The 288,358-nt window shown below is 45.7% G+C and overlaps 1 protein-coding gene across 1 annotated transcript; it reads left to right on the plus strand.

Moving 5' to 3' along the window:
- The first annotated feature begins 84,371 nt into the window (after nucleotides 1–84,371).
- MRPL39 (mitochondrial ribosomal protein L39) lies at nucleotides 84,372–214,544 on the plus strand. The gene is made up of 10 exons (XM_077294011.1): nucleotides 84,372–84,536; nucleotides 85,155–85,361; nucleotides 103,104–103,243; nucleotides 108,972–109,071; nucleotides 125,448–125,515; nucleotides 133,326–133,438; nucleotides 177,538–177,603; nucleotides 178,475–178,628; nucleotides 187,297–187,344; nucleotides 214,408–214,544. The coding sequence occupies exons 1-10, from the start codon at nucleotides 84,497–84,499 to the stop codon at nucleotides 214,453–214,455; spliced, it is 984 nt and encodes a 327-aa protein (XP_077150126.1). The 5' UTR covers nucleotides 84,372–84,496; the 3' UTR covers nucleotides 214,456–214,544.
- Nucleotides 214,545–288,358: the final 73,814 nt, after the last annotated feature.

The raw sequence follows: 288,358 nt of genomic DNA on the forward strand, positions 1-288,358 counted from the left end.
ATTGTCTAAGAATATTGTACTTGTTTTTATTATGCATACCCCTCCTCACATGTAAAGCGCCATGGAATAAATGGCGCTATAAGAATAAATAATAATAATAATAATAATAATAATCTGCGTGGTTTGCTCCAGATCACACCGGTCACTGATTGTCTTCTTCACTCCTGCTGTTTGTTCCCGCCATGATCGTCCTAGTGAAGAAGATTGTCAGTATCTGTCAATCACTCACAGGCGGCAGATGGGGAGGCAGGCGCAGTGATGCTTCTCCCCGTCGGGAGCGCCCTGCGCTTCTCCTATAGCAGGTTATCACCGCTTAATCCATTTCTCACTACAAGAGCCATCTGAGAACCTCATGAAGGTCAGAGTCAATGATCGAAAGGTTGTATGCTCAGTTTTGGATAACAATACAAATTCCTACAGTCTCAAATTTGTTTGAGTGCCTAGTTCTTTGGATTTACAATATTCAAGGGCTGGACCCTGCTAGCATGTCATGCCGTCTGGAGAGCCGGGCCTTAGACTATGTGCACACGTCAGCATTTCTAGCAGAAATTTTCCTGACAAAAACTGGACATTTCTGCCAGAAATCCGCATGCGTGGTTTTTTTGTGTTTTTTCATGCGTTTTTGATGCGTTTTTGATGCGTTTTTTCCAAATGAATAGAATTCTGTGCTTTTTTTTCCAAATGCATAGAATTGCGGGAAAAACGCGGAAAATCTGCAAAATTAATGAACATGCTGTTTTATTTACCGCGATGCGGTTTTTTTTGCGGAAAAAAAACGCACCATGTGCACAAAACATGCAGAATGCATTCTAAATGATAGGATGCATAATGTATGCACATACCCTAAAGGTTTTGACGGACTTGTATTTGAAAGAGCTGCAGGGACGTATAAATAGTTTGGGGGTGAAGTCCTGCTGACAGATTACCTTTAAGGGCCTGTTCATATGCTGAGTTTTTGCAGTATCTCTTTCCACAAGTTTTTCTAAGGTAAAAAACTCCTGCATTTTACAGTACAAGAAAATTTAAAGATTTCTGAAACAGGGGATTGCTTCCTTCAGGATGCGCCTAAACAGGGCCGCCATCAGGGCATTACAGCCATGACTGGCGTATGGGGCCTGGTGGGCAGAGGGGGCCCGCATCGGGCCCCGTCTCATCTGCCCACTGGGCCCCTACCGGCAGCCACAGGCTGAACCGGGCCCTTAGCAGCGGCCGGCGCTGCATCGCTATTGCGTCAATAGTTAACAGCCGCCAGCCAATCTGAGGCTGGCAGCTGACGTCAGCCGCAGCGTGCATGTCACCGGCGTCTGACGTCATTGTCAGTCGCCGGCGAGTGCACGCTGCAGCTGCTTGGAGAGAGCAGGAGCGTGGGAGGTAAGTGGAACTTGTTTTTTTTTATAATTGAGAGCGGCGATCCGGGGGGGGGGCCAGGGCAGAGCGGGGCAGAGCGCTGGACACAGGGGGGCAGAGCGCTGGACACAGGGGGGCAGAGCGCTGGACACAGGGGGGCAGAGCGCTGGACACAGGGGGGCAGAGCGCTGGACACAGGGGGGCAGAGCGCTGGACACAGGGGGGCAGAGCGCTGGACACGGGAGCAGAAAGCTGGACACAGGGGGGCAGAAAGCTGGACACGGGGGCAGAAAGCTGGACACGGGGGGAAGAGCGCTGGACACAGGGGGCAGAAAGCTGGACACGGGGCAGAGCGCTGGACACAGGGGGGCAGAGCGCTGGACATGGGGCAGAAAGCTGGACACAGGGGGCAGAGCGCTGGACACAGGGGGCAGAGCGCTGGACACAGGGGGCAGAGCGCTGGACACAGGGGACAGAGCGCTGGACACAAGGGGCAGAGCGCTGGACACAGGGGGCAGAGCGCTGGACACAGGGGGGGCAGAGCGCTGGACACAGGGGGGGCAGAAAGCTGGACACAGGGGCAGAAAGCTGGACACAGGGGCAGAAAGCTGGACACAGGGGCAGAAAGCAGAAACGGGGCATGATTGGAGACACAGGGGGCAGGATGACAGACATGGCGGCATGACTGGAGACACTGGGGCATGACTGGAGACAGATGGGGCAGGACTGGAAACAGGTGGGGCAGAATTGAGACACAGGGGGCATGATTGCAGACATGGGGGCATGATTGGAGACGGGGCAGAATGGTGATACGGGCATGATTGGAGACACTGGAGGCAGGATTGGAGACAGATGGGGCAGGATCATGGGGCAGGATGGATACGATGGAGACAGATGGGGCAGGATGGAGAGATCATATGGGGCAGGATGGATACTCATTAGGGCAGGATGGGAGAACATATGGCTGACGCCAGGAATGAGACACACGGGGCCAGGATGGCGAATATTATTACAATAGGGGCTAATTAAGGGATATTATTACTGCAGTGATGTATTTATTTTATTTTTTGAGTATACTGTTTTAAATGGGGGGCGGTCCTGTTACTGTGCAGAGTGACACTATGTTGCCTTCTTCATGTGGTGTAATGTAGAAGTTGGGAAAATTAAGTAATGTGTTCTGCAAGTGGAACTCGAGATAACGGTGTTATTTCCTGCAGAGACGAGTCCTGGCTGGATGAAGTGATTGCGGTCTGTGCGGGATGAAAGATGAAGGACTTCACCTAGAGACGTCACTGTTGAGTCAGTGTTACCTATACACTGACACTATACACTGTATACTATATACAGAGCTCCTGTGGATAATATCACCAGTGATCACTGGATTACCTATAGACTATATACAGAGCTCCTGTGTATAATGTCACTGGTGATCTCTGTATTACCTCTACACAGACACTGCATACTAAGTACAGATCTCCTGTGTATAATGGCACTTATGGTGTTAGTATTGTGGGTTTTTTTTTATTATTGATCAGTATTGTAGTATTCAGTCACTATGTGTTGGTAATATGTGGTCTGGTCATGATGTTGTGGTATTTGTTCCTTGTATTTGATATTATTATTCGATCACTGTGGTGGTAATATGTCATCTGGTCATGGTGTGGCGGTATTTGTGCCTTGTAGATAGTATTATAGGTCACTGTGGTGATATGGTGTCTGGTCATGGTGCTGTGGTATTTGTTCCTTGTATGTGGTATTATAGGTCATTTTAAAAATTGAAAAATAAAAATATACCTGAATTGTACTGCATATTTTAACAAATATTTAATAGGTTACAGTAGAGTAGGGCCTGGCCAAAAGTGTCTACCTTGTCATTTTGGTGGCTTAAAAAATCTTTTGGCCAAAACAAAAGCTGCCGGCTACATGTGTGATCTGGTGATGGGAACTGTCAATGTGTGATAGGTGAGAAGTGGAGTTTTTCCAAGAGAGAGTGGTGGGACTGTGGACAGTTTGAGGGGTGGAGCGTGGAGGCGGTGCTGGGGTGGAGCCTGGGCGGAGTCTCAAGGGGGCCCCGGAAATTTTGCCAGTATGGGGCCCCGAAATTTCTAGTGGCAGCCCTGCGCCTAAAACGGCTATCCTTCACATTCCTGTCATCCCCTTCTAAATTCCCTGTTTTCTCCACCTATTAAGTCCACCCCGCCCACACTAATGACTCACTTTAACTATTTTAACCCTTCCTGCACATAATCCCCCTTTTCACTTAATTCCCCATTCCAAACCCTGTCACGTCGGCCTCCCTTTCATGGTGGGGCCCAGTACGGCCTCTCTTGATCGCTGATTAGTACTTGATTGCTCATTTTTTGGCAGTTTTTTTCTTTTGCACCACCTCTGTGCGTGGGTCCTACAGCTGCTGACCGCTAATCAGTGACGCATATCCCTGATCAGCATCCATGCTCGCTTGTGACTGGGACTTTTTTTTCCTGTCCTTTTTTCCCCCTTTTACACCACATCCGTGCTCACTTTTGATCAAGACTTTTTTTCCTGTCCATTTTTCTCCATTTTGCACTACATCCGTGTGTGCACCCTTCACTCCTTCCTTTCAGAGCTCGACAGTGCCTCCAAATAGTAGTTTCCCACCACATATGATGTATCATCGCACTTAGGAGAAATTGCACACCAAATTTTGGGATCCATTTTCTCCTGCTTTATTAGTGTAAATGAAAAACGTGAGACTAAAACAACATTTTTGTGTGGAAAAATCAAATTTTTTCATTTTTACAGTTCAACGTTGTAAAATTCTGTGAAGCACCTGTAGGTTCAAAGTGCCCACCACACATCAAGATAAATTTTTTTAGGGGTCTAATTTTCAAAATAGGGTCACTTGTGGGAATTTCCACTGTTTATGAACATCACGGGCTGTCCAAAAGAAACATGGTGTGCATTAACAATTCTAGTCAATTTTGCGTTCAAAAAGTCAAATGGTGCTCCTTCCCTTCCAAGCCCTGCTGTGCACCCAAAAAGTAGTTTTCCACCACTTATGGGGTATCAGCGTACTCAGGAGAAATTGCACAACAAATTGTATGGATCCATTTCTGCTCCTACCCTTTTGAAAATAAAAAAATAGGGCTAAAACAATATTTTTGTGGGAAAAAATGTGATATTTTTACTTTCACTGCTCAATATTTTAAAATTCTGTGAAGCACCTGGGGGTTTAAAGTGCTCACCACACATGTAGATAAAATCCTTGTGGGATTTAGTTTCCAAAATGGGATCAATTGAGGGGTGTTTCCACTGTTTGGGGACATCTGTGGCTCCACTAACAAGACATGGCATCAGCTAACTATTCCAATCAATTTTTCATTCAAAAAGTCAAATGATGCTCCTTCCATTCCGAGCCCTGCTGTGCGCCCAAACAGTAGTACTCCCCCACATATGGAGTATTGGTTTACTCAGGAGAAATTGCATAACAAATTGTATTGTGCATTTTCTCCTGTTACCCTTGTGAAAATGCAACATTTTTGGCTAAAGTAGCATTTTTGTGGGAAAGGTTACATTTTTATTTTGCCCTTCCACTTTCCTTGAGTTCCTGTGAAGCACCTGAAGGGTTAATAAACTTGTTGGATGTGGTTTTGAGCAGTTTTTAGCATGGTGCCACTTTTGGGTATTTTTTGTCATACAGACCCCACATAGTCACTTCAAATGTGATCTTGTTTTCTAAATTTTTTTGGAAAAATGACAAATTGCGGATAAACTTTTAACCCTTCTTACTTTGTAAAAAAACACAAGTATGTTTAAAAAATTGTACTGATGTAAATTAGACAGGTGGTAAATGTTATTTATTATCTATTTTTGTGTGACATGACTCTCTGATTAAGGGGATAAAAAAAATCTAAATGTGAAAATTGCAAAATTTTCTAATTTTTTTTGCAAAATTTCCAATATTTTCACAATTAAATGCAAAAACTATCCTCCTATATTTACCACTATCATGAAGTGCAATATGTCACACAAAAAAATCTCAGAATCACTTGGATCTGTTGAAGTGTTCCAGAGGTATTACATCATAAAGTCAGATAAGGAGGATTTGCGGATAATCTCCACCTTTGGTATCTCATATAATAGATCCAGGTCCAGACAGAAAGTACATGCGTTTTTCTTTATTCAATCGACGCATTTCGAAGTAGTACAGACTTCTTCATCAGGACAAAAAAGTATTTGAAACGCGTTGACTGAATAAAGAAAAACAGCATATACGTTCTGTCTGGAGTTGGATCTATCATGTGAGATACCAATGGTGGAGATAATCCGTAAATCCTCCTTATCTGCGTTTTCCGGTCTGATGACCGGTTGGACCTGCAGCAGCTAGATTTATGAGTGATGGAAATGTTATATATACACAACTAAATCAGGTTAGCATAGACTTATTTAATACCCTTATCTCCCTTGGACAAAACCCTATTGCGCTGACTTATTCCTCCTGGTTTTTCTTGTTACCTCATGAAGTGACACTGGTCAAAATTGAAAAAATTGACCAGGTCAGGAAGGTGAAAATAGGCTGGCTGGTGAAAGGGTTAAAAAAGACACAAATTAAAAAAACCAAGAATAGAACATAAAGCTGCAAATACAATATTGAATTGAGACAATAAAGTTTACTGGTTTTACGTTTATGTAGTCTACAACATTTAAGGCACCATTCCAGCGTGATTTTTTCAGCCCTGGAGTGGTACTTCTAATGTAAGGCCTCTGCTCTTATACTCACCCTCTAGCGTCTTCAGAATTTTTTCGGCGCTGCTCCGGTCCAGCGGCACCAACTTGTGACCAGGGCATTACTGTCTTTACTGGTGTAAGGGGCCCAATGAGCAGAGGGGGCCCCCTCTGTTTTGCTCACCAGGCTCCAGCGGCAGGATCGTGCTGCTTCAGTAATGGATCGCGCGTCCTCCGACGCACGATCAGTTAAAATCTGTTGCCATAAAGGAGATTTCTCCCGCACGGCAACAGTTAACAGCTGCCAGCCAATCACAGACCGGCAGCCAACAACAGCACGCACGTCGGCGACGTATGACGTCACTGTCATATGCCGGAACCACACTGCGTGCCTCATCTGAATCAGAGAGGAGGACAACGCTGAAGCTGGAGTTTGGCCAGGTAAGGAAAAACTTTTTTTGTTGTAAAGCCATGGTATGGGGCATATTATACTGGTATGGGGCTGCATTATACTATGTGGTGCATTATGCTGCTATGGGAGTACATTATACTATGGAGTTCATTATACTACTATGGGGATGCGTTATACTATGGGGATGCATTATAGTACTATAGGGTGCATTATACTGCTATGGGGGTGCATTATACTATGGGGTACATTATACTACTATGGGGGTGCATTATAGTACTATAGGGTGCATTATACTGCTATGGGAGTGCATTATACTATGGAGTTCATTATACTACTATATGGGTACATTAGACTATGGGGTGCATTATAGTACTATAGGGTGCATTATACTGTTATGGGGGTGCATTATACTATGGGGTGCATTTTACTACTATGGGGGTACATTATACTATGGGGTGCATTATAGTACTATAGGGTGCATTATACTGCTGTTAGGGTGCATTATACTATGGGGTGCATTATACTATGGGGGTGCATTATAGTACTATAGGGTGCATTATACTGCTATAGGGCTGCATTATACTATGGTGTGTATTATATTACTATGGGGGTGTATTATATTGCTATGGGGTGCATTATACTATGGGGTGCTTTATTCTATGGGGGGATTATAGTGATATGGGGTGCATTAGGCTACTATGGGAGTGCATTATACTGCTACGGGGCTGCATTACACTATGGGGTGCATAATAGTACTATAGGGTGTATTATACTGCTATGGGGGTGCATTATACTATAGGGTGCATTATACTGCTATGGGTTTGCATTATAGTGCTATAGGGTGCATTATACTGCTGTGAGGATGCATTATACTCTGGGGTGCATTATAGTACTATAGGATGTATTATACTGCTATGGGGTGCATTATATTACTGTGGGGCTGCATTATACTATAGGGTGCATTCCACTGCTATGGGGTTGCATTATAGTACTATAGGGTGCATTATACCACTATGGGGCTGCATTATACTACTATGTGGCTGCATTATACTACTGTGGGGGTGCATTATACTACTGTGGGAATGCATTATACCACTATGGGGGTGCATTATACCACTATGGGGTGCATTATACCACTATGGTGCTGCATTATACACCTATGGGGCTGTATTATACCACTATGGCAATGCATTATACTGTTATGGGGGTGCATTATACTGCTATGGAGGTGCACTATACTACTATGTGGGTGCATTATACTACTATGGGGGTGCATTATACTGCTATATATGACTATGGGGCACATTATACTATTATGGATGACTATGGGGGCAATATGAAGAGACATGGGGGAGTGTTGTGATCCTAGTGGTAGAGGATCTCAGAAGTTCCAGCTAATTCCGCAAACACAAAATCTAGCTCATAGGGAGGTGGTAACTTGGCTGACCGTATATCTGATCCTAGCACAACAACTAACAGTAGCCGGGGAACGTACCTACGTTGATTCTAGACGTCTCTGTCATGATCTCTGCGGGCAGAGATCATAGCAAGCCTATAGAGGGACAAGCTCTCGGAAGATGGAACTATACTGACCATGAACTAAGCCTGCCGCGCAACTAGAAATAGCCAGGTAGCATTTCCTATTTATTGCTAGATGCCCAGCTCTGGCCTAAGACCTAAATAGCTAGCAGAGGGAAATATAAGACCTGGCTCACCTCTAGAGAAATATTCCAAAGAAGACAGTAGCCCCCCACATATAATGACGGTGAGTTCAGATGAAACAACAAACGCAGCAGGAAAATAGTCTTAGCAAATTTGAGGTCCGCTTACTAGATAGCAGAAGACAGATAGTATACTTTCATGGTCAGCAGAAAAACACTAACAAAACACCATCCAGAGATTACCTTAAACTCTGGCATTAACTCATAACGCCAGAGTGGCAATCCCTGATCAACGAGAGCTTTCCAGACACAGTAACAAAACTTCAGCTGTGAACTGGAACAAATAGGCAAAATGAAACATGGACAAAAGTCCAACTTATCTAGTAGTTGTCAGAAGCAGGAACAAGCACTGAGAGGCATCAGATAACATTGTTGACCGGCAAGAAACCACCAGAGAAATGAGCTTAAATAGCGACACCCACTACTGATGGAACCAGGTGAAACAGGAAAGAGGATGACAAGTCCAATTCCACAAGCGGCCACCGGGGGAGCCCAGAATCCAAATTCACAACAGTACCCCCCCCCTCAAGGAGGGGGCACCGAACCCTCACCAGATCCACCAGGGCGACCAGGATGAGCCCTATGGAAGGCACGAACAAGATCAGAAGCATGAACATCAGATGCATTGACCCAAGAATTATCCTCCTGGCCGTAACCCTTCCAGTTGACCAGATACTGGAGTCTCCGTCTGGAAACACGAGAGTCCAAAATTTTCTCCACAACGTACTCCAACTCACCCTCAACCAACACCGGAGCAGGAGGCTCAACTGAAGGCACAACAGGTACCTCATACCTGCGCAATAACGACCGATGAAAAACGTTATGAATGGAAAAGGACGCAGGGAGGTCCAAACGGAAAGAAACAGGATTAAGAATCTCCAATATTCTATAAGGGCCGATGAACCGAGGTTTAAACTTAGGAGAAGAGACCCTCATAGGGACAAAACGAGAAGACAACCACACCAAATCTCCAACACAAAGCCGAGAACCAACACGACGATGACGGTTGGCAAAACGCTGAGTCTTCTCCTGGGACAACTTCAAATTGTCCATAACCTGCCCCCAGATGTGATGCAATCTCTCCACCACCGCATCCACTCCAGGACAATCCGAGGATTCCACCTGACCGGAGGAAAATCGAGGGTGAAACCCCGAATTACAGAAAAACGGGGACACCAAGGTGGAAGAGCTGGCCCGATTATTGAGGGCGAACTCTGCCAATGGCAAAAAAGCAACCCAATCATCCTGGTCAGCAGAGACAAAACACCTCAGATATGTCTCCAGGGTCTGATTAGTCCGCTCGGTCTGGCCATTAGTCTGAGGGTGAAAAGCAGATGAAAAAGACAAATCTATGCCCATCCTAGCACAGAATGCCCGCCAAAATCTAGACACAAATTGGGTACCTCTGTCAGAAACAATATTCTCAGGAATACCGTGCAATCGGACAACACTCTGAAAAAACAGAGGAACCAACTCAGAAGAAGAAGGCAACTTGGGCAGAGGAACCAAATGGACCATTTTAGAGAAACGGTCACAGACCACCCAGATGACAGACATCTTCTGGGAAACAGGCAGATCTGAAATAAAATCCATCGAGATGTGTGTCCAAGGCCTCTTAGGAATAGGCAAGGGCAACAGCAGTCCGCTAGCCCGAGAACTACAAGACTTGGCCCGAGCACAAATGTCACATGACTGCACAAAGACTCGCACATCTCGTGACAGGGAAGGCCACCAGAAGGATCTTGCCACCAAATCCCTGGTACCAAAAATTCCGGGATGACCTGCCAATGCAGAAGAATGTACCTCAGAGATGACTCTACTGGTCCAATCATCCGGAACAAACAGTCTATCAGGCGGACAACGATCCGGTCTATCCGCCTGAACCTCTTGCAAGGACCGCCGCAGATCAGGAGAAACGGCCGACAAAATTACTCCCTCCCTAAGGATACCTGTGGGTTCAGCATTACCAGGAGAGTCCGGGTCAAAACTCCTAGAAAGGGCATCTGCCTTAACATTCTTAGAACCCGGTAGGTATGACACCACAAAATTAAAGCGAGAAAAAAATAAAGACCAGCGCGCCTGTCTAGGATTCAGGCGCCTGGCAGTCTCAAGATAAATCAAATTTTTGTGGTCAGTCAATACCACCACCTGATGTCTGGCCCCCTCTAGCCAATGGCGCCACTCCTCAAACGCCCACTTCATGGCCAAAAGCTCCCTATTCCCAACATCATAATTCCGCTCTGCGGGCGAAAATTTGCGAGAAAAGAAAGCACAAGGCCTAATGACGGAGCAGTCGGAACCTTTCTGCGACAACACTGCCCCAGCTCCGATCTCCGAAGCGTCAACCTCAACCTGAAAAGGCAGATTCACATCAGGCTGACGTAACACAGGGGCAGAGGCAAAACGGTGCTTAAGCTCCTGAAAGGCCTCTACAGCATGAGGGGACCAATTAGCAACATCAGCGCCATGTCTGGTCAAATCAGTCAGTGGTTTAACGACATCCGAAAAACCAGCAATAAATCGGCGGTAAAAGTTGGCAAAGCCCAAAAATCTCTGAAGACCCTTAAGAGAGGAGGGCTGAGTCCAGTCACAAATAGCTTGCACCTTGACGGGATCCATCTCAATGGAAGAGGGAGAAAAAATATACCCCAAAAAGGAAATTTTCTGGACCCCAAAAACGCACTTAGACCCCTTCACACATAAAGAATTAGACCGCAGAACCTGAAAAACTCTCCTGACCTGCTGGACATGAAAGTCCCAGTCATCAGAAAAAATCAGAATATCATCCAGATATATTATCATAAATTTATCCAGAAAATCGCGGAAAATATCATGCATAAAAGACTGGAAAACTGAAGGGGCATTAGAAAGACCAAAAGGCATGACCAAATACTCAAAGTGGCCCTCGGGCGTATTAAATGCGGTCTTCCACTCATCCCCCTGCCTGATCCGCACCAAATTATACGCCCCACGAAGATCAATTTTGGAGAACCACTTAGCACCCTCTATACGAGCAAACAAATCAGTAAGCAATGGCAATGGGTATTGGTACTTAACAGTGATCTTATTCAGAAGCCGATAATCAATACATGGTCTCAAAGAGCCGTCCTTTTTTGAGACAAAGAAAAACCCAGCTCCCAAGGGAGAAGAAGATGGACGAATATGTCCCTTTTCCAAAGACTCCTTTATATATTCCCGCATAGCAGCATGTTCCGGCACAGACAGATTAAACAAACGACCCTTTGGATATTTGCAACCCGGTATCAAATCTATGGCACAATCGCACTCACGGTGCGGAGGTAACGACCCAAGCTTGGGTTCGTCAAAGACGTCTTGATAATCAGAGAGGAACTCAGGGACTTCAGAGGGAATGGACGACGAAATAGAAACCAAAGGTAAGTCCCCATGAATACCCTTACATCCCCAGCTCAACACAGACATTGCTCTCCAGTCCAAGACTGGATTGTGAGACTGCAACCATGGCAATCCCAGTACCAAATCGTCAAGTAAATTATACAGCACCAGGAAACGAATAATCTCCTGGTGATCCGGATTGATACGCATGGTTACTTGTGTCCAGTATTGTGGTTTATTATTAGCCAATGGGGTGGAGTCAATCCCCTTCAGAGGAATAAGAGTCTCCAAAGGCTCTAAATCAAAACCACAACGATTGGCAAAGGACCAATCCATAAGACTCATTCAGACCTGCAGGCACAGGGAACCCCACCATAACATCCTTAACGGCATCAGAGAGACCTTCTCTGAAAGTTGCCGCCAAGGCGCACTCATTCCACTGAGTAAGCACAGACCATTTACGGAATTTTTGGCAGTAAACCTCAGCTTCGTCTTGCCCCTGAGATAGTGCCATCAAAGTTTTTTCTGCCTGAAGTTCCAAATGAGGTTCCTCATAAAGCAAGCCCAAGGCCAGAAAAAACGCATCCACATCGCGCAACGCAGGATCCCCTGCTGGCAATGAGAAGGCCCAATCTTGAGGGTCACCCCTGAGCAAGGAAATCACAATCCTAACCTGCTGAGCAGGGTCTCCAGCTGAACGAGACTTCAGGGACAAATAAAGCTTACAATTATTTCGGAAATTCTGGAAGCTAGCTCTATTCCCTGTGAAGAACTCCGGCAAAGGAATTCTCGGCTCAGATACTGGAGCATGTACCACAAAATCTTGTAAATTTTGTACTTTCGTGATGAGATTATTCAAACCCGCAGTTACACTCTGAAGATCCATTATCGTCAGGTGCACACAGAGCAATACAGAGATTAGGAGGAGAGAGAGAAAAAAGACTGCAGCAAGGCAAACTGGAGGAAAAAAAAAAAAAAAAAAATTCCAGCAGACTTCTAATAACTCTCCTTTCTCAACCTGGGTCTTTAACACTTTATTGGCCGGTCAAACTATCATGATCTCTGCGGGCAGAGATCATAGCAAGCCTATAGAGGGACAAGCTCTCGGAAGATGGAACTATACTGACCATGAACTAAGCCTGCCGCGCAACTAGAAATAGCCAGGTAGCATTTCCTATTTATTGCTAGATGCCCAGCTCTGGCCTAAGACCTAAATAGCTAGCAGAGGGAAATATAAGACCTGGCTCACCTCTAGAGAAATATTCCAAAGAAGACAGTAGCCCCCCACATATAATGACGGTGAGTTCAGATGAAACAACAAACGCAGCAGGAAAATAGTCTTAGCAAATTTGAGGTCCGCTTACTAGATAGCAGAAGACAGATAGTATACTTTCATGGTCAGCAGAAAAACACTAACAAAACACCATCCAGAGATTACCTTAAACTCTGGCATTAACTCATAACGCCAGAGTGGCAATCCCTGATCAACGAGAGCTTTCCAGACACAGTAACAAAACTTCAGCTGTGAACTGGAACAAATAGGCAAAATGAAACATGGACAAAAGTCCAACTTATCTAGTAGTTGTCAGAAGCAGGAACAAGCACTGAGAGGCATCAGATAACATTGTTGACCGGCAAGAAACCACCAGAGAAATGAGCTTAAATAGCGACACCCACTACTGATGGAACCAGGTGAAACAGGAAAGAGGATGACAAGTCCAATTCCACAAGCGGCCACCGGGGGAGCCCAGAATCCAAATTCACAACACGTCTCGCACCAGCCGGAGAACTAACTAACCCTTTCAGAGAAAATAAGACCTCACTTGCCTCCAGAGAAGAAACCCCAAAGGTATGATACAAGCCCCCAACAAATAATAACGGTGAGGTAAGAAGAAAAGACAAACGTAAGTATGAACTAGATTTAGCAAAGTGAGGCCCACTAATTAATAGCAGAAAATAGAAAGAGGACATATACGGTCAGCAAAAACCCTACCAAACTGAATATCCAAGAACCCCCGCACCAACTAACGGTGTGGGGGGAGAATATCAGCCCCCTAGAGCTTCCAGCAAAAATCAAGAATCACATTGTAACAAGCTGGAACAAAATAGCAATAATGCGGATTAACAAAAATAAGGAAGCAGGACTTAGCTTATCTTGCAAAAAGCAGGAGACCAGGAGACAGGAGCCAAAAGACATAGACTGATTACATCGATTCCAGGCACTAGACTGAGTTTCCAGGAAGTCTAAATAGGAACACCCAAGGCCAAACGACCCAGGTGGGAACAAACCTGGAGAAAGGCAATCCAAGTGTCATACCGCTAGTGATCACAAGAGGGAGCCAAGAAATACAATTCATAACAGTACCCCCCCTTTAAGGAGGGGTCACCGAACCCTCACCATGACCACCAGGGCAATCAGGATGAGCCGCGTGAAAAGCACGAACCAAATCGGCCGCATGAACATCAGAGGCGACCACCCAGGAATTATCCTCCTGACCATAGCCCTTCCATTTGACCAGATACTGAAGCCTCCGTCTGGAGAGACGAGAATCCAAGATCTTCTCCACCACGTACTCCAACTCGCCCTCAACCAAGACCGGAGCAGGAGGGTCAACAGCAGGAACCACAGGCACAACGTACCGCCGCAACAAAGACCTATGGAACACATTGTGAATGGCAAACGACACCGGAGGATCCAAACGAAAAGAAACCGGATTAAGGATTTCCAAAATTTTATAAGGACCAATAAAGCGAGGCTTAAACTTAGGAGAGGAAACCTTAAGAGGGACATACCGAGAAGACAACCAAACCAAATCCCCAACACGAAGTCGGGGACCCACACCGCGGCGGCGGTTGGCAAAACGCTGAGCCTTCTCCTGTGACAATTTCAAGTTGTCCACCACATGACTCCAAATCCGCTGCAATCTATCCACAACGGAATCCACCCCAGGACAGTCAGAAGATTCAACATGACCCGAGGAAAAACAAGGATGAAAACCAGAGTTGCAGAAAAATGGCGAAACCAAAGTAGCGGAACTAGCCCGATTATTGAGGGCAAACTCAGCCAATGGCAAGAAGGTCACCCAATCATCCTGATCCGCAGAAACAAAACATCTCAAATAAGCCTCCAGCATCTGATTAGTTCGCTCCGTTTGGCCATTAGTCTGAGGATGAAAGGCAGATGAGAACGACAAATCAATGCCCATCTTAGCACAAAAAGATCGCCAGAACCTGGACACAAACTGGGATCCTCTGTCAGACACGATATTCTCAGGAATGCCATGCAAACGAACCACATTCTGAAAGAACAAAGGAACCAGATCGGAAGAGGAAGGCAACTTAGGCAAGGGCACCAAATGGACCATCTTGGAAAAGCGATCACACACCACCCAGATGACAGACATACCTTGAGACACCGGAAGATCTGAAATTAAATCCATGGAAATGTGTGTCCAGGGCCTCTTCGGGACTGGCAAGGGCAAAAGCAACCCGCTGGCACGAGAACAGCAAGGCTTAGCCCGAGCACAAATCCCACAGGACTGCACAAAAGAACGCACATCCCGCGACAAGGAAGGCCACCAAAAGGACCTAGCTACCAAATCTCTGGTACCAAAAATCCCAGGATGCCCTGCCAACACCAAGGAATGAACCTCAGAGATAGCTCTGCTGGTCCATTTGTCAGGAACAAACAGTCTATCAGGTGGGCAAGAGTCAGGTCTACCAGCCTGAAATCTCTGCAACACACGTCGCAAATCAGGAGAAATGGCCGACAAAATTACTCCCTCTTTAAGAATACCAGCTGGCTCTGAGACTCCCGGAGAGTCAGGCACAAAACTCCTAGAAAGAGCATCCGCCTTCACATTCTTCGAACCAGGCAGGTATGAGACCACAAAGTCAAAACGGGAGAAAAACAACGACCAACGAGCCTGTCTAGGATTCAGGCGCTTAGCAGACTCGAGATACATCAAATTTTTGTGATCAGTCAAGACCACCACACGATGCTTAGCTCCCTCGAGCCAATGACGCCACTCCTCAAATGCCCACTTCATGGCCAACAACTCCCGATTACCCACATCATAGTTCCGCTCCGCAGGCGAAAATTTCCTAGAAAAAAAAGCACAAGGTCTCATCACAGAACAACCAGAGCCTTTCTGCGACAAAACAGCCCCTGCACAGATCTCAGAAGCGTCCACTTCAACCTGAAAGGGAAGTGAAACATCAGGCTGGCACAAAACCGGCGCCGAAGTAAACCGGCGCTTCAGCTCCCGGAAAGCCTCTACGGCTACCGGAGCCCAATTAGCCACATCAGAACCTTTCTTGGTCATATCCGTCAAAGGTTTAACAACGCTAGAGAAATTAGCAATAAAACGACGGTAGAAATTAGCAAAACCCAAGAACTTCTGAAGACTCTTAACGGACGTGGGTTGAGTCCAATCATGAATAGCTCGGACCTTGACTGGGTCCATCTCCACTGTGGAAGGGGAGAAAATGAAACCCAGAAAGGAAACCTTCTGCACTCCAAAGAGACACTTTGAGCCCTTCACAAACAAAGCATTATCACGCAAAACCTGAAACACCATCCTGACTTGCTTTACATGAGAATCCCAATCATCAGAAAAAAACTGAATATCATCCAGATAAACAATCATAAATTTATCTAGATACTTCTGGAAGATGTCATGCATAAAAGACTGAAACACTGAAGGAGCATTAGAGAGCCCAAAAGGCATCACCAAGTACTCAAAATGACCTTCGGGCGTATTGAACGCAGTTTTCCATTCATCTCCCTGCTTAATGCGCACAAGGTTGTAAGCACCACGAAGATCTATCTTGGTGAACCACTTGGCACCCTTAGGGTACCGTCACACAGTACCATTTTAATCGCTACGACAGCACGATCCGTGACGTCGCAGCGATCGTATGATTATCGCTCCAGCGTCGTAGACTGCGGTCACACGTTGCAATCACGGCGCTGGAGCGATGCCGAAGTCCCCGGTAACCAGGGTAAACATCGGGTAACTAAGCGCAGGGCCACGCTTAGTAACCCGATGTTTACCCTGGTTACTAGCGTAAACGTAAAAAAAACAAACAGTACATACTTACATTCCGGTGTCTGTCCCCGGCGTTCTGCTTCTCTCCACTGTGTAAGCGCCATAGCCGGAAAGCACAGCGGTGACGTCAGACGTCACCGCTGTGCTCGCTTTCCGGCTGGCAGACGCTCACACAGTGGAGAGAAGCTGAGACGCCGGAGGACTGACACCGGAATGTAAGTATGTACTGTTTGGTTTTTTTACGTTTACGCTGGTAACCACGGTAAACATCGGGTTACTAAGCGCGGCCCTGCGCTTAGTTACCCGATGTTTACCCTGGTTACAAGCGAACACATCGCTGGATCGCTGTCACACACAACGATCCAGCGATGTCAGCGGGTGATCAAGCGACGAAAGAAAGTTCCATACGATCTGCTACGACGTACGATTCTCAGCAGGATCCCTGATCGCTGCTGCGTGTCAGACACAGCGATATCGTAACGATATCGCTAAAACGTCACGAATCGTACCGTCGTAGCGATCAAAATGGTACTGTGTGACGGTACCCTTAATCTGAGCAAACAAGTCTGACAACAGTGGCAAAGGATACTGAAATTTGACCGTGATTTTATTCAGAAGCCGATAGTCTATACAAGGTCTCAAAGACCCGTCTTTTTTGGCTACAAAAAAGAATCCCGCACCAAGAGGGGAAGAGGATGGACGAATATGTCCCTTCTCTAAAGACTCCTTTATATAAGAACGCATTGCAGCATGTTCAGGTACAGATAGATTAAATAAACGTCCCTTAGGAAATTTACTACCAGGAATCAAATCTATAGCGCAGTCACAGTCCCTATGAGGAGGAAGGGCACTGGACCTGGACTCACTAAATACATCCTGATAGTCCAACAAATACTCCGGAACTTCAGAAGGAGTAGAAGAAGCAATAGACACCGACGGGGAATCGCAATAAATTCCCTGACAACCCCAACTTGACACAGACATAGCCTTCCAATCCAAGACTGGATTATGGGTCTGTAACCATGGCAGACCTAAAACAACCAAATCATGCATTTTATGCAGAACAAGAAAACGAATCACCTCCCGATGTTCAGGAGTCATGCACATGGTCACTTGTGTCCAATACTGCGGCTTATTCTCCGCCAATGGCGTAGCGTCAATTCCTCTAAGAGGAATGGAATTTTTTAAAGGCTCCAGGACAAAACCACAGCGTTTGGCAAACGACAAGTCCATAAGACTCAGGGCAGCACCTGAATCCACAAGTGCCATAGCAGGGTAGGAAGACAATGAGCAAATTAGAGTTACAGACAAAATAAACTTAGGATTCAAATTACCAATGGAGACAGGACCAATCATCTTTGTTAGGCGCTTAGAGCATGCTGATATAACATGTGTAGAATCACCACAGTAAAAACACAACCCATTCTGACGTCTATGATTTCGTCGTTCAGCTCTAGTCTGAATTCTATCACATAACATTGAGTCAGGTGTCTGTTCAGACAGCACTGCCAGAGGATTAGCAGATTTGCGCTCCCGCAAACGCCGATCTATCTGAATGGCCAGAGCCATAGAATCACTCAGACTTGTAGGAATGGTAAAACCCACCATCACATTCTTAATGGCTTCAGAAAGGCCATTTCTGAAATTTGCGGCCAGAGCACACTCATTCCATTGAGTGAGCACGGACCATTTGCGAAATTTTTGGCAATACACTTCGGCTTCATCCTGGCCCTGAGAAATAGCCAGCAACGCTTTTTCTGCCTGAATTTCAAGATTGGGCTCCTCATAAAGTAATCCGAGCGCCAGAAAAAACGCATCAATATTCGCCAATGCCGGATCTCCTGGCGCCAATGCAAACGCCCAATCCTGAGGGTCGCCACGCAAGAAAGAGATAACAATTTTAACTTGCTGAGCTGAGTCTCCAGACGAACGCGGTCTCAAAGATAGAAACAATTTACAATTATTCCTAAAATTCCTAAATTTAAATCGATCACCAGAGAAAAGCTCAGGAATAGGTATCTTAGGCTCTGACATAGGACTACTAGTAACAAAATCCTGAATGCCCTGCACACATGCAGCAAGCTGATCCACACTAGTAATCAGAGTCTGAACATTCATGTCTGCAGCAGAGCTTCAAGCCACTCAGAGAAAAAGGGGAAGAAGAAAAAAAAAAACAAAAAAAACTCAGAACTTCTTTTCTTTTAATCCTGCTTCAGCAATGCATTAATGGCCTGGAATACTGTTGTGATCCTAGTGGTAGAGGATCTCTGAAGTTCCAGCTAAGTCCGCAAACACAAAATCTAGCTCATAGGGAGGTGGTAACTAGGCTGACCGAATATCTGATCCTAACACAACAACTAACAGTAGCCGGGGAACGTGCCTACGTTGATTCCAGACGTCTCGCACCAGCCGGAGAACTAACTAACCCTTTCAGAGAAAATAAGACCTCACTTGCCTCCAGAGAAGGGACCCCAAAAGGTATGATACAAGCCCCCAACAAATAATAACGGTGAGGTAAGAAGAAAAGACAAACGTAAGTATGAACTAGATTTAGCAAAGTGAGGCCCACTAATTAATAGCAGAAAATAGAAAGAGGACTTATACGGTCAGCAAAAACCCTACCAAAATATCAACGCTGAATATCCAAGAACCCCCGCACCGACTAACGGTGTGGGGGGAGAATATCAGCCCCCTAGAGCTTCCAGCAAAAATCAAGAATCACATTGTAACAAGCTGGAACAAAATAGCAATAATGCGGATTAACAAAAATAAGGAAGCAGGACTTAGCTTATCTTGCAAAAAGCAGGAGACCAGGAGACAGGAGCCAAAAGACACAGACTGATTACATCGATTCCAGGCACTAGACTGAGTTTCCAGGAAGTCTAAATAGGAACACCCAAGGCCAAACGACCCAGGTGGGAACAAACCTGGAGAAAGGCAATCCAAGTGTCATACCGCTAGTGATCACAAGAGGGAGCCAAGAAATACAATTCATAACAGGATAGGTATGGAAAGACATGAGGCAGAATGGTAGGACACATGGGGTCTAGAATGGGGATATCATTACTGTAGGAGCTAATTAAAGGATATTATTTTTGAGGATACTGTTTTCAGTGTGGGGGAACAGAGGTCCTGTTGCTCTGCAGGGCAACACAGTCACTTTTTTCTTCATCTGGTGTAGTGTATAGGTTGGGGAAAAATTGGGTAATGTGCTCTAGATAACTGTGTTATTTTCTGCAGAGATGAGCCCTCCCTGGAAGAATTGATGGCGGTGTGTGACTGATGAAGATGAAGGACTTCAACTAGAGATGTCACTGGTGAGTCAGTGTGTTACCTGTGCACTGACACTGTATATGAAGTACAGGTCTCCTGTGTATAATGGCACTTATGGTGATATTAATATTGAGGGTTTTTTTTAACGATCAGTAATGTACAGGGTGGGCCATTTATATGGAATAGTTGGTGATACCAACTTCCTGTTTGTGGCACATTAGTATATGGAAGGGGGAAAACTTGTCAAGATGGGTGATGACCATGGTGGCCATTTTGAAGTGGGTCATTTTGGATCCAACTTTGTTTTCAATGGGAAGAGGGTCATGTGATACATCAATCTTATTGAGAATTTCACAAGAAAAACAATGGTGTGCTTGGTTTTAATGTAACTTTATTCTTTCATTAGTTATTTGTTTATGACCACTTATAAAATGTGTTCAAAGTGCTGTCCATTGTGTTGGATTGTCAATGCAACCCTCTTCTTCCACCCTTGACACACTGATAGCAACACCGCAGAAGAAATGCTAGCACAGGCTTCCAGTATCCATTGTTTCAGATGCTGCACATCTCGTATCTTCACAGCATAGACAATTGCCTTATGATACGAGATGTGCAGCATCTGAAACAACGGACACTGGACGCCTGTGCTAGCATTTCTTCTGCTGTATGTTTTATTATTTGATCACTTTGTGGTGGTAATTTGTGGTCTGGTCATGGTGTGGCGGTATTTGCTCCTTGTTTGTAATATTATTGGTCATTTTAAAAATTGAAAAATAAATAAAAATATGCCTAAATTGCATTGGATATTTTAACAAATGTTTAATAAGTTACAGTAGAGTAGAGCCCAGCCATAACAGGCTATGTTGTAATGGAGGTGAATTAAAAAAACTTTTGGCCAAAACAAAAGCTGCTGGCTATGTATGTGGTGATGAGAACTGTAAGAAATTTCCGTCATGTGAATGACCCAAGTTGTGGTGGGGATTATATAATCAGAAGGTTTAATCGTTATTACAGTCACATGATGGTTTGCATTGTTTTCTCCATTCGGTTCTATGTCACATGCCTGTAGAAGCAAAGGAATGTGATTATTATCCACTTTAACAAATGGCACACCATCAAAGGACTTACTCCCTGATGGGTAGTTGTTTTAAAAAATAAAATTGTTTAATCTAATATATAATTGCCTAGAATACTACTTCCTGCAATTTGTGCCAACTTCCGTGGCTTTGTCCGGAGCTAATGTCCGGAGATAATGTTCGGAGCTAATGTCCGGAGCTAATATCCGGAGCTAATGTCCGGAGCTAATGTCCGGAGATTAATTGTCTAGAATACTACTTCCTGCAATTTGTGCCAACTTCCGTGGCTTTGTCCGGAGCTAATGTCCGGAGCTAATGTCCGGAGCTAATGTCCGGAGATAAGTGACGTCACCAGTGTCCTACACCCAGGCAGAGCACAGGGGCCCCAGGCAGCATATGGGGCCCCAGGCAGAGCACAGTGGCCCCAGGCAGAGCACAGGGGCCCCAGGCAGCATATGGGGCCCCAGGCAGAGCACAGTGGCCCCAGGCAGAGCACAGGGGCCCCAGGCAGCATATGGGGCCCCAGGCAGAGCACAGTGGTCCCAGGCAGAGCACAGGGGCCCCAGGCAGCCTATGGGGCCCCAGGCAGAGCACAGTGGCCCCAGGCAGAACATGGGGCCCCAGGCAGAGCACAGGGGCCCCAGGCAGAGCACAGGGGCCCCAGGCAGCATATGGGGCCCCAGGCAGAGCACAGGGGCCCCAGGCAGAACATGGGGCCCCAGGCAGAGCACAGGGGCCCCAGGCAGAGCACAGGGGCCCCAAGCAGCATATGGGGCCCCAGGCAGAGCACAGGGGCCCCAGGCAGCATATGGGGCCCCAGGCAGAGCACAGTGGCCCCAGGCAGAGCACAGGGGCCCCAGGCAGCCTATGGGGCCCCAGGCAGAGCACAGGGGCCCCAGGCAGCATATGGGGCCCCAGGCAGAGCACAGGGGCCCCAGGCAGCATATGGGGCCCCAGGCAGAGCACAGTGGCCCCAGGCAGAGCACAGGGGCCCCAGGCAGCATATGGGGCCCCAGGCAGAGCACAGTGGTCCCAGGCAGAGCACAGGGGCCCCAGGCAGCCTATGGGGCCCCAGGCAGAGCACAGTGGCCCCAGGCAGAACATGGGGCCCCAGGCAGAGCACAGGGGCCCCAGGCAGAGCACAGGGGCCCCAGGCAGCATATGGGGCCCCAGGCAGAGCACAGGGGCCCCAGGCAGCATATGGGGCCCCAGGCAGAGCACAGTGGCCCCAGGCAGAGCACAGGGGCCCCAGGCAGAACATGGGGACCCAGGCAGAGCACAGGGGCCCCAGGCAGAGCACAGGGGCCCCAGGCAGCATATGGGGCCCCAGGCAGAGCACAGGGGCCCCAGGCAGCATATGGGGCCCCAGGCAGAGCACAGTGGCCCCAGGCAGAGCACAGGGGCCCCAGGCAGCATATGGGGCCCCAGGCAGAGCACAGTGGTCCCAGGCAGAGCACAGGAGCCCCAGGCAGCATATGGGGCCCCAGGCAGAGCACAGGGGCCCCAGGCAGCATATGGGGCCCCAGGCAGAGCACAGTGGCCCCAGGCAGAGCACAGGGGCCCCAGGCAGCATATGGGGCCCCAGGCAGAGCACAGTGGTCCCAGGCAGAGCACAGGGGCCCCAGGCAGCCTATGGGGCCCCAGGCAGAGCACAGTGGCCCCAGGCAGAACATGGGGCCCCAGGCAGAGCACAGGAGCTCCAGGCAGAGCACAGGGGCCCCAGGCAGCATATGGGGCCCCAGGCAGAGCACAGGGGCCCCAGGCAGCATATGGGGCCCCAGGCAGAGCACAGTGGCCCCAGGCAGAGCACAGGGGCCCCAGGCAGAACATGGGGCCCCAGGCAGAGCACAGGGGCCCCAGGCAGAGCACAGGGGCCCCAGGCAGCATATGGGGCCCCAGGCAGAGCACAGGGGCCCCAGGCAGCATATGGGGCCCCAGGCAGAGCACAGTGGCCCCAGGCAGAGCACAGGGGCCCCAGGCAGCATATGGGGCCCCAGGCAGAGCACAGTGGTCCCAGGTAGAGCACAGGGGCCCCAGGCAGCCTATAGGGCCCCAGGCAGAGCACAGGGGCCCCAGGCAGCATATGGGGCCCCAGGCAGAGCACAGGGGCCCCAGGCAGCATATGGGGCCCCAGGCAGAGCACAGTGGCCCCAGGCAGAGCACAGGGGCCCCAGGCAGAACATGGGGCCCCAGGCAGAGCACAGGGGCCCCAGGCAGAGCACAGGGGCCCCAGGCAGCATATGGGGCCCCAGGCAGAGCACAGGGGCCCCAGGCAGCATATGGGGCCCCAGGCAGAGCACAGCGATATTTTGGACCACTGTGCGGTGTTTCAGACCCCCTGTGTGATGTCTGGGGCCCCGTTCTTAAGTATATTAAAGATTAAAGTAACATATATTAAAGTATATTATAGATCAAATTTGACACGTTTATGAGCACCATTGAGTGATATACTCAAGAATGACATAATTTTTCAACATTTTATGGTTTCAAACTGTAAACACTCAGAGTTTTTTTTACTTCAACCAGAAAACCTTAACGGTTCATAAAAAACTTGACTGTTCAGGATATGATAAAAGTCCTAGTATTCTGAATCTTTAACTTATAAAGATACCTTTACATGGGGTGATTATTGGTTCCAGAGAGGCTTTCGGCCGATAATCGTACACATGGCTGGTGACAGGACAATACAATATAAACGTTCAAAGGTAAACACTGATAACATTAAAATCTAATATATAATTGCCTAGAATACTACTTCCGGCAATTTGTGCCAACTTCCGTGGCTTTGTCCGGAGATAATGTCCGGAGATAAGTGACGTCACCAGCGTCCTACACCTGCTCAGGGTGGACAAAGATATATGCCTTCGTGGTGCGCGGCACTTTTCTGATTGGTTGCCGCCTGCCGCGAGCGACCAATCAGAAATGTGCCGTACTGTGACACACTCCGCCCGCCATTTTGGTGTGATTTTTGAATTTTTACCTCACAGCAAGTTTGTACTGCGTGGAGGCGGTCCCAGTGACGTCGCTCTTCAAGCTCCTGCCGAATTTCGTCAAAAAAATGATAATACCATTTACCAAAACTATATATATTTAGTTGTGAAGTGGTTCAGTGACATTTTCACACCAATTTTGAACTTTTGTTTGGTGTTTTCTCCATATACTGCCTATTATTCACTGACTGTTATACTGAGAGACTGCCGTTTATTAACCTCTTCTTTGCCACACTGGGTATATTGCTCTATTATTTGCCACATAAGGACATTGTCCATTATTGCCCAGCAATTTCTCTGCAATATAAACTGCCTATTTATTAATATCTGTATTCCTGCAAAGAACTATTGCCTATTATTAACTGGCTATTTTCCTACTACCTGACACTGCCTCTTATTAACCTGTTGTTTGCCACCACCACGCTTAAAGCTGTTTAGCTTAGCCAACATGAGCTCTAATAGTAAGGATACTAATGACACAGAGCCCAAAGCTGCTGATGGCGCACGTAAGATTAGGTCTGATATAAAGTATACTAATAATGCAGAGCAAAAAGACGCCGATGCCGCACGTAAGCGTAAACAGCGTGCTAACAAGAGTACAGAGGATAGATGCAAGCGCCTGGACACTGTTAAGTATACTAATGACACAGAGTCCAAAGCTGCTGATGGCGCACGTAAGATCAGGTCTGATATAAAGTATGGTAATGATGCAGAGCGAAAAGCCGCCGATGCCGCACGTAAGCGTAAACAGCGTGTTAACAAGAGTACAGAGGATAGATGCAAGTGCCTGGATACTGTTAAGTATAGTAACGACACAGAGCCCAAAGCTGCTGATGGCGCACGTAAGATCAGGTGTGATATAAAGTATGGTAATGATGCAGAGCGAAAAGCCGCCGATGCCGCACGTAAGCGCAAACAGCGTGTTAACAAGAGTACAGAGGATAGATGCAAGCGCCTGGATACTGTTAAGTATACTAATGACACAGAGTGTAAAGCTGCTGATGGCGCACGTAAGATCAGGTCTGATATAAAGTATGGTAATGATGCAGAGCGAAAAGCCGCCGATGCCACACGTAAGCGCAAACAGCGTGTTAACAAGAGTACAGAGGATAGATGCAAGCGCCTGGATACTGTTAAGTATACTAATGACACAGAGTCCAAAGCTGCTGATGGCGCACGTAAGATCAGGTCTGATATAAAGTATGGTAATGATGCAGAGCGAAAAGCCGCCGATGCTGCACGTAAGCGCAAACAGCGTGCTAACAAGAGTACAGAGGAGAGATGCAAGCGCCTGGACACTGTTTAGTATACTAATGACACAGAGCCCAAAGCTGCTGATGGCGCACGTAACATCAGGTCTGATAATAAGTATACCAATGACGCAGAGCGAAAAGCCGCCGATGCTGCACGTAAGCGTAAACAGCGTGCTAACAAGAGTACAGAGGATAGATGCAAGCGCCTGGACACTGTTAAGTATACTAATGACACAGAGCCCAAAGCTGCTGATGGCGCACGTAACATCAGGTCTGATAATAAGTATACCAATGACGCACAGCGAAAAGACACCGATGCTGCACGTAAGCGCAAACAGCATGCTAACAAGAGTACAGAGGATAGATGCAAGCGCCTGGACACTGTTAAGTATACTAATGACACAGAGCCCAAAGCTGCTGATGGCGCACGTAACATCAGGTGTGATATAAAGTATGGTAATGATGCAGAGCGAAAAGCCGCCGATGCCGCACGTAAGCACAAACAGCGTGCTAACGAGACTACAGAGGACAGACAGAAGCGCTTGGACACTGTTAATGCTGCTTGCAATAAACACATTACTAATGAGTCTTTTGAGGACAAAACTAATCGATTAAGTAATAAAGCTGCTGCTGCACGCTCTCAACGTTGCAAACATAATATTTCCACGTCCTCAGTCAAAGATTCTGCCCACAATACAGCTTCTTTGTCTCCATTCATAGAATGTGTGCAGCCTGAAGCTCCTTTAACCGTTGGTAAATCTGCACAAGCGCAAACACTGTCCTACTTACACTCCAAATGATAAACGCCGTCGCCTGTACACCGTTAAGTCTGCTTATAAGACATGCTTCACACCTGACTCTTCTAAGGCAACAAACAAACCATTACCAAATGCAGCTGGTGCACGCCGTGAACGGCGCAAAAAAACCGCTTGCACCTCCATATTAATAAACCCTGACCACGATACACCTTCCAACTCCTCAGTGATTGAATCTGTGGACAGTGAAGATCCTCTACCAGGTCCACGCTTTATATATGTTGGCTTAAAGAAACATTCCAATGCTCCGTTACCACAACCTGTACCTCAACATCCTACAGGTTTTACTAATGATGACAGTACCATAGTAGAACACTCCTGTGGTCCTATGAACTATTTATGTGAACATTGTCAAGCATTACATTTTAATGCTGAGATACCAGCAGATAAAAATTTTACTGTGTGTTGTCACAAGAGTAAAGTGCATATACCTATACCCCAATATCCCGAGGTCTTTAAACGATTGCTGACAGGGGAGAGTGAGTTCAGTAAGAATCTCATGGAAAATATTCGTAGTATTAACAGCTCAGCTTTCGCCTCCATGGGTGCCAATATATCCCCTCCACCTGGACATGGCCCTTACTGTTTCCGTATACATGGACAAATATATCATCGTACTGGAACCCTACATCCCAGTGATGATCAAGTTCCAGCTTATGCCCAACTGTATATTTTGGATACCGCTACCGCGAATGAACAACGTTTAAACTGTGAACAAAATCAAAAATGTCATCCCACTTTGATGAGTATAATTGCTCTTCAGTTAGACAATGTGAATCCCTTTGTTGCTGCCTACAAAATGTTACGAGATGTGGAACATGAAGAACATCTTAAAGCTGAAGCTAATGGCACTCTTATGCCAAATATCATCATGGCCCTTAAACAAGATCGGAATCAAGACCCTCGCCGATATAATAATCCAACTGTCAATGAAGTTGCTGTCGTATTTGAAAATGACAATGGAGAGCCACCATTTAATCGTGATATTTTAATACATTTACAACCGGACCCCAAAAATCCTTTGGCGCCAAGAACACAACAGGTCAGCATTCTACACAGTAATTTAGATGCTTTACTCTATCCTTTATTTTTCCCTTACGGAGACCAGGGCTGGCATGATGGCCTCAAGCAACAAGGGCAAAGTCCACGCAGAGTTACACAACTGCAATATTACTGCTATGTGCTGTCTGTCCGTAATCAGTTTAATCCACTCCTGAATGGTGGCAAACTCACTCAGCAGTACTTAGTGGATGCTTATGTGAAAATCGAGGCAAATCGCCTAAATTATATCCGTCAACACCAAAAGGATTTGAAAGTAGAGGATTATTGTGTACTCCAGGAACATCTCCAGAAAAAATCCATTGAGAAGGGCATCCCCATTGGAAAAACGGTCATTTTACCATCTTCGTTTGAAGGCAGTCCCAGGAATATGCAGCAGCGGTACCAGGATGCCATGGCTATTGTGACTAAATATGGTCGTCCTGATCTATTCATCACCATGACCTGTAATCCGAAATGGAATGAGATTACTGAGAATTTGGAACCTTGGCAGCGTGTGGAACATAGACCTGATTTGGTGGCACGTGTTTTCAAAATAAAACTGGAAGCACTCTTAAAAGACATTAACAACGGATTATTTGGGAAAGTTTGCGCTATGGTTCATGTAATTGAATTTCAAAAACATGGCCTTCCACACGCTCACATTTTGATTATTCTGGACAGCAACTCCAAATTAAGGACTGAGGAGGACATAGACAATACAGTGTGGGCTGAAATTCCCAATCCTACCCACTACCCTCAGCTCCATAAAATTGTTCTCCAACATATGATTCATGGTCCGTGTGGAGAACACAACCCAAATTCTCCCTGTATGGATCTGGGGAAGTGTACAAAAGGTTTCCCTAAAGATTTGCAACGAAGAACCATCATAGCTAAGGACGCCTATCCTACTTATCGCAGACACTTTGGCCCATCTTTTCAACACCATTCTAACATGATTGACAATTCGTGGGTGGTTCCATATAATCCGTTCCTGCTATTAAAATACAAGTGCCATATAAATGTCGAAGTTTGTGGTTCCATTCAGGCTGTGAAATATTTATTTAAATACGTCTACAAAGGACATGATAAAGCCAATCTTGAAATCTGCCAGACTAACATCCAACATGATGAAACACACCAATTCATGGATTCAAGATATGTCAGTGCACCAGAGGCAGCTTGGCGAATATTCTCATATCCAATGCATAAACAATCTCATAGCATCATTCGCCTTGCTGTACATCTACCGCATTCTCAGCCACTCTATTTTCATGAGGATGACTCTATTGGAAACATCAAACAAAAGCTCCATCAAAATTCTACACTTATGGCCTACTTCAAGCTTAATCAGAACGACCATCATGCTCATATTTATTTATACCGTGAAATTCCCGAAAACTATGTTTGGAAAGAAGGTTCTTGGGAAGTTAGAAAGCGAGCAGGTGGTTCTGTGATTGGACGAATGTATACTGTCAGTGTGAAAGACCAAGAACGCTACTATTTAAGATTGTTATTGTTACATGTCAAAGGTGCAACCAGTTTTGACAGCATAAAAACTGTACACGGAGTCACACATGAAACCTTCAAAGATGCGGCATTAGCTCTTGGCTTACTATTTGATGATAGGCTGTGGAGAAATACATTACTTGATGCCAGTATTCTCAACATGCCAGCACAGCTACGTGACATGTTTGCCTACATTTGTATTTTTGGTCCTCCAGCTAAACCTCGGGACTTATGGGATGAATTTAAGGAACACTTTGTAGAAGACTACTGCTATGCATACCACTCCGACACTCTGGAGTGTGTCAATTGTGAAGGCTAAGCTATGACAGATGTCCAACATGTTCTTAAAGCTCATGGCAAAACTTATACTGATTTTAATTTGCCACGTCCAGTCAAAAAACACCTCCTCCCACAGTATGATAAAGATTATGAGTTATCAGCAGCTGCTGAAATGAAAGCTACTCTAAATGAGGACCAACTTTTTGCTTTTGATGCTATCACTCAAGCTTTAGAAGACACTAATTCTACAGCAAAGTGTTTTTTCCTTGATGGTCCTGGTGGCAGCGGAAAAACGTACCTATATCATCTACTCCTACATCAGCTAAGAGGACAAGGAGACATTGTGTCACCTGCTGCCACTACTGGAATTGCCGCCAACTTGCTACAAGGTGGACGAACCATTCATTCTCTTTATGGGATTCCAATTCCTGTGAATGAAACATCTGTTTCCAGGATTAAGAATGATACAGATGCAGCAAAAGATTTGCACAGCACTAAACTTTTTATTATTGATGAGTGCACAATGCTATCCAAATATGCATTGCATGTCATTGATAGAGTTTTACGTGATGTCATGACAACAAATGTAGCTCACAAAGAAAAAACACCGTTTGGAGGTAAAGTGATTGTTTTTGGAGGCGACTTTAGACAATGTCTTCCTGTCATCCCTCATGGGACAAGAACTGATGTTGTAGAGAGCTGTATAAAATATTCACAACACTGGCAACATTTTACTCGCCTGCCACTTATTAATAACATGCGCTCCATTGATCCTCACTACAGCAGTTGGTTGCTTCAACTGGGAAATGGTGAACTATCTAATGAACATAACCTTGGAGATGATGTAATTGAAATTCCTCCAGACATGGTATGCACTGGCTCTTTAATAATTGAAATTTTTGGAGATAATCATTGTATTGATGTGAATGACACCGAAAGCATAAATACAGCTGCATCTCATGCAATTTTATGTCCAAAAAATGAGGACGTTGAGAAAGTCAATTCCCAAGTCATGGATTTATTGATAGGTGACTATACTGAATATATCAGTGATGATTCCATAGATCCTGATGAAGCTGATGACCTTGATCAATACCCACTTGAGTTTTTGAATTCACTAACACCAACTGGAATGCCTTCACATCGGCTGAAACTTAAAATTGGCACCATTGTCATGTTATTACGTAATCTGAACACGAACAAAGGTCTCTGCAATGGTACGCGGCTCATTGTCACTGCCTTACATGCCAATATCATACTGGCTAAAGTAATTAGTGGGTCAGCAGCAGGAAATGTGGTATTCATTCCACGAATTGATTTGTGTCCATCAGAGACTGGATTACCTTTTAAATTAAGATGGAGACAATTATATTAGCCCATCCGTGTACTATGAACGTTGATTTCTTAAATTTTACACTTCTGTAAAAATAAACACAAAAAATTTGGATACACAAAAAGGCTTTTATTTCTGTTGTACCTATTAGAATTATTTAAAATGAAGGCTTAGCTAAGCCCAAGAGATGATTAAAAACGTTTCATACCAACCCATCAGATGTAAAATTACTGTGAAAATACCTCATGGGCACACAAGTATGCGCCAGTATGGGTACTAAGAGCCCTTCCACATAATAATGAAATATTTTAAAATGTCATAGAACATACCAATATACATAGTTATTGATACATATTATTTATTATTTACATTATTGTTCTTAAGCAAAGAACCGTTGTTGTGGCATTTGCCACAACACCCAAAGTTGTCGTCTGATGTCTTTCATCCCTCTCCTCATAAGCATGTTCATGGATCCTGTGTAACTGTACCTTAAATAACAAGAATTGTCAAGAGCTGGTGAGTGCAGCCATTTTTTGTTCTTTCTTACTATTATTTATTAATTGTATTATTCTTACATTTGAATAAATAAAGTATATATGGATTCTAGACTCCCGATTCTTTAGAATCGGGCTGCCATCTAGTCTCATATAATAGATCCAAGTCCAGACAGAAAGTACATGCGGTTTTTCTTTATTTAATAGACACATTTTGAAGTACTACAGACTTCTTCATCAGGACAAAAAAGTATTTGAAACGCGTTGACTGAATAAAGAAAAACAGCATATACGTTCTGTCTGGAGTTGGATCTATCATATGAGATACCAATGGTGGAGATAATCCGTAAATCCTCCTTATCTGTGTTTTCCGGTCTGATGACCGGTTGGACCTGCAGCAGCTAGATTTATGAGTGATGGAAATGTTATATATACAACTAAATCAGGTTTGCATAGACTTATTTAATACCCTTATCTCCCTTGGATAAAACCCTATTGCGCTGTCTTATGCCTCCTAGTTTTTCCTGTACCTCATGAAGTGACACTGGTCAAAATTGAAAAAATTGACCTGGTCAGGAAGGTGAAAATAGGCTGGCTGGTGAAAGGGTTAAAAGAGACACAAATTAAAAAAAAACAAGAATAGAACATAAAGCTGCAAATACAATATTGAATTGAGACAATAAAGTTTACTGGTTTTACCGATTTTATGTTTATGTAGTCTACAACATTTAAGGCACCATTCCAGCGTGGTTTTTTCAGCCCTGGAGTGGTGCTTCTAATGTAAGGCCTCTGCTCTTATACTCACCCTCCAGCGTCTTCATAATTTTTTCGCCGCTGCTCCGGTCCAGCGGCGCCAACTTGTGACCAGGGAATTACTGTCTTTACTGGTGTATGGGGCCTAATGAGCAGAGGGGGCCCCCTCTGTTTTGCTCACCAGGCCCCAGCGGCAGGATCGTGCTGCTTCAGTAACTCCGACGCACGATCAGTTAAAATCTGTTGCCATAAAGGAGATTTCTCCCGCACGGCAACAGTTAACAGCTGCCAGCCAATCACAGACCGGCAGCCAACAACAGCACGCACGTCGGCGACGTATGACGTCACTGTCATATGCTGGAACCACACTGCGCGTCTCATCTGAATCAGAGAGGAGGACAACGCTGAAGCTGGAGTTTGGCCAGGTAAGGAAAAACTTTTTTTTTTTTGTTGTAAAGCCATGGTATGGGGCATATTATACTGGTATGGGGCTGCATTATACTATGTGGTGCATTATGCTGCTATGGGAGTGCATTATACTATGGAGTTCATTATACTAATATGGGGATGCATTATACTATGGGGGTGCATTATAGTACTATAGGGTGCATTATACTGCTATGGGGGTGCATTATACTATGGGGTACATTATACTATTATGGGGGTGCATTATAGTACTATAGGGTGCATTATACTGCTATGGGAGTGCATTATACTATGGAGTTCATCATACTACTATGGGGGTACATTATACTATGGGGGTGCATTATAGTACTATAGGGTGCATTATACTGCTATGGGGGTGCATTATACTATGGGCTGTATTATATTACTATGGGGGTGCATTATACTGCTATGGGGTGCATTATACTATGGGGGTGCATTATACTATGCGGTGCATTATAGTGATATGGGGTGCATTATGCTACTATGGGAGTGCATTATACTGCTACAGGGCTGCATTACACTATGGGGTGCATGATAGTACTATAGGGTGTATTATACTGCTATGGGGGTGCATTATACTACTGTGGGGTGCATTATAATATAGGGTGCATTATACTGCTATGGGTTTGCATTATAGTACTATAGGGTGAATTATACTGCTGCGAGGATGCATTATACTATGGGCTGTATTATATTACTATGGGGGTGCATTATACTGCTATGGGGTGCATTATACTATGGGGGTGCATTATACTATGGGGTGCATTATAGTGATATGGGGTGCATTATGCTACTATGGGAGTGCATTATACTGCTACAGGGCTGCATTACACTATGGGGTGCATGATAGTACTATAGGATGTATTATACTGCTATGGGGGTGCATTATACTACTGTGGAGCTGCATTATACTATAGGGTGCATTACACTGCTATGGGGTTGCATTATAGTACTATAGGGTGCATTATACCACTATGGGGCTGCATTATACTACTATGTGGCTGCATTATACTACTGTGGGGGTGCATTATTCTACTGTGGGAATGCATTATACCACTATGGGGGTGCATTATGCCACTATGGGGTGCATTATACTATGGGGCTGCATTATACACCTATGGGGCTGTATTATACCACTATGGCGATGCATTATACTGTTATGGGGGTGCATTATACTGCTATGGAGGTGCACTATACTACTATGTGGGTGCATTATAGTACTATGGGGGTGCATTATACTGCTATATATGACAATGGGGCACATTATACTATTATGGATGACTATGAGGGCAATATGAAGAGACATGGGGGAGGTATGGAAAGACATGAGGCAGAATGGTAGGACACATGGGGTCCAGAATGTGGGATATCATTACTGTAGGGGCTAATTAAAGGATATTATTTTTGAGGATACTGTTTTCAGTGTGGGGGAACAGAGGTCCTGTTGCTGTGCAGGGCCACACAGTCACGTTTTTTCTTCATCTGGTGTAGTGTATAGGTTGGGGAAAAATTGGGTAATGTGCTCTAGATAACTGTGTTATTTTCTGCAGAGATGAGCCCTGGCTGGAAGAAGTGATGGCGGTGTGTGACTGATGAAGATGAAGGACTTCAACTAGAGACGTCACCGGTAAGTCAGTGTGTTACCTGTGCACTGACACTGTATATGAAGTACAGGTTTGTGTATAATGGCACTTATGGTGATATTAATATTGAGGGTTTCTTTTTATTAACGATCAGTAATGTACAGGTTGGGCAATTTATATGGAATAGTTGGTGATATCAACTTCCTGTTTGTGGCACATTAGTATATGAAAGGGGGAAAACTTGTCAAGATGGGTGATGACCATGGCGGCCATTTTGAAGTGGGTCATTTTGGATCTAACTTTATTTTTTTCAATGGGAAGAGGGTCATGTGATACATCAATCTTATTGAGAATTTCACAAGAAAAACAGTGGTGTGCTTGGTTTTAACGTATCTTTATTCTTTCATGAGTTATTTGTTTATGACCACTTAAAAAAAATGTGTTCAAAGTGCTGCCCATTGTGTTGGATTGTCAATGCAACCCTCTTCTTCCACCCTTGACACACTGATATTAACACTGCAGAAGAAATGCTAGCACAGGCTTCCAGTATCCGTTGTTTCAGATGCTGCACATCTCGTATCTTCACAGCATAGACAATTGCCTTATGATACGAGATGTGCAGCATCTGAAACAACGGACACTGGACGCCTGTGCTAGCATTTCTTCTGCTGTATGTTTTATTATTTGATCACTATGTGGTGGTAATATGTGGTCAGGTCATGGTGTGGCGGTATTTGTTCCTTCTTTGTAATATTATTGGTCATTTTAAAAATTGAAAAATGAGTAAAAACGTGACTAAATTGCATTGGATATTTTAACAAATGTTTAATAAGTTACAGTAAAGTAGAGCCCAGCCATAACAGGCTATGTTGTAATGGAGGCGAATTAAAAAATCTTTTGGCCAAAACAAAAGCTGCTAGCTATGTATGTGGTGATGAGAACTGTAAATGCCTGATTGGTGAGGATGTGGTGCAGAAGTGGAGTTTTTCCAAGAGAGTGCGGTGGGACTGTAGATGGTTCTAGGGGTGGTGGCGGAGCTGGGGTGGAACCTGGGTGAACTCTCAAGGGGCCCCCGAAATTCCTAGTGACAGCCCTGCTTGTGACTGCAACTTCTGACTGCCAGGAGGTCAGAGGTAACGGTCACAAAGCTCTCAATTTAAGTCTATGAGATTTAGAACAAGGCTTTTACAGACTGACATTGAAAAGTGGCCTCCAGCTCTTTCCAGGAAACACTAGAGCGATCTGCCAGCCCAGGACACAAACTGCTGGAGACTGAAGGAATAGAAGGTGAAGATGATGGCAAACAAAAATTAGACTAGGGTCAGGGACCTTAGCTTAGAAGCACCACTCCGGTGGTAACAAAAAATCCCCCAAAACAGTGGAGTGGTGCTTGAAAGTAAAATGACAGAAACATGTATCTCTCCACAATGAGATAAATATGTTTAGAGATTTGAAGATACGGTACATTTTCACAAGACATTTCCGTCATGTGAATGACCCAAGTTGTGGTGGGGATTATATCGTCAGAAGGTTTAATCGTTATTACAGTCACATGATGGTTTGCATTGTTTTCTCCATTCGATTCTATGTCACATGCCTGTAGAAGCAAAAGAATGTGATTATTATCCACTTTAGCAATTGGCACACCATCAAAGGACTTGCTCTCTGATGGGTAGTTGTTTAAAAAAATAAAATTGTTTCATAACTTAATAATAAAATAACAAATAATTGCGCAAATCTATAATTCTAGTTCTGAATGGTGGTCCAGTCAATCAGCACTCAGGATCAGGAAGGAAATGTTGAGTGCACAAAAGTTCATGCACGTTGGTTGTACCTCTACCTATTCCCACATTTGAACGGGGTGTAACAGTGGTGGAAGCTCATGGATTGCATCCAGACCCCCAAGGGTTAAATGTGCTTTATGTACTTGTATGTGGTACAGTTAGAATATCCCCCATGGGGCTGCAGTTTTAGCTGGGATAGGGATAATTGTAGTGGCCAACCCATATGGAAGGGGGCAAATGTTAGAGGCAGGGGCACGAAGTGACAGTTCAGTTAATGCGAGGGCAGCAGTGCATATGCAGCAGGGATAGTGGGCTGCTAGGGAAGACGTGAGCTCAATATTCGGGACAGCAGATTGCTGTAAATACCTTCTGTGTGATTCTGTCTAATGGCCAATGGCATCCTCAAAATGGACGTTGGGGGCCGGGGGCACACTAAGCTTACGAATCTAGATGAAAGGAAGGACTCAGACTACATGTGGCGGAAGGTATCGCAATCCAGAAATGTTGCTAGAGGTGATGAAGATCACCAAGGTCTAGGAAAGCCAGAAAGGGGATAAGTCACCTATCCCAAGAATTAGTGCTAAAGTTGTATACGATGCCTGTGGGGAAAGATGACAACCCATTGGGCCTTATCCTTTAAACCTGCTTGTAAATGTTGTACAGACTGCCATTCTCTAAGTACAAGTTTTTTTTTTTATGAACCATGGTAATCTGTTCAGCAAAATGTTTAAAAAAACAATTTGGCAACCGTGTCGGGCGTAAAATCTAGGAGTGAGTGCATCTATACGCCTCCGGGACATTCTTTCTCCATAGGAGGGCGGGAGAAAGGGTAGCATTATTTTTAGGGACTGTCCAGTAGACATGAGCGAATATTGTCGGATCCCTTCTTATTCGGCACGCCATAGCGCTTACTGAACAGGTATCCAGTTTCCCGCTGCAGCTTCTTTGGTAAGTGCTATAGCTTGCCAAATATGGAGAGATCTGACAATGTCCACTCATCTCTACTGTCTAGGTATTTTTGAATGATTGGCAACCCTCTTCAGTGGTCACTTTTTAGCTTCACTCAGGCACCCAACTCATCTGGTTACATAGTTACATAGTTACATAGTTATTAAGGTTGAAGGAAGACTTTAAGTCCATCTAGTTCAACCCATAGCCTAACCTAACATGCCCTAACATGTTGATCCAGGGGAAGACAAAAAAAACCCATGTGGTAAGAGTAAGCTCCATTATGGGGAAAAATATTCCTTCCCGACCCCACATACGGCAATCAGACTAGTTCCCTGGATCAACGCCTTATCAAGGAATCTAATATACACTCACTGGCCACTTTATTAGGTACACCTGTCCAACTTCTTGTTAACACTTAATTTCTAATCAGCCAATCACATGGCGGCAACTCAGTGCATTTAGGCATGTAGACATGGTCAAGACAATCTCCTGCAGTTCAAACCGAGCATCAGTATGAGGAAGAAAGGTGATTTGAGTGCCTTTGAACGTGGCATGGTTGTTGGTGCCAGAAGGGCTGGTCTCAGTATTTCAGAAACTGCTGATCTACTGGGATTTTCACGCACAACCATCTCTAGGGTTTACAGAGAATGGCCCGAAAAAGAAAAAAAATCCAGTGAGCGGCAGTTCTGTGTGCGGAAATGCCTTGTTGATGCCAGAGGTCAGAGGAGAATGGGCAGACTGGTTCGAGCTGATAGAAAGGCAACAGTGACTCAAATACAACCAAGGTAGGCCTAAGAGCATCTCTGAATGCACAGTGCATCGAACTTTGAGGCAGATGGGCTACAGCAGCAGAAGACCACACCGGGTACCACTCCTTTCAGCTAAGAACAGGAAACTGAGGCTACAATTTGCACAAGCTCATCGAAATTGGACAGTAGAAGATTGGAAAAACGTTGCTTGGTCTGATGAGTCTCGATTTCTGCTGCGACATTCGGATGGTAGGGTCAGAATTTGGCGTAAACAACATGAAAGCATGGATCCATCCTGCCTTGTATGGAGCATCTTTGGGATGTGCAGCCGACAAATCTGCGGCAACTGTGTGATGCCATCATGTCAATATGGACCAAAATCTCTGAGGAATGCTTCCAGCACCTTGTTGAATCTATGCCACGAAGAATTGAGGCAGTTCTGAAGGCAAAAGGGGTCCAACCCGTTACTAGCATGGTGTACCTAATAAAGTGGCCGGTGAGTGTATATACCCTGTAATATTATACTTTTCCAGAAAGGTATCCTGTCCTCTCTTAAATTTAAGTAACAAATCACTCATTACAACATCATACGGCAGAGAGTTCCATAGTCTCACTGCTCTTACAGTAAAGAATCCGCGTCTGTTATTATGCTTAAACCTTTTTTCCTCCAGACGTAGAGGATGCCCCCTTGTCCCTGTCACCGGTCTATGATTAAAAAGATCAGCAGAAAGGTCTTTGTACTGTCCCCTCATATATTTATACATTAACATAAGATCACCCCTTAGTCTTCGTTTTTCCAAACTAAACAGCCCCAAGTGTAATAACCTATCTTGGTATTGCAGACCCCCCAGTCCTCTAATAACCTTGGTCGCTCTTCTCTGCACCCGCTCTAGTTCAGCTATGTCTTTCTTATACACCGGAGACCAGAACTGTGCACAGTATTCTAAGTGTGGTCGCACTAGTGACTTGTATAGAGGTAAAATTATGTTCTCCTCATGAGCATCTATGCCTCTTTTAATGCATCCCATTATTTTATTTGCCTTTGTAGCAGCTGCCTGACACTGGCCACTGAATATGAGTTTGTCATCCACCCATACACCCAGGTCTTTTTCATTGACGGTTTTGCCCAAGTTTTAGAATTAAGCACATAGTTATACATCTTATTACTTCTACCCAAGTGCATGACCTTACATTTATCCCCATTAAAGCTCATTTGCCATTTATCAGCCCAAGCTTCTAGTTTACATAAATCAGCCTGTAATATAAAATTGTCCTCCCCTGTATTGATTACCCTGCAGAGTTTAGTGTCATCTGCAAATATTGAAATTCTACTCTGAATGCCCCCTACAAGGTCATTAATAAATATGTTAAAAAGAAGAGGGCCCAATACTGACCCCTGTGGTACCCCACTACTAACCGTGACCCAGTCCGAGTGTGCTCCATTAATAACCACCCTTTGTTTCCTATCCCTGAGCCAACTCTCAACCCACTTGCACATATTTTCCCCTATCCCCATTATTCTCATTTTATGTATCAACCTTTTGTGTGGCACCGTATCAAAAGCTTTTGAAAAGTCCATATACACTACATCTACTGGGTTCCCTTGGTCCAGACCAGAACTTACCTCTTCATAGAAGCTGATCAAATTAGTCTGACATGATCGGTCCCTAGTAAACCCGTGCTGATACTGGGTCATGAGGTTATTCCTCTTCAGATACTCCAGTATAGCATCCCTTAGAATGCCCTCCAGGATTTTACCCACAGTAGAGGTTAAACTTACTGGCCTATAATTTCCGAGTTCAGTTTTTGTCCCCTTTTTGAATATTGGCACCACATTTGTTATACGCCAGTCCTGTGGTACAGACCCTGTTATTATGGACTCTTTAAAGATTAAAAATAATGGTCTATCAATGACTGTACTTAATTCCTGCAGTACTCGGGGGTGTATCCCATCCGGGCCCGGAGATTTGTCAATTTTTGTGATTTTTAGACGCCGCTGTACTTCCTGCTGGGTTAAGCAGGTAACATTAAATTGGAGATTATTATCACTAGTCATATTGGCTGCCATGGGATTTTCTTTTGTAAATACTGATGAAAAAAAGTCATTTAGCATATTGGCTTTTTCCTCATCCTCATCCACCATTTCACCCAGACTATTTTTAAGGGGGCCAACACTATCATTTTTTAGTTTCTTACTATTTATGTAGTTAAAGAATATTTGGGGGTTATTTTTGCTCTCTCTAGCAATGAGTCTATCTGTCTCAATATTTGCTGCCTTGATTTGCTTTTTACATAATTTAATTTTTTGTATTTATTTAATGCCTCCTCACTACCTACTTCCTTTAATTCTCTAAATGCTTTCTTTTTGTCACTTATTGCGCCCCTTACAGTTCTATTTAGCCATATTGGTTTCCTCCTATTTCTAGTATGTTTATTCCCATACGGTATATACTGTGCACAGGTCCTATCCAGGATGCTAATAAATGTCTCCCATTTTCTTTGTGTACTTTTATGTCTCAGGATATCGTCCCAGTTAATTGCACCAAGATCCTCTCTCATCCGTTGGAAATTTGCCCTCCTGAAGTTTAGTGTCCTTGTCACCCCTCTACTACACATCTTATTAAAGGAAGCCTCAACAAGTGTCTGCCCACCTCTCTTGGTCTCAGAGTCTGGCTATGTGCAGTAGCCACTGGGCTGTAACTAATATCTCTCTCATGCGGCTGGCTAGTACTAATCTCATTTTGGCTAGAGTAGTTATTTCAGGTAGCAAGCCCTTACACTCTCGCTCTGATTGCATGAATTTTGGCTGTTACAGCAGCCTGTATTCACCTTCCATCCCATGCTACTTTTTCCTTTTGGGGGAATACTCTTTCAGGGTGGTCTCTACCTCCTCTCCTTTATGGGTGATGGGTTTCATTGGCCCAGGACAATCACAGAGGCAATCTACCCTCTGTAACCTAGTGCAGCATATGTAACGGGTGAGGACACCCCAGCCGAGAGTCGCTTCCATGCCCCAGAAAACTACACAAAAAGGGGTATCCTGACTGAGTGTGTGTGTTAAGGTACCTTCACACGAAGCGACGCTGCAGCGATAGCGACAACGATGCCGATCGCTGCAGCGTCGCTGTTTGATCGCTGGGGAGCTGTCACACAGACCGCTCTCCAGCGACCAACGATGCCGAGGTCCCCGGGTAACCAGGGTAAACATTGGGTTGCTAAGCGCAGGGCCGCGCTTAGTAACCCGATGTTTACCCTGGTTACCAGCGTAAAAGTAAAAAAAACAAACAATACATGCTCACCTCCGCGTCCCCCAGCGTCTGCTTCCTGACACTGACTGAGCTCCGGCCCTAACAGCAGAGCGGTGACGTCACCGCTGTGCTTTCACTTTCACTTTCGGGCCGGCGCTCAGTAAGTGTCAGGAAGCAGACGCTGGGGGACGCGCAGGTGAGCATGTACTGTTTGTTTTTTTACTTTTACGCTGGTAACCAGGGTAAACATCGGGTTACTAAGCGCGGCCCTGCGCTTGGTAACCTGATGTTTACCCTGGTTACCAGTGTAAAACATCGCTGGTATCGTTGCTTTTGCTTTTAAACACAACGATACACGGCGATCGGACGACCAAATAAAGTTCTGGACTTTATTCAGCGACCAGCGACATCACAGCAGGATCCTGATCGCTGCTGCGTGTCAAACGAAACGATATCGCTAGCCAGGACGCTGCAACGTCACGGATCGCTAGCGATATCGTTACAAAGTCGTTTCGTGTGAAGGTACCTTTACCTCTGGTAGACATGACTGCAGACTGCATTCTGCCTCTTGACATGGCAAGTGTGAGGAGCTCTCTCTCCTGATATGTGTTCAGCCTCAGGAATCAATGTTTCCATTCAGTGACAGTGAGCAGAGGAAGATATGCGGGCTGGAGTTTATGTATAACATAAGGACAGACACGAGATTGGTAAAGGTAAAGGTAATCATTTCATTACTCATATCAGTGTCTCAGGGGCCTCAATTATGCCATTGTTCCCCCAGTCATTAGTCCCATTGTGTGGACGTGGTAGTAGACCCATCACAACAGGGGGTCTCACATGCAGTCCCAGGTGAACGGCCTCGACCACAGAAAATACCTTCATCAATGCACAGTTAGCTTTAGGGAGGTGTCCCAGAGGCCAGGCTCATTTCTAGATGGTTTGGGATATTTAGGACACTGATGAGGAAATAGAGGGGTTGTTTCTGGCTGTAGCTGGATACATATGCTATGGTCATGGTGTCCATCTTCTGGATTTGAGGAACTATCCTAAGGACTGTTGTTAAAACACAGACACACCAAAGTCACTACTCAATTAAAATATATAAAAAATATGTGCATAATAAAAATTTGATAGTCTCGGTGCTCTGTGAGAGACAGTGGATACCACCAACCAGAGAGAACAACCCAAACAACCAAAAATATGGACTACCAGAAAAGCACCGCGAAGGAGATAGATTATATATATATATATACAGGTCTGCTGTTATCATCTGATCTCCGATATAATCATATATGAATCTTTTAGTCCTGATACGTGCACTGATTTTTGTTTTTAACTAATTGCCGCTAATATTGAATAAAGGCATTTTATAATCTATCTCCTGTGCGATGCTTTTCTGGTAGTCCATATTTTGGGTTGTTTGGGTTGTTCTCTAAGGACTGTTGTTGTTGGCTGGAGATGGATATATGTGCTACGTTCATAGTTTCCGTCGTCTGGATTTGAGGAACTATCCTAAGGACTGTTGTTTCTGGCTGGAGCTGGACACGTGCTATGGTCATGGTAAACTATGGGCCCACCTAAAGTTAGGAGACAGTGGGTATTTCCTGGTACAGAAGCAGTGGAACTACCAGACCCAGGTTGGGATTTGATGGACCAGGGCATTATATTTTGGCCATACACCCGAAGTTGCTATAAGACCATGGATGTAAGAAATTAAGAAATAAAAATTAGAGGCATTGTTAAACAGCCTAGGTGATTATTACAACCCATTACCTCAAATCTTCACAGCAGACCAGGACCCCATGAAGTAGAGATGAATGAGAGAGACCAGAATACAAAATAAACTACTAAACAAACTGTTAAAAGATATGTACAATCAGTAGCAGCTCACTACACAAGGCCTCTGCATCACATGCTCTCTGCAACGGACACTGACTGAAACAAAAGCTAGGCCAACAAAATACCCTCTGCGTGCCACTCACAGTCTCTGCCCAGCCTCTCGCAGTCTCCTGGACAAAAGAAAGACTTTAGCACACGTACTGTAGAATGCAATGATGTAATTATCAGGCAATTAAATATAGACAAGTGCACTAAGGAGTCTCCAGATGATGTCATGGAGGCATACCAGGCTACTTGTAAAACTCAATGTGGAGCACAGCAAAGGCAGCGGGCATAGGGGAAGGTGGTGAAGCCTCGCTGAGCTGAGGCACATACATAACAGAAGAGCAGGCATAGATGGAAAACAAGTAGGTGAGAAAGTGCAGTGCCAACCGAGTCCATGTGAGGGCTGTAAATACAGATGTAACAGGTCATCATCTGCGGCCTGGCAGAAAACGCCACAATGGTTTATAGACAGAAAAAGTGCTAAATTATAGAAGCAAAATGCCCAACATAACAATTTACAAGAGTTCACTTTGATGGACTTACATACTCTACCCTCAGATGTTCAAGTTTAGTAATACTGCCTGGACCCGGCACATTCCAGTCCACGGGCTTTATGGTAAATGTCAGCAGAAATCTCAGCACGGTAAATCCCGCAGCCGTAGGCCATTTACTTTTTGGTTCTGAAGGTCCCTTAGAAGTGTGATAGTTTCCTATAACATATCAGGACAAGTTGTAAATCATAAGTGAACTCAGACCTAAGCAAGAAAAAATCAGCTTCATTTATCAGGAGAAATGTCCCCGTGCACTCCATCAGGCCCTGTTAGTGCAGCACAGATTGAGACGTGAGATATTTACATTTACGGCTGGATTTCTTCTGAGGGGCAGGAATGAGCAGCTCCAGAGAGAAGGTTCATAAAACATAACACTGATTATGGATTATTGCTGCACTAGCAGATGTTTCTTCTGTTCTACAGTATAGGCGCCGTCATAGTTGTCGTAGGAACTCAAATATGGGTAGACACAACACAACCTCAGAAGGATATAGGAACTTTGCAAATGCATTGGTTTTCTTGTCTGTATTGTGAGTTACGGCCTGTATTGTACTCCAGAGCTGTATGTGCAATTCTGCTGGTTGATATTATAATAGTTAACAAGTTTACTGAAAACAAAACACCAGAATAAAACTATCATCAGGCGGCACCCTGTCTAAGCTACTCACCCTCGCTCACTGGGTGTTTCTGAGTCGCCCACCAGGGCCGTGGGGTACTCGGTACCGGGTCTGGTGTTCACAGGGGGATGTCACGGTGGTGACCCGGTCCATGGCCCTGGGCGCCCATGTAAAAGGGAAATTGAATAAAGTTTATGTTCGTGACACCACCTGTGGTATTCGGTCAGTGGGGACCGACGCTGCTTTAAGGGGTCCTCTGGGGTGATGTTATGGCCGCTAGATGGTATAACTTCCCACAGGTGAAGTATGTCCCCAGGGCTCCCGGTGTGTAGATGAGGATGGTGAATGGTGCAGTAAAGAACGAGGACACAGGTTTGCAGTCTCTTTACCTGGCTTACTGAAGACTTCAGGCAGCCGCAGCCCAGGGCACCAGATCACAGGGCAGGCAGAGTCTGGCCGGCTGGGAGGCAAGTTTGGAGTCCTCTTATCCAGGTGGAGTTAAAAGCCTTCCTCTAGCGTGGTGGTGTTGTAGTCCCTTACTGCCTATGAGTGTGCCTATGCCTATGTATGAGTTCTTCTCTCTGTCCCCCGTATAGGATAGGACACAAACCCATATGACTGGTGACTCGAGCCTTTTTACAGGATCTCTATCATGCCCCGGGCTCTATGTGTCACCGTGTCTCCTGGGTATTGAGGCGGACAGGTAAATTGCAGTTCATCTGTCCTGCCGGTCTCTGCTGTAAGTCGTAGAGTGCCTTACAACCTCGGTGTTCCGGCTACCGGTTATCTGCGCCTCAGAGGGAGGCAGCCTGCTCGGAGCTGGTCTCCCCTGATATCACTCTCCTGTGCTTCGCTCTCCTACACGCACGCTGCAATCTGTTCTGCTTTCAGTATTATCTCTGTCCAGGAGCTGCAGCCCTTTCTCGTGGCTGCACGGCTCCTCATACGTTCTTCCTGCCTCAGACTGCTCCAGTCTGCTCTCCGGCACTATCTGACTGAAACTGCACTCACTTTCCCTCCAAACCACAATATATATAGGGGAGTCACCTGGGGATAGGATCAAAAGCTCCCCCTTGTGGCCTGGAGTGTGAACATGTTGCATGTTTGTGTTTACCTGGTGAAAGTTATCCTTCCTTGCCTCCAAGCGTAACATCACTCTCACCGTGAGGAAAGCAATGTCACTGTGATGACAAGGACCCTGGGGCGCCACATTTCCTCCACCCGGGAAAGTCAGTCACTGAGGCAATCTACTACCGCCATGCCACCTTATCATTTACAAGTCACAAAGTTCTTACAGGAAAATGGAGGGAAAGTTTGGCACAACCATTGGATGAAGCTCACAAAGCTCTTACCGGCTTCTCATGCTCTCTGCAACTGACTCAGAATGGAAGGAAGCTGTCACCAGGTTTTACCGCCCCTCTTGGCTTTTTACCTATTTTGTACATTATAACCTGTGTTTAAATATTGTTGTAATCCGATTTGTGTGTGATGGATCAGCCCTAAATAGTCTAGTGAAGTGAAGTGGGAAAAATATAGGCATAAATTAAATGTATGGGATCAAATAAGTAAAAATTGGTATGTGCATATGTACAATTACCTTCATAAATCACATAGTCACATACTTAGTGACATGGAGTCCGCCTGTGTGCAATCTAAGTGTCACATGTCGGTCAGTATATACAGTGGGGAAAAAAAGTATTTAGTCAGACACCAGTTCTGCAAGTTCTCTCACTTAAAGGGAATCTGTCACCCCGTTTTTGTGATGTGAGGTAAAAATTATTATCAATTTAGCGTCAGTTCTGCATTACTACAGTACTTTTGATAGCCCTTGACTAATGTGTGAATATTGCTGTAAACGAGGATTTCCACTCACATAAAGGCTCCATCACAACACTTTGCCTTAGTGGATTAATACTTAGTGGCCTTCTGCCCCTTTTAGAGGACCTGTCACCGGGTGAAAAGTGGCCAGTTATTACTCTTATTTCATTCCCTTCTGATTCCCTGTATATGAATATAATATATATATATATATATATATATATATATATATAGATAGATATATATATATATAGATAGATATATACTGTATATATACACTCACCGGCCACTTTATTAGGTACACCATGCTAGTAACGGGTTGGACCCCCTTTTGCCTTCAGAACTGCCTCAATTCTTCGTGGCATAGATTCAACAAGGTGCTGGAAGCATTCCTCAGAGATTTTGGTCCATATTGACATGATGGCATCACACAGTTGCCGCAGATTTGTCGGCTGCACATCCCAAAGATGCTCCATACAAGGCAGGATGGATCCATGCTTTCATGTTGTTTACGCCAAATTCTGACCCTACCATCCGAATGTCGCAGCAGAAATCGAGACTCATCAGACCAAGCAACGTTTTTCCAATCTTCTACTGTCCAATTTCGATGAGCTTGTACAAATTGTAGCCTCAGTTTCCTGTTCTTAGCTGAAAGGAGTGGTACCCGGTGTGGCCTTCTGCTGCTGTAGCCCATCTGCCTCAAAGTTCGACGCACTGTGTGTTCAGAGATGCTCTTAGGCCTACCTTGGTTGTAACGGGTGGCGATTTGAGTCACTGTTGCCTTTCTATCAGCTCGAACCAGTCTGCCCATTCTCCTCTGACCTCTGGCATCAACAAGGCATTTCCGCCCACAGAACTGCCGCTCACTGGATTTTTTTTCTTTTTCGGACCATTCTCTGTAAACCCTAGAGATGGTTGTGCGTGAAAATCCCAGTAGATCAGCAGTTTCTGAAATACTCAGACCAGCCCTTCTGGCACCAACAACCATGCCACGTTCAAAGGCACTCAAATCACCTTTCTTCCCCATACTGATGCTCGGTTTGAACTGCAGGAGATTGTCTTGACCATGTCTACATGCCTAAATGCACTGAGTTGCCGCCATGTGATTGGCTGATTAGAAATTAAGTGTTAACAAGAAGTTGGACAGGTGTACCTAATAAAGTGGCCAGTGAGTGTATAATGTCCACCAATATTCAATATAGATATTGATTTGGATGGTGCTTTGGGTCCACATAACGCTTCCATGACTCCTCTCAGTGCTGCGGTCACTATATAGATGACACCTCGTTATCAAATCTGATTTCTTTCCTACAGATCTTGAATAAGATGGATTTAGTTGGCAAAAGATCTGAACAAGATTTCTTGAATGTCATTTGAAATCTGGTGTAGAAGAATAAGAAAAGTGACATGATAGTCTAGTGTCGGGGGCAGGCTGAGACTAATGAACGCCCCCCCTTTGAAAATTACGAAGGGGGTCGCATGATAACACAGCCCCTTACCATGTCACTATTTTTGGTCAGTTTATACATCCATAGGATGTAAGTTCCATTAAGCTTTATGAGGCAATGGAGTTTTACACAAAGGGTTAATTATCTGGTAAGCTGCGCTCTGGCGTGAGCAGGTTCTTTCTGGTTTCAACTGGTTATTATTCCCGCACTTTTTATGAAATATGATTGGCTCATATGGAAAGTGCGGGAGGATTTTTCTCTATATAATCAGCTGTTCCATCAGCTGTCGCTCAGTCACCTGATGAAGACTGAAGACCCCACCCTCCCTCCCATATGTTTGAATTCTTAATTGTTCAATTGTCGTGGTGTTTGTTTGTGGGAAAATCGCCCGTTGATTTCGGGTGGATTGGTTATGGATTTGGAGTAATTTTAATTTATTTATTTATTCAAATGGTTTTAACATCGGTTATTGGATTAAATTATTATCTTAAAAGTAACCCAAAATAAACGCCACGGCCATTTTATTCCAACAATATACTCCGGTGTCATGTGTCTTTATTTAAGGGTTTAATGGGGCTTGTGTTACCATGACTTCCCCTCCCTGGAGAACGGCCGACAAAATTAGCAAAACTTTTTCTAGGAGTTTGAACAATTCGGGTAAAGTGCAAACATATTCTCTCCACCTGTAATGATGGAAGAGGGTCTTACAGGTGCAGAACAATGGGGGATTACAGAATTAGTACTTGTACTCACCCATAGGCCCCTCTGTCATATTGCTATAATATCATTTTCTGCCACAAACTCTCACTTTAGGGCTGTAGCTCCACCTGTTACTTGGCTTAGATTATGGGACTATTCCACCAAAATCTGGACATAAAGATTATACTGATCCCACGTCATTCATTAGTCACTGTGCTTATTAATCAGTAGCCAAACGTTCTCACAGCTGCAGTTTTGTCACAGTGTATAAGCATAAGAAATCCTTACAAACCCTAAAGGCGTTCGCATGTTTCTTTGGTGATAACTCTAACAAGCCCTTTAAAAATATGAAGCTGTTTCTTTTGTTTTCGGCATCCAAGGTTATGCTTTAAATGATTTTACATTTTCATAAATCAGATGTTTATAGATGCTGCGATACCAATTATATTTATTATTATTAAAAATGTATTTCTTTATAAGAAAACTGGGTTATTTAAACTTTTATCATTTTTTTTTATAGATTTTATTGTTTTGTTTTGGATTTTTTCGTATCTTCATTAGAGTGAATCACCTAGTACTAGTGCGTGACAGATGATACCACATTTGTTATTAACATCGTTACCGAGAACTTACAGGATTTATCAATGTTAAACCATTTGAAAACATTGCAAATCGTTAAATGAAAACATCTGAGCCGTCAGGAAGCTGAAAAAAGTCACAGGTAAGAAAAAAAATTCCTGGAGTCACTGACAAAAGCTTATGGAAAATGGACTCTCTAGAAAATGTCTTGTTGATCAACCAGATTACAATACAGCATTAGGAAGCACTGGGCAGTAGTGATGAACGAACTTTCTCTGATAAGATGTTCTCTGAGCATGCTCATGTGCCGACAGAGGGTCTTCGGTGTGCTTGGATAAGGGTGCTGTCTGAGCAGGCTCATGTGCCGACCGAGTGTCTTCGGAGTGCTCGGATAAGGGTGCTGTCTGAGCATTCTCATGTTCCGACCGAGGGTCTTCGGTGTGCTTGGATAAGGATGCTGTCTGAGCATGCTCATGTGCCGACCGAGGGTCTTCGGTGTGTTTGGATAAGGGTGCTGTCTGAGCATGCTCATGTGCCGACCGAGTGTCTTCGGAGTGCTCGGATAAGGGTGCTGTCTGAGCATGCTCATGTGCCGACTGAGGGTCTTCGGTGTGCTTGGATAAGGGTGCTGTCTGAGCATACTCATGTGCCGACTGAGAGTCTTCGGTGTGTTTGGATAAGGGTGCTGTCTGAGCATGCTCATGTGCCGACCGAGTGTCTTCCGAGTGCTCGGATAAGGGTGCTGTCTGAGCATGCTCATGTGCCGGCCGAGGGTTTTCGGTGTGTTTGGATAAGGGTGCTGTCTGAGCATGCTCATGTGCCAACCGAGGGTCTTCGGAGTGCTCGGATAAGGGTGCTGTCTGAGCATGCTCATGTGCCGACCGAGTGTCTTTGGAGTGCTCGGATAAGGGTGCTGTCAGACTTCCATGCTAGTAATTATCTCACTTAACCCACGATTACTTATAGGTCATTAGGAGCAGTTGAACCATTAGTGTCTCGTTCCTGGACTCTTTTGTCTTGTGGCCAATTTCCCACTGAATATTTATTCCAGTTGTCTGTGATGTCGTTTTTACCAGTTTGTTCTATCCTCAATGTAGGGACAATGTTTCCTCAGCGCATTTAGTCCCTGATTCCAGTTCTTGGGCATCAATTGTCTGACTCTTAGTCTCCAACCTACAGTAGACCTTTCTGAAGTCTTCTCCTTGCAAGGCCCAGAGAAAGAGCTGATCTCCTAGGATTTGACTGGTGGAACCCATCCCAGATGGTAGCGGTAATCTGCGGGGGAAGTGTCAGAAATATCCACATGAATTGCATTACATGGCTCCTATCGATGTCATGTGGAACCAAATGATCCATGTTGTGGAGTCCTTCAGAGTAAGGTCAGCTGTCTGCAGAGGCCAAGAAAAGCAAGCCCCCGTAGTATGGACAACGGTGGACTGCAGTGAATCTCACCCACATCACAAATAGTATTATGTGTACAGTTTGTATTGTAAAAATAAAAATAAAATAAAAGATGACTCTTGTATAATCCTTACATCACATGAATAGTTGGAACCAAATGATAGGAACAGTGTATCGTGGCTTTATTACAGACGGCCAATATGGAGCCACGTTTTCTTTAAACACTGCATAACACTTATGTACGGTCTCTGGTCTCTCCTCTTTTAGGGGCGCCTGAGATCATGTCAGCACCGCGCCGGCCCCTCAGACCCGCATTATATGTACTGGACTTGTCAATCACTGTCACCAACAGTCTGGACGCTCCAGGCCACTTCTCCATGTCCTCCATGATGTTACTTCATACACACATATACCACACACAAATATGCATACACACACACATTTCATAAACACTTAAATACACACTCTACGCACACATACATACATAAAACACAGGCACACACATGTACAAACATACAGACACACAGGGCACGCTCCAGGTTTTTGTGTGCCCCGGGTGAATAATAGGCCCCATACAGAATAGTGAGTCGATATATTTCTCCATACAGAATAATGGGTCCCATATAACACTCCATACAGTATAATGGGCCCCATATAATGCCCCATACAGAATAATGGACCCCATATAATGCTCCATACAGAATAATGGACCCCATATAATGCTCCATACAGAATAATGGACCCCATATAATGCCCCATACAGAATAATGGGTCCCATATAATGCACCATACAGAATAATGGACCCCATATAATGCTCCATACAGAATAATGGACACTATATAACACTCCATACAGTATAATGGGCCCCATATAATGCACCATATAGAATAACAGACCCCATATAATGCTCCATACAGATTAATGGGCCCCATATAATGTTCCATGCATAAAAAAATAGTCAAATACTTGCTACCTCTCCCTCTCCCCCCACTGTTGCGGTCTTCTCAGCATTTTCTGACTCCCTTCACTGCGTCAAAAGACACGGAAGAGGCTGGGACTGTGGGAGAGAGGAACAGGTAATTATGGAGGAAGCCCGATGCCAGCGCTCCCCTGAGCTGAAGGCCGCACATCCAGTTGGCGTTTGCACTGGTGTCAGTGGGCCCCTCATCTGCATGGCCCCTCGGGGTCGTGACCTCTGTGACTGCGATCGTTATGCCCCTGGACGGGCTCAGAGAACAGCACGCTCCCCTGCTGGTGCGCTATCAAAGATTGACAGTGGCTTTTGACAGGTTAACAGCCACAGGTGGAGCGGAGCCCGCGGCTCCCAGGGGCAGATGATGGCTGATTAGTACAGCCATCATCTACGGCACAAATGTCGGCCAGGCTTGTGTGCCATATGGAGCCGACATGTGACGCACACTCAGCGCCACATAACACACAGCTCGCAGGGACAGGATGACGCAGAACACATTTGTTCTACAAATTCCATATTATTTTTACCCAGTGATATATATAAATACCTGGACCCGTTCGGTATTGCGGTAACTGTGCCGCCATGGAGAATCAAATCCCGGATTATTATTATCGCAGCGTTTAGCTTCAACATTTCACCACCATTTCCCCCATTTTCCAATACATTGTATAGTAGAATAAGCGGAGGACGGTAATTCACACAAAAAAAACCCTGAATTGTAAAAGAAAAAAAAAACAAGATAACCAGACACCGCCAATGGGACTACAGAGTTCGTGTATTATGGAATCTCTATATATAGACCCTAGGGCTACTGAAATTTTAACAGTTTGATACTGTATCCTGTGTCATGATGGATCTTCGCATGGAGAGCTTTTATTTCAACCTGGATTTGAGCTTCAAGCTGTTTCTTGCCTGTGCTTTTGCTTGGGAGCAAGACAGAAATCGCCAAAGATGGAGAAGGAGACAACGTAGGCGTTTTTGGAGGCATCCCATTATCGAACTACGTGAGAGCCGTGGAGCCTACCACACGCTCTATGCCGAGCTTAAAGGGCCACTGTGACCCCCTCCAGCCGTTATAAACTAAAAGAGCCACCTTGTGCAGCAGTAATGCTGCAGTCTAACAAGGTGGCTCTTTTAGTTTTTGATTCAGTTATTCCCTCAATAAAGCGTTTTAAAATTTGTACAAAATAACCTGTCCTTAGACCTGGAGGCGGTCCGAAGCTTCCTCTGTGAATCTCCCAACGGCCGTCACTCATCTCTTCTGGGGATGTGGTCGCCGCCCCCTGCGCGCTGTTTCTTCTTAAATCCGGCACCTGCACTGTGCGTGCCTGCCTGGGACAGGCGCAGTCTTCATTGTCCATCATAGGTCAGATGCAGGGTGCCTGACTGCGCCTGTGTGGGCAGTGCGGCCACCCTGTTGCTGAATCTCCGCCCCGCACTGTGTTATTCATTATGCACAGTGCGGGGCTGGGGTTCCTGGGCATGCGCACTGCGCTGTTCAGACGCTCCCCCAGCTCAGACGCTCCCCCAGCTCCCCCGCCTTCCAGCGTTGTTATTTGCGGCTGCTTAATTCCAAACGCTGGCAAGGAAACCTGTATATTACGGCAACGCTGGAAGGCGGGGGACCGGGGGAGCGTCTGAACAGCGCAGTGCGCATGCCCAGGAACCCCAGCCCCGCCCTGTGCATAATGAATAACACAGTGCGGGGCGGGGATTCAGCAACAGGGTGGCCGCACTGCCCACACAGGCGCAGTCAGGCACACTGCATCTGACCTATGACGGACAATGAAGACTGCGCCTGTCCCAGGCAGGCACGCACAGCGCAGGCGCCGGATTTAAGAAGAAACAGCGCGCAGGGGGCGGCGACCACATCCCCAGAAGAGAAGAGTGACGGCCGTTGGGAGATTCACAGAGGAAGCTTCGGACCGCCTCCAGGTCTAAGGACAGGTTATTTTGTACAAATTTTAAAACGCTTTATTGAGGGAATAACTGAATCAAAAACTAAAAGAGCCACCTTGTTAGACTGCAGCATTACTGCTGCACAAGGTGGCTCTTTTAGTTTATAATGGCTGGAGGGGGTGACAGTGGCCCTTTAATGCCAACCCGGAGAAATTCCAGGAATACACAAGGATGTCGCAAGACTCGTTCCGGGATTTGCTTTCTCGTGTCCAAGGAGCCATATGGCGACAGGACACCCAGCTCCGTAGAGCGATTCCACTCGAGGAACGTCTGCTGGTTACATTAAGGTACGTTCAAAATCTAAACCAATGACAGTCCAAATTTAGTGTTTTCTGACATGTATTTTTTGGGTATTTTCCTTTCTTTCTTTAGCGTAACCACACCATAAAAAGAATAGATTGTAATGTTTTTTGTGTTTGTTTTTCTTCCAGATTTTTGGCCACCGGAGAGTTTATCATCCCTCCACTTCCAATACCGGCTTGGAATATCCACCCTGTCCGGAATAGTTGTGGACACCTTCCGGGCTTTGTGGAATGTACTCCGGGATGAGTTTATACCCCTACCCACCTTGGACATGTGGCTAGAAATTGCAGAGAAATTCGGGAGTGTGTGTGATTTCCCCAACTGTTTAGGAGCGGTGGATGGAAAGCACATTCGCATTATCAAACCAGCCAGAACAGGATCGGAGTACTTCAATTACAAAAAATATTTTTCTGTTGTGCTCATGGCAATTGCCGGTGCGAACTGTCGCTTCATCGCCGTGGACATTGGAGCTTTTGGCCGTGGCAACGATTCCCAGACTTTCAAGAACTGGGATATGTGTATGGCAACAATTTCAATTTTCCCCCGCCACAACCTCTCCCCAACACTCAAGGACCACCGATGCCATTTGTTATGGTTGGGGATGAGGCCTTTCAGATGTGTGAAAACCTACTGAAGCCCTATTCCAGCCGGGACTTGAACCACACTAGAAGGATCTTTAACTACAGACTGACCAGGGCCCGAAGAACTGTAGAGTGTACCTTTGGCATTCTGGTCGCTAAATGGCGCATTCTTGCATCAGCCATAAATCTAAAAGTGGAAACAGTCGACGAGGTGGTCAAAGCCTGTGTGGTTCTACACAATTATATAATGGCTAAGGAGCAACCCAACATTGAACTGGATGAACCAGTTGCACACCCACTGCCCGATTTCCAGCATCACCCGCTGCGGTCAACTGCAGCAGTTGGTCTCATGCGGGACCAATTTGCTGCCTTTTTTGATTCAGATATTGGACGTGTGTCATGGCAGGACAATGTTGTGTAAATGTCCTGTTGTAATTACATCTGTACCAGTAATTTTCTACAATGATAATAATATTTCTCATTAATAAACTTTACTTTTGGTTGTGTTGACCGTGTCTCCTATCTTTTTCCTCTCCAAACCAAGGCTGTCCTAAACTTGCAATATGTGATCTGTATTTAATATCAGTTTTTGTAATCCAAAACCAGGAGTGGGTGATAAAAGCAGAGGTGCTAGTTATTATGTTAATATCATAATTTACCTCTAATTGTTCCACTCCTTGTTTTGGCTTACAAATACTGATATAAAACACTGGCCACATACTGCTAGTGATGGCAGCCATGTTGCTTTATTGGTAAGATTGTTGACGTCATTGCGTCATGATTCTCTTCTCCTGTATCCATTGGACACAAACTGAAGAGACAATCACTGTCACACTATCTATAGTTGCAGCGCCCCCACTGTCGCAGGGCCGAGGGGTACCCGGTACCGGGCCTCTGAGTCTCTGTTCTGGGGTTGTCACGGTGGCTAGACCCGGTCCGTGACCCTGTTGAGGGGCGCCCAAATAATAGGTGAGGATGGTGGTGGTGGTGCGGTGCAGTAAATAACGAGGACACCAGGTTGCAGTCTCTTTACCTCTTTACTGAAGGCTTCAGGGTCCTCAATCCGGAATACGGTTAACTGGGCTACGTAAGCCTGGTCGGTCCGATGGCACCTCCAGAGTTCCCTTTGCAGGTGGAAATCTGTGCCTACCTGCTAGCGCTTGTGTGTTGTAGTCCTTCCCTGCTGAGCACCACGGGATAGTCCTCACAACTGTTGTGTCTGTTTCTCGTGTTCCCTCACAACTCGATTCTGATGTTCTTCCACGTCCCCCAGATCTTATGGTTAGGACGCACCCGTATGACGGGGAGGCTCGGAGCTATTCCGGGACTCTAGCGTCGCCCCACTCCTGTTGTTACCCCCCTGTGTCTTCCTAGGTCAATTGGGTGAGACAGCCCACCTCTAACTGACTGTCCTGCCGTAGGTTTGAAGTTTGGCCTGGAGCTCTATACTTCCTCGGCGTTCCGGCCACCGGTATTGCGCCTCAATAGGATGTTGCCTCGTCTTACAGCACGACTCCTACTGGTATTCTCCTTGTTGCGTTGATCTCGTTTCTCACTCAGCACAATAAACCTCGCTTCTTGTCCTTTCTTGGGGTACCGCTGCTATATCGTGCAGGCGCGGTCCCGTAACGTTCTCTCTGGTTGCTAGGCCTCTGTCAGGATCCCACCCCTGACAGGGACCCCTCTGAATCTTCCCCCTACAACACCCTCTGCCACAAGGTGTTGTCTGGTTCCAACCCAGTCAGCTTGCTCTCTAACTTCCTGCCTAACCCCCAGTTTTACCAGATTGTGAGGAGTGGCCTAATGAATAGAACCCTTAGCTCCCCCTGGAGGCCAGACTGTGAAATGTATTGGTGTCTGTGATACCTGGTCAGATGAACTCCTTCAGTGCCATCAGACGTACCAACACCCCCCTTAGTGGCGGAGCAACAGTACTGCAACGACCAGGACTCTGGGGCGCTGCATAGTCATCAAGTCAGGTGTCAGAAATAATGAATTCATGATTAACATATACAGGCTCATGAATTCACTATTTCTGACACATGTGCAGGTGAGCATAGATATGTAGTGTGTGACCACCATTGTCCCTCAAGTTGTGTGTAATAGATTATGTATAAAGAAGAGAAAATGGTGGTTATACAAGGCAGTTCTCTACTCACCAGGTCAGGTGTCATAACTAATGAGTTTTTTGACACCTGACCTGCTCAGTAGAGGTCTGCACTAGAGTTGAGCGACTTTCATTTTTTTAAGATCGAGTCGGGTTTTGTGAAACCCGATTTTGTCCAGAGTCGAGTCGAGTGCAGTCGGCCGATTATCGCTAAAAGTCGGGGATCGACCGAAACACGAAACCCAATGCAAGTCAATGGGGAAGCATAGTCGGCAGTGAGTGGAGGCCAGGAAAACACCTACAGTGCCCATTTTAATGCCAAAAACATCCATTCTTGTTTCTGAGGCTTGTCAATCTTAATTAACTTTATAATAATAGTTGGGCATAGGGAATTGGGGGTCATTTGGCAAAAGTTGTGGGGGGAGTAGGGCCGGCTCAAGTTTTTCGTGGGCCCAGGAAATGCGGACTACGTCACGGCGGTGTTGCAGGGAAAGGTAAGTATTTCAACGTTGCAAATGCTGTGATCCTGAGCAAGCAGGGGGGGCCCACTCGTTCGCATTGGCACTGGCACAGGGCCCCTCAAAGTACAGCGATGTGTGTTTGCATGGCGGGGGCGCCTCCCACCAGCAGCGACACTTTTGCGTACTCTGAGGGGCCCTGTGCCAGTGACGTCGCCAACGAGTATGCCCCCCCACCTGATGAAGGAACCTGCACTTTCATCTGCACCTTCCTCTCTGTCCCTGTGTAAGGTGGTATAACATGCGGGAAGGGGAACCTTACTTTCAGCAGGGTCAGATTCTGGCTGTGTAGAGTATAAGGGGAATGTAGTGGTCTAGGTCAATGTACCAGCAGACTCATCTAGCAGTGGCTGGGCAATGGGCAGGATGAGGAGGAAACAGATATAGGGCCAAAGAATAAAGTAGGCTAAATGCAGTTCAAAATTGGTAACAGGACTAAACAGGCGGCATTGCTTTGTTCAGTGGAGTAGCAAACCCAAGAGCAGCAGACACTGTTTCAAGAGCATAACCACACTAGTAGGCCAAATGCAGTTTAATATCTGATAGTATAGGGCGAAAGCCAGAATGTGGAAGCTCAGCTTTGTTCAGTTGAGGACAACACCAGGCAGGGGCAGACAGACACCTTTAGTAGGCCGGAACAGCCAATTTTTAAAAAAAACAGCAGTTAGTAAGAGGCAGAAGGTAGAAGCTCAGCTTTATTCAGTTGAGGACAACACCAGGCAGGGGCAGACACCTTTAGTAGGCCGGAACAGCCAATTGCATTTTTAAAAATGGTAATTTGGAACTGAAGGTTGAAGCTCAGCTTTATTCAGTTGAGGACAACACCAGGCAGGGGCAGACAGACACCTTTAGTAGGCCGGAACAGCCAATGGCATTTTTAAAAATGGTAATTTGGAACCGAAGGTAGAAGCTCAGCTTTATTCAGTTGAGGACAACACCAGGCAGGGGCAGACAGACACCTTTAGTAGGCCGGAACAGCCAATGGCATTTTTAGAAATGGTAATTTGGAACAGAAGGTAGAAGCTCAGCTTTATTCAGTTGAGGACAACACCAGGCAGGGGCAGACAGACACCTTTAGTAGGCCGGAACAGCCAATGGCATTTTTAAAAATGGTAATTTGGAACAGAAGGTAGAAGCTCAGCTTTATTCAGTTGAGGACAACACCAGGCAGGGGCAGACAGACACCTTTAGTAGGCCGGAACAGCCAATGGCATTTTTAGAAATGGTAATTTGGAACAGAAGGTTGAAGCTCAGCTTTATTCAGTTGAGGACAACACCAGGCAGGGGCAGACAGACACCTTTAGTAGGCCGGAACAGCCAATGGCATTTTTAGAAATGGTAATTTGGAACAGAAGGTTGAAGCTCAGCTTTATTCAGTTGAGGACAACACCAGGCAGGGGCAGACAGACACCTTTAGTAGGCCGGAACAGCCAATGGCATTTTTAAAAATGGTAATTTGGAACAGAAGGTAGAAGCTCAGCTTTATTCAGTTGAGGACAACACCAGGCAGGGGCAGACAGACACCTTTAGTAGGCCGGAACAGCCAATGGCATTTTTAGAAATGGTAATTTGGAACAGAAGGTTGAAGCTCAGCTTTATTCAGTTGAGGACAACACCAGGCAGGGGCAGACAGACACCTTTAGTAGGCCGGAACAGCCAATTTTTAAAAAAAACAGCAGTTAGTAAGAGGCAGAAGGTAGAAGCTCAGCTTTATTCAGTTGAGGACAACACCAGGCAGGGGCAGACAGACACCTTTAGTAGGCCGGAACAGCCAATGGCATTTTTAGAAATGGTAATTTGGAACAGAAGGTTGAAGCTCAGCTTTATTCAGTTGAGGACAACACCAGGCAGGGGCAGACAGACACCTTTAGTAGGCCGGAACAGCCAATGGCATTTTTAGAAATGGTAATTTGGAACAGAAGGTTGAAGCTCAGCTTTATTCAGTTGAGGACAACACCAGGCAGGGGCAGACAGACACCTTTAGTAGGCCGGAACAGCCAATGGCATTTTTAAAAATGGTAATTTGGAACAGAAGGTAGAAGCTCAGCTTTATTCAGTTGAGGACAACACCAGGCAGGGGCAGACAGACACCTTTAGTAGGCTGGAACAGCCAATGGCATTTTTAGAAATGGTAATTTGGAACAGAAGGTTGAAGCTCAGCTTTATTCAGTTGAGGACAACACCAGGCAGGGGCAGACAGACACCTTTAGTAGGCCGGAACAGCCAATTTTTTAAAAAAACAGCAGTTAGTAAGAGGCAGAAGGTAGAAGCTCAGCTTTATTCAGTTGAGGACAACACCAGGCAGGGGCAGACAGACACCTTTAGTAGGCCGGAACAGCCAATGGCATTTTTAAAAATGGTAATTTGGAACAGAAGGTAGAAGCTCAGCTTTATTCAGTTGAGGACAACACCAGGCAGGGGCAGACAGACACCTTTAGTAGGCCGGAACAGCCAATGGCATTTTCAGAAATGGTAATTTGGAACAGAAGGTTGAAGCTCAGCTTTATTCAGTTGAGGACAACACCAGGCAGGGGCAGACAGACACCTTTAGTAGGCCGGAACAGCCAATGGCATTTTTAGAAATGGTAATTTGGAACAGAAGGTTGAAGCTCAGCTTTATTCAGTTGAGGACAACACCAGGCAGGGGCAGACAGACACCTTTAGTAGGCCGGAACAGCCAATGGCATTTTTAAAAATGGTAATTTGGAACAGAAGGTAGAAGCTCAGCTTTATTCAGTTGAGGACAACACCAGGCAGGGGCAGACAGACACCTTTAGTAGGCCGGAACAGCCAATGGCATTTTTAGAAATGGTAATTTGGAACAGAAGGTTGAAGCTCAGCTTTATTCAGTTGAGGACAACACCAGGCAGGGGCAGACAGACACCTTTAGTAGGCCGGAACAGCCAATTTTTTAAAAAAACAGCAGTTAGTAAGAGGCAGAAGGTAGAAGCTCAGCTTTATTCAGTTGAGGACAACACCAGGCAGGGGCAGACAGACACCTTTAGTAGGCCGGAACAGCCAATGGCATTTTTAGAAATGGTAATTTGGAACAGAAGGTTGAAGCTCAGCTTTATTCAGTTGAGGACAACACCAGGCAGGGGCAGACAGACACCTTTAGTAGGCCGGAACAGCCAATGGCATTTTTAGAAATGGTAATTTGGAACAGAAGGTTGAAGCTCAGCTTTATTCAGTTGAGGACAACACCAGGCAGGGGCAGACAGACACCTTTAGTAGGCCGGAACAGCCAATGGCATTTTTAAAAATGGTAATTTGGAACAGAAGGTAGAAGCTCAGCTTTATTCAGTTGAGGACAACACCAGGCAGGGGCAGACAGACACCTTTAGTAGGCCGGAACAGCCAATGGCATTTTTAGAAATGGTAATTTGGAACAGAAGGTTGAAGCTCAGCTTTATTCAGTTGAGGACAACACCAGGCAGGGGCAGACAGACACCTTTAGTAGGCCGGAACAGCCAATGGCATTTTTAGAAATGGTAATTTGGAACAGAAGGTTGAAGCTCAGCTTTATTCAGTTGAGGACAACACCAGGCAGGGGCAGACAGACACCTTTAGTAGGCCGGAACAGCCAATGGCATTTTTAAAAATGGTAATTTGGAACAGAAGGTAGAAGCTCAGCTTTATTCAGTTGAGGACAACACCAGGCAGGGGCAGACAGACACCTTTAGTAGGCTGGAACAGCCAATGGCATTTTTAGAAATGGTAATTTGGAACAGAAGGTTGAAGCTCAGCTTTATTCAGTTGAGGACAACACCAGGCAGGGGCAGACAGACACCTTTAGTAGGCCGGAACAGCCAATTTTTAAAAAAAACAGCAGTTAGTAAGAGGCAGAAGGTAGAAGCTCAGCTTTATTCAGTTGAGGACAACACCAGGCAGGGGCAGACAGACACCTTTAGTAGGCCGGAACAGCCAATGGCATTTTTAAAAATGGTAATTTGGAACAGAAGGTAGAAGCTCAGCTTTATTCAGTTGAGGACAACACCAGGCAGGGGCAGACAGACACCTTTAGTAGGCCGGAACAGCCAATGGCATTTTTAGAAATGGTAATTTGGAACAGAAGGTTGAAGCTCAGCTTTATTCAGTTGAGGACAACACCAGGCAGGGGCAGACAGACACCTTTAGTAGGCCGGAACAGCCAATGGCATTTTTAGAAATGGTAATTTGGAACAGAAGGTTGAAGCTCAGCTTTATTCAGTTGAGGACAACACCAGGCAGGGGCAGACAGACACCTTTAGTAGGCCGGAACAGCCAATTTTATTAAAAAAAAGCAGTTAATAAGAGGCAGAAGGTAGAAGCTCAGCTTTATTCAGTTGCAGCTTCTTGGCAATAATATAAAGAAGACGCGACAGGACAACACTCGGTGGATGCCATATCTGTGTTTTCAATGGAAAAAAACCTTTCAGTTAACTACTTGCAGGAGCAATTTTTTGTAGCTGGTGGACAATTTTTTTTTAAAAAAGCAGTTAATAAGAGGCAGAAGGTAGAAGCTCAGCTTTATTCAGTTGCAGCTTCTTGGCAATAATATAAAGAAGACGCGACAGGACAACACTCGGTGGATGCCATATCTGTGTTTTCAATGGAAAAAAACCTTTCAGTTAACTACTTGCAGGAGAAAGTTTTTGTAGCTGGTGGCCAATTTTTGTACTGTACCAGTTTTTTGTTGTATGTGTTTTTGTTTTTAATGTTAAAATGTCTGCATTTGATATCTCTCCAGTATTTTCTTTTTTATAAGCAAAATACTGCAGTTTTACATCGGTTACATGGATACACAGGCAGCTTGGTGGTGAGTGTAGGAGTATTTAAAGTAGGGACCGCAGACAGGCTATCAAAGGCCTAAAATAACAAACAATAGGCTCATGGCAGTTTTACAGCGGTTACATGGATACACGGGCAGGCAGCTTGGTGGTCAGTGGAGGAGTATTTAAAGTAGGGACCGCAGACAGGCTATCAAAGGCCTAAAATAACAAACAATAGGCTCATGGCAGTTTTACATCGGTTACATGGATACACGGGCAGGCAGCTTGGTGGTCAGTGGAGGAGTATTTAAAGTAGGGACCGCAGACAGGCTATCAAAGGCCTAAAATAACAAACAATAGGCTCATGGCAGCTTTACAGCGGTTACATGGATACACGGGCAGGCAGCTTGGTGGTGAGTGGAGGAGTATTTAAAGTAGGGACCGCAGACAGGCTATCAAAGGCCTAAAATAACAAACAATAGGCTTATGGCAGTTTTACAGCGGTTACATGGATACACGGGCAGGCAGCTTGGTGGTCAGTGGAGGAGTATTTAAAGTAGGGACCGCAGACAGGCTATCAAAGACCTAAAATAACAAACAATAGGCTCATGGCAGTTTTACAGCGGTTACATGGATACACGGGCAGGCAGCTGGTGATGAGTGGAGGAGTATTTAAAGTAGGGACTGCAGACAGGCTATCAAAGGCCTAAAATAACAAACAATAGGCTTATGGCAGTTTTACAGCGGTTACATGGATACACGGGCAGGCAGCTTGGTGGTCAGTGGAGGAGTATTTAAAGTAGGGACCGCAGACAGGCTATCAAAGGCCTAAAATAACAAACAATAGGCTCATGGCAGTTTTACAGCGGTTACATGGATACACGGGCAGGCAGCTTGGTGGTGAGTGGAGGAGTATTTAAAGTAGGGACCGCAGACAGGCTATCAAAGGCCTAAAATAACAAACAATAGGCTTATGGCAGTTTTACAGCGGTTACATGGATACACGGGCAGGCAGCTTGGTGGTCAGTGGAGGAGTATTTAAAGTAGGGACCGCAGACAGGCTATCAAAGACCTAAAATAACAAACAATAGGCTCATGGCAGGTTTACAGCGGTTACATGGATACACGGGCAGGCAGCTTGGTGGTCAGTGGAGGATTATTTAAAGTAGGGACCGCAGACAGGCTATCAAAGGCCTAAAATAACAAACAATAGGCTCATGGCAGTTTTACAGCGGTTACATGGATACACGGGCAGGCAGCTTGGTGGTGAGTGGAGGAGTATTTAAAGTAGGGACCGCAGACAGGCTATCAAAGGCCTAAAATAACAAACAATAGGCTTATGGCAGTTTTACAGCGGTTACATGGATACACGGGCAGGCAGCTTGGTGGTCAGTGGAGGAGTATTTAAAGTAGGGACCACAGACAGGCTATCAAAGACCTAAAATAACAAACAATAGGCTCATGGCAGGTTTACAGCGGTTACATGGATACACGGGCAGGCAGCTGGTGATGAGTGGAGGAGTATTTAAAGTAGGGACCGCAGACAGGCTATCAAAGGCCTAAAATAACAAACAATAGGCTCATGGCAGTTTTACAGCGGTTACATGGATACACGGGCAGGCAGCTTGGTGGTCAGTGGAGGAGTATTTAAAGTAGGGACCGCAGACAGGCTATCAAAGGCCTAAAATAACAAACAATAGGCTCATGGCAGTTTTACAGCGGTTACATGGATACACGGGCAGGCAGCTTGGTGGTCAGTGGAGGATTATTTAAAGTAGGGACCGCAGACAGGCTATCAAAGGCCTAAAATAACAAACAATAGGCTCATGGCAGTTTTACAGCGGTTACATGGATACACGGGCAGGCAGCTGGTGATGAGTGGAGGAGTATTTAAAGTAGGGACCGCAGACAGGCTATCAAAGGCCTAAAATAACAAACAATAGGCTTATGGCAGTTTTACAGCGGTTACATGGATACACGGGCAGGCAGCTTGGTGGTCAGTGGAGGAGTATTTAAAGTAGGGACCGCAGACAGGCTATCAAAGGCCTAAAATAACAAACAATAGGCTCATGGCAGTTTTACAGCGGTTACATGGATACACGGGCAGGCAGCTTGGTGGTCAGTGGAGGAGTATTTAAAGTAGGGACCGCAGACAGGCTATCAAAGGCCTAAAATAACAAACAATAGGCTCATGGCAGTTTTACAGCGGTTACATGGATACACGGGCAGGCAGCTGGTGATGAGTGGAGGAGTATTTAAAGTAGGGACCGCAGACAGGCTATCAAAGGCCTAAAATAACAAACAATAGGCTCATGGCAGCTTTACAGCGGTTACATGGATACACGGGCAGGCAGCTTGGTGGTCAGTGGAGGAGTATTTAAAGTAGGGACCGCAGACAGGCTATCAAAGGCCTAAAATAACAAACAATAGGCTTATGGCAGTTTTACAGCGGTTACATGGATACACGGGCAGGCAGCTTGGTGGTCAGTGGAGGAGTATTTAAAGTAGGGACCGCAGACAGGCTATCAAAGGCCTAAAATAACAAACAATAGGCTCATGGCAGTTTTACAGCGGTTACATGGATACACGGGCAGGCAGCTTGGTGGTGAGTGGAGGAGTATTTAAAGTAGGGACCGCAGACAGGCTATCAAAGGCCTAAAATAACAAACGATAGGCTCATGGCAGTTTTACAGCGGTTACATGGATACACGGGCAGGCAGCTGGTGATGAGTGGAGGAGTATTTAAAGTAGGGACCGCAGACAGGCTATCAAAGGCCTAAAATAACAAACAATAGGCTCATGGCAGTTTTACAGCGGTTACATGGATACACGGGCAGGCAGCTTGGTGGTGAGTGGAGGAGTATTTAAAGTAGGGACCGCAGACAGGCTATCAAAGGCCTAAAATAACAAACAATAGGCTCATGGCAGCTTTACAGCGGTTACATGGATACACGGGCAGGCAGCTGGTGATGAGTGGAGGAGTATTTAAAGTAGGGACCGCAGACAGGCTATCAAAGGCCTAAAATAACAAACAATAGGCTCATGGCAGTTTTACAGCGGTTACATGGATACACGGGCAGGCAGCTTGGTGGTGAGTGGAGGAGTATTTAAAGTAGGGACCGCAGACAGGCTATCAAAGGCCTAAAATAACAAACGATAGGCTCATGGCAGTTTTACAGCGGTTACATGGATACACGGGCAGGCAGCTGGTGATGAGTGGAGGAGTATTTAAAGTAGGGACCGCAGACAGGCTATCAAAGGCCTAAAATAACAAACAATAGGCTCATGGCAGTTTTACAGCGGTTACATGGATACACGGGCAGGCAGCTTGGTGGTGAGTGGAGGAGTATTTAAAGTAGGGACCGCAGACAGGCTATCAAAGGCCTAAAATAACAAACAATAGGCTCATGGCAGCTTTACAGCGGTTACATGGATACACGGGCAGGCAGCTGGTGATGAGTGGAGGAGTATTTAAAGTAGGGACCGCAGACAGGCTATCAAAGGCCTAAAATAACAAACAATAGGCTCATGGCAGTTTTACAGCGGTTACATGGATACACGGGCAGGCAGCTGGTGATGAGTGGAGGAGTATTTAAAGTAGGGACCGCAGACAGGCTATCAAAGGCCTAAAATAACAAACAATAGGCTCATGGCAGTTTTACATCGGTTACATGGATACACGGGCAGGCAGCTTGGTGGTGAGTGGAGGAGTATTGAAAGTAGGGACCGCAGACAGGCTATCAAAGGCCTAAAATAACAAACAATAGGCTCATGGCAGCTTTACAGCGGTTACATGGATACACGGGCAGGCAGCTTGGTGGTGAGTGGAGGAGTATTGAAAGTAGGGACCGCAGACAGGCTATCAAAGGCCTAAAATAACAAACAATAGGCTCATGGCAGTTTTACATTGGTTACATGGATACACGGGCAGGCAGCTGGTGATGAGTGGAGGAGTATTTAAAGTAGGGACCGCAGACAGGCTATCAAAGGCCTAAAATAACAAACAATAGGCTCATGGCAGTTTTACAGCGGTTACATGGATACACGGGCAGGCAGCTGGTGATGAGTGGAGGAGTATTTAAAGTAGGGACCGCAGACAGGCTATCAAAGGCCTAAAATAACAAACAATAGGCTCATGGCAGTTTTACATCGGTTACATGGATACACGGGCAGGCAGCTTGGTGGTGAGTGCAGGAGTATTTAAAGTAGGGACCGCAGACAGGCTATCAAAGGCCTAAAATAACAAACAATAGGTTCATGGCAGTTTTACAGCGGTTACATGGATACACGGGCAGGCAGCTGGTGATGAGTGGAGGAGTATTTAAAGTAGGGACCGCAGACAGGCTATCAAAGGCCTAAAATAACAAACAATAGGCTCATGGCAGCTTTACATCGGTTACATGGATACACGGGCAGGCAGCTTGGTGGTGAGTGGAGGAGTATTTAAAGTAGGGACCGCAGACAGGCTATCAAAGGCCTAAAATAACAAACAATAGGCTCATGGCAGCTTTACATCGGTTACATGGATACACGGGCAGGCAGCTTGGTGGTGAGTGGAGGAGTATTTAAAGTAGGGACCGCAGACAGGCTATCAAAGGCTTAAAATAACAAACAATAGGCTCATGGCAGTTTTACAGCGGTTACATGGATACACAGGCAGCTTGGTGGTGAGTGGAGGAGTAGTGCAAGGAGTGTCTGTCCCAGTACTCCCAAAATATAAATAGATGTTAATGTCTCGCAAAACAACCAAAACAAAAAAAAAGGTGGCATACTTAGGTACAGGGGTGGGCTCATCTACTGAGTTTCTGACATAGTAATTTGGCAGTAACTATTTAATGGTGCCAATATAGGACACAGACACAGACTACTTTAAGTTGCATCATAGATGTCTACAAATTTGTATTGTCAGTGCCAGACATTGAATGATGTCAGCGAATAGACTAAAGATTGGTGGAGCTGTGCGACATAATTTTGGACGTGGTAGAGCACATTTTGAGCTGGGGTAGGGGGGAACTCTCTTGAGGCCGGCGGGACCGCCCCAGGGCCCCTCATGTTACAACGGTGTGTCTGACGTTGGGTGCGCACCACCACCGCCAGAGACACTACATTGTACTATGAGGGACCCAGTAGCAATGCCGTCAACCAAAAGCGAGCACACCCACCTCTTCAGACAAACAGCAGTCTCACGGGTGCTTGCGCCAAGTCGCGATACCACGGCCCCGTGTGGGGAGTTTTGCCATTTAGGGAGGTGTAAACATGTCGTATGCTGTACAATCAGCTGCAGCAAATTAGACATTAGAAAAGTAATTCACAGGCAAGAGCTTTTCATAGGAAAGCTAGGTGTCGGCCGGGCAAGGTGGGGCAAAAGATTTCGAAATCCAGTTGTGGTTCATTTTAATGAATGTTAGATCGTCAACATTTTGGGTAGCCAGACGAGTCCTTTTTTCGGTTAATATTGAACCTGCAGCACTGAATACTCTTTCTGATAGGACACTTGCTGCCGGGCAAGCAAGCTCCTGCAATGCATATTCTGCCAATTCTGGCCAGGTGTCTAATTTGGAGGCCCAGTAATCAAATGGGAATGACGGTTGAGGGAGAACATCGATAAGGGATGAAAAATAGTTAGTAACCATACTGGACAAATGTTGTCTCCTGTCACTTTCAATTGATGCAGCAGTACCTGTCCTGTCTGCGGTCATAGCAAAATCACTCCACAACCTGGTCAGAAAACCCCTCTGTCCAACGCCACTTCTGATGTGTGCACCCCTAACACTCCTAGTCTGCTGCCCCCTGGAGCTCGTGTGAGAACGATCACGTGCGCTGTGTGCTGGGAATGCCTGAAGCAAACGGTCAACAAGAGTTGATTGTTTGGTTGCTAATATTAGTTCCAAGTTCTCATGTGGCATAATATTTTGCAATTTGCCTTTATAGCGTGGATCAAGGAGGCAGGCCAACCAGTAATCGTCATCGTTCATCATTTTCGTTATGCGTGTGTCCCTTTTTAGGATACGTAAGGCATAATCCGCCATGTGGGCCAAAGTTCCAGTTGTCAAATCTCCGGTTGTGATTGGTTGAGGGGCAGTTGCAGGCAAATCTACGTCACTTGTGTCCCTCAAAAAACCAGAACCCGGCCGTGACACGCAACCAATTTCCTGTGCCCCCGGGAAAGGTTCGGCATTAAAAATATACTCATCCCCATCATCCTCCTCGTCCTCCACCTCCTCTTCGCCCGCTACCTCGTCCTGTACACTGCCCTGACCAGACAATGGCTGACTGTCATCAAGGCTTTCCTCTTCCTCTGGTGCAGACGCCTGCTCCTTTATGTGCGTCAAACTTTGCATCAGCAGACGCATTAGGGGGATGCTCATGCTTATTACGGCGTTGTCTGCACTAACCAGCCGTGTGCATTCCTCAAAACACTGAAGGACTTGACACATGTCTTGTATCTTAGACCACTGCACACCTGACAACTCCATGTCTGCCATCCTACTGCCTGCCCGTGTATCCTCCCACAAATAAATAACAGCACGCCTCTGTTCGCACAGTCTCTGAAGCATGTGCAGTGTTGAGTTCCACCTTGTTGCAACGTCTATGATTAGGCGATGCTGGGGAAGGTTCAAAGACCGCTGATAGGTCTGCATACGGCTGGCGTGTACAGGCGAACGTCGGATATGTGAGCAAAGTGCACGCACTTTGAGGAGCAGGTCGGAGAACCCAGGATAAGTTTTCAATAAGCACTGCACCACCAGGTTTAAGGTGTGAGCCAGGCAAGGAATGTGTTTCAGTTGGGAAAGGGAGATGGCAGCCATGAAATTCCTTCCGTTATCACTCACTACCTTGCCTGCCTCAAGATCTACTGTGCCCAGCCACGACTGCGTTTCTTGTTGCAAGAACTCGGATAGAACTTCCGCGGTGTGTCTGTTGTCGCCCAAACACTTCATAGCCAATACAGCCTGCTGACGCTTGGCAGTAGCTGGCCCATAATGGGACAACTGGTGTGCAACAGTGTCATCTGCCGATGGAGTGGTTGGCAGACTGCGTTCTGTGGAAGAGCTGTAGCTTCTGCAGGAGGACGAGGAGGAGGAGGAGGAGGGGGTGCGAACGCCTACAGCCAACTGTTTCCTAGACCGTGGGCTAGGCACAACTGTCCCTAAATTGATGTCGCCTGTGGACCCTGCATCCACCACATTCACCCAGTGTGCCGTGATGGACACATAACGTCCCTGGCCATGCCTACTGGTCCATGCATCTGTAGTCAGGTGCACCTTTGTACTCACAGATTGCCTAAGTGCATGGACGATGCGCTGTTTAACATGCTGGTGCAGGGCTGGGATGGCTTTTCTGGAAAAAAAGTGTCGACTGGGTAGCTCATATCGTGGTTCAGCGTACTCCATCAGGGCTTTGAAAGCTTCGCTTTCAACTAACCGGTAGGGCATCATCTCTAACGAGATTAGTCTAGCTATGTGGGCGTTAAAACCCTGTGTACGCGGATGCGAGGATAAGTACTTCCTTTTTCTAACCAGAGTCTCATGTAGGGTGAGCTGGACTGGAGAGCTGGAGATCGTGGAACTTTCGGGTGTGCCGGTGTACATGGCAGACTGAGAGACGGTTGGAGACGGTATTGTTTCCGCCGGTGCCCTAGATGCAATATTTCCTCCTACAAAACTGGTGGTTCCCTGACCCTGACTGCTTTTGGCTGGCAAAGAAACCTGCACAGATACTGCCGGTGGTGCGGAAAATGGTGGCCTTACAGTGACGGAAGGGATGTTGCGTTGCTGACTAGCTTCATTGGCCGAGGGTGCTACAACCTTAAGGGACGTTTGGTAGTTAGTCCAGGCTTGAAAATGCATGGTGGTTAAGTGTCTATGCATGCAACTAGTATTTAGACTTTTCAGATTCTGACCTCTGCTTAAGCTAGTTGAACATTTTTGACAGATGACTTTGCGCTGATCAGTTGGATGTTGTTTAAAAAAATGCCAGACTGCACTCTTCCTAGACTCGGATCCCTTTTCAGGGATTGCAGACTGAGCTTTAACCGGATGGCCACGCTGTCCTCCAACAGGTTTTGGCTTTGACACGCGTTTTGGGCCAGATACGGGCCCGGCAGATGGAACCTGTTGCGATGTTGATGCCTGCTGCGGCCCCTCCTCCACCTCCGCTTCTGAACTACTGCCGCCTGCACCCTGTTCCCCCAATGGCTGCCAATCGGGGTCAATAACTGGGTCATCTATTACCTCCTCTTCGAGCTTGTGTGCAACTTCGTCTGTGTCACTGTGTCGGTCGGTGGTATAGCGTTCGTGGCGGGGCAACATAGTCTCATCAGGGTCTGATTGTGGATCTGTACCCTGAGAGGGCAATGTGGTGGTCTGAGTCAAAGGAGCAGCATAGTACTCTGGCTGTGGCTGTGCATCAGTGCACTCCATGTCAGAATATACTTGTAATGGGCATGGCCTGTTAAGTGTTTCACTTTCTAAGCCAGGGATGGTATGTGTAAAGAGCTCCATGGAGTGACCCGTTGTGTCGCCTGCTGCATCCTTCTCTCTTGTTGTAGTTTTTGCTGAGGAGGACAAGGAAGCGACTTGTCCCTGACCGTGAACATCCACAAGCGACGCGCTGCTTTTACATTTACCAGTTTCGGAAGAGGAGGCAAAAGAGCTAGAGGCTGAGTCTGCAATGTAAGCCAAAACTTGCTGTTGCTGCTCCGCCTTTAAAAGCGGTTTTCCTACTCCCAGAAAAGAGAGCGTTCGAGGCCTTGTGTAGCCTGACGACGAAACTGGCTCCACAGCTCCAGACTTAGGTGGAATATTTTTATCCCCACGACCACCTGATGCTCCACTACCACTACCATCATTACCAGCTGACAATGAACGCCCACGACGACCTCTTGCACCAGACTTCCTCATTGTTTTAAAATCTTAACCAAAGTAACTTTATTTGTTGCTGTCAAACAACTTACACGGTGAGCTATAACTTCAGTATGATTTCAATATCCCTTAACAGGTTGGTGAGACCACAAGGAAAATCAGGCACAATGTTACACACTCTGTTTTCTGTGGCACAAAATCACAGAGATGACACACACGCAGGACTGTCACTCAAGCACTAATGTCAATATTAATCTCCCACCTAATTTATTTATTTTTTTTTCTCAGGGAGACTTTAGAAACCAAATAATATTAAAAAAAAAACAAAAAAAAAAAAACAACAAAAAAAAGGCTTTCTATGGCCCACAATTAGAGAGAGAGAGGTGGCACACCCAGGAGTCAAGACTGGCGCACAAGCTGAAAGGGCAATATTACTCTCCCACTGTTTTTTTATGTTTTTTTTTTTTTTCAGGGAGACTTTAGAAACCAAATAATATTAAAAAAACCAAAAAAATAAATAGCCTTTCTATGGCCCACTGAATGAGAGAGAGAGGTGGCACACCCAGGAGTCAAGACTGGCACACAAGCTGAAAGGGCAATATTACTCTCCCACTGTTTTTTTATGTATTTTTTGTTTTTTAAGGGAGACTTTAGAAACCCAATAATATTTTAAAAAAAAAATAAATAGGCTTTCTATGGCCCACTGAATGAGAGAGGTGGCACACCCAGGAGTCAAGACTGGCACACAAGCTGAAAGGGCAATATTACTCTCCCACTGTTTTTTTATTTTTTTTATTTTTTTCAGGGAGACTTTAGAAACCAAATAATAAGAAAAAAAATAAATAAATAAATAGGCTTTCTATAGCCCACTGAATGAGAGATAGCACACACAGCAGTGGCACACAAGCCCTGACTGAGGCCAATATTTTTCTCCCACTGATTGATGTAGTGTTTTTGTGTTGAGGTAGATTTTAGAACACAAATCAAGGAAAAAAAAAAATGCTTTCTATGGCCCACTGAATGAGAGAGGTGGCACACCCAGGAGTCAAGACTGGCACACAAGCTGAAAGGGCAATATTACTCTCCCACTGTTTTTTTATGTATTTTTTGTTTTTTAAGGGAGACTTTAGAAACCCAATAATATTTAAAAAAATAAATAAATAGGCTTTCTATGGCCCACTGAATGAGAGAGGTGGCACACCCAGGAGTCAAGACTGGCACACAAGCTGAAAGGGCAATATTACTCTCCCACTGTTTTTTTATGTATTTTTTGTTTTTTAAGGGAGACTTTAGGAACCCAATAATATTTAAAAAAAAAAATGAATAGGCTTTCTATGGCCCACTGAATGAGAGAGGTGGCACACCCAGGAGTCAAGACTGGCGCACAAGCTGAAAGGGCAATATTACTCTCCCACTGTTTTTTTAAGTTTTTTTTCTTTTATTTTCAGGGAGACTTTAGAAACCAAATAATATTAAAAAAACCAAAAAAATAAATAGCCTTTCTATGGCCCACTGAATGAGAGAGAGGTGGCACACCCAGGAGTCAAGACTGGCACACAAGCTGAAAGGGCAATATTACTCTCCCACTGTTTTTTTTTTTTTTTTTTTTTCAGGGAGACTTTAGAAACCAAATAATAAGAAAAAAAATAAATAAATAAATAGGCTTTCTATAGCCCACTGAATAAGAGATAGCACACACAGCAGTGGCACACAAGCCCTGACTGAGGCCAATATTTTTCTACCACTGATTGATGTAGTGTTTTTGTGTTGAGGTAGAATTTAGAACACAAATCACGGAAAAAATAAATAGGCTTTCTATGGCCCACTCAGTGAGAGATGGCACACACAGGGATGGCACTGTAGCAGAAATGCCAATCTTAATCTCCCACAAAAAAAAACAAAAAAAAAAAACAGGGACTGTCCTACAATTACTATCTCCCTGCAGTAATCTAAGCCAGGTATGGCAGGCAGCAATAGGAGTGGACTGATGCACAAATTAAATAAAAAGTGTGGACAAACAAAAAAGATAGCTGTGCAGAAAGGAAGGAACAAGAGGATATGTGCTTTGAAAAAAGCAGTTGGTTTCCACAGTGGCGTACACACAGCAATACAGCTATCACGGAGCCTTCTAGGGCAGCCCAATGAGCTACAGCGCTGAGGAAAAAAAAAAAAAAAATAGCTTCCACTGTTCCTGCACACCGAAGGTGGTGTTGGACAGTGGAAATCGCTACAGCACAAGCGGTTTGGTGGTTAGTGGACCCTGCCTAACGCTCTCCCTGCTTCTGACGAAGCGGCAGCAACCTGTCCCTAAGCTCAGATCAGCAGCAGTAAGATGGCGGTCGGCGGGAACGCCCCTTTATAGCCCCTGTGACGCCGCAGACAGCAAGCCAATCACTGCAATGCCCTTCTCTAAGATGGTGGGGACCAGGATCTATGTCATCACGCTGCCCACACTCTGCGTTCACCTTCATTGGCTGAGAAATGGCGCTTTTCGCGTCATTGAAACGCGACTTTGGCGCGAAAGTCGCGTACCGCATGGCCGACAAGCACAGGGGTCGGATCGGGTTTCATGAGACGCCGACTTAGCCAAAAGTCGGCGACTTTTGAAAATGATCGACCCGTTTCGCTCAACCCTAGTCTGCACTGTATTTCCACCATTTTCTCTTCAGACTGCCACACTAGGCACAGACAAAAAGAGATTATGGAGATACATGTAATATTTTTTGGCCTACCTCATATCTGTATACTAAAGACACACAAAGCTGCAGTCTTTTTATTTTTAACTATTGGAGATATGATGTGGCCCAAAAAGTAAGTGTGTGGCGAAGTTTCTTGGCGCACGGTGTGTGTTGCCGGCGGTGGAAGACACAAGAAACCAAACATAATTGTGGCAAATCAAATTTTTTTTATTTTGTGAACAACTCAAAAATGTATTTACTGCGCCGGCTTGGGGTAGAGTGATGTAAACGGGGGGTGTGAAGAACTGAGGCCTGGCTAACCGTGGATGATGCAGAGGTGGCAGGAGAAGGGGCAATGAAACTAGAAGGGTCTGGAAGTTCGGGGATGGGGCTTGACACATGAGAGGCTTGAGACGCACTGGAAGGGTGAGACAAACCTGACATTACAGACACATTGGGAGGTGAAGGGGGAGGAATGCTAAGAGTCCTCTGTTTTTTTTCTGTGTTTTTTTTTGGTTTGCCTGGTTGTGGGAGGTCTTGGTGGGTTCATATGGCGTGGCGTGGTGGCGGGTGACCTGTCAGGGTCCGGCTGCACTGTGTCAGAGTCCATAGTGCTCGTAGATCGTGCAGCCATGCCAGAGTCCATAGTGCTCGTAGAGCGTGCAGCCATGCCAGAGTCCATAGTGCTCGTAGAGCGTGCAGCCATGCCAGAGTCCATAGTGCTCGTAGAGCGTGCAGCCATGCCAGAGTCCATAGTGCTCGTAGAGCGTGCAGCCATGCCAGAGTCCATAGTGCTTGTAGAGCGTGCAGCCATGCCAGAGTCCATAGCACTTGTAGAGCAGAAGGCCATGCCAGGGTCCTGCTGCATCGTGGAGGTGGCGGTACGGAAGGCCATGCCAGGGTCCTGCTGCATCGTGAAGGTGGCGGTACGGAAGGCCATGCCAGGGTCCTGCTGCATCGTGGTGGTGGCGGTACGGAAGGCCATGCCAGGGTCCTGCTGCATCATGGAGGTGGCGGTACGGAAGTGCAGCGCTCCAGAGTCCTGGTCGTTGCAGTACTGTCGCTCCGCCGCTAAGGGGAGTGATGGTACGTCTGATGGCACTAAAGGAGTTCACCTGACCAGGTATCACAGACACACATTACACTTCACACTCCGGCCACCAGGGGGAGTGGTTCTATCTAGTAGGCCGCTCCTCACACTCTGGTAAAACTGGGGGTTGGATAGGAAGTTAGAGGGAAAATAGTTGGGAAGAGCTAGAGAGAGGACCTGTCAGGGGTGGGATCCTGGCAGAGTTCTAGAAAGGGGGCAGATCGTTACGGAGTTGTGCCTGTGCCTTACAGCGGCAGACTCCTAAGGAAGGACAAGAAGCGAGGTTTACTGTGGAGAAGTGAGGAACGGAAATACAGCAAAAAGGAGATAATACCAGAAGAAGTCGTGCCTCAAGATCAGCAACATCCTTCTGAGGCGCGTAGCCGGTGGCCGGAACGCCGAGAAAGTAAGAGACTCCAGGCATTACTTTAAACCACGGCCGGGCAGTTAACCATAGGTTGGCTGTCTCACCACTACACCTAACGAAGACAACGGAGGCAAACTGTGGGAGAGGGGCGTCCCTAGGGTCCCTATAAAATAGCTCCAGGCCTACCCCGTCATACGGGTGCGTCCTAGCCATATCATCTGGGGGACGAAGAGAGAGAGAATGAACAGAAATATACACGACAGTTGTGAGGACTATCCCGTGGTGCTCAGCAGGGAAGTACTACAACACACAGGCGCTAGAAGGTAGACACTGATTTCCACCTGTAAAGGGAACTCTGGATGTGCCTTCGGACTGGCCGGGCTCAGCCAGCCCTGTTAGCAGTGCTCTGGATTGCGGACCCTGAAGCCTTCAGTAAAGAGACTGCAACCCTGTGTCCTCGTTATTCATTGCGACCTGCACCACGCACCACCACCTACAACTTTCATTGGACGCCCCTTAGCAGGGTCACGGACCAGGTCTAGCCACCGTGACAACCCCAGAACCGAGACAGAGAGGCCCGGTACCGAGTACCCCGCGGCCCTGCGTCTGGGGGCGCTCCACTCACACAACTGTGTGTGATGACAGAAACTCCAGAGAGTTTCTTTCATCACACACAGTCGAGTGAGCACGGCCAAGGTCTCTGCTGCTTCACACTGCAGTGCAATAGTTACCAAATGCAGCTCGGACCCGTGTCGGGGCGTTGTCCCAGCCATCCCACATCGCTTGGGCCACCTCATTCCATAACCGCCGGATCGTCACGTTGTTTGAGTGCAGTGGATCCCGGGTGTCCCACAACGGGACTCTCTCCTGGACCAGGGGGATGAGGAGGTCATTCTCGATAAGATCATCCTCCCATTGTGAAACCTAAAAATTAAATAAAGTCATTACAGTTTGCTCAATTAACAGAAGGAAAAGAAAGAAAAAAGATGCTGAGAAATGGCATGAATAGGAAAGTCAACATACAAAAGGATTCCAGAAGAAAAAAGTAAAGAAATAAGAATGGAAAGAAAGGAAGATTCAAGAATATTACACTGAGGACAGTCAGCCTTGTATACGTACCCGCTGCCGCTTTTCCACCGGACCTTGACTCCGCTGCTCCTGCCCTGTCTCTGCCGCAGTAGAAGAGCTCTAAAAAACAGAAAAAATCAAATTGTCACATGTGTCGATGTGACAGTGAATACTTACCAATCTGACGAGGCAAGTACTCACCTCATTGAGGTCATGCTCCACTTCCGACTGTCCTGGACGAAACTCCTCACCAGATGAAGAATCCGAAGAAGACATTCTGATGCATGTAGAAAGAAAGAAATGGCAGAAATTAGGACATGTAGAGACAGAAAATAGAAAATAAAGGCATTGGATAGGATATACTCACATTGTTCTGAGCCTTGTTTGCTCCAAGGTGCTGTGGTCCGTCTGCTCTGCTTGGCTGTCCGCTGTTGGCCGTTTGCTCTGCTTGGCTGTCCGCCGTGGGCCATCTGCTCTGCTTGGCTGTCCGCCGTTGGCCGTCTGCTCTGCTTGGCTGTCCGCTGTGGGCCGTCTGCTCTGCTTGGCTGTCCGCTGTGGGCCGTCTGCTCTGCTTGGCTGTCCGCTGTTGGCCGTCTGCTCTGCTTGGCTGTCCGCCGTAGGCCGTCTGCTCTGCTTGGCTGTCCACCGTGGTCCGTCTGCTCTGCTCGGCTGTCTGCTGTGGGCCGTCTGCTCTGCTTGGCTGTCCGCTGTGGGCCGTCTGCTCTCCTTGGCTGTCCGCCGTGGGCCGTCTGCTCTGCTTGGCTGTCCGCCGTGGGCCGTCTGCTCTGCTTGGCTGTCCGCTGTGGGCCGTCTGCTCTGCTTGGCTGTCTGCTGTGGGCCGTCTGCTCTGCTTGGCTGTCCGCTGTGGGCCGTCTGCTCTGCTTGGCTGTCCGCTGTGGGCCGTCTGCTCTGCTTGGCTGTCCGCTGTGGGCCGTCTGCTCTGCTTGGCTGTCTGCTGTGGGCCGTCTGCTCTGCTTGGCTGTCCGCTGTGGGCCGTCTGCTCTGCTTGGCTGTCTGCCGTGGGCCGTCTGCTCTGCTTGGCTGTCCGCTGTGGGCCGTCTGCTCTGCTCGGCTGTCCGCTGTGGGCCGTCTGCTCTGCTTGGCTGTCTGCTGTGGGCCGTCTGCTCTCCTTGGCTGTCCGCCGTGGGCCGTCTGCTCTGCTTGGCTGTCTGCCGTGGGCCGTCTGCTCTGCTTGGCTGTCTGCTGTGGGCCGTCTGCTCTGCTTGGCTGTCTGCCGTGGGCCGTCTGCTCTGCTTGGCTGTCCGCTGTGGGCCGTCTGCTCTGCTTGGCTGTCTGCCGTGGGCCGTCTGCTCTGCTTGGCTGTCTGCTGTGGGCCGTCTGCTCTGCTTGGCTGTCCGCTGTGGGCCGTCTGCTCTGCTCGGCTGTCCGCTGTGGGCCGTCTGCTCTGCTTGGCTGTCCGCTGTGGGCCGTCTGCTCTCCTTGGCTGTCCGCCGTGGGCCGTCTGCTCTGCTTGGCTGTCTGCCGTGGGCCGTCTGCTCTGCTTGGCTGTCTGCTGTGGGCCGTCTGCTCTGCTTGGCTGTCTGCCGTGGGCCGTCTGCTCTGCTTGGCTGTCCGCTGTGGGCCGTCTGCTCTGCTCGGCTGTCCGCTGTGGGCCGTCTGCTCTGCTTGGCTGTCTGCCGTGGGCCGTCTGCTCTGCTTGGCTGTCCGCCGTGGGCCGTCTGCTCTGCTCGGCTGTCCGCCGTGGGCCGTCTGCTCTGCTTGGCTGTCTGCTGAGAAGTGACCTGCAACTGTCCACACCCTCCCTTTTATCACCTTGATGGTGGGGGGTGGCTTATCAGTGTCTAGACATGTTTTTCTCAAAAACGCAACCAATCGCATGTGCTAAAAAACGCATGCGTTTACATAGACAGCAATGCGTTTTTTGGCCGCAATCCTTGCGCAATCGACCACATGTGGTTCCTGGCGGCAAATAGACCCCAGAAATGACTACATGTTGCATTTCCGTTGTCAAACGCGGCAAAACGCAAACAAAAAAAACGCATGCGTTTTTAACCCCTTCCCGACATTTGACGTACTATCCCGTCGAGGTGGGGTGGGCCCGTATGACCGCCGACGGGATAGTACGTCATAGCCGATCGGCCGCGCTCACGGGGGGAGCGCGGCCGATCGCGGCCGGGTGTCGGCTGCATATCGCAGCTGACATCCGGCACTATGTGCCAGGAGCGGTCACGGACCGCCCCCGGCACATTAACCCCCGGCACACCGCGATCAAACATGATCGCGATGTGCCGGCGATGCAGGGAAGCATCGCGCAGGGAGAGGGCTCCCTGCGGGCTTCCCTGAGCCCCCCGCAGCAACGCGATGTGATCGCGTTGCTGCGAGGGTCTTACCTCCCTCCCTGCCTGCTCCAGACCCGGATCCAAGATGGCCGCGGATCCGGGTCCTGCAGGGAGGGAAGTGGCTTCACAGACGCCTGCTCAGAGCAGGCACTGTGAAGCAGCCTGTACTTCTCGCAGATCGGTGATCTGTCAGAGTGCTATGCAAACTGGCAGATCACCGATCTGTATTGTCCCCCCCTGGGGCAAAGTAAAAAAGTAAAAAAAAAAATTTCCAAATGTGTAAAAAAAAATAAAAAAAAATATTCCAAAATAATGAAAAAAAAAAATATATATTATTCCCATAAATACATTTCTTTATCTAAATTAAAAAAAAAAAACAATAAAAGTACACATATTTAGTATCGCCACGTCCGTAATGACCCAACCTATAAAACTGCCACACTAGTTAACCCCTTCAGTAAACACCGTAAGAAAAAAAAAAAAAACGAGGCAAAAAACAACGCTTTATTACCATACCGCCGAACAAAAAGTGTAATAACACGCGATCAAAAAGACTGATATAAATATCCATGGTACCGCTGAAAACGTCATCTTGTCCCGCAAAAAACAAGCCGCCATACAGCATCATCAGCAAAAAAATAAAAAGTTATAGTCCTGAGAATAAAGCGATACCAAAATAATTATTTTTTCTATAAAATAGTTTTTATCGTATAAAAGCGTCAAAACATAAAAAAAATGATATAAATGAGATATCGCTGTAATCATACTGACCCGACGAATAAAACTGCTTTATCAATTTTACCAAACGCGGAACGGTATAAACGCCTCTCCCAAAAGAAATTCATGAATAGCAGGTTTTTGGTCATTCTGCCTCACAAAAATCGGAATAAAAAGCGATCAAAAACGGTCACGTGTCCGAAAATGTTACCAATAAAAACGTCAACTCGTCCCGCAAAAAACAAGACCTCACATGACTCTGTGGAGCAAATGTGGAAAAATTATAGGTCTCAAAATGTGGAGACGCAAAAACTTTTTTGCTATAAAAAGCGTCGCTGGTTTCACACTTGCGTTTTTGTCTGCAGCGTTTTTTCCCTATATTTAACATTGAAAACGCATGCGGTTTTTTTGTACGCGTTTGGTCGCGTTTTCAAACGCATGCGGTTTTTTTCTGCATGCGTTCATTTTCAGAAATACAACCTGCAGTATTTTCTTGCGTTTTTAAGCACATGCGTTTGTTTGCGTTAAAAACGCATGCATTTTTATCGAAAAAAACAGAAAACACACTGAAAAGCCACCCACCACCATCAAGGTGATAAAGGGATCCAAACCCTAACCCTAACTCTACCCCTAACCTCACCCCTAACCGTTTAATGAACATTTTCTGACAGTCATAGTGCCACGTATTTCAGTGCCACGTATTTCAGTGCCACGTATTTCAGTGCCACGTATTTCAGTGCCACGTATTTCAGTGCCATGTATTTCAGTGCCACGTATCACGTATTTCAGTGCCACGTGTTTCAGTGCCACGTATTTCAGTGCCACGTATCACGTATTTCAGTGCCACATATTTTAGTACCACGTATTTCAGTTGCACGTATTTTAGTGCCACGTATTTCAGTGCCACGTATTTCAGTGCCACGTATCACGTATTTCAGTGCCACGTGTTTCAGTGCCACGTATTTAAGTGCCACGTATCACATATTTCAGTGCCACGTATTTCAGTGCCACGTATTTCAGTGCCACATATCACATATTTCAGTGCCACTTATTTAAGTGCCACGTATTTCAGTGCCACGTATTTCAGTGCCACGTATTTCAGTGCCACGTATTTCAGTGCCACGTATTTCAGTGCCACGTGTTTCAGTGCCACGTATTTAAGTGCCACGTATCACGTATTTCAGTGCCACGTATTTCAGTGCCACGTATTTCAGTGCCACGTATTTCAGTGCCACATATCACATATTTCAGTGCCACTTATTTAAGTGCCACGTATTTCAGTGCCACGTATTTCAGTGCCACGTATTTCAGTGCCACGTATTTCAGTGCCACGTGTTTCAGTGCCACGTATTTAAGTGCCACGTATCACGTATTTCAGTGCCACGTATTTCAGTGCCACGTATTTCAGTGCCACGTATTTCAGTGCCACGTATTTCAGTGCCACGTATTTCAGTGCCACATATCACATATTTCAGTGCCACTTATTTAAGTGCCACGTATTTCAGTGCCACGTATTTCAGTGCCACGTATTTCAGTGCCACGTATTTCAGTGCCACGTGTTTCAGTGCCACGTATTTAAGTGCCACGTATCACGTATTTCAGTGCCACGTATTTCAGTGCCACGTATTTCAGTGCCACGTATTTCAGTGCCACGTATTTCAGTGCCACGTATTTCAGTGCCACGTATTTCAGTGCCACGTATTTCAGTCACGTTTAGGGTTAGGGTTAGGGGTAGGGTTAGGGCTAGGGTTGGAGGTAAAGTTAGGGTTGGGGCTAAAGTTAGGGTTGGGGCTAAAGTTAGGGTTAGGGTTTGGATTACATTTACGTTTGGATTAGGGTTGGGATTAGAATTATGGGTGTGTCAGGGCTAGGGGTGTGGTTAGGGTTACCGTTGGGATTAGGGTTAGGGGTGTGTTTGGGTTAGGGTTTCAGGTAGAATTGGGGGGTTTCCACTGTCCAGGCACATCAGGGGCTCTCCAAGCGCGACATGGCGTCCAATCTCAATTCCAGCCAATTCTGCGTTGAAAAAGTAAAACAGTGCTCCTTCCCTTCCGAGCTCTCCCGTGCGCCCAAAAAGGGGTTTACCCCAACATATGTGTTATCAGCGTACTCGGGACAAATTGAACAACAACTTCTGGGGTCCAAGTTCTCTTGTTATCCTTAGGAAAATAAAAATTTGGGGGGCTAAAAATCATTTTTGTGGGAAAAAATAAGATGTTTTATTTTCACGGCTCTGCATTATAAACTGTAGTGAAACACTTGGGGGTTCAAAGTTCTCACAACACATCTAGATAAGTTCCTTGGGAGGTCTAGTTTCCAATATGGGGTCACTTGTGGGGGGTTTGTACTGTTTGGGTACATCAGGGGCTCTGCAAATGCAACGTGACGCCTGCAGACCAATCCATTTAAGGCTGCATTCCAAATGGCGCTCCTTCCCTTCCGAGCTCTGTCATGCGCCCAAACAGTGGTTCCCCCCGACATATGGGGTATCAGCGTACTCAGGACAAATTGGACAACAACTTTTGGGGTCTAATTTATCCTGTTACCCTTGTGAAAATACAAAACTGGGGGCTAAAAAATCATTTTTGTGAAAAAAAAAAAAGAATTTTTATTTTCACGGCTTTGCGCTATAAACTTTAGTGAAACACTTGGGGGTTCAAAGTTCTCAAAACACATCTAGATAAGTTCCTTGGGAGGTCTAGTTTCCAATATGGGGTCACTTGTGGGGGTTTTGTACTGTTTGGGTACATCAGGGGCTCTGCAAATGCAACGTGACGGCTGCTGACCAATCCATTTAAGTCTGCATTCCAAATGGCGCTCCTTCCCTTCCGAGCTCTGTCATGCGCCCAAACAGTGGTTCCCCCCCACATATGGGGTATCAGCGTACTCAGGACAAATTGGAAAACAAATTTTGGGGTCCAATTTATTCTGTTACCCTTGTAAAAATACAAAGCTGGGGGCTAAAAAATCATTTTTGAGAAAAAAAAAAAAATTATTTTCACGGCTCTGCGCTATAAACTTTAGTGAAACACTTGGGGGTTCAAAGTTCTCAAAACACATCTAGATAAGTTCCTTGGGAGGTCTAGTTTCCAATATGGGGTCACTTGTGGGGGTTTTGTACTGTTTGGGTACATCAGGGGCTCTGCAAATGCAACGTGACGGCTGCTGACCAATCCATTTAAGTCTGCATTCCAAATGGCGCTCCTTCCCTTCCGAGCTCTGTCATGCGCCCAAACAGTGGTTCCCCCCCACATATGGGGTATCAGCGTACTCAGGACAAATTGGAAAACAAATTTTGGGGTCCAATTTATTCTGTTACCCTTGTAAAAATACAAAGCTGGGGGCTAAAAAATCATTTTTGAGAAAAAAAAAAAAATTATTTTCACGGCTCTGCGTTATAATCTGTAGTGAAACACTTGGGGGTTCAAAGCTCTCAAAACACATCTAGATAAGTTCCTTAGGGGGTCTACTTTCCAAAATGGTGTCACTTGTAGGGAGTTTCAATGTTTAGGCACATCAGGGGCTCTCCAAACGCAACATGGCATCCCATCTCAATTCCAGTCAATTTTGCATTGAAAAGTCAAATGGCGCTCCTTCCCTTCCAAGCTCTGCCATGCGCCCAAACAATGGTTTACACCCACATATGGGGTATCAGCGTACTCAGGACAAATTGCACAACATTTTTTGGGGTCCAATTTCTTCTCTTACCCTTGGGAAAATAAAAAATTGGGGGCAAAAATATCATTTTTGTGAAAAAATATGATTTTTTATTTTTACGGCTCTGCATTATAAACTTCTGTGAAGCACTTGGTGGGTCAAAGTGCTCACCACACATCTAGATAAGTTCCTTAGGGGGTCTACTTTCCAAAATGGTGTCACTTGTAGGGAGTTTCAATGTTTAGTAGTGTTGAGCATTCCGATACTGCAAGTATCGGGTATCGGCCGATACTTGCTGTATCGGAATTTCCGATACCGAGATCCGATATTTTTGTGATATCGGGTATCGGGTATCGCAACAACATTAATGTAATAATGTGTAAAAAAGAGAATTAAAATAAAAAATATCGCTATACTCACCTGTCCGACGCAGCCGGGACCTCAGCGAGGAAACCGGCAGCGTTGTTTGTTTAAATTTCGCGCTTTTACTTGGTTACGTGAAGTCCCGGCTTGTGAATGGTCAGGGCGGCCATGTTGCCGGGACGCGGACCAATCACAGCAAGCCGTGACGAAATTACGTCACGGCTTGCTGTGATTGGTCCGCGTCCCGGCAACATGGCCGCCATTAACCAATCACAAGCCGTGACGTCACGGGAGGCTGGACATGCGCGTATTTTGAAAAGCGCGCGTGTCCAGCCTCCAGTGACGTCCCGGCAACTTGGTCGCCATTAACCAATCACAAGCCGGGACGTCACGGGAGGCTGGACATGCGCGTATTTTGAAAAGCGCGCGTGTCCAGCCTCCAGTGACGTCCCGGCAACTTGATCGCCATTAACCAATCACAAGCCGGGACGTCACGGGAGGCTGGACATGCGCGTATTTTGAAAAGCGCGCGTGTCCAGCCTCCAGTGACGTCCCGGCAACATGGCCGCCATTAACCAATCACAAGCCGTGACGTCACGGGAGGCTGGACATGCGCGTATTTTGAAAAGCGCGCGTGTCCAGCCTCCAGTGACGTCCCGGCAACATGGCCGCCATTAACCAATCACAAGCCGGGACGTCACGGGAGGCTGGACATGCGCGTATTTTGAAAAGCGCGCGTGTCCAGCCTCTCGTGACGTCACGGCTTGTGATTGGTTAATGGCGGCCATGTTGCCGGGACGCGGACCAATCACAGCAAGCCGTGACGTAATTTCGTCACGGCTTGCTGTGATTGGTCCGCGTCCCGGCAACATGGCGCCGTGACCAATCATAAGCCGGGACGTCACTGGAGGCTGGACACGCGCGCTTTTCAAAATACGCGCATGTCCAGCCTCCCGTGACGTCACGGCTTGTGATTGGTTAATGGCGGCCATGTTGCCGGGACTCGGACCAATCACAGCAAGCCGTGACGTAATTTCGTCACGGCTTGCTGTGATTGGTCCGCGTCCCGGCAACATGGCCGCCCTGACCAATCACAAGCCGGGACCTCACGTAACCAAGTAAAAGCGCGAATTTTAAACAAACAACGCTGCCGGTTCCCTCGCTGAGGTCCCGGCTGCGTCGGACAGGTGAGTATAGCGATATTTTTTATTTTAATTCTTTCTTTTACACATTAATATGGTTCCCAGGGCCTGAAGGAGAGTTTCCTCTCCTTCAGACCCTGGGAACCATCAGGAATACCGTCCGATACCTGAGTCCCATTGACTTGTATTGGTATCGGGTATCGGTATCGGATTGGATCCGATACTTTGCCGGTATCGGCCGATACTTTCCGATACCGATACTTTCAAGTATCGGACGGTATCGCTCAACACTAATGTTTAGGCACATCAGTGGCTCTCCAAACGCAACATGGCGTCCCATCTCAATTCCAGTCAATTTTGCATTGAAAAGTCAAATGGCGCTCCTTCCCTTCCAAGCTCTGCCATGCGCCCAAACAATGGTTTACACCCACATATGGGGTATCAGCGTACTCAGGACAAATTGAACAACATTTTTTGGGGTCCAATTTCTTCTCTTACCCTTGGGAAAATAAAAAATTGGGGGCGAAAAGATCATTTTTGTGAAAAAATATGATTTTTTATTTTTACGGCTCTGCATTATAAACTTCTGTGAAGCACTTGGTGGGTCAAAGTGCTCACCACACATCTAGATAAGTTCCTTAGGGGGTCTACTTTCCAAAATGGTGTCACTTGTAGGGAGTTTCAATGTTTAGGCACATCAGGGGCTCTCCAAACGCAACATGGCGTCCCACCTCAATTCCAGTCAATTTTGCATTGAAAAGTCAAACGGCGCTCCTTTCCTTCCGAGCTCTGCCATGCGCCTAAACAATGGTTTACACCCACATATGGGGTATCAGCGTACTCAGGACAAATTGTACAACAACTTTTGGGGTCCATTTTCTCCTGTTACCCTTGGTAAAATAAAACAAATTGGAGCTGAAATAAATTTTGTGTGAAAAAAAGTTAAATGTTCATTTTCATTTAAACATTCCAAAAATTCCTGTGAAACACCTGAAGGGTTAATAAACTTCTTGAATGCGGTTTTGAGTACCTTGAGGGGTGCAGTTTTTAGAATGGTGTCACACTTGGGTATTTTCTATCATATAGACCCCTCAAAATGACTTCAAATGAGATGTGGTCCCTAAAAAAAAATGGTGTTGTAAAAATGAGAAATTGCTGGTCAACTTTTAACCCTTATAACTCCGTCACAAAAAAAATTTTGGTTCCAAAATTGTACTGATGTAAAGTAGACATGTGGGAAATGTTACTTATTAAGTATTTTGCGTGACATATGTCTGTGATTTAAGGGCACAAAAATTCAAAGTTGGAAAATTGCAAAATTTTCAAAATTTTCGCCAAATTTTTCACAAATAAACGCAAGTTATATCGAATAAATTTTACCTTTAACATGAAGTACAATATGTCACGAGAAAACAATGTCAGAATCGCCAAGATCCGTCAAAGCGTTCCAGAGTTATAACCTCATAAAGGGACAGTGGTCAGAATTGTAAAAATTGGCCCGGTCATTAACGTGCAAACCACCCTTGGTGGTGAAGGGGTTAATGGTAAATATAGGAAAACACGACGCATGCGTTTATATGCGGTACAAACGCTGCGGCAACAAACGCAAATGTGAAACCAGCCTTAAGCGCAAAAAACAAAATTTTGAGCAGCAGGAAGGGGTTAATGTAGGCACAAGTGATGTTAGTGCTGCTCTGTGAGCGAGAACTGTGACAGTGACCTGTCTGCTGTACTGCGGGTAAGGGGCGCCCTCTGGTGGCGGAAGTGAGAATCCCGGAACCTTACACGCCGCGTCGCTGTTTCCGGGAGGGAAGGTTTTGTTGTGCGGACTGGAGTACATGTGTGCGGCTGATATTGTGGGTGAATGTCACAGTGACTGCAGGAGCCGGTGCGGGGATGGCGGGGAGCTGTGCGCTGCGGACTCTGCGGGGCAGACGTAAGTGGAGGGTCCCGAACTATGAACGGCCGGGGGGGACAACAGATCCCAGCAGGCACTGAGATGTGCTTCTTGTCTATAGCCAGGGATGGAGCTGCGGGCAGCATTCATTGTTGTGCCAGCTATTCAAATGATTGGAAATGTTTCCTCTAACGTCTTAAAGGGATTGTCTTATGGCATTGTAGTTTATCTTTTGGCTCCCTCAGGGTATTATTGGCTGTCAGTGTGTATTATCTGCTGCTTCTGGCTGCCATGACCACCCTGTGATAATGCGCGCTAGCCCCTCCCACTGTAACCGCTTAGCTGCCGCCGTCCTGTTTGTCCGCATCGGGGATCGCACCAGAAGGACCCGTGACCTCTACGGCACCTGCTGGGAAGATGTGAAGGGGTTAATCCTAAAATAGCAAGTTATCCCGTATCCATTCATAGGAGAGTGTCCGACCCCGGCGATCCACAAAGCACGGCTCCGCTAACCTGTGCACCTCTTCTATCAATACAGAGAGCGGAGTCCAGATATTTCCCGGGGTGCGGACGCTCTGCAGGGCTCTGTTCTCGGGATTTGGCTGGGGTCCTATGGAATAATCTGCTGGGTTACGTGTCTGCATTTCTGTGTTTTAGGATTTTACTCAGTGGCCACAGCCAGTAAACTTTCCGCAGCGGAGATTTCCCGGCGAAGGTTCGAGCTGTACGACAAGGAGAAGGAGAGGCAGTTATCTCTGTATCCTCGCACTGAGAAGATCGAGGTGAAGCATGTGGGGAGGACAGATCCAGCCACTGTGTTTGTGATGAACAAAGGCCTGTCCACGCCATTCAACTGCGCCATGCGTGAGTAGTCCTGTGGGGCGGATGCCGTGCGCGAGTGGCCCTGTGGGGCGGATGCCGTGCGCGAGTGGCCCTGTGGGGCGGCTGCCGTGCGCGAGTGGCCCTGTGGGGCGGCTGCCGTGCGCGAGTAGCCCTGTGGGGCGGCTGCCGTGCGCGAGTAGCCCTGTGGGGCGGCTGCCGTGCGCGAGTAGCCCTGTGGGGCGGCTGCCGTGCGCGAGTAGCCCTGTGGGGCGGCTGCCGTGCGCGAGTAGCCCTGTGGGGCGGCTGCCGTGCGCGAGTAGCCCTGTGGGGCGGCTGCCGTGCGCGAGTGGCCCTGTGGGGCGGATGCCGTGCGCGAGTGGCCCTGTGGGGCGGATGCCGTGCGCGAGTGGCCCTGTGGGGCGGATGCCGTGCGCGAGTGGCCCTGTGGGGCGGATGCCGATTGTTCCATGTTGGGGTGAAAACTTCTGTGCTTTTCTATCACCTGGACATCATTTGCTCCGCTCTGTTACAAAGGGTCAGTGAGTGTGCACAGATAAGGTGTTATCTGAGCATGCCCGTGTGCTAATAGGGTATCTTCGTGCGTGCTCGAATACTATGTTTGAGTCGCTGTGTCTGTCAGCTGCAGCACATGCAGGGATAGCCTGTTCGTTAGACAATCCCTGCATGTGTTATAGCTGTTGAACAGCTGCGAGACATGCAGTCACGGGGACTTGAGTATAGTATTCGAGCACACCGAAAATACTCTATTTAAGACACAAGCGTGCTCGCTCATCACTAATCAACATCTATTCTCTTTACAATTTTGGCCAGACTTCAGCCTGAAGTATGCTATCACTCTGTGTGACTGCAGACTTGTGAATCCTTACTGCATACAGTGTGCGCTGTCAGGATTCTCTGGTGCTGGGATTGGACTGTCATATGACGCTCGCTGTATAATACCACCCCGACCAGCATCTTAACAGCAGCAGTCAGTACTAACTCCAAATGCCGCTGTCTCACCACTTATATGCCGTTATCAATCTCTAATAGCGGCATTTAAAGTGAACCTGTTGTGTTCCCAAATTGTAACTTGCAGATATAGGGTTAATATGCAGGTTAATGGTGTTCTAAAATCATGCGGGCGCCACACTGAAAGCTTGGCTACCATGAGGTAATGAACTTCATTCCTCCCGCGTCCTCAGCGTGTGTTCAGTCACCGTTCACTATACAGTGAGCGGCAGCTGTAATCACACCCTGACACATTGACTGACTGACACACAGAGTACAGAGCCGGCTGTCAGTCAGTGCCGGGGTTACAACAACTGTCATTCACTATGTACTGAGCAGGGGCTGAAGCCACGTCGGCACGTCTCTATGACTGAAAGCCACAGGCTGCGGGAGGAATAAAGCTCACTTCTTCCCGGTTACCGGGCTTTCAGTGCGGGGGTCGAGCAGCTTTAGAACGCAATTAATATGGAGGTTAAACCGATATCTGCAGGTTAATATCGATTGGGGACATGACAGGCTCACTTTTAAGGGGTTGTCTGGTGAAAACAATTTATCAGCTATCTACAGGATAAGGGGTAACTTACTGATCATTGGGGAATCCATCCCCTGTGACCTGCACTGATTGGCAGAATGGGCACTTAGATCCACATTAGAATGGAGGAGTAGTGCATGTCCAGAAGGAGGCAAGTGCAGCATTTCGCAGCCCCAGTGGTAAAATGATTCAACTCCTGCAGTAGACGTTGGAATGAAAAAAGATCTATTATTTATTTTTTAAAGTTCAAAATTTTGTTTTTTTAACATGTAAAATCTTTAATAGTTTGCCATGGCTGCAATCGTTCTGGCCAGAAGAATCATGTGACTAGGCCATTTGTAAAAGCAGAATGAACACCAAAATAAATGAATAAAAAAAAATATTGAGCGTATTTGGTAAAGATCCACTTGTTGGTATTGTGAGAACCGAACCACCTGTCAGTAGTGATCCAGGTGGTGTTAGTGGTGAGAACGGACCCCCTGTCAGTAGTGATCTGGGTAGTGTTAGTGGTGAGAACGGACCGCCTGTCGGTAGGGATCTGGGTAGTGTTAGTGGTGAGAATGGACCCCCCTCCCCCTGTCGGTAGTGATCCAGGTGGTGTTAATGGTGAGAACAGACCGCCTGTCGGTAGTGATCCAGGTGGTGTTAGTGGTGAGAACGGTCCGCCTCTCGGTAGTGATCTGGGTAGTGTTAGTGGTGAGAATGGACCCCCCTCCCCCTGTCGGTAGTGATCCAGGTGGTGTTAATGGTGAGAACAGACCGCCTGTCGGTAGTGATCCGGGTGGTGTTAGTGGTGAGAATGGACCGCCTGTCGGTAGTGATCTGGGTGGTGAGAATGGACCGCCTGTCGTTAGTGATCCAGGTGGTGTTAATGGTGAGAACAGACCGCCTGTCGGTAGTGATCCGGGTGGTGTTAGTGGTGAGAACGGACCGCCTGTCGGTAGTGATCTGGGTGGTATTAATGGTGCGAATGGACCCCCTGTTGATAGTGATCCGGGTAGTGTTAGTGGTGAGAATGGACCCCCTGTCGGTAGTGATCCGGGTGGTGAGAATGGACCGCCTGTCGGTAGTGATCCAGGTGGTGTTAATGGTGAGAACAGACCGCCTGTCGGTAGTGATCCGGGTGGTGTTAGTGGTGAGAATGGACCCGCTGTCAGTAGTGATCCGGGTGGTGTTAGTGGTGAGAATGGACCGCCTGTCGGTAGTGATCCGGGTGGTGAGAATGGACCGCCTGTCGGTAGTGATCCGGGTGGTGTTAGTGGCGAGAACGGACCGCCTGTCGGTAGTGATCTGGGTGGTATTAATGGTGCGAATGGACCCCCTGTTGGTAGTGATCCGGGTAGTGTTAGTGGTGAGAATGGACCCCCTGTCGGTAGTGATCCGGGTAGTGTTAGTGGTGAGAATGGACCGCCTGTCGGTAGTGATCCGGGTGGTGGTAATGGTGAGAACGGACCGCCTGATGGTAGTTATCCGAGTGGTGTTAATGGTGAGAACGGACCGCCTGTCGGTAGTGATCCGGCTGGTGTTAATGGTGAGAACGGACCGCCTGTTGGTGGCATGGGGTGACTGCACATCAGTGGCCGTCCTGGTGATATTTAGAGGAGAGTGCCCATGCACAGGCATGGAGATGGCAGCGGTAGTTACCAATATTCCTTCCCGACTCCACATCCGGCAATCAGACTGGTTCTCTGGATCATCGTCCCATCACTTAGATGCCATAACCTGTAATATATTTATCAAGAAAAAGCATCAACCATCACATCATGTGCAGAGTCCCAGTCCGGCCGCTCATCGCTAGTGATTAAGGCTATGTGCACACGTTGCAGAATTGCCGCGGAAATTTCCACGGCAATTCCGCAACTCCTGCCGTGGGTATATCGCATGCGGAATTGGCATGCGTATTCCCGCTAAACACTAGCGTTTTGCAAGTTTAATTAGCTTAGAGAATGCTAGCGTTTTCCAAGTGATTATACAAAGAAAGTGGCGGGCACCACAGACACAAATAAATCAGGGATCAACCATATGCATATATATATAAAGTAATTAACCCTTATCCGGCTGAATAGGTACAATTGTAACTATTCCGTTTTAAAATTGCAATAACTTTTTTTTGAAAAGACGTAGAGGGCTGAAATTTCGTGACATCTCTACATTTTTGGTCCAGAATATATTGGCCAAATTTCAATAAAATATCTCCACCCGCTTCCGAGATAAGGGGTCGAGATCTTTTTGCATCCATAACAAGCTGCATAGGTACAAATGTACCTCATATATTTTGAATGAAGATAATGCAAGGGAAAAAGCATAAATTTTTTTTTAATGATAATGCTATTTAACTATTATAAACAAGTAAAAAACTGTTCATTTACATTATAAAAGAAAATGTAAGAAACTTTTTTTTATTGATTTTCTTTGCAAGTAATGCATGTTGGCTTTGCTACAGAGTGTTCATCGCAAATGGGTTTCACACAAACCACACAAGACTTTCTAGTCTTGCGTTGTTTTCGCCTCAGGTCTCTGCAGACATAGCAACTACCAACAACAGGGGAGGGTCCACGACTACCATGAGGTATGTTGGGGCCAGCTGCTGGCTGCGATGCTACCACAATGCATCGTCCAAGCACCATTTCTACTGCACCTCGAAGAAAATGGTTTCTCATTATCATTTTGTTTGTACTACGATCTTCAATTGCAATCATACACAGCTGATTTGCGAGATCTTTCAAGAACTTTCTTCGTTGATCCTTTGCCCTGAAGCTTGGATTGTGTTCTCTGTAGATGATGTAGGATGCTAACCCACTGACATCAATCATATTGTAGAAAAATGCCAAAGTCCAACGTGATGTTCGTCGTTTCACAGTGTACTCTCCCAACATTTTATCCATAACATCAACGCCACCTTTTGTTATGTTGTAGTATTTTATTATCTCTGGCTTGGCTGCTAGTGTCTCTTCAACTTCTCCCGTCATGTGCATAGATGATAGAAGCACGACTGATTTGTTCTTCTTTGGTACATATGAACAGACTGTTGCATCATGATTGTAGGCAAAATTTGTCGAGTTTACAGGCCTTTCTTTGGCAGGCTGCATGTTGCTAGGTAGGAACCTTTTGTTTTTTTCTTACTGTACCAACTAGTGTCATGTTCCAGGAGTTCAATACCTTAGCTAGTTCCATGGTTGTAAAGAAGTTATCGGTGGTGACATTTCTTCCAGAGCCTTTATACGAGCTCACTAGGTCCAATACTGTTCGTTCTCCAATGTTTACTTGTCGAGGACCATCAGTTGGTTTCCCAGTGTAGAGCTGACCTTGTAAAGGGTAGGCATTTGATGAGTCACAAGCCCAGAAAATCTTTATGCCATATTTAGCTGGTTTTGAAGGTATATACTGGGTAAATTTAGTATGACCTCTAAATGGAAATAATTGCTCGTCGACGGTGATACAATGATATGGCTTGTAGGCTCTCTCCAGATTACTGTTCAGCATTGTCCAGATGTCCCGTATTGGTGCAGCTTTATCTGTTTGCACACGTTCTGCACGTGTATTTTCGTTGTCAAACCTGATAAATCTGAGTATCATCTTGAAGCGGTCACGAGACATGGCTGCACGTATAAGAGGCAGAGCAGCAACATTCCACATTTCCTCCAGATTCTCTTTGTTGGCTCTGTGCACACCAGCAGCAATCAGTATGCCCAAAAATGCATGAAGTTCAGTTTCAGTAAATTGCTTGAATGTTTTTTGTGGTGGCCGTTTGGAAGAATCAGGAAAACGTTGTACCAGTTCGTTGTTGTAAGCATCACAAACTCTCTTGGCCTTTCGATTCGTTTCCCGTAATATGATGTCACACATCTCGGGAGTCATGATGGACTTGAATAGCTCTTTTGCTGTATATAGGTTGCTGATTGCTGCAGGGCCACCTCTTTGTCGTAGGACATTACGAGATTTTGTTTGTGCATTTGGCAGTGGATTACTGCACCATTGAGTTTCATCCTTAGCAGTCCAAATGTCGCCTGCACTTTGAGGCACAGAATCATCCTCAACACTTTCGTCTGATTCGTATTCATTTTCATGCTCTATGACCATTTCTTGTTCAATGTCTGAATCTTCTTCAGTAACATCCACTTGTGGTACATAGTTTTCATCATCAGATGCAACATATGGTTCATCCTCATGCTCAGAATCAGATTCTTCTAGCATTCGCATTATTTCGTCAGACGTAAATCTGTAAATATGAAAAAATGTAAAATAAATAATTTTCCGAAATACTACATTATTGGCTTTTCACAAAATTATACTAACCTGCAAACACGTTTTCTTGGATTATGGCGGAAACTAGATCCAGCATTACTATCACTCATGATGACTTGCTAGATGAATTTTGGCTTCGTATTTTGTGCTGAATATAAATAAAACATCGTAAAACAATATGTAGATACTAATTATTATCCATTTTTCGTATAAAAATTATACCTATAGTGATAAGTTTAATACAAAATATATGTAAGCCAAGTCCAGGCTGAAAGACAATTTGACTGTTCTGTCCCCACATAATGAGAATAAAGGTATAACTGGCTGTTAGATGCTGTGAGACTTTCCTACCTTCGTTTCCAAGAAATTGAAGACTTCACAAGCCTAGAAATGTGTGCTCACAGCAATGAGATGAACAGCAAAATGGCTAATGAGAGGAGGGAGGCAGGAAGACAAGTAGAAGCCACTCCCAGTTTGAATTAACTTAATTGACAGCAACATAAGTGACCAGTAACAACACTGAACAATAGATATCAGCATAACATTTGTAGCTGAATGAACTTTAGTTTCTGAAACCAAGTAAAGTCTTCCCACAGTGGAGGTATATGTGAAGGTACAATTGTACCTATGCAGCCTGTTAAGGTTGTAAAATTATGCAGCCTGACAAGGGTTAAGAACTTTAAGCAAGAGAAAAGATATGCATACCAACGGGATCAACCATCAAAAAATACAACTTTATTTATAGAAAAAAGGCACAATAGAGCAAGACATACATTTAAAAACATTTAAAAAACCAAGAGATGGCACATGGCTGATAAGACATATGCACCCCCCCAGACAGTTGGAAATAAATAGCTAAGAGCACTAAGCAAAATGAGGTAAATTCATGAAAAGTCCATATACATATACAAATATATGCACCAATACACATTACTCTGCTACCAGCTATACCCTGTGTGCGCTGATCAATTACTCACAAATAAATAAATACAGGAATTAAACTTAAAGTCCCAAATCCTAGACCCATTCACCCTGTGCAAGAAATCTCATTGCACCAAATGCTGTTTAATAACCGGGATATATCACCCAAGGGTCCGGAAACAAAGCGTCACAAGAGCCAAGTAAAGATGCGGTAGTCCAATAGCAAATGCTTGTGCTAGTCCTGGGGGGGAACTGGAGCCCCACGCGTATCAACGCTCTCATAGAAACACTGGCACTCCCCATGATCTAATCGCTGGCACTCCCCATGATATAATCGCTGGTACTCCCCATGATATAATGGCTGGTACTCCCCATGATATAATGGCTGGTACTCCCCATGATATAATGGCTGGTACTCTCCATGATATAATGGCTGGTACTCCCCATGATATAATGGCTGGTACTCCCCATGATATAATGGCTGGTACTCCCCATGATATAATGGCTGGTACTCCCCATGATATAATGGCTGGTACTCCCCATGATATAATCGCGGGCACTCCCCATGATATAATCGCTGGCACTCCCCATAATATAATCGCTGGTACTCCCCATGATATAATGGCTGGTACTCCCCATGATATAATGGCTGGTACTCCCCATGATATAATGGCTGGTACTCCCCATGATATAATGGCTGGTACTCCCCATGATATAATGGCTGGTACTCCCCATGATATAATGGCTGGTACTCCCCATGATATAATGGCTGGTACTCCCCATGATATAATGGCTGGTACTCCCCATGATATAATGGCTGGTACTCCCCAAGATATAATGGCTGGTACTCCCCATGATATAATGGCTGGTACTCCCAATGATATAATGGCTGGTACTCCCCATGATATAATGGCTGGTACTCCCCATGATATAATGGCTGGCACTCCCCATGATATAATCTCTGGCACTCCCCATGATATTATGGCTGGCACTCCCCATGATATAATTGCTAGCACTCCCCATGATATAATCTCTGGCACTCCCCACGGTATAAGCGCTGGCACTCCCCACGGTATAAGCCCTGGCACTCCCCACGGTATAAGCGTTGGCACTAACCATGGTATAAGCGCCGGCACTCCCCATGGTATAAGCGCCGGCACTCCCCATGGTATAAGCGCCGGCACTCCCCATGGTATAAGCGCCGGCACTCCCCATGGTATAAGCGCCGGCACTCCCCATGGTATAAGCGCCGGCACTCCCCATGGTATAAGCGCCGGCACTCCCCATGGTATAAGCGCCGGCACTCCCCATGGTATAAGCGCCGGCACTCCCCATGGTATAAGCGCCGGCACTCCCCATGGTATAAGCGCCGGCACTCCCCATGGTATAAGCGCCGGCACTCCCCATGGTATAAGCGCCGGCACTCCCCATGGTATAAGCGCCGGCACTCCCCATGGTATAAGCGCCGGCACTCCCCATGGTATAAGCGCCGGCACTCCCCATGATATAGTGCTGCTCTCCTGTTGCCCCTTACTGTTACTCCTGGGCAATCTGTTAGTCCCATCCTCAGCAGTACGGTGTGTTCCCACAGAGTCCCCCACTGACAGCACTGTGCAGACAGGGACACACCGTCCTGAGGATGGGAACATCCGATCGCTCCCGTATTTAAAGGGGAATTCAATGTTGACACAAGTTCCTACATTTGTTGCTCTCGTGTGATTCTGAAGCCCACCCGCCTGTACCTAATGCACTCGTATGGACGGACGTATAGGGCGTTCATCCTAATTACATGTCCTGAAGTCTGTCTCCATGGTAACAGACTACGTACAACTCTTGTGCAGTCTGGCCGTGTCGTCATCCCTCTTTTGTGACTTGATTGGTGAAGTGGCTCGCCGGTCAGGGTGTCCGCAGTATGTCGCGGTGCATGGTCGGCTGTAGAGCCTGTAGCCCTGGCCTAACTCTTCCCCTGCAGCAGCCACCCCCTGTCCTTTCTGCTGTACATCCCTCTTATTTAGATGCCTCATGGCTCTAATACCCCTTCCCAAAATATTTGCCTCTGCTTCTTTCCCATGCAATTAATGTCTAAAAGATGCATTGTTATTATGTGGGGTGCTGCGGACTCGAGTTGCACTGTGGCTGTGGACTGCACGATTGCCAGTTGGAATACAGCGATGGCCGCATCACTACTTCCTTCATTGTCTATGGGACTGACAGAGGAGGTTCGAGCTCTGCACTCCGCTATCTCCAGCAGTCCCATAGAGAATGAATGGAGCTCTGTTCGGACTGGGCATTTCACAGCTCCGCTCTCAGGATCAGGGGGTAGACCGGCTCCCATTGATCGGAAACATGCTGCTCCTGATATTCCCTGCAGCTTTGCTGGGGATAGTTAAGCAGAGCACTCAACATTCTCCATCAGTCCCATAGACAATGAATGTTGTGGCCACTGCTTTATCCAAAGCCGACATTTCAGAACCCTGTTGATCGGATCAGTGGGAGTCAAAGCGGTCGGACCCCCCAGGTCAGAAAGTTTTCTCCTATCCTGTGGATTTATGATTACTTTCAATGCTGGAAATAACCCGTACGTGGGATATATAAATAGGACTAATAATTGGGACTGTGCCAAAATGAAAGACAAAAACAAAAATGAATCCTCATCAGTGAATTCCTGTGCTGATGATGTGCAGACCATGCGCGTATGTCATATACAGGCCGCAGCGTTGGTGCCTTATGTATGAGACCATTGGGGCCAGTCGTCTGGAGCTGCAGCCTTCATGTGCCATGAGCAGCACCTCAGCACTGAATAATGGTGGGAAGATGGCAGTTGGGCACACGGACAATTTATCTACATATTTTTTTTTTCCCCCCGTTTAGAATTTTTTCCCAATTTCAATACATTTCTTTCTCCACAAATGGCACTAAACCTAAATCATTCCCAGATTGGCCACTGGAGGGAGCACTTGTTCCACGATTCGGTATAGCCAGCGCCTGTGCGCACAGATACCCCACGTTCTGCTGAAGTGTTTAAAGGGAACTATCTCCAGACGGCATCATCCAGACTGTGTGCATTACTACAGAGCTTGGACTTTATGAAGCCGGTGTATCTACTTTGTACGTACGTGTCAGAATGGCTGTATAATCCTGATATGAAAGTTGAGCATTTTATGAGTGCAGCTGATAAATTCAAGTGTATTCATTCTCCGGCCTCCCAGCCTGGCTGACGGGCACTCGGGGCTCCGGCCTCCCAGCCTGGCTGACGGGCATTCGGGGCTCCGGCCTCCTAGCCTGGCTGAAGTCTGCAGCTTGTACTCAGCAGTGTGAGATCTGAGCAGCAGCAGGGAGGCGGTGCACTGAGGAGCTCTCAATCAGGCTAGGTCAGTAGAAAAAAAGTAGCATGAGAGCAGTTTAGAGTTCATATTTTAGTTATAACAGGACAGAGCCTCTAAAAAACAGCATGTAGATCCCAAATATATGCAAATGTCACTAAGGTATATTTGAACACAAACACCCTTTAAATAGAGGCCAAAACAAATGTACTAAAATACACTTCTTTATTAGCTGTACATGATTCATACAGGGGGGATTTAAAAGATGAATTCTACAATAAAGTCTCAAGACTTGTACCAGAAATAATGAGGGGTCACAATGGACGAAATGGAAAAATGCTGCAATCAGTAATGTGAGGGTACCGTCTCACATAACGATTTACCAACGATCACGACCAGCGATACGACCTGGCCGTGATCGTTGGTAAGTCGCTGTGTGGTCGCTGGAGAGCTGTCACACAGACCGCTCTCCAGCGACCAACGATGCCTAAGTCCCGGGTAACCAGGGTAAACATCGGGTTACTAAGCGCAGGGCCGTGCTTAGTAACCCGATGTTTACCGTGGTTACCAGCGTAAAAGTAAAAAACAAACAAACAGTACATACTCACATTCCGGTGTCTGTCCCCCGGCGTTCTGCTTACCTGCACTGTGTCTGCGCCAGCCGGAAAGCACAGCGGTGACGTCACCGCTGTGGTCGCTTTCCGGCCGGCCGGCGCTCACAATGCAGAGAAGCAGAACGCCGGGGGACAGACACCAGAATGTGAGTATGTACGTTTTTTTTTTTTTTTTACTTTTACGCTGGTAACCACGGTAAACATCGGGTTACTAAGCGCGGCCCTGCGCTTAGTAACCCGATGTTTACCCTGGTTACAAGCGAACGCATCGCTGGATCGCTGTCACACACAACGATCCAGCGATGACAGCGGGAGATCCAGCGACGAAAGAAAGTTCCAAACGATCTGCTACGACGTACGATTCTCAGCAGGATCCCTGATCGCTGCTGCGTGTCAGACACAGCGATATCGTATGGATATCGCTGGAACGTCACGGATCGTACCGTCGTAGCGATGAAAATGCCACTGTGTGACGGTACCCTAAGTGCATAATGTATGGAACAGCAGGGCCGCGACGCAGCAGAGCTGCCGAGGATTGAGGAGTCGCTGTCTGCTCTGGGAGAAGGCCTGCATGTCTCCTATTCTCACTAATGGGCCAGTACCTGTCTGACCGCCATTGTCACAGCGCCTGTCTCCTTCTGATGTGGATCTGAGCGGCGCTAAATATTACATTAGAGTTTATGCAAATCAGTTTGCAGGACCGAGTCCAGCAGCTGTGTCAGTAATCTGTGGCCGCTGGACGGCGCCATAAGAGCCACCTCCTGACAGCCGCGACTCCTCTTCTGATTAGCGGCATGATGCTCCTATATAGTCACACCAGTCGGAGAGCGGCGACACATACCGGGAGGTAGTAACCGGCTTTAGGGCGCCCATCCAGTGGCCACAGGTAACTGACATAGCCGATGTATCGAGTCTCACCAACTCTAGCATATATCCATCGCTGCTGACTGCATGGTGTAGTATAGCGAGACTTAATAATGGGCCTTAATGCCCTGTGGGAAACAATGTGGGTTTGTCCTTGTGCTTGTAGATCTGTCCTTTCATGCAGCGGCCGGCCTTGACTTTCTTGCCCGTCACTGATTGAGGAGATTTACGTCTCTTCTCCAGCTCGGGTCATCGTTGTTCACAAACCGACTTTCCATTAAAGGCCTCCAGCACAAATGGCACGAGGCCGGCTGTTGTCTATAGAACAATGACAGGAGACGGCCGGAGCCCATCAGTCAGCGCCGCGCGGAGCACTGAACTATCTCCTGACAGCCCCAGAAATGGTCAGGATTTCAGCGCCAGACAAAAGACAAAAGCACATTGTGCGCCCTGCCACTGATGGGAGCCGAGCGGTCACCAGCGGAATTTGTCATCTATTGTCCTAAAAGTGCCAGTGACACTATTGTCGCCAAAATGCCAGGGATCAGTTTTGTGCACAGGTTTGGACATTCATGGAGAGTTTTAGACAGCTAGGAATTCGTCTGTAGCTCCTTTCTTCACTGTCCGACACTTAGAGTATGTGCTGTATATATAATTTTTTTCTTTTTCATATATATATATATATATATATATATATCTCAGAAATAATTTCTATGTCTCAGTCCTTATTGTAAATAACATACACTGTTAAAATATAATAAGAAATATATATTACGCTAATCATTGAATTTTATGTCCACATGCTACCCAGTGGTGCTGCTAATTTGCTCAATTGGGGTAAGGCTCTGAACCAAATCTGTCTCCTTCTCCCTCTGGCAGCTAATATTATAGTCCTTTCTTACTTACCATGCAGTTGGTATTCCCCTGGCCTTGGGCGCCGCCGTTCCCTTGGCCTTGGGCGCCGCCGTTCCCTTGGCCTTGGGCGCCGCCGTTCCCTTGGCCCTGGGGGCCGCCGTTCCCCTGGCCTTGGGCGCCGCCGTTCCCTTGGCCCTGGGCGCCGCCGTTCCCTTGGCCCTGGGCGCCGCCGTTCCCTTGGCCCTGGGCGCCGCCGTTCCCTTGGCCCTGGGGGCCGCCGTTCCCCTGGCCTTGGGCGCCGCCGTTCCTTTGGCCTTGGGCGCCGCCGTTCCCTAGGAGGCCGTCCAGTTCAGGTCAGGAGAGCCACGGCCCGACTGTACATTGGACTGAGAAATACTTTTGTGTGCAAACGACCTTACACTATTTATAAATTGTGATCAACTGATTACCTGCTGACTCTGTCTCAGTCTGTACAGCAAAGCTGGAAAGTGAAGAATATAGTGATCTAGTTCTTGCATACTTTCCTCCCAGCTAAATCTGATGGCACAGCCATATTCAGAGGTTTTGTGGCATCGCATCCATTTTTCAGATCCTGTTTTTTCCTTTCTGGGTGTAGTCCATACTCCTTGCATGTGGCGGTTTTTACTCTGGGCATTTATACTGCTCCTCCCTAGGATGTGTAATTACTATAATAACCGCTCGCAGATTATAGACTTTTCATCCAATGTCTTTGACTGACTTTGGTGTAAAAAGCTTAATAAATCCCTTTTTATTGCGATGGAATAATGCTTCGGCTCAGTCTGGATTCCTAAGACGACGGTGGAGAATGTAATATTGTTCTCGTGTTAATGCCGCACTCCGCGACCTGTACTTACACGGGGGCAGCCAGATATATCAGGGGCGGCTATCGCCTCCTGTTACATTTTCATAGTTCAGTTAACTGGCCTTTTGTTAATAATTCTAAATTAATTAGGCAGCAACAGTTAATTAAATGAACATTACCAGAAAAACGCAATTAAATTTCTAATTTAATTTTTCTTAGCCGTTATTTGAAACCTGCTTTACAGTTCATATTCATTTTTTTTTTCTTGCTAATTTTATTTTTTTTCTGTATTATTATTATTTTTTTTAATTGCAATCACTTCAATCAATCGTGTTGGCTGAAATCATCGCGCCCTCGGGGGAATTCAGTGGAGAGGATTTTATGGAAAGGCGATAACAAATGCTTTCGCTCGGCGGGAAAGTCTGGTACACTCCGGCATTCTGTGCAACTGTGATAGGAAAAACGTTAAATCTCGGTAAATCAGAATATTAGACGTCCTTAGAGGAATTCTGTGTATGGCCGACTAATAGTGGAGACATTCCTAACCATTCTGTAGGAAGCAATGATGTGTCTGTGTCATACAATATCTGTAGGCAAAATGACAAAACCTGCTAGTGTAGAAGTCGTATACTAATCAGGCTTGTGGTGCTCTGGGGGCGTGGACAAAGCAGTCTTGAGTGTGCTGACACACCCCCTGTGCACCATCAGCCTGATTTGCAATTAAAAGGGTTTTACTCTGTTAACTTAATTGACAAATGCAGGATCACAAAATACGGTGCTAAATTAATGCACCACATGGCGGTATGGTCAATGCACACTCAAAGCAGTCCACAAACATTTGTGCAACCCGTCTGCGACTTGCTGTCGTGCGCACAAAGCCTTAAGGAGTTATTAAAGGGGTATTCCATTCTCCAAGATCTTATACCAGTATGTAGTAGGTGTAATAATAATTTCCTCGTGTGCAGACATTGCAGGACCTTAGGTATCCGTGGTTACGTCGACTGATATAGTGACAGGTAGCTAGTTGCTAGTGGTCATAACCATGGATACCTAAGGTCCTGCAATTCTTACACATAGCGAATCAGGAGAACTATACTACATTTCTAATTGGAGGTATTTGCTAATATTATTATTATTACACCTACAACATATTGGGATAAGATCTTAGAGATGAGAATACCCCTTTAAGTTCTATTAAGAGGTACATTTGTAAAGTTTTTGTTAAAACCAGCAACTTTGTAGTTCACTTATTAAAAATCCTCAAGAAAGTGGTTTTTTTTTTTTTTTTTTTGCTGCTTGTTGCCTAGATGTCAGCCACCTCCTGCAGTCTTTCAGAGGTGGCAGATCTTCTACTCAAGGAGGTTTGTGGTTTTGCTGGATTCGGCCACATTTAATGCCCCCTAACTCTTTTCCAGTGCTACGGGGGTAATGCAGCATTGGGGAGAGCACAGTAAAGGCCAGCAGAGCGACCATGCCCCCGATCCAAACTATCAATCAAGATTGAATCACCCCACTGAACTGATGGAAGCGACCCCTTTAAGGTGGTCTCCATCAGCCGCAGCTTGGGTGCCTCTTTCAGTGTCCCATCGACGTGATGACAGTGGGGTATAGTAAGCCCAAGAGGTGGCGGGTGCAGAAGTGAAGACCAGCTGTCATGGAGGACCAGCGGCCCCTCTACTGGGTGCCCCTTTAATCGGTCATGGAGAAAGCTATAGTTTGTATTTCCACATCTAATGAAGGAAACTGCAAATCTCTGCGCCAAAGTCGTCCTATATCTTGATCCGCCATCATTAGAAGTATGGACATTTTTGTACTTTTAATTTTTTTTGGGTGGCTGAAGCTGAAATGATTAATGAGGGTCTTTGCTTGGTTGGGACCACTAATGTGCGGCTTTCTCGGCGTCGGAGTGACTGGTCAGTGATCCCTTAGCTGCAGGTTGGCGTGCACTTACTTAACGTCTACATGTGTGTCCGGTGGGGCCTATTGATGGGTGCAATTAATCTTGTTTAGCCAGGTTTTCGCTCCATAATTAAAATTGATTGTTTTGTTGTTAATGCGCAGATTTCCCAATATTCGATGGCCGTGAATTCCTTTGTTCTCTGGTGCCAGCTCTCCGCCGAGAGGAGACGCCATTTATATTTACTTCAAACAGGCTTGGAAAAATACTGAACATGTAAACGAATATAATGTAATCTGAATTAAAGACATAAATTAGGCAGAGAGCGGAGCACAGAGCATTCATAATGCATGTCTGCAGCTCACATAACGTGCCAGGCTGGAAGAAGAAGAAAGGGGCAAAACAAAATGATTTCTGAGCGGAAAGTTAAATACTTTCATTCAAAGGAGAAATCTCCACGTCTTCGCTGTCTGTTTCATCTGTATCACTGCCGATCTTTGGGACTGATATTCGCGTATAGCATTTGTTGGAAAGCAGTAACAAGGTTTACTGGAGAGTTTCAGGCATCCCCATGTGTTAAGTGGCTGCGGTCCATCACTTTGTGAGGTCCCTGTGGCAACATATGGTCCCTGTGTGAGGTCCCAGGTGTCAGCTGTCTGTTGCTCTCTTAGGTCCCGGAAAGAAAGCGAGTGCCTTCTCTCTGTAAGCCCTTACGTGGCAGTGAGCATCATTGCCCTCTGCAAGATCCTGGATTGCAGAAAGCGCCACTGTCCTCTGCGACATGCTCCTGGGCTGCCGTGAGGGTCGCTATCCTCTGCGACATGCCCCCTGGCTGCACCGAGGGCCGCTATCCTCTGTGACATGCTCCCGGGCTGCAGCGAGGGCCGCTGTCCTCTGCGACATGCTCCTGGGCTGCCGTGAGGGCCGCTATCCTCTGCGACATGCCCCCTGGCTGCAGCGAGGGCCGCTGTCCTCTGCGACATGCTCCCGGGCTGCAGCGAGGGCCGCTGTCCTCTGCGACATGCTCCCGGGCTGCAGCGAGGGCCGCTGTCCTCTGCGACATGCTCCCGGGCTGCAGCGAGGGCCGCTGTCCTCTGCGACATGCTCCCGGGCTGCAGCGAGGGCCGCTGTCCTCTGCGACATGCTCCCGGGCTGCAGCGAGGGCCGCTGTCCTCTGCGACATGCTCCCGGGCTGCAGCGAGGGTCGCTGTCCTCTGCGACATGCTCCCGGGCTGCAGCGAGGGCCGCTGTCCTCTGCGACATGCTCCCGGGCTGCAGCGAGGGCCGCTGTCCTCTGCGACATGCTCCCGGGCTGCAGCGAGGGCCGCTGTCCTCTGCGACATGCTCCCGGGCTGCAGCGAGGGCCGCTGTCCTCTGCGACATGCTCCCGGGCTGCAGCGAGGGCCGCTGTCCTCTGCGACATGCTCCCGGGCTGCAGCGAGGGCCGCTGTCCTCTGCGACATGCTCCCGGGCTGCAGCGAGGGCCGCTGTCCTCTGCGACATGCTCCCGGGCTGCAGCGAGGGCCGCTGTCCTCTGCGACATGCTCCTGGGCTGCCGTGAGGGTCGCTATCCTCTGCGACATGCCCCCTGGCTGCACCGAGGGCCGCTATCCTCTGTGACATGCTCCCGGGCTGCAGCGAGGGCCGCTGTCCTCTGCGACATGCTCCTGGGCTGCCGTGAGGGCCGCTATCCTCTGCGACATGCCCCCTGGCTGCAGCGAGGGCCGCTGTCCTCTGCGACATGCTCCCGGGCTGCAGCGAGGGCCGCTGTCCTCTGCGACATGCTCCCGGGCTGCAGCGAGGGCCGCTGTCCTCTGCGACATGCTCCCGGGCTGCAGCGAGGGCCGCTGTCCTCTGCGACATGCTCCCGGGCTGCAGCGAGGGCCGCTGTCCTCTGCGACATGCTCCCGGGCTGCAGCGAGGGCCGCTGTCCTCTGCGACATGCTCCCGGGCTGCAGCGAGGGTCGCTGTCCTCTGCGACATGCTCCCGGGCTGCAGCGAGGGCCGCTGTCCTCTGCGACATGCTCCCGGGCTGCAGCGAGGGCCGCTGTCCTCTGCGACATGCTCCCGGGCTGCAGCGAGGGCCGCTGTCCTCTGCGACATGCTCCCGGGCTGCAGCGAGGGCCGCTGTCCTCTGCGACATGCTCCCGGGCTGCAGCGAGGGCCGCTGTCCTCTGCGACATGCTCCCGGGCTGCAGCGAGGGCCGCTGTCCTCTGCGACATGCTCCCGGGCTGCAGCGAGGGCCGCTGTCCTCTGCGACATGCTCCCGGGCTGCAGCGAGGGCCGCTGTCCTCTGCGACATGCTCCCGGGCTGCAGCGAGGGCCGCTGTCCTCTGCGACATGCTCCCGGGCTGCAGCGAGGGCCGCTGTCCTCTGCGACATGCTCCCGGGCTGCAGCGAGGGCCGCTGTCCTCTGCGACATGCTCCCGGGCTGCAGCGAGGGCCGCTGTCCTCTGCGACATGCTCCCGGGCTGCAGCGAGGGCCGCTGTCCTCTGCGACATGCTCCCGGGCTGCAGCGAGAGCCGTTGTCCTCTGCGACATCCCAAGGATTCATTTTACTCTGCCATGCAAGAGTTACGTGATTCTTAGTGTAACATCTAAAAGACTCCTTGGTTTAGTGTCTACTGTTTCCGATGACGCTCGGTGTCCTGTGTGCTGTGTGTTTTGTTTCTAATATGTCATTATTTCTTCTGGTTCCAGATCTCAGCGAGTGGTACTGTAAAAAATCCGTGCTGGCCCTTGTCGACGGAGAGCTGTGGGATATGTACAAACCTCTAACTAAATCGTGCAATATACAGTTTCTTACCTTCAAAGATGAAGATCCAGAAGAAGTTAATAAGGTCAGTGTCCTGCATGGAATCCCCTGCTGGGCCTTTACAAGGTTGCCCAGGACGTAAAAAAAAAAGAAAAAACATTGCTGCTTTCTTTCAGAAAAAACGTGCCACCTGTCTATATAGAATTCTTTTAATTCTGTGCAGACCCTTTGTAGGAGGATATCAAATTCTTCTCGCTTCTGCATTGGGTATGGCAGATTGACATGGGAATTTTAGTTTAGAGGAATCTGCAATCTGAGAGCTTCATGATGTAGAGGCAGAGACCCTGATTCCAGTGATGTCACTTGCTGGGCTGCTTGCTGTCATTTCTATACAATCGATTTTCTCTGCTGTAGATCTAGCAGAGCTCTGATTGCTTAGCCCTGTATAACCCCGCCCACATTGCTGATTGGCAGCTTTCTGTCAATGTACAGTGTACGCAGGAAGCAACCAATCAGCTGTGGGGGCAGGGTTAGACCAGGAAGCACAGGACTCGTAGTGGTAATCTCCTAATAAAACACTGATTTTTATCAAGACTGGGACACACGGCCTAGTAAGTGACACATCGCTCGCTGGAATCGGGGTCTCTGCCCCTACATCATGCTGCTATCAGATCACATATCAAATACCTGTTAACAGATTCCCTTTAAATGTCTTGTCCCATAAATAACACATATTGCCTATCCACAGAATAGATTATACAGGTGCATCTCACAAAATTAGAATATCATCAAAAAGTTAATTTATTTCACTTTTTCAATACAAAAAGTGAAACTCACATGTTATATAGTCATTACAAACAGAGTGATCTATTCCAAGTGTTTATTTCTGTTAATGTTGATGATTATGGCTTACAGCCAATGAAAACCCAAAAGTCATTATCTCAGTAAATTAGAATACTTTATAACACCAGCTTGAAAAATGATTTTAACATTCAAAATGTTGGCCTACTGAAATGTATGTTCAATAAATGAACTGAATACTTGGTCGGGGCTCCTTTTGCATCAATGCAGCGTGGCATGGAGGTGATCAGCCTGTGGCACTGCTGAGGGGTTATGGAAGCCCAGGTTGCTTTGATAGCAGCCTTCAGCTCGTCTGCATTGTTGGGTCTGGGGTCTCTCATCTTCCTCTTGACAATACTCCATATATTCTCTATGGGGATAAGGTCAGGTGAGTTTGCTGCCAATCAAGCACAGTCATACTGTTGTATATAAACCAGGTCTTGCTACTTTTGGCAGTGTGGACAGGGGCCAAGTCCTGCTGGAGAATGACATTTCCATCTCCAAAAAGCTTGTCGGCACAGGGAAGCATGAAGTGCTCTAAAATTTCCTGGTAGACGGCTGCGCTGACTTTGGTCTTGATAAAACACAGTGGACCTACACCAGCAGATGACATGGCTCCTCAAACCATCACTGATTGTGGAGACTTCACACTAGACCTTGGAAATCAAGGTCCCAGAGTCTGGAAGAGTGGAGAGACAGACAATCCAAGTTGCTTGAGGACTAGTGTGAAGTTTCCACAATCGGTGATGGTTTGAGGAGCCATGTCATCTGCTGGTGTAGGTCCACTGTGTTTTATCAAGACCAAAGTCAGTGCAGCCGTCTACCAGGAAATTTTAGTGCACTTCATGCTTCCCTCTGCCTACAAGCTTTTTGGAGATGGAAATGTCATTCTCCAGCAGGACTTGGCCCCTGTCCACTTTGCCAAAAGTACCAACACCTGGTTTAATATCAACAGTATAACTGTGCTTGATTGGCAGCAAACTCACCTGACCTTATCCCCATAGAGAACCTATGGGGTATTGTCAAGAGGAAGATGAGACTCCAGACCCAACAATGCAGACGAGCTGAAGGCTGCTATCAAAGCAACCTGGGCTTCCATAACCCCTCAGCAGTGCCACAGGCTGATCGCCTCCATGCCACGCCGCATTGATGCAAAAGGAGCCCCGACCAAGTATTGAGTGCATTTACTGAATATACATTTCAGTAGGCCAACATTTCGGATTTTAAAATCATTTTTCAAGCTGGTGTTATAAAGTATTCTAATTTACTGAGATAATGACTTTTGGGTTGTCATTGGCTGTAAGCCATAATCATCAACATTAACAGAAATAAACACTTGGAATGGATCACTCTGTTTGTAATGACTCTATATAATATAAGAGTTTCACTTTTTGCATTGAAGAACTGAAATAAATTAACTTTTTGATGATATTCTAATTTTTGTGAGATGCACCTGTAAATGTTTGATTTGTGGCATCTGTCTGCTAAATCCCCCCCCCACTGATCCCGAGAACTGAAGACCCATCACTATCAGCTTGGTGTGGGTCTGACCTCCAGCAGATCTACTGATCAGTTCTTACAGACTCTGGAGGCAGCTACTCACGAGAGCCCCCACTAACCAAACTACACCATGAAGACCAAAGATCTCCAAACAAGTCAGGGACAAAGTTGTTAAGAAGGTAAAACTCAGGGTTGGGTTATTAAAAAAACACAAACCAAAAACAATCTCCACAGTGAAACGTGGTGGTGTCAGCATCATGCTGTGGGGATTTTTTTCGGCGGCATAGACAGGGAAAATGGTCCAAGTTGAGGGGAAGATGGATGGTGCGAAAAACAGGTGTATTGTCGATCAAAACCTGTTTGTCTGTCAGTGATTTGAGACTGGGATGGAGGTTCACCTTCCAACAAGACAATGACCCAAAGCTACTGCTAAAGCAACACTCGAGTGGTGTAAGGGGAAACGTGTAAATGTTATGGAGTGGCCCAGTCAAGGCCCAGACATTAATCCAATTGAGAATCTGTGGTCCAATTTGAAGATCGCTGTCCACCAGAGGAAACCATCTAACCTGAAGGAGCTGGAGCAGTTCTGCCTTGAGGAATGGGCAAAATCCCAGGGTCCAGATAGAAACTTATCCAGACTTGTGGCTTTAATTGGCGCAAAAAGAGGCTCCACAAAGTACTGACTTTATGGGGGCGAATAGTTTTGCACACTGAAGTTTTCAGTCCTATTTGTTTGCTTCACAAAAAAAAGAAAAGCGAATGTTCACAGTTGTAGGCATGTTCTTTACGTGAACCAATGCATACCCTCAAAAAAAAAAAAAAAGTATAAAAAAAAAAATTAAATTCCAGGTTGTGAGATAGTAAAACACCCAAAAATGCTAGTGGGGGTGAATACTTTTGCAAGCCTCTGTCTTGGGTCCATCAGTATCTTGTGACCGGACGGTCCCCCAGGGATCATACTTGGATGCTTATTGATTAGTAGGATGGTGCCAGTGCTTCCTGCCCCTTACTCGGATGGTGTATTCTGCTCCCTTTCTGATCATTGGGCTGAACGCTTCTGGGATAATCCCTTCTTGTCTATGTGCAGCTTAGCAGTGACGTGCTGCGGAGCCTTAAACCATCGCGCTCCGGCTCATTTATCAACCCCTAATCTAGAAACACAAAGGCTCCCAGCAGCATCAATAGGGCTGACTGGTATCTGATCCATGCAAGACACACGACCTTTTCACTCCTCGCTATGATCAATGCAGTAGGAAAATTGACAACGATCAGTTTTCTGAGCAAATCTCCTGTCCCAAACGAGTCTCCCTTTGTGTCGTGTACTCAATAGGCGCTGACACGGCCCTTTGTATAGTCACACGCAGGATTTCATGTGTGGTTATTGAAAATGGATATAGTTCTGTTTACAAATAGGAACAAAGCTCTGACATTAACGATCGCCCATATTTAACGAAAATCCGTGCCTCCTCCGGAATAAATGAGTGCGTCTCCAACTAGCAGGGGGGAAGACACGACTTGCAGATATTATAAGCCAGTTACACTGAACCATTAAATGCCTCTGAAATTAAAAAGAAGACAACTGTAGATACATGTAAAAAAAAAAGTCCCACCATTTTGTGTCAACAACTTCAATTCAGACCTACAGTTAGGTAAAAAAGTGTTTGCCCCCTTCCCGATTTCCTATTCTTTTGCATGTTTGTCACACTTAAATACTTCAGATCACCAAACAAATTTAGCTATTAGACCAAGATAACACAAGTAATCACAAGATGCAGTTTTAAATTGATCTTTTTTTATTTTGGGGGGAAAAAGAAATCCAAACCTACAGGGCCCTGTGTGAAATATTGATTGCTCCACCTTTAGACATAAATTAGCTGTGGCTTATCACATGTTTGGGAAGCCGAGTTCAAATTCCCCAGCTACACCCAGGCCTGATTATTGCCACACCTGTTCTCAATCAAGAAATCACTTAAATAGGATCTGCCTGACAAAGTGAAGTAGACCAAAAGTTCCTCAAAAGATAGACCTCATTCCGTGATCCCAAAAAATTCTAGAACAAATGAGAAACTATTGAGATCTATCAGTCTGGAAAAGGGTTATGAAGCCATTTCTAAAGCTTTGGATGTTCCAGCAAACCACAGTGAGAGCCATTACCACAAATGGTATAACATGGAACCGTGGTGAACCTTCCAGGGAGTGGCCAGCCAAACAAAATTACCCCAAGAGCGTAGCGACAGCTCATTCAAGAGGTCACATTAGACCCCACAACAACATCCAAAGAGCTGGAGCTTTAAAGTCCTTGGCAGTCGGATACCACCAGTGACATTAAGCAGAAGACAGATGCTGGGTTGAGTTGAAAACACATATATTATATTCTGTACAGAATTTTTTGGCCTGGGTGGGGAAAAAAATGCTGCAGAGTAAAATGCTTTAAAAATGGAAGAGTTATAGGGAATCCGTCAGCAGGTTTTTGCTATGGAATCTGAGATCAGCATAAAAGGCATGTAAAGGCTGAGACCCTGGTTCCAGCGATTTATCCCTTACTGGACTGCTTGGAGTAGTTTTCATAGAATCCCTGTTTTCTCTGCTGTACATGTAGCAGTGCTCTAATTGCTGAGCTGTGTATAACCCCGCCCACACCACTGATTGGCAGCTTCTTGTGTACAATGTCAGCAAGCTGCCAATCAGTGGTGGAGGTGGGGTTACACAGATTAGCTGGACTGCCTTGCAGTTGACACTTAGTCCTGCAATGATAATCTCCTGCTGATAAAACACTAATTGTATTGGAACTATAGGAACCTGCTGAGCGAGTGACACATCACTGGAATCAGGCTCTCTGTCCTTAGATTATGCTGCTCTCAGATGAAATGGTAAAGACTTAATTACTGATTGCCTTTTTATTATGTAAAATGCAACGCGAATGAACAAAAGAGTCATCTAAATCAAAGCTATATTCAATGTGATCATAAATGCCTGAAAGTCTCTTTCTATCCATTATCCACTTTGCAGTCCGTATTTGCAGTCTGTTGGGTGTGTGTTTTCTTTTTTTTGGAGCATGTCCATCTGATGGGGAACAATCCAGACTAGGCACTGTGCATCCAAAAGACTCCGAAAACCAGAAAAACTCTCCCAAAGAAGGAGCCGTTTCCATGAGAAAACGCATAATTTTTGGCCACCACCATAACACCTCTGTGTGTACTTCATATCTAAAGGATTTGCAGATTTAGTGTGAATCATGGACATTGTTTTTTTTTAAATTTTTCTATATTTGTGTTGCAAAAAGAACAAGTTCCTAGATTTTCTGCTCTGCAGCTCATTGCTTCCGGCACTGTTGGGAGTTGAATGTGTTTTGAAGTTACGATGACCCGAAATAGGCCGTTATCACATAATGCGGCCCCCACTATGCGGCTCTATTTTACAGTGTGGTGGTCTCCTGTTAGCAGATGCATTAATAGTGGTGTTCTGGGTTTCAGGCTTACTGGCGTTCCTGTGCGGCCATACTGGGACACGTGTTGGAGCAAGCTTTCAAAGATGACTACACCGTGGACCTCGTCAGGGCTCCAGAAATACCAGGTCGGGTTCAGCCTTTCTTTGTATAAATGAACTAAAGTGAGAATTGTTTTCTATAAAGACCATGCTCGGACTTCATAGCGTAAGCCACGGCCATCTGCCAAATCCATGCCATGATGCCATTGACTTACAGTGGGGATTGTTGGCTTCCATCAGGGTCTTCATCACTTTGTCAGGAAGAGTCAATGCTATGCGCAGGGTTGTTCTTAAAGATAACGAAATTTACAACATTCCCTTAAAAAGTTCTATTGGATAAAAGAAGATGCTGTTTTTAAAGGGGAATAACCTTGTGTAATGAGAAGTTCTTCCTGTTTTTTTGTATCCTTTTTCAACTGTTTGCAGGATTTTTACTTGCTGTCCATCAGTAGACTTGTCACATACTTACCTGTCACCAGGTTTATCCCATATAAAGTACGGCCACCGCCATTAGGGCCTCTCTTACAGCACACCGGAATGTTGTAAAAAATAAAAAAGTCCCCAATCCAATCTGCAGATCCCAATAAAGACCTTTTATTATTCTCACAGAAGGGGCAATCCAATCTGATGGGCGTATCTGGTCTAGGTCTGGCGCCTCCTCTCTTCTTATGATCGGCGTCCTGCTTCTTGTGGATGACACATCCTACTTCATCCGCACAGTGTCCTCCATCGTGCTTCTCTCTGATGTGCTGAGGGCAGAGCAAAGTGCTGTAATGTGCATGCGCTGACAAAGGCCAAGAGCGCCTATAACCCAGAAGTAAAGCCGGCTTATACACATTACTGTGCCTTTTTTCTGCCAGGAACCATTCGGCTATTTATACCATAGTTCAGGGGCCGTACAAAATGATCAACTCAAAATATCCTGCTATATGTGGTCAAACATTTAATTTAACCCCCCCCCCCCCCCCCCCAATGTTATGGCTAGCACTGCTTCTCTTTGAGGCTGTGATGTCGGGTGGTATTGATGATGCTACTCACACTTTGCTTTTCCACATCTGTGTTGGTCTGGAGTGCAATTGACTCTTTGCAATCAATTTTGAAAAGAACCTTCAGCAATAAATTGTTCTGATTATATTACACTACTTCTCTCCTCACAGTGGGAAATGTATCACTGCTCCTATAACATAGAACTCAAGAAATGGGAGGTCTGCAGTATATACATCACACAGGAAACGGTGGGCTGAAACATATACATCACATAGGAAACACTGAGCTGAAGCATACACATCACCTAGACGTTGGGGCTGTAGCATACACATCACCCAGGAGATGCAGAAATGAACCATACACATCACATAGACGCTGGGGCTGGAGCGTACACCTCATACAGGAGACGCTGGAGTGTACACCTCACACAGGAGACGCTGGGGCTGGAGCTGGAGCATACACCTCACACAGGAGACGCTGGGGCTGGAGCGTGCACCTCACACAGGAGACGCTGGGGCTGGAGCGTGCACCTCACACAGGAGACGCTGGGGCTGGAGCGTGCACCTCACACAGGAGACGCTGGGGCTGGAGCGTGCACCTCACACAGGAGACGCTGGGGCTGGAGCGTGCACCTCACACAGGAGACGCTGGGGCTGGAGCGTGCACCTCACACAGGAGACCCTGGGGCTGGAGCATACACCTCACACAGGAGACGCTGGGGCTGGAGCGTGCACCTCACACAGGAGACGCTGGGGCTGGATCGTGCACCTCACACAGGAGACCCTGGGGCTGGAGCGTGCACCTCACACAGGAGACCCTGGGGCTGGAGAATATTCATTACCCAGGAGACTCTGGGGCTAGATCATATACATCACCAAGGACACTGTGGGGCAGGAGCATATAAATAGCGTAGGAGATGCTAGAGCATATACATCATCCAGGAGACACTGTAAGGAGAAAATACATCACAGGTACATGGGGGGCTGCAAGGCATATACATGACCGGAGAGTCTGGTTTATATACATCACAATAAACGATGTGGTTGGTGCATATACAACCCCAGGTACACTGGGCTGTGGAGCATCACATAGTGAACACTGGGGGTACTGTGTTCATTGGTGCTGACACCACCCACAAAGTATGTTCTGACACTGGCCGGCGTCCCGACGTAATACTTCATTGCATGGGGCGCAGCGTTTAGTAGTGAACGTTGCATGCTCGTCTTGTAAGGAGCATTTAAAGGACCGGCAAACGTGGCCATAGTTCCGAGCAATGTGGTCCCCAGGAATTTGGGCTGGAGAAAAGGCCAGAGGTTCCCCACCCCTGGGCTAAAGCTATACTGCTCCTATTTTATTTTTATTTTTTTATATTTTTTTCTTTTTTTGCTGATATTGGGGAAATATATGTAAAAATAAATTATGTCTATTTTTAAAATTTATTACAATTTTTACATATAATTTTTTTTTTTTTTAAATTTAAGTTTTTGCAGTATTTTATTAATTTATTTCACATACCGTGTATACTCGAGTATAAGCCAAGACCCCTAACTTTGCCACAAAAAATTTGGAAAACTTAATGACTCGAGTATAAGCCTAGGGTGGGAAATGCAGCAGCTACCGGTAAATTTCAAAAATAAAAATCGTTATTAATAAAAGTAAAATTAAGCAAGACATCAGTAGGTTAAATGTTTTTGAATATCCATATTGAATCAGGAGCCCCATATAATGCTCCATACAGTTCATGATGGGCCCCATAAGATACTCCATATTAAACTAGGCCCAATATAATGCTTTGCAAAGGTTAATAATGGCCCATAAGATGCTCCTTAGAGACATTTGCCCCATATAATGCTGCACAAAGGTTAATAATGGCCCCATAAGATGCTCCATAGACACATTTGCCCCATACAGTGCTACATAAAGATTAATAAGGGCCCCATAAGATGCTCCATGGAGATATTTGCCCCATATAATGCTGCACAAATGCTGATTATGGCCCCACTAGATGGTAGCCCGATTCTAACGCATCGGGTATTCTAGACTATGTATGTAGTTTATTTATGAAGATTTTATAATAATACATTGAATACACAGGATTCGGCCGGCCTCGACCAATTAGCGAAGCGTGGTTCAAATCCCACGCCAATTCACGGCCGGACTGCGCCTGTCGCTGATTGTTAGCGGCCGGCCACGTAGTATATAACAGCCCATGTAGTATATTTCACAGCCATGTAGTATATAGCACAGCCCACGGAGTATATAGCACAGCCCACGGAGTATATAGCACAGCCCACGGAGTATATAGCACAGCCCACGGAGTATATAGCACAGCCCACGGAGTATATAGCACAGCCCACGGAGTATATAGCACAGCCCACGGAGTATATAGCACAGCCCACGGAGTATATAGCACAGCCCACGGAGTATATAGCACAGCCCACGGAGTATATAGCACAGCCCACGGAGTATATAGCACAGCCCACGGAGTATATAGCACAGCCCACGGAGTATATAGCACAGCCCACGGAGTATATAGCACAGCCCACGGAGTGTATAACAGCCCACATAGCATATAACACAACCACGTAGTATATAACAGCCCAAGCAGGTAGTGTATAACACAGGCCACGTAGTGTATAACACAGGCCACGTAGTGTATAACACAGGCCACGTAGTGTATAACACAGGCCACGTAGTGTATAACACAGGCCACGTAGTGTATAACACAGGCCACGTAGTGTATAACACAGGCCACGTAGTGTATAACACAGGCCACGTAGTGTATAACACAGGCCACGTAGTGTATAACACAGGCCACGTAGTGTATAACACAGGCCACGTAGTGTATAACACAGGCCACGTAGTGTATAACACAGGCCACGTAGTGTATAGCACAGCCCACGTAGTGTATAGCACAGCCATGTAGTATATCGCACAGCCCACGCAGTATATCGCACAGCCAGCATCAATAGTAAAAAGTTGGTCACACAGGGTTAATAGCAGCTTTAACGGAGTGCATTACACCGCGGCATAACGTGGTCCGTTAGCACTGCCATTAACCCTGTGTGAGCGCTGAATGGAGGGGATTATGGAGCGGGCAGTGACTGTGGGGAGGAAGGAGCGGCCATTTTGCCGCCGGACTGTGCCCGTCGCTGATTGGTCGTGTCTGTTTTTCCGCAACCAATCAGCGACTTGGGATTTCCATGACAGACAGACAGAAGTGACCCTTAGACAATTATATATATAGACTAGATGGTAGCCCGATTCTAACGCATCGGGTATTCTAGAATATGTATGTAGTTTATTTATGAAGATTTTAGAATAATACATTGAATACACAGGATTCGGCTGGCTGCGACCAATTAGCGAAGTGTGGTTCAAATTCTGCGCCAATTCGCGGCCGGACTGCGCCTGTCGCTGATTGTTCGCGGCCGGCCACGTAGTATATATCACAGCCACGTAGTATATATCACAGCCACGTAGTATATATCACAGCCACGTAGTATATAGCACAGCCCACGTAGTATATAGCACAGCCCACGTAGTATATAGCACAGCCCACGGAGTATATAGCACAGCCCACGGAGTATATAGCACAGCCCACGGAGTATATAGCACAGCCCATGGAGTATATAGCACAGCCCATGGAGTATATAGCACAGCCCATGGAGTATATATCACAGCCCACGGAGTATATAGCACAGCCCACGGAGTGTATAACAGCCCAGATAGCATATAACACAGCCACATAGTTTATAACAGCCCACGTAGCATATAACACAGCTCACGTTGTATATAACAGCCCACGCACGCAGTATATAACACAGCCCACGTAGAGTATAACTCAGCCCACGTAGTGTATAACACAGCCCACGTAGTATATAGATATTGCACAGCCCACGTAGTATATAGATATTGCACAGCCCACGTAGTATATTGCACAGCCCATGTAGTATATTGCACAGCCCACGTAGTATATAGCATTGTGGGCATCATATCCCTGATTTAAAAAAAAAAAAGAATTAAAATAAAAATTAGTTACATACTCACCTTCCGTTGGCCCTGGATCCAGGCGAAGTGGTTACCGACGCTCCTCGCGCACTCCGGTCCCAAGAGTGCATTGCGGTCTCGCGAGATGATGACGTAGCCGTCTCGCGAGACCGCTACGTTATCATCTCGCGAGACCGCAATGCATGGAGCGGTCACCGGAGAGTCGCGAGGAGCTGGAAAGGCCTGTTCTGGATGCGAGGGGCCGACGGTTGTTGAGTATATACCGTATTTTCCGGCGTATAAGACGACTTTTTAACCCCTAAAAATTGTCCCAAAAGTCGGGGGTCGTCTTATACGCCGGGTATGGCATGTGCAGGGAGCGATCCTGGATGTTCCCAGGGTCTGAAGGAGAGGAGACTCTCCTTCAGGCCCTGGGATCCATATTCATGTAAAAAATAAAGAATAAAAATAAAAAATATGTATATACTCACCCGTCCGAGAAGCCTGGCTGTCACCGCTGCACGCGTCTTCCTCCGTTCCTAAGAATTGCAGAGCGTGAAGGACCTTCGATGACGTCACGGTCAGGTGACTGGTCACATGAGCGGTCACGGACCAATCACAGGACTGCGACGTCATCGAGGGTCCTTCATGCTCTGCAATTCTTAGGAACGGAGGCAGACGCTTGCAGCAGTGACAGCCAGGCTTCTCGGAGGGGTGAGTATATACATATTTTTTATTTTTATTCTTTATTTTTAACATGAATATGGATCCCAGGGCCTGAAGGAGAGTCTCCTCTCCTCCAGACCCTGGGAACCACACGCCGTATAAGATGACTGGGCGTATAAGATGACCCCCGTCTTAAACAGCGGGCATATCCCAAATTCCATATTTTATATGGAAAAGTTGGGGGTCGTCTTATACACCAGAAAATACGGTAACTATTTTTTATTTTTTTAAATTATTTTTAACATTAGATCTTTTTACTATTGATGCCGCATAGGCAGCATCAATAGTAAAAAGTTGGTCACACAGCAGTGGTAATGGACTGCGTTGCACCACGGCATAACGCGGTCCGTTAACCCTGCCATTAACCCTGTGTGAGCGCTGACTGGAGGGGAGTATGGAGCGGGCACTGACTGCGGGGAGGAAGGAGCGGCCATTTTGCTGCCGGACTGTGCCCATCGCTAATTGGTCGTAGCCGTTTTGCCGCAACCAATCAGTGACTTGGATTTCCATGACAGGCAGAGGCCGCGACCAATGAATATCCGCGACAGACAGACAGAAGGACAGACGGGAGTGACCCTTAGACAATTATATAGTAGATAACATGCTCCATAGAGACATTTGCCCCATATAATGCTCCACAAATTCTGATTATGGCCCCATATAATGCTTCACAAATTCTGATTATGGCCCCATAAGATGCTCCATAGAGATATTTGCCCCATATGCTGTTGCTGCGATTAAAAAATATCACATACTCACCTCTCATCGCTCAGGCCCCCAGCATTTGCGTATTCACCTGTCCTCGTTCCACCGCCCGGCGCCGCTCCGTCTTCCCCATTCTCTGCACTGACTGTTCAGGCAGAGGGCGCGCACTAACCACGTCGTCTCGACCTCTGACCTGAGCGTCACAGCAGAGGACGCGGAAGACGGAGCCTGGCGGTGGAACGAGGACAGGTGAATATCTTGCAATGCTGCTCACACTCCCCATTATACTCACCTGCTCCTGGCGCAGCTCCTGGCAGCTTCCCTGATGGTCTTCTCTGGGCGCTGACAGCTTCTTCCAGTGTTGAGCGGTCACCGGTACCGCTTATTACAGTTATGAATATGCCCCTATGGGAGTGGAGTTGCGTCCATATTCATTACTGTAATGAGCGGTACCATGTGACCCCTCAACGCTGGAAGAAGCTGTCAGTGCCCGGAGACCATCGGAGATGCAGGGACCGCGCCAGGAGCAGGTGAGTATGTGACAGCCACCGACCCCCCTGGGACAATGACTCGAGTATAAGCCGAGAGGGCCACTTTCAGCCTAAAAAAATGGGCTGAAAATCTCGGCTTTTACTCGAGTATATACAGTACTTTGCCCTCCAAAAGACCTGCATTATTTTCTATGTAAATTGGGGCTGGTATGTTAGCCCCAGTTACAGGAGACCTCCTATCTGCATAGCAGAGACTGGGTCTCCTAGATCCCATCAGATCCTGCTCCCTCCCTACACCTGGGTATCACATGATCACTGGGTCTGGAGGAGGAAGCACGGTCAGTGGTTCCTCATCTATACACCCATGGGCTGGTTCAACGTTTTGAACACATCGATTTGAAAGTCAAACAGGATAATAAAGCGTGTTTATCCCCTGTGTGGAGTCTGGCTGTGTCTGACAGCCGGATGCTCCCCTCCACAGTCTCAGAATCTTCTGCGAGCTGGTTACTAGGCAATGATGTTTCAGAACGGCAGTGCAGCGTAAAGTGGGAACATTTATAGATGATGGGTGGTCCAGAAGTAGTTAAAGAGTTATTGCAAGCCCATTGCCATGAGTGACTGATAGACACCGCTGTGAATGTAGAGGAGGCTATGATTGAGCAGCCGCCTCTACGTCCGCAGCAGCAGGGATCAGAATGCCCCTTTTAATACATGTGCTCTGTGAAGAACCGCCATTTCCGATCTCTAGCACTTCCCGTCTAAATTAACCGCTGCCACACATCACACATAATAAGTCATCTATATGGAGTATTTTTCGTTTGCATTTTCAGCATTGGGAAAATGGGAGTGAATAAAATCTAAAGAAAATGAGACAATGATGTGAAATAATATGTGAAGAGCCTGCGCTGTGTTAATTAGTATGGTTATTACGGCACGTTAATGAAAACATGGAATCTAATGACTTGGTAATTAGAGGGGTACTATAAGGTGGGCAGTGCCAGGGAAGGGAAATTGCATATTGTGATTTCTCATTACACAGCCCGTACCCGGCATCTGTCATAATGAGACCTTCGGCTGCCTCGCTTTATAATTAAACTTCCAGGATGTTTGTGTATTTGTGCTGCTGTGATATTTCCCTCAGTAATTGTCACTTTTCATATTGTTGATATGATTGGGGTCACGGGTTTGTTCCTTTTGTTTCTGGCAGATATTATCACAGACTATCGGCCGTGAGCAGTTGGTGCCGCCCGCACAGCTCCTGTATTACCGGGGGAGTTACTGATGACTGTATGGATGAGATGGTCACACTGGTGAAACAAAGCAGTGCTCATTCTCGCTTTAGTGAATCATTATTTGGGACACAGCCTTTTGTCTACTTTTAACTGCAGAAACCAGGTCATTTTCATAGTTATCCCCTTTAAGACTGCCGGTGCGTGCTTTTACAAAAGAAACATCTTCAGAAGCGTCACCATAATTAAGCAGCTCTTCACACTTCAGCCCCTGATAGAAAAGCTCCTGCAGCACAGACACATCTGCTGCACGCTACTGCTCCTGATGGAAAAGCTCCTGCAGCAAAATTGTGATCAGTAGAGTGCAGCAGATGTCTGTGCTGCAGAAGCTCTTCTATCTGGAGCTGTAGTGTGCAGCTAATGTGTCTGTGCTGCAGGAGCTCTTCTGTCCGGAGCTGTAGTGTGCAGCTGATGTGTCTGTGCAGCAGGAGCTATTCTGTCCGAAGCTGTAGCGTGCAGCAGATGTGTCTGTGCTGCAGGAGCTCTTCTGTCCGGAGCTGTAGTGTGCAGCTGATGTGTCTGTGCTGCAGGAGCTCTTCTGTCCAGAGCTGTAGCGTGCAGCTGATGTGTCTGCTGCAGGAGCTACTCTGTCCTGAGCTGTAGTGTGCAGCTGATGTGTCTGTTGCAGGAGCTACTCTGTCCTGAGCTGTAGTGTGCAGCTCATGTGTCTGTGCTGCAGGAGCTCTTCTGTCCGGAGCTGTAGTGTGCAGCTGATGTGTCTGTGCTGCTGGAGCTCTTCTGTCCTGAGCTGTAGTGTGCAGCTGATGTGTCTGTGCTGCTGGAGCTATTCTGTCCGGAGCTGTAGTGTGCAGCTGATGTGTCTGTGCTGCTGGAGCTATTCTGTCGGGAGCTGTAGTGTGCAGCTGATGTGTCTGTGCTGCTGGAGCTATTCTGACGCATCAGCATGCTACAGCCCCTGATAGGACAGCTCCTGCAGCACAGACACATCTTCTGCTGGATAAGAAATAGAAAATCGCTGTTAGCGTAGAAACCAATGCTGCACTCTTCTGTAACTGTAATTAAAGCTCCAGCAGCATGTTGTGCTCTGTGCTCTTCTTTGTCGGAGTCTGGGCCCAGCAAGGTTTCTCTTCTGCAAAGCTGGTATTGATTAAACAGAAGCCGTTCAGTGAGGATTGCTGCCGGATAAGGATGTTTCAATACAGAAAGTGATTGATGGCTCCACACGACTCAAAACATGTAGTATCTGGAGGTCTTGTCAGAATTTCATAACCGCAAAGAGCAAGATATTTGTCTTATAAACAAAAAGTAGACTTGCTGTTCTAATGCCATTCATTGGCTAACTGAAACAAGAGATTACATTAATCTACAGGGTTAGTAACCCCTTTCTGACATTGGGCATAATAGTATGCCGATATCGGACTCCCTCCCTTTGATGTGGGATCCGGCACTGAGCCGCATCTTTTCCGGCACATGTCAGCTGTTTTGAACAGCTGACATGTGCCTCTAAGGCTGGTTTCACATTTGCAGTTGTGTCCGCAGCGTTTCTGACACATGCGTCCACATGCGTCTTGATCTCCTATCTTTAACATTGTAGATGCAGGTGCATGCGTTCGCCCTCGTTTGCTTACGCATGCGTTTTTTCGCGGTGTGCGGCTGGGCGCGGCTGACACACCATGTTAGAGTTATATAGGCGTCAAATTTCCGCCGCCATACGCATGCGGACGCTTGCGAAAGGAGTGTGCCAAAACAACGCATTACAGTTTAAGGGAACGCATAGGAACATGTGTTCGCTTGCGTTTGCACAAGGGTCTACATACAGAAATCCCATGAGCCACGTCCATTGGGCGTGGCTTGTGTCAAAGAAACTCTCCTTGAAAAATGTTTTCATAACAAATGCATGCGCATAAACAACACAAATGCATGCAAAAACGCATGCGACGCCCATCGGACCGGACCGCAGTGGGACCGCCCCTGGGTGAGTATAATATAACCTGTTTTTCTTATCTTTCAGGTAACATCGGGGGCTTATCCACAGCATTCCAGAATGCTGTAGATAAGCCCCTGATGCCGGTGGCCTTAGCTCATATACGAGTTTTGGGGTGACAGATTCCCTTTAAGCATAATCACAGACTCGGATTCTTCACTGTAAGAGCAGTGAGACTATAAAACTCTCTGCCGTATGATGTTGTAATGAGTGATTCCCTACTAAAATTTAAGAGGGGACTGGATGCCTTTCTGGAAAAGTATAATGTTACAGGGTATATACACTAGATTCCTTGTTAGGGCGTTGATCCAGGGAACTAGTCTGATTGCCGTAGGTGGGGTCGGGAAGGAATTTTTTTCCCCAATGTGGAGCTTACTCTTTGCCACATGGTTTTTTTTTGCCTTCCTCTGGATCAACATGTTAGGGCATGTTAGGCTACTTTCACACTAGCGTTAACTGCATTCCGTCACAATGCGTCGTTTTGCCGAAAAAACGCATCCTGCAAAAGTGTTTGCAGGATGCGTTTTTTCACCATTGATTAACATGAAGCGACGCATTGTGACGGATTGCCACACGTCGCACCCGTCGTGCGACGGATGCGTCGTGCAGTGGCGGACCGTCGGGAGCAAAAAACGCTACATGTAACGTTTTTTGCTCACGACGGTCCGCTTTTTCCGACCGCGCATGCGCGGCCGGAACTCCGCCCCCACTTCCCCGCACCTCACAATGGGGCAGCGGATGCGCTGGAAAAATGCATCCGCTGCCCCCGTTGTGCGGCGGAGACAACGCTAGCGTCGGGAACGTCGGCCCGACGCACAGCGACGGGCCGAGCCCGACGCTAGTGTGAAAGTAGCCTTAGGCTATGGGTTGAACTCGATGGACTTAGTCTTCCTTCAACCTTAGTAACTATGTTACTATACAGTATATGTATGTCTGTATGTATATGTAATTTTTTTTTTCCAGAATTTACGTTTTAAGAATTTCGAAAAGGATAATGCTCCTATTCAAAAGTTTTGCCACTCTGGTTAGTATCTAGTAGCAACCCATTTTGAAGCTATCATAGCTTGTAAATGTTTCTTGTAGCCAGATAAATCTTTCAACTCTTGTTTGAGGGATTTTCATCCATTCTTCCTTGGAAAATTCTTCCAGTTCTGTGAGATTCCTGGGTCGTCTTGCAGGTCTAGCTACAGATTTTCAATAATGTTCAGATCAGTGGACTGTGAGGGCCATTGTAAAACCTTCAGCTTGTGCTTTTTGAGGTAGTCTATTGTGTATTTTAATGTGTGTTTGTGATCATTATCCATTTGTAGAAGCCATCCTGTTTTCAACTTCATCTTTTTTTTACAGATGGTGTTATGTTTGCATCAAGAATATGTTGAAATTTCATTGAATCCATTCTCCCCTCTGTCCATGAAATGTTCTCCGTGCCATTAACTGCTACATAACCACAAAGCATAATTGCGCCCCCCCCCCCCCTTAATGGTTGGGGAGATGTTCTTTTCTTGAAATTCTGTGCCCTGTAATCTCAACGCATACCTATAATCATTGTGGCCAGAGAGTTCTATTTTAACCTCGTTAGTCCACACGACTTGTTTCCAAAATGCATCAGGATTGTTTAGATGATCTTTTGCAAACTTGTGAAACGGCCACCCTGGCATTCTGCTCCATCGAGCCCTTGGCCGATGATGATGATGATATTGGATTGTATGTCACCAACATATTCTGCAGCATTTTTAATTCAATAATTCACACAAGGGGAGTGCGATCCCTGCTTGAAAGGACCTACAGTCCATAAAAAAAAGTTTGGATGACACAAAGTTAAAAATTGCTTGTATTGTAAGGTCCAGCCACCTTATACGAGAAAGGAATACCTTAGAGAGGAGAAAAGTGATTTTCAGCTATCCTGGTCCGGCATGCAGCTTGTTACACCATGACAGTCCAATCTTCCTTGGCAAGCGCTCAAATGGGGGCTGCCTCCTGAAATCACCATATGTCCTGGGCATCATGACACAGAGGGTGTGAGAAGAGATGAATCTAAAGGACCAGGTTCTGAAGAAAATGGGGGGAGAATCGAGGAGAGTTAATGAGGCGATGAGATTGATCTGCCAAAAAGATGTTTTTTATTTTAATACTTTGGATACATGGAACTAACCAGACTATCTTAGGTAGCGCTTTCCAGAGTTCTGATGCAACCCAAGGAAACACTGAGCCATTAGTGATTTTCAGATAATGGCGTTTGGATAATAACGATAACTGTGAGAATGGAGAACACTAGTAGGTTGGTAGACTGAGATGTATTGTGGTGCATCACAAATAGGGTGGGTAGATGGAGGACATGTGGGGCAGGGCATCACAAGTATGTTGGTAGACACATGAGGGAAGAGATGTGCGGTGGTGGATCACAAAATAGGTTGATAGACAGAATAGAGAGGAGATGTATTGTGGTGCATTACAAACAGGGTTGGTAGACAGAGGAGATGTGGGGCGGTGCATCACAAGTGGGTTGGTAGAAAAATGAGGAGGGAGATGTGGGGCGGTGCATCACAAGTGGGTTGGTAGTAAAATGAGGGCGATGTGGGGCGGTGCATCACAAGTGGGTTGGTAGAAAAATGAGGAGGGAGATGTGGGGCGGTGCATAACAAGTAGGTTGGTAGAAAAATGAGGGAGGAGAGGTGGTGCGATGCATCACTGTGCAGAGCTTTGAGGGTGAGAGTGATAAGTGTATGTTGTATTCCATGGCAGATGGGCAACCAGTGCAGTGACTGGCACAGTGTGGTGTATTCCATGGCAGATGGGCAACCAGTGCAGTGACTGGCACATTGTGGGAAAGAAAGTTCTAGTTCCTTTAATGTTGGCAGATTGCTGATGTAGAGGAACAGCCCAGAGATCCTGGATGTATTAGTTTGGTATGTATACCAAGAGCAGCTTGTGGGGTTGAGGGCAGTTATGATGTGTTTATATGAAAGGACAGGTGCGCTTTAAATGCGGCAGTCAGGCCCGTATACAGATTACATATACACGGGCTTCCCGTAAAGATAGTTTTGTCTGAACAAGAAAACTTTTAATCCTTCAAGTCTCATGCAGAGAAGTCTGTTTTGTGTCTATGTAATGAAAACAATAAACAGCGTGTTATTAAGAATTGATGAAATCTGCGACGCCAATGCAGAATTATGGGATGAAACGCTATACATTATTAATTAATGGCAGATTTACAAGCATGAGAAAGAACTCGCAACAGTGCCAGCCTCGTCTGCCATCCCAACGCCTCTACTTTGAAAATGAGATGAATCTTTTTTTCTTTTTTTTTTCTCGTTGGGGGCGTAGCGGTTTCTGCGCGTGAGAAATGATCAAGGTGTTTCATATCATTTACCGTCGGCAGCCTGATTCCCTCCATACAGAAAGTGCCCTTCTGTAAATACTCTTCAAACTTCACAGGAGAACTGGAGATTAAAGCCGAAGTCGTCAGTAATTTGGGGTTGTGCGTTCTGATATTATGTTTGATATCTGTAGCCGTACAGTGGTGTTATTAGACAAGAAAGGAGAAAGCCTTTCTCTTACAGATCTTTGTCTTCTTGAAGGATGGAGGAGTTGCATGGTCGCGTGTTCTTCATTCTTCTTCTTTTTTTTTTTATTTTTGTGTCAAAGTTTCCTGGAAGATTGTCACAGAGAACAAAAGTAGTACTGGCTTCAATTTTCGGTAGAAGAATATATATAGAATACCATTTGTAGGTGATTGTTGAAGTCTGCTGCTTTGCTCTCCGATTATCCATATAAGTAATGTTGCCATTAAGTAATAGTATGTCCTACGCCAGGTGCGGGTGTATGTAGTGGACTCGGGAGTACGTCCTACGCCAGGTGCGGGTGTATGTAGTGGACTCGGGAGTACGTCCTACGCCAGGTGCGGGTGTATGTAGTGGACTCGGGAGTATGTCCTACGCCAGGTGCGGGTGTATGTAGTGGACTCGGGAGTACGTCCTACGCCAGGTGCGGGTGTATGTAGTGGACTCAGGAGTATGTCCTACGCCAGGTGCGGGTGTATGTAGTGGACTCGGGAGTACGTCCTACGCCAGGTGCGGGTGTATGTAGTGGACTCGGGAGTACGTCCTACGCCAGGTGCGGGTGTATGTAGTGGACTCGGGAGTATGTCCTACGCTAGGTGCGGGTGTATGTAGTGGACTCAGGAGTATGTCCTACGCCAGGTGCGGGTGTATGTAGTGGACTCAGGAGTATGTCCTACGCCAGGTGCGGGTGTATGGAGTGGACTCGGGAGTACGTTCTACGCCATGTGCGGGTATATAGAGTGGAATCAGGAGTATGTCCTACACCAGGTGCTGGTATATAGAGGGGACTCGGGAGTACATCCTACACCAGGTGCAGGTATATAGAGTGGAATCAGGAGTATGTCCTACGCCAGGTGCGGGTGTATGTAGTGGACTCAGGAGTATGTCCTACGCCAGGTGCGGGTGTATGGAGTGGACTCGGGAGTACGTTCTACGCCATGTGCGGGTGTATGTAGTGGACTCAGGAGTATGTCCTACACCAGGTGCTGGTATATAGAGGGGACTCGGGAGTACATCCTACACCAGGTGCAGGTATATAGAGTGGAATCAGGAGTATGTCCTACGCCAGGTGCTGGTGTATGGAGTGGACTCGGGAGTACGTCCTACACCAGGTACAGGTGTATGTAGTGGACTTGGGAGTACGTCCTACACCAGGTGCGGATGTATAGAGTGGACTCGGGAGTACGTCCTACACCAGGTGCGGGTGTATGTAGTGGACTCGGGAGTACGTTCTATGCCAGGTACAGGTGTATGTAGTGGACTCGGGAGTACGTCCTACGCCAGGTACAGGTGTATGTAGTGGACTCGGGAGTACGTCCTACACCAGGTGCGGGTGTATAGAGTGGACTCGGAAGTACGTTCTTTTCTCTATCTGTTAGGAGTGAGTCATGTGCTTAAATGTTGTGTAAGGCTACATTCACACATCTGTCTGACACAGCCTAGTGATGTCAGTTTTTTTCTCGGACAGCACACTGACCCATGGAGTTTCATTGATCCATACTTGCATCAGGTTTAATAACGATTCCATGCCTCCAAGACTCAGGGCTGGTCCTATTCTCCTCCATTTGGTAGTTCAGACCATTTGACCCTTAAAGCCTATGGGGGTTGGTTAGGTTCGGCTGGAAGGCGGAAGACATAGCATTGACATGACTTCAGTTTTCCATTCAGGTTTCGCGTATTGTATATTATATCTGCTGCTCAATAGCATAAAGGAATACTTCAATCACACATTGAGTCTTGAAAGAACAAAAGAAATAAAATATCATTGGAAACCAAGATCCTTAACTAACTGAGGGCTGACTGAGCCGGACAGCCCTTGGACAGGTAGGGCACGGTTTCAGAAGAAGAAAAAAAAAGTATTGAAATCCCTTTTGAAAGCCTTGACAACCTCTTTAAAAGAGGACTTGTCACTAGGTCAATAGTGATCAGTTTTTGCTCTTTTTATTCCCGCTACTTCCTTTTGTTAAAATACGCCATATAGTTCCAAAGATATGAGCCTCTTTAGTGTAAATTTTTCTGGTCTTTATTAAGGAGACGATGCTCACTGGATAATAATGCAAAGAAGCCAAGACATGCCCCTGAGGATCATGTAACCCCCGCCCCTGCGGTACAAAGCGTAGCAGTACATAAAGATGTGGATCTATGGAACTGTATGGCAGGTTAAAAACAAAAAACAAACCGACTACTCAGGGGTGCAGTGGGAATATTAGAACAAAAACTGACCACTTTTGTCGTGATGACAGGTGCTCTTAGAAGAGAACCTGAATGGCAGATCTGCTCAGTATTACACCAATATAGGTTTTGTCCAAGTTATAAATCGCTCAGTTTACTTTTTTATTATTATTATAATTATTCCACCATGGTAAGTTCTTGTATCTCTTTGCATTGTGTGCCAGAAGACAAAATTGTGATTTGGGAAAAAAAACCTCACCCCTATTTGGATACCCTTTGGAATCTTTTTAAGTAACATGTTCTTTCTATTGAATTCCTTGAAATTCACAATCTGCAGAGCTGCACGTCTATCATACCAAATATTGTGATCTGAAAGCTAAATATGTCCCAGTTTGCCTAGAACCCATCCTGCCTCCGTCATTCACTAGTATAATATTGACAGGCTTAGTTTGTCAGGCTCCAGATTGTCTTCATGTCTTTAGCGCTTTCCTGCCAGTGCGCTCCTGCGTGCCAGCTCTCGGGTTAATCCAGATTTACTGGCAGTGAATGCTCGAATGTTCTCCATCTAATAACCTGCCTGTGAATGTGTTCTGTGCAGTGATCTCCGGAGCGTTCTGCTATGATGTGGTGCTGGACAGCCGGTTGGATGACTGGAATCCGACAAAGGTGAGCCTTGATTTATTTTTTTCAGTTTTTTTTCTTTCTAAATAAGAATTTTCTCCAGCCTTCACAGCTCATGAGATAGGCTATCTATGATCACAGCTGCAGTAAAGCGTGCTGGTGCCATCAGCATGACTTAATCTGGGCAATCATCTTATATTGCTTATACTTCTATGAACAGCGTAATGGCAAATAAATAAAGCTTCATGCTAAAATATTAACTGATCTGCTGCGACCATCAGAAACGATCCAAAATTATATATCCTTTCTTGCTGAGCTGAGTTGGAGATAAGGAAGAAAATTAGAATATTAAAACCAAAGAAAAAGAAAAGTAGTCCCTTGTGTGGATCAGGAGTTACCGGATTTATCCTCCCCACTACGGTCTCCCCCTCCAGTGCTAGTGCGTGAGACACAATAGTGATTGTCTCATGTTCTTGGAGCGCACTGCTCCTCTTTCTGCTTGTTAGTGACAGTTCACTCGTGATGATTGACCGTTTAGGTAGGTGCCATATTGGCATCACTGGCCCGAACTGTTGACTCTCCCATGCTGCACACAGAAGGGGCATTGGAGGGGACACATGGATACTGAAGTTGGTCTGATTCTTTGATCCTGCCACCTTCAGAGCAGCACTTTTAAGCTTTAAAGTAAAGAGCTTGTATGCGCTCCTTGCCTAGATCGGTCACCTCCTGATAGACTTCAGAGGTGACCGATAACCTGGGCAACGAGTACTAAATTATAGAACGAAGAACATGAGAACGTAAATGAATTTTAAAAAGGAAAAAAAAATTGTAGAGGTGCTTGTTTTTACAAGCAATTTTGCAAATTTTGTAAGCGTCAACCCCTTTTTTTTAAAAAAAAAAAACAACAACAAACAAACAAAAAAAAACACCTGTGTCTGGCTGGGAAGGGAAGAAGCTCGCTTAGAACCCTTCCCAAGTTTTCTGTCAGATGTGAGATGCGCTTTAAGACCAGCTCCATCTGTTAGTGAGATACACACGCCTTCTCGATCTAAGTGTTTGGCCCCAATAAAGTAAAAAAAAAAAGCTTAGACTTGCCTCCCAGGCCCATGCTGTACCATCTTTTAACATTTTTTTCTTAGTTTTAAAATGAAGAAATAACATAAGTGATATTGCCACTTCTGTACAAGTCTATCAAAATATTAAATTACTAAAAGGATACAATGAACCAGGGCTGTGGAGTCTGTATAAAATGGAGCGATTCAGCCTCCTAAAATATATAATAAATTGTGTACAGTAGTACAATGCAGGATGTTCTGTAAATGTTTCCATAATTTGGTAAAGTTATAAAATGTCCTATAAATGTCTGTTCTGTTCCTGATCTGAGGATCTTGGCTTTTAGCTGAGATGAATCTGTGCTGCACTTTATGCACATGCTCAGTAGTGACCGGTGCTGTGGAGTCGTAGATGAGATGAATCTGTGCTGCACTTTATGTACATGCTCAGTTGTGACCAGTGCTGTGGAGTCATAGTGGAGATGAATCTGTACTGCACTTTATGTACATGCTTAGCAGTGATCAGTGCTGTGGAGTGTTAGATGAGATTAATCTGTGCTGCACTTTATGTACATGCTCAGTAGTGATCAGTGCTGTGGAGTGTTAGATGAGATGAATCTGTACTGCACTTTATGTACATGCTCAGTAGTGACCAGTGCTGTGGAGTGTTAGATGAGATGAATCTGTGCTGCACTTTATGTACATGCTCAGTAGTGAGGCCGTGCTGTGGAGTCGTAGATGAGATGAATCTGTGCTGTACTTCATGAACATGCTCAGTAGTGACCGGTGCTGTGGAGTCATTGTGGAGATGAATTTGTTCTGCCCCTTATGTACAGGCTCCGTAGTGAGGCAGGGCTGAGGAGTCCGAGTCAGAGGTTTAGCTTACCCACGCCACAGCCCTGCAATGAATACCGAAGATAAAAACCAAAACACCAGATTTATGGTCTTGCAGCTAACCCCCACCAGCCAAACCGGTCCCAAAGGGTCTTTAAGAGCTTATTAGAAGGGTCACTATGAAAAGGGTTCACTGTATGCAGTAAGCTCTCAGGCTCCCTCTAGTGGTGGTTGCACCACCACCATTATTGTTTTATATCTGCACAGATTTTTAGTGATATTAGAAAAATGAAGCCTCGACCACTATTAAAATATTTAAGAAAAGGATCAGCAGAGATCCTTTAACTATTAGGATGTTAGTAGGTGAAAATTTACTTTAAAGGAAACTAGTCAGTCAATTCATGCCACCCAGACCACAGGAAGCATAAATCGGAGCCTGGCTGCATGATTGCAGTCAGGTGTATATTTGTTAATTTGTAAACCCGGCCAGGGACCATAGGCAGAGAGGAGACTAGGCCAGCGCCGCTTCCAGCCGGCTACTCCCCGAATTGCTGTGGCTAATTTGACAGGTCTCTCCCATGACAAAGCATTGGAGAGACCAATAATTTCTAGCGGCGCTGGGAAAAGTTTCCCAGCATCTTCAAACTATATTCAAACATACTTGGCTGCAATCTGCGCTGCCATGCTGTGTTTCCTGCTGCCTGTGGTTTGTGCAGCATGAATCGAGTAGCAGGTTCCCTTTAAGTAACAGGCACTGATTGAGAATGAAAGGCATCCTGGGTCCTGCTGCACATACATATTCCATAGCTTCTATCACTTGATGCGATACATTTTGTGTCTCCAGTGGGCGTCCCCGGTGCTACATCCTCGGTCCTGCTGCACATACATATTCCATAGCTTCCGGCACTTGATGCGATACATTTCGTGTCTCCAGTGGGTGTTACTGGTGCTGTATCTTGGGTCCTGCTGCTCATACAGATTCCATAGCTTCTATCATCACTTGATGAGATACATTTCATGTCTCCAGTGGGTGTTACTGGTGCTACATCTTGGGTCCTGCTGCTCATACATATTCCATAGCTTCTATCATCACTTGATGCGACACATTTCGTGTCTCCAGTGGGTGTTACTGGTGCTACATCTTGGGTCCTGCTGCTCATACATATTCCATAGCTTCTATCATCACTTGATGCGACACATTTCGTGTCTCCAGTGGGCGTCCCTGGTGCTACATCCTTGGTCCTGCTGCTCATACAGATTCCATAGCTTCTATCATCACTTGATGCGATACATTTCGTGTCTCCAGTGGGTGTTACTGGTGCTGCATCTTGGGTCCTGCTGCTCATACATATTCCATAGCTTCTATCATCACTTGATGCGATACATTTCGTGTCTCCAGTGGGTGTTACTGGTGCTGCATCCTGGGTCCTGCTGCTCATACATATTCCGTAGCTTCTATCATCACTTGATGTGATACATTTCATGTCTCCAGTGGGTGTTACTGGTGCTACATCCTGGGTCCTGCTGCTGATACATATTCCATAGCTTCTATCATCACTTGATGAGATACATTTCATGTCTCCAGTGGGTGTTACTGGTGCTACATCCTGGGTCCTGCTGCTGATACATATTCCATAGCTTCTATCATCACTTGATGAGATACATTTTGTGTCTCCAGTGGGTGTTACCGGTGCTACATCCTGGGTCCTGCTGCTCATACATATTCCATAGCTTCTATCATCACTTGATGTGATACATTTCGTGTCTCCAGTGGGTGTTACTGGTGCTGCATCCTGGGTCCTGCTGCTCATACATATTCCATAGCTTCTATCATCACTTGATGTGATACATTTCGTGTCTCCAGTGGGTGTTACTGGTGCTGCATCCTGGGTCCTGCTGCTCATACATATTCCATAGCTTCTATCATCACTTGATGTGATACATTTCGTGTCTCCAGTGGGTGTTACTGGTGCTGCATCCTGGGTCCTGCTGCTCATACATATTCCATAGCTTCTATCATCACTTGATGTGATACATTTCGTGTCTCCAGTGGGTGTTACTGGTGCTGCATCCTGGGTCCTGCTGCTCATACATATTCCATAGCTTCTATCATCACTTGATGTGATACATTTCGTGTCTCCAGTGGGTGTTACTGGTGCTGCATCCTGGGTCCTGCTGCTCATACATATTCCATAGCTTCTATCATCACTTGATGTGATACATTTCGTGTCTCCAGTGGGTGTTACTGGTGCTGCATCCTGGGTCCTGCTGCTCATACATATTCCATAGCTTCTATCATCACTTGATGTGATACATTTCGTGTCTCCAGTGGGTGTTACTGGTGCTGCATCCTGGGTCCTGCTGCTCATACATATTCCATAGCTTCTATCATCACTTGATGTGATACATTTCGTGTCTCCAGTGGGTGTTACTGGTGCTGCATCCTGGGTCCTGCTGCTCATACATATTCCATAGCTTCTATCATCACTTGATGTGATACATTTCGTGTCTCCAGTGGGTGTTACTGGTGCTGCATCCTGGGTCCTGCTGCTCATACATATTCCATAGCTTCTATCATCACTTGATGTGATACATTTCGTGTCTCCAGTGGGTGTTACTGGTGCTGCATCCTGGGTCCTGCTGCTCATACATATTCCATAGCTTCTATCATCACTTGATGTGATACATTTCGTGTCTCCAGTGGGTGTTACTGGTGCTGCATCCTGGGTCCTGCTGCTCATACATATTCCATAGCTTCTATCATCACTTGATGTGATACATTTCGTGTCTCCAGTGGGTGTTACTGGTGCTGCATCCTGGGTCCTGCTGCTCATACATATTCCATAGCTTCTATCATCACTTGATGTGATACATTTCGTGTCTCCAGTGGGTGTTACTGGTGCTGCATCCTGGGTCCTGCTGCTCATACATATTCCATAGCTTCTATCATCACTTGATGTGATACATTTCGTGTCTCCAGTGGGTGTTACTGGTGCTGCATCCTGGGTCCTGCTGCTCATACATATTCCATAGCTTCTATCATCACTTGATGTGATACATTTCGTGTCTCCAGTGGGTGTTACTGGTGCTGCATCCTGGGTCCTGCTGCTCATACATATTCCATAGCTTCTATCATCACTTGATGTGATACATTTCGTGTCTCCAGTGGGTGTTACTGGTGCTGCATCCTGGGTCCTGCTGCTCATACATATTCCATAGCTTCTATCATCACTTGATGTGATACATTTCGTGTCTCCAGTGGGTGTTACTGGTGCTGCATCCTGGGTCCTGCTGCTCATACATATTCCATAGCTTCTATCATCACTTGATGTGATACATTTCGTGTCTCCAGTGGGTGTTACTGGTGCTGCATCCTGGGTCCTGCTGCTCATACATATTCCATAGCTTCTATCATCACTTGATGTGATACATTTCGTGTCTCCAGTGGGTGTTACTGGTGCTGCATCCTGGGTCCTGCTGCTCATACATATTCCATAGCTTCTATCATCACTTGATGTGATACATTTCGTGTCTCCAGTGGGTGTTACTGGTGCTGCATCCTGGGTCCTGCTGCTCATACATATTCCATAGCTTCTATCATCACTTGATGTGATACATTTCGTGTCTCCAGTGGGTGTTACTGGTGCTGCATCCTGGGTCCTGCTGCTCATACATATTCCATAGCTTCTATCATCACTTGATGTGATACATTTCGTGTCTCCAGTGGGTGTTACTGGTGCTGCATCCTGGGTCCTGCTGCTCATACATATTCCATAGCTTCTATCATCACTTGATGTGATACATTTCGTGTCTCCAGTGGGTGTTACTGGTGCTGCATCCTGGGTCCTGCTGCTCATACATATTCCATAGCTTCTATCATCACTTGATGTGATACATTTCGTGTCTCCAGTGGGTGTTACTGGTGCTGCATCCTGGGTCCTGCTGCTCATACATATTCCATAGCTTCTATCATCACTTGATGTGATACATTTCGTGTCTCCAGTGGGTGTTACTGGTGCTGCATCCTGGGTCCTGCTGCTCATACATATTCCATAGCTTCTATCATCACTTGATGTGATACATTTCGTGTCTCCAGTGGGTGTTACTGGTGCTGCATCCTGGGTCCTGCTGCTCATACATATTCCATAGCTTCTATCATCACTTGATGTGATACATTTCGTGTCTCCAGTGGGTGTTACTGGTGCTGCATCCTGGGTCCTGCTGCTCATACATATTCCATAGCTTCTATCATCACTTGATGTGATACATTTCGTGTCTCCAGTGGGTGTTACTGGTGCTGCATCCTGGGTTCTGCTGCTCATACATATTCCATAGCTTCTATCATCACTTGATGCGATACATTTCGTGTCTCCAGTGGGTGTCCCTGTTGCTCCTTCAATCTGAATACCCATAAAATGTGCTCCAGAAATTGCAGTTCCAAGTGCAGCATCTCCAGACGATTACAAGTATTGGTGCAGAATACCAAATAGTAACTTAGAAAAATCCCTTTTTTTCTGAAATATTCTCTCTAATTCGTTTAATTCCAGACTACAATTCAGCCCTTTCAATAGCAGAACTCTAAGCTGTAATTGCTAATGACACTGGGCGGCACAGTGCCCCTTCATAGTGGATGTACAGAGGATTATTTTGGGCATTTTTAATATTGAAAGGGAAAGGGTGTATCCTGTGCTTCCAACTGGATGCAGTTATTAATTATAACCTGTATTATGGATTATTGCATTGGACTATTGGAAATGATGCTGCGTTGTTGTGCTCCATTTCATTTAGGATGAGTGCAAAAAGAAAAGCCATGGGACAAATGCAGGATTTGACCAGTATGTTATTTTATTCTGGAGGTCGCACAATGCCTCCCTGTCCTGATCCACTTGCTTGGCTTTCTCCATAATCCCCATATACTTCACCGGAGAATCCATTGAAGTACATGGAGAATGCAGCAACCTGGGATCTTCCCCTGTCATTATGGCATATCCTACGGATATGACATATCCTGTGGATATGCTTTAAAGGGATAGTCTCATCATAACGCAGGCACATTGGCCGTTAGCTGATTGCTAGTGCTCCGCAGAGGAAACCGCAGCCAAAGCTGGTATTACAAGGCAGCCATTCAATCGATGAAGAGGGTCCTGAGCAGGGTCTCCCGCACTATAACATCCATATCCCTCCATTAGAAAGCCCCTAAAAATATCCCAAAGGGCAATAATCATTTGCAGTGTAAATGCACTTCATATAGAGCCATGACAGATGTTTTCATTTGGGGAGATTCCAGTGTGAAGACCCCCAATAAAGGGAATCTGTCAGCACGTTTTCGCTATGTAACATGACTGCAGCATCATTTCGGGGCAGTATCCCTGATTCCAGCAATGTAGATCTTAGCTAATTGGGGGCAGCAGTTGTGATAAAATCCCTGTTTTCTCAGCTGCAGATCTAGCAGAGCTCGGAATGGTGAGCTGTGTATAACCCCACCCACACCACTGATTGGCTACTTTCTGCAGGGCGGGGTTGGACTATGTTGCACAAGACACCTAGTCCTGTAGTGATGATCTCCTGTTGAGAAAACACTGACTGTATTGAAACAGCAATCCACAGCCCAATAAGTGACACATCATTCTTTATCGGGGTTTCTTCCCCTACCTTATGCTGCTCTCAGATTATATAGCAAAAACCTGCTGACAGATTCCCTTTAATCACAAAAAAGAGGAGTAGAAATGCTCCACTGATCATCGCTCTAATCCAAGACTCAAGACTGAGCCCTTATTCTTTCTGATGAGCTCGTCCTCATGTTGGCAGAGAGCAGCAATCCATGGAGACCACCGTACCCCGCAACCCTATGATCCATACTTCTGATAATTTCTCTGCGATGCGTCAAAAGATATTTAAAAGAACAGTTATACTTTAAGACGTTTTTTACTTTTTTTTCTTTTCTTGTCCCCCCTCCGTCTCTTCTGCAGGAGAACCTCCATTCATTCACCAAGGATGCGCTTAAACTTATCAGCCAAGATTTGCCATTTGAGTGTTTAGAAGTAGAGGAAAAGGTTGGCAGAGAGATCTTCCAGTACAATCCGTGAGTTTTACATTTACAATCATTTTATTGTGCCGATTAAAAAAAAAAAAAAATATATATATATATAAAAATCCCAAAGTGTTGTAATTGTGGCAGGCGATGCGCAGAATAATGCGGCTTTGTTCTCCTTCCTTTGTGATCCCTCCCGCCGGACGCCGCACTGTGGAGACTTTGTACCAGGAGCAGAAAACGTTCCGCCAGGACATAAATGTTCTGCACAATTTCTATTATTCAGCATCGCAAGCAAATATTTCCTGGTGTAAAAGCCGATTGTATGGAAACATTTCAGCTTTCAGGGAGCAAAGTGTGTTGTGGTGGAACGTTCACATCGACCTTTGGGGAACAATACATTACAACGGTGTAATAAAATATTACAATAATCGTGTACCTTCGATCAAGCAGGACCAGATCTCAGAAATTTAAAAATATTTCCCTCTTTTCGCCAGCAGGAGGCACATATGGGCCCTGCGGCTGTGCCCTGCGGCTGTGCCCTGCGGAGTTGTAGGTGCTCTGCGCAGCGCTGAACTCTACAGATCTGGGAGATAATGCCCTTATTATAGGATGTCTGATGCAACACGCCAGGATTAGTTTTTCCATATTTATTGGAATCTCTTAAAATAATCTGCAAGTATTCATATGGAAATGGAGATTTACGAAGACACAGAAAACAACCTCTCTACACTAACTTGGGTTGGTGGCAAAGCAGTAACCACTGGGGCCACATCTCTGACAATGTCAGGATACAGAGGAATCGCTTGGTGCACTGTTATTTTTGGTGAACGGTCAAATTTCTCAATTTCTTTTAGTGCACATGAAAAATTCTGCTGTAATGTACTGGCTGTGTTCTTTGATGGGGATGACTCTTCTTCTATGCGGGAACGCTTTGCACGGTCCTTGTGATCCAAATATTTTTCGAAATTAAATTCTTCATCAGTTGATGAGGGTGAAGATGTGGCAGGACGACCAAATTCTTTTTGTTCCTCCTGACTGTTCTGCAACCCTTTCATCCTTACTGCTATTTCAAACAGAGCTTCTTTTCCTTTAGTTAGCTGTTGATCATCTAGAAGAATCCGATGCATTGGGTCTACATAAACAGCTGCCAAAAGAATGTTATTTTGTAATAGTAGCTCCTCTCTCCGTCTCATTAATGTAGCAATGCCACTTGCAATTAACCCTCCTCTTTGGGACAGGCGAAACATCAGGTTCTTCCACTCCTTTAAGAAAATACCTGGAATTAAGTCCTCTGCTTGTCATTTTTTAGTCACTGTAAATGGGAGCTCTAGCAATTTTTCCAGCTCAGTCACCTGATTCCACTGACTTTCATTTCAGTTGAGGGTTAGCCATGTCTACAAGAAAGGTTTTCAGTTCAACCAAGCGCTGAATAATTAAGTAAGTACTGCCCCATCGTGTGGCTTGATCAATAATTGCCCCTTTTCCAGCACGTCTCTTCAAAATTGAGTCAACTTTAGGGGTTCTGGCAACAGTAGCCAATTTTCTCACCTTCCCAATCAGTGCAGCAGCATGTCCTCCTTGCAGACTGTCTCTTATAGCCAGCTGTAGCGTATGCACAACACAGCGCATGTGATGAATGAAAGAACGTATTGACACAGTTTCAACAAGATCATCTAAACTAACATGTTGCTGTTCACCTGAAGCAACTTCAGTTTGCTCCTCAGTTACAATACTGTGTTCCTCTATTTCAAACATTTCTGTGTCTGTGGACCCAGAATGTTCTTCTAGCTGCTGGTCACCATCATTACTCTCATTCATTAGCTTAATAGTACTTATCATATTTGAAGCATTGTCAGTTACGACAGAAAGAACTTGCTCTTTTTTAAGTTCATAGTCTTGCAGAACCTTTTCCACGAAGACCTGGAGAAACTCACTGGTGTGATGAGCTTTGGTGTCTTTTACTGCCAATGTCTTGGTAACGATTTCTTTTTTGTCACAAACAAATCGGACATTGATGGCAAAATAGTTCACTCTGTGACGTGTGCAGGCATCCATTTTAAGAAACAGAAAGCGTCCCTTGAGAGTTTAAGTTCTTCCTTTTGTTTAAAAGCTTCTTCGATTACTAATTTTCTAATACTCTCTCTCTCCAGAAAAACACCAAGCTTGTGGGCAATTTCCCCATTCAGACACATAAAAGCTGGTCATGAAAATAATGAAATAGGCGCACTATCCTTTACAACAAGCTCTATGATCTGTTTTTTAAATGTATCTGTCATTGTCACAGTAACTTTGTCACTGACAAAATATCTTGCAACTGATGGCTGCAAAGTTCTCTGTTCCTTTGTTTGGCTGGAAGAGCTGGGCACTAGTTCATTGGTTTGGATGCAGTCTTTCTCATTCACTGCTTTCAGTACTTCTGGATGAAAGCGCTGTAAATGTCTCTTTAGATTAGAAGCTCTGGTTGGAGCATTTTTATCTTTGCCTAAATATGCAGTGATCTTGGCTTCACAGCATTTGTTTTCGTCTGGATCATTTGTCATTTACTGACAGACATTATGTTTTCTATCTTGAGTGATGGTGAAATGTTCAAATACAGCTGATTTAATGTGACGCTTCTTTGACATTCTCAGGTTTTTAATTCTGCATTCACAATCCAAATGACAATTGTTTTTCCTAAAAACAATTGTACAAAATTATTGCCAGGTTGTACAACTGATATATAGTGGTGAGTAATACTGTTATTCCTCATGTACTCACAGTTAACTGATGCAAAGTTTGTTGAAAGGATAATACTTCTTACAGTCTTCCTCTTCTGAGTAGCAGCTGTGAGATGCTTGGAAGACGCACACCTAGTAAACATCTAGTCTAGAGGAGGAGCTTTACTACTAAGAATTTGCAACACATTTTCACTTTCAGTTTCATACATTGTAAGTAGGGGGGTTGGGGCACCATGAGGTTAACCAAGTATAAGATTAGATAAGGGCAGTGGAGAACAGTGACACACAAGAAGTAAGAAATGTCTCTATCTCCAGCAGAACTGCTTATCACTGTTGTTCATAGTTTGATAGAACATATATATTTGAGTAACATTTATAAAATTCATATGAAAGTTCAATTATGAAATATTAATACATTTTTTTTTTAAAGCTGGAGTGTGTACATTTCTACCGACTCCGACTCCAACCAAAACTAACTCCGACTCCAACTCCGACTCCACACCCTGGTTCCCACAGAAGAGCTTCTGTCCTAAATTTGCTGACAAGTTACTGCTGGCCATGACGTAAAGACGTCCAAACCTGCAGAGATTCGCAAATTGCTGCGTAGGCTCGTTGCACACAATAGGCACGTGGTTTGGTTATGGTAAACTCTCCAGGTGTTTAACCGAATGAGGAGGATCAGTGCCATGGTGATGTGTGCCGCCATCTTGCTGCATGCCACGCCATGCTCTGTGGATCCTAAACATAAGGCACTTATGACCCCTTCTGAAAACATACCTCCTGACATACAATAAGCAATAAAGAACCTATGAGAGCTTGAATGCCTAATTAATAATTAAGTCAAGTAAGCATACTTGTCCATAAATAAAGAATATCGTAACAGCCCAGCTGGTACAAAAGTGCAAAAAGAACTTTATTTTTCACAATTACAACAGGGCGAGAAAATTCACAAATTACTATACAAATAAATTACATCACACACAATAGTAATAATGGTTTAAAACCAGAGAATGACAATGCAACCATGGTGCAACCACACAGGCAAAAGGTAATAATTAGAGCAGGAATAAATACCATCAAAGTAGCATAATAGCCATATTATATGTCCTGAACTATAGACCTACGGGAAAAGGAGGAGCCAAACAGGGACATACTAATGGATCTGAGCCGCGAATGTGAAAACTCGTTTATAGGTGTATCATATACAACTTCCCCTATCTATATACACGTGACCAGGACTCCTAACACCACATATCACCAAACGTCTACATGTAAAAGGGTCCCTTAATGCTACCATAGATACAAATTGCAAGACCTCTTACCCATGGTTCAATAATATAGATGCCTGTGCGTCGCGCCGAGGCCCCGCCGCACGTTTCGCTGTTGCTTCCTTGGGGGGCTTCCTGACATACAAGTATAGGATGTCCACTTCCATGGGTTGTGTAGTCCCCGGTAATGGCTCACTCTCATTTATGCACAAATGAGGACTGGGGAGGCGTTCTGTGATCGGGGGTCAGAGGACTGGTGAGGCGTTCTGTGATCGGGGGTCAGAGGACTGGTGAGGCGTTCTGTGATCGGGGGTCAGGACTGGTGAGGCGTTCTGTGATTGGGGGTCAGAGGACTGGTGAGGCGTTCTGTGATCGGGGGTCAGAGGACTGGTGAGGCGTTTTGTGATCGGGGGTCAGAGGACTGCTGAGGCGTTCTGTGATCGGGGGTCAGAGGACTGGTGAGGCGTTCTGTGATCGGGGGTCAGAGGACTGCTGAGGCGTTCTGTGATCGGGGGTCAGAGGACTGGTGAGGCGTTCTGTGATCGGGGGTCAGAGGACTGGTGAGGCGTTCTGTGATCGGGGGTCAGAGGACTGGTGAGGCGTTCTGTGATCGGGGGGTCAGGACTGGTGAGGCGTTCTGTGATTGGGGGTCAGAGGACTGGTGAGGCGTTCTGTGATCGGGGGTCAGAGGACTGGTGAGGCGTTCTGTGATCGGGGGTCAGAGGACTGGTGAGGCGTTTTGTGATCGGGGGTCAGAGGACTGATGAGGCGTTCTGTGATTGGGTCACTGCATTCACTCATTAGATCCTTCAGGTGCTCCATCAAGGTTACCACCATTGTTAGAACAGTTCTAGTCCTGCATGCTGCTCTGTTATTGTCCGCAAAAGTGATGGGACCTATGGCGGTGATGGAGCCTTGTTTACACGTTTCTCGGTATATCACCCCTGATGTGCTTCCACGTCAATGTATCAGCGGTTTCCACCAGTCATGTCCTTACTGATGAGATAGTGATATACCTTGGACAGCTATTTATCTGGTCTCCGACATACACATGGTTTCTGGATAAGTTTGCCTATGTGAAAATAGAAGGCAGTAAACTGATGCCAGATACCGCTGTCAGCAGCTTGTCTCCCATCGGACATGAAATTTAAGCTACCAGTGGATAGTTTGCAAAAACGCATGCACAGTAAGTAGACATTCAGTCCTGCGGAGATCAGCAGTTTTGGGCAATATTATTCTAATTCACTTGATAATCGAATGAGCAGGACCAAGCATGCTCAATCTCTGCACGCTCAATCCTTTGTTCTTCCAGGGAAAAAAAGTGTCTTATCCTCTGTCCCCAGAGAGCTATTAAAGTTATTATTATTCATTTTATAGCTCCATTTATTCCATGGCGCTTTACACGTTTGTATCGGGATCTTAAAGAGCACTTGACTCCAGTTGAATAGTGTGCAGTTTTTGCTCTTATTTGATTCCCGCTGCTTTTTAAATCTGCCATATGGTTCCTGACATATAGGCATTTTTATACTTGCTAATTATTATGGTCTTTACCAAAGCGGGCATTACTCAGGATCCTCTGGGGCGTGTCTTTATGCTGCTCTGCATTATTACCCTTTTTGCCACACACCCTTATTAAAGATTGTAAAAATTTGCACTAGGTAGAATGACCCCTATCTCCGTGCACTGTAGCAGATTTAAAAATAATAAAATAAAAAAAAGGTCCACTTTAATACATTTCCAGGAAGCCGCCCAGAGGCCATACAAGGGCTGAGAAGCTGGATACAAAGTCCGTATCTGTGTCTACAGCGCTTCTTGACTGCCTGACTGCCTTTTATACACTGACGAGCAAAAGGGTAAGAATGTTTTGAACTTTGACTTTCAGGCTCCATATCTCACCATCCACTACGGCTTCAAATATGAGACTACCATCATTTCATAGACAAACATCTCTGCTATCTCATACATAAATTTTTCTTCCAACTATTTAGCATATGATTAGATATGCAGATTCTTGTCATGTCACTGCATTGTAACTGTTTTGCTCCTGGTGGTGTAACTGTTTTGCTCCTGGTGGTGTAAGAATATTCTTCTTCCTGAATACTACAAATTATAACCTGTCCTCACGTTCCCTAATAGCTCACCAGGGCCGGACTGGCCATAGGGCACTTCTGGCAAATGCCAGAAGGGCCGGTGCCAGTGGTGGGCCGCTCAATCCGCCGCCCCCGCCGTCGCATTCAACTATACCGGCGTATAGACGCCGGTACAGTTGAATGCAATGATGGAGGAGAGAGCGTCTACAGACGCTCCTCTCCCATCATTCCCCGCTCTGCCTCTGACACTGCGGGTGCGCGATGATGTCATATCATCGCGCACCTGCTGTGTCCCGGGCAGACTGCAGCTGCTGAGACAGGAGCAGGAACCAGGAAGCAACGCTGGGCACGAGGAGAGGTGAGGAGAGTTTTTTTTTTTTCTGGACTGTGGGGCCATTCTCGGAGGAGGTGAGGGGAGGAAGAGAAGAGATGTGGGCTGTATATAGTTCTCTGTGGGCTGTGCTCTGTGCTGTATACTGCTGTGGGCTGTATATAGTTCTCTGTGGGCTGTGCTCTGTGCTGTATACTGCTGTGGGCTGTATATAGTTCTCTGTGGGCTGTGCTCTGTGCTGTATACTGCTGTGGGCTGTATATAGTTCTCTGTGGGCTGTGCTCTGTGCTGTATACTGCTGTGGGCTGTATATAGCTCTCTGTGGGCTGTGCTCTGTGCTGTATACTACTGTGTGCTCTGTGCTATATATAGTTCTCTGTGGGCTGTGCTCTGTGCTGTATACTGCTGTGGGCTGTATATAGTTCTCTGTGGGCTGTGCTCTGTGCTGTATACTACTGTGGGCTGTATATAGTTCTCTGTGGGCTGTGCTCTGTGCTGTATACTACTGTGGGCTGTATATAGCTCTCTGTGGGCTGTGCTCTGTGCTGTATACTGCTGTGCTATATATAGTTCTCTGTGGGCTGTGCTCTGTGCTGTATACTGCTGTGGGCTGTATATAGTTCTCTGTGGGCTGTGCTCTGTGCTGTATACTACTGTGTGCTCTGTGCTATATATAGTTCTCTGTGGGCTGTGCTCTGTGCTGTATACTACTGTGGGCTGTATATAGTTCTCTGTGGGCTGTGCTCTGTGCTGTATACTGCTGTGGGCTGTATATAGTTCTCTGTGGGCTGTGCTCTGTGCTGTATACTGCTGTGGGCTGTATATAGTTCTCTGTGGGCTATGCTCTGTGCTGTATACTACTGTGGGCTGTATATAGTTCTCTGTGGGCTGTGCTCTGTGCTGTATACTGCTGTGGGCTGTATATAGCTCTCTGTGGGCTGTGCTCTGTGCTGTATACTACTGTGGGCTGTATATAGTTCTCTGTGGGCTGTGCTGTGCTGTATACTGCTGTGGGCTGTATATAGTTCTCTGTGGGCTGTGCTCTGTGCTGTATACTACTGTGTGCTCTGTGCTATATATAGTTCTCTGTGGGCTGTGCTCTGTGCTGTATACTACTGTGGGCTGTATATAGTTCTCTGTGGGCTGTGCTCTGTGCTGTATACTACTGTGTGCTCTGTGCTATATATAGTTCTCTGTGGGCTGTGCTCTGTGCTGTATACTACTGTGGGCTGTATATAGTTCTCTGTGGGCTGTGCTCTGTGCTGTATACTACTGTGTGCTGTATATAGTTCTCTGTGGGCTGTGCTGTATATAGTACTCTGTGGGCTGTGCTGTATATAGTACTCTGTGGGCTGTGCTGTATATAGTACTCTGTGGGCTGTGCTGTATATAGTACTCTCTGGGCTGTGCTGTATATAGTACTCTCTGGGCTGTGCTGTATATAGTACTCTCCGGGCTGTGCTGTATATAGTACTCTCCGGGCTGTGCTGTATATAGTACTCTCTGGGCTGTGCTGTATATAGTACTCTCTGGGCTGTGCTGTATATAGTACTCTGGGCTGTGCTTTATATAGTACTCTGGGCTGTGCTGTATATAGTACTCTGGGCTGTGCTTTATATAGTTCTCTGTGGGCTGTGCTTTATATAGTTCTCTGTGGGCTGTGCTGTATATAGTTCTCTGTGGGCTGTGCTGTATATAGTTCTCTGTGGGCTGTGCTGTATATATTACTTTGTGGGCTGTGCTGTATATATTACTTTGTGGGCTGTGCTGTATATATTACTCTGTGGGCTGTGCTGTATACTACTGTGTGGACTGTGCTGTATACTTCTACGTGGGCTGTGCTGTATACTACTGTGTGGTCTGTGCTGAATACTGCTGTGTGGGCTGTGTTATCTACTACGCGAGCTGTGCTATAGTATGCAGGCTGTGCTGTATACTATGCGGTTTGTGCTATATAATATGCGGGCTTTGCTATATACTATGGGGAGTATATTATATTCTATGGGGGAGGCCATGTTATGTACTATGTGGCTGTGTTATATACTATTGTGGGGGTATATTATATTCTATGGGGGAGGCTGCGTTATATACTATGGGGGGCTGCATTATATTCTATGGGGGGCTACATTATATATTATGGGGAGGTGGGCTGTATTATATTCTATGGGGGTTACATACTCTGGGGTGGCTGCATTATACTCTGTGGGGTGGCTGCATTATACTCTGGGGTGGCTGCATTATACTCTGGGGTGGCTGCATTATACTCTGGGGTGGCTGCATTATACTATATGTGGGCTGCATTATACTGTATCGAGGACTATGGGGAATACGTTATACTATATGAAGAACTATGGGGTGCATTATACTATGGGAAGTGAATTGTACTACATGGATGACTGGCGGTGCATTATACTATATGGAGCACTATGAGGATTGTATTATGCTATATGGAGGACTATGAGGATTGTATTATGCTATATGGAGGACTATGAGAAGTGTATTATACTATGTGGAGGACTGAGCAGTGTATTTTAATATATGGAGGACTATAGGGAGTGTATTATACTATATGGAGGACTATGGAGCACATTATAATATATGGAGGACTATGGGGTGTATTTTACTAAACAAGTAAAATGCTGCATATTCGGATTGTTTTTGCTGGAACAAAAAGCCTTGTTGTCAGCAGCACATTGCCAGTGTAAACTGTAGATGTGCTGCTGAAAACATGATACTGTATGGTGATCTATTAGTGATCGTTCTGTCTCATCATTATTCCTCAGCTGGTGGAAAGAGGCCGGGAAACAAGCGTTGAACAACTTCAGTATTGTCGATCAAACTCGTTTAGCGGCCTGAACTCAGCGCACGTAAATACAACAGAAAGGCTTCTGTGTGATGTGCAATATGTTAGCATTTGGGGACCCATTTTAAACTTTGCCTAGGGCCCCACTTTGCCTAAAACCGGCCCTGCCTACAAGTGTACAAAGATATTATACAGTCACCATGTGACAAGTGGGCCTGTGTAACTTCAAATGCCAGGGCTGAATTTTAGTCCCAGTCCGGCCCTGTAGCTCACTGTGTTATTAGGTTGATTCCCAAGAAAAGGGTCACTGGTTTGAATCGGGGAGCAGTCATGAAGAAGATTTCCCCAAAAAAGCATCCAGCTCATCGATAGCGGTTTCTCCAGCCAAGAAAATTGCCAAACATCATGTGAGTGCCATGACAGTGGGAAGAACACGAAATTAAGTCTGTCCACCCATCCATTCAGATGGCAGCAGATGTAGTAGAGATCCTGGTTTGGCCCTCACAGTCCTCAAACCTCAACCCAATCGAACATCTGTGGGTAGAGTTGAAGAAAAAGCCATATACATACCCAAGTGGTTCAGGCAGTATGCACCAACTTTGGGAACGTGTAGAAGAGACCTGGGATCAGATTTCCACGAAGACGTGCTTGAATCTGATCAAGAGCATGCCCAAAAGCATTCAGGCAGTGTTGAAAGCCAAAGATGGATTTACAAAATACTAACAAAATAATAAAAAAATAACATTTTAGATTTATTTTTTTTAATGAGCAAAACAGTACATGACATGAATCGGCATAACTAATCATATGCTAAATAGTTGGAAGTCAAATTTGTTTGAGATAGCCAAGATGATGGTCTATAAAATGATGGTAACCTCACTTTCGAGGATCATATGGAGCTTGAAAGTCAAAAGTTCAAAACATTGTTACCCTTTTGCTCGTCAGTGTAGTAGGACCAACGAGTTGTTAGAAGGAGCCCGACAGTGGGGCTGAACAAAATGTAAAACAATATGCAAATCTGATTCTGAGGATGCTGAGCCCACAGTATTGTGATGAGCATGTGATATTTGTGTGAATATTCTGGTTCTGTTGTCCTTACAGTGTTAATGGCGGGTATATATGTGATGGTGGTAGCGCTATGTGCCATGTACAGTGGATGGAATTACGGACGTCTTGCAGTGCAGATAAGCCATATGACACTCCTGTGTGACTAATGCTGAACAATTCTTCAGTCATTCCTCTCCGGACTTGCAAAGCTTTTAATAACGTTGATTTCTATGCCGTAGTCTAGACTTTTCGCGCAGTGAGTAGCATTCCTGAAATGAATAGCTGCCTACACAGCATGGCGTTAGGGCTGGATCTGATCGTCTCCTGAATGCAGTTTCTGCCATTTTCAGAAATGTCTTATTTATAAGATAAAATAGTTTCTAACTATTGTGGAAAGCAAAATTAGTCCTTTCTAATTCATACCTGCAGGGATGTCTGGCTGATTGCTCCGTGTTTTCTGTACCTTTTACATTGTGGTAAAATAAGGTTATAATGTCACACAAAATCTGTAGAAAAATATTTTGCAGCCTTCATTCCCCACAACAAAGTAAAATTACTTTTGGTTTATATACCAGTCTTATCTATCCTGTTATCTTTTTCATACTTTGTAACTTGCCATCCATTCTTTTTTGCACGGATCATTCCTCTTCGTCAGCATTCTGCCAGTACTGTAAGAGCCATACCTTCCCTTCTCTCACTTCCCAGCATCCATTGTGCTTGTCATAGTCCAATGGCTTGCCTGTCCTCAATGGAAAGCCCTCCATTCTGGAATGCCTGTATGCAATTTGACAAACAGTATAGTAAGAGCAGGGAGACCCGCACACACTTCCTGTAGAGAGGCAAAGACCCACTCACTTCCTGTAGAGAAACCGAGACTCTCCCCCACTTCTTGTAGAGAGGCAAAGGCCCGCTTTAACTTCCTGTAGAGACACATGTCAGATCCACCTTTCTGTTTAGACATGGGCTCTCCCTAACTTCCTGTAGAGAGAGAGACACACAGGCCCTCCCTAGCTTCCTGTAGAGAGAGACACATAGGCCCTCCCTAACTTCCTGTAGAGAGACACAGGCCCTCCCTAACTTCCTGTAGAGAATGAAGCGCAGGCCCTCCCTAACTTCCTGTAGATAGAGAGACACAGGCCCTCCCTAAATTCCTGTAGAGAGAGACACATAGGCCCTCCCTAACGTCCTGTAGGGAATGAAACAGGCCCTCCTTAACTTCCTGTAGGGAATGAAACACAGGCCCTCCCTAGCTTCCTGTAGAGAGAGACACATAGGCCCTCCCTAACTTCCTGTAGAGAGACATGGGCCCTCCCTAACTTCCTGTAGAGAGAGACACAGGCCCTCCCTAACTTCCTGTAGAGAGAGACACAGGCCCTCCCTAACTTCCTGTAGAGAGACACATAGGCCCTCCCTAACTTCCTGTAGAGAGACACATAGGCCCTCCCTAACTTCCTGTAGAGAGAGACACATAGGCCCTCCCTAACTTCCTGTGGAGAGAGACACGGGCCCTCCCTAACTTCCTGTGGAGAGAGACACGGGCCCTCCCTAACTTCCTGTGGAGAGAGACACGGGCCCTCCCTAACTTCCTGTGGAGAGAGACACGGGCCCTCCCTAACTTCCTGTGGAGAGAGACACGGGCCCTCCCTAACTTCCTGTGGAGAGAGACACGGGCCCTCCCTAACTTCCTGTGGAGAGAGACACGGGCCCTCCCTAACTTCCTGTGGAGAGAGACACGGGCCCTCCCTAACTTCCTGTGGAGAGAGACACGGGCCCTCCCTAACTTCCTGTGGAGAGAGACACGGGCCCTCCCTAACTTCCTGTGGAGAGAGACACGGGCCCTCCCTAACTTCCTGTGGAGAGAGACACGGGCCCTCCCTAACTTCCTGTGGAGAGAGACACGGGCCCTCCCTAACTTCCTGTGGAGAGAGACACGGGCCCTCCCTAACTTCCTGTAGAGAGAGACACGGGCCCTCCCTAACTTCCTGTAGACACAGTCCCTAACTTCCTGTAGAGAGAGACACGGGCCCGCCCTAACTTCCTGTAGAAAGAGACACGGGCCCGCCCTAACTTCCTGTAGAGAGAGACACGGGCCCTCCCTAACTTCCTGTAGACACAGTCCCTTACTTCCTGTAGAGAGAGACACGGGCCCTCCCTAACTTCCTGTATCTGCGATACTACAAGGAAAGGCTACCCGCCTATCACTACATAATAGATTATACAAGATTTTCTGTATGCTACAAGGATTCTATTCACGCTATACCACTATTCACCTTGCTAAGCGACCTCTTGATAAAGACTCGGGAAGAGTCGAAACGTTGTCAGTTTGACTTCTGGTCGCATTCTGCACTGTTGAATAATAAATCTATAGCACTTCAATAAATTCTATAATTTGACTAATGATACCCCTAGAGTGTGCGGTGTATTAAATTTATTCTTACTAACTTCCTGTAGACACAGTCCCTTCCTGTAGAGAGTCCGAGACCCACCCCAACCTCCTGTAATCCATATTGGTGTCTCTGCTGCTAGACATGGATCACACTTGACAAACAATGATCCATAAGTTGCACAAAATGGAAATGCCCCGTGGTCGGCTCTTTGAAATGGTTTTTAAGGGTAAGGCAGTGATTTGCATTTTGTCTATTTATCACATTATCTTTAAAATTAGATCAACGTATTTAATGACATTTTCTGCCCAATTATGTTATTGTCAAACTTGTGACTTTTCCAGCCGCAGGCATTGCACCACTGTTAATGTGCAAGAAAAATTGTCCAATGGCACCTTTTACTGTTCTTGGTAATGCCGCAAATCCCAGCCCGACTGTAGATCTATTATAAACTCCCAGCGCCATAGTGATATATGATGTTGTTAGTTGAGGTATTGGATAAATTGTCAGGCTGAGATTTGTGGCTTAATATGGACACTGATGTCTTCTTCTATCTCGCATCCAACGTACTCTTCGACCAGTTACAATCTGGCTTTCGTCCCCGCTGTTCTACTAAGTAACAAATGACCTGCCAATAATCAATATTCTTGTGTTTTTCATTGTAGACTGTCTTCTGCCTTTGACACAGTCAACTACTTCCTCCTACTGAAAATCCTTTCTCCTCTTGGCATCACAGACTTGGCCCTATTCCTCGATCTTCTCATGCCTCAATAACCACACATTTAGTGCCTTCTGATTTTTCTCTGACCGTGTCTCTCAACGCTTTGTGCTGGGACCTGTACGCATCTCAATATAAATATTTTACTTGGACACCTCATAAAGCCCTCACCTATATGCTCATGACACATCAGATCTGCCTCTCTGCCCTGATGTCACCTCTCTGCCCTGATGTCACCTATCTGCTGTCCAGAATCTGAGTGGCATATCTTCCTCCTTCTCATCACGCTTTCTAAAACTCAATGTGGACATAACCAAACTCGTCATCTTCCCCTGTCCTGCTGAACCCCCCACCAGAATTAGCAATCACAATAAATTACTTTATACTTTCCCCAGTATCACATCCAAGCCGTTACCACCTCCTGTCTCTTCCAACTCAAGAATATTTCCAAAATCTGACCATTCCCTCCTCCCCGGAGTCAACAATATTGTTAGTATATGCCCTCAACATTTCACACCTTGAAAACTGCAAGATCCTCCTCTGTGGACTCTCATCGAACACTCTTGCACCACTCCAGTCTATCATTAACTCTGCTTCCCTATTAATCCACCTCTTCACTCTATTCTTTTCCACCTTTCCCCTCTACGCAAAGAATAGAGTCTAAGTGACTGGCAATGATATACACGGCCAACCATAATGTGTCTACTCCATTCTATTCTCCAAATTCATTCTCACTAGTGATGAGCGAATATACTCGTTACTCGAGATTTCTCGAGCATGCTTGGGGGCCCTCCGAGTATTTTTTAGTGCTCGGAGATTTCGTTTTTCTTGCCGCAGCTGAATGATTTACATCTGTTAGCCAGCATAAGTACATGTTGGGGTTGCCTGGTAGCTAGGGAATCCCCACATGTGCTTATACTGGCTAACAGATGTAAATCTTTCAGCTGCGGCAATAAAACCTTAATCTCCAAGCACTAAAAAATACTCTGAGGACCCCCGAGCATGCTCGAGAAATCTCGAGTAACGAGTATATTCGCTCATCACTAATCCTCGCACATCATCTCCGATCTTCTAAGGATCCCCTCCTGTCCTTCTTCCTTGTATTCTCCTCACAGAACCATTTGCAAGATTTCTCCTGAGCATCCCGTATATTTTGGAACTTGGCATATCAGATTAACCCCTTCCCGACCTTTGACGCCACGTAGGCGTCATGAAAGTCGGTGCCAATCGGACCTGTGACGCCTATGTGGCGTCATGGAATGATCGCGTCCCTGCAGATCGGGTGAAAGGGTTAACTCCAATTTCACCCGTCCTGCAGGGACAGGGGGAGTGGTGCTTCAGCCCGGGGGGGTGGCTTCACCCCCCCCCCCCCCCCCCCCGTGGCTACGATCGCTCTGATTGGCTGTTGAAAGTGAAACAGCCAATCAGAGCAATCGGTAATATTTCACCTATGAAAATTGGTGAAATATTACAATCCAGCCATGGCCGATGCTGCAATAGCATCTGCCATGGCTGGAGACCCTGATCTGCCCCCCCCCCCACCACCACCGATCTCCCCCTCTACGTCCTGTCATGTCCCCTGCTCCCCTCCGCGCTTCTGTCCGCTCCCCCGGTCCTCCTGTCCGCTCCCCCCGTGCTCCGATCACCCCCCCGTGTTCTGATCCCACCCCCCATACTTACCGAGCTCCGATGTCCCTCCCGGTGTCCGTCCGTCTTCTCCATGGGCGCCGCCATCTTGGAAAATGGCGGGCGCATGCGCAGTGCGCCCGCCGAATCTGCCGGCCGGCAGATTCGTTCCCTGTTCATTTTGGTCGCTGTGATAGGTTCTATCACAGCGATCAAAAAAAAATAAATTGTAAATAAACCCCCCTTTATCACCCCCATAGGTAGGGACAATAATAAAATACAGAAAATATAATTATTTTTGTTTTTCCATTAGGGTTAGGGGTAGGGGTAGGGTTAGGGTTGCACTTAGGGTTAGGGTTGCACTTAGGGTTAGGGTTGCACTTAGGGTTAGGGTTGCACTTAGGGTTAGGGTTGCACTTAGGGTTAGGGTTGCACTTAGGGATAGGGTTGCACTTAGGGCTAGGGTTGCACTTAGGGATAGGGTTGCACTTAGGGCTAGGGTTGCACTTAGGGCTAGGGTTGCACCTAGGGTTGCACTTAGGGTTGCACTTAGGGTTAGGGTTGCACTTAGGGTTAGGGTTCCACTTAGGGCTAGGGTTGCACTTAGGGCTAGGGTTGCACTTAGGGCTAGGGTTGCACTTAGGGCTAGGGTTAGAATTAGGGTTAGGGTTGCAATTAGGGTTAGGGTTACAATTAGGGTTAGAATTAGGGCTAGGGTTGGAATTAGGGTTAGAATTAGGCTATGTGCACACGGTGCGGATTTGGCTGCGGATCCGCAGCGGATTGGTCGCTTCGGATTTGTAGCAGTTTTCCATCACGTTTACAGTACCACGTATACCTATGGAAAACCAAATCCACTCTGCCCATGGTGCAGAAAATACAGCACGGAAACGCTGAGTTGTATTTTCCGCAGCATGTCAATTCTTTGTGCGGATTCCGCAGCGTTTTACACCTGCTCCATAATAGGAATCCGCAGGTGAAATCCACACAAAAAACACTGGAAATCCGCGGTAAATCCGCAGGTAAAGCGCAGTGCGTTTTACCTGAAGATTTTTCAAAAACGGTGCGGAAAAATCCACACACAAATCCGCAACATCAGCACATAGCCTTAGGGCTAGGGTTGGAATTAGGGTTAAGACTAGGGTTAGGGGTGTGTTGGGGTTAGGATTGTGGTTAGGGTTGGGATTAGGGTTTGGGGTGTGTTGGGGTTAGTGTTGGAGATAGAATTGAGGGGTTCCCACTGTTTAGGCACATCACGGGGTCTCCAAACGTGACATGGCGCCACCATTGATTCCAGCCAATCTTGCGTTGAAAAAGTCAAATGGTGCTCTCTCCCTTCCGAGCCCCGACGTGTGCCCAAACAGTGGTTTACCCCCACATATGGGGTATCAGCGTACTCAGGAGAAACTGAACAACAACTCTTGGGGTCAAATTTCTCCTGTTACCCTTGGGAAAATAAAAAATTCTGGGCTAAAAAATTATTTTTGAGGAAAGAAAACGTATTTATTATTTTCACGGCTCTGCGTTATAAACTTCTGTGAAGCACTTGGGGGTTCAAAGTGCTCACCACACATCTAGATAAGTTCCTTTGGGGGGTCTAATTTCCAAAATGGGGTCACTTGTGGGGGGTTTCTGTTTAGGCACATCAGGGGCTCTGCAAACGCAACATGACGCCCGCAGAGCATTCCATCAAAGTCTGCATTTCAAAACGTTACTACTTCACTTCCGAGCCCCGTCATGTGCCCAAACAGTGGTTTACCCCCACATATGGGGTATCAGCGTACTCAGGAGAAACTGGACAACAACTATTGGGGTCAAATTTCTCCTGTTACCCTTGGGAAAATAAAAAATTGCGGGCTAAAAAATCATTTTTGAGGAAAGAAAAATTATTTTTTATTTTCATGGCTCTGCGTTATAAACTTCTGTGAAGCATTTGGGGGTTCAAAGTGCTCACCACACATCTAGATTAGCTCCTTGGGAGGTCTAGTTTCCAAAATGGGGTCACTTATGGGGGAGCTCCAATGTTTAGGCACACATGGGCTCTCCAAACGCGACATGGTGTCCGCTAATGATTGGAGCTAATTTTCCATTCAAAAAGCCAAATGGCGTGCCTTCCCTTCCGAGCCCTGCCGTGCGCCCAAACAGTGGTTTACCCCCACATATGAGGTATCGGCGTACTCAGGAGAAATTGCCCAAGAAATTGTAGGATCCATTTTATCCTGTTGCCCATGTGAAAATTAAAAAATTGAGGCTAAAATAATTGTTTTGTGAAAAAAAAAAAAAAAAAAGTACTTTTTCATTTTTACGGATCAATTTGTGAAGCACCTGGGGGTTTAAAGTGCTCACTATGCATCTAGATAAGTTCCTTGGGGCGTCTAGTTTCCAAAATGGGGTCACTTGTGGGGGAGCTCCAATGTTTAGGCACACGGGGGCTCTCCAAACGCGACATGGTGTCCGCTAAATATTGGAGCCAATTTTTCATTCAAAAAGTCAAATGGCTCTCCTTCCCTTCCGAGTTCTGCCGTGCGCCCAAACAGTGGTTTACCCCCACATATGAGGTATCAGCGTACTCAGAACAAATTGGAAAACAACTTTTGTGGTCCAGTTTCTCCTTTTACCCTTGGGAAAATAAAAAAATTGTTGCTAAAAGATCATTTTTGTGACTAAAAAGTTAAATGTTCATTTTTTACTTCCATGTTGCTTCTGCTGCTGTGAAACACCTGAAGGGTTAATAAACTTCTTGAATGTGGTTTTGAGCACCTTGAGGGGTGCAGTTTTTAGAATGGTGTCACTTTTGGGTATTTTCAGCCATATAGAACCCTCAAATTGACTTCAAATGTGAGGTGGTCCCTAAAAAAAAATGGTTTTGTAAATTTTGTTGTAAAAATGAGAAATCGCTGGTCAAATTTTAACCCTTATAACTTCCTAGCAAAAAAAAATTTTGTTTCCAAAATTGTGCTGATGTAAAGTAGACATGTGGGAAATGTTATTTATTAACTATTTTGTGTCACATAACTCTCTGGTTTAACAGAATAAAAATTCAAAATGTGAAAATTGCAAAATTTTCAAAATTTTTGCCAAATTTCCGTTTTTTTCACAAATAAACACAGAAATTATCGACCTAAATTTACCACTAACATGAAGCCCAATATGTCACGAAAAAACAATCTCAGAATCGCTAGTATCCGTTGAAGCGTTCCTGAGTTACCTCATAAAGGGACACTGGTCAGAATTGCAAAAAATGGCCAGGTCATTAAGGTCAAAATAGGCTGGGTCATGAAGGGGTTAAAACCTTCAGACACAACCAGAAAACTAATCTCTTAAGAAAAGCCTACAGCCTGCTATAACTTCACTACCACTGGTGATCTTCCAATCCCTCAACCTACTGTCGTTTTCTCCAATACCTTATAGAGTGAATGCCCGCCTGTTGCCTGGCTCCATGGAGATGTTCAGAGAAGCCAGGTTGTGACCCTCAGGTCAACTGGCCTTATACCTGAATGGACGGTCATCCACTGATGGTTTCTTGTACCTGTTAATATTTCATATATGTGTTACATGTATGTAAACATGTATGGCACTCTGGAATTAATGATGTTTTGAGGGAATCTGTCAGGAATTTCAACCCCCACCCCTCCCAAACCACATATTAGTATATGCTAGGCAGCAATGGAGGGCATTACTCCAAAAACAATGATCACCTGTAGTATGCTATAACCAATGGGGACATCAAACACTAAGAAGAAAAAATAGCATACTAATACCAAGGATCACTCATAAATAAAACAATGAATCTTTATTGACATACAAATACACTCCAAAGATAAAAACATTAAAAACCATAACAGGTATAAAGAACATGAGCGCCCATAATAAGGCTGCTGATCACCCCCTTAGTGTAAACACCATTCCCTGTGTCTTCCCAGCAACAAAATAATGTTCAAAGATTTAAATTGCAAGTCACACCTAGTAGATACAGTGCTTGGATCAACTGCCCCTGTCTCACCCACCGAATAGGGTAGATGCAGGACTTAATAACTGTGCTGTTGCATATAAACAAGACAGGTAGTTGCCACCTATACACAATCAGATTATCGCACCAGTCAGATAAATGTGTGAACACAGAAATAGAGGATTCTAAGGGTACCGTCACACAGTGAAATTTCCATCGCTACGACGGTACGATTCGTGACGTTCTAGCGATATCGTTACGATATCGCAGTGTCTGACACGCAGCAGCGATCAGGGACCCTGCTGAGAATCGTACGTCATAGCAGATCGTTTGGAACTTTCTTTCGTCGCTTGATCACCCGCTGACATCGCTGGATCGTTGTGTGTGACAGCGATCCAGCGATGTGTTCGCTTGTAACCAGGGTAAACATCGGGTAACTAAGCGCAGGGCCGCGCTTAGTAACCCGATGTTTAGCCTGGTTACCAGCGTTAACGTAAAAAAACCAAACAGTACATACTTACATTCCGGTGTCTGTCCCCCGGCGTCTCAGCTTCTCTCCACTGTGTGAGCGCCTGCCGGCCGGAAAGCGAGCACAGCGGTGACGTCACCGCTCTGCTTTCCGGCTATGGTGCTTACACAGTGAAGAGAAGCTGAGACGCCGGAGGACAGACACCGGAATGTAAGTATGTACTGTTTGTTTTTTTTACGTTAACGCTGGTAACCAGGGTAAACATCGGGTTACTAAGCGCGGCCCTGCGCTTAGTAACCCGATGTTTACCCTGGTTACCCGGGGACTTCGGCATCGCTCCAGCGCCGTGATTGCAAAGTGTGACCGCAGTCTACGACGCTGGAGCGATATTCATACGACGCTGCGACGTCACGAATCGTGCCGTCGCAGCGATGGAAATTTCACTGTGTGACGGTACCCTAACAACTGGATGCAAATTCCAGGTGTAGAATGATAAATAGATGCACAGATTATTAAAGGTTGCCATTGAACACCTCCAGCTAACCAAGCCAGTCAAACGTGTAGGTATGCAGAAATCAATTAGAAAATATTAGCTCCTAGATGTAACCACTGTGCAATTTATCTTAAAAGGGTACAGGTTGCAGAAAATTCATAAATAACTGCGTAATGACCCATGGAAATAAATCATACTACCTCTACCCATGGATGCGCCTAACATGTGCAATGCAAGCCCTGTAGGCACTTGAAAACAAGTCAATTAGCTGGAAAGAGACAACAAGGAGGAGGGGGAGAGCAAAATGTGCCCAACGCGTGTCGCCAGTAAACTGGCTTTTTCAGGGGCCGTCATATATAAGTATATGGGCACAGGTTTTTGAAATGTAAATCATCTACACTTTTATGTCTTATATCTGTTGCTGCGTTCCCAAGTAATTACCTTTTTAGTTCATAATGCAAAAGACTTAAGTGCTTTGGACTTGACAGCACCAGCCTCTTTAGCTACTTAAGTGTTCAGTCACACCTAGTGCACTTGTGTGCATATAAATTGCTGATTATCTGGAAATGCAGCAACAGATAGAAGATATAAAGGTGTCAATGGATTTCCATTTCAAAGACCTCCATGCCCATATGAGTGGTTTGGGAAGAAGAAGGGGTTGATCTTAATGACAGATTCCCTTTACAATAAATAATAGTAACAATAAAAGACAAGCTCACTACAGCCGCCTGAGCGAGGCCTATCGATGGTCAAACAGAGAAGGGCAAAGTCAGCCAAACCTGACAATTTTTGGGGAGTACTGGCTGTGGAAACACAGCATTGTATCTTAACCAGATGTACATTGTTAGCAAACCAAAAATAATATGCTGTTATCTTGATGTTGGCTTTTGAATTTAAGCATTTCTTTCTGGCTGGTCAAGAAAACAGACTTTTGTTTGTGTAAGCCTGTAATATTGACTTGTATTGTGCGCTTATCCTTGATGACTAGTCATGTTTACTGATACGCTAATTAATCATTCTCTAGGCTAGGTAGTTTGTTGATTTTTAAAACAGAGGAGGGAAAACTATGCAAATAGATTAAATAATCAAGTAATGCTATTTGATCTCATCTCCATTCTTACCCTTTATGTCAATACTGAATGAAGGACACTTGTTAAGTATAAAAATAGGTTACATGCCTCGGTATAGACAGACCGAGAGAGACAGCCATAGATTCTGCCAAGACATCCAAATATCCAGGGGATCTTACAGGACTGCTGCCAATTCATCATGACTCCATCATGAGGGATACGGATCTATCATTCTACAGGAAACAACCTAGGTTGGAAGAATGCAGATCTGCTCCATTGACCATCGCTGAATCTTGGATATGTTTGGAGAAAGCCATGATCGGGACCCGCTGGTTGCCTGGCTCCATGGAGATGTTCGGAAGAGCCAGGTTGTGACCCTCAGGTCAACTGGCCTTGTACCTGAATGGACTGTCCTCTTCCTACGCTTGTTGTTACTTCCTCTCTGTGTGCGTTCCACAGCCTGGCAAGTCAGCGGAATGGTGGACTCTGTAATGTGCACCATCTTTGGGTATTTTGCTGGGACCGTTCTACGTGTCATCTGATTGTTTTGTGGTTCAATAACGTATTGCCACAACGTTTTACCTTCACCATGTGTTGTCTGAGTAGTGTTATGCCCACTTTAAGACGAGAGCAAGTGTTTGGTAGTAGGATCCCTGGTCCTTGCTGTTTCGGCTAGCTTACTGTGGCACCCTCCGACCCTTGTTTCGCCACAATGGCTAGGTGTCTTATCTCTCCCAACAGTTGATGTTAGGGGAATGAGGGATAATGGAGGACATGTGTGATATTCAGGCCTCCTGAGAGATCGTGCTCATCTGACCACTACTGAAGGTGTTTGGGTGCCTAAATACAGTCTTCAGTCGGAGTATGGCGTCTCCCACAGAGGCAGGGGAGCTTCAGTCTGTCTACATTTTGGTTCTCAGATTGTGGCTATGCTAATGGCTGAAGAAGGGGTTAAAGCTGAGAAGTTATTTTTGAGAGTTACCACATGGGAATCCATCTGTAAATAAAGAAGCCTGTGGTGTCTTCCTCCAGTAACCTTCCCCCCTATCAGCAGTTTCTTGTATGTGAGCCTGGCGTCTTCATGATTCAGTCTTGCATGTCTGTTCTTTGATCAACATTATGTGAAGTGCGGCCCAGCAGGAGTGGGAGCCCCGGAGCTCGCGTGTTACATATTCCTGCTCATTTATGTGTCGCTGAAGAGAAAGATAAAGAAGCAAAATGTATAAACTGCTGTATAAGAGCTGTGTTCCTGATATGAAGCGGTCTCCTGTCAGCACCAGCTACGCCAGACATGCACACTAATAACGTAAATGTCCTTCCCAAAGTAGCCCCCACATAAAATGAACACTGCTTTTTGTGCACAAACCTATTATGTCCATTTTCTTGCTCTGTAATAATCCACTCTTTTTGATTGGGCGATTACTCTGTATTAGCATTCTGACAGCACTATAGGTGTTGGAACATCCTTTTGCTGCACTTCCCAGCATGTATTGTTGCTGCCTACCTGAACTAAAATCCCACTTTTCTGTTCTGCCCACTGCCGGTATACATTACCACAAACGAAAAGGCAGGAGCAGAAACACCTACTGTTTTGCCATCTCTGCTTAGGCCTCTTTCACACTTCAGTTGTTTTGGCGTCAGTCTAAAACCGTCATTTTCCTCAAAAAACGGATGCGTTTTTTTTTTCCACGGATCCGTTTTTTCCCCCATAGACTTGCATTAGCGACGGATTGTGGCGGATGGTCGTCCGTTCCATCCGTCATGTGACGGATCCGTCAAAATTTGGCGGACGTCATCTAGACATTGACGGTCATTGCAACGTTTTTTGTCTGCGTTGAAATGACGGATCGCGGCGATCCGTCGCGTCCGTCATTCCATAGAATGGCCGCCTATGGGCGACGGATCCGTCGCGACCGTCATTTCGGCGGATCCGTCGCCCCAATCCGTTTTTTCAATTTTTTTTAATTGCGCATGCTCCAAAAAGTATATACAACCCCCGAGTAACGGATCCGTTACATCCGTTTTTTCAACTATTGTGACGGATCCGTCGATCCGTCATTATGTCGGAAGTGACTGACGCCAAAAAACTGAAGTGTGAAAGAAGCCTTATAGAAATGGACTATATTTCACAACAGGCAGGGAAAAGGTGAGAAAGAAGAGAAGCCAAGGTATTTACCCATAATGATGACTGGTCCCGACTTTGCCTTGGCCACGTACCCCGACGCGCGTTTCGCGTTCAAAGTTACCACTTCCTCAGGGGGCGTGGCTTTACTTAATATGATTTTCTAATGGCATTGGGTACAGCAGCAGGGATCGCAGTACTGCATGTTAGTGACAGTCGATAGAAGCACAGCTAGTGATTTATATGTTAAAACTGCAAGTCCCATTGGCAGATTATTTATCCTGCAGCTGTACCCTATACATATGTGTATATATATATGTCCTGACTTTTCTCTGGCCCCTCTTTCCACACCTTGGATTTATTCACCTATTAATTTCACAACCCATGTATCATAATATATTGTTTGATATTTATTGTTTTGGTGTTATCATTGGTTACAACAATAAAATTTTGATGTTATTTTACTGTCTTTTTGTACTCGATTTTCTCCAAGTTTTTGATTAACTTGATAATATGTAATGCTGTAATAGCTTTTATCATAGAAATCGGCTTCTTTCTCCTCCTGAATAGATCTTTCACTCTCAATTCATGGTAAAATCTTGGTGAAGACAGGGTTTCTCATTACTGAGAGGACAATTGGTGCTTGTAATACTCTATGCAGAGGGGAGGAGTTGGAAGATGACACAGATATTCTGCTCCAACTTATGAAACCACAGTTAGGGTACGTTCACACAGGACTTTTTTGCTGCTTTTTTTTTATGCTAATTTTCAGCTGCTTTTTACAGTACCATTAAAGCCTATGAGATTTCAGAAATCTCATGCACACACGTTGGTTTTTTGTTTGATCAGTATTTTCTGCTTTGCTGCTTTTTTTGGACATAGGGCATGTCACTTCTTTCAGCGTTTTTGCTGCGTTTTTGCAGCGTTTTTTCACCCATTGACTTGAATGGGTGATGAAAAAAACGCTGCAAAAACGCTGCAAAAACGCATGTAGCATTATTTGCTGCGTTTTTTGTGCAGAAAATCATGGCCAGCAGGAAGGGATCTCACAGCCAAGAGCTTAGGGGTGTGCTTAGTGAGGTGTGAAGAGCCATTGTGAGCCATTGTGAGGTGTCCTGATTGTGATCTATTGTGAGGGAGTTCCTGGTAGTAAGGTGTGAAGAGCCATTGTGAGGTGTCCTAGCAGCTGAAAATTGGCATAAAAAAAAAACTGCAGCAAAAAACTGCAGCAAAAATCTGCAGCAAAAAAGTCCTGTGTGAACGTACCCAAAAAACGCACCAAATACGCACCAAAAAAACGCACCTAAATTAGCATAAAAAAAAGCAGCAAAAAAAAAGCCGCAAAAAAGTCCTGTGTGAACGTACCCTTACATTTCTCCATAGAACTTTATGAGCACCAACTGTCATATATCCTATCTTCCAAATGAGAAAATCTGGATTCACTGAAGACAGAGTGTACACTTGAATTGAGAATTTTGAGAAACCTCAATCCAGGTAAAAAAAGGATTTCTCTAATAAGGCTTATTACAAAGTTTCTTATTTTTACATGTACTATTAATTTATGGAAAAAATAGAGCTGGAACAGTTATTCTTTTCGGTTGCCATTTCCTTGAAGAGGAAGCTTGTGGCATACTGTACAATGTAAACCTGGAAGGGTAGGTATGCGTAGGTGTGGAGACACAGCATTGTATCTTAATTAGCCTGACTACTATTTTTAGCAAGCCAAGAAGAATAGACTGTTATTTATATGTTGACTTTTGAATTTGTGGTGAAGAAAACAGACTTTTGCTTAGGCAAGCCTGTAATATTGATATTTGATATGACTTATCATGACTAGTTTTGTTTACTGATATGCTAATTATGCATTGTGTAGGCCAGATAGTTTTGTGAAAACATTTGAGGTAAAACTGTGCAAATCTACTATATAATTGTCTAAGGCTACTTTCACACTAGCGTTAACTGCATTCCATCACAATGCGTCGTTTTGCCGAAAAAACGCATCCTGCAAAAGTGTTTGCAGGATGCGTTTTTTCGCCATTGATTAACATTAAGCGACGCATTATGACGGATTGCCACACGTCGCACCCGTCGTGCGACGGATGCGTCGTGCAGTGGCGGACCGTCGGGAGCAAAAAACGCTACATGTAACGTTTTTTGCTCACGACGGTCTGCTTTTTCCGACCGCGCATGCGCGGCCGGAACTCCGCCCCCACCTCCCCGCGCTTCCCCGCACCTCACAATGGGGCAGCGGATGCGCTGGAAAAATGTATCCGCTGCCCCCGTTGTGCGGCGGAGACAACGCTAGCGTCGGGAACGTCGGCCCGACGCACAGCGACGGGCCGAGGTCGACGCTAGTGTGAAAGAAGCCTAAGGGTCACTTCCGTCTTTCTGTCTGTCCTTCTGTCTGTCTGTCTGTCACGGAAATCCCAAGTCGCTGATTGGTCGCGGAAAAACAGCCACGACCAATCAGCGACGGGCACACTCCGGCGGCAAAGTGGCCGCTCCTTACTCCCCGCAGTCAGTGCCCACTCCATACTCCCCTCCAGTCAGCGCTCACACAGGATTAATGGCAGCGTTAACGGACCGCGTTATGCCGCGGTGTAACGCAGTCCGTTAACGCTGCTATTAACCCTGTGTGAACAACTTTTTACTATTGATTCTGCCTATGCAGCATCAACAGTAAAAAGATCTAATGTTAAAAATAATAAAAAAAAAAAAAAAAGTTATATACTCAGTCAGTCGGCCCCCCGGATCAGGAACAGGCCTTTCCCGCTCCTCGCGACGCTCCGGTGACCGCTCCATGCATTGCGATCTCGCAAGATGATGACGTAGCGGTCTCGCGAGACCTCTACGTCATCATCTCACGAGACCGCAATGCACTCTTGGGACCGGAGCGTCGCGAGGAGCATCGGTGAAGACCTCGCTTGGATCCTGGGGGGGACGACAGAGGGTGAGAATATAACTATTTTTTATTTTAATAATTTTTTTCTTTAACAGGGATATGATGCCCACATTGCTATATACTACGTGGGCTGTGCAATATACTACGTGGGCTGTGCAATATACTACGTGGGCTGTGCAATATACTGCGTGGGCTGTGCAATATACTGCGTGGGCTGTGCAATATACTGCGTGGGCTGTGCAATTACTGCGTGGGCTGTGCAATATACTGCGTGGGCTGTGCAATATACTGCGTGGGCTGTGCAATATACTGCGTGGGCTGTGCAATATACTGCGTGGGCTGTGCAATATACTGCGTGGGCTGTGCAATATACTGCGTGGGCTGTGCAATATACTGCGTGGGCTGTGCAATATACTGCGTGGGCTGTGCAATATACTGCGTGGGCTGTGCAATATACTGCGTGGGCTGTGCAATATACTGCGTGGGCTGTGCAATATACTGCGTGGGCTGTGCAATATACTGCGTGGGCTGTGCAATATACTGCGTGGGCTGTGCAATATACTGCGTGGGCTGTGCAATATACTGCGTGGGCTGTGCTATATACTACGTGGCCGGCCACGAACAATCAGCGACAGGCGTAGTCCGGCCGTGAATTGGCCCGGGATTTGAACCACACTTGGCTAATTGGTCGCGCCCGGCCGGCCGAATCCTGTGTATTCAATGTATTATTTTAAAATCTTCATAAATAAACTACATGCATATTCTAGAATGAATACCCGATGCGTTAGAATCGGGCTACCATCTAGTAGATTAAATAATCAAGTAATGCTACTTGATCTTATCTCCATTCTTACCCTTTATGTCAATACTGAATGATTCACACTTGTTAAGTATAAAAAGAGGTTTTATGCCTCTATAGAGAGACAGAGACAGCCAGAGATTCAGCCAAGACTTAAAAACATCCATGGACTCTGCAGGACTGCAGCCAATACATCATGGCTCCATCACAAGGGACACAGATTAATTATTTTACAGGATGCTGGCTTGGGGACTAAGGCTCTGGTTGGAAGAATACAAATCTGCTTCATTGACTATCGATGAACCATGGATACGATACGTTTGGAGAAAGCCAGGATTGGCACCTGCATCCATGGAGATGTTTGGAGAAGCCAGGTTGTGACCCTCGGGTCAACTGGCCTTGTACCTCAATGGACTGTCATCTTCCTAAGCTTGTTGTTACCTCATCTCTGTGTGCATGCCACAGGTGAGGTAGTCGACCCTGTAAGAGGAAGCCAGGTTGTGACCCTCAGGTCAACTGGCCTAGTACCTCAATGGACTGTCATCTTCCTAAGATTGTCGTTACCTCTTCTCTGTGTGCGTGTCACAGGTGGGGTAGTCGACCCTGGAAGCTCTGAAGTGACAGCTGCCATTATCCCGGCGAGTCAGTAGAAGGGTGAGTGTTGTGAATTCTGCTCTTGGGTTCCCTCCGGTGGTTGTTGGTGGTAATACAGTTGTCCCTGGGTTGCAATCCTGGGCAGGTGTCCCTGCTGATTGCAGTGCTGACTGGGGTATTTAAGGTTGCAGGATTCATTAGTCCTTGCCAGTTGTCCATTGTTCTTGGAAGGTTTGGATCTCAGTCTGGTTCCTCCTGCCCTGCTGCCAATTCAGCAAAGATAAGTGTCTGGCACACATGCTGTGTGCTTTACAGATCAGTGCTATTCATTGTTTTTTCTTGTCCAGCTTAGACTGTGTCAGGATTTTTCCAGTCAAGTTGGATTCTCAGGAGATGCAGATATACGTTCCATGTCTTAGTTAGATGGTGGAATTTTTGTATTATCTGCTGTGGATATTTTCAGGGTTTTATTACTGACCGCTTAGCATTCTGTCCTATCCTTTCCTGTTTAGCTAGAGTGGCCTCTTTGCTAAACCCTGTTTTCTGCCTGCGTGTGTCTTTCCTCTAATACTCACAGTCAATATTTGTGGGGGGCTGTCTATCCTTTGGGGTTCTGCTCTGAGGCAAGATAGGATTCCCATTTCCATCTATAGGGGTATTTAGTCCTCCGGCTGTGTCGAGGTGTCTAGGATTGTTAGGTACATCCCACGGCTACTTCTGGTTGCGGTGTCAGTTTAGGGATTGCGGTCAGTATAGGTTCCACCTACTCCTGAGAAAGTCTCATGCGGCTCCAAGGTCACCGGATCACAACAGTACAACTGGCCAACAATGAGTTAAATGCATCTCAGAAGAAGGGAAGAAAGGTGTTGAGCCATTTTTTTTTCTGTAGCCTGCTTTGTCTTTTCTTCCCTCTTTTTCTCTGGGTGGCTGAGGATTCTGGTGCTAGCATGGATATTCAGGGATTAGCTTCTCGTGTAGACCAGCTTGCTGCTAGGGTACAGGGTATTTCTGATTATATTGTTCAGACTCCGGTTTTAGAGCCTAAGATTCCTATTCCTGATTTGTTTTTTGGTGACAGGTCCAAATTTCTGAGTTTTAAAAATAACTGTAAGCTGTTTTTTGCTCTGAGACCTCGATCCTCTGGTGATTCCATTCAGCAGGTTAAAATTGTCATCTCCCTGCTGCGTGGCGATCCTCAGGATTGGGCATTTTCCCTGGAATCTGGGAATCCGGCCTTGCTTAATGTAGACGCCTTCTTTCAGGCTTTAGGATTATTATATGATGAACCAAACTCTGTGGATCAAGCAGAGAAGACCTTGTTGGCCCTGTCTCAGGGTCAAGAAGCGGCAGAATTGTATTGTCAGAAATTTAGAAAATGGTCTGTGTTGACTAAATGGAATGATGATGCTTTGGCGGCAAATGTCAGAAAGGGTCTTTCTGAATCCGTTAAAGATGTTATGGTGGGGTTTCTGTTATGACCCCAATGGCAGAGGGTCTCAGAAATATTTACTAAGTCTGCAAACACAAAAACCAGCTCATAGGGCAGTGGTAACTGAGCTGACCATATATCTAATCCTAGCACCACAAATAACAGCAGCCGGGGAACGTGCCTACGTTGATTCTAGACGTCTCGCGCCAGCCGGAGAACTAACTAACCCTAGAAGGGAAAAGAAAGACCTTTCTTGCCTCCAGAGAAAAGACCCCAAAAGTTGGATACAAGCCCCCAACAAATAATAACGGTGAGGTAAGAGGAAAAGACAAACGTAAGAATGAGCTAGGTATTTAGCAAAGAGAGGCCCACTAGCTAATAGCAGAATATAGTAAGATAACTTATATGGTCAGCAAAAACCCTATCAAAAATATCCACGCTGGAAATTCAAGAACCCCCGAACCGTCTAACGGCCCGGGGGGAGAACACCAGCCCCCTAGAGCTTCCAGCAAGGTCAGGAATCACATTTAGTACAAGCTGGACAAAAATGAGAGCAAGCAAATAACCCAAAAAACAAAGAAGCAGGACTTAGCTTAATTTAGCACGAACCGGGACCAGCAGATAGGAGCAAACAGAAAGGATCTGATTACAACGATGCCAGGCACTGGACTAAGGATCCAGGAAGTTTATATAGCAACACCCCTGGACTAACGGCCCAGGTGGGTGCAAACTGAGGGAAGAAACTCCCAGAGTAATATCACTAGTAACCACAAGAGGGAGCCAAAAAGTCTAATTCACAACAGTACCCCCCCCTTAAGGAGGGGTCACCGAACCCTCACCAAGACCACCAGGGCGATCAGGATGAGTAGCGTGAAAGGCACGAAGTAAATCGGCCGCATGCACGTCAGAGGCAACCACCCAGGAATTATCCTCCTGACCATAGCCCTTCCACTTGACCAGATACTGAAGTCTCCGTCTGGAGAGACGAGAATCCAAGATCTTCTCCACCACGTACTCCAACTCGCCCTCAACCAACACCGGAGCAGGAGGCTCAGCAGAAGGAACCACAGGCACAACGTAGCGTCTCAACAAGGACCTATGGAACACGTTGTGAATGGCAAACGACACCGGAAGATCCAAGCGAAAGGACACTGGATTAAGGATTTCAAATATCTTGTAAGGACCGATGAAGCGAGGCTTAAATTTAGGAGAGGAGACCTTCATAGGAACAAATCGAGAAGACAGCCACACCAAATCCCCAACACGAAGTCGGGGACCCACACCGCGGCGGCGGTTGGCAAAACGCTGAGCCTTCTCCTGTGACAATTTTAAGTTGTCCACCACATGATTCCAGATCTGCTGCAACCTATCCACCACAGAATCTACCCCAGGACAGTCAGAAGGCTCCACATGTCCCGAGGAAAAACGAGGATGGAAACCAGAGTTGCAGAAAAATGGCGAAACCAAAGTAGCGGAACTAGCCCGATTATTAAGGGCAAACTCAGCCAACGGCAAGAAGGTCACCCAATCATCCTGATCTGCCGAAACAAAACACCTCAAATAAGCCTCCAGAGTCTGATTAGTTCGCTCCGTTTGTCCATTAGTCTGAGGATGAAAGGCAGACGAGAACGACAAATCAATGCCCATCCTAGCACAAAAGGATCGCCAGAACCTGGAAACAAACTGGGATCCTCTGTCAGACACAATATTCTCAGGAATGCCGTGTAAGCGAACCACATTCTGAAAGAACACAGGAACCAGATCGGAAGAGGAAGGCAGCTTAGGCAAAGGCACCAAATGGACCATTTTTGAAAAGCGATCACATACCACCCAGATGACAGACATACCCTGAGACACCGGGAGATCAGAAATGAAATCCATGGAAATGTGTGTCCAAGGCCTCTTCGGGACAGGCAAGGGCAAGAGCAACCCGCTGGCACGAGAACAGCAAGGCTTAGCTCGAGCACAAGTCCCACAGGACTGCACAAATGACCGCACATCCCGTGACAAGGAAGGCCACCAAAAGGACCTAGCCACCAGATCTCTGGTGCCAAAAATTCCCGGATGACCTGCCAACACCGAGGAATGAACCTCGGAAATGACTCTGCTGGTCCACTTATCAGGAACAAACAGTCTGTCAGGTGGACAAGAGTCAGGTCTACCAGCCTGAAATCTCTGCAACACGCGTCGCAAATCAGGAGAAATGGCTGACATAATAACTCCCTCTTTAAGAATACCAACTGGTTCTGCGACTCCAGGAGAGTCAGGCACAAAGCTCCTTGAAAGAGCATCAGCCTTCACATTCTTTGAACCTGGTAAATACGAGACCACAAAGTCAAAACGGGAGAAAAACAATGACCAGCGGGCCTGTCTAGGATTCAGGCGTTTAGCAGACTCGAGATACATCAAATTTTTGTGATCAGTCAAGACCACCACACGATGCTTAGCACCCTTGAGCCAATGACGCCACTCCTCAAATGCCCACTTCATGGCCAGCAACTCCCGATTGCCAACATCATAATTCCGCTCAGCAGGCGAAAACTTCCTAGAGAAGAAAGCACATGGTCTCATTACCGAGCAACCAGGGCCTCTCTGTGACAAAACGGCCCCCGCCCCAATCTCAGAAGCATCCACTTCGACCTGAAAGGGAAGTGAGACATCAGGCTGGCACAAAAAAGGCGCCGAAGTAAACCGGCGTTTCAACTCCTGGAACGCCTCCACGGCTGCAGGAGCCCAGTTAGCAACATCAGAACCTTTCTTGGTCATATCCGTTAAAGGTTTAACAACGCTAGAAAAATTAGCGATAAAACGACGGTAGAAGTTAGCAAAACCCAAGAACTTCTGAAGACTCTTAACTGACGTGGGTTGAGTCCACTCATGAATAGCTCGGACCTTGACTGGGTCCATCTCCACAGCAGAAGGGGAAAAAATAAACCCCAAAAAGGGAACCTTCTGTACTCCAAAGAGACACTTTGAGCCCTTAACAAACAAAGCATTCTCACGCAAAACCTGAAACACCATCCTGACCTGCTCCACATGTGAGTCACAATCTTCAGAGAAAACCAGAATATCATCCAGATAAACAATCATAAATTTATCCAGATACTTCCGGAAAATATCATGCATAAAGGACTGAAACACTGAGGGAGCATTAGAGAGCCCAAAAGGCATCACCAAGTACTCAAAATGACCTTCGGGCGTATTAAATGCAGTCTTCCATTCATCTCCTTGCTTAATGCGCACAAGGTTGTACGCACCACGAAGATCTATCTTGGTGAACCACTTGGCACCTTTAATCCGGGCAAACAAGTCCGACAACAGAGGCAAAGGATACTGAAATTTAACAGTGATTTTATTCAGAAGCCGATAGTCAATACAAGGTCTCAAAGATCCGTCCTTCTTGGCCACAAAAAAGAATCCCGCACCAAGAGGGGAAGAAGATGGATGGATATGCCCGTTCTCCAGAGACTCCTTGATATACGAACGCATTGCGGCATGCTCAGGTACAGACAGATTAAATAATCTTCCCTTAGGAAATTTACTACCTGGAATCAAATCTATGGCGCAGTCACAGTCCCTATGAGGAGGCAGAGCACCGGATCTGGACTCGCTGAACACATCCTGATAATCAGACAAATACTCAGGAACTTCCGAAGGAGTAGAGGAAGCAATAGACACCGGCGGGGAATCAGCATGAATTCCCTGACAGCCCCAACTTGACACAGACATTGCCTTCCAATCCAAGACTGGATTGTGGGTCTGTAACCATGGCAGCCCCAAAACGACCAAATCATGCATTTTATGCAGAACAAGAAAACGAATCACCTCCCGATGTTCAGGAGTCATGCACATGGTTACCTGCGTCCAAAACTGCGGTTTATTTTCCGCCAATGGCGTAGCATCAATACCTCTAAGAGGAATAGGATTTACCAACGGTTCAAGAACAAAACCACAGCGCTTGGCAAATGACAGATCCATAAGACTCAGGGCAGCACCTGAATCCACAAACGCCATAACAGGGTAAGAAGACAATGAGCAAATTAAAGTCACAGACAAAATAAATTTAGGTTGCAAATTACCAATGGCGACAGGACTAACAACCCTTGTTAGGCGTTTAGAGCATGCTGATATAACATGTGTAGAATCACCACAGTAAAAACACAGCCCATTCTGACGTCTATGATTTTTCCGCTCATTTCTAGTCTGAATTCTATCACATTGCATTAAATCAGGTGTTTGTTCAGACAACACCACCAGAGGATTAGCGGTTTTGCGCTCCCGCAAACGCCGGTCAATTTGAATAGCCAGCGCCATGGAATCATTCAGACTTGTAGGAATGGGGAAACCCACCATCACATTCTTAATGGCTTCAGAAAGGCCATTTCTGAAATTTGCGGCCAGAGCACACTCATTCCACTGAGTAAGCACGGACCATTTCCGAAATTTTTGGCAATACACTTCAGCTTCATCCTGGCCCTGAGAAATAGCCAGCAAGGCTTTTTCTGCCTGAACTTCAAGATTGGGTTCCTCGTAAAGCAATCCGAGCGCCAGAAAAAACGCATCAATATTTGCCAATGCCGGATCTTCTGGCGCTAGCGAAAAAGCCCAATCCTGAGGGTCGCCCCGTAAAAAAGAGATAACAATTTTAACTTGCTGAGCTGAATCTCCAGATGAACGGGGTCTCAGAGAAAGAAACAATTTACAATTATTCTTGAAATTCCTAAACCTAAATCGGTCTCCAGAAAACAGTTCAGGAATAGGTATTTTAGGTTCAGACATAGGACTACTGGTAACAAAATCTTGTATGCCCTGCACACGAGCAGCAAGCTGGTCTACACTTGTAATCAAGGTCTGGACATTCATGTCTGCAGCAAGCTCAAGCCACTCAAAGGTAAAGGGGAGAAAGAGAGAAAAAAAAAAAAAAACTCAGAATTTCCTTTCTTATTATCCCACTTCTGCAATGCATAAACATTCAATGTTGGCCTGGCATACTGTTATGACCCCAATGGCAGAGGGTCTCAGAAATATTTACTAAGTCTGCAAACACAAAAACCAGCTCATAGGGCAGTGGTAACTGGGCTGACCATATATCTAATCCTAGCACCACAAATAACAGCAGCCGGGGAACGTGCCTACGTTGATTCTAGACGTCTCGCGCCAGCCGGAGAACTAACTAACCCTAGAAGGGAAAAGAAAGACCTTTCTTGCCTCCAGAGAAAAGACCCCAAAAGTTGGATACAAGCCCCCAACAAATAATAACGGTGAGGTAAGAGGAAAAGACAAACGTAAGAATGAGCTAGGTATTTAGCAAAGAGAGGCCCACTAGCTAATAGCAGAATATAGTAAGATAACTTATATGGTCAGCAAAAACCCTATCAAAAATATCCACGCTGGAAATTCAAGAACCCCCGAACCGTCTAACGGCCCGGGGGGAGAACACCAGCCCCCTAGAGCTTCCAGCAAGGTCAGGAATCACATTTAGTACAAGCTGGACAAAAATGAGAGCAAGCAAATAACCCAAAAAACAAAGAAGCAGGACTTAGCTTAATTTAGCACGAACCGGGACCAGCAGATAGGAGCAAACAGAAAGGATCTGATTACAACGATGCCAGGCACTGGACTAAGGATCCAGGAAGTTTATATAGCAACACCCCTGGACTAACGGCCCAGGTGGGTGCAAACTGAGGGAAGAAACTCCCAGAGTAATATCACTAGTAACCACAAGAGGGAGCCAAAAAGTCTAATTCACAACAGGTTTCCCACACTTTCCGGTCTGAGTGATTCTATGTCTCTGGCCATTCAGATTGATCGGCGTTTGCGAGAGTGCAGAACTGTGCGCGCTGTGGCGTTGTCCTCAGAGCAGATGCCTGAGCCAATGCATTGTGATCGGATTCTGTCTAGAACGGAACAACGGGGATTCAGACGTCAGAATAGGTTGTGTTTTTATTGTGGCGATGCTTCTCATGTCATTTTAGTCTGCCCTAAGCATACAGAGAGGATCGCTAGTTCATTTACCATCAGTACTGTACAACCTAAATTTCTGTTATCTGTGTCCTTGATCTGCTCATTGTCTTCATTTTCTGTCATGGCGTTTGTGGATTCAGGCGCCGCCTTGAACTTAATGGACTTTGAGTTTGCCAGGCGTTGTGGTTTTCCCTTGCAGCCTTTGCAGAATCCTATTCCTTTAAGGGGGATTGATGCTACACCTTTGGCTAAAAATAAGCCTCAGTTTTGGACACAGGTGACCATGCACATGGCGCCAGCCCATCAGGAAGATTGTCGATTCCTGGTGTTGCATAATTTGCATGATGTTATTGTGCTGGGTTTTCCGTGGTTGCAGGTACATAATCCTGTGTTGGATTGGAAGTCTATGTCTGTGACTAGTTGGGGTTGTCAATCTCCTCTTCTTCCTCTTCTGAAATTCCAGAGTTTTTGTCTGATTTTCAGGATGTATTCGATGAGCCCAAGTCCAGTTCCCTTCCACCTCATAGGGACTGTGATTGTGCTATTGACTTGATACCAGGCTGTAAGTTTCCTAAGGGCCGACTTTTCAACCTGTCTGTGCCTGAACATACCGCTATGCGGAGTTATGTTAAGGAGTCTTTGGAGAAAGGGCATATTCGGCCATCTTCTTCACCGTTGGGAACAGGATTTTTTTTTGTTGCTAAGAAGGATGGCTCCTTGAGACCCTGTATTGATTATCGCCTCTTGAATAAGATCACGGTCAAGTCTCAATACCCTTTACCTCTGCTTTCAGATTTGTTTGCTAGGATTAGGGGGGCTAGTTGGTTTACTAAAATTGACCTTCGGGGGGCATATAATCTTGTTCGGATTAAGCAGGGTGATGAATGGAAAACTGCGATTAATACGCCCGAAGGCCATTTTGAATACCTTGTGATGCCATTCGGACTCTCTAATGCTCCATCTGTTTTTCAGTCCTTCATGCATGATATCTTCCGGACTTATCTTGATAAATTCTTGATTATATATTTGGATGACATTTTGATTTTTTCCGTTGATTGGGAGTCTCATGTGAAGCAGGTCAGGATGGTATTTCAGATCCTTCGTGATAATGCTTTGTTTGTGAAGGGGTCTAAGTGTCTCTTTGGAGTGCAGAAGGTTTCTTTTTTGGGCTTCATTTTTTCTCCCTCATCTATCGAGATGGATCCGGTTAAGGTTCAGGCCATTCATGATTGGATTCAACCCACATCTGTGAAGAGCCTTCAGAAATTTTTGGGCTTTGCTAATTTTTATCGCCGTTTCATTGCTAACTTCTCCAGCGTGGTTAAACCCTTGACCGATTTGATGAAGAAAGGCGCTGATGTGACGAATTGGTCCTCTGCAGCTGTCTCAGCCTTTCAGGAGCTTAAACGCCGATTTACTTCTGCCCCGGTTTTGCGTCAACCGGATGTTTCTCTTCCGTTTCAGGTTGAGGTTGATTCTTCTGAGATTGGCGCAGGGGCCGTTTTGTCCCAGAGGGATCCTGTTGGTTCCTTGATGAAACCATGTGCCTTCTTTTCCCGTAAGTTTTCGCCTGCCGAACGCAATTATGATGTCGGCAATCGGGAATTGTTGGCTATGAAGTGGGCGTTTGAGGAGTGGCAACATTGGCTTGAGGGAGCTAAGCACCGTATTGTGGTCCTGACCGATCATAAGAATCTGATTTACCTCGAGTCTGCCAGACGGCTGAATCCTAGACAGGCTCGATGGTCTGTGTTTTTTTTCCCGTTTTGATTTCGTGGTCTCGTATCTTCCGGGCTCTAAGAATATTAAGGCTGATGCCCTCTCTAGGAGTTTTTTGCCTGATTCTCCTGAGGTCCTTGAACCGGTCGGCATTCTGAAAAAAGGGGTGGTCCTCTCTGCCATTTCCCCTGATTTACGACGGGTTCTTCAGGAATTTCAGGCTGACAAACCTGACCACTGTCCGGTGGGGAAACTGTTTGTTCCTGACAGATGGACTAGCAGAGTGATTTCTGAGGTTCATTGTTCTGTGTTGGCTGGCCATCCTGGTATTTTTGGTACCAGAGATTTGGTTAGTAGGTCATTTTGGTGGTCTTCTTTGTCACGGGATGTGCGTTCTTTTGTGCAGTCCTGTGGGACTTGTGCGCGGGCTAAGCCTTGTTGTTCCCGTGCTAGTGGGTTGCTTTTGCCATTGCCGGTCCCTGAGAGGCCCTGGACGCATATTTCTATGGATTTTATTTCTGATCTTCCGGTTTCCCAGAGGATGTCGGTTATTTGGGTGGTTTGTGACCGGTTCTTTAAGATGGTTCATTTGGTGCCTTTGCCTAAATTGCCTTCCTCTTCAGATTTGGTTCCGTTGTTTTTTCAGCATGTAGTTCGTTTGCATGGTATTCCGGAGAATATTGTGTCCGACAGAGGTTCCCAGTTTGTTTCTAGGTTTTGGCGAGCCTTTTGTGCTAGGCTGGGCATTGATTTGTCTTTTTCTTCTGCATTTCATCCTCAGACAAATGGCCAAACCGAGCGAACTAATCAGACCCTGGAGACTTATTTGAGATGCTTTGTGTCTGCTGATCAGGATGATTGGGTGGCTTTCTTGCCATTGGCCGATTTGCCCTTAATAATCGGGCTAGTTCGGCTACTTTGGTTTTGTCCTTCTTTTGTAATTTTGGTTTTCATCCTCGTTTTTCTTCAGGGCAGGTTGAGCCTTCTGACTGTCCCGGTGTGGATTCTGTGGTTGACAGGTTGCAGCAGATTTGGGCTCATGTGGTGGACAATTTGGTGTTGTCTCAGGAGGAGGCTCAACGTTTTGCTAACCGTCGTCGGTGTGTTGGTTCCCGGCTTCGGGTTGGGGATCTGGTTTTGTTGTCTTCCCGTCATGTTCCTATGAAGGTTTCTTCCCCTAAGTTTAAGCCTCGGTTTATTGGTCCTTATAGGATTTCTGATATTATTAATCCGGTGTCTTTTCGTTTGGCGCTTCCGGCCTCTTTTGCCCTCCATAATGTCTTTCATAGATCTTTTTTGCGGAAATATGTGGTGCCTGTTGTCCCCTCTGTTGATCCTCCGGCCCCTGTGTTGGTTGATGGGGAGTTGGAGTATGTGGTTGAGAAGATTTTGGATTCTCGCTTTTCGAGGCGGAGGCTTCAGTACCTTGTCAAATGGAAGGGTTATGGCCAGGAGGATAATTCTTGGGTTTTTGCCTCTGATGTCCATGCTGCTGATTTGGTTCATGCCTTTCATCTGGCTCGGCCTGGGGGCTCTGGTGAGGGTTCGGTGACCCCTCCTCCAGGGGGGGGTACTGTTGTGAATTCTGCTCTTGGGTTCCCTCCGGTGGTTGTTGGTGGTAATACAGTTGTCCCTGGGTTGCAATCCTGGGCAGGTGTCCCTGCTGATTGCAGTGCTGACTGGGGTATTTAAGGTTGCAGGATTCATTAGTCCTTGCCAGTTGTCCATTGTTCTTGGAAGGTTTGGATCTCAGTCTGGTTCCTCCTGCCCTGCTGCCAATTCAGCAAAGATAAGTGTCTGGTTTTTGTTTCTGCAGCACTGTGTGCTTTACAGATCAGTGCTATTCATTGTTTTTTCTTGTCCAGCTTAGACTGTGTCAGGATTTTTCCAGTCAAGTTGGATTCTCAGGAGATGCAGATATACGTTCCATGTCTTAGTTAGATGGTGTAATTTTTGTATTATCTGCTGTGGATATTTTCAGGGTTTTATTAATGACCGCTTAGCATTCTGTCCTATCCTTTCCTGTTTAGCTAGAGTGGCCTCTTTGATAAACCCTGTTTTCTGCCTGCGTGTGTCTTTCCTCTAATAGTCACACTCAATATTTGTGGGGGCTGTCTATCCTTTGGGGTTCTGCTCTGAGGCAAGATAGGATTCCCATTTCCATCTATAGGGGTATTTAGTCCTCCGGCTGTGTCGAGGTGTCTAGGATTGTTAGGTACATCCCACGGCTACTTCTAGTTGCGGTGTCAGTTTAGGGATTGCGGTCAGTATAGGTTCCACCTACTCCTGAGAAAGTCTCATGCGGCTCCAAGGTCACCGGATCACAACAGGTGAGACTCTGTAATGTGCACCATCTTGGGGTATTTTGATGGGACCGTTCTGTGTGTTACCTGCCAGTTTTGTTTTTCAATGAAGTATTGCCACACTGTTTTACCCTCACCGTGTGTTGTGTGAGTAGCGTAATGCCCACATTAAAAAGAGATCGGGCGTTTGGCTTGACAATCCATGGTCCATGTGGTTTTGGATAGCGATTCAGCACGAGAAAAAAACATCACAGCATGATGCGGTTTGCAGCGCAGATCGCATAGTTCACACCCATTCAAGTCTTTGGCTGGGCGGAAACTAGTGATGAGCAAGCGTGCTCCCCATTCGAGTGAGCATCGGGGTGCTCGGGTGTGCATTGACCATCGCTGGTACTACAGTCACTAGTGGTAGCCATCGCACTGCACTTGGATGACATCTGAGTGCAATCCGATTTCCGCGGACTCACAGAATGGAGGAGATGAAGAAATTGTGTTCTTCATCTTCTCATCCAACAGAATTGGATCACACTAAGCTGACACTGATCAAACTCGGACAAGAGTTTGGTCGCAATGTCTTTACCATAGTTGATACGATTTTCTGTGTCGAGAGAATATACGCTCTTGTGACCCTGGCCATAAAGTGTTTTACAGCCTCCGGCAGTCATTTCTGCCTTTCAGATGTAAGCCCTAGTTTTATCACTATTGATGGGGGCTTACATTGGTTATTCTTGAACCATTTACTGTGGGTTTTGCAATGCCATTGTGCCAGTTTAATTATCAGCGTTAATGAAGGCAAAATGCCCCCAAACACCACGTATAGGGCAATTCATCATCTACATTGAGTTTGTATGTTCTCCCTGTGTTCCCATGGGTTTCCTCCGGGTTCTCCGGTTTCCTCCCACACTCAAAAGACATAATAATAATAATCTTTATTTTTATATAGCGCTAACATATTACGCAGCGCTTTACAGTTTGCACACATTATCATCGCTGTCCCCGATGGGGCTCACAATCTAAATTCCCTATCAGTATGTCTTTGGAATGTGGGAGGAAACCGGAGAACCCGGAGGAAACCCACGCAAACACGGAGAGAACATACAAACTCTTTGCAGATGTTGTCCAAGGTGGGATTAGAACCCAGGACTCCAGCGCTGCAAGGCTGCTGTGCTAACCACTGCGCCACCGTGCTGCCCATAATGATAGGGAATTTAGATTGTGAGCACCAATGGGGACAGTGATGATCATGCTGTAAAGCGCTGCGAAATATGATGGCGCTACATAAGCAATGTACCTATTTGCCCCCAAAATACCCCCTATTATTGTGTATGAACCTGTGAATGTCTATAGGAATATCTGTGAGTTTCTGATAATCTGGCATCAGTGCGATCCGAGATATGTTGGATTATCAGAGTTTGTAAAATATGCATTGCTACAGATGACCCTGTGCCACGTATAATGGATGTAACGGCTGCTCATAGTATTGTGGTCGCTGCTCTTTAATCCTGTAAGCAGCGAGGCCACAGCTGGAAATACAGGCTCCTTTCTGCTGCAGCTTAGTATATGGCTTACATTAGCATAGAGCATGATACTGTACTTCATCTTCTTAGGAGCCCTATTCATATGTAGTTCTTATGTGATGACCCCAGAGATGCATGGGCTCTAGCTAGAGAGGATGGTGTAAAAGATACCTAATAAAATCCTTCTGGTATTTTCCTCTAATAGTTTCCATGTAATAAAAAGCCTTTCCCTATAAATAAAATGAAAATAGAGGAGCAAGAGAAACCGACTGCAAACTAATATGTCTATAGAAATGCACAGAGCATGAGGAACTAACGAGGAGAATTGGAGCTGCTAACAGAGGAAAGAGAAAGGATGTCCTAGCCATCACTGAAACTTGGGATGATATATGTGATTGGAGTACAAACCTTGCAATCTACAACTTATTTTAGACTTGGGTATACTAATGGATCACAGACTGCACATGAGTCAACCATGTGATGCAGCAGCAAAAAACGTAAACACAATTCTAGGATGTATTAAAAGAAGCATAGAGTCTAGATCACGTGAAATAATTATCCCCTTCTACTCCTCATTGGTCGTGGTCTCATCTGGAATACTGTGTCCAGTGCTGGGGACCACATTTTAAAAAAGAAGACTGAGAGGAGACGAGGAGACGTAATAGCTGTCTGCAAATATCTGAGGGGCTGTCACCGTGTAGAGGGATCATCCTTATTCTCATTTGCACATGGAAACCTGACAAGAAATTAAACTGAAGGGGGGGAGATACAGATTAGATATTGGAAAAAACTTTACAGTGAGGGTGATCAATGAGTGGAACAGGCTGCCACGAGAGGTGGTGAGTTCTCCTTCAATGGAAGTCTTCAAACAGAGGCTGGACAGACATCTGTCTGAGATGGTTTAGTGAATCCTGTATTGAGCAGAGGGTTGGAGACGACGACCCTGGAGGTCCCTTCCAACTCCAACATTCTATGATTCTATGAGAAGAAAAAATTATATGCAGTGGAGGAAATAATTATTTGATCCCTTGCTGATTTTGTAAGTTTGCCCACTGACAAAGATATCAACAGTCTATAATTTTAAGGGTAGGTTAATTTTAAAATTGAAAGAATATCAAAAATAAAATCCAGAAAATCACATTTTATAAATGTATTTGCATTTTGCAGTGAGAAATAAGTATTTGATCCCCTACCAACCATTAAGAGTTCTGGCTCCTACAGACTAGTTAGACACTCCTAATCAACTCGTTACCTGCATTAAAGACAGCTGTCTTACATAGTCACCTTTATAAAAGACTCCTGTCCACAGACTAAATCAGTCAGACTCTAACCTCTACAACATGGGCAAGACCAAAGAGCTTTATAAGGATGTCAGGGACAAGATCATAGACCTGCACAAAGCTGGAATGGGCTACAAAACCATAAGTAAGATGCTGGGTGAGAAGGAGACAACTGTTAGTACAATAGTAAGAAAATGGAAGAAATGCAAAATGACTGCCAATCGACATCGATCTGGGGCACCATGCAAAATCTTACCTCGTGGGGTATCCTTGATCATGAGGAAGGTGAGAGATCAGCCTAAAACTACACGGGGAAAGCTGGTTAATGATCTCAAGGCAGCTGGGACCACAGTCACCAAGAAAACCATTGGTAATACATTACGCCGTAAAGGTTTAAAATCCTGCAGTGCCCGCAATGTCCCCCTGCTCAAGAAGGCACATGTGCGGCCTGTCTGACGTTTGCCAATGAACACCTGGATGATTCTGTAAGTGATTGGAAGAAGGTGCTGTGGTCAGATGAGAAAAAAATGGAGCTCTTTGGCATTAACTGAACTCGCCGTGTTTGGAGGAAGAGAAATGCTGCCTATGACCCAAAGATCACCGTCCCCACTGTCAAGCATGGAGGTGGATACATTATGTTTTGGGGGTGTTTCTCTGCTAAGGGCACATGACTACTTCACCGCATCAATGGGAGAATGGATGGAGCCATGTACCGGAACATCCTGAGTGACAATTTCTTTCCCTCCTCTAGGACATTAAAAATGGGTTGTGCCTGGGTCTTCCAGCAAGACAATGACCCAAAACATACAGCTAAGGCAACAAAGGAGTGGCTTAAAAAGAAACACATTAATGTCATTGAGTGGTCTAGCCAGTCTCCAGACCTTAATACCATAGAAAACTTATGCAGGGAGTTGAAGCTCCGAGTTGCCAAGCGACAGCCTCAAAATCTCAATGATGAGATGATCTGCAAAGAGGAGTGGACCAAAATTCCTCCTGACATGTGCCCAAACCTCATCATCAACTACAAAAAACGTGGGACTGCTGAGCTTGCCAGCAAGGGTTTTGCCACCAAGTATTAAGTCTTGTTTACCAGCAGGATTAAATACTTTTCTCACTGCAAAATGCAAATAACTTTATATAATTTATACAATGCTATTTTATGAATTTTATTTTTGATATTCTATCTCTCAATGTTAAAATTAGCCTACCCTTAAAATAATAGACTGTTCATGTCTTTGTCAGTGGGCAAACTTACAAAATCATTAAGGGATCAAATACTTATTTCCCCCACTGTATATATACACTGCTCACAAAAAGTTAGGGATATTTGACTTTCGGGTGAAATTTATGGAAAACGTAAAAAGTTCACGCTACAATGATTTATCATGAAAGTAGGGCATTTAAGTAGAACCATGCAATGGTGAATTCCTCGTCCTCAAACAACTTATTTAACCTTTTAAAGACCAGGGGTATTTCTGTTTTTTTTGCTTCCCTTTTATATTTTTTTATTTTTTAAATATATTTAAAACATTTTTTTACTTGCTGCAATAGTCCCCATGGGAAACTAGAAGCTGTGATCATCCGGTCGCTTGTGCTACATAGATCAGGGCTGCAGAATGCTCACTTGCTATGAGCATCGACCACTGGGTGGCGCTCATAGCTGTCCGGCTATGACAACCCCAGGGGTCTCCTGCTGTCCCCGGGATGTCATGTCAACCCATCCACTGACAATGAGGCGGGCGGTTTAATACCTACTCTAATTAAACCCTGCAAATTATTGGTCGATTAATGGATCAAACACCTGTTGTGAATGTTGCCATTAAGCTCCTTGGTAGCAAACAGCAAGTTGTGCAAAAACTACTGAAACCTAGAACAGTTGGACGTGTGCATTCAGAAGTTTAGAGAAGGTCACATTAAGTGTGTGTAATAAATATATATATATTACATGTATATATGACAGTGGAGCTTACCCGTGGCTTTATAGCGCATAATCCCTATCCAGAACAGATAATCTGCAGACATGTACAATCTGTGGCATGTTAAAGGGGTTGTAACAACATCTCAGATGGGTAAAATCACATAAAATCCTTCATATTCTTGAGCTCAGTAAGTAACGCATCGTTGGAATCAGGGTCTCTACCCCTACATTAAGCTGCTTTCAGATGGTGGAGTAAAAACCTGCTGACAGATTCCCCTTTAATGCTCTAATTCTATTATACAGGTTGTTTATGTTTTTTTTGCTTTGTGTTTTTTTTTTTATAGGTTTATGTCTTGTTTAATATTTATTTTTTATCATTTTTGTTTTTATACTTTTTTTTTTTTTGCTCTTTTGGGATTTTTATCATTAATATATTAAAAAGTATTTTGTGTGTGTGTGTTAACCAGACATTAAGACCTTAGCTTCCAGCATCCATGTATAGCTGAGGCTATAGAGATCGGTTCATGGCTGGCGCTAGCGTCTCTGCGGACGTTGTTGTCTGGTCACTTTTATGTTGTGCTTCGTGCAGAAGTGTTACTGTACTGTGTAATAATTAGATCCTATTGTTTCCTCAGGTACAAGCTGCTCATGCTGGAAGAAAAGGCAGCCCAACATCCCGAGGGGAAGGTGACTGTACACAGGTGCGTATTTCTCGGAATCTACATGGCTATATAGAGTCTGTCAGCACCAGATGACTGTTCAAACCAAGCACAGGCGCTCGGTGCACCATGGCGTGGCCAAACAGTTCAGTGCACCTTCCCACTTATTTTCCATCTATTCCTCCCCTCTCTGGCTCCCGGGAGTCATCGGTGTGGAGATAGGTAAAAATCAAGTACCTGGGAAGGTGAACATAACTGCTTGGCACCTGTGCTTGGTCTGATCAGTCATTTTGTGGTGACACTCCCTTGTAAAGTTTTTTATTTTTTTTCTTTAAACCATCAAGCGTCCATTAAAATAGTAACCTGAAAAATACTAAAGTAACCAATGTCCTCCTACTCCTCTGTCCGAGTCCGGCACTGGTCTCTGGACGCCCCCAGGCCTTGCTGTACAGCCATGTGATTGCCTGCAGCGGTCACATGCCCATCTAGCTGGAGCAGGAAGTGCAGAGAAAAGTGGGCGCTGCTGAGGATGAGACACAGTGAGGGATGGGTATAAGGGTCCTTGGTCATCTTTCTAGACAAGTGGCCGTCCATGATTAGGTATATATGACTGGAGACATTTTACCACTGCAGCCAATGAATAGATGGAAGTGCAGAGGCCCGTGGGGCACCCAGCACAGATGCCTGGGGTGTGTATTATTACGTTATCATTTTACACCATTCTTGGTAGATTTTTATAGTAAAATATCCATAAAGCAAATGGCCGGACCCCTATTTTTGGTATGGCGACCATAGTGAGCTGCTTCTTCATACCTAGATCACAATCTTGGCTTGTAAGTCGTAGTCCCCCTTTATTAGAAGGACCTCGATGGGAATCTTCTCTGACTAATCGTACATCTCTGCCGTGTTCCAGATTTGGTGACTTTGTGGATCTCAGTGAAGGCCCCCATATTCCCAGGACCGGGTTTTGTATGCAGTACGAGGTGACGGCCGTTCACCCCCTGTCCACCATCTCCTCAGAATATATTCAACGCTTCCAGGGTCTCTCCTTACCCAGACACTTGATGGTAAGAACACACAAGATTCACATGGGGAAATTATATGTGTCGTGCAGACTGACCAAGAATGGGTTCTTCTCCGAAGCTCCAAAATCCTGGGATCATCATCCTCAACCGTCGAGTCATCTGTAGCCACTGGTGTAACATGATCTCTCCTCGAAATAATAAAATATAAATAGGGCCTCCCTCCAAATTGTCCCCTAAATCATGATGGCGGTGTAGAAAAAGGAGTTGGAACATCAATGGCTGAACCTTTTGTTCTCAGGGGAGCCAAGTTTCCGCCAAGTGTTTAAGAGTGACTTTCTCCTCTGTCGATAAGGCAGGAACGCTCGGCTGAGAGCTCGTGTGTCTGGTATGTTATCTCGCGTTCGACCATAGCTTGTAAATGTATGGTAGGTGGTGGTCTTCTAATAATCCCAAGATCAGGGCTCCCAATTCCTCAAGTGAATAGAGCGGCATTTCATGTGTGTGACTACCTTCTCCGGTCACTACGTTGGGTCTGGAGGACCAATATGGTCGACCACGAATTGCCCTAGTGTACATGTGTGATCTTCATTCACTATCCATCGACTACGTCCGTAATCTGTGGCTGCTGAACAAGAGCTGTAAGAACCACCTCTCACATGGTGGCATCCACGGAGGCCAATCATAAGAAGATCCACGATTGCTGGAAGGTAGGAGCCGTTCTCGAGGCTCTACTCCGGCGGTCACATGGTCCTGTGAATCCATTTGTATGTAGGTGGGCAGCCATATGGAAATTGTCTATCATCCTAATTACAATAAGAAGAGCAGCTCCGCAGCTCAAACTGCTGCTCTACCAAGTAAAGTTCTGAGCGTGCGTGTGCGAGAGATCTCCAGTATTTCCACACTTGTTCAGTATGTTTCTTTCCCCCATTTTATTTGTTTTCTTAGCTCTTGCTAGGAGTACAGTACAATCAGTCTTGTATTGTGTGGACGGTAGCGTGTCCATTATGTTAGCATAATTACAAAGGAGGCTTGTTTGCGGACCCTTCACATAACCCCGAGTGGTCCGGCTTCTGCTTCTCCATTCTTGCTGAGTGTTAAATAATAATTGCAGTTGAACAAGGGTCTATAATAGCGCTCTTGTTTTTCTTCCCTTTTCCCCTTTCTTCTCCGGTTAATAAGCTACAAGAGGCTCTGAATTATTAAATCGCATTTAACCGCGTGAAAGGCGATTTCTGTTCTGCGTCCTTAGTCGGCTCCTGCTGAGCGCGGCCGCGCGTTGTGCTGGGAAGGGAGGATTGTTGTGCTGCAGAGCCTGGTAGAAAAGTGCCGGGACCTGGGAATGAAAACCTGCTAGTGTATATGTGGTAGAGATCGTATTATGTAGCCGTGAGACCCATAGACCTGACATATACCAGTGCCCACCTATATATCATACACCTGACATATACCAGTGCCCACCTATATATTATAGACATGACACATACCAGTGCCCACCTATATATTATATGCCTGACATATACCAGTGCCCACCTATATATCATCGACCTGACATATACCAGTGCCCCCTATATATCATACACCTGACATATACCAGTGCCCACCTATATATCATCGACCTGACATATACCAGTGCCCCCTATATATCATACACCTGACATATACCAGTGCCCACCTATATATCATACACCTGACATATACCAGTGCCCACCTATATATCATACACCTGACATATACCAGTGCCCACCTATATATCATACACCTGACATATACCAGTGCCCCCTATATATTATATGCCTGACATATACCAGTGCCCACCTATATATCATCGACCTGACATATACCAGTGCACACCTATATATTATAGACATGACACATACCAGTGCCCACCTATATATCATAGACCTGACATATACCAGTGCCCACCTATATATTAGACCTGACATGTACCAGTGCCCACCTATATATCATAGACCTGACATATACCAGTACACACCTATATATCATAGACCTGACATATACCAGTGCCCACCTATATATTATAGACCTGACATATACCAGTGCCCACCTATGTATTATAGACATGACATATACCAGTGCCCACCTATATATTATAGACATGACATATACCAGTGCCCACCTATGTATTATAGACATGACATATACCAGTGCCCACCTATATATTATAGACATGACATATACCAGTGCCCCCTATATATTATATACCTGACATATACCAGTGCCCACCTATATATCATAGACCTGACATATACCAGTGCCCACCTATATATCATAGACCTGACATGTACCAGTGCCCACCTATATATTATAGACATGACATATACCAGTGCACACCTATATATCATAGACCTGACATATACCAGTGCCCACCTATATATTATAGACATGACACATACCAGTTCCCACCTATATATTATAGACCTGACATATTCCAGTGCCCCCTATATATTATAGACCTGACATATACCAGTGCCCACCTATATATCATAGACCTGACATGTACCAGTGCCCACCTATATATTATAGACATGACATATACCAGTGCCCCCTATATATTATATACCTGACATATACCAGTGCCCACCTATATATCATAGACCTGACATATACCAGTGCACACCTATATATCATAGACCTGACATATACCAGTGCCCACCTATATATTATAGACCTGACATATACCAGTGCCCACCTATATATCATAGACCTGACATGTACCAGTGCCCACCTATATATTATAGACATGACATATACCAGTGCCCACCTATATATTATAGACCTGACATATACCAGTGCCCACCTATGTATTATATACCTGACATATACCAGTGCCCACCTATATATCATAGACCTGACATATACCAGTGCCCACCTATATATCATAGACCTGACATATACCAGTGCCCACCTATATATCATAGACCTGACATATACCAGTGCCCACCTATATATCATAGACCTGACATATTCCAGTGCCCCCTATATATTAGACCTGACATATACCAGTGCCCACCTATGTATTATAGACATGACATATACCAGTGCCCACCTATATATTATAGACATGACATATACCAGTGCCCACCTATATATTATAGACCTGACATATACCAGTGCCCACCTATATATTATAGACATGACATATACCAGTGCCCACCTATATATTATAGACCTGACATATACCAGTGCCCACCTATATATCATAGACCTGACATATACCAGTACACACCTATATATCATAGACCTGACATATACCAGTGCCCACCTACAGTGCCTACAAGTAGTATTCAACCCCCTGCAGATTTAGCAGGTTTACACATTTGGAATTAACTTGGCATTGTGACATTTGGACTGTAGATCAGCCTGGAAGTGTGAAATGCACTGCAGCAAAAAAGAATGTTATTTCTTTGTTTATTTTTTTTTTTTTAAATAGTGAAAAGTCTTTTCAGAGGGTCATTTATTATTCAACCCCTCAACCCACCAGAATTCTGTTTGGTTCCCCTAAAGTATTAAGAAGTAGTTCAGGCACAAAGAACAATGAGCTTCACATGTTTGGATTAATTAACTCTTTTTCCAGCCTTTTCTGACTATTTAAGACCCTCCACAAACTTGTGAACAGCACTCAAACATGGTCAACATGGGAAAGACAAAGGAGCATTCCAAGGCCATCAGAGACAAGATCGTGGAGGGTCACAAGGCTGGCAAGGGGTACAAAACCCTTTCCAAGGAGTTGGGCCTACCTGTCTCCACTGTTGGGAGCATCATCCGGAAGTGGAAGGCTTATGGAACTACTGTTAGCCTTCCACGGCCTGGACAGCCTTTGAAAGTTTCCTCCCGTCCCGAGGCCAGGCTTGTCCGAAGAGTCAAGGCTAACCCAAGGACAACAAGGAAGGAGCTCCGGGAAGATCTCATGGCAGTGGGGACATTGGTTTCAGTCAATACCATAAGTAACGTACTACACCGCAATGGTCTCCGTTCCAGACGAGCCCGTAAGGTACCTTTACTTTCAAAGCATCATGTCAAGGCTCGTCTACAGTTTGCTCATGATCACTTGGAGGACTCTGAGACTGACTGGTTCCAAGTTCTCTGGTCTGATGAGACCAAGATCGAGATCTTTGGTGCCAACCACACACGTGACGTTTGGAGACTTGATGGCACTGCATACGACCCCAAGAATACCATCCCTACAGTCAAGCATGGCGGTGGCAGCATCATGCTGTGGGGCTGTTTCTCAGCCAAGGGGCCTGGCCATCTGGTCCGCATCTATGGGAAGATGGATAGCACGGCCTACCTGGAGATTTTGGCCAAGAACCTCCGCTCCTCCATCAAGGATCTTAAGATGGGTCGTCATTTCATCTTCCAACAAGACAACGACCCAAAGCACACAGCCAAGAAAACCAAGGCCTGGTTCAAGAGGCAAAAAATCAAGGTGTTGCAGTGGCCTAGTCAGTCTCCTGACCTTAACCCAATTGAAAACTTGTGGAAGGAGCTCAAGATTAAAGTCCACTTGAGACACCCAAAGAACCTAGATAACTTGGAGAAGATCTGCATGGAGGAGTGGGCCAAGATAACTCCAGAGACCTGTGCCGGCCTGATCAGGCCTTATAAAAGACGATTATTAGCTGTAATTGCAAACAAAGGTTATTCCACAAAATATTAAACCTAGGGGTTGAATAATAATTGACCCACACTTTTATGTTTAAAATTTATAAAAATTTAACTGAGCATCAAAACTTTTTGGTTTGTAAGATTTATGCATCTGTTAATAAATCCTGCTCTTGTTTGAAGTTTGAAGGCTCTAACTTATTTGCATCTTATTAAACCTGCTAAATCTGCAGGGGGTTGAATACTACTTGTAGGCACTGTATATATCATAGAGCTGACATATACCAGTGCCCCCTATATATTATATGCCTGACATATACCAGTGCCCACCTATATATCATCGACCTGACATATACCAGTGCCCCCTATATATTATATACCTGACATATACCAGTGCCCCCTATATATTATATACCTGACATATACCAGTGCCCACCTATATATCATAGACCTGACATATACCAGTGCCCCCTATATATTATATACCTGACATATACCAGTGCCCACCTATATATCATAGACCTGACATATACCAGTGCACACCTATATATCATAGACCTGACATATACCAGTGCCCACCTATATATCATAGACCTGACATATACCAGTGCCCACCTATATATCATAGACCTGACATATTCCAGTGCCCCCTATATATTATAGACCTGACATATACCAGTGCCCACCTATATATTATAGACATGACATATACCAGTGCCCACCTATATATTATAGACATGACATATACCAGTGCCCACCTATGAATTATAGACATGACATATACCAGTGCCCACCTATGAATTATAGACATGACATATACCAGTGCCCACCTATATATTATATGCAAGTAGAGGAGCTGCGGAGACACCATCACGTGTTTCTCAACGCAGGCAGTGAATAGCCAGGCCTTTCCCCGGGAAGGAACAACCAAGGGAAGGGCAGCATCCAATAAAGGAAAACATCCAATAAAGGAAAACCACCTATGCCAAGCATGGTATCCATCCACAGACAGCTGTTTCGGGGTTTTTGCCCCTCATCAGTGTGGAGTAGGAAACTGGCTATCAGGAGCAGTGCCTAGTAGAAAGACTATAAAGGCACGGATGATTGACCTCGTGGAGACCAAAACATCCAACACTGCGGAGACACCATCACGTGTTTCTCAACGCAGTGATCCAGAACACTGCCCCCAAATATGCAAATGCAAGTAGAGGAGCTGCGGAGACACCATCACGTGTTTCTCAACGCAGGCAGTGAATAGCCAGGCCTTTCCCCGGGATGGAACAACCAAGGGAAGGGCAGCATCCAATAAAGGAAAACATCCAATAAAGGAAAACCACCTATGCCAAGCATGGTATCCATCCACAGACAGCTGTTTCGGGGTTTTTGCCCCTCATCAGTGTGGAGTAGGAAACTGGCTATCAGGAGCAGTGCCTAGTAGAAAGACTATAAAGGCACGGATGATTGACCTCGTGGAGACCAAAACATCCAACACTGCGGAGACACCATCACGTGTTTCTCAACGCAGTGATCCAGAACACTGCCCCCAAATATGCAAATGCAAGTAGAGGAGCTGCGGAGACACCATCACGTGTTTCTCAACGCAGGCAGTGAATAGCCAGGCCTTTCCCCGGGAAGGAACAACCAAGGGAAGGGCAGCATCCAATAAAGGAAAACATCCAATAAAGGAAAACCACCTATGCCAAGCATGGTATCCATCCACAGACAGCTGTTTCGGGGTTTTTGCCCCTCATCAGTGTGGAGTAGGAAACTGGCTATCAGGAGCAGTGCCTAGTAGAAAGACTATAAAGGCACGGATGATTGACCTCGTGGAGACCAAAACATCCAACACTGCGGAGACACCATCACGTGTTTCTCAACGCAGTGATCCAGAACACTGCCCCCAAATATGCAAATGCAAGTAGAGGAGCTGCGGAGACACCATCACGTGTTTCTCAACGCAGGCAGTGAATAGCCAGGCCTTTCCCCGGGAAGGAACAACCAAGGGAAGGGCAGCATCCAATAAAGGAAAACATCCAATAAAGGAAAACCACCTATGCCAAGCATGGTATCCATCCACAGACAGCTGTTTCGGGGTTTTTGCCCCTCATCAGTGTGGAGTAGGAAACTGGCTATCAGGAGCAGTGCCTAGTAGAAAGACTATAAAGGCACGGATGATTGACCTCGTGGAGACCAAAACATCCAACACTGCGGAGACACCATCACGTGTTTCTCAACGCAGTGATCCAGAACACTGCCCCCAAATATGCAAATGCAAGTAGAGGAGCTGCGGAGACACCATCACGTGTTTCTCAACGCAGGCAGTGAATAGCCAGGCCTTTCCCCGGGAAGGAACAACCAAGGGAAGGGCAGCATCCAATAAAGGAAAACATCCAATAAAGGAAAACCACCTATGCCAAGCATGGTATCCATCCACAGACAGCTGTTTCGGGGTTTTTGCCCCTCATCAGTGTGGAGTAGGAAACTGGCTATTAGGAGCAGTGCCTAGTAGAAAGACTATAAAGGCACGGATGATTGACCTCGTGGAGACCAAAACATCCAACACTGCGGAGACACCATCACGTGTTTCTCAACGCAGTGATCCAGAACACTGCCCCCAAATATGCAAATGCAAGTAGAGGAAAGGCCTGGCTATTCACTGCCTGCGTTGAGAAACACGTGATGGTGTCTCCGCAGCTCCTCTACTTGCATTTGCATATTTGGGGGCAGTGTTCTGGATCACTGCGTTGAGAAACACGTGATGGTGTCTCCGCAGTGTTGGATGTTTTGGTCTCCACGAGGTCAATCATCCGTGCCTTTATAGTCTTTCTACTAGGCACTGCTCCTGATAGCCAGTTTCCTACTCCACACTGATGAGGGGCAAAAACCCCGAAACAGCTGTCTGTGGATGGATACCATGCTTGGCATAGGTGGTTTTCCTTTATTGGATGTTTTCCTTTATTGGATGCTGCCCTTCCCTTGGTTGTTCCTTCCCGGGGAAAGGCCTGGCTATTCACTGCCTGCGTTGAGAAACACGTGATGGTGTCTCCGCAGCTCCTCTACTTGCATTTGCATATTTGGGGGCAGTGTTCTGGATCACTGCGTTGAGAAACACGTGATGGTGTCTCCGCAGTGTTGGATGTTTTGGTCTCCACGAGGTCAATCATCCGTGCCTTTATAGTCTTTCTACTAGGCACTGCTCCTGATAGCCAGTTTCCTACTCCACACTGATGAGGGGCAAAAACCCCGAAACAGCTGTCTGTGGATGGATACCATGCTTGGCATAGGTGGTTTTCCTTTATTGGATGTTTTCCTTTATTGGATGCTGCCCTTCCCTTGGTTGTTCCTTCCCGGGGAAAGGCCTGGCTATTCACTGCCTGCGTTGAGAAACACGTGATGGTGTCTCCGCAGCTCCTCTACTTGCATTTGCATATTTGGGGGCAGTGTTCTGGATCACTGCGTTGAGAAACACGTGATGGTGTCTCCGCAGTGTTGGATGTTTTGGTCTCCACGAGGTCAATCATCCGTGCCTTTATCACCTATATATTATAGACATGACATATACCAGTGCCCACCTATATATTAGACCTGACATGTACCAGTGCCCACCTATATATTATAGACATGACATATACCAGTGCCCACCTATATATTATAGACCTGACATGTACCAGTGCCCACCTATATATTATAGACATGACATATACCAGTGCCCACCTATATATTAGACCTGACATGTACCAGTGCCCCCTATATATTATATACCTGACATATACCAGTGCCCACCTATATATCATAGACCTGACATATACCAGTGCCCACCTATATATTATAGACATGACATATACCAGTGCCCACCTATGTATTATAGACCTGACATGTACCAGTGCCCACCTATATATTATAGACCTGACATATACCAGTGCCCACCTATGTATTATAGACCTGACATATACCAGTGCCCACCTATGTATTATAGACCTGACATATACCAGTGCAGTGCCTACCATATACCTACTCAGTCTGACTGTGCATGGTCCCCCGACCGCCAGTCTCTATACCGTGACTAATTGTCGCATTTTTGCCGCAGGCTCATCACACCGTGTGGAAAAAATTACGATGGAGAGCCCAGAAACCGGTAAGATGACGCAACCGGCAATGAAATCCTCTGAAAACGCACCAGAACCAGTGACTTGTTTGTTGTGCCAGGATTAATGAAATAAACTATCGGAGAGAGAAATTATAGGGGAAAAGAGCGGCCATAAAGCGGCTACCGGACGGCGGCCCGGCCTTTTACTGCATTGTGTTACTGGCGATGCAGGAGGATCGTTCCTCAGGTTTATTACCCCGGAATGTAAAACGCGACAGTTTGTAGTAAAAGAGCATCTAAAATCTCCTCTGCTGCCAAAAATCACAGGAGCTGAATGGCGCCAGGTGATTATTACTCAAAATTCTGCTTTCTGCGATATTAGAAACATTTCTATTGTCCCCATCACCTATAAGTGACATCGCTCAGAAAAAAACTCCAAGTGGGATGAAATGATGGAAAGAAAAAAAAAAGCAATTTCACCATTGTTTTTTGGGGTTTTGTTTTTACGGCATTCAGTGAGCAGTATACATGGCTCCAGGTCGGTACGATGATGACGATACCAAACTTTTATATAGTTTGTTTTTTTATTATTATTATTATTATTATTATTATTATTATTTTAGAGGTTTAAAAAAAAAAAAATCTGAACTTTGTGAAAATTTAAAAATTTTGATTTGTCAACATTTTCTGTGACTCGTCACTTTAAGTTTTCCGGTGAAATAGCGATATGTAACTGTGTCAGGGCATGGTATTTTTTTGCTTGCCAAATTGAAGTTTTTATTTTGGGGTGTTTTTGAGCTTTAATAGAGTTTTGGGGAAGGAGGTTCAGTGACCAAAAAACAGCAATTCTGGAACCTACATTTTTATTTTGTTTTCAACTTTCTATTTTGATTTCAAAAACTTTCTATTTTGATAGATGGGACTTGTACTGTACAACCATACTGGATATGCTTAGTACTATTACTTTTTTTTTTTTTAATATACTTTCAGAAGGGAAAAGCGGTATTTTTTAAAAATGTGTATTTTTTTTTTATTTTTTACTTTATCTTTAGTAACTCTAGTGGACCTATGCTGTAGACTTTTGTACTTAAAAATGTCAAGTCTCCTATGAGCCTAGCCTATGGCTGGTATTCACAGGAGTACCAAGTACATCATCAGACTTCTGGTTGCCACTTCAACCCTCCAGAACCCCACAATCACCGAGCAGGTGGAAGATGGGCGCCCAAACCTTGACTGCTCTTGTCATGCAGTTACGGTGACGCTCCAAGTTGGGCGATCCAAGTTAGGACAAGTCACCAGGATGGCACAACATAAGTTCCACTGCAAGTGATTGGCAGCAGCATTTAAGTGGTTAAACGGTATGGATCACAATTATGCAGCAGGGATCAGAGTGAGAAATGGATTTCAGAACAGACGTCCTAAGAGGATTGTGCCCCTTCAGTGCTGTCAGGGGTAAGTAAGTGGTTAAACGCCAGCGATAGGAGCTAGCTCCGCTCACTGCTGGTACTGGCAGATGCTGGCTGTATAATACAGCCGACTCCTGCTCCATGACAGATGTATCCTTAATCGAGCGTGAAGTGGATAATGTCCTGCCTAGAGATGAGCGAATTTGATCGGGTCCCTGCTTATTCGGCAAGCTATAGTGCTTACTGAATAAGCTGCAGAGGGAACCCGGCTTCCTGGATTGTGCCGGCCGATCAGCTGTCCGGTGCCGCAGGTGCATGTGTCACTCATCTCTAGTCCTGACCTCTGACAGTAACGAATACCCATTATTTTTCTATATATATACACCAGGGGAGGGATTGAAGTGAAATTGCGCCATGACTTTAAAAAAAAAAAAACAAAAAAAAACGCCATTCATGAATCAGGCGAAAACATCTGGAATTGCTAAGCTCTGGCTCCAAGGCGGAAAACAAAAAAAAATAGGCGAGTACATATATAAAAAAAACTAAAAAAAAAAAAAAAGCGCAAATAGAATAATGAATGGTGTACAAACAAGAAAAGGTGCAAAACGCAAAAAACTAGACCGAAAATGGGCGCAAAGGCAGTGATGAATTGGGGGCTTTGAATGTATATGATGGTTATTTTATGTTCGTTCTTAAGGTTGTGTTTTTTTATATTTATTTTGCATGAGGATTTTGATCAGTTACAGTGTTTCCTGATACATTGGATTTTGCTTTATAACATGATGATCTGAACATGTTCCCATGGGCCCAACAGGGCAGGTTTTGTCAATTATGCATGGAAATGCAGAGCCGTCCTATGTGTAGACCCTAGGGGTCTTGTGGAACGTGTTCCCTCGGGTGGTTATACTACATGATTTTTTATATTCTTTAAAGGTGCAGTGTATGAGTATAGTCCTGAGCGGACTGAGATGTAACTTTTTTTTTTTTTTATCTGCGGTGGGATACATGGCTGTAGAAACTTATAAAAGCAGTTAAGTTTTGCCGCGAGCGGAGATCATGGTCACATCCAAATTTAGAGGTTTTCTTGTGCCAGGTTTGTATATCTCTTGCAGAAGTTTCTTTGTTCCATAAGACATAGCTACAAGAGCGGCGCTCACATAGTGTGCTCCAACTTAGGAGACGGTTGGCTTAGTTTTATCTTTTTTTTTTTCTTGAGCCCACAGGAAAAAGCTTAGAGAGTGTATTATAGATATTATTTATCTGTAACAAAACCTTGTAAATTTCATAAAAAAAATAAATAAGAGGACTTCCGGGAGGCGGAGCTTGTGAATGGCCGCTTCTTATCAGAGCTCCTGGACCGAGGGCGCAGAACATCTCCTTTAACGCCCGTTTCTCATACTGAGCCCAGGATAGGGACCGGACAAGGGATACCCATTGTGGCCCCCGCTCTCCGGACTCCCCGGGAGTCACCAGGTGCAAGCAGCACCACATACCTAATTACACGCGGCGCCGCTCCCTTCTGGTAATCAGAGGCCGGAGGCAGTGAAGAAACTGGAGGAGAGGGGGCGCTCTGCACGTGACAGCGTTGATCGCCGCCGAGAGGAGGAGAGCGGGAGTTGCCGGTGAGAATCCGAAGCGCCCCGGGTTGGTAAGCGGCGTCACAGGGGTGCGGGAAGATCTGCGCGGGAAGAGGAGGTGAGCCGGCGCCATCTTGCCAGACAGCGTGCAGGTCCTCACTACTGCCGCACACCGCTGGAGGGGAGAGAGAAATCAAGCTACTACTGCCGCCGCCGTGACAGGGTGAGAGGCACAGGTGACACTCATAATACTCAGACACTGAGGGAGTGGGAGACGATTGCAAGACCTAGATTAGCCCTATACATTCCGGGCAATACTTCTTTGGAGACCCACTGGAGGACATAGTGCCAGTGTAGGAGAAGGAGAGCAGCATCTTTGATCCTAAATAATCATAACACCGGCGAGGGTGTGAAGTGTGGGAAGAGACATTCCTATGAACTTTCAGAAATCACACCTGGTATTGGTTACAGTCTGCTGGGATCTTTGCACAACTACACTGCTGGGGCTCTGTACTGGCTCAAGCCACAGCTTTATATTGTCTGAGGTGTATATACAACATCTTTGTGAAAGGCACTTTTAATTCTTCTGGTATAATTCATGCAAAGTCATGAGTGAAAGCCCACTTAGGGCAATAATCTAAAAGATATCCAAATTCATCCCCGGATGTAATTGCTACGCATAACGGCATCACTGACAACTTTACTAACTACCTTAGGCTTCCATCTCATCATGGACAAATTTGTGGGTAAAAACGCCAAGTCTGGCAGAAGCTCTACACGTAACCAAGCAGGCGCATCGCCTATGTCACAAAAAGACGATATCAATATAGAAAACCCACAGTCCATTGCAACTGCTATCATAGAACGGCTGATGCCTGAGATAGACAATCGCTTGGCAGCTTTTCAATCTTAATTGGACACAATAGTTTCACAAGTTAACACCCAGAGCGCACGCATAGCAGAAGTGGAACAAAGAATATCAGATCTGGAGGACTCAACCACGACCCTCAAAGACAAACTAGATAACAAAGAAAAGGTCAATTCAGATCTTCTGGACAAAGTAGATGACCTTGAAAATAGGTCTCGTCGTAATAATCTGAGACTTATAGGCCTCCCAGAGTCTATCCCTCCCTCGGAGCTAGTTAAAATTACATCTGAGTGGCTGCCTAAAGCTCTTGGGGTGCTACCAGCTTCGGGCGTAATGGCTGTTGAGAGAGCACACAGGTTGGGACCACCGAGGGGAGGAGAAGGTGATAGACCACGTCCAGTCATCTTTAAAATCCTGGATTTCCAAGATAAAACCCGCATCTTGGCAGCATTTAGGAAACAACGCACCCTGCTGTTTGAGAACCACAAACTACTTTTGTTCCAAGATTACTCGGCCGCAATGGCGACCAAACGTAAAGCCTTCAACCCTGCTTGTAAAATTTTGGTGGATAAAAACATTCGCTTTAGTCTGCAATATCCCTCGATTCTGCGCTTTGTCATGGAGGGTAAAAATCGGTCCTTTAGTGACCCAGAAAAGGCTCTGGAATTTCTTCAGGATACACCCCGGGCTCATTCTAACTCTGACAAACCCTGAATAAGAAGAGCTGCTCTAATTTGTCATTATTAAGTGATGTCGTGTTTATGCCATTACTCTTTTGCCCTCAGGCGGCATGTTTATTTTCTATGTTATGTTCACTCTTTGGTTGAGTGTCTCTGTTATAGTTATAAAGTTTATTTGCGGGGGGGAGTTGGGAGGGGGGGAGGGGCTCTGCTTGCGTATACTTAATTCTCAGGTTCTGGGAGGTCTCGCGCTCACTCGCTGGGATGGGTGGGGATCTCACTTACAGCTTCTGCAGGTGGGTCTGGTGGTCACCCGAAAGGGGATAGGTTAATGACAGACCAAGCAGGCACTAAAGATACCACTATCCGCTCCTTACAATGGTGCTCATGGAATGTCAATGGACTGAACTCCCCAGTTAAGAGGAAAAAGGTCCTAAATTTTTTACAAAAACAAAAATTCCACATCATTTTTCTCCAAGAAACACATTGGATCAGGGGTAACCACCCCTCTCTGTTAAGTAGGAAATACACACTTTGTGCCGAGGCTTCATATACAAAAAAACAACGAGGAGTAGCTGTACTGATATACAATGGCCTCAATTATGAGATACTTGACACCTTAGAAGACCCTTTGGGCAGATTTCTTTTGGTTAAAATTATAATTGAGGGAATGTGTTTTAGTTTGGTCAATATTTATGCCCCAAACACACCTGAGGTTCAGTTTCAGGTTAAACTGAGAGAGAGGTTGGCAGGGTGGGATACATCAAGGGTGATCATGGGAGGCGACTTTAACGAGGTAGCAGACATCTCCATGGATAGATCCAACCCTAAAGATACTTATCGACCGGTACAGGGGAGCAGTATTCAATCATTAATAGACCACTTTGACTTGATTGACATATGGAGACTACAACACCCCTTGGAGAGGGACTATTCTCACTACTCCCATGTACACGATTCACACGCCAGGATTGATTGCTGGTTATTACATGAGTCATTGGTGCCCCTAGTAACACAGTCTAATATACAAACTATTCATATTTCAGATCATGCCCCGGTGACGTTCCAATCTAAACTAACATTTCCGGTTCATCAGGAAAGGAGGTGGCGCTTCCCTTCTTGCCTATACCAATCAGATGATTTTAAAAAATATTTGCAGATGTCTTGGGGAGAATATAAGAACGATAATCAAACTCACTGTGATGACGCACACCTGTTTTGGATGGCCTCTAAGGCCGTGCTGAGGGGTAAAATTATCTCTTATGTCAGTCATAAAAGAAAAGAAATTATGAAAAGAGCAATGGATTCACAAAAATCAGTTACCCAAGCTTACAAAGATTTTAAACTGAATAACTCCCCACTGACAAAAGAAAAATTTTTGAAGGCGAGGGAGGAGGCGGATACTCTGGCCCATGAGATGGCTATGTTCAACTTGGACTATCAAAAACAAAAATATTTTAAATGGGGTAACAAACCGGGGAAATTGCTAGCGTCTCTTACAAGGCCATACAGGAAAGCAACGAAAATATGTAAAATACAACAACGCAATGGTCACACCTTAACTAATAATGAAGAGATAGTGGATGAATTCCGTTCCTTTTTCGACGAGTTATATAAATCAGAGGCGGGAGAAGGAGGAGGGAGTGGGAATTTCCTTAAAAGCCACCTTGCCCCGGCGCTCACGGAAGAAGAGAGAGAAACCATCAACTCCCCTATTACACCCTCAGAAATTTTACAGACTTTGACTAAACTTAAACTTTCTAAAGCACCAGGCCCAGACGGGTTCAGCAATGAACATTATAAGATCCTAGGAACACATATAGCTACCCATTTGAGTGAGTTATTTAATAATATAGTTGAATCGGGCCACTTACCAGACCGGTTCAACGAGGTGGTGGTTATTGTTCTCCCAAAACCAGGTAAAGACCACACTCGGGTTGAAGGATATAGACCTATCTCGTTATTAAATTCGGATTTTAAAATTTTTACAAAAATCCTGGCAGATAGACTACAGAAAATAATTCCAAATTTGATCTTGCCACAACAAACTGGATTCATCCACGGAAAATCCATCACATACAACATTAGGACAGCTTTAAGTGTCATATCTTATAGCAGAGCACACAAACGGATGAAAACCATAGTGGTCAGCCTTGACGCTGACAAGGCGTTCGATAGGGTAGCATGGGATTATCTATACGATCTGCTATTATTCCGAGAGTTTGGTCCATGGTTTTGTGAAGCTGTCAAATCAATTTACAGGCAACCACTATCCAGGATGTCTGTGAATAATGTTCTATCTAGTCCCTTTGAGATTCAGCGGGGAACACGCCAGGGCTGCCCTTTGTCCCCACTCTTATTTGATGTAGCACTAGACCCCCTTTTAAGAACACTACAGAACGAGGCAGCTTTTGAGGGGGTGAAGGTGGGAGCTACATCTATAAAGATCTCGGCCTTTGCTGATGATGTTCTTTTATTTATTGCCAACCCAGGAAAAGCAATCCCGGCCATTATGCAAATTTTGGAGAATTTTGGTAGATGCTCTGGGTTTAAGGTTAACCATAGTAAATCTGAGGCCCTAGCGGTTTTTCGATCCGGGAGATCGGGTGACCCCTTATTCCCGTTCCACTGGTGCCAGGATTCTATCAAATACTTGGGGATACGATTGCCTGCAGACCCATCTATTTTATATAGAGCTAATTACAAACCATTAATCTCCTCCATAGTTGACCTTCTCCATTCATGGAAACACTTCACACTGTCGTTTTCTGGTAGATGCTACTTAATTAAAATGGTAGTATTTCCTAAATTGTTATACACCTTTCAGACGTTGCCCCTTCTCCTGACTAGATCAGACCTGGACTTATTGAACCTAAACTTTCGTAAATTCATTTGGGGAGTTGGAGGTAGATCACGAATTAGTCTTGCAAGACTGCAGGCAATGAGACTAGAAGGTGGAGTAAATTTTCCTGACTTGGGAAGATATAATTTAGCGGCCAATTTTAGATATGCAATTGATTGGATTAGGGGTGTCTCCCACTTTGCAAATGTTGAACTAGAGCAACAATTCTTCCCACATATCTCGTTACCGGCCTTGTTACACCTAAATGGGGAAGATCTCCCAATGGGAATACATGAACACCCATCACTATGGCAGACGCTGCAAACTTGGAAACAATGTAGGAAAATTTGTAATTTAAAGCATGGTCTGTCTCCCTTCCAGTCCTTTTTGGGAAACCCGGGGTTTTTGAGGGGCTCCGCACCATCTTTTTATAAGCTTTTGGCTTCCCAGGGTTGTGGACAGGCAGTGGATCTCTTAGATCCTAATTTCTCTATATTATCCTTTGAATTGGCGTCACAACGATTCCCACTATTTAGTAATAGACCATTCTTATTTCTCCAGGCACGCAGTTTGGTACAGAAATGTCAGTCAGGGGGAGTGGGGGGGGGGGGGTGGAGGGGAGAATTAATCTAGATGGGTTTATTCGAAATGCAAAATCCAACCCGGCTTCTATAAGCAACATTTACTCATTATTACGTAGAAGGTGGGTGGGGGAAGGGAAAACTACAGGAGTGGCGAAATGGCTGAGGGACATGCCATGTTTGAAGGTGGGAGACCTCTTTGAGGCTACTTTGTCACAGAGAAAGATTCTGCCATACAGCAGCTACACGGACATGGCACTTTTAATACTACACAGAGCCTACATTACACCTTGCATGCAATCTAAAATGTCCCCCTCCACCGTCTTTTTGTGTTCGAAATGCAAGTCTCGTAACACTGACATATACCATCACTTGTGGGGTTGCCCGCAAATTCTGGAACTATGGAGAGAGGTACACAAAGAATTACAGAATATTTGTAAAGTAAATTTCACGCTTACTCCACAATGGGCCATATTTAATATCCTAGACGAGTCATCTCTCAAACTGCCCAAACACATTAAGGCAACACTTATAATTTGGGCTTCGGCGACTAGGAAGAGCATTTTACACCAGTGGCTGAGCCCTTTAGTCCCTTCACTTCCTTTCATTCGCACTAAACTTCAGTTTATATTCAGAATGGAATGGTTGGACGCACTGACTAATAGAGAAAAGCAAGTGGGTAAATTCTTTTCTACGTGGGCTACTTTTATTCCTGCGCTCCCTCTAGAAACTAGGGAGAAACTGAGAGCACATTTTGAAAACACCCAATGGTACTTAGTACAGAGGATAGGTGGTAACTCACCAGTTTCGTGAGTCACTTCTTGGTTATGCGCAAGCAAAGTTTGGGGGTCTCTAATTTGGATTTTGTAGGGGGGGGGGGAGGGATGTTGAAGTTATATTGTTATTTAACACTGTCATATTATTGCACTATTATTGGAATGGTATGATTTGTACTGTCTTGAAAAATCTAATAAACAGATTTGGAAAAAAAAATAAATAAATAAATAAAAAGACGAAATGGAAGCTCAGCACTAAGATTGGAGAGGAGGGCTAATTCTCCTTAATCCTAAAAAAAATAAATAAATAAATAAAAATGTAATCAGTTTAAAAAAAAAAAAAAAATCATGTCTCTTTAAAAAGGTTCCAAAATGTGGATTTTCACTTATTTTTAAACTTAAATCACTACAAAAGGCAATGCTATCTACTATATAATTGTCTAAGGGTCACTTCCGTCTTTCTGTCTGTCACGGATATTCATTGGTCGCGGCCTCTGTCTGTCATGGAATCCAAGTCGCTGATTGGTCGTGGCAAAACTCCCACGACCATTGCCACGACCAATCAGCGACGCGTACAGTCCGGAAGAAAATGGCCGCTCCTTACTCCCCGCACTCACTGCCCGGCGCCCGCATACACCCCGCAGTTCACCGCTCACACAGGGTTAATGCCGGCAGTAACGGGCCGCATTATGCCGCGGGTAACGCACTCCGTTACCGCTGCTATTAACCCTGTGTGACCAAGTTTTTTACTATTGACGCAGCCTATGCAGCGTCAATAGTAAAAACATCTAATGTTAAAAATAATAAAAAAAATAAAAAATGATTATATACTCACCTACGCCGCCTTTCCCGCTCCTCGCGATGCAAGCGGCACGTTCCGGTGGCAAGGATGGTCTGGCAGAAGGACCTGCCATGACGTCACGGTCATGTGACCGCTACACAGTCATGTGACCGCGACGTCATCACACCCTGGGACCGGAAGCTGCCGCCTGCACCCCACACAGGCGACAGAGCTACAACGCGCCTGCGGAAGGTGAGTATATGTTTATTTTTAATTTTTTTAACCTGTGTCATACGTGGCTGGGCAATATACTATGTGACTGGGCAATATACTACGTGACTGGGCAATATACTACGTGGCTGGGCAATATACTACGTCACTGGGCAATATACTACGTCACTGGGCAATACGTCACTGGGCAATATACTACGTGGCTCTGTGCTGTATACTAAGCCACTGGGCAATATACTACGTCACTGGGCAATATACTACATCACTGGGCAATATACTACGTGGCTGTGCAATATACTACATGGCTGGGCAATATACTGCGTAACTGGGCAATATACTATGTCACTGGGCAATATACTATGTCACTGGGCAATATACTACGTGACTGGGCAATATACTACGTGACTGGGCAATATACTACGTGGCTGGGCAATATACTACGTGGCTGGGCAATATACTACGTGGCTGGGCAATATACTGCGTGGCTGGGCAATATACTGCGTGGCTGGGCAATATACTACATGGCTGGGCAATATACTACGTGGCTCTGTGCTGTATACTACGTCACTGGGCAATATACTACGTCGCTGTGCTATATACTACGTGGCTGGGCAATATACTACGTGACTGGGCAATATACTACGTAGCTAAGCAATATACTACGTGACTGGGCAATATACTACGTAGCTGGGCAATATACTACGTGACTGGGCAATATACTACGTGGCTGGGCAATATACTACGTGGACATACATATTCTAGAATACCCGATGCGTTAGAATCGGGCCACCATCTAGTAATATATAGTCCTGATCAAAAAGTTTCCAGAGGAGCTGAGTATAGTGATGAGTGAACATGCTCGGATAAGGTGTTATCCAACCATGCTCAGGTGCTAACCATGTGGTTTCAGTGTGCTCGAAAAATATTTTCCACAAATGAGCACTTGACCAGGCAAGCTTGTTTACTGGAAGCCATTCCAGGTGATGACCTGATGAAGCTGCTTCAGGGAATGCTGGAGGTATGTAAAGCTGTCATTCGAGTCATCATTTTGTAATAGATTGCTCAGTGTGCAGGATGCTATGGTTTTCGGCAGCGCGAGTCCTGTTTACACTTGATGATCCTTCGCCGAGTACGTTGATTTTTTGCACAAAAGATCATTTCACCCTATGAACGCGCGTTTTGTTTGTTCATCGGTTGACGGCAGCCTGTTTGTGTGACAAGATAATTGTGAAACGAGCCAATTTAAGACATGTCGTTCACAATAATCTTTCAGTGTAAATGCAGCTTAAAAGAGAGGTAATTTGAGGAATCCCAGGTATCACACATTTTCTAGTTTGTCACACGTGTTTCTTTACTCCTTGTCCCTTCATGGTTTTGCTGTCTTCAGTCTAAATTACTATGTGCACAAGAAGAACAAGAAAAATCAATACATGAGTAGTTATAGGCAAACATTTCACTGGCATAGTGGGCTATTATTATTAGTGCCAGCGGCCCTGGATAGACAGGTCTATATGTGCTCGTAGGCAGAGACCTGTCAGACAAGGCAGCGGGCGTGGTGAAGCCACCAGACTCTCGCCTGCTTTTTCTCTCTGTAACGCCGCAGTTTTTCGGAGCCAAACTTGTCTGAGGTAATACAGCTAGTGCCTTATACATGACTAGATGGTGGCCCGATTCTAACCCATCGAGTATTCTAGAATATGTATGTCCACGTAGTATATTGCCCAGCGACGTAGTATATTGCCCAGCAACGTAGTATATTGCCCAGTCACGTAGTATATTGCCCAGCGACGTAGTATATTGCCCAGCCACATAGTATATTGCCCAGTGACGTAGTATATTGCCCAGTGACGTAGTATACAGCACAGAGCCACTTAGTATATTGCCCAGTAACGTAGTATACAGCACAGAGCCACGTAGTATATTGCACAGCCCATGTAGTATATTGCCCAGCTACGTAGTATATTGCCCAGCCACGTATGACACAGGTTAAAAAAAATAAAAAATAAACATATACTCACCTTCCGCAGGCGCGTTGTAGCTCTGTTGCCTGTGTGGGGTGCAGGCGGCAGATTCCGGTCCCAGGGTGTGATGACGTGTCGTCACGGCGGGTCCTTGTCGCGCAGGACCTGTGATGACGTCGCGGTCACATGACCGTGTAGCCAGACCATCCTTGCCACCGGAACGTGCCGCTTGCATCGCGAGGAGCGGGAAAGGCGGCGTAGGTGAGTATATAATCATTTTTTATTTTTTAAAATTATTTTTAACATTAGATGTTTTTACTATTGACGCTGCATAGGCTGCGTCAATAGTAAAAAATTTGGCCACACAGGGTTAATAGCAGCGGTAACAGAGTACATTACCCGCGGCATAACGTGGTCCGTTACCGCCGGCATTAACCCTGTGTGAGTGGTGACCGGAGGGGTGTATGCGTGCGCCGGGCAGTGAGTGCGGGGAGGAAAGAGCGGCCATTTTCTTCCGGACTGTGCGCGTCACTGATTGGTCGTGGGCGTTTTGCCACGACCAATCAGCGACTTGGATTCCATGACAGACAGAGGCCGCGACCAATGAATATCCGTGACAGACAGAAGGACAGTCAGAAAAACGGAAGTGACCCTTAGACAATTATATAGTAGACTAGATGGTGGCCCGATTCTATCGCATCGGGTATTCTAGAATATGCATGTCCACGTAGTATATTGCCCAGTCACGTACTATTTTGCCCAGTCACGTAGTATAATGCTCCATGCAGTTATGGCCCCATAGATGCCCCATATAATGCTCCATGCAGTTATGTCCCCAGAGATGCCCCATATAATGCTCCATGCAGTTATGGCCCCATAGATGCCCCATATAATGCTCCATGCAGTTATGGCCCCAGAGATGCCCCATATAATGCTCCATGCAGTTATGGCCCCATAGATGCTCCATATAATGCTCCATGCAGTTATGGCCCCATAGATGCCCCATATAATGTTTTAATGCAGTTATGGCCCCATAGATGCCCCATATAATGCTCCATGCAGTTATGGCCCCATAGATTATTATTATTTATTATTATAGCGCCATTTATTCCATGGCGCTTTACCTGTGAGCAGGGGTATACATAATAAAAACAAGTACAATAATCTTGGCTTGGTACCGTGTTTACGGCCTTGCGTACTATTTTGGCACTGTTCCACCATTTACAGGTTGCGTAATACCCCATGAGCCACTTAGGTCTTCTTTTTGGGTCATCTTATCGCACTGAGTCATCACCTGTGTTTCCTGTGTGTTCTTGATGGCGTTTATATGTTTTTAATATTGTTTTTGTTTATGTTGTGTGTTTTTGGATTTGTCAATAAAATCAGCCTGTGTCATTTTATATACAATTATTCGTCTGATGGTGTGCGATTTTTTTTTTGCAGTAATGCTTTCTCTTCTGGTTTATTAGTTTATGGCCCCATAGAGGCTCCATACAGCATTGTACCAGATGTAATGCTGCTGCTGCAATAAAAAAAAAAAAAAAATCACATACTCCCCTCTCGTCGCTGCTCCTCAGCGTCCCGTCTCTCCGCACTGACTGTTCAGGCAGAGGGCGGCGAGCACACTCAAACGTCATCGCGCTCTCTGACCTGCATGGTCACTGCAGAGGACAGGAAGACGGAGCAGCGCCCGGCGGATGGAACGCAGACAGGTGAATATAAAATACTCACCTGCTCCTGGCGCTCCTGACGCTGTCCCTGCCTGTCCCATGGTACCGCAGCTTCTTCGCGCAGGGCCTGTGATGACGTCGCGGTCACATGACCGTGACGTCATGGCAGGTCCTTGTCACACACCAAACTTAGCACCGGAACCTGCCGCTTGCATGGACCGGTCACCGGAGCGTCGGAAAGGCGGCGGAAGGTGAGTATATAGTGATTTGTTGTTTTTTTTAATTATTTTTCACGTTACATGTTTTTACTATTGAAGCTGCATAGGCAGCCTCAATAGTAAAAACTTGGTCACACAGGGTTAATAGCGGCGGTAACGGAGTGAGTTACCTGCTGCATAATGCGGCCCGTTACCGCTGGCATTAACCCTGTGTGAGCTGTTACTGCGGGGAGTATGGAGCGGGTGCCGGGCAGTGACTGCAGGGTAGTAGGGAGGGACTAATCGGACTGTGCCCGTCGCTGATTGGTCGCGGCAGCCATGACAGGCAGCTGGCGAGACCAATCAGCGAATGAATAACCGTGACGGAAGTTGCCGACAGACAGACAGAAGGACAGACCGAAAGACGGAAGTACCCCTTAGACAATCTAATATATAAAGCTGAATGTGTGTATGTATGTATGTGTGTATGTATGTCCGGGATTAGCATCTGAACCGTCGCAGCTACAGCCACAAAATTTTGCACAGTCACACGTCTGGACCCCGAGAGCGTCATAGGCTATGTTGTGAGGTGAAATTTTAACCCCGCGCTTTCCAATTCACCAAACAATTTTGCCCCTATCTACATAATGGGGAAAAAATGAAAGGAAAAGTGTTGGAGGCAAATTAACAGCTGCCAGATGTGAACAAGGGGGACTTAAAGAATGAGAGCGATGGCGCCAAAGAGTATATACTGTACAGTTGCTAAGGTGGGGCCCCAACATGGGATGCTCACCACACACGGGGATATGAACACACACACAAAATGCGCCACACACTACCACGTGCTCGAACACATATACCACCCTCAGCGCACATTTCACCACACATACACCAACCTCGCCACATAAAAGTAGAAACACAAAAGTCACCGCTCAAAACTCGCCACGCGCAAAACTCTCCACATGCAAAACTCGCCACACGTGCAAAACTCACCTCATGGAAAACTCGCCACACACAAAACTTGCACACGCGGAAAAATTGCCACATGCACAAAAGTTGCAACACATGCAAAAGTTGCCTCACACAAAACTTGCACATACTCAAAAGGCACCACACATAAAACTCGCCACGCGCAAAACTCGCCATGCGCAAAACTTGCTGCACACAACTTGCTACACTAACCTGTCACATGCAACTCGACACACAAAAAGTTGCTACACGCATGTCGCCACACAAAACTCATCTCACAAAAGTCGCTACATGCATGTCGCCACACGCAACTCAACACACACAACTTGACACACGAAACTCGCCCTAAAACACACACAAGTCTGGTATTATCATTCAAAAATAAAAATCTGATTAATAAGCAGACAAACTACAAGAGCAACAAATGTACCATATAGGAATCCGGCAGCTGTCAGTCACATGACCAGTCTATTATGTGTATGTGTGAGCTAATATATACTGCCAGGGGGTGGGCTTACTGTTGGCTGGAGATTTATCAGGCTGCCAATTTAGCTTACAAATACTGAGGTAAAAATACTGACCAAATAACGTGTGAACGAGGTCTAATACAGGAGGAGATGACATACAGATATATATATACAGGAGGAGATGACACACAGGTATATACTATTTACAGGGGAGATGACATACAGGTACATACTATATACAGGAGGAGATGACACACAGATATATACTATATACAGGAGAGATGACATACAGATATATACTATATACAGGAGGAGATGACACACAGGTATATACTATTTACAGGGGAGATGACACACAGGTATATACTATATACAGGAGAGATGACACAGGTATATACTATATACAGGAGAGATGACACAGGTATATACTATATACAGGAGAGATGACATACAGGTATATACGATATACAGGAGGAGATGACACAGGTATATACTATATACAGGAGCAGATTACCTACAGGTATATAGTATATACAGGAGGAGATGACATACACGTATATGCTATGTATAGGAGGAGATGACATACAGGTATATACTATATACAGGAGGAGATGACATACAGGTATATACTATATACAGGAGGAGATTACATACAGGTATATACTATATATAGGAGGAGATGACATACAGGTATATACTATACAGTGCCTACAAGTAGTATTCAACCCCCTGCAGATTTAGCAGGTTTAATAAGATGCAAATAAGTTAGAGCCTTCAAACTTCAAACAAGAGCAGGATTTATTAACAGATGCATAAATCTTACAAACCAAAAAGTTTTGTTGCTCAGTTAAATGAGGGTGAATTATTTTTCAACACCTAGATTTAATATTTTGTGGAATAACCTTTGTTTGCAATTACAGTTAATAATCGTCTTTTATAAGACCTGATCAGGCCGGCACAGGTCTCTGGAGTTATCTTGGCCCACTCCTCCATGCAGTTCTTCTCCAAGTTATCTAGGTTCTTTGGGTGTCTCATGTGGACTTTAATCTTGAGCTCCTTCCACAAGTTTTCAATTGGGTTAAGGTCAGGAGACTGACTAGGCCACTGCAACACCTTGATTTTTTGCCTCTTGAACCAGGCCTTGGTTTTCTTGGCTGTGTGCTTTGGGTCGTTGTCTTGTTGGAATATCAAATGACGAACCATCTTAAGATCCTTGATGGAGGAGCGGAGGTTCTTGGCCAAAATCTCCAGGTAGGCCGTGCTATCCATCTTCCCATGGATGCGGACCAGATGGCCAGGCCCCTTGGCTAAGAAACAGCCCCACAGCATGATGCTGCCACCACCATGCTTGACTGTAGGGATGGTATTCTTGGGGTCGTATGCAGTGCCATCCAGTCTCCAAACGTCACGTGTGGTTGGCACCAAAGATCTCGATCTTGGTCTCATCAGACCAGAGAACCTTGAACCAGTCAGTCTCAGAGTCCTCCAAGTGATCATGAGCAAACTGTAGACGAGCCTTGACATGACGCTTTGAAAGTAAAGGTACCTTACGGGCTAGTCTGGAACGGTAGTACGTTACTTATGGTATTGACTGAAACCAATGTCCCCACTGCCATGAGATCTTCCCGGAGCTCCTTCCTTGTTGTCCTTGGGTTAGCCTTGACTCTTCGGACAAGCCTGGCCTCGGCACGGGAGGAAACTTTCAAAGGCTGTCCAGGTCATGGAAGGCTAACAGTAGTTCCATAAGCCTTCCACTTCCGGATGATGCTCTCAACAGTGGAGACAGGTAGGCCCAACTCCTTTGAAAGGGTTTTGTACCCCTTGCCAGCCTTGTGACCCTCCACGATCTTGTCTTTTCACAATTTTTTAAAAAAATAAACAAAGAAATAACAGTCTTTTTTGCTGCAGTGCATTTCACACTTCCAGGCTGATCTACAGTCCAAATGTCACAATGCCAAGTTAATTCCAAATGTGTAAACCTGCTAAATCTGCAGGGGGTTGAATACTACTTGTAGGCAGGGGAGATGAGACACAGCAGGTATATACTATATACAGGGGAGATGACATACAGGTATATACTATATACAGGAGATGACATACAGGTGTATACTATATATAAGGGAGATGACAAACATGTATATACTGAGGTGAAAATGAGAGGTGTGAGGTGAAAATGAAAAGGTGTGAGTGCAAAATGAGAGGAGTGAGGGAAAATAGTGGAGTGATCGGAAAATGACAGATGTGAGGTCGAAATGACAAGTGTTAGGGGGAAAATGAGAGGTGTGAGGGAGAAAATGAGAGATGTAAGGGGGAAAATGAAAGATGTGATGGGGAAAATGAGAGGCGTGATGGGAAAATAAGAGAAGTGAGGTGCTATAACTAACCACAGATATTTACTATGCCCAGGCAACGCCGGGCTCTTCAGCTAGTTATATATATATAGATGGCTATGGATTGAGCAGCATGTATCAGGTTCTCGTTAAACCTTCTGGAGTACCTCCATAACGTGGTTGGATATGAAGAATTTCCAATCTCTCATACTTGCCCTTCAGACCTGTCAGCACATTTTAAGTTGCCTTTTTTGTCAGCCTCTAAATTGTCTGTGGACTTTCATACATAGGATGCTATAAACAAGTGTGGTACCTGTCCTATCGCCTCATTCATGATTGTGAAAGTCCCCCACCAGTCACTAATCCACCAGTGATTATTGAATACAGGTGGGAATGAGTTTGCCTTTTCTTTCGAGAGTTGTGATGTCACAGCCACTTAACTGATGGAAATCCACAGTTTAATGTAATTTCACCCATTTGTGATGTCACTACTTTTCCAGAGTGAAATGGTCTTGTAATGTCATAGTGAGCTGTGTGAATGGAAACCACTGTTTTTTGTCAGTGAGTTGCGTGAATGAAAACCACTGGTGATGTCATAGTGAGCTGCGTGAATGGAAACTGCTGGTGATGTCATAGTGAGATGTGTGAATGAAAACCACTGCAAACTCAGCTTTCTGACACTGGGCACTATATTGCGACCCAAAATCCTTTGATAATCGTCAGATTTCATGATGCCTTGCACATTGTCAAGGCACCCAGTACTATAAAGGCAGCAAAACAACCCCAAAACATCCTTGAATCTCCACCATATTTGACTGTAGGTACTGTGTTCTTTTCTGTGTAGGCCTCATTCCATTTTTGGTAAATGCAAGACCGAAAACCACTGGTGATATCCTACTGAGTTACAAATAAAAACCACTGGTGATGTCATAGTGAGCTGTGTGAATGAAAACCACTGGTGATGTTGTAGTGAGTTGCAAGACTGAAAACCACTGGTGCTGTCCTAGTGAGTGACAAATGAAAACCACTGGTGATGTCATAGTGAGTGAATGAAAACCACTGGTGATGTCATAGTGAGTGAATGAAAACCACTGGTGATGTCATAGTGAGCTGCGTGAATGAATACCACTGGTGATGTCATAGTGAGTGAATGAAAACCACTGGTGATGTCATAGTGAGCTGCGTGAATGAATACCATTGGTGATGTCATAGTGAGCTGCGTGAATGAAAACCACTGGTGATGACGTAGTGGGCTGCGTAAATGAAAGCCACTGGTGATGTCATAGTGAGCTGCGTGAATGAAAACCACTGGTGATGACATAGTGAACTGCGTGAATGAAAGCCACTGGTGATGTCCTAATGAGCTGCGTGAATGAAAACCACTGGTGATGACGTAGTGAGCTGCGTGAATGAAAGCCACTGGTGATGTCCTAATGAGCTGCGTGAATGAAAACCACTGGTGATGTCGTAGTGAGCTGCGTGATTGAAAACCACTGGTGATGTCGTAGTGAGCTGCGTGAATGAAAACCACTGGTGATGTCGTAGTGAGCTGCGTGAATGAAAACCACTGGTGATGTCGTAGTGAGCTGCGTGAATAAAAAACCACTGGTGATGTCATAGTGAGCTGCGTGAATGATAGCCACTGGTGATGTCATAGTGAGCTGTGTGAGTGAAAAACCACTGGGGATGTCCTAGTGAGCGACGAATGAAAATCACTGGTGATGTCACAGCAGCGTGCTTACTTGAGTAATGCAAAATAATGATGTCACAACAGTGGGCAACTATTAATTTGCAAAATTCCACATGTCACAGCAATCTACCTCAGTAAAACCCCTTTGTGATGTCACAGCAGATTGCTGACTGAAACCTACTTGTGATGTCACAGCTTTTCACTCAGGGGCCGACAGTAATAACAGAGGACTCCTAGTCAATATGAAGGGGTTGTACCAAGCTTGGAACTTCTCCATATGATAGGAGATAACCTCCTGATAGCAGGGGTCTGACCGTTGGGACTCTGAAGAGCTTTGTGTGAATGGAGTGGTGGGCGATCGTGTGCACCTCTTCTTCATTCATACTTATGGGTGGGCCGTAAACTGGCCAAATGCTGCATATGGCTGTATCTGGTGGTCTCAGTAAGATTGAGTGAATCAAAGGTGTGCATGATTGACACCATGACTACTCACACAGTCCCGGGGGGGATCGGTGGGAGTCCCAGTGGTTGGGAAGTTATCCCCTAACCTACGGAGAGGAGATGACTTTGTATAACCTCTTTTATGCCATATAAACACTAAGTAGCACTTTTTGTATGTTTTGAATGGAAACTGCTGGTAATGTCGTAGTGAGCTGCGTGAATGGAAACTGCTGGTGATGTCATAGTGAGATGTGTGAATGAAAACCACTGCAAACTCAGCTTTCTGACACTGGGCACTATATTGCGACCCAAAATCCTTTGATAATCTTCAAATTTCATGATGCCTTGCACATAGTCAAGACACCCAGTGCTATAAAGGCAGCAAAACAACCCCAAAACATCTTTGAATCTCCACCATATTTGACTGTAGGTACTGTGTTCTTTTCTGTGTAGGCCTCATTCCATTTTTGGTAAATGCAAGACCGAAAACCACTGGTGATATCCTACTGAGCGACAAATAAAAACCACTGGTGATGTCATAGTGAGCTGTGTGAATGAAAACCACTGGTGGTGATGTAATGAGTTGCAAGTCTGAAAACCACTGGTGCTGTCCTAGTGAACGACAAATGAAAATCACTGGTAATGTCATGGTGAGCTGCGTGAATGAAAACCATTGGTGATGTCATAGTGAGCTGCGTGAATGAAAACCATTGGTGATGTCATAGTGAGCTGCGTGAATGAAAACCATTGGTGATGTCATAGTGAACTGTGTAAATGAAAACCACTGGTGATGACGTAGTGAGCTGCGTGAATGAAAGCCACTGGTGATGTCATAGTGAGCTGCGTGAATGAAAACCACTGGTGATGACGTAGTGAGCTGCGTGAGTGAAAACCACTGGTGATGTCCTAGTGAGCGACGAATGAAAACCACTGGTGATGTCACAGCAGCGTGCTTACTTGAGTAATGCAAAATAATGATGTCACAACAGTGGGCAACTATTAATTTGCAAAATTCCACATGTTGTGTCACAGCAATCTACCTCAGTAAAACCCCTTTGTGATGTCACAGCAGATTGCTGACTGAAACCTTCTTGTGAGGTCACAGCTTTTCACTCAGGGGCAGACAGTAATAACAGAGGACTCCTAGTCAATATGAAGGGGTTGTACCAAGCTTGGAACTTCTCCATATGATAGGAGATAACCTCCTGATAGCAGGGGTCTGACCGTTGGGACTCTGAAGAGCTTTGTATGAATGGAGTGGTGGGCGATCGTGTGCACCTCTGCTCCATTCATACTTATGGGTGGGCCGTAAACTGGCCAAATGCTGCATATGGCTGTATCTGGTGGTCCCAGTAACAATGAGTGAATCAAAGGTGTGCACAATTGACACCATGACTACTCACACAGTCCCGGGGGGGATCGGTGGGAGTCCCAGTGGTTGGGAAGTTATCCCCTAACCTACGGAGAGGAGATGACTTTGTATAACCTCTTTTATGCCATATAGACACTGAGCAGCACTTCTTTTTGTACGGTAGCAGTGGGTTCCCTTTTGGTCTTAGTGAATGCACGTATAGTATGTACACACCATGTAATATGTGCACCCAGGATGGAATTATTGTGCGGGGTTGATCGGCCTCTTGTATAAAATCTAGTGCGGAGAAGACGTGAAATGGTCGATCTTAACAACCCATGATGTCCCCTATACCAGTGGTACTGAGTGGTGCTTCATATACTGGATTGCTCTGACCTGGATAAGCATTCACCAGCTAGATATCTGTCCACGTCCGTGCTGCCACGCTGTAATGATATGGATCCTGTATAATCTGTGCCTCACATATATCGATGGAGGACAATGAGGATTTCCAACCTCGGCTTTCTCCCAGTCATCTCAATAATCCGCTCTGAGATTTTCTCAGGTTTGTTGAAGTTGCTCTTCAGACTGGAGAGAGCGGGAACAATAGCTGGAGGCAGAAGTCGTATTGACAAGGAGTCTGAATTTCACTGTGTCTGTAAACAAGAATTGATTGAGTGGAATGCGACCTGTCATCGGCTGTATATGCACCGAGTACAGAGCGCTCCAGCCGGCACACCGCTCTTCATAGTCCTGGACACCCGGCATTGTGAGTCACCATTTCTACATTCATTACCTTGGATGGATTTATGATCCGTGATTTTATTTTCTATTGCTGAACCTTATTTGTTATTGATACTGTGTGCAAAATTACATAAATATACCCACATGGGTGTGCTGAAATGCTCCTTATAATGCTGCGATTCTCCGCCCAGGGAAGAATAAGAAACCTCACCCAGGGCAGAAAGAAGTGAGGACAAAAGAATCCCTAAAAAATGCTTATCAAATATACATATATAAATGTCAGGATAATTCAAAACACAAGGTGCCTCCAAAAATAGGACACAAAATTGGCCGACCTATGTATACATAATGAGTGATGCAGCATAGCCGTATTAGTGCATCAAGGCTACTAAAGCATGGAGTATAGATAAGTGTAGCCATAGTGATGGTAAATGCAAGTAGGAGTAATTCCCCATTATTGTAATCACTGCTGTAGATGATGGTCAGACCATATGTCTCTACACTCCAACTTGCGTTTCGCCCTACTTCATCAAGGGGTGATTGCCAGGGTAGTGGCAGACAAATATTGGAAGAAAGTGGGCACCGCAAAGCAAATTAAATCAATTAATTACATACTTTTAAAAGTATAAGCATATTAAATAAAAAATAAAAAAAATCAAACAATAAAGATGTGTTTACAAAGTGAGGAGCTCCAAAAAACACAGTAAATGTATTGATTCCCCAATGTTGGACTTTTAAGTTGTAAAGTCCCAGCAGGGAACTCCACTTTTGGAAGGGTGGGCGAGTTGTCGCAATTTCTGTTGCATGGTGTCTAAGGGGTAATTTTTATCCTTGTGGAGAGTGACAAGCCAAGCAAGTCAGAGTGAGGAGACTTATAAGCCATGCATGCTCCTCTGGGAAATTAAATAGGCAAATATGCAGTGATCCTAAAAGTCAATATCGACCCTTTAACGAGTCTTGTAATAACAGCAAAACTAGGTTCTCAATTTGCAGACACGATGTTTCGGGCTATTGCCCCTCATCAGTGAAAAGTATGAGGGCTGATTTGGCTACGTGAGAGGCTCTGGACCGCTGCTTCCAATAGGTGGCGCTAGGGTTCTAGTCCTCTTTCTGTCTGAAGAGACCATTTGGTTATTCCATAGTGTGAAAGACGTTCCTCAACGTTGAAACTGCAGCACCAAGAAGGCAAAGAAGTTGAATTATGGAAATCGCAGGATGGATAGACATGTTAATAACATGCAAATGGTGAAAAAATGGAAGCCACATTTTAAAAATATCTTGATTTTATCCAGTTCCGAATGTCAGCGCCGCCTTATCTAATACAATGATGGATCCCACCACAACGCGCTGGTTGTATTGATGTGAATGATCCAAACCATGAGGGTAAAGCGGAACTCCAGGAGGCCCGTGCCGTCACACTTACTCTAGGACATACTGTTACGTTATTCATCTCGTTCTTTCCTCCTACAATTCAGTGTCAGCCAATATCAAACACTCTAGCCCTAGAAACATGTTTTCTTTTCCATACCCTTCACCACACTTGTCCTTGTACTTCAGCCCTATTGAGGTGAATGGGATTCAGCTGCAAAATCAGACATGACCAGTGGACAAGTGTGGCGCTGTTTTTAGAAAGTTGTCAAGCTGTTCTAAACCTATACATCCAATTTAAGCCTCTGTTTATCCTGACCCTCCTGGTTCTCAGGTGTCAGAACTACAAGGAAGACTGGTACGTAGAGCAGAAAGTCGGTAGTTGTATAACCCCCATGATGTTTCAGTTTAACCTATATTTCGTATCTTGCCATGTCCCAAATTTTGGGGATTCGATTTGCTGGATTCTTTTGAGGGCGGGAAAGGGGTTAAAACAGAAAAAAAACAGCAAAAATAAAATTTCCTTTTACTCACCTGTACTAGGCCTTCAACAGACTCCTTACCCCTCCTGTCCTCCAAGCGTGCCCATGGTTCTTCTGGTGCTGAGGCCCATGTCAGTCATCAAGAACTCCTAAACTTTAGTATATGCTTAACTGATGCCACAGTGACCTTCATCATCCGCAGTCCCCAAAACATAACAAAGTCTGGGTATTTTACTTTCAATGGAACTTCTCAAGATAGAATGGCATATTCTGTTCACTAATATACTGATGTGTAATGACTGGACAGAGGTCTGAAGGACACTTCTTGGTCTCTGTCCCACTCGTGGACCATTATGGTTATGATTAGTTATACACTGGGGGTGATAGTGCTGGATGTTATACACCAAGAGAAAGGGGCCAAATGTTGTACACTGGGAGATCAAGGGCTGGATGTTATACACCATTGGGGCCCGATGTTATTCATTTGGGGGTGAGGGAACAGCAGTTATACACTACTAGATGGTGGCCCGATTCTAACGCATCGGGTATTCTAGAATATGTATGTCCACGTAGTATATTGCCCAGCCGCGTAGTATATTGCCCAGCCGCGTAGTATATTGCCCAGCCGCGTAGTATATTGCCCAGCCACGTAGTATACAGCACAGAGCCACGTACTATATTGCCCAGCCACGTAGTATATTGCCCAGTGACGTAGTATACAGCACAGCCACCTAGTATATTGCCCAGTGACGTAGTATACAGCACAGAGCCACGTAGTATATTGCCCAGCCACGTAGTATATTGCCCAGCCACGTAGTATATTGGGCAGTCACGTAGTATATTGCCCAGCTACGTAGTATATTGCCCAGCCACGTATGTCACAGGTTAAAAAAAATAAACATATACTCACCTTCCACAGGCGCGTTGTAGGTCTGTCGCCTGTGTGGGGTGCAGGCGGCAGCTTCCGGTCCCAGGGTGTGATGACGTCGCGGTCACGTGACCGTGACGTCATGACAGGTCCTTTTCGCGCAGGACCTGTGATGACGTCGCGGTCACATGACCGTGACGTCACGGCAGGTCCTCGCGCAGGCGCACAGGACTTGTGATGACGTCGCGGTCACCTGACCGTGACGTCATGGCAGGTCCTTCTCCCAGACCATCCTTGCCACCGGAACGTGCCGCTTGCATGGACCGGCCGGAGCATCGCGAGGAGCGGGAAAGGTGGCAGAAGGTGAGTATCTAATGATTTATTTATTTTTTTTATTATTTTTAACATTAGATGTTTATACTATTGACGCTGCATAGGCTGCGTCAATAGTAAAAACTTGGTCACACAGGGTCAATAGCGGCAGTAACGGAGTGAGTTACCCCTGGCATAACGCGGTCCGTTACCGCCGGCATTAACCCTGTGTGAGCGGTGACCGGAGGGGTGTATGCGGGCGCCAGGCACTGAGTGTGGGGAGTAAGGAGCGGCCATTTTCTTCCGGATTGTGTGCGTCGCTGATTGGTCGTGGGCGTTTTGCCACGACCAATCAGCGACTTGGATTCCATGACAGACAGAGGTCGCGACCAATGAATATCCGTGACAAACAGAAAGACAGACAGAAGGACAGACAGACGGAAGTGACCCTTAGACAATTATATAGTGGATGGGGGGCAATAAGGCTGGATGTCATACACCATGTGGGCAATGGGGCCGGATGTTATACAGCGGGTGTGAAGGTCCAACAGTTATACACCATGGGGAAAATGGGCCGGATGTCATACACCATGGGGGAAATGGGGCCACATGTCATACACCATGGGGGAAATGGGGCCGCATGTCATACACCATGGGGGAAATGGGGCCGCATGTCATACACCATGGGGGAAATGGGGCCGCATGTCATACACCATGGGGGAAATGGGGCCGCATGTCATACACCATGGGGGAAATGGGGCCGCATGTCATACACCATGGGGGAAATGGGGCCGCATGTCATACACCATGGGGGAAATGGGGCCGCATGTCATACACCATGGGGGAAATGGGGCCGCATGTCATACACCATGGGGGAAATGGGGCCGCATGTCATACACCATGGGGGAAATGGGGCCGCATGTCATACACCATGGGGGAAATGGGGCCGCATGTCATACACCATGGGGGAAATGGGGCCGCATGTCATACACCATGGGGGAAATGGGGCCGCATGTCATACACCATGGGGGAAATGGGGCCGGATGTCATACACCATGGGGGAAATGGGGCCGGATGTCATACACCATGGGGGAAATGGGGCCAGATGTCATACAACATCGGGGAAATGGGGCCGGATGTTATACACCGGGCGTGAGGGCCCTACAGTTATACACTTAGGGGCAATGGGGCCAGATGTTATTCACCGGGCGTGAGGGTCCTACAGTTACACACTATGGGGCAATTGGGCCAGATGTTATTCACCAGGCGTGAGGGTCCTACAGTTATACACTATGGGGCCAGATGTTATACACCATGGGGGAAATGGGGCCAGATGTTATACACCGGGCGTGAGGATCCTACAGTTATACACTATGGGGCCAGATGTTATACACCATGGGGGAAATGGGGACGGGTGTCATACACCATGGGGGAAATGGGGCCGGGTGTCATACACCATGGGGGAAATGGCGCTGGATGTTATACACCATGGGGGAAATGGGGCCAAATGTCATATACCGGGCATGAGGGTCCTACAGTTATACACTATGGGGCAATGGGGCCAGATGTTATACACCATGGGGGAAATGGGGCCAGATGTTATACACCGGGCGTGAGGGTCCTACAGTTATACACTATGGGGCCAGATGTTATACACCATGGGGGAAATGGGGCCGGATGTCATACACCATGGGGGAAATGGGGATGGATGTTATACTCCATGGGGGAAATGGGGATGGATGTTATACTCCATGGGGGAAATGGGGCCAGATGTTATACCCTGGGTATGAGGATCCTACAGTTACACACTATGGGGCAATGGGGCCGGATGTTATACGCTGGGCATGAGGGTCTGACAGCTATACACTATGGGGCAATGGGGCCAGATGTTATTCACAATGGGGGAAATGGATGTTTTACTGTGTGTGGGGGGCAATAAGGCCTGCTGTTATGGGGCCAGATGTGAAATACTTGAATTCATTGATGAAGACGTGTAGTACGCTTTTCTTCATACAATATGTGCAGCGGTGCTGTGAGTCCAGCATTCACAGTAGTTACATGTTATGATTCATGAACCTATTACGGTAATTTAACCTATATAAGTTGCTGGCATGTGAGGAGGGTCACTGTGACCCCCCGGACGACGTCCATATGGAACCTTTGTCCCTTGTTGCTGCACGTTACGGCCTGCGATCCTCCTCTCGGTGCCCCGTATACCCTGAGTACAGGCTGGTGACGCCCCGTACTGAAGAGCTCATCATTTTCCACTCAGGAGAAGATATTGGGAGAGCGGCTGGGGCACGTAGCTGGCTAATTGGGCCGGGGGCCGGGGTTTTCGGCACATTGCCATGTGTGCCAGTTTTGTGTTACATGTTACTGCAGATCCGTCCCTCGTGTCCCCTCCGCTCCCATCCACTGTCCTTGGCAGGAAGCTCCGGCACAGTTCATGGTGTGAATATATAATGACAACTTTATGATTTTACTTGCTAATGTTGACGATTATATTTCCTTTCCCACAGGTCACAGAGAGGCAGAGCCGAGAGCCGGAGACGGACGCTGCTGTGTAATTCAGACATTATTGTGCTTTTTCTTTGTTGCTTTTTTTTTTTCAGCTCCAAATAAATCGCTTCCCTTTAAGACTCAGGTTTATTGTAAAGTACATGTTGCTGATTCTTTGTGGTTATGTGTTACATTGTCAGTCATGGGCGGTGGCAGACACATTGTGCACCTGCTGTGGGGGGTTTGATGGGTTGGGGGATCCAGCATCAAAGGCTTCCTAATGCACAATCACAGCAATACCCTGCAGCTTCCACTAGGCGGAGCCTTCTGCATAACGTTTAACCCCTTATCATTAATGGGTTGTTGTTGTGTTTTTTTTGTTTTTTATTCCCCATCTCCCAAAAACAATAACTTTTAATTTATTTTTTTGTGTTGACATAGCTGTACAAGGCTTTGTTTTTCTGTTATTTTTTATTTTTTTTGCAGGATGAGTTATTTTATGTCTCCATTTAGCTTATTTGAACACTTAAAAATTCTTTAGTGGAATGGAAAACGAAAAGCAATTCCTCCATTGTTTCACGTCTCCATATTCTCAGACGTGTAACTTTATATTTTCTCATTGTGAGAGGGTTTTCCTTTAGCGGTGTAAACGAAATTGAATTTGTAGTATCATGGTAAAATACTTTTTGATTTCCAATATTTGGGGGAGGCATAGTTCCAGAAATGAGAGTTGAACTCAAAGATCTAAGACTTTTTCTATGGACACAAAAGGCCTTTTTCTCTCAAATATTGTTCACAAATTTGTGTAAAGCTGTGTTAGTGAGCTCTTCTAATGTGTTTGTGAGCCCTCCTCGTAATCTGCGTCGGTGAGCCCTCCTCGTAATCTGCGTCGGTGAGCCCTCCTCGTAATCTGCGTCGGTGAGCCCTCCTCGTAATCTGCGTCGGTGAGCCCTCCTCGTAATCTGCGTCGGTGAGCCCTCCTCGTAATCTGCGTCGGTGAGCCCTCCTCGTAATCTGCGTCGGTGAGCCCTCCTCGTAATCTGCGTCGGTGAGCCCTCCTCGTAATCTGCGTCGGTGAGCCCTCCTCGTAATCTGCGTCGGTGAGCCCTCCTCGTAATCTGCGTCGGTGAGCCCTCCTCGTAATCTGCGTCGGTGAGCCCTCCTCGTAATCTGCGTCGGTGAGCCCTCCTCGTAATCTGCGTCGGTGAGCCCTCCTCGTAATCTGCGTCGGTGAGCCCTCCTCGTAATCTGCGTCGGTGAGCCCTCCTCGTAATCTGCGTCGGTGAGCCCTCCTCGTAATCTGCGTCGGTGAGCCCTCCTCGTAATCTGCGTCGGTGAGCCCTCCTCGTAATCTGCGTCGGTGAGCCCTCCTCGTAATCTGCGTCGGTGAGCCCTCCTCGTAATCTGCGTCGGTGAGCCCTCCTCGTAATCTGCGTCGGTGAGCCCTCCTCGTAATCTGCGTCGGTGAGCCCTCCTCGTAATCTGCGTCGGTGAGCCCTCCTCGTAATCTGCGTCGGTGAGCCCTCCTCGTAATCTGCGTCGGTGAGCCCTCCTCGTAATCTGCGTCGGTCACAAGTTTTGAGAGAGTGCGCAGTCGGCATGCTGATGGCAGGAATGTTCACCAGAGCTGTTGCTGTGAAGTGAAAGTTCATTTTTTTGCATGCACATAATGTAATATTTTAAAAGTTGGCAGACAGATCACAGATTGATAACAGAAGCGGTTTTTTCTTTCCAACACATGGGAAACTGAGAAATATATATACCGTGGGGAAATAAGTATTTGATCCCTTGCTGATTTTGTAAGTTTGACTGACAAAGACATGAACAGTCTATAATTTTACGGGTAATCTTCAGGCTCCTCTGCCTCCTGACTTATTTGCTCTGGGTGGTGCACTTCTTATTGATTGACAGTTTGAACCTGCCGCGTTACCCAAAGTGTGCAGTCCCCAGTGCAGCAATCGGAGGCCAGAGATGCAATCACCTCTGCAGCATTGGAGAATCACGTTGGTGGCTAAGCCTGCCAGATGTAGCAATCCGACCAGCTTTATAAAAAATCTCGTGAGCACTGCATGTACTCATCCACCATTGAGGCAGTGGCCGGTACCTCTGCAACAAGCAGGAAAACAATGAAATTAAAATCCCTGCCTTCATAAGAACAGAGAGGAATTTTAATATCTGCTAAATTGCAAATTGCTTCCTTTTCCAAGCACAGCAATTATAACCAGTAATGAGATTAATCCTTTAACCCCTTCCCGACCTGTGACACAGCGTATGCGTCATGAAAGTCGGTGCCAATCCGACCTGTGACGCATATGCTGTGTCACAGAATGATCGCGTCCCTGCAGATCGGGTGAAGGGGTTAACTCCCATTTTACCCGATCTGCAGGGACAGGGGGAGTGGTACTTTAGCCCAGGGGGGGTGGCTTCACCCCCCCGTGGCTACGATCGCTCTGATTGGCTGTTGAAAGTGAAACTGCCAATCAGAGCGATTTGTAATATTTCACCTATGAAAATGGTGAAATATTACAATCCAGCCATGGCCGATGCTGCAATAGCATCTGCCATGGCTGGAGACCCCGATCTGCCCCCACCCCACCCCACCGATCACCTCCCCAGTCGTCCTTTTTGCCCCGATCTCCGTTCCGCTCCCCTCCTCCCTCCTGTCGGCTCCCCCGGTCCTCCTGTCCGCTCCCCAGGTCCTCCGATTTCCCCCCCCGTGTTCCAATCCCACCCCCCCATACTTACCTAGCTCCGATGTCCCTCCCGGTGTCCGCCGTCTTCTTCATGGGCGCCGCCATCTTGGAAAATGGCGGGCGCATACGCAGTGCGCCCGCCGAATCTGCCAGCCGGCAGATTCGTTCCTGCACATTTTGGTCGCTGTGATAAGTTCTATCACAGCGATCAAAATGAAAAAAATTGTAAATAAATCCCCCCCCCTTTATCACCCCCATAATAAAATATAGAAAATATAATTATTTTTATTGTTTTTCCATTAGGGTTAGGGGTAGGGTTAGGGGTAGGGTTGCACTTAGGGTTGCACTTAGGGTTGCACTTAGGGCTAGGGTTGCACTTAGGGTTGCACTTAGGGTTGCACTTAGGGTTGCACTTAGGGCTAGGGTTGCACTTAGGGTTGCACTTAGGGCTAGGGTTGCACTTAGGGCTAGGGTTGCACTTAGGGTTGCACTTAGGGTTGCACTTAGGGCTAGGGTTGCACTTAGGGCTAGGGATGCACTTAGGGCTAGGGTTGCACTTAGGGCTGGGGATGCACTTAGGGCTAGGGTTGCACTTAGGGCTAGGGTTGCACTTAGGGGTAGAATTAGGGTTAGAATTAGGGTTGGAATTAGGGTTAGAATTAGGCTATGTGCACACGGTGCGGATTTGGCTGCGGATCCGCAGCGGATTGGTCGCTGCGGATTCGTATCAGTTTTCCATCACGTTTACAGTACCACGTAAACCTATGGAAAACCAAATCCGCTGTGCCCATGGTGCGGAAAATACAGCGCGGAAACGCTGCGTTGTATTTTCCGCAGCATGTCAATTCTTTGTGCAATTCCGCAGCGTTTTACACCTGCTCCATAATAGGAATCCGCAGGTGAAATCCACACAAAAAACACTGGAAATCCGCGGTAAATCAGCAGGTAAAGCGCAGTGCGTTTTACCTGCAGATTTTTCAAAAACTGCGGAAAAATCCACACAAATCCGCAATGTGAGCACATAGCCTTAGGGTTAGGGTTGGAATTAGGGGTAAGACTAGGGTTAGGGGTGTGTTGGGGTTAGGGTTGTGGTTAGGGTTGGGATTAGAGTTAGGGGTGTGTTGGGGTTAGTGTTGGAGTTAGAATTGAGGGGTTTCCACTTTTTAGGCACATCAGGGGGTCTCCAAACGCGACACGGCGCCACCATTGATTCCAGCCAATCTTGCGTTGAAAAAGTAAAATGGTGCTCTCTCCCTTCCGAGCCCCGACGTGTGCCCAAACAGTGGTTTACCCCCACATATGGGGTACCAGCGTACTCAGGAGAAACTGATCAACAACTTTTGGGGTCCAATTTCTCCTGTAACCCTTGGGAAAATAAAAAATTGCGGGCTAAAAAATTATTTTTGAGGAAAGAAAAATTATTCTTTATTTTCACGGCTCTGCGTTATAAACTTCTGTGAAGCACTTGGGGGTTCAAAGTGCTCACCACACATCTAGATAAGTTCCCTTGGGGGTTTAGTTTCCAAAATGGGGTCACTTGTGGGGGGTTTCTACTGTTTAGGCACATCAGGGGCTCTGCAAACGCAACGTGACGCCCGCAGAGCATTCCATCAAAGTCTGCATTTCAAAACATCACTACTTCACTTCCGAACCCCGACGTGTGCCCAAACAGTGGTTTACCCCCACATATGGGGTATCAGCGTACTCAGGAGAAACTGGACAACAACTCTTGGGGTCAAATTTCTCCTGTTACCCTTGGGAAAATAAAAAAATCAGGACTAAAAAAAATTTTTTTGAGGAAAGAAAACGTATTTATTATTTTCACGGCTCTGCGTTATAAACTTCTGTGAAGCACTTAGGGGTTCAAAGTGCTCACCACACATCTAGATAAGTTCCTTGGGGGTCTAGTTTCCAAAATGGGGTCACTTGTGGGGGGTTTCTACTGTTTAGGCACATCAGGGGCTCTGCAAACGCAACCTGACGCCCGCAGAGCATTCCATCAAAGTCTGCATTTCAAAACGTCACTACTTCCCTTCCGAACCCCGACGTGTGCCCAAACAGTGGTTTACCCCCACATATGGGGTATCAGCGTACTCAGGAGAAACTGGACAACAACTATTGGGGTCAAATTTCCCCTGTTACCCTTTGGAAAATAAAAAATTCAGGGCTAAAAAAAAATTTTTGAGAAAAGAAATTTTTATTTTTATTTTCATGGCTCTGCGTTATAAACTTCTGTGAAGCACTTGGGGGTTCAAAGTGCTCACCACACATCTAGATTAGTTCCTTGGGAGGTCTAGTTTCCAAAATGGGGGCACTTATGGGGAAGCTCCAATGTTTAGGCACACAGGGGCTCTCCAAACGCGACATGGTGTCCGCTAATGATTGGAGCTAATTTTCCATTCAAAAAGCCAAATGGCGTGCCTTCCCTTCCAAGCCCTGCCGTGCACCCAAACAGTGGTTTACCCCCACATATGGGGTATCATCGTACTCAGGACAAACTGGACAACAACATTTGGGGTCCAATTTCTCCTGTTACCCTTGGGAAAATAAAAAATTCTGGGCTAAAAATCATTTTTGAGGAAAGAAAAATTATTTTTTATTTTCACGGCTCTGCGTTATAAACTTCTGTGAAGCACTTGTTGGTTTAAAGTGCTCACTATGCATCTAGATAAGTTCCTTGGGGGGTCTAGTTTCCAAAATGGGGTCACTTGTGGGGGAGCTCCAATGTTTAGGCACACAGGGGCTCTCCAAACGCGACATGGTGTCCGCTAACGATTGGAGCTAATTTTCCATTCAAAAAGTCAAATGGCGCGCCTTCCCTTCCGAGCCTTGCCATGCGCCCAAACAGTGGTTTACCCCCAAATATGAGGTATCGGCGTACTCAGGAGAAATTGCCCAACAAATTTTAGGATCCATTTTATCCTGTCGCCCATGTGAAAATTAAAAAATTGAGGCTAAAAGAATTTTTTTGTGAAAAAAAAGTACTTTTTCATTTTTACGGATCAATTTGTGAAGCACCTGAGGGTTCAAAGTGCTCACTATGCATCTAGATAAGTTCCTTGGGGCGTCTAGTTTCCAAAATGGGGTCACTTGTGGGGGAGCTCCAATGTTTAGGCACACGGGGGCTCTCCAAACGCGACATGGTGTCCGCTAAAGATTGGAGCCAATTTTTCATTCAAAAAGTCAAATGGCGCTCCTTCCCTTCCGAGTTCTGCCGTGCGCCCAAACAGTGGTTTACCCCCACATATGAGGTATCAGCGTACTCAGAACAAATTGGACAACAACTTTCGTGGTCCAGTTTCTCCTTTTACCCTTGGGAAAATAAAAAAATTGTTGCTAAAAGATCATTTTTGTGACTTTAAAGTTAAATGTTCATTTTTTCCTTCCATGTTGCTTCTGCTGCTGTGAAACACCTGAAGGGTTAATAAACTTCTTGAATGTGGTTTTGAGCACCTTGAGGGGTGCAGTTTTTAGAATGGTGTCACTTTTGGGTATTTTCAGCCATATAGAACCCTCAAATTGACTTCAAATGTGAGGTGGTCCCTAAAAAAAATGGTTTTGTAAATTTTGTTGTAAAAATGAGAAATCACTGGTCAAATTTTAACCCTTATAACTTCCTAGCAAAAAAAAATGTTGTTTCCAAAATTGTGCTGATGTAAAGTAGACATGTGGGAAATGTTATTTATTAACTATTTTGTGTCACATAACTCTCTGGTTTAACAGAATAAAAATTCAAAATGTGAAAATTGCAAAATTTTCAAAATTTTCGCCAAATTTCCATTTTTTTCACAAATAAACGCAGAAATTATCGACCTAAATTTACCACTAACATGAAGCCCAATATGTCACGAAAAAACAATCTCAGAATCGCTAGGATCCGTTGAAGCGTTCCCGAGTTATTACATCATAAAGGGACACTGGTCAGAATTGCAAAAAACGGCAAGGTCATTAAGGCCAAAATAGGCTGGGTCATGAAGGGGTTAAACAACTGGGGTCAGAGCCATCTCTGATCTCGGCTGTTGCAGCAGGAGCTCTGCTTTGTATTACTGCGAGCTCCTACAATGTACAGCTCTTTAGCCCACTCCATATAACACCTTTAGACTTCCTGATTTGGTTGGGCCCGGCCTCCGCACATGTCACATTGTAGTCCTTGCGCGTCTCTGCGGCATCTGCTTACTCAGAGGCAGATTGCACCTTCCTAGATGTGTGGGCCTCCTCCTGTAACGCCTTCACACGCTGTATACAAAGCACATGCAATGTACTGATCCCTGTGCTGTCAGGTCTCCATTAATAGCTATTTTGTATAACTTTCGCATTAGCAGCTGCCGCGCCTTATGGTTCATATTTTTACTTTATCTGTATAACAGAGGATGATGCTACTGAGGGAATTCCGTTTTATTTGCAGAGATCTGTGAATGGTAATGTTCTGGCCATCCTCCAAGAGCGAGAGCCAGGCTGTGGTCTTGTGTGCCGTCTGCCCCTGCAGCATCTGTTCGCCTGACCTGAGCATGGTGTATCGGTTGACCTCTCAGTTTAGTCAAGTCAGTTTTCATGAGTCACCTCTGTAATGTTTTGTGTATTTTGCGAGGTGGTAATAGCCCTGAAGATCAGACTTGTAAAATGACTTGCAGTGTCAGCGACTTTCTAAATCTCAAAAACACAAAAAAGAGACCTCATACCTTCAGCATTAATGTACAGGTGCATAAATACCTCATGTGGCCAATATACAAACATACATACATGGTTTGCGATTCATGACTACATAAACTCTAGTATTATTACACTTGTTAAAACATAATGTTCTTGGTTAACATTTTTGAGCAAAAAAGCGTTAAAAGCCGTCCAACCACATCAAGGTGACTTCAAATGGATGACCCTAACTAATAACTCACCTCTCCTTGTGCCCAAGCCTTAAATGAAATGGGGAAAGATAGGAACCAGGCTTAACTCCTAATGAAACTTTTTTGGGAAAGATGGGTGGATGTGAGGGCAGCCCATCAAATGCAACTACAAATAAGGACTTGCATGCCTTTAGTATTCTGTCCACATGAGATCACCTTGTGGTGGTTGGATGGTGTTTACGCCTTATCAGAATACTAACTGGAGTTCGTTCATGTATTCATTCATCGCAGTGTTCGGATACACAGCTTATGTAAGTTTCTTTCTGCGTCTTGTCATCTGTGCATTCACACTTATGCAGTTTTTTGGGTTTTTTTCACTGTGGTTAACAGCTTTTTATTGTTAATCCCATTGTGGAGGAATGGACTGTTATTTTGGAGGTTGACAAATAAACATCGACATGTTCTCTCAGAATTGTCACCTAATGCTGGAATTTGGGGAAGTGGAATTAATCTATGAACGCTTACTATCAGGTGTCCACAGTTCAGGCTGGTGAAGGTGGTGTGATGGTGGTATATGTTTTCTTGTCACACCCTGGATCTTCTGATGCCTGTGGGTGGACATTTGCTCTACCAAGTTTATCCCTTCATGGTAGCTCTTTACTGCAGAAGGAAAGTGCACCATGCCGCAAGGATCGTAGAGTCCTGGATTGGTTTCAGGAACAGGACAGCCAGTTCTTCTTGCTTCCCCCAAGAACGACGTAGTATGAACTGCTGAGACCATGCCCTTATTTCCTTGTGATTGAGAGAAATCATCCTGTTTGCGTGATCCAGTATTCCTGCAAAACTATTTCAACAAGAATTACTGCAGTTCTGAAGGCCAAATATGGTCCAACTCTGTCAGGACTCAAACCCAGAAATTCTTGCGCACCAGGCGGCAGCTCTTCTCTCGCTGGACAGTTCTTTGCTAACCCAGATACAAGTTCCTGTGTTGTTTGTTTGTCTATACCCTGAGTTCCTGATTGGCTCCACCCCGTTTCCTGATTGGCTCCACCCTGTAATTTCCTGATTAAACACCCTACTTAAACCTGGAATTGCACTTCCTTCCTTGTGAGATTATTGAGCTCCCAGCTTTTAGTCAAACTTTCCTTTCATCTGCTGCTTCATCCAAGATTATACTGCTACTCCTATGTACCATGCTCTTGCTATTCGTGCAATGCAGCCCGCTTGTCCTTTAGCTGTGTTGCTGCTCCTGTGTACCAACCCCTGGCTATTCCTAACTATTCTACCTGCCGGTGTTGCTCCTAGTGGTTGCAGTTCCACTACTCCGACACAGGTCAGTCCATAACAAATCCTCTACTAAATGGTTGTCTAATGAAGCGACCATATACATATTATATGTATATGGACTAGTGTTGAGCATTCCGATACTGCAAGTATCGGGTATCGGCCGATACTTGCTGTATCGGAATTCCGATACCGAGATCCAATATTTTTGTGATATCGGGTATCGGTATCGAAACAACATTAATGTAAAAATGTGTAAAAGAGAGAATTAAAATAAAAAATATTGCTATACTCACCTCTCCGACGCAGCCTGCACCTTACCGAGGGAAGCGGCAGCGTTCTTTGTTTAAAATTTGCGCTTTTCTTTCCTTTACGTGAGTCCCGGCTTGTGATTGGTTGCGTGCCGCCCATGTGACCGGGACGCAACCAATCACAGCAAGCCGTGACGTAATTTCAGGTCCTTCAGGATTTTAAAATTACGTTCCGGCGTTGTGATTGGTTGCGTCGCAGTCACATGGGCGACGCAACCAATCACAGCAAGCCGTGACGTAATTTCAGGTCCTTAAGGATTTTAAAATTACGTCCCGGCTTTGTGATTGGTTGCGTCGCAGTCACATGGGAGACGCAACCAATCACAAGCCGTGATGTCACGGGAGGCTGGACACGCGCGCATTTTAAAATGGGCGCGTGTCCAGCCTCCCGTGACGTCCCGGCTTGTGATTGGTTGCGCCGCGATCAACCAATCACAAGCCGGGAGGCTGGACACGCGCGCATTTTAAAATGCGCGCGTGTCCAGCCTCCCGGCTTGTGATTGGTTGACCGCGGCGCAACCAATCACAAGCCGGGACGTCACGGGAGGCTGGACACGCGCCCATTTTAAAATGCGCGCGTGTCCAGCCTCCCGGCTTGTGATTGGTTGACCGCGGCGCACAAAATGAGTGAGGATGAACTAAACCAAACAAGGGGAAACTGCCAATGTTGTCAAAACATCAATTGTTGCATAATAAGTTTGGTCGAATTTGCAGGATGTGTCTCACATTCCCATGTATCACCTCTCAGCTGATGTATTATACAAGCCTCCCGGCTTGTGATTGGTTGACCGCGGCGCAACCAATCACAAGCCGGGACGTCACGGGAGGCTGGACACGCGCCCATTTTAAAAAGCGCGCGTGTCCAGCCTCCCGTGACGTCACGGCTTGTGATTGGTTAATGGCGGCCATGTTGCCGGGACGCGGACCAATCACAGCAAGCCGTGACGTAATTTCGTCACGGCTTGCTGTGATTGGTCCGCGTCCCGGCAACATGGCCGCCCTGACCAATCACAAGCCGGGACTTCACGTAACCAAGTAAAAGCGCGAATTTTAAACAAACAACGCTGCCGGTTCCCTCGCTGAGGTCCAGGCTGCGTCGGAGAGGTGAGTATAGCGATATTTTTTATTTTAATTCTTTCTTTTACACATTTATATGGATCCCAGGGCCTGAAGGAGAGTTTCCTCTCCTTCAGACCCTGGGAACCATCAGGATACCGTCCGATACCTGAGTCCCATTGACTTGTATTGGTATCGGGTATCGGTATCGGATTGGATCCGATACTTTGCCGGTATCGGCCGATACTTTCCGATACCGATACTTTCAAGTATCGGACGGTATCGCTCAACACTAATATGGACCCATAATTAATTTCTTCTTCAGGCTTGTGAATGCTTGAATACCAAGTCAATGAGCTCCTATAATCTCTGCAGAATTAAGTGAAGTTACTCCATAGTTCACCAAGCTGTGAAATAAGATTTCTTTTAAAAGTATAAAACTACTTTTTTTTATGAGAGGTTGACTAATATGGCTGGTGTGAAACGAGGAGCTGCACAAGTTATGTCGATCCTTAACAAGCGGAGAACTACAGGTTACCTGAGTGCACTCTTGAACATCCATTTATCTCTATGTGGGACTCGGGTCATGGTGGCAGTGTCGCTGCCTTCTGCCCATAGAGAACACTGTATGGTGCCCTGCGCAGTACACTCGCGCCTTGCCCTGGAATAACACCCGGTATGAGTTCATTATTCACCAGTTCCTCATTACAGCAAAATACATTCATTACAGTTCTTAACCGTCTTCTAATCCAAGTAATTTTTAATTCACTATGCGGCTAATTAGCGTTTCTTAGTAACAAGAGCCCTTGGTTTAGTCTGCAATAAAATATTGATCCTTTAATCCTGGAAACTGCTGTGCCAAAGTAGATAAGCAAACCAGAGATGGGGGTTACGTCGTCCTTCAATATATCCCCAGCCCCGAGCCTTCACATACCTAATATGAGTTATATCCTCGTTATTGAATGTAGTTATTGGAGTTTGACTGCCTGCAATGTATTTTATTCCGGGTTGTTAAATGAACAGCGAGCTGCTCATTAATTTTGTCACACGTTTTATTTTGCAAGTACAATAATATATCAGGGGCATGCACACATGCTGTGCTGTGTTTTTATATGCTGTGCTTGGCAATATGTGTAACAAGCTTTGCAGGGTTTTTTTTTTTGCATAAAGACTGACTTGCAAAAGATGTCAATTCATCCCTGTATAGGGGTATGAAAAATGGGCCACTTCCTAAGCAAGACCCAGTGGAGTGCACGCTTGGTTCAGCAGAAGTGCAGCAGGTTTTCGTTATGATCTAACTTTATTCAAGTTACAAAAGCGATGAAAAAAGGCAGTACAATTAAAGCTGCCTAGGAAAGGGCAGTACAAATAAAGCTGCCTAAAAAAGGCAGTACAAATAAAGCTGCCTAAAAAAGGGCAGTACAAATAAAGCTGCCTAAAAAAGGGCAGTACAAATAAAGCTGCCTAAAAAGGGCAGTACAAATAAAGCTGCCTAAAAAGGGCAGTACAAATAAAGCTGCCTAAAAAGGGCAGTGCAAATAAAGCTGCCTAAAAAGGGCAGTGCAAATAAAGCTGCCTAAAAAGGGCAGTGCAAATAAAGCTGCCTAAAAAGGGCAGTGAAAATAAAGCTGCCTTTAAAAGGCAGTGCAAGTAAAGCTGCCTAAAAAGGGCAGTACAAATAAAGCTGCCTAAAAAGGGCAGTACAAATAAACCTGCCCAAAAAAGTCAGTGCAAATAAAGCTTCCGGAGCCGATCACCAGCTAGTATTTGTGAATGAATGGATCGTGGTCTGAAAAATAATGGACAGTGGTCATTTTATGATATGTAATAGGCCTGTCTACAAGATGTGTTTTTAGATCACATTGAAAAGTGTCTTTTGTTTGCTTTTGAGAATTAATCTGACTTTACCTGGTGTGGCGCATTCCAGAGAGAGGATGCAGCACAAGAAAAGTCATGATGTGGAAGGGAATTTGCAATATGAAGGACTTTAGTTTTCAGTCATTGAATGAGCGTGTCAATGTTTAAATTTTAATCTATAGTGAATGGGAAGCTAGTGCAATGACTGGCACAGGGTGGAGGCATCGGTGTAGAGGGTGGAGGCATCGGTGTAGTTTGGCAACAAATATGAACCTGGCAGCTGCATTCAGGATGCATTGCAGAGGAGTTTTGGTAAGATGGAGACTGATTTAGAAGTGAATTGCAATAACTGATAATTAAAGGGAACCTGTCACCTGAATTTCGCGGGACCAGTTTTGGGTCATATGGGCGGGGTTTTTGGGTGTTTGATTCACCCTTTCCTTACCCGCTGGCTGCATGCTGGCCGCAATATTGGATTGAAGTTCATTCTCTGTCCTCCGGAGTACACGCCAGCGCAAGCCAATATTGCCTTGCGCAGGCGTGTACTCCGGAGGACAGAGAATGAACTTCAATCCAATATTGCGGCCAGCATGCAGCCAGCGGGTAAGGAAAGGGTGAATCAAACACCCGAAAACCCCGCCCATATGACCCAAAACTGGTCCCGCCAAATTCAGGTGACAGGTTCCCTTTAATCTGAGCAGTAGTAATTATTTTTCTGCTTCCGCAGCACTAAAAAATGGTGGATTTTTGAGAATTTTTGAAGTGCGGTTGACAAGAATTTATAAAGGAGTTGTCAAATACAACCACAAGACAACGAGCATCCTACCTTTTAAAGAAGTTGTCCACTACTTGGACAACTCCTTGTCATACTCTACACTTGGCCCAGATAAAATAAAAAAGCTTATACTCTCCTCTCGTCCCATGGTGTTGGCACTCGCTCTCCCCAGGCTCCCATGAGGTTGTTGTGACACATGACCCCTGTGCCCAAACAGCGCTGGCGTCACTGTGCCCATCTGTCGAATTGATCATGAAGAGGAAGCCAGAGATCAGCTGCAGCCCGGACTTCCTCTTCATGTTCAATTACACAGTAGGCGGGGACAGTGATGCCAGCGCTGATTGAGCGCCGAGGTCATGGGTCACAACAACCGCACGGGAGCCCCGGTGAAAGCAAGTGCCGACACCGCAGGAATGGCGCTGGCACAGGACGTGAGCATAGGCTTTTTATTTTATTGGGGCCAAGCATGCAGTATGAGAAGGAGTTGTCCTAGTAGTGGACAAACCCCTTCAACATAATGGTAGTACCAAATAGGGAAATATCATGGTTAGTAGTTCAGTTTTTGAAAGTTTCAGATAGACAGTGGACGGTCACTGTTGTTCTGTAGTAGTGCGGGATTAATGGCATGAGAAAATGTATACACATTACAGCAGTGCCGGACTGGGGTGGCAAGGGTGCACCAGAAAATTAACTATTGTACTGTTGTTTAAATAAGGTTTTATGTTAAATGTACTTTCTTTAAGTTGAGGCAGTATTTATTTTTGTACATGTTACAAACAGGAAAAGTGAAACTCTTGCAATTGTCACACTGACCATTGTTTGTTTGTTTTAGACTATAACTTCCTGTTGTTTCAGGAAACAACACATGTACATAAAGGTACCTTCACACTGAACAACTTAACAACGATATCGCTAGCGATCTGTGACGTTGCAGCGTCCTGGATAGCGATATCGTTGTGTTTGACACGCAGCAGCGATCAGGATCCTGCTGTGACATCGTTGGTCGGAGCTAGAAGGCCAGCACCTTATTTCCTCCCTGGATTTCCCGCAGACATCGTTGAATCGGATTCAGCGATGTCTTCACTGGTAACCAGGGTAAACATCGGGTTACTAAGCGCAGGGCCGCGCTTAGTAACCCGATGTTTACCCTGGTTACCAGTGTAAATGTAAAAAAACCCAAACACTACATACTTACATTCTGGTGTCTGTCGGGTCCCCCGACGTCCGCTTCCCTGCACTGTGTCAGCGCTGGCTGGCCATAAAGCAGAGCACAGCGGTGACGTCACCGCTCTGCTTTACGGCCGGCGCTTACACAGTGCAGGGAAGCAGAACGCCGGGGGACCCGACAGACATCGGAATGTAAGTATGTAGTGTTTGGGTTTTTTTACATTTACCCTGGTTACCTGGGGACTTCGGCATCGTTGGTCGCTGGAGAGCTGTCTGTGTGACAGCTCTCCAGCGACCACACAGCAACACTGCAGCGATCAGCATCGTTGTCTAGATCGCTGCAGCGTCGCTAAATGTGACGGTACCTTAACTACAATGGGCAGAACCCAACCCCCTGCCTCTTGTAATCAATTGTCTACTGAGCGAGTGCAGAGGTCATTGTGAACTGTGAGAGATCAAGGAGAGCTGTGAAACTGCCTGCTGTGATTGGTGGATCTTGTGTTATCAATGTGTATAGAGGAATTACCTGTCATTATAATCTGTATTCTTTTAGTAGGGAGCCTGCTGAAAACTTTTCCTGAAAGAACAGGAAATGAGGGTGTAGAAAAGCCCCAGTAGCCAGTGTGAAAATGGCAAGATTACTAGTTTTATTGCGTCAATAAAGAACGTGATGTAAAAAAAAAATACACGTAACACAAAAATCTGATTATAAACAATAGGTCATTTTCTGATGACGGCTTCCCTTTAAGATCTGACCTGTCACATATGGAAATAGCAGGATCCTGTTGGATCTATTTGCAGCTCCACATGTCCCCATTGCAGATGGATGCAGACTCCGTGTGCAAGACTAATGTTGGTCCGTGTGCCGTCCGTTGCACACATGGACAATACGCTGAGTTTTTGTAGAGTATAAAAAGTGGAAACCTGATTGCAAAGGGTGAAGACCGTTATCAGAGAGAGGATTAGCAGAGAGGAAACCAAGGATCCGATTCATTAAGACTGTGTGGTGGCCGCCAGTCTTAATAAAGGACTCGCTAGGGTACGATGCACCGAAGCCATTAAGGAGTGCACGCCACTTAATGAATTTTGCTCATCTCTTCAGTGTCATGTGCCTCGTCGGTGCTAGTCAGGGACCAGAGTAGCATTTCTGGCACAAGAAACATTGGCACTGTTGCATAAATAAAGTGGCATCTGGCCGGCACCATTTTGCTAAATCGGTAAGTGAATTTTGAAAATTCTGTATTTTTGTGAATGTGGATTTTTATAAAATTCGAATTCAATTCCACTCAAATTTATTTGCTCATCGCGAGGTAGGACACATGAAATTAGGAGAACTGGATTGAAGATGAGACAAATGCATTTCCCAGGTAGGTCGTGAAAGGTCTACTAATAAGGCTTCTTTCACACTTGCGTCGGTACAGGTCTGTCGCTAAGCGTCGGCGCGACGTACCGACGCACGTTGTGAAAATTTGGCACAATGTGGGCAGCGGATGCAGCTTTTCAACGCATCCGCTGCCCATTGTAAAGTCCCGCGCATGCACGGTAGGAAGTGGCGGTCCCGACGTATGAAAAAACATTCCCTTGAATGTTTTTTCGTGCCGACGGTCCGCCAAAACACGACGCATCCAGTGCACGATGGACGCGATGTATGGCCATATGTCGCGATCCGTCGGCAATACAAGTCTATGGGCAAAAAAACGCATCCTGCGGGCACATTTGCAGGATCCGTTTTTTCCCAAAACGACGGATTGCGACGGACGTCACACGACGTAAGTGTGAAAGTAGCCTAAGAAATACTCTAGTTTCTGAAAACCTGATCCAACCATCTAGTTCGAGGTTATTGTGTTATTAAAAGTAAAAGCAATACAACATTTCCTTGCATTGGGAATCAGGTGTTCCTGGGGGATTTCAGCCGATCAGCGATCAGTTAGCCTTCAGATACGCAGTTGCATTGATAAAACAACCTACGGGTTGGTCTATTTATTGGCTTCCATACATAATTCATTGCTGCATTTAGTCATTTGACTTAGAGGGGTTGTCCAGGATTACAAAATCATGGCTGCTGCTTTACAACAGCACATGGCTTGTGCCTGTTACTGCAGCTCAGTTCCATAGAAGTGACAGGCGTGGTGCGAAATTGTGAGGGAGAATTGCTAGCCTCCTCCAGGTCCCATACACATTAAACTAATGTCATCTGATATCGACAGTTTTAGCGCTCCTGGGGATAAATTGCTGGCAATGATGTCTGGTGAGGACTCTCATAGAGAACACGAGCGCCTGGCCGAACACTGGGAGAGACAACCGAGATAGCTGTCGGCCAAACGCTCAGCCATCTAGTGTATGTGGCCGGCTTTACCCTCTGTCTCCTTTATCTCAAAATAAATGTTCCAGTAATTGAGTCTCCAGGATCAGATCTTTGAGTTCATCTAACTTTCCCACCCACAAGAGCCCAAAGTTCATGGTGAAGATCTTGGCTTACCTAGTTTTGAGTGCATTGGTTGTAACTATACGACATGCGCTCCTTGAAGTATACTCCCATGAAGCCTTATGTAAGGACTTCATCAAGACCTGCGTTCCATGAGAACTGATTAATAAATTAGTAATTTTTGTGCTATCATTGTGTCAGAAAATGATATCTGTGGCAGTGATGGACAGTCGAATGTTTACTATTAGTGATGAGCGAGTGTACTCGCTCGGGTGGTCTCCGAGTATTTATGACTGCTCGGAGATTTAGTTTTCATTGCCTCAACTGGATGATTTGCAGCTACTAGCCAGCTTGATTACATGTGGTGATTCCCTAGCAAACAGGCAACCCCCACATGTATTCAGGCTGTCTAGCAGCTGTAAATCATCCAGCTGAGGTGATGAAAACTAAATCTCCGAGCAGTCATAAATACTCGGAGACCACCCGAGCGTGCTCCAGAAAACCCGAGCAACGAGTACACTCGCTCATAACTATTTACTATACTTCTTGCCAATTTTCTAGTATAAATTATCGTACATTTTATTTGTTCTGTGTTTGGCCTCATCCAATCCTACAAAGTCTTTCAAACGTTCTAAGAAAAGTTAAAGCCATTAGAAAGTCAACATGTGGCTTAAAAAAAAAATAAAAATAACAAAATTGGTGGCTTTTTATGGCAGACCGTAAATGCTCGCACCTCATTCTGGATGTGCCGTGAATTCAGTAGGATAATGTAAAACTCACCTATTTTTCACCAGTAAAAAATGAAATCGGTTTTGTGCCATGTGGTCCGGTTTTCATGGACCTACCTGCTTAAACACTAAGGCTTGTCCCCATGCTGCCCTTTTCTCTACATGATGGGATGGTCTGCCTTGAAAATCACACCTATGAATTGACATCTTGCCTTGGATGACTTGGTGTTCGGTCCCTGTAGTGTTTGATCTACGCCCGGAAAGCTCTGAGACATGACAGTATTTGTGTGAATTGGCCCTAAGGGAGAAGTGTAACTCAACTATGATGAGGGGCATTTTCACTGCACAATTATTGGAGTAGGCTTCTGTTCACCTGATGAATGATCAAAACTGTTCTTTTGGTCTGCACAAAAGATCACCATTCTCGGCAGCACATTGTCCTGGACTTGTGCTGCCAAGAGCAATGTCATACAATGCACACTAGAGATCCATTACGGGTTGTGCAGTGCATTTCTGAAGAGTGATTTATCCGTGTAAACAGACTATTAAACTACCACTGATCGGCAAACATGTAGGTGATCATCGGTTGACTGTGAATAGTCCCTTAGTTATCGAGACAGTTTGACATCGGGCAAACATCAAGTATGCACCTTCTGTCCCCAGTTTAACCAACATATATCCAACGTGTACAGGATGGGCCATTTATGTGGATATACCTGGGTGGGCCATTTATAAAGTTGGATCCAAAATGGCTGACTTCAAAATGGCCGCCATGGTCACCACCCATCTTGAAAAGTTTTCCACCTCCCATATACTAGTGCGCCACAAACAGGAAGTTGATATCACCAACCATTCCCATTTTATTTAGGTGTATTCATATACATGACCCACCATGTACATTGGAACAGGTGTCCAGCAGTTCTGAAATCTTTCTCCAGCCATTAGACATGAGCCGAGACACCACCAGGCACATCTGTAATATTTGTATGGCAAAACCATGTAATTCCGAAGAACCACAAAAGAGAACATTAAGAACATGTTTCGGTTTATTGGGTAAAGTTCAGTACAGAACATTAAACACACAATATAAAGCAGGTCTGAATTCATATATGTCTTCTCCATGATGGCAGCAACTCATGTACCATCTGAAAGTGGTAACGCTGCCACGGTGGGGTCCACCATCATACTAACCCCAGTCATAAACAGCATTAACATTTTTCAGAGGAAATAGTTCTTTAATCTTATATGTGAAATAATGCGAAGAAAGCAAAAACACAAAATTACCAAAAGACACTTGGCCTCTAACTGCTCTTATATAGAACATCCGATGTGATAGAGTAGACCATGAGTCGTCCAGTCTGGTAATGCCTTCTATATATGAGGACCTGCTGGTCACCGTCTCCGAGAAATCATTGGACATAACCGCTGTAGGCTGCTGCACATTTATCTGGCAGTGGCCACTGCAGCAAATATTGGTATTCCAAGGTGCCCATGTAGTGAAGGGCAATATTCTAATTAGTGGCTGTGCTGAGACCTCCGGAGCCCAAGCAGCTCCTTCCTATAGCTTTACACGGCTAAGGCTTCTTTCACACTAGCGTCGGGCCGAGGTTCCTGACGCTAGCGTCTCCGCCGCACAACGGGGGCAGCGGATGCATTTTTCCAGTGCATCCGCTGCCCCATTGTGAGGTGCGGGGAGGTGGGGGCGGAGTTCCGGCCGTGCATGCGCGGTCGGAAAAAGCGGACCGTCGGGAGCAAAAAACATGTAACGTTTTTTGGTCCCGACGGTCCGCCACAACACGGCGCAACCGTCGCACGACGGTTGCGACGTGTGGCAATGCGTCGCAAATGCGTCGCTAATGTAAGTCAATAAAAAAAAAGCATCCTGCAAGCACTTTTGCAGGATGCGTTTTTTCGGCAAAACGACGCATTGCGACGTATTGCAGTAAACGCCAGTGTGAAAGTAGCCTAACAGAGGTGGAAAGACCGTGCACACAGATAAACACTGTCCCATAGCTGTAGCAGGTTGTGTACCTTAATTCCCTTGTAAAGGGGATGCGTAATCGTAAAATGATTTTATGTATAATTTTGGTACATATATATATATATATATATATATATATATATATATATATATATATAAAAATAATCTTATATATAGTCATTCATATCAATATATTACAAAAGGAAAAATCGGAAATCTACACACTGACCACTCGCATACTAGACTCATACTTTCTGTTCTTTACGGAAGTGTTCTCAGCAGCTTCATTTTTATCACAAATAGGATAAACCCCTCTATATACAGTACTTAACACCGGATCCACCATTCACAGTAGGTGATGTCACAGCTCACCTCCTCCTCCTCCTGTACAATGACTGATAACACCTCTATATACAGTACTTAACACCGGATCCACCATTCACAGTAGGTGATGTCACAGCTCACCTCCTCCTCCTCCTGTACAATGACTGATAACACCTCTATATACAGTAGATACCACAGGATCCACCATTCACAATATATGATGTCACAGCTCACCTCCTCCTCCTGTACAATGACTGATAACACCTCTATATACAGTAGATAACACAAGATCCACCATTCACAATAGGTGATGTCACAGCTCACCTCCTCCTGTACAATGACAGATAACACCTCTATATACAGTAGATAACATAAGATCCACCATTCACAATAGGTGATGTCACAGCTCACCTCCTCCTGTACAATGACTGATAACACCTCTATATACAGTAGATAACATAGGATCCACCATTCACAATAGGTGATGTCACAGCTCACCTCCTCCTCCTGTACAATGACTGATAACACCTCTATATACAGTAGATAACACAGGATCCACCATTCACAATAGGTGATGTCACAGTTCACCTCCTCCTGTACAATGACTGATAACACCTCTATATACAGTAGATAACACAAGATCCACCATTCACAATAGGTGATGTCACAGCTCACCTCCTCCTGTACAATGACTGATATCTCTATATACAGTAGATAACACAAGATCCACCATTCACAATAGGTGATGTCACAGCTCACCTCCTCCTCCTGTACAATGACTGATATCTCTATATACAGTAGATAACATAGGATCCACCATTCACAATAAGTGATGTCACAGCTCACCTCCTCCTCCTGTACAATGACTGATAACTCCTCTATATACAGTAGATAACACAGGATCCACCATACACAATAGGTGATGTCACAGCTCACCTCCTCCTGTACAATGACTGATAACACCTCTATATACAGTAGATAACACAAGATCCACCATTCACAATAGGTGATGTTACAGCTCACCTCCTCCTGTACAATGACTGATAACACCTCTATATACAGTAGATAACACAAGATCCACCATTCACAATAGGTGATGTCACAGCTCACCTCCTCCTCCTGTACAATGACTGATATCTCTATATACAGTAGATAACATAGGATCCACCATTCACAATAAGTGATGTCACAGCTCACCTCCTCCTCCTGTACAATGACTGATAACACCTCTATATACAGTAGATAATACAGGATCCACCATTCACAATAGGTGATGTCACAGCTCACCTCCTCCTCCTGTACAGTGACTGATAACACCTCTATATACAGTAGATAATACAGGATCCACCATTCACAATAGGTGATGTCACAGCTCACCTCCTCCTCCTGTACAGTGACTGATAACACCTCTATATACAGTAGATAACACAGGATCCACCATTCACAATATTTGATGTCACAGCTCATCTCCTCCCCTGTACAATGACTGATAACACCTCTATATACAGTAGATAACACAGGATCCACCATTCACATAAGGGGATGTCACAGGTCAGTTTCTCCACCTATATTGCAACATGAGCAGAAAATACTTCCATAGAAGTCAATGACTCAGAGCCATTCTATTGCTATGTCTATGTTCATGCGGCTGCTGAAAGAAATAGTAGGACGTTGGAGTCTAAAATTAGACCTAGTGGCCTGTGTGGAAATTGTACGTTTTTTTTTTTTCCAATATAGTGATTTGGGAAATTTTCTAAAAAAACAAAAATGTTATCCCAAATTCCATGATTTAAGCAGTAGGTCATTTTGTGAGTGGGGGTGAGATCTGTGAGTGAGAGCTGGACATGACATAGGATATTTAGTTCCATCACTTCATCCCCTTCAGTTCCAGGGTTGTACATGCAGGGAGACGTCAGCCCAAGCCCTTGTTTCAGAGGGTGGCACCAAAGACCCTTCACTACATAAGAAGTCGCCTTTATAATGGCACATGATTGGTCGGGGCCATGTTAAATTTGTTTTTTATTTGGGGCCTGTTCCAGTATAAACATTCTGGATTTTCCATTTAGGGGTGTTATCGGGGACTATGTTTTTACTTTGTGCCTAAGCACTAACAGGCAGGTTGTTGCTCAGTACTTGCCTGTTGTGCCCGACGCTGATCTCTGCCGGCACAGAGGGGTCACGGACGGCTCCTGCCGAAGACTCAGCAGCTTCTTCTGACATCACGATGACAGAGGCAGTGACTTCTCTTCTCTGCTCCGTTGACGGGACGCGACTGCTGATGTCATGCTGATTGACACCCTCTCTCTGTGGAAAGCTGGCTGTCAATCAGCATGACGTTGCTAGTGAAGCCATATCACTGGAACAGCCTGGAAGAAGAAGAATAACGGCCCTGTTGTCGTGAAGCAGCTGAATCGCCGGGAGGAGCAGTCGGTGGCCACTTTGTGCCAGCGCCAGGTAGACCAGGCAGGTAGGTAATTGCCAACTTTCTGCCTGTTATATTTTAGGCCAATAGTAAAAAAACAAATGGTCCTGGACAGCCTCTTTAATGATAATAAAATAAGAGGCTGTGCTTCAGATTTCCAGAGCTGTGTAGTACGAGGCCAGATCTGACGTCAGCGTCTTTGCTCATGACCTCTCCTGGCTCTTCGGTTCCTCTAATTAGCAGAAGGTTACAGACAAAAAGGACTTTCTCATTTGTGTAATTGCTGATTGTATTAATCAGCCCGATATTCTGCCTTATTATAGCGGTATAATTATCCAGATCGGCGCTCGTTTTACCCACAATCACTCCCAGCAGGCTGATGGTGGGAATGTGCGATAAGTAAAAAATAATAACTATTTACATTATGTCTCATTGGAACCAGTAATGGGAACCCGGAGATTTATTTTTATCTGGATTATTCTATTAGAGAGAGCAGATATCTGGCTATCCAGATGTAGAGTCGTGGTCGCTGCAGCAGGTGGAATTTATTATTTTCATGTGTGTAAAACCCCATAACGTTTCACTATCCTGGTTCATCCCCCCAGAACAGACCTCTCTAATTTTCTTCTTGAACGTCAACACCCATGAGCCTGATCTGTCCTGTTTTATTCCCTCAATTTAAACTTTTGTGCTTGAGGCCCCCACCCACCATGACTGACCCTCGGGAACATCGATATCAGATCGGTGCTGGTGCAACACCTGCAGCCCCAATCGAGCGCCTGCCACTGGTGGGTTCTGCTGCTACCGGAAGTGGAAGAACTCTACAGCTCCATGCTCTGCACTATGGCCACAACTCAATACACCTATATAACCAGTTTCTCAGGGCATAACATGTTAGAGGGGAGCACTGTCTGCTTAAAAAGGGGGTCATTTTTGTGCTGTTCCCATATCTTGTTTTCTGTGGTGACCATTATTATGTTCCTCCTCCATCATTTGTCCTAATGATTTTTTTTTGCTTTTCTTTCTGGCATTTGCCCATTGTTCTCATAGCATGCACAAAGCATGTGGCGGGACTGTCAATCATTTAGTATTAGACGGGCTAGATGGCGGCCGCTACGCGAGTCTAAAAATGGCTTTCTGGCACCGCTACTTTGCCGGTGAATGTGGTCGCACTGCGACAGCAACAAGTAAGTTGCTATAATTCTAACTGGTTTCGACTTTTTGCAAACTGTAGCACAAAGCAATCTCTGACTGTGTGACCTGTATTGTGGCCAAAGTTGCCCTCTCGCCCCAACCTTACTGTTTGCTTAGGCTACTTTCACACTTCCTTCTTTATAAAGACGTTGCAGTGCGACGTTCTGTGCAAAAAACGCATCCTGCAAAGTTGCCCGCAGGATGTGTTTTTTGCACATAGACTTGTATTACCGACGTATCGTGACGTATGGACACACGTTCCATACGTCGTGCACTGGATGCGTCGGTAATTAGCGGACCGTCGTCACAAAAAAAGTTCAATGTAATGTTTTTTTGTGCGACGCGTCCGCCATTTTCGACCGCGCATGCATGGCTGAAACTCCGCTCCCTCCTCCCCGGATCTCATAATGGGCAGCGGATGCGTCTGAAAACTGCAGCCGCTGCCCACGTTGTGCACTATTTTGCACAACGTCCGCTGGGCCGACGGAAGTGTGAAAGTAGCCTTAGAAATAAAAATTCCTTTTGGCCCATTTTCAAGTGGAGAAATACTCCTGCATGTCGTATAACAATACTCCTGCGTGCCGGACAACACCACTCCTGTATGACAGACACCACTCCTGTGCACCAAACAACACCAATCCTGCGTACCAAACAACACCAATCCTGCGTACCAAACAACGCCACTCCTGCGTGCCGGACGGCACCACTCCTGCGTGCCGAACAACACGACTCGTACGTGCCGAACAACACCATTCCTGCGTGCCGGACAACACTACTCTTGCGCACCGGACAACACCACTCTGCGCACCGAACAACACCACTCCTGCGTGTTGGACAACACCACTCCTCTGTGACGGACAACACCACTCCTGTGTGCCTAACAACACCACTCCTGGTTGCCGGACAACACCACTCCTGTGTGCCTAACAACACCACTCCTGCGAACCAGTTAACACTACTCCTGCATGCTGGATAACACTACTCCTGTGTGTCAGACAACACGACTCCTGAGAGATGGATAACACTACTCCTGTGTGATGAACAACACCATTCCTGCGTGCCAGACGACACCACTCCTGCGTGCCGGACAACACCACTCCTGCGTGCCGGACAACACCACTCCTGCGTGCCGGACAACACCACTCCTGCATGCCGGACAACACCACTCCTGCGTTTAGGACAGCACCACTTCTGCATGTCAGACAACACCACTCCTGCATGCCAGACACCACTCCTGTGTGCCGGACAGCACCACTCCTGCATTTAGGACAGCACCACTCCTGCATGCCGGACAGCACCACTCCTGCGAGCCAGACAACACCACTCCTGCGTGCTGGAGAACACCACTCCTGCGTGCCGGAGAACACCACTCCTGCGTGCCGGACAACATTGCTCAATGTCTGGTGTGAATATGGCAGGTACCACACAACCCTCTTTAAGTGATATTAAGGGTGAAGACTAAGGATTTGTTTTGTCCTTGAAGGAGGATCTTCTTCACCAACGCTGCTCATTGTAGTACGAGTACAGACTGTTAGATGCAGATGTCATAGTCATACGTTCAGAGGTGACCTTCTTTCCAGAAATGGTGACTCATCCGGACTTTCTGCCTCAGCCCAGGTCAGCTGTAAATTCTGGTAAAAGGATGTGCACAGTCTTAATGCTAACATGTAGGAGTCAGTCACAAGGTAAAACCCCTATCACAATTAGCATTAAGACCATACAACCCACATCTCGGGACGGGCGCGGGCTCCACCACAAGGCTCTGGCTTCCTGTGTGGAGAAATCAAGTGGATCCGTTAGCCATAAAACATACGAGAGTCAATATTCGCCCAGATGCCGCATCTATGACTTTTATTTCAATGCTGTTAAAATGTTCTATGAGAAACACAGAAAATCCAGCTGTTCTGGAGAAATCAAAGCGAGAGCCCAGAGCAAGGAACATTATAGGAATTTATAGCTCAGAAGCAAATAGTTCTTATACCGAGCTCTACTTTGTATGCTTCATAAATATATGTATGTATGCAAATTGTCCAAGTAGAATGCAAATGGCACCAAAGAGGTACAAAAAAAAAAATCTGAACCTCGGTGAAAGCGAAATCTCTGCCGTTGTGTAACACTTTCAGCTTTTATTTTAAGGAACAGCTCTTGTAAGCAGAATTTCTATAGAGAAAATTCCATCTGCACCAGTGCTGTCCATGGTGGCGACTACAAAATGCCCCCATGTCCAGGGCTGTACTATTCAAAAGGCTGAACAGGCTGAAGCCTAGGGGCTCCACAGGGACCAGGCAACAAACACTAGAGTTGTCAGATTTGTGACACTCTGCCATCTCCTCCTTCCACCTCCATTCCTGACCTTATTCGTGAACTTTCTTGAAGGGTGTTGAGACCTTAATGGTTAACAGTCGTTTAGGGTTAATACTTAAAGGGACTCAGTCGGCACAGAATGTCTGTTGGAACCAAGCACAGGCGCTTGGTGATTCATGGTGGGAAAGTGTATTTTAAATGTTCGGCCCCCCCGTGAAGCACTGAGAGGTGGGACTTAGTGTGAACAGTCATCCTGCGCTGACACTCCCCTTAATACAGGATGGAAAAAGAGTTCACATGAAAATCCTTTATATTTTTGGACTGCTATGGGTTAATTAATACATAAAGAGGTTTTCGGTTTAAAAAAAAAAAGTGCTTTACTTACCCTCCCCAGGTTCATCGTGGAATCCTGGTGTTTGGTATTGTCTGCAGCGCTGACGTCACATGAACAGTCCCGCAGCCAACCAGTGAGCGGAGTGCTTCATCCCTTCAACTTGGGCAGAGCCGCTGAGCTCACTGATTGACTGCAGCGCTTTCGATGTGATTTCTGCGCTGCAGACAAAAAAAAGACACCAGCAGCATTAGAGGAGACAGCGCTGGACCTGGGAGGGTGAGTAAAGTACAAGGGGTTTAAAAAAAAAAAAAAATACAAACTGGATGCGAGAGAGATGAATTTTCTGAAACCGGAAAACCCTTTTAATATCCCCAGAATTCTAGGGTGGCGAAAAGGTTAATATTGAATATTGATGACGGAGGCGATTGCTGCTACGTCTCTGCTGGACCGCGCGTCTCCATTGCTTAGTATTCAGGCAATCTCAGACCCATGGCTTATTATTATTATTATTATTATTTATTGTTATAGCGCCATTTATTCCATGGCACTTTACATGTGAGGAGGGGTATACATAATAAACAACAAGTACAATAATCTTAAACAATACAAGTCATAACTGGTACAGGAGGAGCGAGGACCCTGCCCGCGAGGGCTCACAATCTACAAATCCGATCAATATGCTGGAAATGTCCCTTATAAAGAGGGAAATCCACATTAAGGGCTCAGGCACATGGCCGCATGTTCAGCGCTGTACGAGGAACAAAAATCACTGCACTCCCCGAGTTTGAGCTTATATTTGGATGTCACTGAGTGTGTGGAAACCATCGGACTGCACTCAGATGTCATCCGAGTGGAGTGACACAAACACAATGGAGAAGATGGAGAATTTTTTTTCTCCATCTTCTCCTGCTCCATCACATGTGACATTTCATCATTATGTAATGAACTTTGTTCCTTGTGTGAAGACGAAACGTTTATTGACCTCGTCCTATCGTTACCACCAGGCTTCCATCTCTCTATATTTATCATTTCCATATTTTATTTCTGCCATTATCTTCTATGTTTCTGTAACAGGAGTTGTCAGAATTATGGCCACAATTTCCCGAGTCCCAGTTACAAATTACCGGTGGCTCCTCTAACTTCTCCCTTCTGCATATAGGTCTAGATAAGAAGCCTCTTCCGATCGGAGCCTGAAGGCCGTTCCCGGTAATGAGCCCGGTAGATTTAATAACCGGCATAAATAAGAAGTGAGAACGTTGAAGTGATGCCGCTACTTTGTGGCCGGTTGCAGTGATGCCGTAATCACACATTGATATGATTTGTGACGCCCTTGTGTACAGCAATGCAATCAACTCTTTTGCTAACTCGTCCCGGGGCTTTATCGCCCGGCGGCGCAGTTTTTAAAGAAGGTAAATATTCTGCAGTCTCGGTGGAGCGGAGTCATTTCGTGGGGATGAGTTAGGGCCGTGTGCTTGTATCTTAAACATCCGGCGAGTGCTGTATTTTTCTTTTTCTTACACCTAAATCTACGTGATTTATTTCAATGGCTCATTTGGAATTGTTATTGTTATTACTCCGTGCCGCCATACCCTGAAAGATACTTTAAAAGGTGCCTGCGGCAAATGAAGCCGCCATTGCCGAGCTGCACGAGGGCAAAAAGTTAATTGGAGTCCTAAAAGGAAACGTAGCATGAAAAAAAAATAAAATTATAAGTCATAAGTACAGTCCTGGTAAGCCGGTCCCGTAAATCATAGGGGGAAGGCGAATTTACGAGGAAATCCACACCGTTCACCCGCCAGGCTACCGTATTGATTTTTCTCCAATTTCGATGCAAACACATCGAGAACAACCCTTGAGAAATTATTTTATTTTATTTTGCCCGGGTTCCTTTGTCCACGGCTATGGTTGGGGCGCTAACCGTTCTGTAACCGGCATCACTTTCCGTGTAGCGTTCTACACTCCGCAGTAATTGGTTTTGCTTTCCAGCACGAGGGACGGAGGAGAGAAGAACATTTCCTTTGTTCGGATGTGTAAATATATAATACATCATCATGGGAGGCGGTGGAGCGGAAATCAGAACGCGCGCTTTATTCGCCTCCCGCTTTGTTTTTGGTTATTATGCAGCAGCAGATTTGATTTCTCTTTAGTTGTTTGCTTCTTTTTCGCTCTCTGTATTCCTTTGGAAGTGAGGTGGATTGAATGTACAATGACTGGGATCAGGAAAGTCTGAAATATTCGTTTCTCTTTGGTTATGTAGTCCCTGTCCCCAGTAGGTTCACATACTTATTTTCCTATATCTGGCACATACAAGGGATAATTTGATAGGATGCCAAATACAAACTATTGCTCTTACCCAAGACCCCTAAATGGTAACCACTGAGCCAATATGAAATGGAGTCCAGACCTTTTATGTTGCACACTAGTGGTGAGCGAGTATACTCGTTACTCGGGTTTTCCTGAGCACGCTCGATGGTCCTCCGAGTATTTTTTAGTGCTCGGAGATTGTTTTCCTCACCTCAGCTGAATGATTTACATCTGTTAGCCAGCTTGATTACATGTGGGGGTTCCCTAGCAACCAGGCAACCCCCACATGTACTTATGCTGGATAACAGATGTAAATCATTCAGCTGAGGTGAGGAAAACTAAATCTCCGAGCACTAAAAAATACTCAGAGACCACCCCAGCGTGCTCAGGAAATCTTGAGTAACGAGTACTGTATTTTTCCGACCATAAGACGCACTTTTTTCCCTCCAAATTTGGGAGGAAAGTGTGGGTGCGTCTTATGGCACGGATGTAGCATGTGGGGAGGGGGGCAGCAGTGAGTGGGATCGCACTGTTATCCCACTTCAGGATGTCCCCACTGCCCAGAATCAGAGCTGGGGAAGCCATGTGGTCCCGATGATTAAGTGCAGTGAATATTCATTAGCGGCTCCCCGCCCACCGATCAGCTGAGCGGTGAGCCGAGAGCAGCAAATGAATGCTGCACTTAAGCAGGGACACACATGGCTTCCCCAGCTGATCCCTGCAACTGCTGGGGAGATTTGTGTGTCTGGGGGAGGAGGAGGCAGCAGCAAGGGCCAGGAGATCGCTGCATACCTGCCTGGGCTGGATGAGTGCTGTGCAGGAGGACCTGTGTGATGTCAGGAGTGGGCGGGCTGGAGCATCACATGGCAGCACAGAGCCCTCCCTCTTCTTGACATCATCACAGGTCCTTCAGGCTCCCCACTAGAATCTGCAGGCTTCCATTACCTGTGCTGTGGAGAGGCAACAACAGGGAGGGCTCTGTGTGCAGTCATGGGATGCTTTTACCTCACCACAGTGGCTGGCAGGCTGCCACAATTAAGAGGTTAGTCTTTACAAAACACAATAAAGCACTCTGCCACTCCTTTGGTGAACTATAACTCCCAGCATGTCATAGGATCTGCAGGACATGCTGGGAGTTATAGTTCTCCCATGGGATTTTAAAGCAGCACTCCAGTGTTATTTTGCAGTGCTGGAGTGGTGCTTTCACTATAAGCCCTGTGCCCCCATCTTATACTCACCCTCCAGCATCTTCATATAGTACTTCACAGACACCACACTGGTCCCGCAGCTTCCAACATAATAACATACTATTATATATAATAACACCACATATAATAGTATGTTATTTATGTTATTAAATATATTACCACAATTTTTTGCTTCAAATATTTTTTTTCCCCTATTTTCCACCTCTAAAACCTGGGTGCGCCTTATAGTCCGGTGCGTCCTATAGTCCGAAAAATACGGTACACTGTGTTCCAAATTATTATGCAAATAACATTTCCTCATATTTTCTCTAAATTACCTATCTGAATTGCAGTCATTGTTATTTTCCAGTCATCTACTATTGTAGTATAATTGCAATGTTTTGGAACAAACTGCCTATGAAAACAGTATCTTTTAAAAAAAAATAAACACTCAAAATGCATGTTCCAAATTATTATGCACAGCAGAGTTTTCAACCTTTTTTTTTTATTTTGAACAAAATAATGGTCAGTTGTGAAGTTATAAGCATTATCAGCTTATTACAAAATGAAATCAAACAGTTTTCAAGTGAAACTTTATCCTAGGTGATGTTACATTTGCACATAGGACCCCTTGTTCAAAAGAAGCTTCTGAACTCGTCCATTGAATTTGTCAGTTTTTGGATGGTTCAATTGTTTTGCATGTGGACAGAATCCCCTCCCAGAGCTGTTGCTTAGATGTGAACTGCCTCCCGCCATCATAGACACTCCTTTTGATGATGCTCCAGAGGTTCTCAATGGGGTTGAGGTCAGGGGAAGATGGTGGCCACCCCATAAGTTTGTCCTCTTTTATGCCCATAGCAGCCAGAGATGCAGATGTGTGTTTTTTGCAGCATGAGACGGTGCATTATCATGCATGAAAATGATCTTGCTGCAGAAAGCACGGTTCTTCCTCTTGAACCATGGCAGGAAGTGTTTTTAGAAACTCCACATAGATTATGGAGTTCATCTTTACCCCTTCAGGGATCATAAAGGGGCCAACAATCTCTCTCCCCATGATTCCAGCCCAAAACATTACTCCACCTCCTCCTTGTTGGCGCCTTAGCCATGTTTTCATGGGGTGTCCATCAACCAGCCATCCTCCACTCCATCCATCTGGACCATCAAGCGTTGCACGGCACTCATCGGTGAACAAAACAGTTTGGAAGTCAGTCTTCATGTATCGTTTGGCCCACTGGAGCCGTTTCTGCTTGTGTGCAGTGGATAGAGATGGTCGACAGGATGGCTTACGCACAGCTGCAAACCTCTGAAGGACCCTGATCTTGTTGTTCTGGGGACGTTGGAGGCACCAGCAGCTTCAAAAACTTGTCTGCTGCTATGACAAGGCATTTTTGCAGCTGCTCTTTTAACCTTACGCAATTGCCTGTTGGAAAGAGTCCTCAATTTTTCCTTATCAGCACGCACACGTGTGTGCTGGGAATCAGCTACATACTTCTTGATTGTGCAATGATCACGATGAAGTGTCTTGGCAATGTTGATTGTAGTCATGCCTTGACCTAAACACTCCACAATTTGTTGCTTCTCAGCAGCCGACACATCCTTTTTCTTTCCCATTTTGGCAAAAAATGTAGGCTGCGTAATAATGTGGAACAGCCTTCTTAAGTAGTCTTGCCTTTATTTGGACACACCTGCCAAAATAATGTGCACAGGTATCTGCAATTGCTTTCAGTGATATAAAGAGCCCTGACACACATCACCATCAATGAGTTTAAATGGCAAGCAAAAAAATTCTAACCTTATCACTCCTAAACTCTATGTGCATCATAATTTGGAACACAGTGTATATTCGCTCATCACTAATCATAACCCTAGGCCTTTTAAGGGCCATTAGGGCTCACACTTGTGTATTCGGATTGCTATTTAAGACCTTAGTTTTGTGTACCCCACCTCCTGTGCACGCCGTGCTAACCTTCTTCCATTCCTGCTGACTTCACTTCATCCGTCCTGCTGCTCCTAAGACTCCTGAGTGTGCCACGTCCTCGCTCTCCATCCTGCCAGCTGCACCATCGCCCAAGCTTCTGTGGCCACCTGGACCTGGGGCTTAGCCGCTTCACTTCACCAGATGAACCTCACATTTTATTTTACAAGATGACGCATCTGTCTTATATTGGGCAGCATGGTGGCTCAGTGGTTAGCATTGACATCGTAGGGTCAGAGCCGACTATATCTGCATGGAGTAGGTATCTTCTCTTTCTGTTTGCTTGGGTTACCTCCCAGACGTGAAAACATTTTGATGGATTGACTGGATTCCTACGAAAGTGTCACTTTCCCCAGTGGGTCTATACTATCCATCACATGTTGGTGCTGACAAAAGGAGCAGATTTGCCAAAGCTTTAACTTGAGTGCTACAGGTTATTTAGACACTGAGAATAGAAGATGTGCAGATCTCCCGATGGACCGGCGCCCGAGAAAGGTTCCAGTCCTTCACGTATAATAAGCAGGGACCGGCAGCGCTCTCAAAACAACTCAAAGAAACATCTGATGTTATTACAATGACAATTCACAAAGTCAAAATAACTTTTCGGGCTGAAGCGGACGGTATGGTGTTAGTGAATGTGCAAAATAAGCGCAATAGAAAAGCGGCTTCTGCTGCGAGGAGCAGGCGCTGTGTTCACGCCGCAGGAGCCCCTTGGCATTTAGCATATTTACTAACACCGTACCATACAGTCCGTCTGTCTGAGGTACAGACCGAAAACTTATTGACTTTGTGGATTGTTTTTCTAATAACATCAGATTTTTAGATTGCTTTGACAGCGCCGGGTACCTGCTTATTCTACAGATAAACTATGTGGTCTCATTTTGTCGTCCATCTTTCACACGTGTTCTATCTGTCTTTTTCTCATAGCTCATTTTGTGCACACAGAATATTGTTCTTGGCAACACATGTAGGCTACGTGCACTGCAATACACGCCGCCGACCAATCAGAGGCAGCAGACGTTGGCTAGCCCGGGACGGGTGGTGCACGGCAGTGGCGTCATGCGCTACCCATATTGGCACACCAAAGTCAACTGCTAGCTTCTGCGCCAGCTTTAGGGGAGGACGCCACACATCGGGGCATTATACCACAAAGGGGGGCCAGGATGAGGGGCATTGTACCAAGAAGGAGAAATTATACCAGGAAGGGGCCCAGGGTGGGGGACATTATACTAGGAAGGGGCCCAGGATGGGGGACCTTATTCCTGGAAGGAGCCCAAGATGGGGACATTATTCCTGGAAGAGGCCCATGATGGGTGGGATTTTATTACAGAAAGGGGCCGAAATCGGGGAGAATATATTGTGGGGGGTGAACATGGATGTGTTTATAGGATCTGGAACGCTATAAGTTCCCATACATCTGACCCACATGCAGGTGCAGACAGCCCGGCCCAAATTTATCACTGGGTCCCATCAGACTCTCTTTACGTCACTGTGTGTGAGTCCCGCTGCACCTATGATACCAGTCCTACAAACCAGAAGAGTCAGTAGGAATATTGAGGTTGGCAGGACTTGTATCGGGGCCACCGTACCGGGGTCTTGTTACTCTGTCTGCTCTACCCTAGGTAGCCCCCACGGTGCAGCTGCTCAGAGCGCATCACATATGAATGTAAATGGATGTACCCGGCTGTATCTACACTGCGGATCCTCGCCCGGTGATGCAATGTGTTTTATGCAGAGTGAATTGTCTGCCTTAGGACCTGCTGGCATGAATGTGCCTCCTCTGCAATGTTCACGGAGACTTGCTGAATATAAAGCAGCCTCTTCTGCTGGATGTTTGGTATAAGAGGGAGCAGAAAACACGGGTGTTATTAAGAGGCTGAGAGTAATGAATGCAGCCCGTGGTGCCAGCCTTACTGCATATTAGCATATTAGGACGAATTTGAAAATGTCACCGGGGTGGCGAGTGTCAGCGGATTCACCGCCCCTGGTTAGGACGCAGCCCTGTGGGCTATGCTGCGTGATTAGCCCTGATAGAGGGGGACGGGGTGCGGAACTGACAATAAGACAAGTCCATGAATTATGCAACAATTAGAGCCCTTATGTCAGCGCTGACGCTTTCCGAGCAGCCGGGTGACAAGCACAGCTGTCAGCACAGGTTCCCGGGAACATAAGCACCAGTGACATCACAGTCCGCACAATAAGCCGTCATTTACACTTCAATGCCAGGGACATTGTGGAGCAGCTTTGCAAATATTCTGCTTATTAATGTTACATTTGTGCTTGTTTTCTGTTAGCTCTCAGGATGCTGACGACCGGTTCTTTCTGCAGCCCCCGGCTGATTTACCAGGCATGGCCCAGTGGCCATTGGGCTCTACAAACGTCAGCTCTCATGGGTTGGTAATCCTGTTGGTCTTCTTCTGGACCCCTAGGCTCCTGGTCCCAGGTGTGACTGCACATTCTGCCCTCACTGTAGGTAAAGCCAATGAGCATCATCATATAGAAGCCAAACAATCGGGTAGCCTGGCAGCTCAGTGGTTAGCATTGCAGCTTTGGGGTCCTAGGTTCAATTTCCCCCAAGGACAACATACAAGGAGTTTATATGTCCCCCGCCATGTTTGCGTGGGTTTCCTCTCACACTCCAAAGACTTAGTGATAGGGGATTTAGATTGTGAGCCTAGACCTCAGAGGTGGATTCACAGCTACACTGCTAAGTAATGCTGCATAATGTCCTCCATGCCGCTACTGCTTCTGCATGCTACATGGAGACAGGAGAGTAGGTATCCTTCAAGTCTGTGTGTGCAGTGCATGGGAGACATCATAGCAGCTAATAATCACTCACTAGCTCAGAGACGAGTGAAAATTAGAGATATTCTGCAGAGGTGAAAACTGGTGAAAAAGCCAATGACCAGGAATTGTGTTACTTTTCATGTACACACAGCTTATTCTGTAGACAGTCTAGTGAAAACTATTTTTTTGTTATCCTGCAGAGATTTAATTATTAGTGAATAGCGAATGTGCTCAGATAAGGTGTTACCCACCATGCTCGTGTGCTAAGAGAGAGTTTTCGGCATGCTCGAAAAATATGTTCGAGTCCCTGCGGCTGCATGTCTCACGGCTGTCCGACAGCCACATGCGGGATTTACATAACACACAGGAAATCCCTGCATGTGTCTGTCTGCATGCAGCCATGGGGACGCCGAAGACACGTGGCTAGCACACGCCTTATCCGATCACATTCACTCATCACTGCTAATTATGTATGTTAGGGAAGGAAACTCGAGCAGCCGCCTCCATGTGATAGCTACCGCAACTTTACTAGGGAAGAAGGGGATCCACAGAAAAACTATCTGAGATCACAGCTTCTTTGGGCTCAAACTATCTATTATCTATCTATCTATTATCTATCTATCTATCTATCTATCTATCTATCTATTATCTATCTATCTATCTATCTATCTCCTATCTATCATCTATCTATCTATCTATCTATCTATCTATCTATCTATCTATCTATCTATCTATCTATCTATCTATCTATTATCTATCTAATATCTATTATCTATCTATCTATCTATCTATCTATCTATCTATCTATCTATCTCCTATCTATCTATCTATCTCCTATCTATCTATCTATCTATTATCTATCTAATATCTATTATCTATATATCTATCTATCTATCTATCTATCTATCTATCTATCTATCTCCTATCTATCTATCTATCTCCTATCTATCTATCTATCTATCTATCTATCTATCTATCTATCTATCTAATATCTATCTATATATCTATTATCTATCCATTATCTATCTATCTATCTATCTATCTATCTATCTATCTATCTATCTATCTATCTATCTCCTATCTATCTATCTATCTATCTATCTATCTATCTATCTATCTATTATCTATAATCTATCCATTATCTATCTATCTATCTATCTATCTATCTATCTATCTATCTATCTATCTATCTATCTATTATCTATCTATGTATCTAATATCTATTATTTATCTATCTAATATCTATCTATCTATCTATCTATCTAATATCTGTCTATCTATCTATCTATCTATCTATCTATCTATCTAATATCTGTCTATCCATGGCTCACAAACTAATACTATAAAAAAAGTAATTGTATCCACACATACAGGGATCAATGAAATAGAAAAAGACTTTTAAACACAATGAAAATATAGGAAGGACAGAACTGGCGCTGAGTATCAAAAACCAGCTGTAAATTCTCACTGTAATAGTCTTCGAAACCTGTTGTAGAAAATTCCAGCTGCTTCCCTGTATTAGGCTTAAGCCTGAAATCTGGCTACTAAGGCTTTCTGGATAGCAGGCGTGTTGTGTGTGCCGGTGGTACGCAGCCCTCCGCCGCCCGGCTCTCTCGGGTTGTTCTATTGCTTTACAAATTTAAATCTTATCGACTTGTTTCCTTGCTCGGTTTATGGCCTTTTACTGCATCTCGTTATCTTTCACTCCCGCTGCCTGAAAGCAAAGGAACGGGCCTACAAGTCTTGTGACGGCACGGAAACTGAAAGGTTATTTGTACTGTATATTTTGGACTGATATGCATATATCCTACGGTTACATATGTAACATTGAGCTACATTCCTTGTATATGTGGCTGTCAGTGATGTGACTTATTTTTTGTAGGTTGAACCCCGCAGGGCAAACTCAAGTGGACTTGACCGAAAAAAATTAACTGGAGTACAAATCGGTGTGCATGCAAAATAGGAGCATGTTCACACTGGCCACCAAACAGAAAAAACCTAGGACAGAAACAAAATGAGCATAAACCCTGCAGTGAGCAAACAAGTAAAATCAAAAGTGCATATAAATAAATAGGGTGCTTAGTAAACACCATTTTTTTTTTACCGAAAAATGCATAAAAGCCATCCCACCACAACAAGGTGTACCCAAATCAGGATGGTCCTAACCTCTAGAATGAAAAACCTTATCATGTGTCAATGTGAATGAGGACTGAGCAGGACCAGGTCCCAAACTTTCTGCAATTAGTGCAGAACAGCTGGACAATACATTACATTACATGGCTTCCCATTTTGCTGGGTTCTCATGTTTGGGACCTGGTCCTGCTCAGCCCTCATTCACATTGACATCACTTTGACACATGGTAAGGTTTTTAATACTAGAGGTTAGGACCATCCCGAATTTGGGTACACCTTGACGCTGGTGGGATGCCTTTTACGCTTTTTTTTTTAAATAAAAAATGGTGTTAACTAAGCACCCTATTTATTTAGATGCATTATTACTTTTACTTGTTTGCTTACAGCAGGTTATATGCTCATTTTGTTTCTGTCTTAGGGTTTGTCAAACTCAAGAGGAGCCTTGAATGAGACAAATTAGACTTGTGGTCTCCTTTCTGAGCAGAAAAAAAGGCAAAAGCCCGGCTTTTCTTTTCTTAATTTGGCAATCTCTAGTGGGAAGCGGGAAAAACACTGTGTAAGGGTAGACTTGCTAGAGTGTTGAGTGGTGAAATATCTCGTGGGCAGCAGGAAAAACACTGTACAAGGGTAGACTTGGTAGGGGTGTTCAGTGGTGAAATCTCTAGTGGGAAGCAGGAAAAACACTGTACAAGGGTAGACTTGGTAGGGGTGTTCAGTGGTGAAATCTCTAGTGGGAAGCAGGTAAAACACTGTACAAGGGTAGACTTGGTAGGGGTGTTCAGTGGTGAAATCTCTAGTGGGAAGCAGGAAAAACACTGTACAAGGGTAGACTTGGTAGTGGTGTTGAATGGTTAACAAGCTACCTGTTCACTCATGATGAAAACTACTTCTGCCATCACTAGGGATTTCATGCACCTTCCTGCTCAACATTAACCCTTTCTTTAAACTAAACTGCAGATAATACCATTAAACCTCTGTAGACTACAAGGATTATGAGGTTTCATTGTCACTAACTTCTAGAACCTATATAATTATTATTTTTTAATTATCTTTTTTAAGGGAAGTTATGACTTTATTCAAGTGCAAGAAGAGTGAAACATGCCACACAAAAATACATAAGGATGCAGTGTACTTCAAACCCTCTCCAAAAGGGAGAAGGTCTCCCAACAAACTTTCCGTAACAATCTGTATCAAAAGTCACCAGAAAAGGAAAGGTCTGGTGAGAGCTCTTTAATGAAGCAATGATAGAGCTAGCTTTAAAGGGAATCTGTCACCAGGTTTGTGGTTTGTAATCTGAGAGCAGGATGATGTAGGGGCTGAGACCCTGATTACAATGGCGTGTCACTTACTGGGCTGCTTGCTGTAGTTTTGATAAAATCTCTGTTTTCTTTGCTTCAGATCTTTCAGTTCTCTGAATTCTGAGCTCTGAATGACCATGCCCACACCACTAAGTGGCAGTTTTTCGTGTACACTCTGCATAGGCAGAAAGTTGCCAATTAGTGGTGGTTCTGGGGATACGCAGAGTAGGAGAACTACATGGCACATGACATCTAGTCCTATAATGTTAATCTGCTGCTCACACTGCTGTCCACCCTACCTGAACTGGAGATACCAGGGAGCTGAGGTAAGAAGAGGCTGCTCGCACTGCTGTCCACCCTATATCTGATCTAATACTGGAGATACCAGGGAGCTGAGGTAAGAAGAGACTGCTCACACCGCTGTCCACCCTATATCTGATCTAATACTGGAGATTCCATGAGTGCTGAGGTAAGAAGAGACTGCTCACACTGCTGTCCACCCTATCTGATCTAATACTGGAGATTCCATGAGTGCTGAGGTAAGAAGAGACTGTTCACACTGCTGTCCACCCTATCTGAACTGGACATACCAGGGGGCTGAGGTAAGAAGAGACTGCTCACACTGCTGTCCACCCTATCTGAACTGGAGATACCAGGGGGCTGAGGTAAGAAGAAGCTGCTCACACTGCTGTCCGCCCTATCTGAACTGGACATACCAGGGGGGCTGAGGTAAGAAGAGGCTGCTCACCCTGCTGTCCTTGTTTTTCTGAATGCTGGGTGATGGCAGTGACCACATACTGTCCAGCTATCTCATGGTCACGGCAACAGTCTTCCTACGGCACATGCTCCCAGGTTTGTATCGTAATAACAGAACAGGTTTCTGTCAGTGTAAGAAGACATCAGCCGATTTAGTGTACTATGGTGATTAAATCCCAAAGACAAAAATTAGTGTGATTTGCTAGTTAAAGACATTTTGGAATTCATTCATAATATTTTTCGTTCTATATTTTTGATTCTATTCCCTAGGAACCCTTATATAATTGATGGCCTATTCCTAGGAGAGGCTATTAGTGAGGGTCTGACCATCGGAAGCCCCTGCTAATAAGCTGTTTGAAGGGGTTGTGCTGTACTAATAGTGGGCTCATTTATGTGACTGTTGCACAGCCTTTCTGCCTTAGATTACTAGGCGCAGCCACACTTCATAGTTATGGCAGGTGCCTGATAAATGGGATGCGGAGCGCTCGCCCTTTCAAACAGATGATCAATTTTAAAGTCCCAGATAAGCTCTTTAATAGACGGCATTAAGTGTGAATGTCAGCGGGTGCGTGGGGCCGGGGAGTATGGGAAGTGGTTAGTGACATAGACTTCCTCTCCGCACATCATCATTGCCATTTCTCCCTCGCTTCGCTCACTTCCATTACGTCAGGGCTGCTGTTGGGAAGCAGAAAGGCCGCCTGTCTCATCAGGTAAGGGGGAAAAGCACGCAGCACTCCCACTCCCACACTGCACCCAGCTCTCTATGCAAATCACAACCCCGGGAATTTTAAGCAAATTGCTCATTCAGATGTTTTTGCCCCTGAAATGTTAGACAGCATCATTTAGAGGAATGATAAGAATCCCTTTCATATAAATGACATTTTGGAAATTCCACTGCGACCACATAGCTCTGATGTTTATAATCATAACTAGTACGAGGCCGTTACCTGTAAGCCACCGTGTGCACTGTCTATCTAGTCTGTATGGACTACAACTCCCAGCATGTATGTATGGCCCTGGATTGTAGAGAGAGATCCTGGGCAGCAAACACCCACAGCGATATATGGTTCAATGCCATAACCTAGGAGACTGATACTGTACAGCCTACAGTAGGGAGATTGCTTTCTTTCTCTCTCATTTTCTCTTTCTTTCGGTCTTTCTCTTTCTCTCTCTCTCTTGTTCTTTCTCCTTCTTTCTCTCGTTCTTTCTCTATTTCTTCTTCTTTCTCTCATTCTTTCTTTCTCTTTCTTTCTCTCGTTCTTTCTTTCCCTCTCTCTTTCTCTCGTTCTCTTTCTCTCGTTCTCTTTCTTTCTCTCGTTCTTTCTTTCTCTCTCTCGTTCTCTCTTTCTTTCTCTCGTTTTTTCTCTAGTTCTTTCTCTAGTTCTTTCTCTCATTCTTTCTCTCTCTCTCTTTCTCTCATTTTTTCTCTAGTTCTTTTTCTCATTCTTTCTCTCATTCTTTCTCTCTCTCTCATTCTCTCGTTTTTTCTCTCGTTCTTTCTCTCGTTCTCTCTCTCTTTCTCTCACTCTATTGTTCTCTCTCTCTATCATTTTTTCTCCCGTTCTCTCTCTCGTTCTCTCTTTCTTTCTCTCGTTTTTTCTCTACTTCTTTCTCTCATTCTTTCTCTCTCTCTCTCATTCTCTCATTTTTTCTCTAGTTCTTTTTCTCATTCTTTCTCTCATTTTTTCTCTCTCATTCTCTAGTTTTTTCTCTCGTTCTTTCTCTCGTTCTCTCTCTCTCTCGTTCTCTCTCTCTTTCTCTCACTCTATTGTTCTCTCTCTCTATCATTTTTTCTCCCGTTCTCTCTCTCGTTCTCTCTTTCTTTCTCTCGTTTTTTCTCTACTTCTTTCTCTCATTCTTTCTCTCTCTCTCTCTCTCTCATTCTCTCATTTTTTCTCTAGTTCTTTTTCTCATTCTTTCTCTCATTCTTTCTCTCTCATTCTCTAGTTTTTTCTCTCGTTCTTTCTCTCGTTCTCTCTCTCTCTCGTTCTCTCTCTCTTTCTCTCACTCTATTGTTCTCTCTCTCTATCATTTTTTCTCCCGTTCTCTCTCTATCGTTCTTTCTCTCTCATTCTCTCTCTCATTCCTACTCTCGTTCTTTCTCCCGACCCAAGTGTGACAGCTTCATGTATTTCTATGAGGCTGTCCTCCTCTGGTCAGAAGAGCCGTGACCAGTCCGTTTATTAGTGGTCCGTGCTTGGACCAATTTGCACAGACGCCTGTGTGAGCACTACGGCTGTTTTTAATTAGAATTGGTTCCTACCTACCCTTTAATTTGTAGGTTTTTCCCAAAGCCGTAAATAATCCAGAGACATTTATGTTTTCTGCCCCAGCACATAACCTGTCCCTGCCTGGAAAAGCTGGGATTTACCATCAGAATAAACATCCACATGATATAAAACCAGCGGCCATGTGTCAGGCGGTGTAGATGGAATCTTGTGATGTAGGTTCTTCGTCCTGGAAGATTGAGCGTAATCCTTTGATTCATGGTTGTGGAGAAGGCTGCCGATTCCGTACTGCAAGCATCTATACTAGACATGGGCCACTCAATTCGTAGGACCCTGATAATGGCCTGGTCAGTATTCCATGGCTTTTGGATGAGAGCTCTGTGAACTACCTCCTACCTTCTCCTCCGACTCTTTCGATGAGCCATCTTGGCTTGACGTCATTGTTGCGGCTTGATGTACACACAACATCTCGCCAGGGCGGCAAATCAAAAGTGGAGACGCAGATGCTGGAAAGTAGGAGGCAGCTTGCAGGGCTCCCTTCCACAGAATACTTGCCACCAAGCTCGAGTCCTGCAATTTTTTTGCTCATATATATTCATAAACCAAGAAAGAAGAAAACCGAGAGACGATCAAGGAGGTACAGTGCAAATAAATATAATTAAAAGTACCTTTATTTTGTTGTATATGGGCATGTGGTGGCACAGAATGCGCTCACACAAAATTAAAATAATAAATTACACAAAAGCAACATATAATATTAGGCAAAAAAAAGCATAATTATAATGGGCCTTTATCGAAGGTGTATCAGTGATAATAATGTATATTTTTTTATACAGCCTCTATTAAACTTCACACAGACCTCAATTTTTGTAAAGGGCAATGGTGCTAGTAATTCATTACTGGTCCACAACAATGGACAAAACCATGAAAGGAGTAAAAAATTGTCACATAGAACAATTGGCAAGACCAGACAAAATATCTCGATATATAACAATAGCCAAATTCAATTATAGTGTATTGTTTCCATCAATCATGAACACTATAGGGGCAATAGTAATGCTGTGATACTACATGAGTATGTATGAGTAGATACACACCAATTGGATCTGTAGAAAGCTGCTAATGGTGTGAGCGCTGTATATATGTGTTCCACACATATGCCACCCCCTGACGAAGGCTGGGTCCGAAACGTACGTTGGGGTTCGGCGCCACATCATTAGCAGCTTTCTACAAATCCAATTGGTATATATGTATACCTACTCATGTAGTATTGCGTAATAATCTGTTGGTGCGTGATATATTATTTTCATTTCATGTGAGTTCCTTCTGTGCCACCACATGTCCATATACACCAAAATAAATGTCTTTTTAATTATATTTACTTGTACTGCAACTCTTTGACTGTCTCTTGGTTTTCTTCTATAGAATAGAAGATTAAGCAATTTTGCTAATTATTTTGTTAAAACAAAAATATACAAAAGTTTTAAGTATAAAGCTCCATTGCGTAGTGAGATGGAAATAGACAAGAAAGAAAACTTGGACCTGTAGAGTAATCGTGTGGTCCAATACCACCTGGGGACACACTGTAACCCCTTTTATCTATAAATAATCATTAATATTTAAATACTAAAGGTTATTTTAAAATCTGCAGCACATATTATAATAATATTGCACCAAACTGCCTATAAGCACGATGCGAATAACTATGAGGGCCACAAGCTACAGGGTCATCATTAGAACTGTAGATCAATACTAGAGCCCATCAATGTGTTAGTAAGATCCTCATGGTAATTATATTAGTGATAAAATGCACAGGTCTGGACGCACAGAACACAGACAATTGGTTCTCCAGAAGCATCTTGGTCAATGAGTGGTGGTCATATTGACGAATATGGTAGTGAAGCTACGACATCTAGATCTTCAAATGTGTCACAAATAGGTTTAGGTTCTGAAGTCCTATAGCACACTAAGGTTTGTAGTTCTAGGACCTTATAACTTTGATGCCTGGAGCTCTACTACTATAGGACATTGACACAGCACTGGAGTATGGTAAGGTTAGCTCATGAACTATGAGTGGTTGCCTTCAAGAGGAATTCCGGTTTAAACAATTTATCACCAACATCCTGATTAGAATGGTGGATGTCCAACCATCCATCAAGGTCAGTCTTAATATAGTACAGCAGAGTTCACGCTCAACCACCATTAACATCAAACTCCTTCTTGCCATGGTTGGGAAGGTAGCTAATAGAGACCCTCAGTCTAGTGATTGGTAGGGGTCCCATTGGCTGGACCTCAACCAATCTAATAGTAAATAGGTGATAAATATTATAGTCTACAATAAAGGGAAATTGACATCCAATTTTTTTTGAGTTACTGATGTTTTGCCAAATTTCTGTGTCGAGAGGACATTTTCTTAAGATTGAGGTTCTATCTCATATTAAAACCTGGAGCGTTAGGAGTGGGGCATATTAGACCTTGGTGCCCATTATATATAACACATTATTGAGACTCCAGACCTGTGTTACATCTGGGCCACCAAGCACTGTGGTCTCATGGATGGTTCCAGTTGACCACCACACATAGTTTATTAATTTGGCAATTTTGTAGGGTTTCTGACTTTACAAAATTTTACTAGAACCCAAATCGTTTGCAAGTATAAACAAACTTTCTAAATAAACTATTTCCTTACTTCATGGTACGTTGAAACTATTTCTAGACAACCACTACATTTTTTATAAAATTTAGACGCAAAGTTTTACATGACAAGAAATAACCTGTGTTCTTATTTGTGGTGTAAACCCACTTTACTATGAAGTCTAACCTTTTTTTCAGACAAAATACCTCATTTCCTGAACCATTTAGTTCCTCACTTGTAAGAAAAAAAACCAATACTTACCAGACATGTGCTCGGATGTAGCATCATGTATTGTCAGTGTATGTAGATCACATACTTCCTTTGCTCCCTCCTGCCTGGCTCTAGTATACCATGTCTTTGCGGTTAGTTTGCTTCTGAGATCTGTAGGCTTCTAATCTCCATTCTGCTGTTCAGCTTGTCACAACTTCACAAGTGAAAAAAAGTCAACCCCAAAGAGTAAAAGACCCTTTTATAGATGAGTAAAAATGAGTAATCCTGTTTTCGATATTCCCCGCCCATTCTTCTCGGAAAACAGAAAAAACTTTACTTAGATAATCTATAGAACATCATGGACTTTCCTAGTGTCTGATATTTGCAAGAAAAGAAGTGAAATATGAAGAAAAGTTCCTGCCTGAGACGTTGTGAATGAATGACCTATGACTGTGCTTTCCCAATGTACTCCCAAGAATTTTGGTAAAATTTTGGTATGATAAATTACATTTTTACACTTTGAATTTATTATTGTATAAAGAAAAATTTAATAAAAATAAAAACATAGACACCATAAAAATTGAAAGAAAATACAATTTTATAAGAAGAACTTACATTGTAATACAACATTAATAGTACAGATGCAATATTCATGGAGTTAAGTACTAATATTATTGACGCCTAATGACATATTCTATGGGAGAAGTGATCCTGTCTAAAAAACTATTCATAAAAAGTACTGAAGAGGTAAATAAGTTATATTAATCAGTATTTGATTTTTAGCATATTTTTCATACAGTAAATATCTAAAGTATATTCCCATGATTAATAGGTAAGAGTACTATAACCGGAAAATCCTTGAGTTTTCCTACACGCAGAGGTTTTTCAATATAGGTAAAAATCCCTTCAGGGATTTTACTGGGTTTTTCCTTTTTGTAAGAAATGAGGAGAGAAAAAGAATTTAGAGATTTTGCATTCTGTAAATTGCAATTAATGTGAACCTTTTGGGTCATTTATGTTCAGGCCTGCATTTGCCACTAAGCACAGGAGGTCTGGTGCCTAGGGCGGCGGGTTGCAGGGGGCAGCGCCAGTGTCACGAATTTTTTTTTTCCAATCACCCTCCCTTCTCTAGACTTGTTAACAAAACCGGCATCTTTCTGGAGGAGAGATGGGGAGTGATGCATTCATTTGTATTCCCATCTTAAGACACGAATACAAATAAACCTACGTGCGCGATGGCAGTTCTGGGGTCAATGGAGCACAAATTAGCTCCCTGACCCCACGTGCTGCAGCATACGCATGCTGCTGACATCATGGAAGCGCAATGAGGAGACCTCATCACGCTGCTGACATCAGGGCACAGTGCCGCGCGGGAAGACAAGCCGGGTCTGGAGCAGGCATGCGCTCATACAGCTGAAGTTACAGAGGGAGTGAGGGGCGTATTGTGCTGTATGGAGAGCATGGGGGAGATGAGAGGGGGGGCTGTGCTGTATGGAGAACATAGGGGTGTCGGGGGAGGACTCCATATTGAGAACATGTGGGAGATGAGAGGGGTGATTTTTTGCTGTATGGGGAACATGGAGGGCAGAGGAGGACTCCATTTTGAGAATATGGGGGGAGGAAAGTGTGTGATTGTGCTGTATGGAGAACATGGGGTGTCAGGGGAAGACTCCATATTGAGAACATTGGGGAGATGAAGGGATTGTGCTGTATGGAGAACATGGGGGAAACGGGAGGATGTTATATTGAGAAAATGCGTGAGGAACTTTGTGTGGAGAACAGGGGGAGGAACTCTGTATGGAGAACATGGGGGTGGGGACTCTGGAGAACATGGAGGTGGGGACTCTGGAGAACATGGGGGGAGGAACTCTGTATGGAGAACATGGGAGTGGGGACTCTGGAGAACATGGGGGGTGGGGACTCTGTTTGGAGAACATGGGGGTGGGGACAGCATGGAGAGGACAGTGTGGTGGCAATATTTTATAGGAGATAATAGTGTGCAGACCATGTACCATAAATGAGACAATATGAAGTCATTTTTTGTGCAGGGAGCACAACGAGGGACAATTTATTTAGGGGCACAGCATAGGACTTATTTATGGCACAGAGTGGGTGGTTATTTTTTATTTTTAAGAATGTCAGAATATGCTGCAGAAAACCGGAGAAGCTGGAAGCCTGCAGAAACGAGCTGTGGCTGTTAGAAGTCACCATGGAGTAAGGTATTTAGAGCTAAGGTGCATTTACATTGGTCATTTGCAGCCTTTAAACAACCTCTGAGCTGCTATATGAGGCATATCAGCAGTCGCTTAATAACCTGTTTAGATAGGATGCATCCTCAGTTTCATGTGCACAGAACGATTGTTAACATGATCGTCCTGTGCACATAGAAAAGCATTGTTCACAGCAGCACATGTGTACACAGGACAATGTGTTGCTGAGAATGATCATATATAAAAGGAGTCTTTATCCCTGGTGAGGCAGTGAGGGGAATTATATGCGAGGGTCGGTATGTGTCCCCCAGGAAGCGCATAGAAGCATATTGAGGCCTCTGGAGTGCATTGAAGTCACAGGCATAGCTGTGGTTGCAATGCAGAATAAAAGTAAGTGTGAACTTCGTCAACCTATTTGGCCAAGGCAGATTTAAGAAAACCCGGCTTGGCTTTTATTTTTGGAGTGAACTACAGGATGGTAGTGGGGCAGTTCACTCCCTCCAGTTGGGTCTTACAAGTGGCTCTTGGCCACAGATCCCATTTAAAACCCTGCAGCAAAGGGTTGGGTGTGTTAGGGTTGGTTTGCAAGCTGCAGAGCAGGTGGCTCTGCAACATCCGGCTTGTGTGAAGTCAACACAGAGCCAAGGGAAGCAAAACATCTGGCGCCCTCTCAACATGACACGGTGGTGCAGTCTCGGATATGTACTGTTTTGACGCCCCGGAGGATACCGTTTGCTTTTCATTTGTGAGTTCTGGACAAGAAAAGACATTTTGCGTTAAACTTTACTGGGTCACTGCCTCATTACCCCATGGTGTGAACACCACCGCACTACACACCCAAAATGACAATTATTCTGCATACACATTTACATAGGTGACATAGCCCAGGCATATACATTTTTTACTTATTATTTTTTATATGAAAATGAGGGCACTTCCGTGCCCCCTTGGGCCGTCCTTATGCCTTGCTGCACCGTTACACCCTCCTATTTGCATATTAAAGCCATTCCCATCTTATAATTGGCAGGGGTCCTTTGGTGAGAGTCAGTGCTGTCTAAAATACCTTTGCACTTCTGCACTAGAGGAGCAACAGTACCGCTGTGTCAGTGTGAACGTGCACATAATGTGACCGCAGGCGTGATCTGATGCCTGGTTGCTGCCTGCTTTTGGCTGCGGACTTAATGAGGAGGAAGGCCATTGAAGTGAGCAGACAGCACATCATAACGTCTTGTCCCCTCCTAACTGAAGCCGCTCGCTCACCAATTCCAGGTGCACCTAGGGGCACCCGCAGACAGCCGGGATCCAGGCGTCAGCCATGTAGCGTGCACACCCACACTGACATTTGTGCTTGAGCGTGCTGCTGGGCTCCTCCAGTGTCGGTGCGCAAGTGCAAACAGGTGAACTGGTGTTAGACTGCGCTCGCTCTTACCAACAGATCCCTATCAAGACAAGGGACTTTAAATGGAACCTGTTTTCCCAGTAAAAAGAACAGCCATCACCTATAAGCCTCTGTTACAGCATTCTGGTATGCTGTCTGTATGTCTCCAATCTCCCATGCAGGGCATAAAAAAGAGCTTTCATTACCCCCACAGACGGCACGGTCTGGTCTGATGGGCGTCTCTGGTTTGATCCGTTGACTCCTCTCTTCTTGCAATCGCCGTTCTCCAGAGGCGTAGCTAGGGTTTTGGCTCGGGGTGAAGCTTCTGAGTGGACCCCTAACCAGGTAACCTTGATTACAACTTGGTGATGCACCCTAATAGTGGAGGAGAACCTCAGCAGATGACCTCGCTGTTACTGAAGATAATCTTTATATAAAGACCAACATGGATATTACTGCCATATGGTCAGTGGTAGATACCAGCCCTACAGAACATAGATCACAGCACAGTTACAGATAATGACTTATCACTGATGTTCTTTATGATGGAGTCGTCACTTTTCCCATCTTTTCCATCTGGCCCAGACCGACATGACAACTTCTTCCAGCAACGACTCGGCTGCAGAGATTACAACAAAGACACGTTTCACTTCTCACATTCCAGCCCCATCACCATCTATTCCCAACCTGCACAAAGTCCTCATCCTGCTGATATCCCAATACTGAGCCGCTGCTGCCGTACGTGTCCCTATTACTGCCCCTGATACCCCAATACTGAGCCGCTGATGCCGTATGTGTCCCTATTACTGCACCTGACACCCCAATACTGAGCTGCTGCTGCCGTACGTGTCCCTATTACTGCACCTGATACCCCAATACTGAGCCACTGCTGCCGTATGTGACCCTATTACTGCACCTGACACCCCAATACTGTGCCGCTGCTGCCGTATGTGTCCCTATTACTGCCCCTGATACCCCAATACTGAGCCACTGCTGCCGTATGTGACCCTATTACTGCACCTGACACCCCAATACTGTGCCGCTGCTGCCGTATGTGACCCTATTACTGCACCTGATACCCCAATACTGAGCTGCTGCTGCCGTATGTGTCCCTGTTACTGCCCCTGATATCCCAATACTGAGCCGCTGCTGCCGTATGTGTCCCTATTACTGCCCCTGCTGTGTGGTTCTGTGAGCCCTCTAAATTCTAAGGCACTCCTCTATAATATAGCAATGCCAGGTGCAAGTGCCCGAGAAAACAGTGCATAACAGGGCATATTTTGCCCCTAGAAAGTAATATTGTCCTGTGTGCCCCTTTGATAGTCACAGTAACCTGAGTTCCCTTATAACAATAAGTGCCCACTTTACATTTAATAATGTCCAGAGTCGGCCTCCTGTACAGCTCCCCTATACACAGCATGATGCTCTCTTATACACCCGTGCCCCCTGACGAAGGACGGACCGAAACGCACGTTGGGGCGGGCGCTCACCCCCCCTGGTTTCCCAAATTCACTGTGCACTTCTTAATAGTAAGTATGTGGTAACCGTGTTCAATATGTGTCTTTATAAGGAGGGAAGGAGCTACAATTAGCCTGATAGGTTAGTAAACCTTGTTAGTGGATACCTGTAGTATCCCCTTAGGGCCATCTATTGTTACATAATTATGAGCTTACATGTTCGGGTGGACATTTATATGGTACCCTTGATAAAGAGATATGTTTAGTTAGTTCAGTATGTGACAGGTCGCAGGTGCACATGCACCGCTATCCAGGCTGAGTATAGGCTATTATAAGTAGCACAGACCTCCAATGGGGTAACTGGTGGGGGTGGGCGCCCTTGGTGGTTATTGTTTTCATTTTTGTAACTTCCACACACCGGGTTTGGTCTTTTTTAATATTTCTAATAAAGATGTTATATTTTATTAATGGACTGGTACATCATTTTTCCCTATGGGAATTAAGCTTTAGTGAGATGGATGTGTCCTTAGTACAAAGTTGCCACATGGGGTAATTTAATATATAAAAACAGAGTTGATATATTGAATATTTTTTACTATTCCCCCTCATTATGTGGTATTGTTGGTCTTTGGTGATTTATACAGTATACTGACCCCTTTTAGCCTCCAAACTGATGGCTCCAACACTGTAATCGCCACACTGTATGATGCCCCTCTAGATAGCCTCCATATAGTATAATGCACCAGATAGTCCTCAATATAGTATAATGCACTCCCCATAGGCCTACTCCATATTGTATAATGCACCCCCCATAGGCAGACTCTATAGCACAAGGCAGCACCCGCAGGCAGACCCTGTAGTATAAAGCAGCACCCTATAGGCAGACCCTGTAGTATAAGACAGCACCCCTATAGGCAGACCCTGTACTATAAGGCAGCACCCCTATAGGCAGACCCTGTAGTATAAGGCAGCACCTCCATAGGCAGACCCTGTAGTATAAGGCAGCACCCCCATAGGCAGACACTCTGTATTATAAGGCAGACCCACCATAGGCAGACCCTGTAGTATAATGCAGACCCCCCAAAGGCAGACCCTGTAGCATTAGGCAGACCCTGTAGTATTAGGCAGACCCCATAGGCAGGCCCTGTAGTATAAGGCAGATCCCCCCATAGGCAGACCCTGTAGTGTTAGGCAGACCCCTATAAGCAGACCCTGTAGTATAAGGTAGACCCCCCACAGGCAGACCCTGTTGTATTAGACAGACCCCCATAAGCAGACCCTGTAGTATTAGGCAGACCCCCTCCCATAGGCAGACCCTGTAGTATTAGACAGACCCCCCATAGGCAGACCCTGTAGTATTAGGCAGACCCCCCCATAGGCAGACCCTGTAGTCTTAGGCAGACCCCCCATAGGCAGACCCTGTAGTATTAGGCAACCCCCCCATAGGCAGACCCTGTAGTATTAGGCAGATCCCCTCATAGGCAGACCCTGTAGTATTAGGCAGACCCCCCATAGGCAGACCCTGTAGTATTAGGCAGACCCCCCATAGGCAGACCCTGTATTATTAGGCAGACCCCCCTCATAGACATACTCTGTAGTATTAGGCAGTCCCCCATACGCAGACCCTGTAGTATTAGGTAGACCCCCTATAGGCAGACCCTGTAGTATTAGGCAGACCCCCATAGGCAGATTCTGTAGTATAAGGCAGCACCCCTTAAAAAATAAATAAATACCTCTCTTCTTCCTGGTTCCTGCGCTGCTCTGAGCTCCCGCTCATCTCGGCGCCGTGCAGTGACTCATCGTGCCCCCTGTCAGCGTTGCCAACATCAGACGCTGACAGGGGGATGATGGGGGAAGGAGAGCAGCGCTCCTTCCCTCATCATTGCGGTCAGCTGTATCGCACAGTGTGCCGATACAGTTACAGTAGTGTAGCTCCGGGTGGGCCCCCTCTGAGCACCGGGCCCGGGGCGCCCGCACCCTCTCCCTCCCCTACACTACTGCCGTTCTCTTTTCCTGCTTCATGTGGATGACAGGTCCTACGTCAGTGCAGCTCCCCAGAGTCCTGGTCATTGCAGTAATGTCGCTTTTCCACCAGGGGGAGTGATATTACGTCTGAAGGTACTAAAGGAGTTCACCTTGCCAGGTATCACAGTCACACACTACACTTCACACTCCATTCCACCAGGGGGAGCAAAGGTTCTATTTACTAGGCCACTCCTCACACACGGGTAAAACTGGTGGGTTGGATAGGAAGTCAGAGAGAAGCTACCTGGGTTTGACCCAGAGAGGACCTGTCAGGCAGACAGGGGGAGAAGGAGGAACATCTGAGCTGCAGACAGAGGGTCCCTGTCAGGGGTGGGATCCTGACAGAGGCCCAGCACGAGATAGAGCTTTACGGAGCCACGCCTTCACTTCATTGCGGCAGCATCCTAAGAAAGGATACGAAGCGAAGTATATTGTGGAGAGTGAGAAACGAGATCACAGCACAAGGAGATAATACCGGGAGGAGTTCTGCCTCAAGATCGGCAGTCTCCTTCTGAGGTGTGTAGCCGGTGGCCGGAACACCGAGGGAGTAATAGGCTCTACGCATTACTTCAGAGACCGGCAGGACAGTCAATTCCAAGTTGGTTGCCCGACCTTAATACCTATGAAGACACGGAGGCAATTTGTGGGAGAGGGGCGTCTCTAGGGTCCCTATAAAATAGCTCCAGGCCTACCCCGTCATACGGGTTGTCCTATCCATATCATCTGGGGGACAGAGAGAGAGAGAACATCAGAAACATCCAAGAGAGTTGTGAGGACTATCCCGTGGTGCTCAGCAGGGAGGTACTACAACACACAGGTGCTAGTAGGAAGGCTACTGATTTCCACCTGCACAAGGGAGCTCTGGATGTGCCTTCGGACCGGCCATAGGTGGCGTCACGAACACCGTACAAACTTCACCTTTAATTGGACACCCCTCAAAGGGCCAAGGACCGGGTCGGGCCACCGTGACATCCCCAGAACTGAGAGGGAAGGACCCGGTACCGAGTACCCCAATGCTCTTAAGCGTGGGGGCGCTCAAAATCTTGGCGTCACGAACAGGATCTACTTAAGCCTGAAAAATCGGGTCATGTGTGCCTAAGAAATGTATTGGAACTGTGATTTGCTTAAGGACTGTGAATTGTCAATTGCTGCCAGAAATTCCCGCCAAAACCGCCGCCATTACTGCGCCACGAGGAGCGCAGGAGAAGAAGAAGGGTGTGGAGTTGTGGGCGTGAACGAACTGAGAAGAGCGAAAAATAATGGCCGTCCAGTCTAAATATTTCTGTACTTTGAGGACGTGTCTGTCAGCAGCCGAGATCCGCCTCCTGATTCTTAATGGCGGGCGGAGACAAAGAAAACGAAACCGCCCATGAAGGAGAGAGCGGGAAAAGGACGAGGAAGAGGCGAACCACGTGGAGGACGCCATGGCGAGCTGCCCAGGACCAGAGCGTGGGGTCGAAGCAGAGGACTCCCCCAGCTACCCGGAGGGGCACCGTTACCAGGCCTCCACCGCTGATGCTGATTTCCTGCAGGCCGGAATGGAGGAGTTGATTGACCAGCTCCTGCAGATGCGGGTAAACACCAAGGTCGCATACCAGACGACACCTGCGGATGATTCCTCATCACCGCCACCACTCCCTACATCGCTACAGGAGCCGCTGCCAACACCGTCGCGGACGCCACCGCCAGCAGAGCCAGCCGACATCGAGGACACCGCTGCATCAGGTAAGAATGCCGACCCTGCTCCGGTGACCGAAGGACTGCTGATAGGCCCCGTAGCAGCGCCACCTGCTGCTCTGACTAAGACTACCTCTGAACCGACGAGTCCCAACACTACTACTACAGTGTGTATCATTTCTACTATTGAACCCACTACCAAAACTGACGTTCGAACCCAGATTCCTAATGACTTGACCAAACCTGAAAAACCGATCAGTGACATTGACACCGCAACAGATGAGAATGCGATCTCAAGTCTTCCCAGGCCAGGAGGTGTTCGCTACCGACTGATGCCTTGCAACCTACTATGAGAATAAACCTTGAAACCACTACAATGTAAATAGTTAACTGTTCATTCCTTTCCTTTGCTGCTTAAACCCGTCCTGGGTTAACTCTTAAAGGGATCCCTTTGTTTACCTGGGATCCCTACTGTTTCAAGTTTGCACAAGTTTTCCTGCTTTTATACTAAAGAACATTGGAATCATGGACGGTGAATGATTCACAAACTGCTTTTGTACATAGTTTGCACCTTCTTAAAGGTGCTCTCTACTGGTTTTACGAAGAAGAGCTTTTTGAAGAGACTGTTCCTGATTACAGCGTGAAAGTTATTGCCTGACTTGTTAATTGTTTGCACTACCTCAGAAGAGACTTGAGATTTCATCTTAAAGGGAATGTTTAGAAGTTAAATAGATAGATAGTAATAATGTTTTACATAGTAATAGTAGTTAGCAAGCTAGTGATAAGAAATGTTTGATAATGTTGAGAGTAAAATGTTTAATCATGTACTGTAAATAAAATTGAGGACAAGAGAAAGTTGAAAGCCGAATTTCAATAAAGTGAACCCGCAGGTTCACTTTACGGGTTGTCCTATCCATATCATCTGGGGGACAGAGAGAGAGAGAGAACATCAGAAACATCCAAGAAAGTTGTGAGGACTATCCCATGGTGCTCAGCAGGGAGGTACTACAACGCACAGGCGCTAGTAGGAAGGCTACTGATTTCCACCTGCACAAGGGAGCTCTGGATGTGCCTTCGGACCGGCCGGACTCAGCCAGCCCTGTGATCAGTGCTCTGGACTGTGGACGCTGAAGTCTTCAGTAAAAGGTAAAGAGACTGCAACCTTGTGTCCTCGTTATTCATTGCGCCTTACATCGTCCACCATCACCACCTACTCATCTGTGAAGCCCTGGGGTTACACTTCACCTGTGGGAAGGTATACCATCCAGCTGCCATAACATCACCCCAGTGGTCCACTAAGCAGCGTCGGTCACCCTGACCGAATTCCACAGGTGGCGTCATGAACACCGTACAAACTTCACCTTTAATTGGGCGCCCCTCAAAGGGCCACGGACCGGGTCGGGCCACCGTGACATCCCCAGAACCGAGAGGGAAGGACCCGGTACCGAGTACCCCATTGCCTTTACACGTGGGGGCGCTCCATCATCATCACGGTGTCCCCCAAACTCGCTCCTGCGCAGACGCATTACTCTCTCAGCCCTGCATGCGCCAGCTTTACCTATGTGTCATCAGCGCTTTTCTGACTTTCCTGGCTCATGCGCACTACAGTACATTGCTCTGCCCTCGGCATGGCAGAGAGAAGTGAGCCTGCGCAAGACCGTGAATGGGGACACCATAATGATGACGCAGGATGCGTCATCCAGATGAAGCAGGGAAAGAAGACGATGATTGTAAGAAGAGACGAGATGCCAGATCAAGACCAAAGATGTCCAGCGGACCAGACTGCGCTGTCTGTGGGTGTAATAAAAGCTCTTTGTTGTGACTTGCATAGGGGATTGGGGACATATATACAGCTTTCAGAATGCTACAACAGAGGGTGTATAGGTGCTGGCCGTACTTTATATGGGATAAACCTGGTGACAGCTTCCTTGCAATTTTCAAATGTTAGGTGATAACGGTGTGACAAGGCTTAGGCCACACCAAGGGTGCACCAAGGCTTAGGCTACACCAAGGGTGCACCAAGGCTTAGGCCACACCAAGGGTGCACCAAGGCTTATACCACACCAAGGGTGCACCAAGGCTTATACCACACCAAGGGTGCACCAAGGCTTAGGCCGGGCCAAGGGTGCACCAAGGCTTAGGCCACACCAAGGGTGCACCAAGGCTTAGGCCACACCAAGGGTGCACCAAGGCTTAGGCCACACCAAGAGTGCATCAAGGCTTAGGCCGGGCCAAGGGTGCACAGAAGGGTCTTCATGTGCATATTAAATAAATGTCTCTTCTTCAGCAAATATTATGCTAAACTGTATATGCCTGGTATTATTTTAGTAGGGTCTATGTCCCCTATGTAAATGTTTATGCAGTCTAATTGTCATTTTGGGATGACAGACTCCCTTTCAGGAAGCTTAAAATTAATTTCACCCAATGAATGAACGCTTTGCTCGTGCATCGGGTGATTGACAGCCTGTATATATTGATAATCAGTTTCCTTCTATCAGCTACAGTGTCAATAAGATTCTATGGTCTAAGCAACAAATGTGCAGTCACTCTGAGTCACTGCAGACTTGTGAATCCTCACATCACACACTGATGCTGTGAGGATTCTCCGGTGGCAGCATTGGGAACGGCGGTCATGTGACTGCAAGTGATTTCCATACTTCCGGTCACAATCCGACTATGCAAGTAAATTGAGCGAGGCCGCGCCAGTCTAGTCAGATTGTGGCCATGAGTATGCATATCACATCACTGCTGTTCCTAAAGCTGACACTGGAGAATCCCCACAGCAAGCAGTGTGTGCACTGGAGGATTCTGAACTCTGCAGTCACATAGAGTGACAGCAGATTTGTAGTTTTAGAACAACAACCCCTTTAATGCTCTTTAAAGGGGTTGTTTCAATTTCCCCTATCCACAGGTTGTTGGACTCCAAGCGTTTCCAAAAACTGGAGCAGAGGTTCATCATCCGCAATACCGCTCCATTCATTACACTGGTCAACAGCATTTTTGGTGCCAAAGATATTTCATCGAATTTAGGGTATTTTTGGGGTGCTGATTCTGAATATGTCATCAGTTTTGCCAGATTGGCTCAAGTTTTTGAGATTTTTGGTATCTTATTTATAGTACTTGTTGGTAAATGCGACGCATCATCTCATTAATTTCTTTGGATTAGTACTTGAACTGAGCAGTTCTCAATATAGTTTTGTGTTAATTAGTGTTCTAAAAGTTTGTTCATAGCTTGATTTTTGCACTAACTTTATGTTGTTGTCTGTTTTCCAGTGAAAAGCATGAACTCATCAAGAAGAAGTTGTCTTAACGATCCAGACTCATTCTGTTACATTTGTGGTGAATACACACTGCCAAAACATAGAAGAAACATAACAGACTTCGTAAAAAAAGTGTATTTTGCCTATTTTGGGGTTATGCTTGGGGACCAAGACAAGTTTTGGGCACCACACATAGTGTGCAAAGCATGTATCGAATTATTACGAAAATGGAGCAAAGGACAAAGAAAAAGCTTCAAATTTGGTGTTCCAATGGTGTGGAGAGAGCCAAAAAATCATCATGATGACTGTTATTTATGGTAAACACAGGTACAGGCACATCTTCACAATGAGGGACAGGCCTTCTTGCAGATTCCATGTTACTCCCATTTTTGTTTCTTATGCTTATTGAATCCTTGCACTTGCACTGCACAGAAATAACAGTCATCATGATGATTTTTTGGCTCTCTCCACACCATTGGAACACCAAATTTGAAGCTTTTTCTTTGTCCTTTGCTCCATTTTCGTAATAATTCGATACATGCTTTGCACACTATGTGTGGTGCCCAAAACTTGTCTTGGTCCCCAAGCATAACCCCAAAATAGGCAAAATACACTTTTTTTACGAAGTCTGTTATGTTTCTTCTATGTTTTGGCAGTGTGTATTCACCACAAATGTAACAGAATGAGTCTGGATCGTTAAGACAACTTCTTCTTGATGAGTTCATGCTTTTCACTGGAAAACAGACAACAACATAAAGTTAGTGCAAAAATCAAGCTATGAACAAACTTTTAGAACACTAATTCACACAAAACTATATTGAGAACTGCTCAGTTCAAGTACTAATCCAAAGAAATTAATGAGATGATGCGTCGCATTTACCAACAAGTGCTATAAATAAGATACCAAAAATCTCAAAAACTTGAGCCAATCTGGCAAAACTGATAGCATATTCAGAATCAGCACCCCAAAAATACCCCAAATTCATTAAAATATTTTGGACACCAGAAAAAAAATTTTTTTTTGTTGACCTGTGTTATTAATAGGAGTGCCGGAGATTACTGAGCGCAGCGCTCTGCTGATCTTTGGTGTTTTCATTAGAATGAATGGAAGAGTAGAGCAGATGCCTCTGCTCCATTCAACTGGGGCTCTTCAGATCCCCGGCTCCCAGGATTGGTGGGAACCACGGCGGTTGGATCCCCAGTAATCGGAAAATAATTCCCTATCTCGTGGATAGAGAATAACTTTCAAACTTGTGATATCTGTTTTAATGAGTATCTAAGCTTTTGGGATACTTTTTATGTTTTACACCCATTCTGAAGAGATCGGTAGGTCACCCAGCTCTGAGGCCCCCACCAGTCTCTAAATAAAGACCTCCTAGAAGACCGCAGCTTAGGAGACAGGAGAGCATGTACACAGGGCAGAGTGGATCCAGTGAGTAGAAAGTCAGTCTTGTCTCCTGAGCCGTACACATCTTTGAGGTCTTTTGAGCAATCGGTGGGATTTTCAGGTCCCACCCTATGATGCCCCTTCTCCACACTGAGCCAACTTCATACACCAATCTGCTGAGAATTAATGGACCTAAACCATATAAGATAACTTCCAAAATTTTAATGTTTAAAAGCTCCTGCCTAGCACCAAGCAGTTCTGTGATTCTTGTATGGTCTGCAGTCTGATGATGGTGGGTAACCACAACTCCCAGCATGTCATTACCATTGTTAAGGGCATACTTGGAATTGTAGGTTAATGCGATACAACTGTTTGTGGGGCCAACCTAGCACTGCAATTGATTGCTGTACTAAACTTGGCAATGTATTCATGTACTGATGGTGGTTGTGGTGATGGATGCCTGTACTGACTATGGTTCTGGTAATGTATTACTGCACTTATGGAGGTTCTGGTGGTGTATTACTGCACTGATGGAGGTTCAGTTAGTGTATTACTGTACTGACAGTGGTTCTGGTGATGTATTACTGCACTGACTTTGGTTGTGCTGATGTATTACTATACTGACTGTGGTTCTGGTGGTGTATTACTGCACTGATGGAGGTTCTGGTGGTGTATTACTGCACTGATGGAGGTTCAGTTGGTGTATTACTGTACTGACAGTGGTTCTGGTGATGTATTACTGCACTGACTTTGATTGTGCTGATGTATTACTATACTGACTGTGGTTCTGGTGGTGTATTACTGCACTGATGGAGGTTCTGGTGGTGTATTACTGTATTGACGTTGGTTCTAATGATGGTTTACGTCACCGATAGAGGTTCTGGTGGTGTATTACTGTATTGATGGTGGTTCTAGTGATGTATTACTGGACTGATGGCAGTTCTGATGGTGTGTTACTGTATTGACGGAGGTTCTGTGTGCACATACCCTTAGTCTGACTGATCAGTAGGGGGCATGACCAGTTAAAGTGCCTAAGGCAGCATGAGTACAGTCCTGATTAGGTTCAAGCTGCCTGAACCACGGGCCACATGATTGCATTGTATTTCAGAATACCAGCTGTAGGGTATATGATCATTTGGGGTTTCTTTTTGTTCTTTTTCTTAAGTTTGGTAGGTTCATCACTGACCTCCAGATACTACGCAATGTACAGTCGAGTATTGCAGAGTCCTCTTCTAAGTTGGGTACCTTGTTTGTTGGGCATTTTCTTGAAGAATAGTACAAAGTAGCATCACACATAGCATCTCAGCACAATACCTCATCTGTAATATACCAAGAAGACCACCAACAACTACATACCACCCTGCAGCATTTCAACAGACGCCAATGTACATCACAAACACAGACATATAAACACGTATACCATAAATGTCTCCCAACATAGTATCACAAAACCATATTTTTCAAAGTAGGTTATTTATGGTCACTGATTTCCGGGGATGTCAAGCCAAAAAATATTAAAGAACTTTAGAACTTTCTCATTTGCATGACACTATTTTATAGAACTGCTAGAAGAACTACAGAATGTGGATGCTCATAACCTCGTCTATTAAAGGGAGGTAATTCCCACCACACCAGTGTCTTCTTCATTTTTGTAGTAGTCGAATAATAAAATGATGCATTTCTGACCACTGCCCCTGCATAGGGAAAAGTCATAACTCGTTCTCACCGTCTGATAATGATAAGGCTTAGGGGTTTGACATTTAGGTTTTTCACAAATCAATGTAGTTGTTTTAATCATACATTAACCATTGGATGCGCAGGGGACAATAATGTCACCAACCATTTGATAAATACTTGTAAAGTTGGGAAGTTCCCATTCATCTGAGGCTTTGTGATGAAAACCACTTCTGTCACGTATGACACACTTTTAAGAGGGTCTGTACCTTGTCACCAAGACTCGTGAAGAAACTCGGTAAAAAACATCAACATGTGTCATGTCATTTTGGCAATTATAATAGCAGTGTAGCTCTGATTAATTTTACTATCCATATTAGAATGGGGTAGTTATTTACATGCCCTGCAAAAAAAAAACCTGCACCACTGTATCTCTGGGCATGTGCCATAAGTTTGACCGGCTCGAATAAAGTCCGCAAATCCCCTAGATTGCTAAGGGTTTGGGCAGAAAATTTTGCTGCAATTCATGATGTATCGGCAGTAAAAAGTCTGTGTATACGCTTTAAAGTCTTAATACTAAAAGGTCATTTTAAGGATGATAGAGAAAGAAAAATTTTGGAATTCAAACTAATGAAGATGTTCAATTCTTTGACACTAGGACTCAATTTAACACCTGGATTTATGAGTCACTACATGGATACAATTCACACCTCCACCAGAGGGACTCCAGATAACTAAGAACATTATTCCCACTGCCTCTCCATTTGTAAGAGAATGCCTAATTTGATTTCTTTGGCTTACCTTTAGGAGGTAATTTTACACCAGTAATTTTATATTTTACACCAGTATTTGTAAGCCACTGTGAATGGAGAGTTGGCCACACAAGTGCCGCTCCTTTTTTCCATACTATGATTTCTGAAAGCTGCAAAGCAACCAACGTAACTCCCATAGAAGTGATTTTACAGAAATCCACATGAGCAGCCCCATCTCCATTCACCATTTTCACAAAACAGGGGTGGTCTCCAGATGACCGCGGGTCACAGAGGTGAGACCCTCATTTATTAAACATTAAGCTCATATGTGACTATCCATTAGGTGTCTAACAGAAAATAATAATATAACGCTATATGGTTGGGATGAGTGGATTTGTATAACCCGGCCCACACCCCTGATTGGCAGCTTTCTGCAGTGGCATACCTGCAGTTCAATACGTACCAGTGTAAAATTTGGACTGGAGTACCCACCAGAATGTTGGTCAGATATGTGAACCCCTGTAGCATTCTATATTCTATAAAGATATGTGTTTGCTTCACCTTCAACATTAAAAAAAAAAGATTACCGATAAACTTTATCCATCTTGCAGAAAACACTGCAATAAGATAATTTTCCAAGTAATACTTCTAAATAGTGGTCATAAAAATACCGCCACACTATGACCATATATTATCACCACATAGTGTCGAAGTATAACCGCCATCCTGTTACAGAAGAAAATACACTCTACCAAGACCAATAACAAAACACACACAGGATAAATACTGCTACACCTTGCTTGGACCACATATTACTACCACACAGTGACTGAATAATACCGCCATACTGATCATTATAAAAACTACAGTACTGACACTAATATTACCACCAGTGACATTATACACAGGAGCTCTGTAGAAAGTCTAAGGGTAAATAGTTCAGGTAATACAGTGACTTGCCAGTAATGCATTCAATTGAAGTAAATCATTTTTCTTCTTCATCTGGCACAGACCGCTATGACTTCTTCCAGCTAGGACTTGTCACTACAAAAAGTCCCCCTGCCCCTTATACTCTGTGCCAGATGAAGAAAAGAGCAGCAGCGCTATCCTGGTGCCTTGCACAGTAGCAGTACCACCCTTTTGTTCCTTCCATGGTAACAGTATTCACAAAAATAAAATATTTTACAGTAGTGATATCTCCCTTTGTGACCCCCTCTTTGGCCCCCATACAATAGTAATGCATATGCACCTTTTTGTGGCCCCAGTGTAATAGTCAAAGTCCCCTTCATGCCCCCATTCAGTAGTAATGTCTGTCTTTGCACTCAGATTCAATAGTAATGACCCCTTCGCAGTGGCAACAATACGGTAGTAACGTGCGCAAATTCTGTCCCTGTACAGTAATAGCAGCCATATTTATGTCTCAGTACAGTTGGATCTTATATTGGGACCCCAAAAATGACTAATTAATATATCGCCCAAAAGGAGGAATATTATTAATGCCACACATTGTGCATTTGGCCTCTTATAGTAATTATATCCCCTACTTGCTACCATAAATGTATTTTCCTCATTCTGGCCACCAGTCAGTAATTATGTCACCACCCTGTAATTATATCTTCCAACTTGGCCTCCATCCTGGTCCCTTTCTTTAATAATGTCTCCCACCCTGGACCCTTTTTAATAATGTCTTCTGTCTTCTGTCCTGTGTTAATGTCGCTCATCCTGGCCCCATTCTTTAATAATGCCCCTCGTTATGTAATATTGTCCCTTATCCTGGCCCCCATCTTACAATAATCTCTGCTTTCCTCGCCCACATGCTGTAATGTCCCCCATCCATGTCCCCGTCCTTTAATAATATCCCCTTCCTAGCCCCATCCTTTGGTAATGTCCCCATCCTTTTCCCTTTCTTTAAAGATGTCCCTCATCTTGTAATAATGGCCCCCATCCTTTAATAATGTCCTGCATCCTAGCCCTCTGTCTTTATTAATGGCTCCCATCCAGGCCCCATCCTTTAATTTCAGTAATGTCCCCCATCCTGGCCGCTTTATATCTCCCATCCTGTAATAGAGTCCCCCATTCTGGCCACTTCATGGCGATTTTTTTCCATATAAAAAACAAGCTATTCCTCTTACCTGTTCCTCGCTCCCACAACGAACAACAACTTCTTGCTTCTCCATAGCCTGCACTGGAGGGGCAGGGCAGCGCATGGCAGCGACATCTTGCCCATGACGGTCATGCCGATATCAGCTACTAGTGGAGTATATAGCTATTAACCTACAGAAAGACAATGCTTCTTCTTCTTTGCAATATATTTCAGACTCCATTCCTCCACGGGGGTGATTGCACCCTCTACGACAGCAATTTTTACATCCCTGGCTGTGTGCACTTTGCATAGGCAGAAAGCTGCCAATCCCTGCTATGGGGAAGGGGGGGTTATACAGGGCTTATAAATATGGAGGACTACCTGGCTGCAAGTTTACTAGTCCTTTACTGATAATCTCTTGTTGATAAAATAGCTCAGTAAGTGACACATCACTGGAGTCAGGATCTTAATGCTCACACAATAAGGTTGCAAAATCCTTGTGACACTTTCCCTTTAATAAGCTCCATGTAAACTGAGCCTTCCCACGAAGCTTGCAGCTTTGCCTAGAGAATAGGTCCATTATGAAATCCTAAACCGAAATTGCCCTCTCGGCCAACAGAGAGCATACCTCTAAGCCGCACCATATAAACCTATAAGAACACACTGGGTTGCAAACATGGAATATCACCTATATATAAAAAAAAATATATGCACAAAGTTTGCTCCCAGACAAAAAAGAGGTATCAAAGAACAAATTTTATTAATGAAAATTTAAATACATAATATTATAATAAATGCACATGGACAAAAAAGCGGTGAATGGAGAGGCGTGCCAACAACAACACCAGCATAGGAGATGTAACTAGCTGCTGGGAAAAGACACAAAAAGTCCAGGCGTTCACACTGCCCACTCACGCCGGGATATAACCCTAATTAGCAAAATGTCTTGAAAAGAGAATAATGGATAAAAGGGAAAAAAGTAACCCCATACAGATGGTTCAACCTTGGCTTCGTCAACGGCGAAACGTACGTCGAGGCCCTCTCCTGTTCACACCACGCCGGTGCTCGGCTCCTACCATGTCCCAAGGTAATAATATTTTTTCATTAGCAATAGCATGCATGTATTGGTATTAGGACTTGGAGGTGCCGGTGTTGCATTTATCATTATGTCTTGTCCTGAGTAAATATATCTATATTTACATACAAGGTCCCATGTTATTCGGTTGAACCATCTGTATGGGGTTACTTTTTTCCCTTTTATCCATTATTCTCTTTTCAAGACATTTTGCTAATTAGGGTTATATCCCGGCGTGGGTGGGCAGTGTGAACGCCTGGACTTTTTGTGTCTTTTCCCAGCAGCTAGTTCCATCTCCTATGCTGGTGTTGTTGTTGGCACGCCTCTCTATTCACCGCTTTTTTGTCCATGTGTATTTATTATAATATTATGTATTTAAATTTTCATTAATAAAATTTGCTCTTTGATACCTCTTTTTTGTCTGGGAGCAAACTTTGTGCATATATTTTTTTATATATAGGTGATATTCCATTATGAAATCCTGTTTACCATGAACTTCTAATATAAGTGCTTAAAACTCCATAAATTCTTACGACTGACAAAGTGTTAATTTCCACAGAGTTAAATTTTTTTGGATGACTTACATTTATAGACAGTGGGATCCACGACTGCCTTTTTCCTGTCCAACTGTGGCATTTACACTTAGGAACCAAAACATTTGTTTCTTAAGAAACAGTTTATCCGAGTAACCATGGAAACCAAGCGTTACCAAAATGAAAATAATGAAAAAAAGGGTTATGAGAAGCCGAGTTTCAGTTTGATCACTTTTTCGTTTCTCTTACATTGCATGAAAATACCCACGTGCTAGAGATAGAGGTGGACACGACGTCTGGTAGAATGATACAAAGATTTATGCTACCTCAATGATGCGACAATACTAAATATGCGTACTATTTTTGTTTTGATTTTTTTTTTACATAAAAATACGTATTTATGGGTATAATATTTTTTATTTTGTATTTTTTTTAAATATTTTATGCAATTTTAAAAAAAACTTTTTTACTTAGTCCCTCTATGGGACTTTCACTTTTTTTTTACTTTGATTGCTGGTATAAAGCATTGCAATGCTTTATACATGTCAGTGCTGCACTGAGCATGGCATAAGATGCTTTCAATGGCTTGGTGACCCGGTGATCATCATGGCAACAATTGGGCCCCCACGATGACATCCCGGGGGCACCTATCTGACAGGAGAGGGAGCCCCCTCCCTCTCCTTGCCTTCGAAATGCTGCAACTGTTGTTGATCGCAGAATTTATGGGATTAAACTGCCTGACCCAGGCAGCCCTGGGTGTTACTGCAAGAACTCGGCCATTAGCAGAGCTGAGCTCCTGCAGTGATTGGGCAGGAGGTGCTGATATTTCCGTACCTCCGGCGCAATCATGCCATGATCGGTCAGTCAGATTGACTGACCAATCCCAGCCCTTTGAGTGTGGGGACAGATAGCATGGGTCCCCACACCAGACAGCTGTTGGCACGGAACTGTCACTCTGTGTTTAAATCCTGATGGACATAGCACCTCATGATGTGGGAACTGACACCTGCTCATGATATGCCATGTCTATCATTGGTCGTTAAGGGGCTAAAGAGCTCAGAAGAAAATAACCAATTGCTGGCAGCTTCCGTTGACCATTACTCAGCTTTTGACTTTCTCTACAGTGTGTTCATAAAGTTATGGTGCACTTTTGACCAGTCACTGGAAAGCAAAAAAAATGATAGAAATGTGAAATCTGCTCCAAATAAAAGAAAAACTCTTCCAGTTTCATGCCTAGTTAGTGCAGTTCGATGTGGGCTCCATTTGTTGCCCTACACACATCCAAATGATAGTGAAGTTCTTGCCACACACGGGTAAGGACGTCTGGTGTAACAGAGTGAATAATGTCTGTGATTCTCTAGTTTAAGTGATTAATGTCATTGATAGGTTCAATGTACACATGTTGCTTCACATAACCCCAAAAGTAAAAGTCTAAGGGCGTCAGATCCGGGGATCGTGGTGGCCATGGCTTGACAGAACCCCTGCCTACCCACCGCCGTGGGAATGTTCTATCCAGAAACTCACGAACAATGGTGGCACAGTGTGGAGGAGCGCCGTCCTGTTGAGAGATGACACCTTCTGGAAATTGTGGCACTGCATACAATTCCAAAATGTCAAGATACGTGTTTGCCGTCACAGACCGCTCCACGAAAAAAAATGGGCCTATCACCTTATCATGCATCAGGCCACACCGCACATTCACTTTAGGGGTGTTACATTGGTACTCAATGTAGGCATGAGGATGTTCAGCAGACCATATTTAGACGTTATGGCGATGAACATGTCCACAGATATGGAAGGTCACCTCATCGCTAAACACAATTGGAGCGCCCCCACGTAAGGGCAATGGGGTTTTGGCGGGAATCTTTGCAGTAATGGCAACACACAGTTCTTTAAGCAAATCACAGTTTCAACACAGTTCATAGGCACACATTACCCGATTCTTCAGGCTTAAGTACATCCTGTTCGTGACGCCAAGATTTGGAGCGCCCCCACGTAAGGGCAATGGGGTACTCGGGCCCGGGTCCTTCGGTTCGGGGGATGTCACAGTGGCCTGACCCAGTCCGTGGCCCTTTGAGGGGTGTCCAATAAAAGGAAAAGTTTGTATGATGTTCGTGACGTCACCTGTGGTATTCGGTCATTGTGACCGACGCTGCTTAGGGGTCCGCTGGGGTGATGTTATGGCAGCTAGATGGTACACCTTCCCACAGGTGAAGTATGTCCCCAGGGCTTCCCAGAAGTGTAGATGGTGGATGGTGTAAGGCGCGGTAAATAATGAGGACACAAGGTTGCAGTCTCTTTACCTTTTACTGAAGGCTTCAGTGTCCACGGTCTAGAGCACCGGGTCACGGGGTAGGCAGAGTCCGGCCGGTCTGAAGGCAAATCCAGAGTCTCCTTATCCAGGTGGAATGCAATAGCCTTCCTATGCGCACAGTAACACAGTAGGTCCTCACTTGCTTAAGCTCTAATGAAGTCCTCACTGTTATTACTCTTCTCTCTCTGTTCCCCGTGGTCGGATAGAACAAAACCCGTATGACTGATGGCCTGAGGCTTATTTATAGGGACTCTAGAGACGCCCCGACCCCCACAAGTTGCCACCTGTCTTCTTAGGTATTAAGGTCGGGCAGCCAACTTGGAATTGACTGTCCTGCCAGTCTCTGAAGCAATGGCGTAGAGCACTTTACTCCCTCGGTATTCTGGCTACCGGAACGCGCACCAGAAGGACGCAGCTCCTCTCGTCTACTATCCTCTCTCGTATCCACTTTTTGCTATGCCTTCGTTTCTCACTCACGACAACACACTTCCTTTCAATGTCTCTCTCTTTGGATGCTGCCGCACGTGGGGCAGGCGCAGCTCCGTAGACCCTCGTCCTCCACAGACCGTAGTCTGGACCTGGCTGGAGCCCACTCCAGCCAGCTTCTGTCTGATGCTCACTGGATCGAATCCAGCTCGCTTCTCCCTACTTCCTAACCAACCCACCAGTTTTACCTAACTGTGAGGAGTGGCCTAATAGATAGGACCTTTGCTCCCCCTGGTGGACTGGAGTGTGAAGTGTGTGGTGTGTTTGTGATACCTGGACAGGAGATCTCCTTTATCGCCATCAGACTTAATATCACTCCCCCTGGTGGAAGAATAACATTACTGCAACGACCAGGACTCTGGGGCGCTGCACAATCTTCTGCAAAAATCTTGCATCATTGTCGATCTCATGAAGCATATCTGTAGCAAACGTGCATCGTTTGGGTCTATCTGCATGTTTGTTAGCATGCAACAGCCACAATTTGTACCCTGTAAAACAGAGACGTTTCTTTAACACCTTATGAACTGTAGTCTTGCATAGGTGCAATTGTTAAGCACACGCACGCACAGATTTTTTAGGGCTCCTTATGTAGCTATATAGCTTCTCCAGACTCGTCACTGACTGATGGCCTACTATATCGGGGTTTCTCCACCAAATTGCTGGTTTCCTTCAACTGCTTATCCCACCGAGTAATGCTATTCCTATGTGGTGGCGCTTCGTTATAAATGCACCGATATTCACGTAGCACTTTGGTCACGGATTCGAATTTAGCGAGCCACAGAACACACTGAACTTTCCTCTGTACCATCCACATCTCGACTGGCATGGAAAACCACACAGCTGGCATAAGCTTGTGGTTGCATGATGTCACAGACCTGGCAGTGTATTAATCAGAGTTCAGTTTATCAGGGGGTAATCTGACTGGGGGCTCAGCAACAGTTTAAACGAGTTTGTGTTGTTTGATTGGTTCTTGTTATCTCTCCTCATGAACAGGTCTGATATGATTAGGCCAGAGAAAGGGTGCCAAATTGTAAACTATAGTTAGATCCTGTGATTGGTCAAAAGTGCACCATGACTTTATGGATACACTGTACTTCAACGTTCTTGAATGAAAATTGCAGAAATTGCCCAAACAAGAAACACCCATGCAGCCAATCACCAGCTCAGCTCAGCAGGATCAGTGTTTTGTTCAGTGGTTGACTGACCAGGTATTGCCTGTATGTTGAGTCCAGCAGGCATTGGTGAAGTTGCGGCTTCTTACTATTTGGGATGCACATTCAGCTAAATGTTTTAATGTTTAACTACTTTACAGTTTTAATATTATAAGTAAAATTAACTGCCCTTAAAGGGGGTTTCTCACAAACAAAGTACATTTTAATTGATAGATCTTAAAATAAAAATATATTCCATAATTGGATGTGTTTAAAATTTTTTTTCCTGTCCTGGGCTAATCTTAATTATAAAATAAATGTGTCCCTGCTGTGTACTGTGTAATGGCCGTGTCTGACCGTGCAGGATTATGGCTTGATCATACCACAGCTCCTGGGCAGGGAAGAAAGCAAAAGAGAGTATACAGGCAGGATAGCACGGGATCACAGATGATTCTTTCTGTGAGGAAAAACAAGTTTTTAAACATACAGGGAAATGCTTTTCCTTACAGATAGCAGCAGCTGTGATCCCATGCTGTCCTGTCTGTATACTATTTTGCTTCCTCCCCTGCCCAGGAGCTGTGATAACACATCCAATTGTGGAACTTATTTTTATTTCAAGATCTATTGATTAAAGTGTACTTTCTTTGTGGGACAACTCCTTTAAGTAACGTGGACCATGTTCCATGTACTCAGGCCCCTACTGGCTTCACCTCTTTGTCATGGCCTTCTAACTCCTTCTAACTCCTTGGAAGGCTTTTTACTTTGGTCACAACTCACTTCAGCATGCAATCTCTACTTCCCTCCTTTTTCTTTCCCCCTCTCTCCTCACTCTCTCCGCTTTGTTTCCCCCTCTCTCCTCACTCTCTCCGCTTTGTTTCCCCCTCTCTTCTCAGTCTCCTCTCTCTTATTCCTTTCCCTCACCTACTTTCTCACTCTCCCCTCCTTTCACCTTTCTTTCCCCTATTCTCTTCCCTTCTACTTCTCGCTCTCTTTCTTTTTGTCCCTCACTCTTTTTCTCTCTTCCCCTCTTCTCTCCCTTGTTCCTTCTTAGTCTCCCAATCTTTTTTTCTCACCTGCTCTTAGATGTCTGGTCTTTCTCACACCATGAGACCATGGCTTGCCTCTAAACTTTACCCTTCTCTCACTCACCACAGGGATAGCTCTCTTTACAGGGCGGCTTTCCTTCTCCTCTCTTTATGAGCAGATACAGCTTCCTCCACCCATGACAGTTAGGCAAGAATTACTTGGGGTGGTACGCTGTATCTTGCAGATGTACCCATCCCTCACCTACAAGTAATTGGTTATTATCAAAAGCTTAGGTTCTGTAAGTTTCAAATCCCTTCTGCAACTGATCCTAAGAGTCGGGAGCCTAGATCTTGGGCAGCATAGCAACATCGGCTGTTTCTACAATGTGCATGTATGGAGGGTCTGCAGCGCCCCAGAGTTCTGGTCGTTGCAGTACTGTGGCTTCGCCGCTAAGGGGAGCCATGGTACGTTCGATGGCACCGAAGGAGTTCCTCCAATCAGGTATCACAGACACCAATATGTTTCACAGCTGGGCCTCCGGGGGGAGCTAAGGGTGCTATTCATTAGGCCACTCCCCACCATAGTGGGTAAACTGGGGGTCAGGCAGGAAGTTAGAAGAGAACGCTGACGGGATTGAACGGAGCAACACCCTGTGGCAGGGGGTGTTGTGAAGGGAGAGACTGTAGGGTCTCTGCCAGGGGTGGGATCCTGGCAGAGGCTTGGCATTGAAAGAACGTAACGGGTCCGCGCAGGCTCCTGGAAGCGGCGGGACTCAAGGAAAGGACTAGAAGCGAGACAGATTGTGCTGAGTGAGAAACGAGATCAAGCAGAAGGAGAATACCAGCAGGGGTTTTGTTGAAAGAGGCAGCACCCTGCTGAGGCGCAATACCGGTGGCCGGAACGCCGAGGGAGTGGATTAGAATACAGCTTCAAGCCATACTCCAAACAGCGGCAGGACAGTCGGTCTCAGGCGGGCTGTCTACCACATATCACCTATGAAGTCTTGGGGGGCAATTGCGGGAGAGGGGCGACTCTAGGGTCCCGGAAGAACTCCAGGCCTACCTGACAAACGGGTGCCATTCCAACCTGAATACAGGGAAGGGGTGGATTACAGAGGAACATCAAATCGAGTTGTGAGGGAACTTAAGAAACAGACACAACCGTTGTGGGGTTACTTTCCGTAAGCACAGCAGGGAAGGACTACAACACATAGCGCTAGAAGGAAGGCACAGATTTCCACCTGAGAGGAGAACTCTGGAGGTGCCATTGGACCGGCTGGACTTGCGTAGCCTGGTGAACCGTGTTCTGGACTGAGGACTCAGAGATCTCCAGTAAAGAGGTAAAGAGACTGCAACCTGGTGTCCTCGTTATTTACCGTGACTTACACCCCACAACTGCACCGCTCCACCGCTATCATTACTACCACCTATTACACCGGACGTCCCCCACTGACGGACAGGGCCACGGACCGGGTCTAGCCACCGTGACAACCCCGAGACTGAGAACTAGAGGCCCGGCTCCGGGTACCCCCTCGGCCCTGCGGCGGTGTGGGGGCGCTCCAAACTTGGCGTCACGAACAGGATCTACTTAAGCCTGAAGAATCAGGTCATGTGTGCCTAGAGACTGTGATTTACTGTACTTGAACCGTACTTTATTGAAAAGACTGTGCTGTGCCATTTGCCGCCAAAATCCGCCGCCATTGCAGCGCTGAGGAGAGCGCAGGAAGAGAAGAGGGGCGTGGAGTGGGCGTAGACAAGCTGGAGAGCGCGAACAGCAATGGCCGCCCAGTCTAAGTATTTCTGTGCCCTGAGGACGTGCCCGTCAACAGCCGAAGTCCGCCTCCTGATCCTGGTCGGAGGGTGGAGATCATGGGGACGGGGCCGCCCACGAAAGAGACCGCGAAAAGAGGACATTGGAGGACAAATAAAGATGGCGACACCAGGAGCACCACGCGGAGCTGACCCGGTCCGGCCCGAGGCTGCGCAACCCGAGACAGCCTCCAAGATGCCAACGCTGCGGGGCCTGACCCTCACAGAGCCACCAATGGGTCGACCTCCTTTGCCGCTGTCTGCAGAACGTGTGGCTGCGGCCGAGGCCCGACAGCTAGCCCGCCGGCTGAGGGCCGATGCCCACGTACTTACACGGCTAGGCCAGCCCACAGAGATTCGTCTGTCCCCAGTGTCCCCTGTCGCCATCCACCCGGCCGTGGCTGGAGGCATGTCACCGACGCCGGACTTGAAGATTTCACCAGATGCTGAACATCTGCGGCGTCTGATGGCCGCATGGAGGAGCCGACCCCAGCCTGCGGAACAGGTTGACTTGACCAGCGCTCCAGAGATCCCGTCCTCACACTGGGGTGTAGTGGTGGCCTTTAACCCCCGGTATGGAAGAGGGGTGATTCAGGAAATTGGAGAGCCGCTGCAGGTCCGCGTGGATCGGGAGGAGGTGGAGCCTTGCAGCGGGAGGCTCGATCGTGACCTGGAGCCGGGAGACGCCGTCACTTACACGAGGTGGAGGAGGGACACTGGCGAGACGGGCTGGTTTGCCCGAGGTGTCCAACGATGCGTTGCCCTCCAGGCTGCTGCCGGAACACCAGAAGGAGCTGATTCAGTGGGGAAAGCAGCAGAGCCCGGCCCTGCGGAACCCCGGGAAGCCCAGCCTTGCCGTGCCCCGGAGGGACGGGTGCACCTGCCGACAAGGAGGACCTCCCGGCGAGGGATTTTATCATTACTGGGACCGGAACGGCGTCCTGGCTCACCGGGGCGATCTGTTGGCCTGGTGAGGCCGGATAAGAGGCCGCCTTCTGCAGAACCCCAGTAAGATTTTATTGCTTTATGAAAATGTAAATAGTTACTGTTTGTCTTTTATTCCTTTAAGTTGCTGCTAAACCCGCCCAGGGTTAATGGATCCCTCTGTTGACCCGGGATCCTCTTTGTTTGTTTTCCTTTTCTGAAGTTGTTGCACAAAAGTTATACAAACTGCAGAAATCATGGACTGTGCATGATTCGAACTTCCCTTGTAAATAGTTTGCACCTTCTTAAAGGTGCTCCCTACTGGTTTTAGCCAAAGACACTTTGCGAAGATATTTGCCCTATTTGTTTGAGCCAAAGACACTTTGTGAAGATACCGTTCCTACCGGTTCTAGTTAAAGACACTTTGCGAAGATACCATGCCGGAACCTTTGCATGGGCCGGTAGGCTGAGAAGACGAGCTACCTTAGAAAGACTTGGTCCCCTCTTAAAGGGGATGTGAGAAACTGAACTTGAGAGAGATACTGTTGCAGAACAGTAATGCCATAATGATGCCTTGAAAAGAAATGTAACTGTTTTACATGCTAAGTTATATGTGTTGAATTTGTTGAAATGTCTAAATAATGTTTTGCAGAAAGAAAAGATGCAGAGAGCCCGTAGGGGTAGAGATAGAGGTCTGCATAGTTGAAAGTAAGCGAAGTAATAATGAAGGTGAGGATAGAAGGTAAACCCCGCGTCCCCATTGAAAGTTACTTTGTTACTAAGGACAGAGAGTGAACCCGTAGGGGTTAGAGAGTGAGTCCTTAAAGGAGCCGAGTAGAGCTGGCTCAGAGTTCTTTAAACGAAAGGAATGTTATGTCTATACCATGTATAGTAGAGAAAGGCAGTAGGCCCTGGATGAACAGGGCGGTCCTGTAAAAGAAAGGAGAGGCAGTAGGTCTGGTGCCATAGGGACAGGCGGTCCTGCAGGTTCAAAGTAGGAGAATGTGAAGTTACCTTACCCTGTAATGTGATTATAGGAAGGCCTTTGGTAAACTAAGAGTGTATGTTTCCTAAAGGCAATGTTAATTTATTGTTCCAGAATTTGCACTAAGTAGAATACCCGGTTGGGTAACAGGAGTTATGCATAGCCTGTAATTTATAATGTTGACCATGTTTGTAACGTTAAAAGTGTCCTCACCTCCCATAAAGGGAAGCCTGTTCAAGTATACTTATTGTTTTGCACTCAACAAAATTGTATGTCTGTTTACTAATCTGTATTGTTGTTTTTCTTCCCAGTCCCGGAGTACTGTGTTTAACCAGGGGGGAGTGCAGCGCCCCAGAGTTCTGGTCGTTGCAGTACTGTGGCTTCGCCGCTAAGGGGAGCCATGGTACGTTCGATGGCACCGAAGGAGTTCCTCCAATCAGGTATCACAGACACCAATATGTTTCACAGCTGGGCCTCCGGGGGGAGCTAAGGGTGCTATTCATTAGGCCACTCCCCACCATAGTGGGTAAACTGGGGGTCAGGCAGGAAGTTAGAAGAGAACGCTGACGGGATTGAACGGAGCAACACCCTGTGGCAGGGGGTGTTGTGAAGGGAGAGACTGTAGGGTCTCTGCCAGGGGTGGGATCCTGGCAGAGGCTTGGCATTGAAAGAACGTAACGGGTCCGCGCAGGCTCCTGGAAGCGGCGGGACTCAAGGAAAGGACTAGAAGCGAGACAGATTGTGCTGAGTGAGAAACGAGATCAAGCAGAAGGAGAATACCAGCAGGGGTTTTGTTGAAAGAGGCAGCACCCTGCTGAGGCGCAATACCGGTGGCCGGAACGCCGAGGGAGTGGATTAGAATACAGCTTCAAGCCATACTCCAAACAGCGGCAGGACAGTCGGTCTCAGGCGGGCTGTCTACCACATATCACCTATGAAGTCTTGGGGGGCAATTGCGGGAGAGGGGCGACTCTAGGGTCCCGGAAGAACTCCAGGCCTACCTGACAAACGGGTGCCATTCCAACCTGAATACAGGGAAGGGGTGGATTACAGAGGAACATCAAATCGAGTTGTGAGGGAACTTAAGAAACAGACACAACCGTTGTGGGGTTACTTTCCGTAAGCACAGCAGGGAAGGACTACAACACATAGCGCTAGAAGGAAGGCACAGATTTCCACCTGAGAGGAGAACTCTGGAGGTGCCATTGGACCGGCCGGACTTGCGTAGCCTGGTGAACCGTGTTCTGGACTGAGGACTCAGAGATCTCCAGTAAAGAGGTAAAGAGACTGCAACCTGGTGTCCTCGTTATTTACCGCGACTTACACCCCACAACTGCACCGCTCCACCGCTATCATTACTACCACCTATTACACCGGACGTCCCCCACTGACGGACAGGGCCACGGACCGGGTCTAGCCACCGTGACAACCCCGAGACTGAGAACTAGAGGCCCGGCTCCGGGTACCCCCTCGGCCCTGCGGCGGTGTGGGGGCGCTCCAGGTCCATGTCCACATTTTCTGACCAGGATTGTATCAAGTAAACTACTATCTTAAACCTTACCTCCCGAGACAAAAAGAGCATGGTACCCTTCACTGCTGTTGCCAGCCCAGCACTCACACCCACATTTTCCAACAAGCACTCTTCACACAATCAAATTCATAAAACATAAACTGTGGAATAAAACATAACACATATGCAAAAAGACCAACACCAACAGTACCACTGACACTAGAGAGGGGATGGGGTACAAACAGGGAAGCTTAAATGGGTGAATCCTTTCTGAACACCTAAGTACATTTTAACCCCTTCATGACCGTGGGATTTATCGTTTTTCCGTGTTCGTTTTTCACTCCCCTCCTTCCCAGAGCCATACCTTTTTTATTTTTCCGTCAATTTGGCCATGTGAGAGCTTATTTGTTGCGGGACGAGTTGTACTTTTGAACGACATCATTGGTTTTACCATGTCGTGTACTAGAAAACGGGAAAAAAATTCCAAGTGCGGTGAAATTGCAAAAAAAGTGCAATCCCACACTTGTTTTTTGCTTGGCTTTTTTGCTAGGTTCACTAAATGCTAAAACTGACCTGCCATTATGATTCTCCAGATCATTACGAGTTCATAGACACCTAACGTGACTAGGTTATTTTTTACCTAAGTGGTGAAAAAAATTTCCAAACTTTGCTAAAAAAAAAATAAAAAAAAAAATAAAAAAATTGCGCCATTTTCCGATACTCGTAGCGTCTCCATTTTTCATGATCTGAGGTAGGTTGAGGGCTTATTTTTTGCGTGCCGAGCTGGCGTTTTTAATGATTCCAATTCGGCGCAGGTACGTTCTTTTTATCGCCCGTTATTGCATTTTAATGCAATGTCGCGGAGACCAAAAAAACCTAATTCTGGCGTTTCGATTTTTTTTCTCGTTACACCGTTTAGCGATCAGGTTAATGCTTTTTTTTATTGATAGATCGGGCGATTCTGAACGTGGCGATACCAAATATGTGTTGATTTGATTTTTTTTTATTGATTTATTTTGATTGGGGCGAAAGGGGGGTGATTTAAAC

The sequence above is a fragment of the Ranitomeya variabilis genome, chromosome 3, assembly GCF_051348905.1.
Source record: "Ranitomeya variabilis isolate aRanVar5 chromosome 3, aRanVar5.hap1, whole genome shotgun sequence".
Classification (NCBI taxonomy): Eukaryota; Metazoa; Chordata; class Amphibia; order Anura; family Dendrobatidae; genus Ranitomeya; species Ranitomeya variabilis.

Bases quoted from the DNA above. Each gene is read 5' to 3' on its own strand.
- MRPL39 (XM_077294011.1), top strand. From the start codon at position 84,497: ATGGCGGGGAGCTGTGCGCTGCGGACTCTGCGGGGCAGAC. The intron at 103,244-108,971 runs GTCAGTGTCCTG...TCTGGGTTTCAG, and splicing joins ATCCAGAAGAAGTTAATAAG to GCTTACTGGCGTTCCTGTGC. The intron at 178,629-187,296 runs GTAAGAACACAC...TTTTTGCCGCAG, and splicing joins CCTTACCCAGACACTTGATG to GCTCATCACACCGTGTGGAA.